The sequence below is a fragment of the Siphateles boraxobius genome, unplaced genomic scaffold (genome assembly GCF_051911475.1).
Source record: "Siphateles boraxobius isolate OS27281-9 unplaced genomic scaffold, OSU_SipBor_1 31, whole genome shotgun sequence".
In the NCBI taxonomy this organism is placed as follows: domain Eukaryota; kingdom Metazoa; phylum Chordata; class Actinopteri; order Cypriniformes; family Leuciscidae; genus Siphateles; species Siphateles boraxobius.
The window spans coordinates 3034715-3323072 of record NW_027508931.1 but is presented as its reverse complement, the minus strand read 5'-3'; the positions used below and the strand labels follow the sequence as shown (position 1 = coordinate 3323072).

The 288358-nt window shown below is 40.3% G+C and overlaps 7 protein-coding genes across 13 annotated transcripts in view; 6 read left to right on the top strand and 1 right to left on the bottom strand.

Moving 5' to 3' along the window:
* The window catches only part of cpne2 (copine II), a 28640-nt gene extending 24409 nt beyond the window's left edge, over nt 1-4231 (top strand). For both annotated transcript variants that reach the window (XM_077193358.1, XM_077193357.1), the window contains exons 15-16: nt 2899-3135; nt 3722-4231. In XM_077193358.1, coding sequence (XP_077049473.1) covers nt 2899-3135; nt 3722-3829 — 345 coding nt within the window. In that variant the 3' untranslated portion in view covers nt 3830-4231. The remainder of the gene's footprint in view (nt 1-2898; nt 3136-3721) is intronic.
* A 724-nt stretch (nt 4232-4955) lies between these two features.
* Nucleotides 4956-15776, bottom strand: psme3ip1 (proteasome activator subunit 3 interacting protein 1). Its single transcript, XM_077193356.1, has 8 exons — nt 15708-15776; nt 14784-14849; nt 14580-14702; nt 13550-13648; nt 12887-13008; nt 9598-9737; nt 7132-7205; nt 4956-5801 (listed from the first exon to the last, which is right to left on the bottom strand). The coding sequence occupies exons 3-8, from the start codon at nt 14692-14694 to the stop codon at nt 5596-5598; spliced, it is 756 nt and encodes a 251-aa protein (XP_077049471.1). The 5' UTR covers nt 14695-14702; nt 14784-14849; nt 15708-15776; the 3' UTR covers nt 4956-5595.
* Nucleotides 15777-18713: 2937 nt separating this feature from the next.
* rspry1 (ring finger and SPRY domain containing 1) lies at nt 18714-37335 on the top strand. 3 transcript variants are annotated; one of them, XM_077193368.1, is made up of 15 exons: nt 18714-19129; nt 20480-20991; nt 23686-23738; nt 25592-25704; nt 26636-26762; nt 29281-29339; nt 29886-29952; nt 30043-30174; nt 30504-30619; nt 31814-31957; nt 32657-32768; nt 32903-33005; nt 33090-33242; nt 33404-33508; nt 36347-37335. In XM_077193368.1, exons 2-15 carry the CDS (start codon nt 20630-20632, stop codon nt 36441-36443), a joined length of 1743 nt encoding a protein of 580 aa, XP_077049483.1. In that variant the 5' UTR covers nt 18714-19129; nt 20480-20629; the 3' UTR covers nt 36444-37335. The 3 variants fall into 3 exon arrangements, with proteins under 3 accessions (XP_077049483.1, XP_077049485.1, XP_077049484.1); XM_077193370.1 differs by lacking the exon at nt 18714-19129 and adding an exon at nt 19356-19747; XM_077193369.1 differs by lacking the exon at nt 18714-19129 and adding an exon at nt 19356-19765.
* Nucleotides 37336-37636: 301 nt separating this feature from the next.
* On the top strand, nt 37637-45383 carry LOC143696729 (uncharacterized). 2 transcript variants are annotated; one of them, XM_077193367.1, is made up of 10 exons: nt 37637-37846; nt 38069-38152; nt 38386-38451; nt 38621-38694; nt 38800-38932; nt 41433-41632; nt 43216-43491; nt 44268-44441; nt 44596-45006; nt 45103-45383. In XM_077193367.1, exons 2-10 carry the CDS (start codon nt 38091-38093, stop codon nt 45138-45140), a joined length of 1434 nt encoding a protein of 477 aa, XP_077049482.1. In that variant the 5' UTR covers nt 37637-37846; nt 38069-38090; the 3' UTR covers nt 45141-45383. The 2 variants fall into 2 exon arrangements, with proteins under 2 accessions (XP_077049482.1, XP_077049481.1); XM_077193366.1 differs by having other exon boundaries at nt 37639-37846; nt 38368-38451.
* A 4066-nt stretch (nt 45384-49449) lies between these two features.
* znf423 (zinc finger protein 423) lies at nt 49450-215356 on the top strand. Of its 3 annotated transcripts, none has more exons than XM_077193348.1 (8): nt 49450-53273; nt 81024-81080; nt 96232-96435; nt 126633-130060; nt 130782-130866; nt 190377-190508; nt 193130-193245; nt 214508-215356. In XM_077193348.1, the coding sequence occupies exons 1-8, from the start codon at nt 53234-53236 to the stop codon at nt 214535-214537; spliced, it is 4092 nt and encodes a 1363-aa protein (XP_077049463.1). In that variant the 5' UTR covers nt 49450-53233; the 3' UTR covers nt 214538-215356. The 3 variants fall into 3 exon arrangements, with proteins under 3 accessions (XP_077049463.1, XP_077049462.1, XP_077049464.1); XM_077193347.1 differs by having other exon boundaries at nt 81021-81080; XM_077193349.1 differs by lacking the exon at nt 81024-81080.
* A 2022-nt stretch (nt 215357-217378) lies between these two features.
* Nucleotides 217379-246697, top strand: peds1a (plasmanylethanolamine desaturase 1a). Its single transcript, XM_077193355.1, has 7 exons — nt 217379-217534; nt 217758-217925; nt 234446-234565; nt 234759-234850; nt 240339-240483; nt 241198-241410; nt 245182-246697. The coding sequence occupies exons 1-6, from the start codon at nt 217525-217527 to the stop codon at nt 241209-241211; spliced, it is 549 nt and encodes a 182-aa protein (XP_077049470.1). The 5' UTR covers nt 217379-217524; the 3' UTR covers nt 241212-241410; nt 245182-246697.
* A 21690-nt stretch (nt 246698-268387) lies between these two features.
* cbln1 (cerebellin 1 precursor) lies at nt 268388-273574 on the top strand. The gene is made up of 3 exons (XM_077193988.1): nt 268388-269009; nt 269466-269585; nt 272505-273574. The coding sequence occupies exons 1-3, from the start codon at nt 268755-268757 to the stop codon at nt 272700-272702; spliced, it is 573 nt and encodes a 190-aa protein (XP_077050103.1). The 5' UTR covers nt 268388-268754; the 3' UTR covers nt 272703-273574.
* Nucleotides 273575-288358: the final 14784 nt, after the last annotated feature.

The following is a 288358-nucleotide window of genomic DNA, read 5'->3' as shown; positions in this document are numbered from 1 at the left end:
GGTCACATCACCAGCTAAATTTAAGGCCAATTAGCTTTTAGATCGGCCTCTAAAGCCCCAGTTCCTATGTGTAACTTTTGCTGTGGCAGATCCAACTTTCTTCTTTCAGAGAGTGTGTAGTTAGAATGGACTCCTGGAGGAAGTATTGAAGTATTGTGCCTATGAATTATGGTTTGAGAGACCCGCAGCGCTCCATGCTAAGTGTTACTGTCAGAGAAGAGCTGCCACGGAGAGCAGGAGGGAGGGAAAGTGACAGCGTAAATCCCTCCACACATCTACTCCAGCTTCTGTCTGCCTGTTTCGTGTGGGGGGAGGGCCGTGAATTACAGCCCATAAACGTATCTTATTTTCCTTCACTCTGTCTTTGTATCTTAGAGTAAACTGTCGGGTTTGGGGCTAGATGAAATATCTGTCATTAGCAGCTCTTCCTAAATACTGTTGTTCATAAGTAAGGGTCAGAGGTTTTTCAAAACATCAAATCATTGAGCTTGGGCTTTTTTAAGCGATTATACACTGTGTGCACAATTATTAGGCAAGTTGTATTTTTTAGGATTCATTTTATTATTGAACAACTACAGTGCTCTCAGTAAATCCAAAATGTTAATAAACCTCAATCCTGATTATTTAAGGAAGTAAAAGTGAGGTTTTGGCTTTCTTAGGAGAATATCTGTGTGCACAATTATTATGCAGAAAAATGAAAATGTTCCCATCTCACTTATCAATTTTCATCTGTTAAAGTGAGAATAATTCACAAAAAAAGTCAATTTACAAAATAAACATTTCTGACATAAAAAAAATAAATAAAAAAAATCAGTGACCAATATAGCCTATATTCTGGAATATGACAGCACTGGAGGATAATGCGTTCCTGGTTGCTTCACGTTTGATTCTTCTCAAATCTTTGCCAGTTCATTTGTGTTTTTTTCTCAACACGTATTCTTGCGACTCTGTTGAGTATTTGCTACAAAACGTTTGATGGTTCTGTGATTACGCCCCAATATCTTAGCAATTTCAAGAGTACTGCATCCCTCTGAAAGACCTTTTACAATTTTTGACTTTTCTGAGTCAGTTAAATCTCTTTTTTGGCCCATTTTACCTGAGGAAAAGAAGCCGACTAATAATTATGCACACCTTGATATAGGGTGTTGATCTCCTTAGGCCTCACCCTCCCTCATCATTACGCAAAAACACATCACCTGAAATACTTAAAAAAAAAAAAAAAAAAAAAACTGCATAAAAATGATGATATGGTCAAAATACTCACTTGCCTAATAATTCTGCACACAGTGTACATTATATATGATTTTCACCAGGCGGATGATAAAAAGGCCATTTATATTAAGAATGGACTTCATGTCTAGGACAGAGAAAATCATAGAAATGGCACTTTTTTACTTGGGACTTGGGTGAGTAAACCCCCAAAACACCTCCCAGAACATTTTAATAACCCGGTAGCAACCACCTAGAAAAGCAACAGCAACAGCTAACAACAACCCAGCAACTACCCAAAATTCCTTAGCAGCCACATATTCCAAACACCTAGGCAACTACCCAGAGCACCATCGTGGACTCAATGTCTGACCTAGAAAATCATAGAAATGTTTCTTTTGAATTGGGACTTAAGTAAAGCACCCCGAACACTTCAACAATCTGCTAGCTACACCCTAGCAACAGCATAGGAAATACCCCAAACACCTTAGCAACCGCATAGCATCCCCCTAGCAATTACACCAAAAATCTTAGCAATGCCCTAGCAACCACATCATTGTGCACTCCATATCTAGGGCCAAGAAAATCATAGAAAAGTCTCTTTTGACTTGGGTAAGTAAACCCACAAAACACCATAGCAATGTCCTAGCAACCAGCCAAAACACCATAGCAATGCCCTAGAAATCACCTAGAACACCCTAGCTACTGTACATCCTAGCAACTGCATTAATTAAAAGAGTTTGTTCGCCACGTGCTAGTTTCCCTACATCTTGAAACTTTGGGAACAATCTCTGATAAATGAAAACATGTTTTTGGTCATCACATTAAAAATAAAATTTAACTGGATCATATTTAGGAAAATCATAGCTGGAAAAAGTGTGAAGCACTTGAAAGTCCTTGAAAAGTGCTTGAATTTCTCTTTCAAAAGGTTGTACGAGCCCTAAATATGAATAATGTAAAAACATTCAACTATTTCTGCCACAATACCATGTTTACAGTTACAGTTAAATCCAGGGTGAATGTTGGTGATTTGTGGACTGAAAAGCCTACTGTTTTCGTTCATGACACAATGTTTCTCCTGGTTTCCATTCAGCTTTTTTTGATCTGGTATCTATGGTTTATAACAGAGAATTCTGCGCGGAATTTGAATGCTTCGTACTAGATCACGCAGTAGCGATGTTATTAATACTGCGGCAAATTCAAACGCTTTCTCACTGGATCTCTGAGCGCTGTGTAGTAACAGTGTCACGTGATCGTTTGATGTTTCTCATATGCAACAGAAATGACCGCTCTTATCAGTTGGGCAATGTGGTGGTGGCACCAGTGCGACCTCTAACAAATTTAGTCGCAGCGACAGAAAAAAGTCACTAAATGCGAACATTTGGCTGCAGTCTAGAGCCCTGACTCTACCAGCCACTCAGAGCACCCTTGTGGCACCGCATTCTGTATTGGCAAACCCAATAATTTTCTTTGAAAATGTAAAAATCAAGTTGCATTTACAGTATCGTAGCCTCTGATTTGATTTAAAACTGTTTGATTTGAAACTGTTTGAATTAACAAGATGATTCCAGGAAATGAACAAAATTTGGTTCATGTGCTATTTAAGATTACAGCACTGGGATGAAGAGAAATGTGAGCATGTGACCGTTCCACAGGCTCCTTTTATAGTTTCTCTTTCTTCTTTTGCAGCAATACTTCACACTACTGATTATTACTGACGGAGTGATCAGCGACATGGACGAAACACGTCACGCTATAGTGCAAGCCGCCAAGCTTCCCATGTCTATCATTATCATCGGGGTGGGCAACGCCGACTTCACCGCCATGGAGTTTCTGGATGGAGACAGCAGCGTGCTGCGATCCTACACAGGAGAGGAGGCAGTCCGAGACATTGTGCAGTTTGTCCCATTCAGGGACTTTCGAAACGTGAGTCCGATTCCCTCTCTCGCTTGATCTCTTGATTATACATGGTTTCAGTTATATAAAGGTATTCTCTCTGGGTGGATGATTCAATGCTTTAAAAATGGTTATCTCAATGCAGGGTCAAAAGTCTTTATCGAGCAGCAGCATTAAACTCTCAATATTATGCAGATGAATTGACCCAGAGGCTTTTGCTTACGCATATAATCAATATTTCTGTTGCCACAGACCTCTGGATAGTTTCTTGTTGTTCTGAAGTGAATCCAATCCTGGATCACGTTTGTAAACAGAATCTTCAGTAGGAGTACGAGTAGGCGGTCTGTGGGCCATGTGATTTCCTCAACAGCAGGAGGGAACGGGCAGCACTGCCTCATTTGGGCTCCATTCAGAGGAAATTAAAATTCATTTAGCTTAGAGAGAATATGGGAGGAAACAGTGCCAACATTCACCGCCACACAACCGAATGTGTCTGCCATTTCTTCGTTTTCATTACATGGAAGTGGATTTAACAATCTAACAAGTGTCCACTGCCAGCTTGTACTTAAATATGCATCCTCAATGATGTCGTTGCATGTGTTTGTTGTTCTCACAGGCTCCGAAGGAGACTTTAGCCAAATCCGTATTGGCAGAGCTGCCGCAACAGGTCACACAGTATTTCAAACAGAGGAACCTGTCGCCTAGCAACACAATGCCGGAATAAGAGCCGGAAGCCTGAAGTTCACACTGCATGTTGCCAAAACCTGCTAACTGTTTACAAACCCTCCTTGACCACTTCAATGGACAAAATGCATGTTTTTTCTGTACATAACTGTTTTTATTTATTTGTTTATATATATAAATATATACATGTATGACGAATTATCGATTGAAATGCCATTTGTGTGTCTATCACAAAATATGTAACAGTGTTTGGTTGAATGTAACTTTATACTACCGTTTTCTGTGTTTTAAGAGAAGTGAAAGCTAAAGAGTACCTTTTATGTAGTGATTTGTATTAAGTGATATGCGTATGGTGCCATGGTCAAGGTGGTGTTGTTGATTTTTGTACAGTTTTATTGGTTGTGTATGTTCCACTCAGGTCAATAAATTTCATTTGAGAAAATAATGACTGGTGCACACATCACATTTTGCAGAAACGCATTGATTCGGGAATGGATTTCGAGCTGCAGGTTGTTAGTGAGTCACATTAACACCTTCAAGTAACACTATTTCTAAGTGATCAAGCACTGCTGTTCTTTTAGATCTCTTATAGATCACTTTGATATAAATCTAAATGGACTTTTAATGGATAAACAACTAGGGAATATTAAAAATTTCTTCATTGGTGTTCCGAAGATGAATGAAAGTCTTGGAATTTAATCGTTGAGTAACTGATAACAGAATTTAAACTTTTGGGTGAACTATCCCTTTAAAAAGTAGCCAAATACTGTAGCTATTTAGGCATTGTTTTAGGTTACTGCAGCCTATTACAAATCTTCATTAAAACTAGTTAACTCTATTAATCCCGATTAACGCTAATATTAAAAAAAGGTTACTTTTACTTACGTAATTGAAACACTGAAATGCTTCCAGGGGCGAAATTAACCTTCACCCTCAAAAAGCCTCTTAAAAAGCAGCTCACAGCATTTCAAGTGGGGAGTAATTCTCCACAATTAACAAAAAATTCATTCAAGTCTGCCTCAATTCTCATATGGAAATTTTTCACAATCCATTAATTTTTCCTCACTGAATATTCAGTTTCACTCAGAAACTCACATTATTACAGAACTAAAATGAGTCGTGAATTCGGTTTTATGTTGATAAAAAAAAAGAGAAAAAAGCCCAAAAACGTGAGAAACACATTTATTTTCCATTCTGTCATCACTGGTTATTTCCCAGTGAACAGTCAAACACAGATTCATGTCCTTATAGGGCACAGTTCTTGAAAATTCCAGCTTTCTTAGCATTGCAGCATTTTGTCTTAAAAAAAAAAAAAACATCAAACTTATGTAAAATTCAACCAGGACTTTTAAACATCTTCAAATAAGCCCATAGTATGTCTGCTTTGTCCTGTGATGGTCAGAGATTGGGACTAAATGTTTCATGTCTTCTTGATCCACAGCTGTCAGTCAGTGTCCCCTTGTCCACTAGAGCTCTGCAAACCGCAAGGGTGGGTAGATGGGAAGGTGCGTCACCAGGTTAAGCTGCCAAGGGTTTAAACTGTATAGAACGCAATATGAGGAGGATGGGGGAAGTGTCATGTTTTGAAAGCACAAGACATCAACAACCACAATAGAAGTTAACATTAAAGCCTTTAATAAACATCAAGCAAGTGTACTAAACATCCTTATCCAACACTGAAATAACGGATACCTAGAGCTAAATCGTTTTAGACGTTTAAGCTAAATCGCGCCGCTGAGAAGGCAAGGGGGCGGCACCCAAGCCTAGGGCAGCACAGGTGATAGTGAGTGTGTTCTGTCAGTGTGTCTATCTGAAGAGCCTGTAGCGTTTTATGGGAGAGCCAATCTCAATCTCGCTACCTTCGCTGTCGCTGCTGGACTCAGAATCACTGCTGCCGGAGTAAGCGCCGAGCCCTGGCAGGATGCCCACGCATACAGCGGCGGAGGGCAGGTGGAGAACGCCCGAGCGGGTCATGTCCACGGCAGGGGATTTGGGCTCGACCGCCTCCTGCTCTGAGAACACAAAACAATACACGCACATAGAGCGCACGCATTCTCTGATGCATTTGACATCTGACGTGGCAGGTTAATGTGGGAAGGTGAATCAATATGTTTCTCTTGATTTCTAGCAGTAAATATTAAAACACGCTTACATTTACATTATTTAAAAAAATATTCCAGGTAAAATACAAGTGCTGTCGAATGCTACAGAATTTTCTGTCAGTAAAAAAAAAAATAATGTTGACAAATGCGCTTTCAATTAATGTCTATTGTGAAATATTATTACAATTTAAAATTTTAATATATTTTAAATGTATTCATGTGATGGTAAAGCTGAATTTTCAGCATCATTACTCAAGTTTTCATTATCACATGATCCTTCAGATATCATATTAATATGCTGATTTGGTGCTCAAGAAACATTTCTGTAACACTTTAGTTTAGGGTCCACTTTAGTTTAGGGTTCTCACTATTAACCAGTCGCTTATTAACCTGCATATTACCAGGATATTGTCTGTTTATTAGTACTTATAAAGCACATATTAACTCGTTATTTTGCATGACCATATTCTAAATCCAAACCAATACCTAACCTATACTACCTTACTAACTTTTTATAACTAGTAATGAGTTTATTGAGGCAAAAGTCATAGTTAATAGTTAGTTAGTTAATAGTGAGAATTGGACCCTAAACTAAAGTGTGAACAACATTTCTTATTATTATCAATGTTGAAAACAGTTTTGCTGCTAAATATTTTTGTGAAAACTAAGATAATTTTCCCCCCAGGATTCTTTAATAAATAGAAATTTCAAAAAAACAATGTAAAAGTCTTAACTGTTGCTTTTGATCAACTTAATGTATCATTGCTGAATAAAAGTGTAATTTCCTAAAAACTGACCCAAAACTAGTGTTCAGTTGTGTACATGTTTGTTTGTTTTTAACAAAATGAGTCATCAAAATCTTTCATATTGATTACTATCAGTATAACAGTCATAATATGTTTGCATACATTTGGTCCAATATGTGCTGTAGAAAATGCTAAATGGTTTAATAGAAAATCAATTAAAAAAATTGTTAAATGAAAAATGAGTGCTGTAGAAAATGCTAAATGGTTTAATAGAAAATCAATTAAAAAAATTGTTAAATGAAAAATGAGTCATTAAAAATTATTTTCTGCCATAAAAGACAATCTTAAGATTAAGGTATTAAACTTCTAAAAACATTTTACAAAATATGTCCGCTATAATGTTTTGGTGCATTTCTTTTTTAAAGCAATTAAAACAGAGAAATCACTTTACATCATTACATTAAGTGAAGGCAGCATTACACTACAATGCTCACCTGTCTGACTGCCATTGCCGACTACCGTCTCCTCTACTTTCTGCTTTTTACTCCCTTCTGAGGACTGAGATGAGCTGTACAAAGACAAAAATGAATCACAAATCATTATACATAAAGAATATACAGTCTCAGATTTCTACGTTTAAAATACATTAATGCTCGATTTCACAGACAAAGCTTAAAGGGATAGTTCACCCAAAAATGAAAATTCTGTCAGTATTTACTCACCCTCATGTTGTTCCAACCCCGTAAGACCTTCGTTCATCTTCGGAACACGAATTAAGATATTTTTGATGAAATCTGAGAGCTGGATCACTCCTCCGTAGGCTTCTTCAGGGATTGAACTTGCCAGCCTCGAAAAGTTATTAAAGACATCGTTAAAATAGTCCAAGTGACTACAGTGGCTCAATCTTAAGTTTATCAAACGACGAGAACACTTTTTGTGCGCAAAACCCCCCCAAAAATAACGACTTTATTTCAACTATTCATTTCCTTCTCTCTGGGCCTCGAGTCAGGTTACTAGTTTAACAGGGTACGATCTGTTGTTGTACGTCACACGCATCACCCACATGACCAGCGTCGGCCAATAGTGAGCCTACGTGTGACGTAGCTCTACGCTACTACACTACGTTAACTGACTAGAGGCCCAAAGAGAAGGAAATGAATAGTTGAAATAAAGTCCTTATTTATGTTTGTTTTTTCACACAAAAAGTATTCTCGTTGCTTGATAAACTTAATATTGTGCCACTGTAGTCACTTGGACTATTTTAACGATGTCTTTAATAACTTTGAGGCCGGCAAGTTTCAATCCTTCAAGAAGCCTATGGACTATATGGACTCAGATTTCATCAAAAATATCTTAATTCGCGTTCCGAAGATGAACGAAGGTCTTACGGGGTTGGAACAACATGAGGGTGAGTAAATACTGACAGAATTTTTATTTTTGGGTGAACTATCCCTTTAAGCCTATAGTCCTAGACTAAAATGCATGTTTGAGCTGTTCAACTTACACTGACTTATCTTAAAATATGTCAGTGCCATTGTTTTGTCTCAAGATGCACACCAGTAATGTTTTTTTTTCTAAGGCACTTTTATAAAAGCTACTTAAATGTTCTAATTTAAAGCTCCAGTCCGTAACTTTTCGGGTTAAAAATTATCCAAAATAAATTTGAGCAGGTACATAACCAGCCAGTGTTCAAAACTATCTGCTTGCCTTTGCTTGATTCAAAACGGTAAGCTTGTTATGTTTTTAATTCCAGTGGTACTGGTGGATTTCCGTGGGAAATTCGAGCATGTCTTTGCGTCATTACGTCACATCTTATGTACACATTAAGGAGGAGTCTCGGCTAGTAGGCTATATTGCGTGTGTGGATGTTGGTGGTAGAGAGTTATAGTCTTTTCTCACAGCACTTGATAATTAAACTCATCAATTTGATGGCGGATCCAGAAAGGTTCAAACGACAATCACCAGTGACAACTTGAGATTCACCCATTTTAAAATGCAAAAGACTTCGGACTTCCTACAGAAAAAAAGAGACTGCAACCGGGCACATGCGAAAACAACAATACATATGCGTGTTTGCATTTCAAAGAGTACAAGTTCTAAGGAACATTAATTTGTTGGTATGACAATTAGAAATTAGGCTGCACAGAAATGGAAACTTAACTACAGGTAGCCCTAATACACATTAAATGTATTCACGCAATGCTGATGTTGTTAACATTAACAATTTAGGAACAAAGTATAATTTGCACGGTTTGACGTGATATGATAATCGATCGTTAGATTTAATCAGTGCGATTTACTGCAATGCTTTTTTGGTCAGAACAAAAGTGGTTACTTACTTGTTCAGATGACATTTTCCGGTGAAAATTCTTATGTTGGTCATACTTCCAAAAAGTAGAATCTGTAATTCCGAATGCCAGTATCCACACCGCGCAGTGACTGACAGCCGCACATTCTCTTCAAAACATTGGATTCATCCGCGCTGTGCCGTGCCGAGGCACAACCCACGTAAAGTTGATAATTCCGTGAATAACTGCAATTGCAGATTTTGAACAGAGATGGCGACAAAGAGGAAAAACTACGGACTGCAGCTTTAACTGAGGCCTAGTCCAGGCTTAAGGCTGATTTATACTTCTGCGTCGGACCGACGCTATAGACTATGCGTTGGTCTTCATTTATAATTCTGCGTCGTTGTCCGCAGTGATGCGCAATTACACATGCGAGGGAGCATGTGAAACCGGAGGGAGGGGTTCTAACAGACCAATCACAGCGCTTGTGTCCTCGTATAATTGACGCGTTGTTACATTTTTGGAGAGGTGCATATCAGGGTACGCGCGCTACACACAGCCTATGACATAGCTACGGCTTGAGTTCGATGCAGAAGAATAAATTGGGCTTTAATCTAAGCCCTGTCAGTGAAACCAGGCCTAAATATAATAATTGAATAGATGTCGAGGTACCTGCGTCGTTTCACTGCCCCAGCCAGCAGGTGGGCCTGAGACAGGTGACTGGTTTTGTGGGTCTCTGAGGGTTTGGGTCCTGCCTTTTTCTCTGGCTCCTTCTTCTGGCTCTCGGTGGCTGCCAGCTTCTGTAGAGCGCTGTGAGGTTCACTAGTCAAGGAAAAATCACTGACATACACTTAGGTGTAATTAAACTGTGAGAAAACTTCACTGCAACATGACAGCCATACTTTCCGACACTGCTGTTGTGGTAAGCCACTAGACCAATGCAGTTTTTCATTTTATACTGAAACATTCTCATAAACCTAAATTAACTTCTTGGAGAGCCCCACTTTAACAGCACACAAAAAGAACAAACCCACAGACAGATGAGGAAGCTAGGATAAAGAGGGCAACTGCTCAAAAAAAGTCACCACAGAAGCCACCACGGCAATCAAACCTACTTCCTTTTTTCGCTTAGTGCATACAGATGGCCTAAAAAGTTGACACAGTTACAGGTAAGAGAATTTGGTGCCTCCACAGGAGGCAAATTCAGTAGAATTAGGGCACATTACTGTATTATTCTACAGATCATGGTTCTCAGCAGTGCTTTTAGATGCAGTTATCAAGCCCCGAGAAAGGTTTCAGTTGCCACGACAACGCATCCTCCAACCTTCTATCCACAGGCATACCTGATTGGCAGAAGAGAAAAGCTGATCGTATTAGATGTTTCATGATGAAAATCAATTGTATGATTTGGATAAAAGCATGACCTTTAATTTCGATAGTTTAACGCAACAAAATTGTGCTAATGTGGAACAATCTTCAGTAATTCAGAATTCATTGTTACACACCAAGCAAGCACACGCGAGCCTTTATTCAAGATTTAAACATTTCCATTAATAGTAAATTTCCATCTAATTGAATAGAATAACCATTAAATATTATTCATATTATGATTTAAGAATTTTATATTAGTAAAAAAAACCTAGATCTTAATAAAAACATTTTGTAAAAATCTTAATGGAACAAGGGAATGGACCATTTAGTTTATGTAATTTTTAATCATAAAAAATAAATAAAAAACAATTAAAATGTGTTTAAATTTAATTTTGCAAAAACAAAATGTTTTTGTAGCCTGTATACCTCGAGTAAGCAAGGTTTGGGTTAATCAACCGAGAGTTCAGGGTATATGTGACAGTAAGCTAACTTTTATTTCTGGAATACCCTGCTGATAAAATGTTTTCTTTCTGTGGCGCTGAAGAGATAAAGCAGCACTTGACTTTTTTATGTAAACATGCGCTAGATGGACATCTTTGACCTTAGGACCTGTTCAAACTTCAAACCAAAGACTATGACTATTAAAGGTGCAATAAGTGATTTCGGAGAAACACTTGACATTTGAAGTCGAGGCCCAAAAAAACACACCCTACCGTATACAGTACACCATGCTCAAGCTCGTTAAATTTGGGTGGATTCTGATTGGCTGTCATTGTTTTTACCGTTCATCAGTTGGAAAAATCATTCTGAAATTGGTTCCAACTATGTTTGTTCTTTGACCTTAGTGTGAACTTCCCTATTCTCATAGAATCAAACAATTATTAAAACTTTATTGTTATTGTCCTGTGTGAATGGCAATTTAGAACGATTTTTTTATTAGAATGAAAAAAAAAGTACAATTATTTGTTTATGGAATATTGCAGTATTTGTTGAAGTCTGCTGCAGAGCTCGCTTCAGTGCGGGCTCGGCAAAAGTGCACATCGGGCGCATATCGGCCGCAAAGGGGGCGCTCGCGAACACCCTTCTGAAACTTAAAATAGAAAATGGGACACTGCTACGACCCTAGGGTCTCATAGACTTAATAGACATGCGCACGCGGCAGCCACTGTTAAGACCACAAGACTGAAAGTGCCATTTGGGACAGGGCCTCTGATGATGTGTTTACTGGCGCAAGAGCAGGACAACCTGTCACTCACATGAAATCGCAGCAATAGTGAACCAATTCCTGTTGGACAACATCATGTCCCACCCTACATTTTTTCTTGTTTGAGAAGATCTTGGATATGTGTCACAATAGAGAAGAAAAGACAAACGCAACTTCTGTTTCGTGCCGACTTTAAATACCTTGAAAATTTAAAGTGACAGAATATATAACTGCAACGCACGCTCATAATAAACAGACAGTTATCGTGTGTTTGTGTGGACGCTAATATAGTTTTGAATCTTACTGTAAACAGGTCTTTACAACCAGTGGCAACTTTGCTTTAAAAAGTGTGTATTTCAGAACATCAGAAATCAATTTCAATAGTACATTGAGCTTAATTTATTATTATATTTGATAGTTTCATCCCTGCATTTTCTATTATACAAGCCATTGTTAGTCTCAAGAGTATTTACATTATTGAATAATACGTAGATCCGCACTGAACATTTGTGTGCGAATGCACAGGTGGTAGAATATTTGTTAAGCATGTCGTGCTAGAGGTTGTAGGTTTTTAAGCACCTTGAGCAATTGATTGAAGCGCTTGTCTGTGTGAAGACTGTGTACGAGCGCTTAGAGAACACTGTTGCCTTCCGCCACTGATAACAGCTGCAACGAGCACTCAGTATGCACCAGATTGCCTCATAATTTACACAAACGAACGAATTACTAATCAACTGGAGAAATTTATTTTGTATTAATTACATCCGTGCCGCGAGATGTTTCAAAAAGTGGTGGGACCAATATCGGCGCTGGCAAAAAGTGGTGAAAATTACACCTGTTTATGGCGCATTTCGCTACTTTTTCAGCACCTTGTCTATTTTTAGACTCCTTGTCAAGTCAAAGAAGTTTGATTTCAGACCTCTTCTCGAAATTATAAATTGGTGACCATTCCGTATGAATTTTGAAAAGTATTTCTATTTCTTCATCAAGTAAAAGTTCTTTATGTGAAAGGTTTTGCATGACAAGGTATCAGAGTCCAAAAACATCCATCTGTAAAACAAAGTTAACAACTTGAAACGGCACACGGAGACTGTCTGTTTTCCAAACCTCTAAGCCATTTGCCAAGCAAGCATGCATTTCTGTCAGTGCGTTGGGTTCCTCTTTGGGCTGTCTCGTTTGAGAACATACACAGTAACAAGGTACAAGAACTCTTTTTTTACTTTTCACCAGCCAGCCATCATTGCGCTTGACAGCTGAAGCTTCTACCATCAGCTTAACGAAGGTGAACATAGAGACAGACTTGGGCAGAAAGCAAAACTTCCTGTCAATTTTTTTCAAGAGCGCATGACAGTAATACTGTACGTGCTTTAAGGTGCAAAAGGATATCCTGTATTCTTTTATCTCTTTAGCTTCCTCGTCCCGTCTGTGTTTCTCTATTAGAGACTGCTGCCGAGAGACTTCGTCGAGAAAGCTGGACTCGTCTTCATCCAGGCCTTTAACCATGTTTTCTGTGGAGAAACACAACAATAGAATTAAAAAGAGTCCATTAACGGTTCTTTCTGAGGAACCGAGCGTCATGAAAATTATATTTTTTCTCAATCATGAACAGTTCTATTGTCTGTGAATATGACCACCATGCTAGTAGATCAAGAACACCCTTGGAATCAACGGCAATAGGAGCAGCAATGGTCGCTAGGGAGACCGAGAGTGGGTTTGTCACCAGGGATACGGAGATGAAGCCGAGATGCTAAGATCATGCCAGTCCCCCATCAGCCCCCCGCAAGAACAGACCTGCTCTTGATCTCCATCACTCCCATCTGTTCACACTCATAGACACCCACCGACATGCTCAAACACACACCAGCGCATGTCTATGCAAGCACACTCATGTTTTTGCACGAACGGTGACGGATAAACCCCAAAATGAGGTCAAATATAGATGGGAGAGGCAAGCCACCTGAGACCGTGCGATGCGTGTCATCTGAAAGTTAGGCTTTCTGAAAAATAAAGGGATGGAAAATATGGGAGGAAAGCAGCATGAGCGCTTACTGAATTTGAACTGCTCCTCATATTCTTCCTGTTTCTTGTCTTTCTGCTCTTGTAGCCTTTCGAAGAGAGATCGAGGGTCATACGCCTCCTCAGGGGCCTCTGTGGTGCAGTGAGAATGAACAGTCAAAACTTGCAAATACATGTGGGAGAATTAATGCCTATCATTAAAGGAGTAGTTCAATTTCAAATAAAAATGTCCTGATAATTAACTCCACCCCCATGTCATCCAAGATGTCCATGTCTTTCTTTCTTCAGTCGAAAAGAAATAAAAGGTTTTTGAGGAAAACATTACAGGATTTTTCTCCATATAATGGACTTCAATGGCAACCAACGGTTTGAAGGTCCAAATGTCAGTCTCAATGCAGCTTCAAGGGAACAACACGACCCCAATCGAGAAATAAGGGTGTTATCTAGCGAAACGATGTCATTTTCTAAAAAAAAGTGTAATTATATACTTTTTAACCACAAATTCCCATCATCTACTATATCTCAGATGCGCCACGCATTACGTCATCACGTTGAAAGGTCGCACGTGACGTAGTTGGTATGTATTTGTGTTATTGTTTAAAATGGTCCTTACGTGTACATATCCTGGATGTTTAACGATGTCACGCGTGACCTTTCCAACCTGATGACGTAATGCGGGGCGCATCTCAGAGATGGTACAAGACGGGCATTTGTGGCTAAAAAGTATATAACTGTTGTTGTTTTTTTTAGAAAATGACAGATCGTTTCGCTAGATAAGACCCTTATTTCTCGACTGGGATCGTGTCGAGCCTTTGAAGCTGAATTGAGACTGACATTTGGACCTTCAAACTGTTGGTTGCCATTGAAGTCAATTATATGGAGAAAAATCCTGGAATGTTTTCCTCAAAAACCATAATTTCTTTTCAACTGAAGAAAGAAAGAAATGGACATCTTGGATGACATGGGGTGAGTGAATTATCAGGAAATTTTTATTTGAAAGTGAACTAATCCTTAAGCCTCTTGTTAATTTGTCTGATTGGTGCTGACAAAGTGAACGTCTCACCCTCCGGGTCATCTGGTTTGCGGACCTTCTCCCATTCTTCCTGTCTTTTTTTCCTTAGCTCGTCTAGTTCAGACTCTGACACAAACTTCCGGCTGAGGTCCACACCATCTGCCATGGCAGAACCTACACAACACATGCAGACTTTTGAGATATTTATGTATTGATCACCACATTTATAAATATATTTAATCCATCAAAACTCACCAAAATGCGGTTTATTTAATCAGGATAAAAACTGTAGGTAGTTCATTTAGTCATCAGCAGGAGATTCTGTTCAGAGATTCAGAGACAGAGAATAAAAAATTGTAATAATAATAAAAAAAATCATTGCACACGTCATAAATGTATGCAGAACTAATGCATTTAAATATTCACTTGAAATGTGAAGCACAATATAATTTATGCTCCGCCCCGGGTCTATTAAGTGGATTTTGGTCCGAGCAATGATGACAGATTCTGCACGAAAAGGTAAACACTGCCCCCCAGTGCTGGGTTTGAACACTGAAAGTATTAAATTCCAGATCCAGACGTACCTATTTCTTTGATTTTCTGCTATTAAAACGATTTTAAAGTGCCAGTATGATAGCCAGTATATGCATATACACCACAGAAATGGTGCTAGGAACACACAGAAAAGAAAAAAATATTACTCTATTATTAATCTTAAATATGAATCTACCTCAAACCATGGTTTATCAACACTTCCACTGTGAACGTGGAAAGTGCATGATAAAAAAAAACCCCAGCACGTATCAAGTAGTATTGTGATAACAATAAACATCAAAGCAAAATAAAAACGACACATGTAATGCATTTTAGGTTAGAATGGTCAGTGACTTCGTACGGTTACTTTATTTTGAATGCAAGGAACAATGCAATATTATTTTAATGAGACAGCACCGCAGCTTCAGGGCCTAATATTGATCTGAAGTCGAGCGTGCAAGGTTTTGATCGCACTCACTACTGGATCAGCAAGCAGTGATAGTTATACAGCTATTCGTTTAACACACATTATATAACGCTAAAGTCGGTTTGTTTTATACGGCAGACAAATAATGACCAAAGTCAAAGAGGAGACAAGGAATAAATAATTATTTTTTTTAGAAGGAAATGGTATCAGATATTTACCTTGTCCGGTTTTGTGTCCTGGTAAAAGCATCCCCTCAGCAACAACTGCTAAGGGCACGTAGTTCCTACGCAGGAACAACAGTAAATGGGAAATGTAGTTTTCCTGGGGCCTGTACCATGATGGTAGTTGAACAAACTCAGGGTTACAGGATTAGTTTAGAGTTGACAAAACCAAACCAATCCAACCAGACTTTGTTGGTACAATGATGCTGATCATCAACTTTCTCTGTCAACTCAGGCTTTGATCCTGAGTTTAGGAGTTTAAGTGTGACATCAGTAGCGAACAGCCAATCACATGTTGAGAAAGAGTGAAACTGAGATTAATTTCTCGCGAGAGAAGCAGCGCAATTCACTTATTAAATAAAAGTATTAAAATAGTGAGAATTTAAACAAATTTACACAGCAAGAAGAAAACAGCTGTCTATGAAAGAGGACAACTAAAAGAAAAAGTCTCGCTACTGTATATCAGTGCAAGTAAAAGTTCTGAAGTTATTTTATACAGCTGATAAAGGTATAGAGAGAATTTAACATTTAAGCTCACATGCAGTCATTTTATAGCTTCATCTATTGATGTTAAAGCGTATTTATATTACCTTTATATATTTATTCATTTAAACTGGGTAATAATAATTGATGAACTAAAATTGTACCTGTGTGATTGATAAAGGGTATAATAATTACATAAATAATATCTAAATCATACAAATTTATTATTCTAAATAAGCATCACTAAAAACCAGACGATTTTGTCTTAAAAAATCATTTGCTATGTAGTGACCTTTAATTTGGAGTAGAAACAGGTGGAGTGACTTTATCGCATAAGACATGTTTCTTTTTGCTCACAGCTGATTGGTCCAAGTTCAGTTTGCAACCTCACCTGGAACATAACCTGCCCCGGACCAGGTTAGCCGTGGAGCGTAAGTTACTATGGCGATGAACACTGCTAAAAGCCAAACCACTTGCATGGTCCCTAAAACCCACATAGCTGGCTAGTCACCTAAACCGGCTTCATGGTATAGGCCCCTGGGAAAGTTTAGCTTTCGAGAATCAATCATATTATTATTATTTATTATTTGAGTGTACATAATTTTAAACAGTTAAAAAAAGTAGCCTACCATTAATTTCATTTTACTTTGAACGTTTTTAATAAAGGGGAAAATAACGGGATACTTTAAATGTTATAAATATATTTGAACCTGTTAATATTATGAATATGTCAATGTTTTTCCAGTTGTCTTCTAATTTTGTTTTGCCTGTCCAATTAATTAATACAGTAGAGAAAAGCAATGGTGGTAGTATTTTAGATGCCAGTAAACCTGTCTTAAAGATGTCTGGTTGCTTGCAGATGTTTGTTTCTTTGTGTTGAACCAGCTTTTGTGTATACGTTTTTTGAGTTGCAACATATCTGTGGATTAACTACATCACTTTTTTTGTTTTTTAAGTTTTTATTTTATCGATATAATAAATGCGGGACTCGATAGCATAACAAAGATGACAAATATATGTTACACAAAGCATGTGATTTAACTATCAAATTGGAAATTTGTTTACACAACACTATCTTTAGAGCAGAATTTGGTTTGTTTTACTGGTTGCTAGGAGGGGTTGGGTCCAGCATCATGTGCTGGAGATATGCGACGACACACATGACGAATCACATCGTTTTAATGGACTGAGTGAACCGATTCACCAAACCGAATTGAACGATTGTTCATGAAATGGTCGGAACGGATCTTTCGGAAAAGATCTGAGAGAACCATAGCTGTCAACCCTCCCGTTTTTTCCGGGTTTCTCACGTATTTTAGCTCTTTTCCCGCTGTCTTCCCGTTTTAGTATTTTCCCGTAAAATATCCCGTATTTTTACGCTCTGATTGTGCGAGACGTACAAGCTCGGGCAGATTCGGCTTGAAGTCGTTCATCCTCGGATGCGGCGCCGTGCGCGCTGTTACAAAGAAAATCCGTGCACACAGCAAAGCGAAATGGGGGCGCTCGTGCAGACGCGTCGAGTATAAACCATGGTATAAACAGAGCTTGACCCTAACTCCGTGTCAGCGTGCGCTCTGATCGGTACAGACCTCTCCCGAATCATCTCCTGCAGCAGCCTCCGAACTTCCGAAGCACCACTAACTTCGCCTCCGTTTCCCTCGTAAGCTGATATTAGTAGTTAAACATTCTCTATGATAAAACATTTTTTGTAAAAAATATTTTAATAACACGGTTTTGGCGGTTATAGAGTTCTAATTACGGTGTTCAACTATAACCGTCGGTCTACGACCGGTTTCGGTCACACCCCTAACACACACACAGACACACTCCTTCTCTCTCTCTCTCTCTCTCTCTCTCTCTCTCTCTCTCTCTCTCTCTCTCTCTCTCTCTCTCACACACACACACACACACACACACACTCTCTTTCTCTCTCTCTCATATATACACACACACGTCTCTCTCTCTCACACTATATGTAGGCCTATGTAGTTATAAACTCTTTAGACTGTTAATGATTAGTGCTTTTTTTAAAAAAGTTTGTGGGTAAGAATCGTGTAAAAAAATCCCTTATTTTGGGGATGGATTCCGGGAAATCTCCCTTATTTTCAATGTTCAATGTTGACAGCTATGGAGAGAACAAATAATAAACTGAAAAGAGACACGTCAATTTAATATCATGTTAAAAGTTTTGTCGACATATCAACATGCTAAATAGCTTTTTTTTAAGACATTGAATTTTTTTTGTGTCAAATTAATGAAAACGAAATTTATTACCCTACTGTTGATTGTAATGGAAGGCATGTTAGGTTCTAAATTACTTTGTTTTCATGAGCTGAATCATGACTACAACAAAGGGAATCCGAATATGGACATAACAGATTCGCTTACAATAATGGGTAAACGTACTAAACAGCAAAAAAAAAAAAAAAAATTGTAATTGTTTACAGTCTATGGTGACAACACGTACAAAAACAGATATAACATCATTCTGTCTGAATGACAACACGACCACATGATGACGCAATTATACTGACGTAAAGAACAGCGGAATCACGTTTTGAACCGGTTCTCTAAAATGAATTGTTCCAAAGAACCATTTCGCGGAAATGACTTCCCATCACTGACACTACACAGAGCGTTCATTGATCCTAACGTTAGCTATTTATCTCTCACTGATTCCAGTCAGTCAATGCTTTCAGTTCTCAGTCTAACGGTTACTTTCATTATCAAACACTGGCTGGATCTGGCTGGATTTGTGTGTGGGTCGACAAATTGTTGATTGTTGAAGTGGTTGTGTATGAGAGTACGAATCATTTACTTCTTTATTGAGAAGTACAGCACACACACACACACACACACACACTTCCCGTGTAGTCTTTGTGTTCGGCCTACGGATCAGTACTGCTGCATTTACCGAAAATTCTCCGCTTTACCGGGTGAGTAAATACTTGTCTCTGGGAAATTTAAATTGTTTAATGATAAAATACGTATTAGTGTATGTGCCAAGTCAAAGGAAGCTTTAAACTGACGTTTTGTTCATCTGTTTGGAGGTGTGGCTAGTTGTATGGTTGCTAACGTTAATTTCTGACATGATGAAAAAGGCTGTTTCAAGACTGAGTGAGTTGCCTATCTAGACAGCAATGTTGGAATGACATTTACGTCAGTAACATTTGGGCATAGGCACGTGCGGTTAAAAAATCAGAATGTGGACAAGGAGACATTAGGCAGAATGTCACCATTTAACGTTACTTTCATTATATGAAAATTCATTATGTATGTGCATGCTGACTTACGCTGTCAGTCTCAAACCATCTGCCTAACACCTATTTTTGTGTTTAATGGAAGAAAGAGAGTAATACAGGTTTTAAAATCTCAATGGCAGATATTTTATTTATAGATGAACTGTCCCTTTAAATGCTGCTTACGGAGGCAGCTCATAGGGTTTGAGACGCAGCCACAGAGACTCAAGTTTATTGACGCTAATTTACTGAAATGACTGCGTGCTGTTTATAAGCTTTCAGCGGGGTTGTAGATGACAGTGACTGTGTACACTGGTCGGTATTCATTCATGTGTGAGTTGATTGTTCTGTTTTAAAAGAGGGTTTCCGTAAAGTTGTTTGGTATGCTAGCTGGTAGTTAGCCGCTGCTAACACTGACAACTGCTGTAATCGCGTTTCCTAGCAAGAATCTTTTTTTATAGTTTATGAATGTTTAATTACGTATTGCCGGTTGTTTAATGTAATTATTACACACTGTCAATAAACTCGTGTAATCTTTGTATATGTTGGTTAATATTAATACTAATTAATATTACGTTACTAATACAAATTAAGTTAGTCAGGTTAGGTTTTAGATATTACCTGGATATTTGTTCTGTCTGTACTAGACACTTAGAAACTTTATACCTTACAGCAAAACATTGTTCGCTAGACAAGCCCAGGATATGATTGTAACTAATTATATAATCAATAATGACATAGTTACACCAATAGTATAAAATAAAATTAATAATTCATATAGTAATAATGACACATTTAATTAACAAATGTTGACCAAAATGCTGTATATATATATATATATATATATATATAGATAGATAGATAGATAGATGTATATATAATATATGGCATATATAATGCCATAATTAGATCACTGGCTATCATCACTGTTTGAGTGTTTTACTTTGACAAGAATATTAGTGGCTCCTTTGAGCATTCTTTTTGCATGTTTGCATGGTCATGTTTTCTTTCCACACTGATAATAATTTGATGCATAATCTTTTTCAGGAGTGAAAACCTCCCAAACTTTAGGATGCGTGTTGACTGCACCATCAGCTCTGCACGTCTGCGTCTGGCTGCTGATGGCCTGCAGTAGCACAATGACCGACACGTCTACCCGGCCCATACTGAGACACCCTCTAAAGTCCTTCAAATGATATGATAGTAGCCACCTGGATTGCATTCTGTGCCAGCAGGAGCCTCGTGCGGGTTCTACGACTCACCGTAGAACAGCTGCAGTCAGTGCAGTTTTGGCCCAGCCTCTCATCCGGTGGAGCCATGGGGAACAGCTGCGTGTGCAGAGAGGACAGTGATGTGGAGGAGGGATCAGCCCCTCGCAGGCAGCTCAGGCGAGTGGATAACTCTGTGTCTGATCCCCCTGAGGCCAGAGGCAGTCGGCCCAGGGACCCAGTTCGACCGCCCCGGCGAGGTCGAGGACCTCACGAGCCACGTCGGAAAAAACAAAACGTGGACGGTTTGGTACTGGACACGCTGGCCGTCATCAGGACTCTTGTTGACAAGTGAGTAAATCTTTAATGACGAGGAGATCTGCAGAGATTTGTCATTAATTCTGGGTAGGAGGTAAATCATGTATGTCATATCAATTTCAGTTCCCCATTTTTGTGCGTCACCAATAACGTCACTCCATCTTTGGCTAAAAGCATTGGCTTGCTATTGAACATACATTTGCATTGTGGGCTTGTTTACCCAGTAGGGATGACACAACGTCCGCAAGGGCTTCAACTTTTATAATAAAGTAGCTTTAAATGTGCAGATCTTATCGAGAAGCCTGGCAGAGCTCCGTAATGAGCATGCCATTATTTATTTATTCATTTGTTCGCACAGCACCACATTTAATCTTAATGTATTATTGCCCAAGACAGCAGCTTGAGATAACAGAGCGCTTCTTCATGTTTCTTTTAACAATTTGGCTTGATATCAGAGTCGCCAGTCACTCTTCCTCTTTGTCACATGTTCTTACACCTTCCTACACAGCCGGCCTACGGCTATCTAATGATGGATGTTCACTTTAGACGAGAAGTTGTTCTATGAACCTAACGTCTTATTTGTAAGGCCTGCATTATTGCCTGGTTATCTTAATAGTGTATGGCCACTCTCTGTAGAGAATCTCAGATTACAGTTTTACACACTTTTTTTGTTTCCCAATAAAAACACCTACATGACACAAGAGGAAGTGTCAGCTTTCTCTTTTCTTTCCATTTTTTTCTTTTTTACTCTTCTTTTTCACAGCTGGAATATATTTTGGTTGCTCAACCACATCCTTTGACAGCCGTTTTTTACGTGCTTGCACGTTAACCTGGCTTGATGATATGGCTGTGAGAAATCTCTATAATTTCAGACTTTTGAGGATCAATATTTGTATTTCTTTCTATGTTTTTACTTAATTCAAGTTGTATTCTAAATGACGCACGATACACTATGCATATATGAACTCAACTGTGTACGGTCTCAAAAAATAAAAAATCTGTCAGTGACTCACCTTCATGTAGTTCCAAACACATTAGACCTTTGTTCATCTTCGGAACACAAACGGAGATATTTTTGATGAAATCCAAGAGCCCCAACCCTCACGGAATAAACGTAATTGCCACTTTCAAGGCCCAGAAAGGTAGTAAAGACATTGTTAATATGTGACCATGTGACTACAGTGGTTCAACCTTAATGTTAAAGGGATAGTTCACCCAAAAATGAAAATTCTGTCAGTGATTACTCACCCTCATGTTGTTCCAACCACGTAAGACTTTCGTTTATCTTCAGAACACAAATTAAGATATTTTTGATTAATTCTGATAGCTGGATCACTCCTCCATAGGCTTCTAAGGGATTGAAACTTGCCAGCCTCGAAATGTTATTAAAGGCATCGTTAAAATAGTCCAAGTGCCTACAGTGGCTCAATCTTAAGTTTATCAAGCGACGAGAATACTTTTTGTTCGCATAAAAAAAAAAAAAAACTTTTTTATTTCAACTATTCATTTCCTTCTCTGTGGGTCTCGAGTGAGTTCACATAGTGTAACAGCGTAGTGCTTCTGTGTTGTACGTCACACACATCAAACACGACCAGCGTCGGCCAATAGTGAGCCTACGTGTGACGTACAACACAGAAGCACTACGCTGTTACACTACATGAACTCACTCGAAATTAATATCTTAATTTGTGGTCCGAAGATGAACGAAAGTCTTACGTGGTTGTAACAACATGAGGGTGAGTAATTACTGACAGAAATTTCATTTTTGGGTGAACTATCCCTTTAAGAAGCGACGAGAATATATATTTTTTGCACAATAAAAACAAAAACAATGACTTTATAGAACAATTTCTTCTCTTCCGTTTCAGTCTCTGAGGCTGTTCATGGTATAAACACATTTTTGGCCGGCTCCTGCATAAGCACCACACACGTGTCATTATGCTCACGTGAATAGCATCAGAGACTGACATGGAAGAGGAGAAATTGTTGAATAAAGTTATTTTAGGATTTTTTTGCACACAAAAAGTATTCTTATCTGGCTTTGAGTCAAAAAGGGTGTGGTGTGTGAGGGGGAGGGGGGGCTGTGGTCTGTTCTGTGCAGAGCAGAAAATCAGTGTTTGTCTAACTAGAACATACCCCTGTGTGACCATTACACAACAATCACACAGCAGTCAGACACCCATGGCTAGGGGCATTAGACCTCTCTCACTCTCTCTCACACTTTCTTCTTTTTTTCCAACCACCCTCCTAGCTATCTTTTCCTTGTCCTCATTTGCTTTTTGAAAACATCACCTCTAATACCCACCAACCACTGATTTATGACTGACAAATTAACCACACTGGTGACACTCCGCAGAGTAGAGGCAAATTTATTTTCCCTAAATGTCTCTGGTGGTGTTTTGATCGTGCCGGGCTCCCTCCAGGAGAACCTCAAGGGATTTTGATATCGCTGCTTTTAGATTTACTGTTGCAGACCCAGGCTGCAAAATGGATGCATAGAGCCTAAAGCCAAAACAACCCCAGCAGCAGCAGTCTGCCCTCCAATAGCAATCCGTCATGTGTCGCACAATCACCCATTATACCATTAGGGTTTCATAAGTAATGTCTAGAGCAGCTAAGGTCTAAATAAGATGCTTACACACTTGTGCACCCAGGGTATGAGGCACACTGGCAAACAATTTATATATTAGGTTGCTCTACTTTTTTGTTTGTACTTGTTTGTTTCAGTGACCAAGAGCCACCGTACTCCATGATCACACTGCATGAGATGGCAGAGACAGGTGAGTCTAAGACACCTAAAACGAAGGCTGAAGCATTTGCATGTGGGCTTAAATTCTGATATTCTTAATTCTATATGCTAATATAAGTGAGTTCACTTTAACCGTTTGCTGATGCTGCTTATATCATCCATTTGTCTCAACCAAGATTGCATATGGGTTGAGGGAGGAGTAAAGTTTATATACTATAAATATTGTTATTGTAATTAATTTAATACATTACGTTAAAATAATAGTAGTTGTTTTTTTCTACATATTTTTACAGTAAAATATATTACAATAGTAATATTTCTTATTTTGTTTGTTTTTATATGATAATAATATTTTTTATTAAATATTTGATGGTAATATTGAAATATAATCACACAATTTTGTCCAAATTGTGCAGCCCTACAAACAACCTTGATTTTTTTTTAAATCACATTTTAAATTGCAATCACAATTTTTATGGCGATTCAATTTTTCCTCCAAATCGTGCAGCCCGACCACCTCCTGAGGTGATTGGATTGTTATCCACCTCAAATGCATCTTTTAGGGCCTTTACGCTTGGTCTTTTTATGATTGGGCAGCTATTCAATTCATGATAGCTAAAACCCCCCTAAAATACCTGAAGAGAGCAATCTTTTAGCATTCCTATTCATCTCAATGATGGATACTTGAAACTAACCAACCTAGAAGGTGCCATTTTTGGTGCTTTCTCCTTCATTATTTTCTGCTTGCTTGTTAAACGATGTCTACTTCATCTACTAAAATAAAAAGCTGAAATGTTGAGTTTTTTTTAGAGAGAATGAGTAGCTACATTTGAATAGTTATCAGTTGAGAAACGGTGTAGTTATTAGCCGAAGTGAACCAGCCAAACCTCGACTCTCTCTTTCCCAGCTTGTTTACTTTCCATCAGGGGAAAAGTGCAGCTTGTTGTGACCCTCTGGCTACTGATTAAGTTATTAGGTTGTTAATCTAACAGCGGAAGCTGTGGAAGCTCTGTGTATATTAGTGATGGCTGCTTTTGAAGTTTGGCTCGTGCCCATGCTGCCATTGTCATGCCGTCGCTCTGTTCTGTTGCATTAGCTGAAGTTATGGTGAGCGTAAAGTGACCTAATGGGTCATGGCTCAGCTGAAGACTTTAGAGTCCCTTAGAGCCTCACAACTGCAGGAACAAAGACAGTGTATGATCATGAGTATATGCTACACTGCTTGTGCTTGATTACAAGAGTTGTGCGCTGCTGTTTCGTCACTTACCCTTTTAGCATACAAATGAACTCTGTAGCTTTTTTTATTACTCATGGATGTTACCTCTACTGCTGTAATGCTGAGGGGTTGTTTGGGTCTGTATATGGAGCAGACTCTAATCAGGGGTCAAAATTTAGCAAAATCATGTGATCGCCAGGTTGCTTCTTTTCTTGTGCCATTGCCAAAGCCTCTGTGACGGTTGATTTTATTTATACATGCATCTGTTGCTCCGAGCTGAGCCTGCATGTTGTGGTTTGAGACTGTGTGGCGTCAGGTGGCTGCTAAGAGCTTCATGCAGGAGTAAACCGGTGGAAACATTACCCTGGGCTTTAAGACTCAGATCAAAACTCCCTGAAGAGCATTTTAGTGTAGCATAATATGTAGAAATTTTCGCAATTTATCTCATTTGGTCATCATCATCATCATCATAGACCATCTGCTCTCAAGATGTTGGCATTGGCCATTGGAAAAACCCATTTCAGTCAAACAATAACTTTCAATCGTGTTTGAAAGCATAGTCATAATAATGGATCTGTAATACACAAAGCATGTCGCATAGACCGAACTTCTTTTTGTTCTTCCCCATCTTCTTTTGTCTCTGTCCCTCTCTGTTTCTCACACTGTAGATGATGGCTGGTTGGAAGTGGTGCAGTCTTTGATTAGGGTAATTCCTCTGGATGACCCACTTGGACCGGCCGTAATAACCCTTCTACTGGATGAATGCCCTTTGCCCACCAAAGTGAGTTCACATCTGCATTACCACACAACATTGACTACCATATTATTTTTCCATCTGTGTTTTCACTAATGGGCAGTAATGGAGCTCTATTTTTGCTCACACTTTGAAAATGGACCACAACATTTCCCTAGTATACTGCTTTTGAGTAAAACTCCTCTCTCCATCTTTAATTGATATCAGCAGATGCTTCTGAAATGTTTCTTTTTCACATTTTATGTTGATATCAAGATTAAAAACTTTTTATAGTTTCTGTTTACAGTTTATAATTCAGACAGAATTGCGCATTAAGGCTGGTCTTATGGTGATGTTATAGCCGTTTTCGTACTGATGCCAAATGTATCAATCATTTGTTATTAATAGTCCTCTTTTGGCTTGAGTCCATCAATTTAGTATAAAGATTATATATATTTTTTGTAAAGTATTTTTTAATTCAGTAGGTAAAATCTATGGTTAAACTATATTGTGATTGTATATCAAGATTTTTTTAATACTTTTATTCTGCAAGGATGAATTAAATTGAGCAAAAGTGACAGCAAAGATTTTTTTTTCTAATAAATGCTTTCAATTCAATCCTGAAAAAAAAAAATCAGGGTTTTCACAAAAATATTAAGCACAACTGTTTTCAATATTGATAATAAGAAATGTTTCTCAAACACCAAATCAGAATATTAAAATAAATTATGAAGAATCATGTGACTGTTGAAAGTTCAGCTCTGCCATTAAATACATTACATTTTAAAATATATTAAAGTAAAAAAAAACTTTTTGTTTAAAATTACATAGTATTTCACAATATTACTTTTTCCCCTGTATTTTTGATACAAAAAAAATCAACCTTGGTGAGCATAAGAGACTTCTTTCAAAAACATAAAAACAATTCTGACCTATTTATAAATTACAAGTATTGATGAAGAGTTAATTGTTTTGTCAGGATGCTCTGCAGAAGTTGTCGGACATGTTGAATCTGAGTGCTGCTGTGGCGCGTCAGGATGCCCTCATCCCAGCCAAACACCGCAACACCACAGCAGTTCTGGGCTGTCTGGCTGAGAAACTGGCTGGTGAGGGACATGCAGATGCACACACATGCAGACAAACTACATTTGATGTCCAGATATTTCAAGCGATTTCATGCAAGGGACCAGATTTTAAGTTTGTTTAAAATGAATCTTAGATCTGTTGCATATTTTCACGTCATCTTTGCACTAGCATGTTCCTCTCAGAGGTGTGGAGTAAGTCACATGTTCAAGTCATGAGTAAGTTTCAATTCCCTTCCATCAAGTCTAAAGTCCTAGTACACACAACCAAGTCAAGTCAGTGATTCACTTCAAGCAAGTCAAGTCAAGTCAAGTCAGTGGTTCACTACAAGCAAGTCAAGTCAAGTCAGTGATTCACTACAAGCAAGTCAAGTCGAGTCCTGCTAAGGGTCAAGTCGAAGTCAAGTTACAATACCAAACAGAAAAAAAGTAGAGTTTATATTGGCCTCAACCTTATTTATTTTTCCCACAGAAATTATTACCTTTCTTATACATTTATATCGTAATAATAATAATATTCATATGATTTAATATAGCATGTATTTATGATTATCAAAATTTGGAATTATTATTATAATAACAATTATATGAAAAGTGTTGAAGATAAAACATTTTGAAGGTAAATTCACAAGTGTGATGCATTAATTATATTGGTTTTATAGTAAATGTCATATGTTTAACTTTGCTTATATATTTTTTTTTATGAAATATCACCAGCAGACCCCTTATATTGATTTCCAGGGCCTTTTTTTTTACTATGTTCTAACCATTTTTTTTCTAACCATGCATTTATGCTGCAATTACAACACCATAAATAATGTTATGAGATTAATGATTTAAATATAATCATTTTAATATAGACAAAATTAGATTATTATTATTTATTTATTTTAATTATGAAATTAAAACCACCAATAGGTGGCGCCAAATCACCATCTTAATGTACGAGTCATAGAAGCATTCATTCAACTGATTCGTTCAAAATGGCAGATTCATTCTGGAACTAAGATACTCTGTTTACTGAACTGTTGTATAAAATAATTAAATAGAAATATTTTTTAATGTTATAAAAATAAAAATAACTCCTACTTGGGCAATTTTTTCCACCACATCTTGAATTTTGTTTCATATTAAAGGTGCTCTAAGCGATGTCGGGTGATGTCACTTCTTGTTGACGTTCGAAGTATTGTCAAACAAAACGGAGGCTAGCTAGACCCTCCCTCCTCCTCATCCGCGCACTAACCCCCCAAACCCCACCCCCAAATCCTTCTTGTCGGTTATTGGCTGGAACAGTTTGTTATGTTTTGTGGTGCGGGTTGCTACAGTTTTTTTTTGGTTGTCGTTTGTGGAGCCTGGGGTGTCAGCAGAGACCATGTTTTTTTACAGTGTGTTCAGGGGACAGGCAGCTAGTGGATAGTGAGGAGATGTTTGCTGTATGTGACAAATGTTTTGGCCTAAAAAACGCGTGACATCGCTTAGAGCACCTTCAATTCTGCTGGCATTTTGCCCCCCAACCCCCTGATAACATCTGAACCTGCTTCAAGAGAAACATAAAACACGACAAATCGTCATTAACAGTTTTTTATGTTGTTTTTCGTCATTGGAAAAAGCGACATATTTGGCTTTAAAGCATGATTTGAAAGAAACTGTGGCAAATGTCTGTGTGAATTTATGCCTGTTATACAAAACATATGCCATCATTAATTATTCTCATTTGAATCTATTGACAGACTTAAGCTACATTTGAAAACATCATTTTGTATAAAGAGGCATTCTGTTTTGACCCCTATTCTCTCTAGATTTAACGTTAGTCAAATTAACTATAACAAACAGGTTAAACAAACCATAGCTTACTTTTAGATGTGGCGAATGAAGTTCGAGGTTGTGATGGTCGTCCGATATCCCTTGCCAGTTATTATGCGTATAGCAAATCTTCTTGTATGAATATGGTCAATTTCTAGTGTTTATATCCAAAAAGAAACGATGCTGAGAAATGTTTTTGTACTTAGTGCGCTCACTGTGCTGTATGTTTTTTCTGTGCTTGTGCAGTGTCACACAATCGCGCAGAATCTGATGACTGGCGTCAATGGTTCCGTTGTTTCATTTTGTTCATCAATTGATGTTGCGATGATTTATATAGGAAAATTTATATAAAGTCATTCTCGAGTCACACAGTTCAAGTCAAGTCTCGAGTCATTTAATCTCAAGTCAAAGTCAAGTCATTTTCTTAATTTAGTCAAGCAAGTCTCAAGTCCTTAAATTTTCGACTCGAGTCAAGTCATGTGACTCGAGTCCCCCATCTCTGGTTCCTTTGAAGCTAAAGAGCTGCGTTTGCAGTCTGTGAAGACCTGTCATGCCTGAGCATGCTGCAGTTTCCCTGAGAGGCCTGTGATTTGACAGCTCTGCTGAGGCTGCAGCACACAAACACATGCACACACTGTCCAGTTCTCTCAGTTTGAAGACATGTGCTTCTGTTTTTAAGGTCAAACACATTGCCCAAAGGAATCATTTGGTTAATACTTCATCTTGTTACTTTCTACAGGTCCAGCGAGCATTGCGCTCCTCAGCCCTGGAACTCTGGAGTACTTATTGGAGAGTTTGGTGAGAGAATTGAGTTTGTTATTACACATACCGACTAACAGGGTAGTTATAAAAGGGGTCACATTTTGGGAAACTCGATTTTGTTTCTTCTTTGAGTTAAATGTTTTTCATAGATGTATTCTGTAACATTCTCAACACAAAGCTTACTTGTCAGTCAACTGAAAAGACTTGCAAAATTAGGTTAATTAGAACTCTGTGTGGTTATGATTTCACAGCCATGGGCACATTAACATGCACCAAAATTTGGGGTCAGTAAGGCTAAATAATACTTTTATTCAGAAAGTATGCAAAATACATTTATAATGCTGTAAAAGATTGCACACAATCTATACATTATGAAACTTTTAACATTATTAGTGGACTCATTTATTTGTAAAAATGTAAATGCTCAAAAATGTAGAATATGGCCCCTTTAAAGCTCATCTAAACAGTGCCTCATCCCAGTTTGGAGATCACCTTAACTCCTTTTATGTTAATGCTGTAGTTTTGCATGATTGTTTTAATGCTGGTATAAAAGCCATTGACGTGGTCTTATTGGTCTTCTAGAGTTCTGAGGCCCATCCCACTGTCATGCTGTTTGCTCTCATTGCTTTAGAGAAGTTCTCTCAAACCAGTAAGTATATCTGGTGTCAGTCCAAAATGTTCAAACGGGAACTTTTTTGGGGAAAAAAGGTACTTTAATGAGAACCTGTCTTTGTCTCAGGTGAGAACAAGTTAACAGTGTCGGAATCATGTATCAGCAAACGTTTGTCTGTTCTGGAGTCCTGGGCAGATCATCCTGACTATCTAAAGCGTCAAGTGGGCTTCTGTGCCCAGTGGAGTCTTGATAACCTCTGTAAGTAACTTTCATTGCAAATAGCATGCTTAACTTTTTTTTGAATGGTAATCAGGACTTTTGGCGTTTTGTAGCTTTTACTGAAACTTTTTAAATGAAGAAGAACCATAGAAATAAACATTTTCCACAGAATGTGAAATCTTTTCAGTATTTTTTAAATATCCTTCTGAATTCTGTGCACTTGCTGTGGCAAAAAACACAATTAGTTTTAATAGTTATCTTAACTGTTTGTGTTTTGTGATGATTTTGTAGATTTAAGTCGAATATTATATTAATATAATGTTGTGTATCACTGATAATTTTATCTTCGGTTATTCTTTGGCCCGTAGTTATCAAAGAGGGGCGCCAGTTTACCTATGAGAAGGTCAACTTAAGCAACATCAATGCCATGCTGAACAGTAATGACGTCAGCGAATATCTTAAGATCTCTCCTACTGGACTTGAGGTGAGAGACCACCCATTATTGTAATTGTGGGTAACATTCTGCTAAATTGATTTAGATATTGTAAGATGTGTTCAACAGAATGGTTCTACAAACTGCTCTCTGATTGGTAGCTAAAATACATTTATTTAGAGCTCTTCCAAAATGCAAATAAAAAAAGCAAACAAAAACCAGTTAAATCTACACACAGGGCATGAGGGGGGTTGTAGAGTAATGAATTCTTTGCAGTCTTACTGATAAGGAACAGTTTCATTTCAGGTTAGGACATACTATAAACAAAACCTCTTTTGTACACTTTGTACTAGTTCTAAGCATGCCTTAACACAGTGGTTCTCAAACTTTTTCTGGCAGGCCTCCCTTTTGTACAGAAAAATAGAGCTTTTACATAACAATCTGCTGACTCTACACTCTCCCTTAAGCCAGGCTCAGACTACAGGATTTTTAAAATCTTAACCGATTGTGAAATCTGGTTGCATCATGCATATAAAGCGAATCTTCACAGATTTTCTTTTTACAAATCTCAAATCTGCACACACTACAATATTTGAACATCGTGGCACATCACACACACTACAAGATATTCTTAAGATTATCATGCCAGATTTAGCACCTCACGGAGAAGCGGATGTAAACAAAATAGATACTTTGTCGCGGCAACTTGCTGTAGACAATTATATGAGGAGACATTATAAAGGCAGTCGTGTTGTTGACACATATTGACCAGCCATTCCTCCATCGCTGTGGTCCACTGGACCCGTACAGCTGCTTGTTTTGTGGTCACCATTTCAAAAGTTCAGTCACTTCCGCCTCCTTGTAGAATTGTCTGTCATTGGCTATTGCAGAAGTAATTATAGTCGCAATCATCCTGATTTAATATCCTAAATATCAAACCTGTTTGATATTGTTGTGCTGGCTCAGATGTGTTGTGCTGGCCCAGGGCAGATCAGAAGGTTTAAGATTTTATCTGTAAATGCCTCTCATTTCCATATAATCTGACCCGAATATCAGAATGTTGGGAGGGGTAAATCGGCCTGAAACTCTTGTAGTCTGAGCCCGGCTTTAGTCTCATCACGCAGTTTGGGAACCACTGTCTTAACATGTTCACCTATTGTGGAAGAACAGCTAGTTATAACCATAAAAAAACAAGTAATGAATTGTGATTAGTTTGTCTAATGTGAGCAATCTTTTTTTCCCTAGGCACGTTGTGATGCGTCTTCATTTGAGAGCGTCCGCTGCACGTTCTGTGTGGATTCGGGGGTTTGGTACTATGAGGTCACAGTCATCACCTCTGGCGTCATGCAGATTGGCTGGGCAACCAAGGACAGCAAGTTTCTTAACCATGTGCGTTTCTGGTTATGTTTAGCTATTTCTCTCATTCTTAGTTTTATGTTCTCATATTTACATGAAGAGCACAGTGTTTATATGAACATTCCTATTTGATTTACACAGTGCTCAGAATGTAATGGCATTATATTTAATTTGATATAATATACACTACCATTCAAAAATTTGGGATCACTGATGTTTTGTTGGTATGAATTCAGCAAGGATGCTTGATCAAAAATGACATTAAAGACACTGTTAATAAAAGCTGTATTAGTTTCCAATTAGTTTACAGAAAAATATTAAGCAGCACAACTGGTTTCAACACTGATAAGCATATTATTAGAATGCTTTCTGAAGACTGGAGTAATGGCTGCTGAAAATTCAGCTTTGCCATCACAGGAATAAATAAAAATTTGAATATATTAAAATAGAAAACCGTTATGTTAAATTGTAATAATATTTCACAGTATTACCGGTTTTGACTGTATTTTTTACTGTATACAGCCTTGGTGAGCATAAGAGACTTGTTTCATAAATGTAATATAATTAATATTATTTTTTGTGTATATTTTGGCTATCATTTAAAAAAAAAAGACCAGTGGCCTGTTATATACAATTTTCTTTTTAAGGTGTATTAAAAACAAAATAATAGTTCTGTATCACATTAATGAAGAAAGAAACTATAGTGAGGAGAACATATGCGTGTTTGTACAGGAGGGTTATGGGATTGGAGATGATGAGTACTCGTGTGCGTATGATGGCTGCAGGCAGCTGATCTGGTACAACGCTCGCAGTAAACCTCACTCCCACCCCTGCTGGAAAGAAGGTTTGTGCGGTGCTTCCTGTTCAGCACCTGTAACTCAATTCTTTGATAATTTCTTACATTTAGTGCATTTCATCATTTTAGGGAAAAAAATTTGTTTGCAAAGATTTGTGAGCAGTGTTCTCTGGAATTTCTAGGTGATGCCATTGGCTTCCTGCTGGACCTCAGTAAGAAGCAGATGATTTTCTATCTAAACGGACACCAGCTGCCTCCTGAGAAGCAGGTGTTCTCCTCTGCCACGTAAGCAAGACTCATTTTATTTACAACAAGACTTAAAACAAATGTTTATGGAGTTTTATGAACACTTGCTTTACCTTGTCTTAGGTCTGGCTTTTTTGCTGCAGCCAGTTTCATGTCCTACCAACAGTGTGAGTTCAACTTTGGAGCCAAGCCTTTCCGCCATCCCCCCTCCTTCAAATTCAACACATTTAATGAGTTTGCCTCGCTCGCATCAGACGAGAAAATCATTCTGCCCAGGTTTGCACTGTTTATTAGATTTCTGTACACAGGGCAAATTATCAATGACTGTTATGTAAATGTGAATAATGCATTAGTTATCACCTAAAGCAGGTGACTCATACCGTTCGTTCATTCCAAACAAAGAGCACATAAAATAGCCTGTTCTGCCTTTATTTCAGACACAGGCGCCTGGCTTTGCTCAAGCAGGTTAGCATCAGAGATAACTGCTGCACCCTCTGCTGTGACCAGATGGCCGACACTGAACTGAGACCCTGTTTGCACAGGTACAAAGTTCAGCATATAGAATCAGTGTTTACACCACTGGGTTTATGGGTAAAGGGATGTGATGGAGGCTCACAGTTTGCTCAAGAAAGCTGGATTGGTGTGCTTGGCTGAATTGGAGTAGATAAACCCAACTGTTGCTATGACAATTAAGACATTTAGAACATATTTGTCCCTTTTTATTCTAGATTTTATCCTCTTGCATTAAGGCAAAATTAGTGAAGTAAGATAAGTATGATAGTGTGTTGTTAATAAATATTTATTGTTATTTTCCTTTGTTCCATAATATCCTGAAATTATAAACGCAACACTTTTGTTTTTGCCCCCATTTTTCATGAGCTGAACTCAAAAGATCTAAGACTTTTTCTGTCACAAAAGGCCTATTTCTCTCAAATATTGTTCACAAATCTGTCTAAATCTGTGTTAGTGAGCACTTCTCCTTTGCCTAGATAATCCATTCACCTCACAAGTGTGGCATTTCAAGATTCTGATTAGACAGCATGATTATTGCACAGGTGTGCCTTAGGCCCCATCCACACTACTGCGTTTTAATTTAGAAACGGAGAATTAAAATGAATACGATCTCCGTTCACACCAGCGTTTCAGCTGCGTATTAGAACTGATCTCCGTCCACATTAAAACGACTGAAAACGCGGATCACGTCACCATTCACCTACACTGGGCATGCCCGTGCCGGTGTAAACAGGAAACAGATTGACTATTCCTCAGGTTTCGCTGAGGTTGATAAGTGCCGATCTGGACATTCAAAAGTTTTCGCACCATTCTTCAGGAACTAGAACTTCATTGATAAAATTATCCCACCATGCGCTGGTTCTTCCCGGCTTAACCCAAACCGACGCTCCATGTACGGGTACTGCCTCTGCACACGGGAATTGTCACAGATCGCTCGAATAATAGCTTGCCTCCGGCGCATGTAGACAGTTATAGCATTGTAAAATGCAGAATTTACTTGCACTAACGTAACTGGTAGTCCAGGCTGTTGTATGTTTTCTTCCCTTGTATGACACCCAATCAGAGAGCCGGGATGAGCCTCTGCGTCATCGTTTCTAAAGTCCTCCGTTTTGACCCGTCTTTACTAAAACGCCCTCCGGAGATTCAAAGCGCAAAACGGGGTCGGCAGCGTTTCTAAACTTCTCCGTTCACGAGAACATCATCGCTACGAGATCCAGTGACAAACATTCTGATTCGGCGCCGAGTTCTCTGTTATAAACCATAGATAACAGATCAAACAGCGCTGACGTGGAAACCAGGAGAAACGCTTATAGAAGGCTTTCAGTCCAAAAATCCGCAACATTCACCATGGATTTAGACTAATGTCGTAACTCTAACCATAACTATGGTATTGTGACAGAAATAGTCAAATGCTTACAAGTACTACACATCTTTTTCCAGCACTTCAAAACTGTAATATCATTCATAAATGTTATTTTTAATGTGATGACCAACACATTTTTTGATCATCCTTCAAAGATTGTCCTAAAACAAAAAAACAAAAAGATTTAGTAAAACTCTTATTTAAACACTTATTTAAAAATTAAAAAAATTAAAAATCACCATTGTAAACAGTAGGATGCTTATTGGCTATTTTCACTCCCTAATATATATTTTTTTCACTCGTTTTGCTTTATAATTAATATTAAGCCATTATGAATGATACTAATTAAAGTTAATTTCATCTACACCCTAAATTTAGCTTAGTGCTTTATTGTCAGCCCCAGTGCTACCAGATATCTTTTGTAGAACTCAGTGGCTCCGGTGCTGCTGCCCTCAAATGTTAGTCTGGAGCCCTGTAAACTTAAAATAAAACTGCACATTGTAATATCTGTACGTTAAGTCTATTTATTATGAAAGAATTTGTCAGTATTACCGTTATTTTAGGGGAAATTTGAATAATTGCATTGCAAGCTGATTTAAGGTGTGCCCCTAAATGTTCTGCTTGCACTCCTAAAATTTTCTGTCAGGGGCTACAGCGCTACTAGTAAATAAAGTTGGTCTGGAGCCCTGGTACATAGAAAAAGTTTATGATCTTTGAGTTCAGCTCATGAAAAATGGGGGCAAAAACAAAAGTGTTGCGTTTAGAATTTTGTTCAGTGTAGCTAGTAGCCAATTATTGTGCAATAACTGTAGACGTAAGAAGCCTATGGAGAGCAACAGTTGGGGTACCTGAAGTAAAAATCCTGTTCATTTTCATTAGGCGAAATAGATTTTTAACGATTACTTGTAAACTGTTAAAGACAGACCTACTGTGAGCTACGAGGTTGTTAATTAGCTTTTTGTTTAAGCCATCAGCCTACATTATTTCAACATATTAAATGGTCATGTTTAACAGTGGAAATCCTGGTGGTAAAACTACATTAATATTTTTTATTTGTTTTTTTTTAAAATTCGATTATGTCCTTTCGCAATGCTTCATTGGATTGCAGTTCTTTACCTCATTCCCTCTTTTATCCATACCTTATTTTCTTTTTGTCTGATTTTTAAATACTTTTTTGCTTCAGAATGTTGCGATTTACTTGGCTGGTTGGATTGGTTCATGGCTTACAACTCTTTAACAAAGACTTTTTAAAATTTCTGTTGTTCAAATAAATGAGAAAAATATGCTATTAGGGATTTTAGGAATAACGTCATTATATTATAATGAAAGACGGATATTCATTTTGAGATTTGCTAAAGATTATAATTAACAGAGTTATTAAAATAGTAGGGGTTTTAAAGACAGGATGTCATGGGACATTTAAACCTATTATTGATTACTGTTTTATCTTCTCTTTGTGCTGAAAAATTTACTCATCTTCTGTCTCTTTGTGTGATGTCTTCAGTGGGATTTGTATGGAGTGTGCCTTACAGCTGGAAACGTGCCCACTGTGTCGCCAAGACATCCAGACACGAGTAAGACTCATTTCCCACGTGTCCTGACATCAGCCCACCAACCCTAGATGTGGACTTTCCCCCTAAGGCTTCCATCCTGTCCAGTTCACTCTGTCCGAGAAATCAACCTGACCAATCGAATCATGATGCTGTCTCAGGATTGGATGTGGCAGTATGGACATTTGACAGTTGGAGTAGACCTTCCTTAAAACTGGAGAGAAGAAGAGAGTGAAAACTACACTGTTGCACTCCAAGGCGACCCAAATCAGAGGGTTGTTGAATGATCCTGGAGGTTTAAAGGCTTCTGGGAATTTTTAATCTGCTTTTCCAGGAACAGATAAATTATGGAACAAATGCATCCATTACATGCTGATCTGTCTTTGAGTCTCTCCCCTCAAGCTCTGGTCAGGGTCTATTGTGTCTGTTCAGACTTGTTAAATGTATATGTGACGTCCCTCGGTTTTTTTTTTTGTTTGTTTTTTTTAATTCCAAGTTTCAAATCTCAACAGGAAACACCAGTGTCTTAGCCACTTTGTTTCCTCTTTATGTTCATGCCTGCCTCAGAAAACCCATTTGGTTTGCCCCACATTGTTTTTTGTTTTTTTATAATAGTATTTTACATTGATGTATAATGCAAAGTCCATTTAGAAATAAATGAAGCCAAATTACATTAGGTAAAATGACAGAATTGAGTGAGAACTGATTCCATCAGACTAAAAGGCAATCCTTAAATGAGATTTGGGGTAATTTCGTGTGTTTTCTGCCATGGTTAATGCACATATCAGTGTCCTAATGCTGCTGATGCTAAATGTGAACTTTCTAAGCAGTTGGAGACTGAAATCTCCAGCACTCCCAAAGATATGAGAGTATGATTGAATTAAGAATCTTTCACTTTTTTGAATTGTGATGTTTGTAATAAATGTCTGTTTTATGTGTTGCACGATTGTCGTTACCTGACATTATTTACGCATTTCAACAGTGATTTGCATTCATTTCAAAATCCAAATGCACCCAAGAGCTAAATGGAACTATAAAGTGATATATTATCTGTTGCAAATTGCATTCTGAGTAACTAAATGATGGCTTCATGCCTTATAGTCCTTAGCAGCATACTTAAATAAACATAAAGAAGGCACAGATCCTGATCTCCAGCAGCAGGAATGAGCAGGCAGTGGAGTGACGTCATTGGTCTCGTCGTTTGTCTGCCTGTCCGATAGCAGGCGCCACACGCTTCCTCAAATACACTTGTTCAATGTTCATCGAAAGGAAGTCAGGTCGAGTGTGTAGCAGGTCCTTTGACGAATAGCTGAGAAGTGATTCGGATTCATCTCTTATACACAATTTTCATCTAAAAATAATCTTAGTATTTACTGATCTCAGGCAGAGATGACAAATTAATCAATTTTTTTCGTGATATAAGGCAGCAGGAATATAACCGAAGATCTACGCAGGTACAATGGTCTACACGACAATTCAGTGCTTTCATAACAATAGTTTGACAAATATCACAAGTATTAGACGTTATTTTAACTGTAGACCATAGACATGGTTGTTTTATTAAAATAATAGTTGAGTAGATGCAGGATTTGCCGTGCAATCAAATCTCAATTGTGTCTTGCGCGGCGCGATAATATGTAAATTTAGATTGTTTACTATAATTTATAAACTTTTAGAAGAACATTTAGAAGAAATAAAATGTCGGCCTGGACGCAGAAAGCCGGAGGCAGAAGACCACCACCAAAACATAGTGGAGGAAGGTATGTCAGTAACTTGGAGGCTTTGTTTCAAGAGAGAGCTGCCTCCTTCTGGGCTATAAGTCTTTGACTATTTATGTTTGCAACATTTGAAGAGTTAATATAATTTTTTTTGAAGTGCTGTCTAGCTTGGTAACTCACTAGGTTTTAACACACAGCCTACGTTTTACATTTCTGATGCTATGTCAATTATAAGCATGTTGATTTACTACATGCAGTGTCCCAAATCCTCTCAGATCTTTTCGAAGACCACCATATCCTATGAGGGAGGACAGAAAAGATGACCTTCCACAATCTGAGAGGTGACTAAAATAGTGTCATTAGTGTTATTTGTAAAGTCTATAAATATCTTATATAGATTCTTCTTTCACATCTGTTTCTCCCAAATATACATTTACTTCTTTGTGAGCGATTCATTACTGATCTGAACTCCATCTAACCCCCCCCCCCCAATCATATCTCAATTTTCAGTTTTGAAAGCTTAGAAGAAGGGATTGACTACTCTGGCACTGCAGACTATGAGCATTCACCGCATCAGTCAACGGGTATTCTTTTTTTATATAGTGGTTTTTCAATAAAGACTTGGTTTCTCACTGCTACTGTTGTTACCGTTGTGGAAAATCTTCTCTGAGCATCTTTGTTTGTATCAGCTGTTTCACCTGAAGAATACGAGGCATCAGTTCACCGAACTGCCATATATGAGAAGTTCTTGCAGCAGCTACATGGAGATGGTGCTAGACAGCCTGCAAACTGTGTCGTCCTGTCAGTGAATAACCAGAATGTGTGAGTATATACCTCAAGTAGTAGTAAAATTCTCTTGCATTATTATTGTGTGAAATTTGCATTTTTATGTATTAAATGGAAATGCAATTTTCTAACTTTTTTCCCGAGTTAGCACATGAAAATATGGGACATGTTTACGCATTTTGTGCAATTTTAGTGTTCTGAAAAGTCTCTGTTGTGTGAATGGTCTTTGTTATTGTCAGATGTGAGACAGATGGAATCTTAGGATTAAGATTTGTATCGGGAGCCATCCTTGAATTCTGATGGATATGCTATTATTTAAATAATTTATGAGAAATTTAAATATGTCTTTAAAAAAAAAAAAAAATCCAGTATTCCAAATGTTCATAATTAGGCAAAAATGTGTCCACTATTTAACAGATGTCTCTGCTTCTTAGGGTGTGTTCACACTTGTAGTTGGGTTCGTTTTGTCCGGACCAAAAAAAAGAGAACATTTAGTCCTGGTCCGCTAAGCGTTCAGACTGGCATTTTAAAACCAAACCTAAAGACATAGGGATATGTTCACAACCTGATTGGTCGGCGTTCATTACGTATATTTCGCAACGGAACTTAACGAAAATCCAAAACAATGCTGTGTGCTGGGATAAATGTGCTTGTTGTATGTATGTAGCTACATATGACAGTATTTTGACCAGCTGAGAACTCGTGAAGAGCTTATAAAATGTGTGAAGGAGTCAAAATTACGGCAGGAATCCCTCCGTCACACACATACACGATCTGCTGCGAGAAGACACTGTTCTGATGCCTGTACTGAACTGTGATGGGCAACATCACGACTATGACAAGAAAAAACAGGTGTGTGTGAGCATTCTGTCCTTTTTAGGGTTGCATCTTGTGACATCATCTCCCATTTTTGGTCTGTTTACATGTCTGGTCTGTGTTGCGTTCATATTTCATTCGAACCACACCAGAGTTCGCTTGCAAGCGGATCGAGACCCATCTTTTCAGCGATCTCGGTCTGCTTGTTTGGTGCACACCAGGGTTAGGATGGTACTGCAAATGAACCGCTCTAACAGAGCAATCGCACCAGGGTACGTTTTAATCGACCCAAACATGCCAAGTGTGAACACCCTTTTTCTTTGCAATTCACTTTCAGTCTCTTTATAATCCTTATAAATAAATAAATCATTAAAATCACTATTTTACACTGCTATTCCAGTGGACAAAAAACAAACAAATAAGATAATCAGTGAAAATCTTTGAGCATAAAATGAAACCTTTAAGCGTAACAAGCATTTGCCAAACTCTTTCTCCGAAAAGAGGTTAATTTAATAATAAATAAAGTTTAAATTATAAATTGTGTAAATTATATTTATCCAGCAAATCAAACACAAATGTTTACACCCTGTGGTCTCACAAAAAATAAAAAATAAATCAAACCCCCCAACAAACAAATTTAAAAATATGACTTCTGAATCGAAATCTCAAAGCTGCAGAAACACATGGTGGTACAAACCTTGCATCATTTTAAGGTACCACTGCGTCATGTTGCATTCAATTTAAAACGAAAGGCTAAGGGTGTCCTTAGAGCCATGCCCTAAAACTGTAGTAAGAGTATGCTTTTATGCTGCTGTTAAACTTTTTGATCTAAATGTTCTATTTCACATTTCTAAAAGAGGGTAATATTAAAAAGACATTTAATATTCTCATTAAAAAAATAATATATATAGCAGGGAGAATTTGTTTTTATTTGCATATGACTGATTTATTCGTGTACATTTTCAGTCTCCTAAACAAACTTTCACATTTTTCATGAAAGAATAAATATGTCCAGACAATCCTTGTTCAATTAACAAAACACAAAGGAGCTTCTTTGAGAAGTGGTGGTAACTCAAAATGTTCAGTAATCAAGCCATATTGTATCAAGTAATTAGACAAAAACTCAAACGTTCTACTAACAAAACGGTTAATACATCTTTAAACATGGAGGTTTTTAATTTACATTACATGAAATGCATATTTCTTTTTTGAATAATAGAAAATTGTTGACTCAAAATAGACAGTCCCATTTAAGTGATCTGATTAATATTTCTTGTCATAAATGTGTTGATAGTATTTCAAATTTGAATCAAATAAATCTTACAATATTTGAACACTATATTGGTCATTTAGTTGTGTAAATTTGTGTAAAATGATGATATTAGTATAACGTTCTAGTTAATATTTAAACAACATTTTTCACTTATTTTGATGTCTTTTGGGAATTGACATATTTTTTCTCTCAAAGAAGACTAATGCCACACACAAAAGCATTTATTCAGCTAAAACAAATGAAACAACCCTATCTTATTTTCTAATGTTTGATACACTTTTATAATGCTAAGCAGATTTGTGTTGGTTTATTCATTATTCATTAAATCTCTACCCTTTCATTACTGCATATATAAGCCAGGCCACACTCAACAACCTCACATTTCCTCACGTCATGCCCTGAAAAGCATGGTTCTCAATAACCAGATCTCTTCTTCTTCTTTCAAAGGGATTACCCCAAATCGATAGGCCAGTGTTTGCAGGAACGTGGCCTCTCGGTGGAAATGCTTTACCTGCAGTTGGAATCAGGCCTGACCCGGGCCCTCCAAGATGTCCGCTCCGACGGTTCCCCCTTATGTATTCTCGTCGAGCAGACTAATGTAACACTCTCCTCGTGCACAGTAATCATATTTTCAGAGTCCCTCAAAAGTAAGTCCTGACTCCCACAATTTATCTCCCAATAAATCCACTTAAATGTACTTCAAACAATAGTTAAATAACCTTATATAATAGCTACAGAGAAAATACCCTGGACTTGGTGGTGGGGATTTTATTTAGTATGAACTAGAATGATCAATAACTTCAGTGATTGCTCCAAAAAGACATGCATTGATATATTCTAAAAATATACTGTAACTTCCAGAACAGCCCAAAAAGATAATTCATTTATATGAACTGCAAAATGTGGCGATGCCATCTCAATGTAATGCAAACTTCACAATAAAAGCTGTTTGTGTATCTTGTGGCAGTTAAAAACTAAATTGCAAACACAAACCGGATCTTAGAGTAGAAACATGCTTTGTTATAAATAAAAAACTTTCTTTTTTTTAATAACCTTAGGGATTTTTTTTTAAAACTGATTCCCCTCTAAAGGTTTTTTTTTTTTACTGCTTTATGGCCACATCTCAGGTTTTTTTTTAAGTCCTTTGTTTTGAAGAAAATAATTCACAATCCCCCAAATTAAACCATACAATAGCTTGTAGTTTTGCCCTGGTTTTACAATAATTCATCAATGTAGTGTTAGACACGCATATGTAAAAAACATCTAAACAATCATAATATAATCACATTAAAATAGATGAAATGCCCTTAATTCTGATATTATAATTAACGCCCACCACTTGATTTAAAAAACACTGTTAATATTATATAATTTACTTCAGATGTTTAATATTATTTTTATTATTAAGTTTTTTTTTCAATAAAACCTCACCTTGCTGGTAAGTTCTCTGAAGGCTGGTATACACCTTTTTTTTTTTTTTTTTTTTTTTTTTAAATTTTTTTTTACACATTTTGAGACTCTAGGCATCATACACTTACCATCTTTGGTTACAGAGAAAAACGAAACGACTGAGGATCACACACTACCAGACTTACAAATCGTTTCGAACACAACAGAATATGTATGACAAATAAAAACAACATGTTCTAAAACCTGCTCAAAATATCAAACATGTTTGACATCCTCCGAATGGGCTAAAAAACCAGTCAATGTAGTGCATTCCAGCTTTTACGCTAAATATAATCAAAATTATAACACCGTTTTACCCTCACTTCAATATTGAATCTATTAAAGCGCAGATCCATCCTTTTAAACGCGTGAACTGAATTGTTGATTTTTTCCCAGTGAAGGAATTCGTTATTGCTGAATGTCAAAACAGAATGACATTGTGAACAAGACCAATGATCAAAAGTCTAAAAGATTTATCTCATCCTCATATTACACACAGTACATTTGGTCCAAAACAACTTTTAAAAGCAATCTTATATAAGCTTCTAATCTGTTAGATGTCCCTTACTGAAAACTCACAAGCGTGCTCATGAACGTGTCCTTTGAGCGCATACTGAATTTGAATGTGGTAATTGGGTTAAGCAGTGGTTGCCAGACTGCAGCATGTTGCTGATGAGGTAGAACTCTTGTGCGCACTGCTTAGACTGCAGCGGCTCACACTGAGCGCCATATGTAACCCCCCCTCCCTCCTCTGGCTGACCCTTCCTCTGCCTCTCTGCAGTTCATCGAAACATGCCCAAAGAACAGGCCATGGAGTTTGTGATGCTGGAGTTCATGCGTTTGAGCGGTTCGCGGCGTGTGCTGGACCCCACGGAGGCCACGGCGCGGGCGGCTGAGCTGACGGAGGACTACCTGGAGCGTGGCAAGCTGGAGCGCCACACTGTTCCCTCTGCCACCCGCCGCCTGCTCTTTCTCCTGGCCGAAGGTCTGCACCTGTACCCAGAGGAGCTCAGCACACTGGCGGAGTATCTTCAAAACCGCCAAGACCATCTGCGAGGTGAACATGCTTTCATGTCCTGGACTAGTTACATTCATATTCATATTGTGTTGTCTTTATAACTGTGTAATTCTCATGTTGCTCTTAATTTGCACATTGTAATTTAATCACCTTAAACTAGATGTATTTTTGAATGATAAAATTCAATGCACATTTTAATTTGCAATTCTTAATAATACACAATTTATTCCCTTTTATTTCTTTTTTAAATGTAGAATATTTACTCTGGAGGTTTTGAATCTTTTCTTTTAATCCACCAAGCATGGACTGTCAATGACGATACATCGGTCTGTCACTAGCACTTTATTTAAAATATGAATATTTAAAAATAAACAATTCAATTGCATTTAATTAATTGACTTAGTCTTATTAATTTCATTTTGTCTAATTGTTTAACGTGTATATTAAATATTGTATTATATATATATATGTATATAACATTTAAAATATGAATTATTTATATAATACAGTTTATATTTTAAATAATGTATAATTATAAATATTTGACTTGCTGGAATATTTCTTGCTCGTTTTCCATATTCCCTTGGCTCCACACACCTGAAGAAATTTTTTTTTTTTTTTTGTCAATTTAGACCACAACAATTTTTTCTAATTTCTTCTAGTTTTTATAAATATTTGACTTAAATTAAATTATTAAATAGTTATTATAATAATCAGAGCCAAAATAAAACAAAGAGCACAGCCAATCTATAGAATTGTTTTTATTTCTGTATAAATAGATCTCTTTATTACATATTTGTTCCTTTGTTCCTCAGTATCTTCCGCAGAAGTTGACAGTGAGGCTGCTCCTGTGATCAACAGCCTGCCTCCAGGGTTAGGAAAGCCTCCACCACTTCTGCCTGCTGGTTCTGGTCCACCACCAAGAGAGCAGACAAACCCCCCCTCTGGGTCAGGAGATACTCCCCCAGGACATCACATGGGATTGCAAGGTTTGTTTTTAGGGCACAGGATGAAATACTACAGTGCTAAATGAAAAAAAATAAATGTATACTGTTTTTTTTTTTCTTACTTAAAATAAAAAAATCATACATTGATTTGTTGAACCTGTTTGTGGTATTTGAATGCGGTATTCTCTGTTTCCAGGCTCATATCCTAAGACGAAACCACCTCCTTTGCTTTCAATGCATAATCTAAAGCCACCTTCCCACAGACCAACTGCCCCCCATAGTCTTTTACCTTCTCGGGCCCCTTCAGTCTCTCACGGTCCTTCATTTAATCTTCAGCCATCTAGAGGGCCAGTAGCCACTCACAGTCTTGACAAGCCACAACCTCTCTTAGGCCCAGCACCTATACATTGGCCCTCTCCCACCCGTGCCCCTTTGCTCGACAATCCGCCTCTTGGTTTCCAGTCCTCTCGAGGACTATTGCAGCATCCGGGCTCTCATGCATTGCTAAAGACTCCTCTTATCTGTGGACCCCCACCGCAGAATGGACCCCGTGGTCCTAGAGCACCGCCACCTTCACTCAGGAGCCTTCAAATGGGAGCCCCAACAGGTCAGCACTTTCTCATGTTCTCAAGTCTTTTTAGAGCACTATTGGTGTGGAAGGATCTGTCACTGATTTTTCTTTTCTTTTGGTTCCTTTTTTCAGGTTCAGGTCCGCGGCCGCCACGACGCCTGCTCCCTTGATTCTCTCAGGACACCTGATTAAATCATAGGCCAATGTTGTCATGTGGGACAGTTATTACATTTTGGACTTTAGCAGTTTGTTTCATTTTTTTATTTTAGGAACTTGCCTTTTGTGTTTCTTTCAGGATCCCATGAGATGTTTAAAGATGTACCCATATGGAAAAAGCCACAGTGGTGTTCTCTTTATTTCCACAGGTGTAAACTAATTTCTTAGAATAAATCTGAAATATTTCAGTGACATAAGTTGAGTTTTCAGAAGGTGTTTAACAGTTCTATTCTCTGTACAATGATTCGATGTATTTCAAATACAATTTTTGGTATGAGGCAGGGATATAAGGCTATTTAGAATTTAGATGAATGGTAGATGATTTCTGACTTCAAGGGCCATATTCACAAAAAAATCTTAACGTTTTTAAGATAATTATAAAAAGCATAAAAATTGTTAATTAAAAAAAATCGTAACCATTTACGGCATGATTTTTTTTTTAAAAAGATAGTGTTTTGTATCTTAAGAAAAGATATGAGAATATAAATTTTTGGAATACATTGTTTTCGTTTTTAAGATTTTTTCAAATTTATTTTCGGACTGATCATGTAAATTTTGACTGGTCAAAAATTCCATTCAATTTCCATGTTTCTCAGTACAAATTTGCTCAAATTTTTAATTCAATTGTCCCATTTGAATGCAATTTTCAGGTCATGACACATTTTTTTTTATTGGACTGAAGTCATTTATTCTTTGGAACATTGTTCTACTAGAACAAATGGGTCGCTGCTCTGATCAGGTCTTTGGCTGACTGATACAGGCACCCCTTGTGGATTTTGGCTCAATCTTTTTTTGTGTGTTTCTCTTGCTTAAGAAACACCAGAGCAAGATGCTGCCATCACCATGCTTGACAGTAGGGATAATGTTATGTAATGTGCAGGAACAAATCATTTAGACCAATTGTTTTAACTGGTTCAATTGATAATTGAATTGAAAAGATCTCAAAAGAATCGTTGATTCTCAAATTTGTACATCAATTTTACACATGCACAGAAAACTGATACAGTGTACATGTTGTACGGACCAGATTTGTAATACTTTTCTTTTATGGTCTTTTTATTTAATTTTTTATTGTAGAGCTTGATAGCCCCTTTCACTTTCCTTATTTTTAAAAAAATGGCCAAGATATTATTCAAAAATTAACCTTTTGTGTTCCATTGAAGAAAGAAATATAGATTTCATAACAATTTCGAACAACACGACGGTGAGTAAATAATGATTAAGTTTTTGGTGAATTATTTCTTTAACAAACATGCATAGAAACAGGTCTGACTTAACCTGATAATTTCTTCATATTATGAATGTAAGGTTGAAAACTTTATCACAATCCTTATGGGTTTGTCTTCAAGTGGGTGATTTAACTAAGAGTGCATGTAATTAACTATTATTTCATGAACTTATTTGAACAATTGATAGATCCTAATAATAGACTCCCTTTGATCCCGACACCAAGAGTTTTCTAGCCTACATAAGACATGACATGACAATGAAATAATGTTTTGGAAAAATATGTGAAGTAGGGTCAATTTATAAATCTAAAGAGGGGCAGAAAGATAGTTAAATTATGGAAGCCCATTTCTGCCACGTCATGCTTTGGTAGATCATAATTATGACAAAAAATGTGAAATAAGATGTCATATTTAAAAAAAAAAATTGTAAAAAAGTAATAATCATAATAGGTATAATAATTATAACATAAAAAAATTGAATGACAAAAAAATTGAGGGGGAAAATTTGAGAATTGTACGATTTTCATAAATCATAAATATGATTTATCAAAACGTGACTTTTTGTTTTCTTAATGAGCAAAAATGGCTTCCATACTCAGTCTACAGTAAATTCAACAACTGAAAATTACGTGGAACTGAATAGTCAGAAAGCCGTTAGCATACTAAACGGGAAAAGATCCAGCGTAAAGTAAACGGTGACTGTTTGTCAGTAGGCTATCATTATTTTGCCTCTGACATCTCATTTCACGTGTTAACGTCAAACAGATTTGGAACAATATGAGGGTAAGTAAACTATAATAGAATTTACTTTTCTGGGTAAACTTTCCTTTTAAATATGGGGAGATTAATCGAATATTACTATTTAGTTGTTTGATATTGCAGTATTTAAGAGTGTTTAATCACCACAGAGAAAAAACTGAAGCAGTAAGACACAAGGATAATCTGAGTGTAAACTCATTTAAACCACTAGATGGCGCTGCAGACCGTGATCATTTAACACAGCAGTTAAACGTTTAATTTAGGGTGCTTCTGTATATCCATACGCTATATATCAAACTTCAAAACAGCGCTTGTTTTTATATTACATACATTTTCTTCTCATAGTAGGCTATATTTGGTTATATTTTATTTGAATATTTCATTCGAAATAAGAAACAGTGAAATGCAGCATTTAATAAAATGAACACTAGGCCTACAAATTGTTTTCGCTCTCTGAAACACATTGCTAGCGCGAATTTATTTCCTCTCAATAACAGTAAATATAATTTCCTCACGCAAAATGAACCATTGGGAGATAAACCGAAGGCTTGCCGAGTGTAGATACTTGTTCCTCGTGCAATTTAATAATAATAAGAATTTGTGTTAGTTTCTGCACATCCTTTAAAATTGGGCGAGACATTATTGCATTCAGACGACGTAATGTTTGTATTTGAGGACAAAGTTAAACTTAAAATACAAACCAAATATACAAATAAGACTATATATTTCAAAGACATAATTCATGGTAGAATAGTAAATGCCACATAAATGAGAAATGTGTAAAAATAATTATTTTATTAACGTTTTACTGTCTATTTTTAGAACAACTCAAACAACAAAAAAAGGATTTTCCCTGAGAATTCTCCTTTAAATATGTGCTAAGATTTCATATAGCATCAGGCTCTGCGTGAGAATAAAATTAGGTGAGTAGGAATCTTGTACATTCATATATGTACACTGCATGTATAATGGCACACACTGTCAGCAAATGTGTGTATGTCTTTAGTTGGGCATGTTTTACAGCTGTTTGTCTCTCCACTCTCTGATCACAGACACTCAACCGCAGCTGTGAAGTATCCATCACGTCTCAAAGTAATGAAGGCCCGGTTCTGCTTCATTTCACCAGCTGGGAGGTGTTGATTGGGCCTTTTTTGGGTAAGCGAGCAAAAAACAGCTCCACTAAAGCTGATAAATGCAATAGGAGACGAAAGGATTACCAGTCAAACGGACTGAAACCAGCTTTCGCCCTATAACGGAAGTGCAGACATGCCTCATTTGTGTCTCAGGACATGCGATTCAGTTACTGTTACTGTAATTCCGCAATCACACAGAATAATTTTTTTCCCTTTTGAGACACACACTTGCCATTCCCGCACAACTGGATATCAATCAAAATGTATCACTATGAATATTCTTGGCATTATTGTGTTAGAATTCACAGACACCCAGGTCGTCTCTAAACGCAATGTGCTTCTTTGTTAGGACAGCACCACACTGAGCTCCTGTATGCTGCTGTGAGTGAGATCTTCATTAGAAACCTTGAGCCCTTCACCAGGATCTGTGCCAGGTACTTGGTCTAACAGCCAAACATGTTGATAATTAAACCCCTGTAATCGAGAGGTGTTATCACAACAATTAACAGCAAAAATGTGAAGGTATGAACGAGTGTCTCAGAACGTGTGGCTTTGTATGCACTTCCTGCCCTTGTTATTCTATTGCAAATGTTTTACATTCACATGAATATTTAAGCGCCGGAGTATCCGTGCATTTTCATTGTGAGTGTACATTTTGTTCAGTATTCCTCTATCAAACCATCTTGGGAGGGATTTGATGTGGGGGGAACATGCACAAAAACATAATTTCTCTTCCCTTCTTTTTTCCTGAAAGCACATTTGTCTCTCTCCTACTTTCCCTAATTCTCCAGACGTGTTCCAATCATTCTCTTTTCCCCCCTTTCCCTCCCCAATGTTGGCTGCCTCTGCCCTCGTTCTTAGGCATCAGCTGAAGACCCAGCAAGGCCCCCATACACAATGAGCTTTAATTGGGTTAAGTTTGTCCGCCACAGATAACATTTCTCTTTCTGTGGAGAATAAAACAAATTGCTGGCACTAATGGCACTGTTTAATGTAGCTCTTTTTATTATGGATGGAGGAAATTAGGAGGAGACTCCCAACAGAGAGCTGATGTCGTGGGAGTGAGTGCATTGTTGCAGCTCATCAGAAAAGCATTTTTGCTTGGGCCTCCTCGCCGCCGTTGCCTGTCTCTCTCTCCTTCGCTCGCTAAGCCCTTTCATGTGCCCTTTGGAAAACACGTCCCGCGCACCTAAAATTTAACCGTTTAACAGTATATACAGCCTGTGCGATCTGATGAGATCGGGTCCTCCCGTTTGACGCCATGTGTTCCGAACCTGTTCTCCGTCCGCTGTTTTTTATGCTTTAATGCCCTAAGTCCATAAAGCTGGTGTTTCTTTGTGTAAGTCTGGGGCAAGAGCCAGGGAAACGGGGGCTGGAGGGGGGCTTGTTATTGAGGTTTTGGCACAAGACGCGGTAAGCCTAAAAGCCTGAAATTTGTTCTGCATTGCTTTCGTTTCTGAAGAGGGTCCCCTTTTTCAAGTCAGACGTCTCATTGCAGCAAGCTAATGGGATGCGAGGACAGATGCACACCCTGGCATTTAACATGCCAACACCTGAGAGTGTTTGGAAGACAATCTGCAGTAAAAATGTAATGTTCAATCTGGATTTTTATGGTGGCTAATCAGGACTGATGAAGTAGAGGGTACATTAAAGTGCAGCCGAGCGGTCAGCCCCAATCTGCGTTCCTGCTCTGCACCTCTCCCTCGTGTGCCCATGTGCACTCGGCATCAGCATGGCTGTCTGGGTCCGGGGTCACTGTAACAAACAAAACGTGCTGTTTTAAGCGCCGCACTGTCCTTATATGGACAATCAGTGCTGTATGGTGGCATATTTTAGCAATCCTATATTTTGCTGATGTACAAGTTGAGACAATTAAAAGCTTCTGGCAGTGCTTTCCTGCCATTTTTTGCTTCCATAATAAATTCTATCAGGTCAGGTCACCGTAGCACGGTCCCGAAAGTAAAACCCGAATCGAAGGAAAGCTAATAAAATATTTGTTGTTTTTTTGGCCCCACTTCAGATCCATTAGCTTTGAACGCATTTGTATTTTAGTCTCCTTGTTTGGATTGACATAAATGACACTGCAAGCGTGTGCCTCTCCTGTACTTTGTTAACGAGACAAAAGAGTGTTGGCTTTGCAGTATTTAAATCAGTTATGTCTAATTATTTCATACAAAAATAGCCTATCTAGGGCAAAGCCAATGAGATGTAACATTGTCTGTGGAGGGGGGACCTGGAGGAGTTGGCGTGAGTTCAGCTGAACAGAACAGAACAGAGAGAATACGCTGTAGGCAACATAAATATAACATGAACTCTCCAGGCTTGTGACAGTACAATGGGGGAGTGTTTAAGGGTGCTTTCTGAGGCTGAACTGTCCAATGGATGATAGTCGCATAAGAATAGATGCATACCTAGGTACGGTGAGAGGAGACGGATGAGAGAAAGGACAAAACGCTGTTGAGTTATTGCTAAATTTTGAATAATCGTCACATGAATAATGTAAGGGCATCAATCTACCACCATCCCTGCTGCGTGAAGGAAAATAGTAGCCAATACCGAGACCGTTTGAATTCAGTTAGTGGTGAAATGAAGTGTTGCAAAGGCCTCTGTCCTTGTAATATCCAATGTAAGATTTTGTTCCTCCTTCAGTATATTTCAAAGCGCATGCAATCATCCAAGCTCAAAAAATGATTTGCCACACATTAAAATCCTCCTAAAATAGCAACGATGTCTATTCCAAACAGGACCACCGCATTTGCCGTTCACACCTCTTTTTCTCCAGCGTCTTAATTAATTTCATCCACATGTCTTGTAAGTCTTATTCTGAACTGTTCATTGTGGCACAAGAAAAATGCAAATCCGTAAAAAGATGACAGAGGGTGTAATCGTGTGCTGTGTGATTTCACAATGCCACTCTTTCAAACCATTCATGTCTCAGCTGTCCTTGACCCTTAAGGAGCTTGTAATGTGGGCTATTTTCCTCCTTTGAATTTATCAGAGAAAAAGGGACCACTGTGGTGAGCTTTCGCCCCTTCGTGTCAGCGGCCTCTCTCTCTGGGACACCAGAAGCACATTTAAAAGCGGTCTCCAGGCGTGCGCTCAGACGAGACAAGAGGGGCCCCGGTCCTCCGCGGGGGGTCAATTTTAAAGGCCGCTCCGTGGCTCCGCGGGGTGCCTGACTCAATCTGCAGGACATCCCGCTGACCGAGACAGGGTGCCCAACATGTTATCCATGACAACGGCCGAGCAGCTCCGGCGCACCGCGTGTGATTTTGACCATTTCTTAGGTTGATTTTTTGCACAAATTATCCTATTTCTGCACATGCAGACGGCCAGACAAATGCTATGGGGACTGAAAATACTGTCGAAAACACCTAATCCTGCCAATAAGAAGGGTTTAAAGTGAATTAAACATAACCTATTATAACAATTAGAAAAATACAACACATCTGATACCAAACATTATATTCATATGCAGATCTTTTCCAGAAAATAAAATGTTTCAAAGGTTAACACTAACAATTACAAATCTGCCATCATTTACTCACCTTCTTGTTGATTTCAAACCTGTATGACTTTATTTCTTCAGTCACCATTCACCTTCATATGAATATATGGGAAAAAAGGGTGCACTGGAAGTGAATGGTGACTGATTCTGTCAGACCTTAATATACAGCCTAACATCTTTTGTGTTCCAATGAAGAAAGAAAGTCAAACGGGTTTGGAACAACGTGAGGGTGAGTAAATGATGACACTGTTTTCATTTTGGTTGAGCCGAACTATCTCTTTAAATCCTAAATCTTATCATTTTAAACGCAGATAATCGTTTTCAAAGAAGACGTAGGAATGTTAAATGTTCAAAACAAGCCCCACAAACAGTCAAAATGTCATCGTATCCAATCGACAGTTAAACGCTGGAGTGAACCCGAGACGATGGCACGAGCACAAGGACGGAGCGTAAAAAGCGAATCCAGTCCGTCTTTTTTCTTGCACGCTGCAGAGTTTCCTCGAAGCTCCGTGTTTTGGCCCCGATCCGTGCTCCAAGTTAAGCTGTAGTTTCCATGGCTGACCATGGTTTGGTGCTGTTGGCTCTCTCTGTCTGCTCAACCCAGGCTGTGCGGAGCTCCCTGCGGGATCAGAGCGCTCCCCCGCCGGGACCCTACTCTCACATCCTCCTGCTGGGACACGGCTACATTTCCAGCCAAGCCTGGCTTTATTATGTGTGTCTGCGCTGCAGCCCCGCCAGCAGTCGGATCGGGAGGCGGAGGGAAGACCAGAGTCAGGACAAAGAAAAAGGGAGAGAGAGGCTAGCGACTAGAAATATTTACGTTTTTAAGGACGATAAACAAAAAGAAGAAAAATCCCCTCAGGTAAAAATGCTGCGTAAAATGCCATTGAGAGTGGCACCTTCCGAAAAATAACAGCGAAGGAGGGCGGTTCGGCGGGATCACAACGAAAAGAGACAGTTGCGACAACTGCTAGAAGGAGGAAAAACATTGCGAATCAATTCCGAAACATCCTCGAAGTGGGTTTACCATATTATCGGCAAGTATTGGCACCTCTCGCTTCTGATCAGGTGTAATTTGGGCACGCTCCGCTTCTTGAAACTCTGAGCGCGCGTGCCCGCTCCACCGTCAGCGTCTGCCGTTACGGAGGAACAAAAGAGCGTTCGCTTCTCGAGCACGGGAAAAGCCGCAAGTTATTCGCTAAATCTACAGGTTGGAGAAGTTTAATCATTGGAATATCCATTTCCTTTGCCGTACTCTCTCTTCCTTTGAACGCTTCTGGACTAGCGAGACTGAAGTTGCCGCATTGCAACAGGCAAAGTGAAGAAATCTCCCAAGTATCAGCGCGTGACCTGTCAATATTTCTCGGAGAGGACAAGACATCCGTTAAAGAAAGTAAAATATTGCTCTTAACACGGAGATGTCTAGACGCAAGCAGGCCAAACCGCGCTCCGTTAAAGGTAAGCGTTTTACGAGAGGGAACAACTCACATGGCCAATGAGATTTCATGAGTAAAACTGGCGGGGATTGTGAAAGTCGCTGATTTAATGTTTTTGCTTTTAATAGTGACATTATGTTTATATACTTTAAGTATGCTTTTTTTTTCCACATAGAAAAATGAAACTTTAACATTTTGATGCCAGGTGCCAGCAGGTCTTGTGGTTGGCAGTACAAGTACCTCTAGGAAAGGTGCTGTAGAAATAGTGCTCGAGTTTGTTTTAGGCATAATAATATTAGTAGTAGTAGTATTTTTGAATTGGTTTAATGTGTATTAAATTATATTTATTTTTAGAATTAAACAATAAATCATTCATAGTCATAGGCATTATAATTTAATGCTTTTTATTTTTTAAATAAATGTATAAATAATATTTGTTAAATGTAGAAAATATATATTTTTATTAATACTACTACTACTACTACTGATAATAAAATAGACAGTTAGTTCAATATATTCCAATTTTGTCCTCTCCGTGGAAATCCTACAAAATTTTAGATGTTTATGCAACTCATTTTAGACCAGTCTGTAGTGGTATTGTGAATGGAATCTGATTCTCTATAGATCTCAGCTTGGTGTTTTCCCCCCTTCTTTGCTGTTTATTGTCTCAGTTTATTCCTGGTTGTGACTTTGACATGGCAGAATCAGTCAAACACAGTCTCATCTTATTCACGCCCCTCCTACAAGACTCAACACTCACAGGCAGGTGAATTTAGGAGCAATAAGGCCTGCTGCTATTTTGCCTTGTCCATCAGCAATGTGTGGCAGATATTGTGCTGCCGGTCGAGATATCACTTGGCACCCTCACCCCAATAGAAACCAGATGGGCTTTCGGGTGGCCATGTGGCCCATATTAGTACCCCCTCCCCCAAATAATAACCAGTTTTTTGTTTTAATTAACGGCCGCAATCTGCAGAGGTTCATCAGGAGAGAAAAAACATGGTCATAAGTTTACGCAGAGCATAAGTGGATAATATTCATGGCTGTTAAAGTGAAAATGAAACGTGTTAAGAATAAGTTATTGTCATAGATATTTAACATTGACAGAGCCTGCTGGGTGCAGATCAATCCTAAACAATGCTGTTGAGTTGTTTTGGAGAGAGAGTAGCCTTTTCGACGCTGTGATGATCAATAACGTAATCTTTATTTTGACCAGCTTTTAATTTTCACATGCGCAGTGATAGAGAAATATTCTATTTAAATATGCATCATCTCCCCCCCCCCCCAAGCATTAACTGATATTTTTTTTTTCCCCAAGGCAATTTCAAGTCAAATGTTTGGTTGTATTGCAACAACCACTATTGCAGTTTTCTATCAAGTATGCATTGGCCTGCTGCAGCACAGAGGTTTGGGGGGTAAACAGTGATTGTATTGACTCAGCGATGCACGTCAATCAGAGGCCAATTAAATATGTAACCAAGGCTCGCTCTGTCCCTATCTCAGCCCAGCACCTTTAGCTTTGATTGCTATGCACTGAGATTAGAAGAGCACCAACAATATGTCTGAGTGTGGTATGCACAAAATCATTCATGTTTTTTATGTCCCGGTGTCTAGTGTATTGGCTCGCTCATGCAGAGGTTAAGCTTGTTTGTCATTAATTTCTGCTTTGATATGTGCAAATCTGCAGGTGTTACGGCTGTCGGTAACATATGCAGGCACATATTGAGGGGGTTCTTCAAGAAACCGTTGCCCATTGTTAGACACGTTAGACCGGGGATTATTTTCCAGTAAAGAAGTCGTGCTCTCAACATCACATCACATTACATTAGAAACTGTGATTGCCCGTGTTACTTGCGCACGCAAGAGCGAGAGAGAGATTATTTAGAGAGGAAAATACAGCGAGCGTTCGTCAGAGGGGGAGAGGGAGCTGCGCTTATCAAAATATTATTTCTCTCAATTAATCCCTTTTTAATGTGTGTCTATGCACTGAGTGTTCAGCTGTGGCATTCCTGTTTCATATCTCCACCGTCCCCTTGAGTGTTTCATGCATTATGTAGCGATGATTATTACTTAATTACACATTAATAAATCCCCTTCATTTGCAGGACATTAAGAGGGGGATGAATGCACACGACAGGAAGGGAGACAGAGAGGGCACTTATTTCCATTTTCCCACTGTTGTTTACAGTCAGTCGAATCAAATTGAACCTTTTATTCTACGAAAGGGAGAAAATGTTTGAGTAATGCTTGTCTGAAGCTTGCTGAGAATGAAATCTAATGGCATCATTCCCCTCTCTGCCCACTGACATCAGGGGTATATGTGTGGATGGGTTGAAATGTTTAAAAAATGTGTTTCCGGAATGCATTCAGTTCTTGCTGTAGAATATGTATCCTTTATTAAGGGTTTTCATTGGGAATTGGGTAACTACTCGCTGTTTTGAATGTAAATTTTCAGATGTGCTATGAGGGACTGTGGGAAGGATCAGATTTTCATACATAGATTTTTGCAGGGACAACTAGACAGCAAATATTTTAATTACATTTTCTAGTCATTTTGTAGCTTTCTTATAAAAGATATGAAGTTACGTATTTTTCTGACTTTAAAGAGCACTGCCGAGGTTTTCTGTTGTGTGATTTCAGTGGTAATATTTGAAACTGTCATCTTCCGGAAGAACAGTGTTACATGTTTGAGAATAAGAAACGAGACAATAAAACTGTAATGTGCTGTGTTGATCTTTTTTTGGTGTGTGTTTGTGTAATGGTACAGATCTCATCCTTTTGCTTTCCTTCCTTTCTGGCACCATCTGGTTTTAACATTAAATGGCTTTTTTTTATTGTCACCTAGGCTTTTGGCAACGGTGCGGAAGTTTCATTGGTCAGTGGGCTGTTGTAAAATGTTGAAGTGAGTTACCATAGGGCTGCAAAGCCACAAATGAAGAGATCAGGGAACGAGAACCCCCAGCTTTCTTATGCATCCCGCATTTGTATTTTTCTTATTCACTTTTCTATTGTAGTGAGTGAAATATGTTTTGTTTAATATTTTCCTAAATCTGTGTTTAACTAAGCATTCTTTTAGTAATTTTGTATTGTTTTTGTTTTTAAAATATTTCTGACGTTGAGAAGGTGTTTGTTTTCAATTTCAGGCAGTTTATGTGAGGATAGAAAATGAAGTGTTTATTTTGAGTGTCTGTGTTGACTGTTAGAGGGTGTGATTTTGAGGTAATGGGAGATGAACCACAAAATTGATTTTTATGCTCTTGCTTTTTTTTGTTTTCATTGACTTCACAGCATGAACAATTAGTTAAACAACTCTAAAAGTATTTCATCAAAACCTGGAAAAAAATGTAATTGCGCACAGTCTGAAAGCAGCTGAGGTCTCTTTTAATGGCTGTCTTTGGATGTTGATGCAACTGGTATCATGAAATTAAGAGGCAAAACGTTTTTTCTTCCGCTTTTTAACATTTCTTTTTAAGTCCAATAGTTATACCTTGCTGTATCTTGAAGCAGTGACACCTATTGGTGTGGAGATCGTGGCGTAATTCGTCTGGTCTGTGATGGGAGGAAAAGGCGGATGGGTTTGGATGTGGGTTTCTCCCTGGTGGGCAGTGTGTCTGCCAATGACAACTCCTTATCAGCAGTCTGCCTGCTAGTTTTGTGGGGAAGAATCTGTCTTAATGTAAGAGCTCATTCGTAGGCTCTGCCATTGTACCGGCTTAGCCACATGCTTTATCAGAAGGCCTGGGCTCAGTGGCCCGGAACCGGAGCTCGCTGCGGACCCGCTCCATGCCACGCTTCACTTCTAAAGAGAAGGCGTCGCTCTGACGCTCGCTGTTATTAATTCTGTTTGTGTGGTTGGCATTCCCCACGCCCCCCTCTTCCTTCCCCACCAACCCTGCCAGCCAAGGCTCCCCTGTCAGGCCATCCCGGAGGATCGCGGCCGTTCTAAGATGCTGCGCTCTGGAACCCGGATTGGACTGCTGCAGAGGGCAGATTAAAACGTGCTGGAACAACGCGCAGAGAAAGAGTCTCTCAAAGCTGCTCGTACCCATGTAGATTAAACATGGCAGCCATTTTCACTTAGTCCACCGAGAGCGTCAGAGACTTTTGTCTAGAAAGCACGTGGCGGTACATCTTGAAAGTATTTTTTTACATTTAGGAAATTAAGTTTGGTGACCTAGAATAGGAATTTGAGTGACGTTTCATACAGTAAGGCTCGTTTTATAATTTAGGCCTGTCAAACTGTGGATGTTATGACCCACTCTGGGTTACACTACCTACTAAATTCAAAAGTTTAAAATCAGTAAAGATTAATACTTTTACTCCACAAGGATGCTTTCAATTAATTAAATGTGACAGTAAAGACATTTATAATGTTACAAATATTTGTAAATGTACTAAATGGAAATGTATATTTATGTTTCAAATAAATGCTGTTCTTTTTATTTCTATCAAAGAATTCTGAAAGAAATGTATCACAATTACCAACAATGTTTAACTGTTTTCAACGTTAATAATAAGTCATTTTTTGAGCAACGAATCAGCATATGTGAATGATTTCTGAAGGATCATGTGACACTGAGGACTAAAGTAATGGCTGCTGACAATTCAGCGTTGCCATCACATGAATAAGCCGTTTTAAAATATAATACAATACAATAGAATAACAGTTTTTGTGATTTTTGATTAATTAAATGCAGCCTGCTTGGACAAAAGAGATTTCTTTCAAAAACATTAAATGTTAATCTTACCGACTATGTCAAAAGTTAGAAACTGTTTGTCGTTGGGTAATTGGCTTTTCCTGATATTAAAAGATGCGTTAACGCTCACCTCTCTTCTCTTTCTCCTCTCCGGGTGTCTGCTCTACGACCCTGCCCGTCTCACTGGGCTGTCCATTAAACATAAGGAAAGGGGGCAATTAAGCCCACTCTCTACACCTGGCTGATGCATATATTTATTGGCCTGTCTCCCTGCTGGACAGGCTTCGGGCCCTGGTCTGAGCTTTTTGAGGGTGGTGATTGAAGGGCTGCAGAGGTCATTAATGAGGAGTACTGGTGCTGGTTTGACCCCTGCTGCGCCCCCCAGTGTCCCCTCTGACCCCTCACCAGGTCATCTGGCCTCCTATGGCAAAGCGCTCCGGGAACCGTCCGAGACCAGTGAAGGACTGGTATAGCTGGAGGTGAAATGTTCCTGTGTGTGTGTGTGTGTACGCATGCATGTGCCCACGCACAGAGAAATCTCTTGAACGCTTGTGGCTCTCTCCAGAGCAGAACCTATCGATTTCACAAGGCCTAAAAAAGTTTTCTAGCAGCAAGAACAAAACCGCTAAAACAAAGATATGCTTACAGAGTTGAGTAGCCTTGCCCTTTCAAACACATGGAGTTTGACTCTGTAAAACGGAACTTTTAAGTAATTTGCAGAGTTCATTCGATGTCAAAACGTCTGGCTGTACCTTGTTTCAGATCTTCCAGACAATAATGTCGGAGAATAAAGAGGCGTAATTGATTTGGCAGAATGATAAAAGACTACTGCGACTCTTCACTTATCAATTAAAGTAACTAGTTTTAAAAATACAGACAGGATTAACAATAGTGAAGCGGTGCTTGTCAGTCTGCTTTTTCGTCACGGACAGATTATGTGTGCGAACCACAGGTCTCTGTGTTGGGTTAGTAATGCCTTGATAAATTGATTTTAAGGCGTGAAGCTTCCTCGCTTTATCCTGAGGCTAGTCTGGAGCCTAGCATAGAAGCCTTTTTGGCTTAGACGGAATTAGCCTCTCATTGTAAAAGACTCTCAGTTCTGCTAGCCCGCCTGACCCCAGAGAAAGACGAGCCCTTGATCCTGGAGTCAGATGTGTTTTTCCTTATTTTTCTTCATTTAATTCCCCGTCAAACAGCAAGCCCCCCCTCCCCTCCCGCAAAGTCGGGGATAATAACCCGTGCAAACAGCGGGGCTATGCTGAAGAAACAATTAAAGTCGCTCTTCATTCGAGAGCGCTCGCACACACATACGCTCACAAAGGGAGAATAAAGGGGAGGGGACACTGGAAAAAAGCGTAATAATGACATTTACAAAACAGCCGTTCTCCTACGATGTGTTCATTTGTTGGTTAAAAGTCAGGTTTTTCCATTGTGTGCAGTTCAGTTTGCATGTGTGCTTTTTTGGAGGGCTGCTCCTGTATTCAAGAAGTTCCCAGAGGAACTGAAGAAGGCAAAGAGTGATTATTACTCTCGTCTTCTCTCTGTTCACCTCATCTCACCTCACTAACTAAACGTATTAAATTGTATTATTCATACAAGTAATATACAATATGATATAATATACAAGTAAAGTCATGCAGGTTGTATTTTATACTTGTATTTTTTTTAACACTTTTATATTTTAAATATAAGGCCTATTCTGTTATATTGCAAGTAGTATAATACTTGGTGGGTTATGGCACAGCAGTTACCAATAAGTAAAAATGGCCCTTTTTTGTCAAAAATGCGATGTAACGGGAGAAGGTGGTATAAGAAATGGGATGAATCGGACTCGAACCTGCATCACTGTTTGCACAACGTCTCTTACGTGTCACATTCACGTGCATCACCCACTGCACCAGCTCTGACATGCTTGTTATTCCCGAAGTAGTAATTTTCCCTAAAAAATCTGTGCTTTAGATGGTTTGCTTGAGTATGTGAGAGTTTTCTGGTACTTATCTGGGAGTGTTGTGTAGTCGTATGATATATTGACCAATATTTGGTATTTTTAAAATATCTACCAATACATTTGTCTGTGTTGCTGATGTTTCCGTAGCAGGACTTTTATTTTGACGTCATTACATAGAACTGTTAAACAAAGTAAACGGAATCAAAAAAAGTATTATAGCGTTTGCGTTTATATTGTTAGTAATAAAAAGGCAAACATTATAATACTTTCGCATTTTCCGTCAGCATTTAGCAAATATGCATTTGAATAATTTAAGCAAATCTTTGAATATCTAATAAACATTTCATTTTACAAACCTTACAGACTTTGTTGTATCCAGCTCTTCTGAAGTGTGCATTTGTAAACTGCATGAACGCGTATACACTGTGTGTGATGGTCGGTCCGTGCGAATTGAATACGGACTGGAGGAGAGTTCATCTTCACTGAACTTTAAACCCTTGATTTCTAACTATGCCAAGCTATATCCAGATGACCACTATGTCATATTCATGTTATTTTTACTGTATGCTGTATGCAAAATTAGTATTTCCTTGTCTTTGTTATAGGATTACAGAATTATGAAGTTGCCATCTAAAGTATAAGTCTTTGTTGTGCAGATTTACTTTTAATTAATTTTCAAATTATTTATTTATAATAATTTAAAATGTTAAGTTAAATAAATATAAATAAAATAATATATTGGATTATCGGCTTTATATCGCCTATCGGCCACCTTGATCTCTAAGATATCGACCATCAAATAATCAATAACGGTTGACCACTATTGTTGTGTCAGGAGAGATGTCTCTGGCCACATTAAAGGAGGTGTGTAGAACCAAGTCATCCACCTCTGTGGCAGCACGTGTGCGGCGGACCTGCATTTCAGTGCAGCTGACGTGTGTGTTTGTGTTAGAGCACTGCCAGAGAGGCAGAATTTACTCAAACTGTGTCAAAACGCTCACCATATCCAAACCAAATCAGTTAACCTTATGTTATATCTCGTCGGCTTAGTCCCCAGGTAAAGTTCTCCATGCTACAGCCACAGCGTGTATTTAATCATCCATCTGCTGGCACTCGTGTGTGTGTGTGTGTGTACGATGTGGGCCGCTCTGATAGGTGCGATGGGTATCTATGTTGTTGTGGTTGAACATGATGGGAAAGGGAGTCTCTTTCAGCTACTGCAATACAAAAAAATAAATAAAATAAAAATCCAGGGCCAAGAGAAGTCCACAGAAATTATTAACCATCCACACACTCGTGCTCCCAATTCTTCTTTATTCTCTCTTTCCTGCTCAGCTTCTCTCGCCTAATAAATGCTTCATGTCACCATCAAACAGGGCCCGACTTGCTCCAGGAGAGGCAGAGAGAGGGAGCGGAAAGAAAGAGAATTGGAGATCGCAGGGCGTGGGGGTTGTGTACAGTGGGGCCTTGGTGTTGATGGATGGATAGATAGATGGGTGGATGGACAAATGTTAAAAATGTAAGGTTTGGCCTGTTCTGAAGTGATGGACAAGGACAAGGGACCAGACTGTCAATTCTTTTTTTTTTCTATCTGGATCTAGCTCGATCATTAAAATCCAATTTCATATATTTGCACCATAATACCTTGAGGCAAAGTGTAAAACGCAATACTTTACACATTGGTCCTGGCGTAGTCAATCCATAATTAGTTAGGACACTAAAGTCCAAGTCTATCACACTCATTCAGTGTTGTTGTATACCTCCTGTTATTGACAGTAACATAAGTTACGTAATTATAATTACCGGGTAAGTGTTACTTTAACACTATAATATACATCAGATTCAGAATGTTTTTAATTGAATTGAATTTATTTTCTAACAAATTCAATGAACAACATGTCCCATAATGTTGTCATGTGCCATTTTCTTACACTCTTGGTTACGAGTGATTTTGTAAAACTTAATTTAAAGTAAATCGACACCTTAGGGAGTAACACAGTAATGCAACATGTTACCGTTACTTTTAGTTAACACGCTGCATTGTGATACTCCTTAAAGTGACTTTTAATATATTAAAGCACTTTTACATTACTCTGTCACAGTTACATCATGACTTAATGGGGAATGAAGAGATTTTCAGTTGCATTTGTTAGTAAATTAATTAAATAGAAAAAGCATGACCAGTGATCAGTTTCTTTTAAAGTAATAAGTAATGCTTTTTAGATTTATTTAGAATTTTAAACAAATGCAATTGAAAACGTCTCCCTCATAAAGTACAAGTGATTTTCATTAAAAGAAGTATATGTAACATAATAACTTTTATAGAAGTAACAAGTATATTAATTAAATCTCTACTTTGTCTTTATTTCATCATAGTTTGCCCTAAATTTATAACATCTATTTATATAAATGAAATCAATTGTTTTAATGTAATGGTTTGTATTAGAAATGATTTAATCTATTTGTTTGCTGACAAAAAAAGACACTGTGAAAAGTAATAATATAACTTTAGTTTTAAAAGTAATTTTCACCAGCACCGCTTGTGTGTATTTATCTATGATTTGAGACTGAGTTCTTTAGAAATTCTCATATACTGGAAAGGAAGACCCCTGAGAGGTCAAGGACTGAGTTATCCCCGCCTCCGAAAGCACACACTTTCCCTCTATATCGTGTGGTCATGTCCCATAATAAGGGTCGCTGTAAGTTTGGGTAGAGTTCATTTAATAAGAACCCCTCCCACAAAATCCCCATACACAAACAAACATGCGCTGGCACGGTCTCCGGCGGGCTAAACAAACAGTAGAAGGGTCTCAGAAGGAGCGTGATTGCGGAGTTAATCTGTCCTCTAGTGATGCAGGCCGGCCGCAAAGCTCCTTCAGAGAGGGACACATTGTAATGCCTAATCAAGTCTGTATCAAACTAAATAATGCTGTAGCGTGAAATTGGAAGCCGAAGTCAAAAAGCACTCCCCAGCCTGTACTACAGGATAAGGCAATTAAGACTCTCTCTCTCTTTTTCTCTCTCGTTCTTCCTGTCTCCCGAGCAGTCAGGCTGTACTCTTACGTCTTTGTGTGTAACAGCCCTGTTCTCTTTCTCCCTCCGGTTCGGTTGATGGTGTTGTTGGTGGTGTACTGGGAAGATCTGTTTCTGGAGGGTCCCGATGGCTGTGTGATCCAGGGAGGCCGTCCTCCTCCTAGGTCAGGGGCGTTCGGCATGGGGCCCTCCACCTGCCAGAGGGTGTAAAGCAGGCATTTTGGTCGTTTTGTTTCCTTGAGTACTCTACAGATAAATCAATGAAGTACTCGGGGCTGGGGGTCCATCTGCGCAGTTTTGAATTGTTGGTTGTATGAACAATCACGTATCAGACTACGTGATGGTGATTTTTTCTTTTTCTTTCTCGCATGCCATGTCATGTTAAAAATGCTTCTTTATAAGAATAAATTTTTTTAGCAAACATGCCATAAACACATCTCAAGACCCTTTCATTCTGCTTCTCCCCATCTAGATGTCTGCAAAAAAAGACTGCATCCTTTCTCATCTTAATTCTTAAAGTTTTAAGCACTGATACTGCCCCTAGACTAAAAGACAATGTGTACAGCAGGTGCTTCAGACGTATATATGTATATATATATATATATATATAATTTGTAAAAAAAAAAAAAAAAATTATATATATTATATATTATAATTGTTTTGAGGAAGTCCAAAGATTAAAGGGATATTTTACCCAAAAATGTATATTGTCATTTACTTTCCCTCATGTCTTTCCAAAATCGTATGACTGTCTTTCTTCTGTGGTATTTGTAGAAATGTCTCTGTATTTTTTTTTTTTTTTTTTTACTTTTTATGTGTGTATATATATATTTAATGTATATTTTTTAATGTGGTTGTTTAGCATTTTGGTCAGTCTTGCTTGCTGTTTTTAAATGTGCTCTATAAATTAAATAACCTTGAAACTTTTGTCCATACAATGGAAGTCAGTGAGGTCCAATGTTGGTTTGGTTCCTGTGTTCTTCTACTTAAAAAAAAATTGTGTTTAGCAAAAGAAAGTTAGTCATTCATGTTTGGAACAACATGAGGTTGAGTACATTTTTATCTTTGGGTCAGCTATCACTTTAAGTTTAATAGGCTAAACACCCTTAATACGGTGTGTTTATTAATATAATATCTTAATATTTTAAGGGCAAGATTTAATGATGTTCACGATTTAGAATGTTGACTCCCTTTTTTCCCCGTTTAAAAAAAAAGAAAAAATCGTATTGTGCATAAATACATCTGATTGGATAAGGTATGATCGTATGTACACCTAAGCTGCTGATTTATGCACTTTTGTGAACAAGGCAGCACAGCAAATTTTATCTTAATCAATAGGAGGGTCATATAAAAATAATAGACGTGCAGGATTTGGCCCACGGAGCGCTAGTTCACCATCCAATGGCATACAGCTTTGACACAAATTGCTGTCTGATGAACTGCTGAAAATAACACAGTAACCAGTCAAAAAGGAAATTTTGAAAGTACTTTAAGGCACGTTTGCATGTGGTCTATACTGAATTTCCATTAAAAGGTTTTTAAGTTAAAAGTTTTGAAATTCAAAAGTCTAGTCATTCAATTATTCTTTTCAAATTATTCATCGCTGTCAATTTTGATGCCCTACTAATGCCCATTCCAAGTGTAAAAGGTGATTTTGGGCAAGGTAGGGGACGTGCGTGTGGCGGTTTTGGGTTCTGCCGTTGTGTCCCTTTTGCAACCGCCCCCCTGTCCTGTCCCCGTTTGATGGCATCACGGCGGGAAGAACGTGATTATGGTGCTCTCCCTAGTGAGCAGCGATCTGAACCTTGTGTCACAGTCGCTGACAGCCCCACACAGCCGACGGGATTTAATCACGTCTGCTCTCCCTCCATGTTCTCTTTTCCTCTTTCACTTTATATCGCTCAGACTCTGCTTCTCTCTGCCTTCCTCGATACTTCTCTCTCTCTCTCTCTCTCTCTCTCTCTCTCTCTCTCTCTGCGCAGGTATATTGGAAACATTTTTCTCTGGTCTCTGACAGACGAGACAGATGAAAAACAAATTTCAGATCTGATCTGAGCACCCCTTTAATCTTTGACTATGTTTTCTTCTAGTGAACACAGTAGCTCCACCGTGCTCTTACGTGTGTGTGTATGTGTGTGTGTGTGTGTGTGTGTGTGTGTGTGTGTGTGGTGGCAGTGTGGTTTACGGTTTCCCCGAATCTTTGAGTTAGAGAATGTGCCTGGGTGCGTTTTTAAGCACATTTGTGCCTCTGAGTGTGTGTTTATGAGAGTGAGTGTGTTTAGAGTCAAAGAGTGTCAAGATAAATAAATAAACTTCAGTGTTCTGCACTGTGTTGAAAGGGAGAATTGTGGTAAACTGATAAGGCCCTGACTACATCTTTTACTGTGTGTGTGAGAGAGAGAGGGGAATGCAGAGGAAGAAGGAGAGTTGACACTGCACCCAGGGCTTTCCTCAGGAAACGGCTGCTGACGGCCTTTAGCCAGAACCTCGCATCGCACGGCCAGGAATGTGCCATGTCTGCGGCGAGGAGGGAGAAGTGTGAAAGACAAAGAATGTGTCTATGTGTTTGACAGTTTTTTTTATATTTGTGTCTTCATTGCTGGTATATACAGTGATTTAGACTGGTCCATTAGCGGTAACAAACAGAATTGCAGATAATGATTGTCTTCAAACATGTCTCCCAAACGCTTCCATTCCACACTGAATGTCAGTGATTATAAAATGTAATATAATATAATATTATATTATTATTTTTCCATCTGCTGCCTTACATGTTGAAGTTTTGGCTGGTTAGTGTTAGCTTTTTCTGTATTGACAGCCATTAAAATGTAAATGCTCTGAAAAAATATCTATATATTTTCAGCAATTTTTCTATTTTTGTATTTGTTTTTTCAGTGACAAATTTTTTAAAAGCTTGTTACGGATTACTTCTCCAGGCATTTTAGACTTCCTTGCTTAGGACAAGGAGATAGTCCTACCCCAAACTCACATTATTTGTTGAGGTAATGTTGCTGTGTTCGGTTGTTCAAACAGAGCAGTGTTTTGAGAGTACTGTGCCGTGTTTACACTATGTAAATCAGCCATAGTCATCGCTTTCATTAAACTGTAATTAATTTTAACATCAGGAAAATGACACAAATCATTTTTAAACTAAATATGTTTTGCTTTCAAGACTTTGACTGAAGAGATATTGTTAAATTCCACTACATGTTGTATTTGTGCTTCTGTGTGCGGTGTTCTGTCTCATCTCCATCTTCTGTCACATCAGAGGTGTTGTGGATCTCTAGTTGGCTCTTGTAAAAACATCAAAGTTACCCTCACTTCAAGCATTCTCACAAACATGCAGCACACCTCAACTTGCATGAAGAAGAGAGAAAGAAAGAAAGCATAGAGAAATAGAAAGCACAACAATAAGAGTCTCTTTTGACCTGAGCCATCCAAGTTCTCCCAAGAGCACAAAACCTCAGGAAGACAACACAAGTGCTCTTGCCAACACCATTTCCTTCTTTTACAGTGTTGACTTCCTGTCCCTCATTCCTCTAGCTCTGTCCATTGCTCAGAATCTCTGGTTAATGTTATATGATGTAAATAGATGCAAATTATTATTATAATTATTTTTATTTATTTTTTGTAATTTTGATAATGTGTTTAAACCCATCTATCCACCCATTTTCCAAACAGCTTGTCCTGTTCCAGCGTCTCGAGTCATAGGCAGGGCTTGACATTAACTTTTTGAGGCACTTGTCCTTCGGACAAGTAAATTTATGTTTCACTTGTCCATGCACAAAAGTCACTTGTCCGGGTAAAGATTTATAATTTTATCTAGGGCTGCACGATTTGGGGACAATGTCATATTCCTATTATTGAGATCAATATTGCGGTTGTGATATGCGATTGCGATATAATAAACAAATGGTTTCATGAGTCAACTTGTTTGGTTCTAAACCAAATGCACACACAGATTAGTGATAATTCTGAAATTAGCAATAACAACTAAATGATTGATAACACCTATAATGATCAATAAGCCATTGATGTTTGGATAAAAATGAACTGTCTAACAGGTAGGACATATACAGAAATTGAATAAAGTTATCAAACAGTCTGCGCAGCATAAATTATAAATTATATATAGACTACTCCTTATTAAAGCTACACAAGTTCTTTAGTCAAGAGCAGTGAGTAATTTTCTCTGTTCCCTTTGTTCTTTCATTAACTTTACTGACGGAACACTTTATTGGTAGCTGGCCCTTTAAGAGCAGCCGCTGTGGACAGAGACGCGGATCTCACACGCGCTTCATTCTCTCACGAGTCACAACTCTTTATGTCCATCATAAGACTGCTCTTGTGTTATGAAGATACTCGACAAATGACATTTTGGCTTAATTGTGTGTGTTGATGTTCGTTCAAGCACGAAAGAGAACTGTATTCTGGCGCGCGGTCTGTGCATGCGCATCATACTGGTGCGCGTCTTTCTGCGAGTCACATTCAGGACATTCACAGGCCATTCACATTCAGGACATGTCTTCGTTTCAAATCTGTAAAATTAAATCTGTAAAATAGACGTAACGAGTGGCACATAACGTGAAGTAACATGGCATTTTATTTTGTTTGAAATTTAACTTGTCCGGTCGGACAACTAATTTTCTCTTCTACTTGTCCTACAAAAAATCCACTTGTCCCGGACAAGCGGACAAGCCTTAATGTCGAGCCCTGATAGGCATGTTTTTTTTAACCGTTCTTTCATTTTTTCCAAAGCGTATATTATTGTTGTGTAATTTTAATTACGGCCTGTAGTGTCTCCGTATGCGTTTTTAGAGGAAGTTCAGAGATGCTGAACTTCTTCCTTTTTTTGATTGATGTAGCGGTGAGCCTGCGGTCTGGGTCCAGTCAGTCTTTTTTGTGTCCCTTTGCCATATAAGCCTCGCCCCCCCCAGCTTGTTTTCTGGCCAGTGCCACTGGTTTTTAAGGCCATTTTGTGCAGCGGAGCAGTTTCAGTGCTGATAAAAGTATTTGGTTAATCAGCTTCCCTCGCCGTCCCTCGGCCTAGGTTTGGAGGACAGGCTATTGAAGTTGAAGCCCTTCTGGGAAAAGCCCAGGCTGAGAGATTGGCACTGTGCGCTACCAATGCTAGGACCTGCGAGATGCAGCTGGCAGCCAATGCATTCGGATTGCAAGGGTCTGAGGGCGAGGCTGTCAGCTGCGTCCCATCCAGCAGGAAATGCCTGTACCGCCCTCACGGGCCGGCCTCCAAAGCCTGATTGGACACAGTGACCCCGTTGAGCGATAAGAGTCCCGGCAGAACTCCCGTTGTCCACGCTTCCGTACCGCGCTCGGGGAATACTCATCCCTGTCACTCCATCTCTGCTGTCATGATTCCACTGCAACTGGAGTGTGTGTATGTGTGTGTTTTCAGGGGGCGGAGCTGTCAAAGAATCCGGCCCGCATTCAAAACAGCCCTGGCTACAGGGAAGGAGTGAAAGAGAGACATAGACATATTGAGGAAACAGTCTCCTCCTTCTCCTGTCAATGCTGGTGTGTTGCTGACAAATGGCTGCCTGAGTGTAAATATTAGTTGTTGTTTTTTTTGGCACGTCTCTCGCTGTCAGAATGGCAGCGATTGTTTAGATGGTGATATTTTGTAGGCGTGGAAATCACCAGGGAACTGGCAATACAATATTATATTGATATATGGATATATGACTTTATGTTTAGTGTATAATTCAAAAGTGGGAAAAATCTTTTACTCTTATTATTTTCATTGGACCATTGTGCTTTATTTTAGAGCCATGTGCAGTAAGTTGTATAAATTCATTATACAAAAACACTATGCAGGCTTGTGATAACTGCATGATTTTAATACTCCAAAAGATAAAAAAAATTCTAAGTTTTAGGTAGACGCAGACAACAGAGAGTAGACTGGACACATGACTGTTACGTACGTGTGACGTGCTTAATGTTATCAAATGCAATATGCGAAGTAGGGCCTACCGGCCTTCTGCCGTGATCCCGAATTCAATTCTCTTCCGCAGCTTATATATGGCCAAATACACACAAAATGATGTCAAAATAACCTTCTTGGTGAGTATTCACGTAAACCCAATCAGTTATGTCTTAAGTGGAGTAAGTAAACAGTTGAGAAGGAAAGTGCTCGTGTAATAATATATTGGGTCCATGCAGCTCTTAAAGTGACAGCAGCCAAATAAACCTTCTTCTGTCTGTGTACTTAGTGTTACTAAGTTATGTTATATTTATTATGTTTATTTTAGACATATGTTTAGAAATTTTATATTTATTTTATATTTTAGTTGTTGGCTTATTTAAATAAGAATCTTCAAATAATAAACTTATATTTTTTAGGTTATAGAATTATTTATATTTTAAAATGTTATTTTTATATTCATTTTAAATGATAGACTTATTATATTTAATTTATAGACTATTTTCGTACAACATTTGTCACGACTGTAATCTAATACTGTATTGTGAGGTAGAATATCACTATGCTTAAAATTGATACTTTGAAATATTAATTTTCATAGTTTTTCCCCCTACTCATCTCCAATATGACCCTCAGTCTTATGGTGCTGTAATTCTGCTGCAATGATGGTAACTACTTGCAGCCATTGCTGAAGTCCAGCGGGTTATATTGCACTTATCGCTGTAGTAAACACACACCAATATCGTATACATTACAGAATGAGCAATACATTTCAACTCAATGTATTTGTGCGTTTATGTGCTGCGGTCAACACTTGCGTGTATGTTTGTTCACTCTATGTAGTTGAGTCCCCACTTTTGAATGGCTTCATACCGCTGTGTCTGAGTATTGATCTTCGGTGGTTGCTTGTGATGTGTGTAGTGCTTACGGGAAAGAGCGTATGTATTTTTATATGCGTGTTGGCAGGAGTGAATTGCACCATTCAGAGAGCAGGCCTACGAACTGCGCTCTCTTGGGTGTGTTTGTGCCCGCGTGTGTTTGAGTAAGTGCATGGGCTTCTTTAGCGTACTTGCCTCCTTCTGAGTGTGTGTGTGTGTGTGTGTGTGTGTGTGTGTGTGTGTGTGTGTGTGTGTGTGTGTGTGTGTGTGGGTCTGTTCTGGCTCAGGTACGCCTCCCCCTCTGTGCTGCAGCAAGATGACGGTGTCTCTGGAGGTCTGCAGGTCAGCGTCTAGAGACACAGCCGTGCGTGTTCCCGTCATTCTCCCTGCTATTAAAAGCTATTAAGCCATGCAGAACAAGTCAGGCTTTTATCTATTATTAATTATCTGGAAATGAAAGACACTCTGCCTCAACTTCTCCCTCTCGCCTCTCTCCTTCATGGCGAGACCGTGCGTCAGGATAGGATGACCGTTAAGGCGTCATTAACCCAGAAACATGGCAGTGATGGACAGCATGCTGGATCTCTTCATTTATAATGTGTTTTTCTCTGTCCTGGAGAACACGGGCGATGTGAAGCCACACATAGCGGCCATTAAATCAGCCCTACTGCAGGACTTACGGGATGCCTCTGATTTCCTTTATTAAATGTTGATTGCCTAGCCTTATGCTTTTTTAACGCCGGGTTCAATGGTTGAAGGGGTGCCATTGACTCGGGTTGGGATTCAATAGACCCAGGTGGAATCTACAATTTTATTTTTGCTAATTTTGGGGAATCTATCTATCTATCTATCTATCTATCTATCTATCTATCTATCTATCTATCTATCTATCTATCTATCTATCTATCTATCTATCTATCTATCTATCTATCTATCTATCTATCTATCTATCTATCTATCTATCTATCTATCTATCTATCTATCTATCTATCTATCTATCTATCTATCGTTCTATCGTTCTATCTATCGTTCTATCTATCTATCGTTCTATCGTTCTATTTCTCGTTCTCGTTCTATCTATCGTTCTATCATCAATCATTCTGTCATTCTATCTATCATTCTGTCTATCTATTATCCGTAGATCTGCTCAGTTATCTGCTCAATTATATTTATGAATAGTCTTTGTGGATAAACTTTTTGTTGTTATAACAGTTAACATTACAAACTGTGTGCTGTTAACTTGCCACTTTAGTTGTGTGCAAATCAGCTTATCCAATCATATTTTCGACCCTGTAGCTATTTTTCAATATTGCCACCATTTGTAGCCCAACAAGGTTTTTCTTTTTCTTTATTTTTATTAATTATACATGGCAACATCCCAGAATTCATCACTACTCTGTGTGTCACACATGTTTTTTTGTGAAGATGTTTGTGCCACATGTTGGACAGGAGGAGATCAAACACCCCTCCCTCCAAGCTGTGGACTCCGACATGATTAATCCAGTGCAAGCGTGTGTGTGTGTGCGACAATCTGGGGCCCGGTCTCCCGATTCCATCAGAAGCGGGTCTTAGGGACAAGTAACAGGACCCCAATCGTGATTCGTGATGTTGCGTCTGCAGCCATTGGCCCTGCGTGGGCCCATTCTAATGAGGGGGCCGGACCGCAGTGCACTCTGGGCCCAAACAGCTCGCCGCTGGACACTAATCCCAGGGTTCCGTGAAGCTGTTTTGTACTGACAAAATCACACACGCTTTGCTCAGGAAGCAGCACACTCACTCGTACACAAACAAGGCAGGAGCACAAAGACACAGGGGTATGAACCCATTCAAATGCATAGGCTCAAACACGCACAGGGCGCACACACATACACACACTGAGCTGCAAATGGGGGGCTGCTAATGGCTTCCAGTGGGAGAGAAGGAGAGCAAGGCTTTATCCCTTAAGTGTAGAAGACTTAATCATACAGAATGGCCCGGGGCCAGTAACAGGGCTGTACGGCACGCCCCTCCACACACACATTAGGTATTCTGCAGCTGAATCTCCTGCAGACGGCTGCAGCAGAGCCGGGCCCAGGTGAGATTCCCTCTGAGCGCTTGCTCACTCACTTCCCTTCCATCTTTCTCTCTTTCTATCTTTCTCTCCATGTCAAACACACATACCAACAGTGGTCCACAAGAGCTTTTCATTGTAATGTCATTTGAGGTGCGTCTGCATAATATTCTCACCCTCCCTCTGCCCATCTATTAGTCTTTTTGTCTCTCTCAAAATTTATATTCATACAAGCCCTACTAGCACGACTGTTTAAATAACAATCTGCCTTTTCGTTTTCTTTTTCTTCTTCATATTCTTCCCTCCGCTCTCTTTTCTGGCATGGCGCTGCAGTGGGATGCCTATCTTTGAAGCTTTACCTGCAGTGTGTGAGGCCCTTACTGGGAGAAGCAGGGGGCCGGCGTGCGTGTGCGCGCGTGTGAGGGTCCGCATATGCGTGTGTGCTCGTTAAGGGCCCTCGCAGCATCATGTCTGAGGGCGAGTGTGTTTCTTCTCGCTGGGTTAAGAGATGCGATCTCGTTCTTTGTATGTGCAGCGTTTCCTCGTAGCTGGAATCTCTCACTTGCGGTGAAACGCATCCCTGATTTGATAACGCAGCAGATCCTGACGGAATTCCTCTCCGGTTCAGGAGCAGTGTGTTCTGGTAATCCTGCCAGTCACAGCGACAAGGGTTATATAAACAGATGCTAACAGGATTCACCCCTAGTTTCCCATTTTTCTCGCTGTGGTAATGTCCGGGGGGGACTTAAAGGCGAGTTTCATGCTTGTCGAGCCTTTTACGGACAGCTATCCACACCTGCTTTCTTTTTGTATAGCACTGTTATATAAACTGCTGTAGTAACAATTGCCGGTTTGTTCTTTCTTTTTTTTAAAAATAATTTTTGATCAGGAATCAGGACATATATTGTGAGCTAGATATGAACTCTTGTGTGTTCACTTTCTGCATGAAATTGATTTTCAAAATCTATTTTCCACACTGAAACGACAGACGTCTTTCTTGATGACGTATGCCAGACTTATCCAATCATTTTGTCCACTTAAAATGGATGGCGGGCGGGTGCGGTTTTGAAAATTGGTCAAAAACGTTGGAGCGGATGGATGGCGGACGGATGATGAGTTTTGTGATGCGGTCGCGGATGAAATAATAGCCCATCCGCGCATCTCTACTCTGTAGCGCTATCAAAACATTGCTGTTTGTTTGAGAATCACAACAAGCAAGTCTGGCTCAACAGTGGCGTGAGTTTGGGCCAGGATTATCTCTTTGGCTGAACAATGGCAGACCTGATTTGGAAATTTTGGATTTCTTATTTTTTTTTTGTAGTTCGTTCCATTTGTTGACACTATTGACAGATATTAGACAAGCCAGACCTTTTACAAGTTCAGATAGAAACACGTATGTTAATTTATGCTTTCTTATTGTGATTTCCCCATACCCTTGTTATTTTGGTAGATAAGCATCGCCCGTTGTTAATTTAAAGTGCTCATTTTGGAAACAATTAAAGGCTGTGTCATTCTCCCACCGGCTGGCAAGCGTTTTGGCGGCTAAATGCGAGCGTTGTGTTTGCCATGTTGTTACGACGCGCTTGTTTGATCTCTACCCTCGTCCTATTCTCCACTCTGCTACGCTGATCACTGTGTTGCCGTCAGCTACACTCAGATATATTTGTCTGGGTGTGTGTGTGTGTGTGTGTGGTGACTGTGCTGTTTAACATTGCTTAACAGGACCCAGAAATGCAAATAACGCTGCATGCTTACTCCAACACAGCAGTAATTAACTGAGGAGGAATTTCAATAATATAGAAATAAATTGTGTCAAGGATTTGTGTGTGTGTGTGTGTGAGTGAGATGTAGTAAGGGAGTTTGAAGATGGCCCTTGGGGGAAATGTGTTTTTTCCTCTTTCTTTCTTCTTTTAAATAATAGTTTAAATGGAAAAAGAAACAGCAGTCCACCCCTGCAATGGTGCTAAAAAGGGGAAGATTTCCCCAGGATGCTGATTTATTTATTAACCCCTTCTTATCTGTGAGGTTAATACACACACATATGTACAGTTATTCATAAAAAAGGGCAGACTATGATTACATATTGCATATATTATTTTATTTACTGTCCAGATAATCTGGGGATTTATTTATTTGTACATTTTAAAAATGTATATTAGTTCATTATTGTAATTCTGATCTTATCTTTATGTTCAGTTTTAGAAAAAGCTTTCTCTGTCAATTGGCTGTGCCAGTGGACTCAAAGTGTGGGCACAAAATTGAATTGTCTTCTTTTTTTTCATAGATAATAATTCAATGATGTATTGACAGCTTAACTAAAATTGTCACCAGTTTTCTGAAATTTGCTCACCTTATAGCATAATAAGGTCCAGTTTTATGTACAGTTACAGACCTGAGAGGTCACAGTATGTAAAAGCATGCAAATGCTCTGGTCAGCAGTGTCCATTTTGGATCTTGAAATGGAGGCACAGCATCAATCTCTACTTCTCCAGCTCCTGTGCAGATCTCGAGCATGTTAAGGAAACTGAGAGTATCCAAGGTAACATTTAAAACATGCTGTTATCATTAGAATGTGCACCCCACTGTATAAAGCTTTTACAAGCAGGGGCTGTTCTGGAGGAAGGAAGCAGTGTCAGTGCCTGTAATGTGGAGCTTTCCTTTCTGTAGTGCACAAATGAGTTATGCACTAGTTCATATTAGTGGTAGACCGATATTGGGAATACAATACTACTGTATACACTACTGTTCAAAAGATGTTTTTGAAGAAATTTATACTTTAATTCAGCAAGAATCAGGATTCATTCAGTTGATTCAAAAGTCACAGTAAAGACATTTAGGCTATAATGTTACAAAGGATTTATATTTAAAAAATGGAATGCTGTTCTTTTAAACTTTCTATTCATCAAAGAATCCCGCATTTTTTTTTTGTGGTTTCCAGAAAAATATTAAGCAGTACAACTGTTTTCAACTTTTGATAATAATAATAATAAATGTTTCTTGAGCTAAAAATCAGCATATTAGAATGATTTCTGAAGGATCATGTGACACTGAAGACTGGAGTAATGACATTTTAGATATATTCAATTTCTGCGGCCTTGGTGAACTTTAATAATCCTACTGAACCCAAACGTTCGAATGTTAGTGTAGCATGCATTTACATTTTTAGCAAATAAGACATAACATTTAAAATTTTAGACTTCATTTGTCAATATTTAGTCACAATTAACACATTTTGTTAGGGAAGCACAATATATTTGTAATATTATCGATACTAGAAATGTTTTTAATTTATTGTTTGATATTGGGTATTTAATTGTGCAAGCTCTTTTCCTCCATTTTTATTTTTAGATTACCTTTGCCATCATCTAATGCTCAAATAAAGTTAATCTTTAAAAACACAGTTAAATGTAATCGTTACCAAATCTCAAAATGATTATCCATGTTTTATACTGTACATTATTCATTTTGACAAAATAGTGTAGAATTTTAAAATCACTGTTATCAGCTATCAATCGACTTATCTGTATTGGCCAAAATTGTAATATTGGTGCATCCCTGTTGATTTTGCCAGAAAATTTGTAGGCTACATATCAGTCTGTCACTACAACTAGTTTGCACTAGTAGAAGTATTCGCCTACTTTGTGTCTATGGAAGTTGTTGATTGGTGGATAGTGGAGGGTTGACAATCACATGACACCCGTTATATCCCACATTCTCCTTCATCTCACACTTCCTCTGGCTGAAGCCCCCCCGCTGCGTCGCAGTTCACAACAGCAGCGCTTTTCGCACACAGTGTGCCAGGGGATGAAGACAAGATACACAGAAATAAATATGCTCAGCTAATGAGGGAGAGCAGGAAGAGGCTTTTAATAGAATGCTGCTTTTAAAACTCCTTCTAATTACTTTTTTTCTGTTCTTCTCCCAATCGCCGCCTTCTTTTGTTTCTTTCTGTGCGGGGTTGTGTTTGGCTGTGAGGATCCTAGTGTGAGGTCTTAATATCCTCTTGGGTTTTATGTTTAATTCTTGTTTTTTAGGAGGGTTGGAGAGTTTGAGTCACTCAGGACTGGAAGTGTGTACTGAGGGGCCATCTGTAGTCCAGTGGTCCGCAGCTGTACGGCCCATCCCTGTAGTTTTGTGTGAGCCACTCCTTTGTGTTTGGGTTTTTATAACAGTGATAATTTATATTCTGTAGCATCTGCAATCACTTTAATATATCTGCTCATTCACTGATATTTCTGACCATTGACTTCACAGTGGGTCTGGAGTTGTAGCTCACTCTCTGTGTGTGTGAGAGACAGAGAGCAAGTTAGTATGTCTTACTTGGCTCGAGCCCAGTGCAGTGCAGTAGTGTGTAGGAGGCAGAGGTCTGCCAGTGCCGCCGGCAGCTTTGTTTTTAGACAGGGATCGGGGCTCAACTGTGTGTGGTGCTGTTGTGCTGGAGCCTGGGGCTGAAAGGAGCTGTCTCTGTGTGTGTGTTTGAGAAGACGTAGGGCATTTGTCTACCGTAACCCTCTTCCTCCTCTGCACTCCCGCGCTCTTTCTCTCTGCCTGACTACACACCAATATCCTTCCTCTAATGAAGCGGGAAATGGGGGATGAGTGGTGCTCTGATTGGGAGTAATTTAGCGTTTTTCCCTCCTCCGTTGGGAAGACTCGTCTTCAGGAACGTGACGTCCCTCATCTGGTCCGGCAGTCTTAAGTGTTCACCATAGTGCGACTGAGATTTAGGTGATGCTTCGCTTTCAGTACTATGAATTCTGGTGTTGGACCTAGATAGGGTGTTCTGGATGGTTGCTCAGGTGTTGATGGGGTAGTACGGAGACACAAGTTAAAAGAGCATGTAATGTTGGTCCCTTCTTCAAAATAAGTAATTTTTTCCTCCCCCACATTTTTAAAAATCATATTTATTAATAATTTGACGGTAGTTAATAAGTATAATAAAGTAAATAATAACTATTATTATTATTATTATTAATAATAATATTAATATTATATGTCAAATAATAATAATTATTATTAATTATAATGTAAAAAATGTACAAGGTCTCATTTGTTTACATTAATAAAGGCATTAGCTAACATGAACTATTTTTTTAACCTTTGTTATTATTGATAATATTCAGAGTGCATTAATGCTAACAGATACAACTTTTGATTTTAAAAATGTATTAGGAAATGTTACCGACAATATTGTAAAGTGTTACCAATACTACTACTACTACTACTACTAATAATAATAATAATAATTACAACAGGTGGCGCGTGATAAGTTAATTAAGTTAAGGAGCTGCAGAAAAAAAAAAAGAAAAAATCTCAGTCTCATCATATTATTTGTGTTGTTCCAAACCTTCATGACTATCTTTATTCTGTGGAACACAAAAAAAGTTATTTTGAAGATATAGTCAGAGGGGCCTAAAACAAAACTGAACCCCATTGACTCACAATGTATGGACAAAAACTGTTTTTCAAAATATCATCTTTTGTTTTCCACAGAAGAAAGAATAGATACAAAATCCCTTTAATACTCAAGGTTAAGGGTTTGTATAAGTTCATAACCATGAGTATGAGCAATAGTAAGCACTGCTAATGATCTTGTCTTGAGGATTCTCCGGTAGAATTGTTCTGAGTGTGGAGTCTGAGTGTACCTAACACCTGCAGTGTAGGCTAGATTTCTGGAGAGATACTGTGCTTTCTGTGTGTGTTTGTAAGTGTATGTGTGTGTTTTTTTTTTTTTGTATAACTAGCAGCACTCATAGTGGATCTTACAGACTACCGGGAACATACCATAAAGCCAGGGGGAGAGTAGCCCAGCCCTACACAGTGGAGAACAAGAGAGCAAGATCTGACTAGAAAAGCAGCATGATATCTCCCCTGATAAACAGTACAGCACGGCATGGAAGCAGCTCAGGCCGGGAGACAAACTTATTCTGTGAACAGAGAAAGAACAGTACACACAAATACAATCCTGCAGTGAAGGGAAGAGATGGTCAGAGAGGAGTGAGAGAGCATATCTTAGCAGTGTTGGGTAGATTCATACTAATCAGAGCCACAATATGCAATTGCCATACGTTCACAATTCCACAGCAATTATACTTTACACAGGTAACAAAGCTACATCATTACTTCAGGCTGAATGATTCTGATTGGTCAAGAAATAGATAGTCTTAGGGTGTATTCACACCAGGAAAGTCCAATTGTTCACTTGCTTTGGTTGCTTGAACTTGCTTTCACTTTGCTTCCGGACCAAATACATTAAATTTTTTTTTTTTGGTACGGTTCGCTTTCGCACTGCTCTTTTTGCAAGTGAACCAAAATTTGTAAACAAAACCACACGTGTGTGTCGTGCCGACGCGGTGTCATTGGTTGTTGCGTTAAATCTTACCCAGATACAATAGTGCTATTTTCTGATTGGCTAACAACACCAGAGGAGACACGCTTGATTCCTGCCAGTTCCACAGTGAGAGTGGCGCGGCCAGAGTTTTGGGCGCAGCGGCATATTAAATATATTACAAATAGTTTTTCAGCGTGAGAAATACAATGTGTGGCGGGAGAGCATGACAAAAGACCGAAATGAGTGACTTTCACGCTCAATGCGTGACACTTGAGAGCCCTGTCACTCATTCGTTCATTCATTCCATTCCAATGATGCACACACGACGCGCAGAAAGACGCGCAACAGTATCGTGTGGCCACGAAATTGGCCCAGCAATTGGGTCAGTTCATGTTCACACCGTAAACGAACCGTATCAGAGTTCGTTTGGAACCGTACCGAGACCACCTCTTCAGCTGGGTCTCGGTTCGGTTGTTTGGTCCGCACCCGAGTTCGATAGCTGTATTCACACCTGCCCAAATGCTCCGCACCAAGGCGGTAAACGAACTAGAGTTCGATTCAATCGAACCAAACAAGGCAGGTGTGAATACACCCTTAGAGATTTTCCACATATGGACTGATATGAAGAAGCATATCTTCATTGATTATCCGAGTGACACCGACACCAGGATCAAGTCTTTAGGCATGAAGTGAACCTCCGAGGTAACGTACCTGCATTTCTAGGATCCAGCTTGTCGGTGCCCTTGTGTTCCAGTTGTTCACCTCACCAATATCTATAACAAAGAATAGTAATGCACACAAATAGATACACAGCTTCTTCAAGGTTAAAGGTGGTCGAGCTCTTGCTCTCATCAGGAAACTTTTCCAAAACATACTGATCGCATGTTCTTTCTCTCAGTGTGAGGTTCAAACAATATTCGTCATTATTCTCTAGTGCTTGAAGATGAAAAGTAAATGCTTTAACTAAGAAGTGGTCACGTAGGCGACAGGCTTAAGTGACCCCAGAGACCTTGGCTGTCTTGGTCAGCTAAAAGAGTAAATGTATGTTTTGTTTTAACAAATGTTGGTTTCCTCTCTCAAAAACATGGAGAGTACCCAGCAGCACTGCCTCCAAGTCTGGAACAAGAATAAACAGATGCAAAAATCCAGGCAAACGTCATTTAAGACTGGAAAATTGAGTAACGGAGGTGGAAAATGTGAGAGACTTTGAAACAAAGGACAAGAGAAAGGGAAAGAGAGGTGTGACGTATGTATCCTTTGACTTTGAAAGGAGTGGAAGTGTAGACCTCAGTGTCCTGTTAGCAAAGGCCTTCTGTTGTTTCTGGGCTCTAGCGCTTGGCGTCCGGTAACAGGCCAGTCATTCTGACCTGGCTTGGCTCCTCGGGCCTCGACGGCAGGCTTTGCTCTGGAACTCCTGGCTGGAGTGTCTGCGGTCCTGATATTCCGCAGTTCTGAGAGGAAAAACAGGGGCCTGTTGGCCTTGGCTTGGGAGTAGAATATGGAATAGGGAGGGTGGTAGGGGAGCCAAGTTCACACCGACCACCCTGCTGGGAGCAGCCTCGATGAGAGCAGTGTACGGTGGCTCAGACAGCACTTTCTGCAGTGGGGTGTGCATATTTGACAGAAAAAGAGTCTGTGTGTAATTAAGGAACTGATAATGTGGAAGGAATGCAGTATGGCTGTCAGGGATAGTGCAGTTCCTGCCTCTCTCTCTCTCTCGATGTCTTTCTCTTCTTTTGTCTCTCATTTTTTCCCCTCTTTCTCTGAGAGTCTTTTCCTGAGAGGAAGTGGGTTTAGTGAGACTGCAGAGATGCCCAATGCCAGTGGGAGCATATCTAACCACAATTTCCTTTACACAGAGCAGATTCAGTCTCTCTCTCTCGTGCTTTCTCTCGCTCTCTCTGTCTTTCTTGTTCCCACTTTTGTTTCTTTTCTCACATAAAAACTCTATTTAAAGAAACAGCTCACACAAAAATTAAATGTCTGTCATATTACTCTTAACTTCTATGACTTTCATTCTTCCACAAAAGATTTTACACATTTATGTAGCAGACACTGAAAGGGAAAGCAACTTACAAATGATAATATTCAGAATGTGCTAACATAAGGGTGAGTAAATAATAATAGACGTTACATTTTTGGCTTTATTTACGCTCTAAATCTTCATGTGATTAGTTTAATAACTTGATTAGTGTCTTAGCCTATTATGAACCTCATCGTCGATGTTTTATCTTTCCTGATTTTTGTTCATTAGCTTCATGGAAATTGTTCGCTGAGTTTGAAGACTTCTGCACTTAATAGTCCATTTATGCTCATAAAGTGCTGTTAGAAATTATTTGGCATATTCCTTCATGCACTGATGCCTCTATCGTCAAATATGTTGACAAGTTACGCAAATTACAGACTGTTTGTTGTTTTTAAGTTAAAGTGTGTGTTTCCATTCTAGACTGTGTGCCAAAGTGCTTCCAGGCTACAAGGAATTTTGTAGAGACCGGTAATGTGTGTGTGTGTGTGTGTGTAGGTGTGAGGGGGGGTCCAAGTTCTTATTGTGTCATGAACACTGCTGCTTCCTGTTTGTGTGCCAGTGGGGCTTCCTTCCTTGACTATGCCCAGGAAAACCTTTATCACACATTCCTCCTCTCATCTCACTGCCTCCTGTTACCTGTTTTTGCACCTCCAAAATTAGCACATAGACAAACAAAGAGCACTTACACACAACAAATCCCTTTTATGTGCATCCAACAATCAGATCGAATGCATCATAGACTCATGATGGGCCGCTGTTTATGTGGCAGACTTCTGAGAACAATGCCGTACATGTTTGTGTGCTCAAAAATGTGCGATTTGGCTACACAAGCACTCTAATACGCTCTCTCTCTCTTTTTCGGTAGCAGTGGAAGAGACTGAATCTACAGAGTGCGGCAGTGGTTGGGACTCCTCTGTTCAGACAGGTATGATTTCGCTAGCGTGGCGTCTTGCACGATACATCCAACCCCTGCTTCCTCGGAGACGACCTGCTGCATCACAATCTCTAATATCAATTCCACATGGCCTGCAGACCTGCGCACAGAGGGAGGGAAGAAAGGAGGGAAAGAGGGAGAGAGAGTTTTTTATAAGACACAAGAGGTTGGCGTCCAGGTGCATGCTGGACTGGAAGCTTAGCGGCGCTTCCTGTCTGAACGTAAAGGCACTTTGCCGCAATCCGAATGTAATATCGCACGACTCGATGAGTTTGATTACACCTCCTCTCTGGAGAGGAACATTTCTATCTGGAAAAATCCAAGCGGGCTGTTTTAGATCATGTATCTTTCTGAATATTATATTTTGCTTTTCACCGTTACCTCAGAATCCATTTTCGCTACTTGAGCATTTTCAAAACAGGAGATGTATCTAGACACATTTGGATCAGAGAGTGAAAACATTACCGCACCATCAACAAAGCTGTGTTTTTGACTGGACATTATCCAATAAAAACATAGCTTTGCATATTTTTGGATTATGAAATAATTATTCCTTGCTTGTGTAAGTTAGCACTGTATTTCTGAATGATACAGGATATTCAGCTAGGGGGAAAAAAGTAGGGTGGGACTTTCAGCCTTTGAGATTTAATTGGTTTCTGAAAGGGGGTTTCTATATGACGGGTTAGTGGCATGAAGGGACGGAGTGGGTTTGAGGTCTTGGCGATGATATTGAAAAAGGAAGCAAGTTATTTTGATAAAACGTTAAAGAAAAAAAATCACAATGAAAGCAGGAAAGTGTATTCAAAATGTAAATATTTACTTGTGATTTCATGTTAAAGTCATGACGTTGGGGGAGATCTGAATGCAAGCTTGCAGTTGAAGAAAGGGGCTGGGTTTAAGCAGAGTAAATGATTGTAGAAGTCTGGCACACAACATCAGAGAGAATTGCAACTTCGAAAACTACGAAAAAATTTATAAATAAATAAATAAAAACTTGAAACATATGCATGGATGAATCGTTCATAGAAATATCAATAACGTGTTTAGAAAATAGATACCAGATCATACCAACTTTAAAGGTCCGGTCTCATTAGTGAAATTTTGCAAGCAAACAAAGTCCATTGTCAATAGTGTAGCAATGTATGAAGCACAGCTCACACAGAAGTCATTTTTAAACCAAACAGCTTTTTGTTAGTAAACGTGGACATTTTTGCGTGGATTGCTTATCTCTTGGATAACTATTGAAATTACTGGAATTGCTTTGGAAATTTCACTGTGCCATAGAAAATGTGACGTTACTAGGCCAATAACTTTTGATCTTTTTTTTAACATAACAAATCTTTGTGTAATCTGCAGCCTAGCATCGAGGATTTGTGCTTATGTTGTCGACGTGCATTTGGGGCCATGATTTCATGTCATCTCTCTTCTATCCCTATCAGTAAATATGTTCAAAGGAGCCTAAGTAAAAACATATATAGCCTATGTTGTTATCTTATTGGTTATTAGGGTATTAAAATCACTAAAGTCAGAGTGTGTTAGTTGTGTTCGTGCATTTCTAAGTGTTTGCATGTGCGTGTTGGATCTTGGTGAGCTCAGCAGTGTGAAGGGAGTAAGAAAGAGAGGCCCCCGGGGGCCCAAGGGGATGACGTGGGCCCCTCCTAACCGGCCCTGAGGGAGTGCTGCAGGGGTGCTGACTTAGGTCCTGGGTGGCTGCAAAGTGCTGCGTGTGTGAGATGCAGCAGGAAGGGGAGTCCCAGGGCTCTCGCAAAACCCTCCGCTCTTCCTCCCTGCCTCTCCTCCTTGACTCCTCCCTCCATCCCTCTCTTCTTCATTTCTCGTGCCGTAACCCCATTTGCTTGCGCTAATCAGCCTTTTTTTCCCACCTCCGTTCCAGGTGGACTTGGTCGCATTCCGCATCACCTCTTCTTTCTTTTTTTCTCTTTCCTCTTTGTCTCCCTTTTTTCTTTCTCTCTGTTTCTCTTTTTTCCCCTCTCTGTCTCCCCTTTTTCTTTCTCTCAATCCCTTCCCCCTATCCATACTCTCTCCTGTGTTTGTTTGTGCTGCTGTGCTGGGGCTCAGGGGGCCGTTCGCCATCTCTTATTTAAAAAGATAAAAAAACCTTCCTTCCCTTTATTCCCTAGGAGATGATGTCGACAAGGACACTGGCAGGCTTTTCCTGGTATTAAATTCACTTCATTCCCCCCCCCCACCCCTCTCCTCGGTGGAAAATGTGTACTGAGTTTGGAGCGAGTGCAGCGGGGGGGTTATAGTTAAGGGGTGGATAGGTTAAAGGAAAGAGTTAGAGCACAACCCCCCCACCCGCAGACCCCCGAGGACCTGATTGAGGCCCCTTCGGTCTGTCCCGCTGGGGTAGCGGGCCGGAGGTACACCCCCCGTTTTTCTCTCTCTCTCTCTCTCTCTCTCTCTCTCTCTCTCTCTCTCTCTCTCTTTCTTTCTCTCTTTCTCTCTCTCTCTCTTTCTCTCTCTCTCTTTCTCTCTCCACCCCGTGCTCCCTGAGATAGAAAAACAACCCGTCCCTCCCTGGCCCAGAGGGGAACAAGAGAAGGAAAGGAGAAAAGAGAGAAAATGAGCCAGGTCTGACACTGGAGACTTGAAGAGATGGTGGTGTGGAGAGAGGGAGAGAGGGAGAGAGGGAGGGAGGGAGGGAGGAGGGGGGGGGGGGGGGGGGGGCGGTCGAAGGAAAGGAAGAAGAGGAGAGAGAGAGTTTATTGAGACAGATGCAGACGCTTGTCATTTTTCGATAGATAGAGCAGGGAGGGGGGAATTGTTTTTTTATAAGTGCCATCAGAGCTGTGAAGTTGAGCATTGTTTTTCCTGCTTCCTGTCAAAGAACTGGAGCTGTGCTTTTGGATGCGTTCACACACAAACACACAAACACACACACACACACACACACACACACACACACACACACACACACACACACACACACACACACACACACACACACACACACACACACACACACACACACACACACACACACACACACTTTGAAACAATAGCTCTAGAGACTTTGCTTTGTTAACATATAGGACATCGTCTGACGTACATTTGCTGGGATCAAGTACATTATTACACACACACACACACACACACACACACACACACCCACACACACACACACACACACACACACACCTACACACACCTACACATACAAGCACCCAATTTGTGTGTGTTCGTCCCCGACTATGATTCATTGTGGAAAAAGGCTGTTCATATCCCCGTGCCCTGGCCGATAGGGGCTGTAATGGTCTTGAATTGAATTATTTTATTCATTTCCTCCCTCAGCTATTGGTGGGCCGGCAGGACCTCTTAACGCAGCCAATCGGATGGCTCTGTCTGTTCTCCCTTGGTCTCACCCACACTGGGCGAGTCATTGTGAGCTCACCCGTAATGTGAGCTTTTTGGTCACCTGAGTATTCCTCAGGCAGAAAGGGAGCTGTTGTGTTCTGGTTTTATTTGGCAGCAGGGCACAGAACCAGGCCTATTTATGACCCTCTTAATAGCCTACGCTGTCAAACTCGGCACACGTTAAACTTTTGTCGAGGCCAAAATGAAAGAGGGAGAAAAAAAGGTATGCTGCAGTCAGTAGAGTACAGGGCAGGGCTGTTTCTATAGGCTTAGTTTGGCCAGAAGTTTAGATTTGTGGCCCTGCCACTAGATTTGCAGACTGGTGGCCCTGCAAAAAGTATAAAGTTTAGTAATAAAATAAGAATCAAATATTTTTAATTACGATGTAACTTTTTGGGACTTATTGACATGGTTTAAGGCTGTATCTTCAAAATGACTTGTCAGCGGATTGCCTGAATGACTCGTCGTCTCATCAGTGCTAAGAATGGCCTGAATAATAGACTGGTTTTATGTTCACCTGACCCCGATATAATAATATATTGAGAAAAATGGAAGAGAATTTTTTATTTAAAATAAAAAATATTTATTTTAAATTGTTGTAATATTTCATAATATTACTGTTTTTATTCTATTTGTTTCAGATTAATGCAGTAGGGATGGCAAAAACTAAAAATTTTCTTGACCGACCACCAAGTCTCATTAGCCGGTTGAAACCGGTTAACCGATTAGTTTAAAATATGCTACGCTATTTGAAATAACAGCCATTTCGAGCCGCGCCTGCAATTTCGCAACTCTGCCGCATTTCTCTGCCGCTCTGCTTCCCGCTCACACACACACTGCCCCGGCGCCGCCCTTCAACTCATGTCACTTTTTTTAAACCCCATACAGCGCGTAACATGAGTCCCGCAAACGCGGCGCCGAGGAGCTTGTATGTAATCGGAGGATAAATGGCTCCTTAGTTTCGAAATGGCTTGGGTACAAGGTGATCGCGTTGAAAATAAAGGCGTTAGTCTAGCGTTAGAAACTCATTTGAAACATTGCCGCGGCTCATTTAAAAAAAAAGACAGCTCCGAAGAGACGCCGCTTTAGTTTGAGGTAGTGCAAACAATAAGAAAGAAAGATGATGATCATCATCACCTTATTTGTTACCACTGGAATGTAGATGTAATGTATTTCCAAATCTAAGCCCATCTTATGCGGAATGTTGCCTAATATTATTATTTATTTTTTTCAAAAGACAAGTGTCAACTTCTGTTAAGGGCAACATCTCCTAAACCATAACAGACAATGGCCAACATGGCCTACAGCTATTCTTAATTATAACTTTAAATAAACGAAAAATGATTTTAATCTATGAACGAGAATACTATAGCCAACAAACAGCTCACAGACAGGTGTTAAGCACTGTATTACACAAGTTGCAACTTACATCTGTGTGATTATTTTTGGTGAAATGGTCCCACACACTACTTTTCTTTGCACGCTACATCCTGTCGTCTGCACTGGCTCTAACCTCGAATGTTTTAGCCTGTAGCCTTTACTTTTCACAAACCTTGTGAGCGCGCGAACCCAAACGCTGTGACCTCGCGCCAAATGTTTTTATTGGTTTATTAAGTAAAAACAGGCGAGTTATGAAAAATTGAGTGTGAGGGATTTGTTCACTTCACACAAAAATATCTTGGAATGAGATGGCTAACTGTAGTAGCGTTTAGTCCACTGTCTATAATAGCCTAATTTAGAGATCACCTTTTTTTTTTTTTACCGACTACCGATAACTTTGATCGGTTAATGTTGATACGGTCAACCATCGGTCAAACGGTCATCGGTTAACATCCCTAAAATGCAGCCAAACTTCATTCATTTATGCATTCAACTTTTGCAAACAATGTAATTTAATGAAACCATTGATTTCCTCATCGCCAAATCTGTAGAAAATGCAAAACTTTTACTGCAGTGGTTCTCAACACTGCTCTGCACATTTTGTATGTCTCCATTATATGACACAGTCAGTTCTTTCCTAACGGGCTGATGATCTGAAAAATGTACAGAGCATTGGTTTTGCAGGACTGGAGTTGAGAACCATTTTTACTGATTTATTTGATCCACTTTCACAAGTCATTCTCACAGATTCGCTAAAATCAGCTAGGTATTATTACCTTGGTATTTAAACATATTTAAATCACTACACAACATTGGCCTGATTGGGCAAGCGATGGTTCAGTCAGGCACAAAATGGCCCATTTTTTTATTGGATAGGTGGCAACTGTAGAGAGCCAGAGGATTGGCAAGATCTGTTAGATGACACAGAGTGAAAAATCAGTCAGTTTCCTGGCCCCTGCAAATGCTCTGTTCCCTCTGGAATCTAACCTGAGCTGGATTCAGCCATGCATTCCCTGTTTGGTAACTGGGAACGAGGGATGAGAGGGAGAGTGGGAGGAGGACAGGAGCGATGATGACCGTCGGCTACATCGCAGCCCCAAAATGGCCCTCTTTCTCCATGATGCAGTGGGCAGTTTAGAAAAGAGGACACAACCAAGAGATCCATCTCTCTATCCCTCAAGTGCTTTTGTGTGTCTTCCTCTCCCTCCGTTCGTGTCTCGCTGTCTATCTCGCTCTCTCATTTGTGTCCCTCTCTATTTTTCTTCATCTCCTTGCATGAACCTCTGGAGGTCCATAATATATTTTTAATTTCCCCAAGGCAGCGACAGGAAAACAGTTTTAATGTGTGAAGAGGAGGTGTGCGTCTCTGTGTGCGTATGCATTAGCATGGCGCCACGCGTGTATATTTGCGTGTCGATGTGTGTACGCGTTGCTCGCACGTTCACGTGTCAGCTCGCGGAATCATGGGCTTGAACAGGTGATGGGATTGGCGAGCAGCTGTATGGCTGTTTTTGTGTTCTGTGTGATTTAATTCCCATCCTTCCATGACGCTCTCTTTCATCATCTCCTCTCTTTCTTCTCTGTATCTGGGTGCACAAGCGTTGGGTGCTGGGTCTCTGGAGAAGGGGAGACTGGTACAGCGTGGCTGGCAAGCTGGGGTCCCGAGGGGCCGTGCGGTATTGTGGAAACACAGCTAGCAGAGGCCAGCAGAGCCAGAGAGAGAGGTCTACTTGCTTTAAATAGGTCCCGTGTTTACCGCGTTAGGCCCTGCGCTCCCCCGAGAGACCACGTGCACGCACTGCACCTGCTCAAGCGCTGGGCCATCAGGGGCCCTTGTCCCAACTCCAAACCGGAATACGCACAATGCGGATGTAGATGTACCATACATGTGGCCTTAGAGCTTGTGGTCAACCAACATAAGTTATTTAAAGGACGATGAGAGTTCATGGAGAGCAGGATGACTATTATGTTTCTGACACATACATTTAATGACAAAAAAAATCTGTATTTTGGTGTTTACTCCAAATCCACTAAAGTTTGCATTGAAAACTGGACAAGTTTATTATCCATTGGTAAGGCTGTAGGTATTTGCAATTGATAAAAGGAGGAACTATTACTTTTGTTTACCGGACAAGATGGCACGATTGTTGGCCAATGCTAATTATATATTATCTCAAATTGTCAAAAAAGGATTGATCAGTTAGGTTTGTGGCCATTGCTATGCCTAAAAAAACATTACCACATTTTATTTGAGTTTAGTTTTTATTTTCTTAGTTAAATTTAGTCCTAATGTTTTTATTTCATTTGTTATTTTATATTTATATTATTTAATACTATTGTTATTATTTTTGTATTTTATTATTTTTTCTTTTTCTTATATTTCATTTGATTTTGTTTTAAAAAAAATCTTTGTAAAATGTTTTATTTTGACAAGCTGGATACATGTTGTTTTAATTTTAGTGTTAATTTGAATACTGAACTTTAACAAGTAAAAGATTATGTTCAGTAGCATATTAGTTGCTATTAAAAATTCCATTAGAAATTGGTGTTGAGTAGTAATGGAATTGAATTTAAGTATTGTAACAACTCTTAACACTACTTAAAATTCTCCTGCTTTGACCCTTAAGCTACAATGCATTGCAAATTCGTCTTGTTTGAAGGTGCTGGTGCCATGGTGTCCATATTAGACCTGGATTGCCTCTCCGTTGTGTCTTGACGCGGTCCAACATCATTCATGTTTTCTATCAGGGAGTGTGTCTGTGCCAGTTTTCAGGGACAGGATGAGCGATAGATTTCGACAGGTAGGCTGTGTTCGTGTGATCAGATCAGACATGCCTAATCGAGCTTAGAGCAGCACTACAATTCCTTTGGTCTCTCGGACTAATGCAGCCTTGATCTGTTTTACATTTGGCCACGTCTGGTTTGAGTGTGTGTCTGTGTGTGTGTGTATATTTGTGATGTAGTTGAAAGACAGCCTGGTGCTTTAATGTTTTCATTGGAAAAAAAAGTCTTGTTGAAGTTGGAGCTGCTATTTTTCCAGTTCAGTACAGTGTGGCTTGTTCTTTTGTTGGGGTTTAGTTATGTTCTGGTGTGTGTGTGTGTGTGTGTGTTTGTACCTCTTTTCCCAAACCAAGCTTACACTCGCCTCCTGTTAGTTGTACAACACGCACAACTTCTCTTCTGATATCTGTTTCTGTCTCCTGCTTTCTTTTCTCTATCGTTTGACAGGCGAGTATGCCCTCCATATGTGGATTTCCCCTTTTAGTACTTTAAAACAATAAAAACATACATTCAATTGCACTTAAACGCACAGACGGTACAGCATAACTTAGAGCAGACACAGTGGCTTGAAAGGGAAATGGAGTTTTAAGGGTTCTGGTCGTAAAGAGAGCTCCCAAGCTAAGATCTCGAAACGTTTTAGCTGAGTTGTTTGACTAGCCATCTTGGTGAGCAAAACCCACAATGCAAAATGAAAGGTTTTTTATTGCATTATTTAAAGATCACATGAAATCAAAATTGGACATTCGTGGCTTTTAGTCCAGGTCTATTATCTTTGATCAGCATCGACATGTTAGTGCAGTCCTAAACGTTGACAAAGTTAACTTTTAGTTGATATAGGAACTTAAAATATATAGTTTTCCATTATTGTTTCAGGATACAACTGAAAAAGATACTGTACTCACTCATTTTGTTGCTTCATCCAAAATTCAACAGAAAAAGGAAACTACGCTTGTCAATCAGATTCATGGCATTTTAAATGTAACATGTATTGTGCATTCCGGGTGATTATAAAGACGACATAGTTGTGCCATTGGATCTGTGTCTCTTAGTAGCACTAAAGAATCTTCTTGATCCTTTGTCACTTTGTCATTTCAGTGTTCCTCTCGTCAGAGTGGAGCATGCCTTGCGGTGTCCATTAAGGGCAGCATCACACCAATGCTAATTATTTCCCACTCTCATGATGGAAGCTACACCACACTTAAAAAAAAGACATATCAACCTAACGAGGGGTAATTAGCAGGTCCCTGTAAGGCGGGGCTGTGCTCGGCAACATGACTGCTCTGTGGATTCTGCTAATTCACTTCTCCTTATCTAATTACCCCACACAAACATAGCTGTTTGTCTTTCCTGAGAGAGAAAGTGTGTGTGTGTGTGTGTGTGTGTGTGTGTGTGTGTCCCCACCACTTCGCTCTCTCTCTCTCTCTCTCTGTCTCTCTCTCTGTCTCTCTCTCTCTCTCTCACACACAGACACACACACACACACACACACACACACACACACACACACACACACACACACACACACACACACACACACACACACACACACACACACACACACACGACCTGAGCCTCAACTTGATGTAAAACATACACAACCATGTTTAATTTAAAGCATAAGAAAGGGCTATTAGCAGAGCTATGAATATTATACAATATCATAAAGAAAAACAACCATAAATTTATAATGATAATGATAAACTGTTTAAATCAGTTTCGAAAAGACCATATTGTAAGTATGGTTTAAAAAGTTGGCCGAGCTTTATGAATATGAAATTATTATTTTTTTGCTTTAGAATATGCAATCTACCATTTTTAGAAAGGATGCCAGCCCTTGGGACTGCGTTTAATGACTTCAACTCTTGAGCACCATTGCATTACTTTGTAACATATGAATATGAATATATCCTCTGATAGAAATTGCTGCAGCAATTTCTCTGAGACAATTGTTTTGAGGCATCTTTACGTTTGTGAAGGTGGGTTTCTCAAGTATTGGAGAAGAAACTGCTGTTTTTATTTAGCCAGTAGCAATGCTTGAGACATTTATTGAAATTAACATTTTTAGACAGAAATTGTTATACATATATATTTTATATATACAGTTTTTTACACTGTTTTAATTATTTTTTATTTTTTAACTTGATGTATGTAACTAAAAATGTGTTTTATTTAAAAACAAAGTAATTTAATGTAAACTTTTTTTTCTTTTTAGAAAATGGTTCTTTTTTGCATCAATTAAGAGTGAATTTGTGTGTGTGTTGTGTACTAGATAATACCCTTGTGTAGTGTATGTTTATGTTGTGTAAGTGTATGGTGGGACAGGCTGTCTCTCAAAGATAATGGCTTGCAGAGTGACTGAGTGAGGGACAGGAGCTGCAGCTGGCTGTGAGTTGGGCTCTGGGTACATCCCCTGCTGGGGACCCCCTTAAACACTCATTGCACATTGCTCTTGCACACACGAAAGAGGACAGCAGCATGCACCCTAACTTAAAGTATTGGTAAAATACTCTCCCACATACATGAACAAAGGTGTGGTGGAAAGAGCTTGCCACCTGGGATGGCAAAGTTTCAAAAGAGCACTTGTGTGCTTGAAGTCTTTGTCATCAACATACCAAGGTCTACTCTGATAAATGGAGCTTTCAATCAAGTTTCCAACACCGTTGTCCACTAACCCTCACCAAACACACGCACACACACAAGCAGAAGCATTGTTTCTCTTTGGCTTGTTTCTCACCTAGCCCTCTCACAGTAGAGGGAGTCTAGGCCCTGTTGTGAGGTATGCCAGTGTGTGCGTCTGTCCTCCACCTCCAGTATCGCAAAAGGACATTGAGGGGACAAAATAGCCCCTCATACTCATTTGAACCACTACAGCCTACACCTGAGGCACAACATTATACAAATATTAAACACCACATTGTCACTAACACATTTTTTTTATTACATTAAAAACACAAATAGCAACACAGTTACCACAGGCTTGCTAGCTTGACAGGTATTACAGTAATGAAACAAATGTAGCTGCGGTCTCTGTCAGGAGCGGCGCATGTTTGAGATATATGTTTGCAGCATACAGAGCAGAGTCGATAATTATATTGGAGGGCATAAAAAGAACTGGTTCTGTTGAATGTTTTTCTTTAAATTATTAGTCTCTTTGGACAGTATTCTCAACAGCCCTGAATTCATTGAGTTTAACTGTGCCACAGTCAGTCTGTGCTTAAAAACAACACGCCGCTTCAGAATGATTCCACTAAGCCTGTTTGCCTTGACCTTGAGTCACTTCTGCATGTTTTGCCTATGTGGGAGCTTTAAATGGAGAGTGTACTCAAAATTAAAATTGTCATTTACTCACCCTTATGTTGTCACAAAGCTTTTTTCTTCTGAGGAACTCAAAACACGAAAATTTTTTACTTATCGTAATGTGTAATTTTCAGTGAAGTTGTGATTTGTTCAGTCAATGATTTGATTCAGTTATCAAAACTAGTGTAAACGATTTGCTCATGAATTGGACTCACAGACAAAATGACTTGGACTGAAAGAGAAAACAATGAGAATAACTTAAATTTGTATCTGTTTGTTGCACAAAAATATTGAATGGCTTCAATACACTTGTCTGAATCATGCAAGCCACCTTTATTGTACTTTTATGGTTTCTTTTGTGGACTTTTTTTTGGCTCTTTTTGAAACATCGAGTCCCCCATTCATTGTAAATGAATGCAAGAGAGCATGGAAACAGTCTTCCAGTTTTTCCACACAAGAAATAAAATATGTCATTGGAACAACATGAGGATGAGTAAATAACTGTTATTTTTTTTGTGGTATGCTATCCCTTTAAACATTTCAACCGCCAGATGCGCAAAATAAAAAGCAAGCCACGTTGGATGAACTCTAATTTAGAAATGTTCACAGACCTCACCATGACCTGTGCCCCACCCTGCGTCCATCAGCCTCTCCTTGCACCATGCATCATGTTTACGCACGAATTTGCACTCGTGTGTGTTTGTCAAGGCCACGGTCGGAGGTGGAACGACTGCAGCTGAGATGCGTGATGCGTGTGTATCAATCTTCCACTGCAGAGAGAGAAATGGAGCCCTGTAATGACGGTGGCCCTGCACTCTAATGGAGTGTGTTCTGGAGGGGCCCCTCTAGAGACTCCCCTCCCTTCTTCCCTCCTGAGAGGGCATACGCTTACGGGAAAGGAGGGAGGGAGGGAGAGAAGGCAGCAATGAAAGGAAGATGCAAAAAGATAATGAAAAAGAAGGATGGAGGAGTTTAAAAGGCAGGTTAGCAGTGTAGAGCATTCCATCGGCCACTTTCATCCTCGTCTTCATCTCCTCCTACACGCCAGCCCCACTTATGACCAGAGAGATGGAGGTATGGAGAGAGGAGAAGGGTAGGGAAAGGTCCCCTCCTGCTCCTCCCTCGTTGCCATGGTAGCAGGTTGTGCTGGCATGTGCTTTGGTTGGCAGTGCCTGTACCTCTGGCATGAGGGTACCTGGGGGAATCAGTGTGTGTGTGCGAGTGTGTGTGATTGAGTAAGGAGAGGTAGGGAGTGTTCGAGGGTTACTGCCACCATCCATTTTTTCCCCGAGATTAGAAGCTCTCATGGATGAAATAGTGTAGTTAATGCACCTTTTTTGTGTTTGCACTTGTGTGTATGTGTGTAACTGCTGCTCAGGGCTCTATCAGTGTAGTGTCAGTTAGGGGCCGTTCTCCTCCCTGTCCAGACGGTGTTCTCACCACTGGACAGATGGCCATACCCCTCCTACCCCTTAGCCCAGCCCGCACCACCCTCCAAACCACCACGACGCCCCCACCTTCACCCCCACCTCTCCACCCTCTGCTCTGGTGGGGGTGAAATAAACTAGAGCACCTCGACGCTTCCTTATCCAAATGCCCCTCCAGATACCAAGCCCACCAACCCCCCCCCCCCCCCCCCCCCCTCACCCATTTCCACCTGCAGTCCGGACTGGGCTGGGGCCCAAACCAAGGCCCAGGCTCTCCTCTGGCTGGGTTCCGATCCGCAGGCCCCATTAGCGTGGGCTGCTGCGGTGCGGCGTAATGCAGAGCCAGGCCTGGGCAAATTAGAGCTGATCAGAATGTGTGGAGCACAGGAATGGCCACCTCCTGCTTCTCTCTGATTGCACAAGTCCAGGATGATTAGACAGGATGTTAAGCCCGGGGGAGCCGGTGAGCAGCCCTCCCTCTCTCCGGCCCCACTTCCTCCCTCCCTTTTCCCGCTCCCTCTGCCCTCACGTTTCCTCCTTTCCCCTGCGCTTTTTCTCTGCTCCTTGGCTTCCCCTTTTGTCGGTGTTGTTTTTTTTCTGCTTATTTGATTTCTTTTATTCATTAATACTCGTTTCATATTCTTTTCCATTGCAGTGTATCTCTTGTGTGTTGCAGATAGAGAGCTGAACCCACTTACAGTCATGATACGGAAAACTGGTTGCGTATTGCATCAGACGTTGCATTAACTGAACACCACATTCTGCCATTTAATGCATTTGAAAAACATTTAGCTGTTTTGCAAGAAAGAATGCTTGCTGTTTTACAGATAAAAATGATGGTATTTGGTGTATGGCATTATTGCATTTAGAAACATTCCCAAAGTAAATTATGCTAATAAGGATTAAAAGCGATGAAGTTTTAAAACATGACGTTTTAAAATTCCCTTCCGATTATGGATTGGGAGAGTAAGGATGGGAGAGAAACAAGAGATTCCAAGTGTAGTCCAGTGGAATAATTCATGGGTTATTGGTCATTAAGTCAGGTGACCTGATCGTATGACCGTCTGTTGTTTTTCACATTAAAGTTGCATCGAAAATGGAAGTAGCGACAGGGACTTGGTTCTATCCATCTGTTTTGATTGGTTAGGTGTAGATCTGAATGGAGCTTTCAGTCATTTGTAAGAAAGAGGCTAGTTTTAAGCGGACTAAATTATTGTAGAAGTGTGGAATGCATAACCAGAGAAAAGAGATCAAGATATGACATTGATTAAAAATTACAAGGTCACAACATTTGCATGGAATCACATAGCTGTCCACAATGATCAATAACATGCATTTATAAAGCAGAGGGTGAATTTTAATTATTTTGTATATTACTTGTTGTATGCACATAACAAAATAAATTAGCATTGACACCCTTGTCGAGTGTGTCCATGGTCTCCGACCACCTCCATATGCGGTCTAGGTAATCAAAATGCAATCACCTGGCTTTTAAAGTGGCCAAGTGCTATCCGATTGCGATCTGACCACTGAAAGAGCATGTTAATAGCAGGTGTGATGGGGCCCTTTGTGTCTTAATTTGGATCAATTTTATCAGGGTCTCTTTGCTCCCATTCTGTCTCGCAATCTCATACCACCCCACATTTTGTACGCCGTCTTGTCTCGCTTCCTCTGTCTCTCTTTCACTCTAACTCAATCTTGCTCTCTCTCTCCTCCCTCTACCTCCAGTCTCGTGTGTAGTCCTTTCAGCGTAGAGCCTTTAATGTGATAATAAGGTGTGAAAATGGAGCCACAATGGCGGAAGGAGGATTGCAGTGGCAGATTTATCCACTGGTCCTTACCTTGTGCCACGAGCGACTGGGTGGCTCGCGCTCAAGCGGCTCTTGAAGCCTCGGGCCCCTCTCTTACACTTCAGTCTAGAGGCTCATGGGAGCTTTGATGTAGTTTTGACTGAGACTAGACACACTTAGGTTTGGGATTTATTCTGAGACTGAGAAAAGTGATCTCTTTTAGGTCATTTTTAACAGTTGAGCTATTTCAGTAATGTGCTAATTTTTTTAACAATTAGCAACTCTCAAATGTAGCATTGGAAAGTTCAATTGATTCAAATGAATTGGTTCATCCTAAATGATTCTTTACCTCATATGCAGCATTTGAAAGTCTGATTCATACTAGTCAATTGGTCCTCTTTCTCTCCCTTGAAAGTCTACAGAATTGATTATTTTCCTCATATGCTAAATGTAGCAATTTGAAAGTTTTATTCATTCTAGTGAATCAGTTCATTTGGATTATTTACTGTTTTAAAAAAAATTATTTACTGAATTTAATTCCTGCACAGTGATCTTTGTAATAAAACACTCTTTTTTTATTTGTAGTTTAATTTCTCATATTTTTTGTTTAATTTTATTAGTGCAATTTTGACAACATCACAATCTCCATTTATTATTTTATTCAGTCTCATTAATTTAATCAAAACCCTCATTGTGTTAGAAAATAAAGCTTTTATTACATTATATGTGTGGAATATATGAATATGCAGTGTACTGTAGTTGACATCTTTTTCAAAAAGATTAGTTTACTAGTTTTCCTACTTCAATTATTGAGTTCTACTTTGGCAAGCTGCAGTTTTAAAATAGCTTTGCCAACACTGGATACAACCTGCTTGATTTATTTTTTATTTTTATTGATTTAAGTTTTGACAAGTACAGTAAGTTTTGCTACCCGTGACATTTGCAAAAGCTCTGCATCAGCACATATATGAAGTACAACGCATAACAGTCAAGAAATAATTATTATAGTATGATTCACCTGTCAACAGCAATCCCTTGACTTCACATCTTGCCCCTTTCTCTCTGTGGTGCACGTGTGTATATACATAGATGCAGCGGTATCGGAGAGAGACTCTGATAGAAAGGAGAGCCGGGTGACTTGTGAGGACGGAGAACAGAGTGTGACCAGTCATGACGAGAGGGTGGGAGAGGAGGATTTAGATGACGACTCCATCTTCACCTGTGACAACTGCCAACAGGACTTTGAGTGCCTGGCAGACCTGACCGATCACCGTACCAACCACTGCCCAGCAGGTTTGTGAATGTGTTGTGTTTCTCCACTGTCTTTAAAGCCAAAGTGCATTTTTTTTCAATGCATCCTTCTATCCCTGTTTAATGTGCCATTTGTGGGGTAACTTGGAGATTGCAACTTTAACATTTTTGAATCAGACTTGAGAATGGATGATTGTTGGCACAGCATTCAAAGGTTTAGTTTACCCCAAAATAAAAATAATCCCATAATTTACTCACACTCAAGCCATCCTAGATGTATATGACTTTCTTCTTTCAGCCAAACACAATCAGAGTTATATTAGAAAATATGCTGGCTCTTCCAAGCTTTATAATAAGGGGAGGGAATAGAGCCTGAGTTTTTGAAACTCCAAAAAGCGCATCTATCCATCATAAAAGTAATCCATACGGCTCCAGGTGGTTAATAATAAAAGCCTTCTGAAGCTAAGCTATCAATATAATAATATTTATTATAAATATAAAACATCCATATTTATAATTTTATAAACTATAATCACTGGCTTCTGGTAACTGCTATAATCGAGTATAGTTCCGGCGGAAGAGTGACCTCTCACCCGACATGTAATGTAGATGAGAGTAGACGCCTCTCGCGGTTCAAACAAATAGGGCTTGGCTTCAAACTCAAGCTCCTCCAACATTTCTCTTTAAAACATCTCGTTTTAGACTTCTAATTCATGACCGGTGTTTTGTTTTGCTCTTTCCTCTGTGCTTCTGCGTTCGTCAATACGTCACTCTTTAGCCAGAACTAGACTCGCGTACGGCCGTTACCAGAAGACAGTATTATAGTTTATATAGATTATAGTTTATAAAGTTATAAATATGGATATTTTTCATACAGAAACACATTGCTTCGCTTCTGAAGGTATTTATTAACTCCCTGGAGCTTTAAGGATTACTTTTATGATGGATGGATGCGCTTTTTTTTGAGGTTCAAAAACTCAAGCTCTGAAGAAAGTCATTTACATCTAGGATGGCTTGAGGATGTGTAAATTATGGGATAATACATTTTTTTGGGTGAACTAACCCTTTAAGATAACCTTTTCGCCTACAATAACTTTTTGATGATGCAAATAATTTTGCATTACGTTAGTGGGCAAAACCACCTGTTTAGCCCTACAATGGCAGACGGGTGGAAGTGGTTAGTAAACCTACTTAAATCATTAAAAATGATGGGGAATTATTTATTTTTTTGCAATTTCGTGTGGTTATGCTATTGGCACTGAAATTATACACTGCTTTAATTTCTTATTTCTGAGGAAATCATATTGGCAGGAGGCAGAAGTTGGTATAGTTTTCGAAGCGGTGGGGTTACTTAGAGGCCGTTAACTGTTCTGGAGTCAGTATGCTCCCTCAGGAGAGGGGTGTTTTAAAGCTATCACGCAATACACGCACACAATAGCCGTTATTACAATCGCGGTAATTAATGAAACGCTGAAAGCGAGCCTGCAGGGGCATCTGCTTCCTAGCAGATTAATCAAGGGCCTCTCCTTAACGAGCATAAAATCTGAGGAAAAGAGGGGGAGAGGTTGATATATATAAATGTAAGAGAGAGAGAGAGAGAGAGAGAGAGAGAGAGAGAGAGAGAGATGCCACTCCAGCAGTCAAATGCAGAATGTTTATTGAATCATCTTAAAGTATCTTTTCAGCTATATAAAATTCTCAAAATATGATGCTAGTGGATTGTTTATATCCACAGCCCTCATCATACCAGAGCACACATGTTTCTGAGGGGACACAATACAGCATGACACAACCCCTTCCCCCATGTCCTTCCATTATTTTGGCTACTTCCAAAGTAATGAAATCATGGCCCTGGATTTTAGATGCAATCTCAGTCTTGGAGTCATCAGAGAGCTGCATGTTGTGTATTGGAAGGGAAAAATAAAGAGTGAAATGAAATGACAAAATGCAGTTGTTCCCAGGAGTGTGCGATCTGAAGATTGTAAAAGAGGGTGCTTCTCAATTGGAAGGATGCGTCACAGTAAGACTGCATATTTTGGCTGCCATATCATCAAAGTCCGTCAAAGGACTTCTCATTTTAAAGGATCCTTTTAAGGCAGGCTTAATTTCACGTCCTTCATTCGGCCTGTTTTGAAGGATGCATCAACTGTATCCTTCATGTCCTCCAATCACCCACAATCCTTTGCACACTTTCCAGTTCACAAAAAAAGAATTGTCAGAAAATGAATCGGCACTGTGGTTGTCCAATTTCACTACGTAATGCAAGATATAAAAGTTTTCTTTTGTTTTGTTGTAAATTAATCACATAATGCTAAACTACATTATGTAAACCGCTGGGAGACCCCAGATAGGAAGGCAGTTAATATAAAGGTTTTTTAATATAAAGTATTTTTCAAAAATATAATTTTAATAGATTTTTCACATCGTGACTGCGGGGTCGGAAATATTTATGACGTTGCCATGTGCATTTAATATACCATTTCATTGTAACATTTAATGCTGAGGAGGACTCTAGCCTAGAAGCCTTCAATGGACTGGAATAGGAAGGTTTGAGAAGCACCCATAATCTGGTGCCGTGTCTGTTATTAGTATTTCTATAATGTTATATATTTTATTAATATTAAAATGAGCTTTAATTTTTATATTTTCCGTTTTCGTTTTAATTGAGTTCTTTAGTATGTAATTTTGTTATGTCTGTTTAGGTTTTATTTGTCTATATTTAAGTTTTAGTTTGGTTTCAGTTTTTATTTATTTTCACTTAGTAATTTTAGTGCTTAAACTTATTTCATTTCATTGCCAAGAAAACATTTCTAATTCTTGTTTTCATTGTTTTTCATCAAGTTGTTGTGTTTTATTTTATTTCAGCTTTATTTCAATAAACAAAAGTTGTTCATAGTTTTAGTTGAAAAACCCTGATTATTACTTTTTTAATTATTATTAGAGAATAATCTATTAAATTAATATATTGAATAATGCAGATTATTATTCAATATTAGTTTAAAACAATGTCCTATGTATTTTTATTTATAACAACAACAACAACAACAATAATAACAGTTAATAAAAAATGACTTGCAAACCCTTTCAAGTTTTTGACACACTCCTGGGAGCTGGTCTAGTGGGGGAGAGAGTGGCGTGCTGCTGGTGACTTCATCTGATAAGGGACAAACACGCCATTTTGTGTGTGTGTGTGTGTGTGTGTGTAAGGGAGGCCATGTTGTGGAGAGCAGTGGATGGTTCCCATGGCCCCAAGGAGAGCCTGGCCAATATCAGCACACCAGCAGAAGGCTCATAAAGCCACTCTATCAATTTACGGTTATTATTATGACCGCATGCCCGTCAGAGCAGGAATATTCTCGAGCACAGCCGTGCCACGCCACGGCATGAAATTAAATTTCTATTCCCTTAACAGAAGACACCGTGGCTATAGAATTACTCCTGGAATCCCATCATGTGTTTGTGCGTGCATGTGTATTTGGCATGTCCGCCTCGTATTTGTGCACCGTCCTCTTGTTTAGCTTCTCGACAATAATAAAACCTCTGATATTGTCGCTAACCATCCCTAACCAACATTGTCTTTCTCTGACTGTCCCTCCATCCCTCTCTTTTTCTTTTTCCCCCTCGCTGCCATTGATCGCTGCTAATATGAGTTTCACAGGAGACGATATTGGAGACGAGGAACGTCTGCCTTTCCATCCCTTCAAATGTCTTTGGCTCTGCCTGCCTCCATTACACTCCTAGCGTTTCCATCTCCTCCTACTTTCTTATATCACTTAAAGTTCTTGTGCTCTTTCACTTTTAGAGCGTTCAAAAGTCTATCACATTGAAAATCTGGGATACAATATAATTTTTAAGTTTTAGTATTTTTTTAAATTGAAACAAAGAAACATGATTTAACATGAATAAGAAATATGTCTGTTTCTGCACTGAATTTTCGGTCACAACAAATAAGCTAATTTCGGACATTGGTCATGTGAATCATTGTACAGATAGGCAGGTGTTCTTGCTTCATCAGGTTTTACTCAAATTTGTCAAGTTCAGACAGTTCAAATGCTCCTGTCAATAATGCAAATATTAAAGCAAAAAGAGATTATGTAGTTCATATAAATATTGCAATTCAACTTTTGTTTTAAAATTGTTTTAATTTATGAAAATGTTTTAAATTAGAAAAAAGTTTAAATGAGAGCATTTTCGTGAGTGTTCCCAAACTTTTGGGCCCCACTGTATGTTTTTAAGAGTGAGTTAATGTGTATTATCTTTATTTTTGGCACCACGGTTTTCTACACTACTGTTCAAAATTTTGGTGTTGGTCCGAATCACCAAGGCTGAATTTATTTGATAAAACAGTAAAAACAGTATTTATTTTTTATTTTATGTATTTTTCATCCAGTAGTCTTTGAATATAAAGTAAGATGACCGCATTCATTAGAAATAGAAATCTTTTGTAACACTATAAATGTCTTTGCTGTTACTTTTGATTAATTTAAAGTATTCTTGCTGAATAAAAGTATTAATTTCTTTCTTTAAAAAAAAAAAAAAAAACTGACCCCAAACTTTTAAACAGAAGTTTAAATAACCCTGCGTCCCGATAATATGTCTGTTTACAGGATTACAGTGTAAGTGTGTGTGTTTGTGTTAAATTTTCTGGCAGTTGGACTGCATTATATCATCTAGTGTGTGTTTATATTTGTCTGTGTGAAACTATCGGGTCATGAGTGTGGATTAGTGTTTGTGTGCACAAGTATGTGAATGTGTGTGGGTGATACAGGAGTGTGTGTGTGTGTGTGTGTGTGTGTGTGTGTGTGTGTGTGTGTGTGTGTGTGTGTGTGTGTGTGTGTGTGTGTGTGTGTGTGTGTGTGTGTGTGTGTGTGTGTGTGTGTGTGTGTGTGTGTGTGTTGTGTGTGTGTGTGAGTGTCATACTGTGGGCTGAGTCTGAAGGGAGGCTCTACTGGAAGAGGAATCTGGAACACTGGCTCCCTGAGGAGCGCTTGGAAAAAACCTCAGATCAAATGGAGAACATTCACGGCGCTGCTCCGCTCCACTGCCCTGCAACCGGCCAAGGTTGGGCCCTGGCTGTTAACAACACTCACCTCACTCTCTTGCTCTCTCTTTCTCTCTTTCTCCCTCTCGCCCCCTTTCCACATTTCTCCTGTGGCATTGTGCAGCTGACCCCTCCCTCTCTAGTCTGGAACAGAAGGCCCTATAGCCTCCTGGGTTTGGCTTAGTCGAAAAAAGAGGCCCAGTTTAGACTCCACAGCACAGCATGTGGACCAGTAGGCCCGTTCAGGTGTCCTCTCAGCCTTGTTTTTGCTATATGTGTAGCCTTTATCGGTCCACCTTATTCATGTGTTGTATATAGCGGTGCTGACCACCCTGCGAGCTTCGGAAACTCATGTGGCAGGACGGGGTGAGCAGGAGGCACAGATACCCACACACACACACACACACACACAGAGGTGACCGCTGCATGGCAGCTGAGCTTTTCTAGCTTGAAATTAGAATTCCTCCTCTGACCCATTTCTCACTCGATCAGTTCATATGTTGATCTGTATAGAAAATAAATGTCAGGATATGTCTTCCTGAAGTAGAGCGGACGAGAAAGACTGAAAGACTTCAGGGACTAAGCCAGAGAATGGTTGAGTGAAGCAGGCAGCCATGTGGGTAAACGAGAGAGCTGTCAGTCAGCTGGGGGGGCGGGCTCTCCACCTGTCAGATACAAATAGGAGGCGAGTGCTAATTAACCCGCCTTCAGAAGACTGAGGGGAACGGCAAGCGCTCCAGAGAGACAGACTGGGAGAGAGAGAGAGAGAGAGAGAGAGAGTTGATGGTGGGGGGGTTAGTAGTCAGTAGAAATAGCTCTACACAGCTCACACTCTCTCTGTCACTGCTCTGAGAAAGAAAGAGAGGGCGGGAAGATGAATGGCTTCTTTTTTTGGCCTTTTTGCCACTTTTATTTATAGGTGTAGTCAAGAAAGGACATGGAGTGATGGGTAGAATAAGGGGGAATAGGGTCAATAAATGTCACCAGCTGGATGCGAACTCGCATGGGCCGCGTATGCGCTAACCGTTAGGTCACAGCCTTGACAGTTACGTGTACTCTAAACTTCAAACTTGTCAGTACTCACTTTATTATTTAATTTATTCAAATTAATTTTTTATGAAGTTTTTATGCACTTAGAAATGTTTTATTTAAATAGTTATTACATGTAATTTGGAATTTTGTTTAATACTAGTAAAATAATAATTAATAACATTATTACACTTGATTCAATTTAGTTTTTATGCATTTGATTAAATATTATCTAAATATTTATTAAATGCATTTGTAATTTTTTGATTTTAAAACACTAGTATATTTAATAAACATTTAAATAAAGTATTTTTAAAATAAACACAGGACTTTGTGAAATGCGTTTTCTCCTGCATCTCCCAGCCCAGCTATACTTCATTTTCTGCGTGCCGCGAGCCTTTCAAAGACTAATCCTTTGGCCATGAGCGGGGAAAGTCGTGTTTGGCACATGCGCACTGTCTAATGGACTATGTTTTCAAGCTCTCAAGTCACTCGCACATGTGCTGCTGTACGTGGGCCGCGCGGACAGAAATATTGAGCTGTGTGCAACAAGTGATGACTCCTGATGATGGAAATTGCGTCGCACGGACAGTGCGCAGAGGTCGTGAACGCGGACAGCCAAAATATATTTTGGGCTGAAGTCTGTTACATTCAGTGCACACCAACTCATTTACTTCTATAGACACTCTCACACACACAGAGCGGTGTGCCCTCTCCTCTGCTGGGTGGCTAGGTGGGGAGTTGTGTGTCTGGCAGGCAGTTAAAGTGTAATGGGGGTATGTGACGGGCCTCGGGGTGGTTCGGTCCCCTGAGAGAGCAGTCACCCCCTTAATTTTTTCTCTAAACACACACTCGCCCAGGGCGCTTCATGTCATGAACACACATCCCTTTTCCTCATATATATCCTTCCATCCATCTGTCCGTATATCTGTCCTGGCCAACCGAAGACCCCCCAGCTGCCTGTCATCACGACAGCAGCTGAATCCAGGGAGGCCAAGACTCTTATTAAAGTTGCAGATCATTTTCCTCTCCCTTCATCCTACAAAGAAAGAGAGGAGTAGTTTGTAATTTAATCTTGCTGTGCAGAAAAAAAAAACTGAGCAAGGACAAATTAGTATGTTAAATAAGCTTTATTGGCATTAGTTTCTTAGTCACATGTTTTAAAAAATGTGGCTGGGCATAAATTTGTATGTTGAAGGAATTTTTCGGATTAAATACAACATATAAGATTTATTAAATTAAGCTTGATTGCTACAGAAAATAATTTTGACTTGGTTAGTGAAAACGAAATAAAAACGCAATTTCACGCTTACAGTGTAAGTCTGGTGCCCCTTTTCCAACGACTGGGGGCCAATCTTGGAGCCTTTTCGCTTGTCTCAGTTGAGCTGAAACAATTGGCTCCACTCTGTTACCTAAAAGCTACTGATCAAAAAATAAAATTATTTTATTAAAAATGTATTTAATGAAAATGATTTATGATTTCTATCATTTCACATATATTTCTCTCTCTCTCTCTCACACACACTCACACACACACACACACACACACACACACACACACACACACACACACACACACACACACACACACACACACACACACACACACACACACACACACAAACTATTTTTTAAATAACACAACATTGCATTAGAAGCAGTTCGTAATTGAACAAATACACTGAATTAAAATACTTCGGATATTAAAATAGATGTTAAAATATGTTTTTAAAATCTGTATTGCTCATAAACAGACTTTGTGAAGTATATTTGTGGATGGCTTTTAACATAACCAGTTACATCATTGTTCAACTGTCAAGTCAGCAGAAATGCTGTCTGAGGAGAGGTTTGCAGATCCTAGGTTGAGCTTCACAGCACACCCCATATTGCCTCAAAGTTTTCCATTGTAAGCACATAACTTTCTTTTTTTGTTTTTACAAATCGTGAGACGATCTGAAATTGTTGTTTGTTGTAATCGACAGCATGCCACCTTCGTCTTTAGCTGTATTTGCTTTGTGTGCGTTTGCGCCACCTATATCAGAGGAGCGCGAGTGTTCGCTTCTGTGTGTTTGCACAAATCAGACTACGCGTGTTCCCTCAAAGTGAGAGCTGCTTTGTGTGTTGGTCCTCCCTTACCCCCTCCATTCCCTTTCTCTCTCTCTCTCTCTCTCTCTCTCTCTCTCTCTCTCTCTCTCTCTCTCTCTCTCTCTCTCCATCTCTCTCTCTCTCTCTCTTTCTCTCTCTCAGAGCCAGAGGGTGGCCTGAAGATTCCTCCACTAAGCCTTTGGCACAGATACAAATGCAGTCACAGCTGGTTGTAAACTCAGGTTTTCCAGGGAGAGCAAGAGCCCTGCCTCCATAAGAGAGAGAGATTGAGGGGAGGGGAGGGGGCACAGCATGCAGGGAGAGAGAGAAAGGGAGGGGGTGAGACGAAGGAGGGTTGTTTCAAAGCACACTGGAAGTCATTTTTCATCACAGGGTTCATTTTTCACGATGAAGTTCTTTTCTCTCTCCTTTTTCTCTTTCCCCATCGCTGTCTTTCAGTTTCTCTTTTTCTTTTCCTCTCCTCCTCCATCCATACGTGACTCTACTTATCTTGTGTTTACCCCCCCTCGCTTGCTCTCCTAGCCCTAGATTTTCCTCTTCCCCCTCTTATAAAATATGGATAGCACCAGTTTTGGGAGAGTTGAGAGGCGCTCTGGCAGAGAGAGCAGTGCTCTGTCTCTGTAGAGACTCGGTTTGTGCATGCACCTAAACACTTCACTGAGCAATCTGTCAACATGTCAGCAACACATGTTTTGTAAAAAAAAAAAAAAAAAAAAAAAAGAGGAGAGAGGAAAAAAAAGAGGAAAAAAAGCGCTTCCAGAGGGAGTAATGGCTCCCACCAGGACTCCGAAAATGCTTTGAATTCAGCAGATTTCTATTGCGGGGGGACTCCCCTGGGGTGCCTTTTTTACAATGCCTGCATTTCAGAAATTTGAGCCAAAGACCCCTGGGGGCATCCTTTCATAATGCCTGAAAATGTAGGGTTATATTGTGTGCAGTTCCCCATGGGGCCTTTATTAATACCTGAATTCTGAGGGACTGGAAATTACACCGGGACTCTGTGGGGGCCTGCGCTCGCACCAGGAAGGGAAAAAAACTCTGTGGGGACGTTCTCTCTTCTCTTCCTTTTCCTTCCATCCTCTCCTCTCCTCTCTCGTTTTTTTTCTTTCCTGCTCCACGCAAGAGCGAAATAAAAGAATTTGCCAAAGGACACAAAAAAGGAGCGTGTGTGTGTTGGCGGCAGCGTACTTGTATTCAGCTTGCCTTCTCGGAGGGAAAAAATCAGCAGATTAAAAATGTATCTCTCTCTCTCTCTTTCTCTCTCGGCTGCTGTGTCGAGCAGGCGGGCGGAAGAGGGGAGAGTAAATATTTGGTCTGTCTGCGTGTGCCCAGGAAGAAGCCAAAATCTGTTGGAATATCCACACAATTTTTTTCCCGCTTGTTGGAGAGAGTGAGAGAGAGTTAATATTCCTGCCACCAAACGCACTCATTTGTATTCATTGGCTATACGAAGGGTGTGTACAGGCAAATAAATGTACAGATAATCAAAGTACACAATTACAAATCTATTTCTTTTGGTGCTCATCCACACCAATATGCATTATTCATCCTGGGGTTATTTGCGCAAGCTCTGGCCATGTTTCCTTTATTTTTTAGAGTTCAAATCATCTCTCTTTTTTCTGTATCACACACATGTACTAATGTATAAATATTACTCACTCATACATAAAGATCTGTGCGCGCCTCAGGAAGTGCAGTAGTTCAAAATGAATTTTCTGCAGATGAATTAAACTTTCCATTCCTGGATGTTGACTGCTCAACTTTGAGCCCCGAAGTCAGTTAGGGCTGTGTCTGCTCCCATTGAGCAATTGAATGAGTGCGTAGGTCCGTTCTAAGATGGCCGCCCTTTGTTGGTTTTCCGCAGGGACGAGGTCTTTGTCAGAGGCTCTGTGGGCGGAAGAGGTCAGGTGTTTCGGTCTTCCGTTGATCGCTTTGCGTCTTAGTTAGTGTTTTGTGTGAGAATGTGACCCCTGGTCGGTGGGTGTGACCTCGGTGACCCCGGGTATTAGAGAATAGAGCCATCACCAGGTTCTTTGCGGGGAGCCGCAGTAATGAGGAACAGCCTGTTCCCTCCAATTCAGTCCTGTTGCCCCCTCCTTCTCTTTCTGTCTCTCACCCTGTAGTGGATAACCCAAACTGCCCTCTTTCTCCATTTCTCCCTCTCTCCAGCTCTCCTGCAGTGTCCTTTCTCCCTTTCTCATTTTCTTTTCACTCACTCCCCACCTCCTGTTGAGTTCGGCCCATTTGCCCCCAACTCCCTCGCTCTCTCAATCTCTGGCTTCTCCATTATGGTTTGTGGCTACTAGCTGTGCTCCTCCACTCCTCACTGGCTCCCTATAGCCAGCTTAGCGTGGGCCGAATGTGGGCGTGGAGTGGGCCCCTGCAGATCCGGCCCTCAAGATGCGCCATTGCCGGCATTGTTATCATACAGTACGAAGATGTGGTCAGGTGGCGTGGTATGTCAACTCACCACGGAGCTGCAGACCTTGGGTTCTTGCACACATACACCTAGACCCGCATACTCTTTCACATTCTCACACTCAAGGGGCTCAAATCGCGCACACACAAGCTCTCACATACATACACACACTTGGTGCAGTGGAGCCAAAGGGCAGTGTGCCAGGGGGAGAGCTGTTATAATAGTTTTAACCCTGCGCTCAGGTGTGGCTCGCCTTTGTCAAGTGAAATGTCAGGAAAAGCAGTGCCCCTGGGGCGTACACACGGAGAGAAATGGGTAAGGCTGTCTGAATCCACACTCTTTTCAAAGAGCCCCAGTCTTTCCCCCTCTGTAGACAGACCAGAGTCCATTAACCACAGCCGCCAGCGTACATGCTCACACACTCACCCTTATTGACACGCACTCACTGATTCAGCACGTAGAGGTATGCATGCCAGTAGAGTTGGATAAATACACGCCAATGAGTTACTTTTAAATTGGTGTTCGTACAAATGTCTTTACAGGCCTTTTCCATAAGCTAGTTGTTGCTGTCTACATCTGTAATGGACCCTCATTATTGACAAATTTGGAACTCTACATAGGCAGCAATTTGAAAATAGTGCTTCTAATGTGAAGCACAATTGTTTCTGGTAGAGTGTGATGCTAACATATTGCTAAGCTAATGCTCTAAGCGTAACATTTTTCCGTCCAGTGACAAATTGTAAAGTTTTTCACTATGGTGATAGCCTACAAACAAATAACTCTAACCCTACCATAAACTCTAACCATAACCTTAGTGTAGTGGTGGTAGCACATCCTGATAGATAGCAATACTGTTTTCCACAATCAAATCCATTCAGATTTTTTTCTTTTGTTGACTGCATAATTGAGTTTGACCATTGAAATCAGTTGCAGAGGTTTGTGCTTAAATGGTTTATGAAAAACATGTGATTTTCTAAAAAGCTCAAAAATACGCTGTGCACATAGTTTACTTTTAATTAGATTTAAACCAGTTTATCATTACTTTTCTGTATAGAGCAGTGTATTTATAATTATCATCTTAATTGTCTTTAACTCTCTACACTCGTCCGCCATCTTGTATTTGTTTTACTGCATTCCTCCAGGAAAGTTTTGGGAAATTATAATCGCGTCCAGTAATTTTGGTTGTAATCAATCAAAATTCTCTTACACTTTTAACTTATTGACAAAGACAGGAAGCTTTTTTTAGCACTAATGCTTCATAAAAAATAGCAAAGGATACACATTAGGTATGTGATTTTATTTTTGACATTCTTGTACTGTATCATCTATGTATTTTATCACAGAGAATGATTGGAAATGTAGTTTACAGTCTTCATACATCACTAAAAGAGTTGTTTTTATTTTAATACACAAAGTTCGTTCAAACTTAATTGTTCAATCACCAATCACAATTACAATTTATCAATAACAATTTGTTTCTCACCAGTAATTGCTTAGATAAACAGCCCGCTTGGTTTTGGAACAGTACTTATTATCTGTTTAAGTGTCCTATCTCCTCATGATGAGACGGGCCATCTCTTCATGTGGCCTTATGATGTGGCGGCCAATCACAGTTTGTTTTGTAGTAACACGGAATGCCGGCCTCCACTCCTGTCAATATTACATCTCTTATGACTTATGATATTCACATCTCACATGAATGCAACATACATCACATATTCTCATTTTCGTAGTTACGTTATATCACAGTTGATAGTTTGCACACGGCCCTCACTCAGTAAGTGTCCACAAATGATAGAGAACCTCTTTTCCTATCTTCCCATGAGGACAGCCCCCCTTGGGGACCTCTGCCAGCCTCAGGCAGGCTCTCAAACACCCATTACGGCCTCCTTCTATCTCTCTCGCACATACACGCACTCATACTCGATGACGTCAGTGGCTGGTTGCTCCCCTGGGTGCCAGGAGCAGTCTTTGTTCCCCCTCGTTTTCCCCCTCCCCTCCAGTCCTGCTCCTCTCCATGTCCTTTGTCCCTGGAAATAGCCATCCAGCTAAGTGCCTGATTGGAATCCTTCGCATCTTGGCAGGGTCGCGAGGGGGGGGGGTGCCCGAGACCGCGAGGGAGTGAGAGATGGATGGATAGTAGGAGAATGAACAGAACAAGTCTAGATTTAGAGTGTAATATCGGATGAGGAAGGGCATGCACGTTGTTTTACCCCCCCCCCCCCTTCTTTCAGTGGAATTAGTGCGGTAGGTGTGTATTGTTTTGTCGAGGCTAGTGACAGTGGAGCTTTCCGGGAGAAACTGAAAAAGAGAAGTTCATGATGGGGGTTGAGTGTTCAAAGGAGACGCCCTCTATTGGGGTTAAAGATCTGGAGAATCCTTCTACTGTTCCTCCGAGCTCAGAGCCTTCGCTATCCACCCTTCCTTTGTAAAATATTTAAACCTGTTTCTCATTTCTGGGGAGGATAGGAAACTCACTGCTGAATAAGTAACCAGACCTGGGAGTGGGTGGCGTCGCAGACACAAACTCCACCTCGGAAAAGACGATAAATGCAACGCACACAACCCGACAAGAAAAAACTAAACCGTGGTGTCTCGCCTCTTTCTTTCTTTCTTTCTTTCTTTCTTGCCTTTTGTTTCTTTCTCTCTGTTTAATGAGAGCAGCTCCAGTGGAGCGCACTAGGGCCGTGGCGGACCTGCTCTCTGGCTGGCTGGTGGGAGCGCCCTGCTCAAGTAATGAACTCCCCCAGGACACAGCACAGCAATGCGGGCCTGTTTCCACACTCCGTTCCCAGGGCAGGCCGGGACTGCTGTTGACGCCGCTGCTGCTGGGTGGGGAGACGAAGAGAAAGAGAGGGAAACTGAGAGACTGGTTACCCCCCGGTCTGCTGCCAAAGAGTGCGGCCTGCGAAAGCTAGATAAAGTGAAGGGGGGGTTTGGAGGAGAGAGAGTGAGCGTCGAGAAGCCGTGACAGCTGTGGGGGGCTTCGGGTTTACTGGTGAGGGGCTGATAACGGGTCGGTACGGATCGGATACTACTAATAATCCATAAGCATGCTGAACAAGTTTAGGAATGAGCGTGGTTGTGTGTGTTGGTTTGGGATTTTGATGAAAACTGTACTAGCACCATGCGTCCAGCTGGTAAGCATCGTATACTAGCTTAACAGCCTGCTAGAAAATGATGATATTCATTATTTATTAATGTATTTTTTATTATGTCCTTTTTTGTTGTTGTTTTTTTGTTTATGAAGACTTTTAAAGAATATAGGCAGACCTAGACCTGCTTTTGCGGTTTTTGCCTTGGTGTCTCGCTTTCTTTCCTCCTTGCATTTTCTGCGCTGATTTGTTGGATGCCCCAGTGTCTTGTGGAATTGCAGAAGAATCAATGGTGATTTTATTTTGATTATCTTACAATGGAGAGTTTCCACCACCGGTTTGGGTCAAAACGGATAAACTTCTTGATGTAGACAAGGCAGCATCATTCCCCCAGAGTTCTAAAATTGCGATATATGGATGTCAGAGAGGCTTGTCAGGGCTCTATAATGATCCAATTGTGCATAGACAAGAAGTTGTTCTACTTTTTGTGCTGAAAACCACAGCCAAGTCTTAAATCTAATTTTGGACACGATCTGCAATCAATGAACAATCCTAAATGTGACATTTCAGAACTTTTTGTAGAGCTAGAAATGAACTCCACGGCAACAGTCATGAAGTGAAGAAAGTTTAGTGTGTGAATTGTGTCCCGATATAGACCGACCCCATGTACTGTATTTCTCTCATTTTACACCTCAGACACATCACAGCCCCCTGTCAGACACTTTCCAGAGATAACAACGTTTCTTCCAAATGAAATAAGGCATGAGCGATTGTTTTTTTCCCTCCGACGTAATAATACCCATATGTCCTTAATTATTCATATTTTAGTAATGCACTCTCTTAATGGCTGGAAACACAAGTAAGTAATAAAACACTTGGGGGTTTGATTTAATTTAATTTTTTTTCATATTAATTTAATTTTGGGGCATGTGTGCAAGCTTGTGCGGCAGAAAACGCACCCTTCCATATTGGCTGTGTGCTTTTTCCTGTGTGTAGAGAGAATAAGAAAATAGTGAGATACAGGTCAGGTAAACAGGTAAGACATTAGGCAATTATAGAGGCCTATGTGTCTTTTCACTTCCAAACTCTTACTGATTTCTCTTTCTATTCATTAAAATGTGTGTAGCGACACCCCTGTCATCAGTTACACATTCTTGTCTTTATTTTTTATTAGTGTATTAGTGCTTTAACTATTATTATTGCTCATACATTCAAACACACGCCTAACCTTTTATTTTAATCTTTGGTGCATAACTTGACCTTGACCTACTTGAACTTCTTCCAAGCTCAATATTTGTTTTTACTTTCCCTACCAACATTTTCCCTGGCTTCACCACAAAATAATGATCAATCTATTTTAGTCATTATGTGTACTTTTATACATATTAACATTTTTTATTACATATATTTATATTTAAATAAATGAAAAAATATTTTAGATTTTTTTTTTTTTACAGGAATTAAATTTGCAAAAATAATTAGGATCAATCAAGGGAGCACCTGGATATGCTGCTTGGTACTCACACTTTACTCTGCACACTTATCCTATAAGCTGTCATCACTTTCCTACTGACTGCTCTCCTCAATATAACAGTATTTGTTCACTGTAGAAAGGTTAAGGTTAATCTTTGTTAAGCTGTATTTTTATTTTATGAACATTAATGACACAGACAACAGCAGGAATATTAAGGTGACTGCTGTCACTTTAAGACCGAATGCACGGACTGAACAAACTGACACGTATCTAGTTTCTTTCTCAACTGTTCACTTATGACATAACCAAGAGAATACTTGCCGAGATAGAATCAAGAGGAATCAATTCAGTGTTTGAGCGCTGTCTGAAACGCGCCTCTCTCTGCGTGAGGGCACTTCAGGTGTGTGAGGATGTGCGCACAGATAACAGAGCGTGCATCGTTTATTTTTACCACGCATGCAAAAGTCAATACAAAACAATACAAAAGTCTTAGGCCACCACCAGCTTTGTTGTTTTAGCAATGTGTCAATGACCATCCAGATTTATTTTTTGGTCTCTTTATTTAGATACAAACAGAAAATACAGGAAATATGTACACACAAAAAAAATCTGAACAAAATGGCTTCTTTAAGCAATTTTTATTTATTTAGTGTGACCTCCTGGACTTCCAGTTTCTCAAAGAATAAACTCTGTGAAGCCTCTCATATTTTAAAAGTTTTCTTGGCCTTCCAATTCTTTTCCATTCCATTTAGGTTTAAGAGAGCCAGGTTCCTGCTATTGCTCAGGTATAAGGGGAGGTCTTACTTTAGTCTACTTTAGTCTACTTTTATATATATATATATATATATATATATATATATATATATATATATATATATATATATATATTGTATTTTTTTAGTGGCAACACAGCACTAAGAAACCCAATAGGACAAATATCTTGTCAACTATACCCAAACTCTAGTGGCCAGTAAGCCATCCTTTTTGTTGACCCTTGTATGTTTTTTTGCCTTAGTGGATGACAGATTTCCATAGACTTGCATTGAAGAAGGGACTTTATTTCTTTTTGACTTGGACTTCTATACAACCACCCAAAGCACCCTATATAGTCCATCCCAGCATCATGGCAGGGACTTTTCTCATCACATTTGCTTTAAAAATGTATAACTGTAGTTGTAAGTGATTTTAATGCATAAACCTACACCTTTCCAGTGGTTGAGTTTGATAGCGTGCCATTGATTAAGGCAACACACATCCCTGAAGTTCTTCTATAGGATAGGGTAGGAAGAATGAAAGAGGGCATACATGAAAGCTAGATCATTGTTGAAGCCATTTTCATGTTTCTGTTCACCCACGTTTATTAAAAAGTGGTGGTGGGACCGCATTTGTTGTGAGGATGGGGCTGCACTTTTACTGTTAGTCCCACTGCAATCCTTTTATGCTGTGGAGTCTGAGCAGCTAGTGGTCGCCATTGATCTGCTGCTTGCCGTCACACTGCCCTCTACCACACTGTGTGCCTCATTTTGTCTGTGTGTATGAGCAGGCTTTTTAATTCATATATATATATATGCAGACATTTGTATTCATGTTTGCATGTGCATTTCATGTATTTTACATATGTGTGAATGTCTATACACATTGTATGTTTGAATGAACGTCTGTCTGGAGGTCAGCTTGCTTCTCCTTCCCAGAGAACAGCCCCTGGGGCGATGCCAGAAGTTCCAACAAAAAGTTTTTTTTGTTGTTTTTTTCCAAGTCGTTCACTCACAGTGGACAGCTATCCCCCCCATGGGCCAGCAAGGGGGCTTCCCGCAGGAGGTTGGGCCTTGCCGGGAGAGGGGGAAGGCGAGGACAGGATCTGGCAGCGTTTGTGCGTCCTGGTAGGGGTTAGAGTGTGTGTGTGAAGGACTAGTGCAAAGGCAACCCCAGGAGCCAATGGATTGGAGAAGTTTTCTCATTGCCTCCATCCTCTCTTTCCATCTCCCCATGTTTTAGCGGATGTAGGCCGTAATTACTGGACCCCCTGGCTTCCCTTTCTCCCGACCGCAGCCTTTGATCTGTTTCATGTCGGGCAGATTTTTTTTCCCACTCGCTGTACCTTTGTCTCGTCCTCCCTTTCTTTTCTCTGCCGCTCCTTTTCCCCCAGCTGAGCCCCCTTTGATGGAGACAGTTTGAGCTCTTTAATACACAAAGAGAATATTCTCTCTCGCCACCCTCCATTTTGTTTTAAAGTTGGGTTCTTTTTGTTGACAACCACATTGAACTTGATACTGATTTTTTTTCTTCCTGTTTGCTATTTTATTTTGTGTTTTTATGGTCCTCATGACCTTGATTAAAGGCAATGTGCTCTTTTTTTCTCACTCTGTCACTGAGTTAAAAGTGAAATAAACTCACAAAGCTAATGGCTGGTCACTCTTTGGGTCGTCCTGGCGTCCTCTTTTTGCATTGCGTATTTTGCATTGCGTCCTCTTTTTGCATTGCTTTTTGCATATGCGTGTTTCAGTTTAATGTGTGATCTTGCTGTTGTGTGTGTAGGAGAGAGTCTCAGGGAGTGGATAGTTTTAACAAAAATAATAATCCACTGATGAAAACCATTCAAAGGAAATAAGCGGTCCTCACCTGTTGGCGGTCGCGCATTGTCCGTTGTTTAGCGCATGTCCCGCCGGGCGCTGATCCATAGCCTCCCGCATGCATGGACGTGGGGGTTGTGTTTGTTTGTGGAGTAATAACATTGTTAGCATAATGTTGGGTTGATTTGCTATTTGGTGTGGCTATTCTTTTGGGCTAATTGCCACACTACATAGCGCTCCATCAAAAATAAAGGGCCAGTGCAAGTTTCTAAGAAGGCTCACATCATATCAGAGCGGGTATGGGTATGGTCCAGTGATCATCTTTTGTTAACAAATCATAGACAGGTGATCTGTAGTGACTTTGCTGTTTGCTTGTTGAAAGATTTTGTTTGTGTGTGTGATTTTTCAGATTTTATGTTCTTGTTTTTTGATTGATGATTCTCATTCTCCCTCTCTGTTGGTATGCTGATAAATGGCAGCGGTTAAAGAAATAGTTCAGCCAAAAATTTAATTTTTGTCATTATTTACCTACCCTGGTGGTGTTCCAAACCCCTCCGACTTACTTTCTTCTGTGAAATGCAAAAAGAAATGTTATTCAAGATATCCAAGCTGTTCTTTTCCATACAACAAATGTGTAAGAATGGATGCTGTCAAAGTCCAAAAAAGCACAACACAATAAAATACTATAAAAGTGCTTCATATTACACATATGATGTTACCTTGAGCCGTATATTAATTTTAGTGTGAAACACATTTTCTGTTTTGAAAAGTCATTATTTACTGAAGCTTTTCATGAAATTTGAGAGCTATGATGAAACATAAGATTTTGAGTGAATTAATCAAAAAATAAAACCTTTCATACATTTTGTGAATTAAAACAACAACAACTCTGGCACACCAGATTTGACATCAGCGCAAAATGCCAGTGTTTCTCACTCATCTCATAACCCATTATTTAACACCAACATTTTAATATGCAGAATTGTGAATGTGACTTCAGAGATTTTCAGTGACTAAATAACAAAATATATGAATAATGAATAATGACAGATTCTGACTTAATGATTGCTTCTTTTTGGGGGGGGGGGGGGGGGCTCTCAACGGCATCTTTTATGGTATAAAAAAACAGTAATGTGAATATTCATCTCTTTTTTTCATTCCTTGTAAGAAATTCATACATGTCTGGAACTACACGAGAGTGAGCAATCCATGGCACACATTTCCACTTGTGTGAACTGTCTCTTTAAGGGCAGCTGTTTGAGTTTATATGTGTTGTATTTGAGTGTGTGAGAGAGACAGAAAGGCAGGCAGAGAGAGACTGTGCATGCTGCTGTAATGACAGTGGTGAGGTGCAGCTCTCTCTGCGTCCTTGAACCCCGGCTGGGTGCTCTGGTGTCACCCTGGGGAGTGCACCGTTTAATACCACAGTAATTATCCTGTCCTTATTCACCACATTGCCGTCCAGGTGTCTCCTTCACCCTGCCTCCCAGCGTGTGTGTATCTGAGCGCATGAACTTGTGTTTTAGTGGGGTTTTTTTTATAGTGCCGCTGCCCTGTATTTTTATGCCTCTTAATATTCATGACACCTTTTCATTAACTCATGTGGGTGGGTGTGTGTGTGTCTGTCAAATGTTTTGTGTGTGGATGTTATATGCGCAGTTCTGCGTGTGCTAGTTCCTGTTTACTCAACTGTTTGTGCATTGATGTCAAAGCATGTGTTTGTGTGTGTACTAGTTTTTCTGTGTGTATGGGTGTATGCATATGTGTATGTGATGTCTATCTCTCCGGATCTCCAGCTTACCGTCTGTCTGCTCTCACAGTCTGTGTGACTAATGGCAGGTCCAGGTGTTCCTCTCAGTTCTGGTGGTCCCTTGAGGTGCTGATGGGTCCCACTGTGGCAGTGTGGGCAGGAGGTACCCGCCTCTCTCTGCCTGTGTGGAAGGTCCCCTGGGCCCAGCAGCCTCATGAGGACCCCAGCCTTAACCCCCCACTCTCAGATCCATAGTCTTCTTATAGCTAAGATATTGAAGTGCAATACTATGCATTAGCTCATGTTGTGATTTTGATGTCTGAATTGAATGTGATGAAATACAGAGAGAGTGTACTGCAAAATAATGGCAAGAAAACAAGCCTTTGTATTACGTGACTTTTATTGCTGCACTTAAAAACAAACAGACAAACGCTATTAGTGTACTCAGATTCAAGAACGAATGACTCATATGAGCCTGTTCTTTTAATAAATCGTTCACTGTACTTAAATTACCCAAAAGCCTCTTATGCTCACATAGGCTGCATTTGCATGATCACAAATACAGTAAAAACAGCTATCTTGCGAAATAATATTACATTTTAAAATATTAAAAGAAACAAATTAAAAATATTTTTCTATTTTAATATATTAATTATTCCTGTGATGTTAAAGCTGAATTTTCAGCAGCCATTACTCCAGTTTTTTTATGTAAAAGTCTTTACTGTAACCTTTTATCAATTTAATGCAGCCTCACTGAATAAAATTATTAATTATTTATTTCAAAAGAAAAAAAATCTTACTGACCATAAACTTTTGAATTGTAATGTAAGTGTAAATCAGTATCATTACTGACTAGTTGTCCATATCAGAATATGTAGTTAAAGATACACTTTTGAAAATTATTAACTAGGAATCATTAAACTATAACTATAACCATTACCAGCATACCTGTTTTTCCCTAATCTCACTGTAGGGGGCGATACACATGTCTGACCTACACCAGTGTTTCCTAACCCTGGTCCTGGATAACCAATACTGCACACATTACATCTCTTTCTAATCAAATACACCTGACACAGCTCATGAGTGAGAAACAGTGCTCTAAATAAATGCACTTCCTGGTTAAAATCATGACACATTGAGCAGCGCTTGTGCCTGTGACACATAGACCTGTCCGTGATCCAGCCTGCGATCCTGTCCCCTTTTTTTTCTCCTTGAACTTTCCTGTCCCTTTTTTGGCCTATGAATAAAACAATGCTTTGGATTCTCCCAGATTTAGCCCTAGCTCTTTAATGTCCTTCACTGCTCCAGTGGTCGGTCATCTCTTGCACTGTGAGTTTGTACAGGTGTAAGTGGATTACTGTAGCATCAACTTGTCAGCTGGGAGCACTTGTTTGAAGGCTTGAGGTGGATTAAACACTCATCAGAAATACGGAGCTTAGTCTGTCATGCCCCAGAGACAGTTATATGCTAAGCTAAGAGCGATGGCTATTACTGTCAATCCCATTTTTACACTGAATTTGGGCAGTGTGCTAACAGCTAATTATTCAAACCCTTTCGCATAAGTAATGCTAAGTTTAATGGTGTGGATGGTAGTGTGAGCTTTCATTGTAGTAAGCATGAATCATTCTCCATTAGCCTCCTCCTCCTGTAGCGCAGGAGCCTGTGGGCACGTCGACTATTTTTAACAATGAGGTTTGGCTGATTGAGTTCAGGGAAAAGAGGGGTGGTCAGAGATAGACATGGTAGGCAGCAGAACCTCTTCATAAACTGTTTCTGTCAGTGACTGGACCCGGCAGATTTTTTTTTTTAGCTTTTACTTCTTTCAGATGGAATTAAGAAATGATTGCCACATGTAGTTTGTATCAAGCATGTTCACTAGACCACAATTTTTATGGCAGGCAAGTAGACTTTAACTCTATTCCGACGGGTCTAGTTTTCTAAACAATGTTTGAGTTACAGTTTTTATAACCCGACGTGATTTAATGTACCAATTCGGATAGGACTAACATCTCTGTGTTTATTACAGAGGTGGAAGTGTGTTTTCTTGATGTGGGCATGAAAGAAGTGTGCATCACGTATGGCTTATATGTTTTTTAATGAATTACTTAATCATATTGATAACTTTAATTTATTATTAAAACCCTATTTAAAACTTCACATGAGTTTATATAAGTGGCTGTTTATAATAAACCCTCATAAGTGATCAGAGACATCTAGACAAGCATCTTACTTGACACTGATATTAAAATGGACAGTCTTCCCAGTTTCCTCGATTTGGCTCGGTTTATTAATTTTATAATTTAACTTTTTCATCGGATACCATACATGTGAAAGACTGGTGTGCAATCGGTAGCTCAGGTAGGATAGAAAAACACATGAGATGCATTATCAAAATACAATATCAGCATTCACAGACAATCGCATTCAGACGGGATTATGTTGAGTTTGCAACAAAAAAAAAAGTAGCTAATTTGCACTAATTTTTACTGAGGTTGTATGAGAAAAACAGACACTGCAGATTCGGATAGGATTAAAATCACAAAGTACGCCTGTGACACATGAATTTCTCCAACATCCTCCATGAAAACTAGCTCTGTTCAAATAGGGCTTTTGAATGCACATTTATAAATAAGTATATTTTTAAATATTTAAAAAAAATATGTGTTTGTATATGTGTAAGCACAGCACAAACTGGACTGGGACTTCCTTTAGTGCCCCTACAAAAATATAGGAACATGTGCCCCTACTTGTTGTATGCATGTTGTGATGATATGCAGGTTAAAGAGTTTCTTTGTGTTAACAGAGGGGGCAGGTGAGCTTTAACCAAAACCCTTTTCTGCATCAGTTTGATCAAAGAGAGCCAAGAGCCAGAATACAGTGTGTGATCAGTTTACAGGCCTATCTGCCTCCGAGCACTGATCATAGAGAGAACAGGTACACGGGTACAGTAAGTGATGGAAGAAACGATCAGGGACACATTTAAACACATTCTCCTTCTTTCTCTCTTCTTTCCCATCTGTTATGCACATGCTCTCTTGCTCTCGCTCTCGCACACAAAACGCATACAAACACACACAAATGTGCACATCTCAGTGACGGAGGGTCATGTTCCAGGTTATGTGAGGTAGATGTTTGTGTGTGTGAGACTCTAGAAGGGAACAAAGTGCTTGTTTAGCACCGCTTTCCTGCATGGATAGGCAGGCAGCTGCTTCCCATTGACTAGGTACACAGTGGGAACCTGACTGCACTCACTGTACACTCCCAACCAGTAAAACGTGTGACATACATGACTACCAGACAGAAGACCCAGTGAGCGACTGATAGATACATCAAATTGTCTCTTGTTTTTGTACAAGTAGTTTTTTTCATCATTTGAGCATGTAAAGCGCACAGATTGTCTGGAACTACATCCAAATACTTGTTGTTTTTCATATAATGAACTACACTACTGTTCGAAAGTTTAGTCAGAAAGATTCTAGGATTTAAATTAAGATTTAAATAACACTTTTTTTCAGCGGGGATGCATTGAATTGATCAAAAGTGACAGTTGTAATGTTACAAAAGTAATTATTTAGAAATGTTTCACAACCACCAAATCAGCATGTGAATGATTTCTGAAGTATCATGTGACACTGAAGAATGAGGTAATGGCTGCTGAAAATTCATCTATACCATCACAAGAATAAATTGCAAAAAAAAGGTTTGTGTAAGAATTTGTAACATGAGTTTAGCACAGTAATGTACATGAGCAGAGGCAAAATTTTCCGTTACTTTTCCACACTTTCCTCTTGTTGTTGTATAAAAAGTCAGGCAATGTTCATAATTTGCAAAATGACAAGCCAAATAGAAATACTTTCTCGTACATTTAGTGACATCATAAGGGTTTATGTTTAACCAAATGTGGAAAGTATAGTAAAGGGAGCCAAACTTTAAAGAAGAAAAAGCAAAAGAGAGAAAAGAAAGCGGCAGAAGCCAAACGTTTCATCTCTGATGCTGGAGTTGTGAAGAGGCTTGTTTTGGTACACTTCACATGTAATTAATCTGCAGCTGTTTAACAGTGCGGGCCCCCGCCGCTTGCGCAGACTGAGCACACAAGAGTCAAACGGAGCTTAACCACTGCCAGTGCCCCTGTCGTCACGCAACCTCTCCTTCAGTCTTTATCTCCTCCATCTCACCTTCTCTCTCTCCATCAGGCACACACCGAGTACTTATGTTTCACCTTTGCGCCCCTAAAAATGCTTAGCGTGTAAATCATCCTCACTAAAAATGCCATTGGCTTTTCTGCATCTAAACATTATTAATGGCTGAAGGCTTTTAATTGGGTTTACAGCAACTTTATCTACTGCAGAAATGGTTTGTTTAGAAGTGATTTCATCTGTGTCTTGTTAGTGTTTAAAGGAGTGTTTCAGGTTAAATAGAAGGCAAGCTTTATCGTCAACATCTGTGGCATGCTCTTAGTAAAAATAATTTTGCCTCATAGTTTGTAAAGACAAACAAAGTGCTAACTGAAATTTACTTACAAAAAAAGTCAATATGGGGCAGTAAGAAGTTGTGAACCGTCCCACAGAACAAGAAAAAAGATTTTGTAAACTTATTACCAAAAGTCAAAGGCCCTTTCCCAAATGGTGTTCTTTATGTTTACTTGAGTCCATAGATTATAGGGTGTATGATCTGTCATTGTTGGATTCATAAGTGTACCCATGGTTACTCGCTTTGAAGGATATAATGTGCCCTTGATGCACATTTTTGGGGGTTTATGACCTGACTAGTGCTGGGTTTCAGCATAGAGTTCCTGATTCGATTCATGTCAATTTGTCTATTTTTCTCTTACATATAATTGTCTTTTACATAGAGTAAAAGATTTTGAGATTGAAATGAAGATCACCATTAATTGGAAAATCATCAATGTTTTTGCCAAGGCCTGTGGTGTCACATTGGTGTCAGAGTTCTGCTCATGTCTTCTGCCCATCATTTCCTGTCCTCTCTCCAGTCTCTCATGTTGTCATGTTAGCAAGTAGCACTGCACCCATCTGTACAGCACTCTGTGGTCTCTAGAGGTGAGTGAGTGGTCAGCCTCCAGAAGGTGTTCCATTTCTCTTCCTCACCTGGGGGTCACTAGAGGGGAGATGGGGAGCAGGCTGTCAGCTGTCCTTGCCTTCCCAACCCCCTGCTCCTCACCTTCTGCCCTGGGAATGAGTCCGGCTGCTCGGACGCTTATGGGCGCCAACAACTCCATATGGGCTGTGGGCAGCAAGAGTCTGTGTCCTCCAGGATTCCGGCCCCTGACAGACAGTCCGTCCTGTGACATCACTGCAGTACGCATATGTGTGTGTGTGTGCAAGGGTACATATGAGTGTAAATACATGGTTCTCCTCCAGGATTATGGTCCCTGACAGACTGGCTACATAATGACATCACCTTGGCATGTTTGCGTGTTTGTGTCCTTTAGGAAAAGACCCCTAACAGACTGTGTCCCTGGAGCCCCTGTAGGGTACCGAGAGCAATGCCAGGGGTCCTACGAGCACCGACTGGAGAGTGTCAGCTTGATGGAGCAGAGACCGTTAGGGACGGCAAACATGAGTTTGTGTGTATGTGCGTGTTTGTGTGTCCACTAGGACCAGGCCCCTGACAGACTGTCTCCCTTGAGCGGTGGTGGGTTACGGCAGAGGCAGAGAGTGTGTCAGCATGGAAACCCCAAGGAACATTGCAGAACAGTTCGGGGGGAAATACAGGAGTCGGTTTGCTTGTGTGTGTGTGTGTGTGTGTGTGTGTGTGTGTGTGTGTGTGTGTGTGTGTGTGTGTGTGTGTGTGTGTGTGTGTGTGTGTGTATTTTAGTATCGATAAACAGGTGTTTGGTCTCAGAGACTGTGCTCCCAGAGGACTGCCGGCCATGTGGTCAGTTCCTGTGTGCCGTCCCCCTCCCTTTTCGTTCTATCTCTTTCCTTTCTTGTCCTCACTCTTCCACTCTTTCTTACCCTCTTAGCAACATAGCTTTGTCCTCTGTTGTGTTTGGTTATGACGGCCCTGTTGCCTAGGGGAGAGAGGAAGGAAGGAAGATATGGAAGAGGGAGGTCTCTGTGAGAAGCACAGAAAAAGAAAAAGAAACGGAAGAGATGATGGAAGAGAATTAAGATGAACCACCAGTATAAACTCCTATAGTCCTATACTCTGGGTTTATGGAAGTTGTTTTCCCCTGGCTCTTGCTTCAGGCCTGTCTGACCGGCATGCTGGGTTACCCAGTGGGAGCACAGGGTGGAAGTTGTTTTTCTGCCCCCTACAGTGTGTCTCTCCTGCCCCAGGCTGTGGGCAGAGGGCCAGGGGTATGGGGCTGTGAGCTGGGCAGGGGGGCTGCTGGGAAAGGTGGAGGTTTTGGGCATGGGCCAGGCTCAAAGGTGGAGGGGGTAGAGGAGGGGTGAGAGGTCAGGGATGTGGAATGTGACTATGTGAAATAAGACACAGGTTAGTTAGACCACGATTCTACAATTTTGCTTTTCCCTATGTTCCATCATGTCGGAATGATCGTATTTACAAGTGCTCATAAAATTCACTAGTAGGAAATTGGTTACTTTCTTTAAGCTCTGACTTTTCTGACTGAATTGCGGGACATCAATTAAAGATTTAGTGTGCAAGTGAATTGTTACTGATCATAAGAAGTTGTAATTGGGTGTACTCTATTGTAATCTTCAATTACCAGCACTTTTGCCCCTACAGATTTTGATATGAATGGGAAAAAATAATATAAATAATTTTCACTCAAATCATTAATAATTTATTTACATTATTATAGTTTGTGTAATGTACTGTTTCTTTTTATTTTAATGTACTATTACTTAGATTGTGTATTTGTACTCTAGTTATAATTGTAATCCAAAGATTTATTTGGACCTTAGTCATGGTAGGCACCATATTTAATTTGACATAAATAAAACATATATATATATGTATATGATATTAAAATAATATATATGACAATAATAGTTATAATAATATATATTTCTATTTATTATCACAGGCACTTTCTAAAGCAAAATTATAATTTAATTGTTAAAAACTGCTGCTTCTCTCTCTAGCAATAATACACAACATTTTGATGGTAAAAAATTTACTGTAAACTCTCTGGCTTCCCATGACTGGACTATATATATATATATATATCTTTCTGAAGCAAACGTATGATTTAATAGTTAAAAACTGCTTTAGAACAAAGCGAGATGTTAGTAGTGGCATCTAACCTAGATGGGGGATGAAATTAATGTTTGCCTTCATTTGTCAAATTTGAATAGAATATGTTGGAATGAATGTTAAACTGGTATAGTATTAGTTTGGTTGTTGTCGAAGAGGGGATATTAAACCTCTTCTCCTTTGTAGTATAAATTTCACTCTGTTAATCATTGTGGAACGGCTGTATTGTTTTTGGATGGTGTGTTGTTCCAGAAGGGGAACAGCAGTGCTGTATGTCATAAGTGTGGGTCTGCTGTATATGCCTCCAAGCACTAATGAACACACTAGCCTGTTTTGGCTCTGACGATTGGCTCTTGTCGGTAGGGGCATTCACAAAATCCACAGCTTTGGTGTTGGGAGAGATAGAGGGGATCTCTTTTTTTCTCTTCTTTATCTGCCCCCCCCATCCCCCCCCTCTGTCTGTCCTTGTATCTGATAAAGAGGAGAGAGGACAGACATCAGACTGAGCACGTCTTCATTACCGTCTTCCGCCACGCTTCCAGCCCTGCATGCCAGTGCTTTGGCTAGCCCATTAACTGGCCTGATGTGGTTCAGCCCAGCCCGGTCCGGTGGAGGCATGGAGGTCTTCGCAGGGTGGGGGGGTCTGCTCTTGAATCTTCTAGAATTATCTGCAGATTAGATGCTGGGGGGGCTGCCGCCATCACCATGTGTTTCCGTTATCATGCTCCCAATTACCAGTCCCTGTTCAAGGCGGGGTGGCAAGCCCATCCCTGGACATCAGAATGTGTCCTTCTGCCAGTCCCGTCTTCCCATTCTTCCCTCCCTCGCTACACCCTTCCATCCTGTGCTCCACCCCTCCACATGGGACAGGCTGGCGAGAAGAAGGCCAGCGCCAGGGGCAACCACCAGAGCAGCCTGTTAATTCGGTAATGAGTCACAACATGAAAGAAAGTTTGGGGATGGAATGTGGAACAAGTGAGAAACAAACTGTCAGAGAGGGAAAGAGGAATCTGAAAACAAAGGGAAGGTCGATTGAGCCTGTAAATGTATAAGAACAGGAGCGTGGAATGAACCCCATGTTTTCATTCCCATTCCAGACACCGGTTCTTTTCTCTCTCTCGCTCTCCCTCTCGCTCGCTCTCGTCCCCCTCACTTTTTCTTTCTGTTTCTTTTCTAATTTAACTTTTCATTGAAATTTCTTACCCTGTTTAGTGCTCTTGCCAAGTCCCCCGGCGGACAGATGACAAAAGCCCCCTAAAAGCCATGTGATCTTCCATTTTCCGACAGCCACACTTCTGAGGATTAAAGCTATTTAATGACTATAATCTCCCTCTTTCTCAAAAGTGATTTCTCACATTCTGTCGCAGTCAGAGGGATTGCATTAGCATTAATAGATTTATAATTCGCCAGAATGACCACATGTGCCAGGAGGTTTTTTTTTTCTTTTAGGCTCCATTCTTTTCCTCTCCTCTGCCTTTTTTCCCCTCCTTTTTTCTGGATCTGAACTCAAGCAAGTGTTTCTTTGTATCTCTTGCACTGTGGTACATGTCTGTGTCTCAGCAGGACGGCCTACCTGTCAGTCGGCACCCCCACCATCACCACTATACCCACCCCCCTCTCACCTCCACAGTGGCTGGATCAGAGAATGGCCTGTCAGGGGCCACAGTCTCATTGTGTAGCCAAAGAATTCACCACGGTTAAGTCCCTTATGGGCTTTTCATCTGAGCTCTTTCATTGGGCCACTGCAACACTTTCTCTCCCGTGTTGCAAGGGTTTTAAGTTGTGTTGGGATGGCTCTTATCCTGACACGGGCACAAAAGCATGAGAACATAACTGGGGGGGCACTGTACTTGAAGGAAGGAGGGGAAAGAGGCAGAGGAGGTGTGTGAGAGATGGGCCTCTTCTTACGCTAAATGTAATCTGAGAAAGAGACCTAAAACAAAAAAGAAAGTGGCACAAAGTGGATGCACATTTTCTTTTAGATATTAGGTTGATAGATTAATTAAAAGACAATATATTCATTTCTTTTTATAGTATTAAAAATGCCATAAACCAAAAATCTTTGTCATAGTGACATGACATCATCATACTTTCAAGATTTTCTTTCAACTTTTAAAGACAAGTCAGAATGTCCTTTTTAAAACCACCATTTACTTTTTATATTATGTTTAACAGTAGGGGACTTAAATACCAACATATATTAAATGTATTCATTTAGCTTGAGATGCCACAATGCAATTTATTAACACTTAAATTATAAATCTGAATCTTAAAAAAAATGTATTTTATAAATCACTTTAATTTTAGAAAAGCACTCATTTCATAGAATGACCTCTTTATTTAGAGGCTGCCTTGCTCTTGTTTGCCTATCTTTGTAAGTATTTTCTAAACAATGTCAAATTTTCTTCTCTTATTATACTCCTTCACTAATATCTCTATATTTAAGTTTTTCTTTACTCCGGCTCTGAATTCATTTCTCGCTTAGAGCTAAATTCATAATTCATGGTTTTACAAATTTCTACCCACAAACCCCCGTGGAGATTTATTTGTTCTGCACAGCACCTACATTTTAAAGTGGATCGATTCATCACTTGAATTTATTTTCTACAAATTCTGCTGTGCTCACCTTTGTGTAATGGGAGAGTAGTGGGCGGAAGTAAAATCCTACAACTGCCATATGGAGTTGAAGTTATTAGTTTATATAATACACGCTGAGGTGATGCACTTTCTTTGTTCTTTTTTTCCTTTTTCCTTTTCCTGTCGCAATAGGTCGTAGATTGTGACTGTTTCAATGTGTTTTTCATTTCTAATTAGAAAACTGAGCATAGAAGGAAATTGTTACGTTTGGCTTGTGAGTACGGATGGAGCTTTTTAGAGGATGTGGGACATTATTCTCTGTAAACATACATTTTTTTGAATCTGCTATACCAGAGGCTTTTTCAACGCATTAAGAGTGAACATACAACTTAGAGAAAATAAAGCAAACAAACAGTGCTCTGATAGAAAATTCTGTGTTTGTCTGAGCCGCAGTGGGACTTTGTGCTCGCAGCATCCCTGCTCAATAAGTCATGAGCTTTCTCCATTGCTTTCCTTCAGAGTCTGCTGGTTGAGATGCTAAATAGATGACGTGTGGACTGTGTCAGGCCCCATCAGATTGCACAAAGCAGGAGAATTAAAAGCAACCCGATTTGTATTTCTTTGTATAATGTATGCCTGCATTAATCTAGACTGGCCGTGTGTTTGCACAAACAGCGGAAAAACATAAATAATCCAGTGCTGTGATTTTGTATGCATTGTCCAGTAAGAGGGCTTTCCTTTCTGAATGTGCTTTAATCACTTTTCAAAGCTTTTCAATCTGGTGACCATAATGAAAATATGATCAAGCAGATCCAAATCGGAGGGATATGGGTATGAGCTTGTTTGCTAAAGGAGGATAAGAGGATAAAAAAATACATTTTTGTCCTTATTTCTCTACTCTTGTGGGGTTTGCTGTCTTTAGTTCTTTGCTTCTATTTTGATATTTTCTCTGCCTCTTTAACATTTTAATTCTGTCTGTGTTTTGCATTGCAGATGGTGATGATGACCCAGGGCTCTCCTGGGTGGCGTCCTCTCCCTCTAGCAAAGACGTGGCATCACCGTCACAGATGCTAGGGGATGGCTGCTGCGATATGGGCATGGGCACAGGGGAGGAAGAAGGCGGCTCTGGCCTGCCTTATCCCTGCCAGTTCTGCGACAAGTCCTTCAGTCGCCTCAGCTACCTGAAGCGCCACGAACAGATCCACAGTGACAAGCTGCCCTTCAAATGCACCTTCTGCAGTCGTTTGTTCAAACACAAACGCAGTCGTGATCGTCACGTCAAGCTTCACACCGGTGATAAGAAGTACAGTTGCCAGGAGTGCGAGGCAGCGTTTTCTCGCAGCGATCATCTCAAGATCCACCTCAAAACACACAGTTCCAGCAAACCATTCAAGTGCAGCATTTGTAAGCGTGGCTTCTCTTCCACATCCTCTCTACAGAGTCACATGCAAGCCCATAGGAAGAACAAGGAGCACCTGGCAAAGAAAGACCAGGGTAAGCGTGATGGATCTAGTAGTGACGTAGCTGACCAGGACCAGGACCTATATATGTGTGATTACTGCGAGGAGACATTCAATCAGACAGATGAACTTGAGAAACACGTGCTGACGCAGCATCCCCAGCTCTCAGACCGTGCAGAGCTGCAATGCATCCACTGCCCTGAAATCTTCAGCGATGAAGGCACTCTACTCACCCATATTGATAGAACGCACGCCAACAAGAAACACAAGTGTCCCATGTGCGCAGAACAGTTCCCATCTGTAGAGGATGTCTATTGCCATCTTGACAGCCACCGGCAACCAGACTCCAGCATCCACAGTGCCAGTCCTGATCCGGTCTTGGGAAGTGTGGCATCAATGAGCAGTGCTACACCTGATTCCAGTGCCTCCCTGGAGAGAGGATCAACCCCAGACTCTACTCTCAAGCCTGGACAGAACAGACGCAAGCTTGCACCTTCTTCAGACCATGACGATGGAGTCTGGTCAGGTAAAGTGACCTACAGTTGTCCATATTGCTCAAAGAGAGATTTCAACAGTCTGGCTGTCTTGGAGATTCATCTGAAGACTATCCATGCAGACAAACCTCAGCAGAGCCACACTTGCCAGTTGTGTCTGGAAACCCTGCCTACTCTATATAACCTTAATGAGCATGTGCGCAAAGCACATAGATCCAGTGGGAGCTCTGCCTCAAACTTTCCCCTTCTGCAGTTCAGTAATGTTTCAGCCTTTCATTGCAACTACTGTCCTGACATGTTTGCAGACATCAATAGCTTGCAAGAGCACATCCGTGTTTCTCACTGCCTATCCGGTGGTGTTGTTGCTGGATCCACCACTTTGGAGGGCAACCATGCTTTCTTCTGCAATCAGTGCTCCATGGGCTTCCTTACAGAGTCCTCACTCACCGAGCACATCCAACAGACCCATTGCAGCAGTGGGGGTGGTGTGACCAAGATGGAGTCTCCAGTCTTGCAGCCCTCACAGTCCTTCATGGAAGTGTATTCTTGCCCGTACTGCACCAACTCTCCCATCTTTGGTTCCCTCCTCAAACTCACTAAACACATTAAGGAAAATCACAAGAACATCCCTCTTGCCAACAACAAGCGCAAAGTCAAAGTGGCAGACTTGAGCCCAGCCTCATCTGATGTTGAGATATCCTCCCCTAAACGCCATAGGGTAACTGGCGACAGCACTCCAGCAGTTGCTAATGGAGACTATCCCTGCAATCAGTGTGACCTTCGATTCAGCAGCTTTGAGGGATTCCAAGCCCATCTCAAGTCCCATCTGGAACTGCTGCTGAGGAGACAGTCTTGCCCACAATGCAACAAAGAGGACTTTGATTCTCAAGAAGCACTGCTTCAGCACTTGACCATTCACTACACCACCACTTCCACCCAGTATGTCTGTGAGAGCTGCGACAAACAGTTCTCTTCTGTAGATGATCTGCAAAAGCACTTGCTAGACATGCATACCTTTGTGCTGTACCACTGCACACTGTGTCAGGAAGTCTTTGATTCAAAGGTCTCTATACAAGTCCACCTGGCCGTCAAGCACAGCAATGAGAAGAAAATGTATCGTTGTACGGCCTGTGCTTGGGACTTCCGCAAAGAAAGTGACCTGCAATTACACGTGAAGCACAGTCATTTGGGTCATCCTACCAGTACAGGGGCATCTGGGAAAGCACGCAAATGCATATTTTGTGGTGAGACATTTGGCACAGAAGTAGAGCTCCAGTGTCACATCACTACTCACAGTAAAAAGTATAACTGCCGGCTCTGTGGGAAGGCTTTCCATGCCATTGTCTTGTTGGAAAGACATCTCAGAGAGAAGCACTGCATTTTTGATGGAGGAAATGGCAACGGAAATGGAGGCAGCCAAAATGGAACGCCTAACGGGGTGACTCAAAGCTCTAAGCGTTCCACAGCAGGATCAACTGCTGCTGCTGAGCAAGCAGATTTGCAGAACATGCTGTTAAAAGGAGGAAGTCAGGAAACCGTAAACAGCCATGAAGCAAGCGGTGGTGAAGAGGAGCTGGACGCCTCAGAGCCAATGTATGCCTGTGACATCTGTGGTGCAGCCTACACCATGGAGTCTCTTCTCCAAAACCACCGCCTTCGAGACCACAATATCAGACCTGGTGATGACGATGCAAGCTCAAGAAAAAAGAAGGCTGACTTCATCAAGGGTAACCACAAATGCAATGTTTGCTCACGGACATTCTTTTCTGAGAACGGCTTGAGGGAACATGCCCAGACGCACCGTGGCCCGGCGAAGCACTACATGTGTCCCATCTGTGGTGAACGCTTCCCTTCACTCCTTACTCTCACTGAGCACAAGGTCACCCACAGCAAGAGCCTGGACACAGGCACCTGCCGTATCTGTAAGATGCCCCTGCAGAGCGAGGAAGAGTTTATCGAGCACTGCCAGATGCACCCTGACCTGAGAAACTCCCTCACAGGCTTCCGCTGTGTTGTTTGCATGCAAACTGTCACCTCGACACTCGAACTGAAAATCCATGGAACTTTTCACATGCAGAAGATCTCGTCCTCTGGGGTTAGTGGCGGAGGAGGAGGATCAGCCTCATCATCTCCAAATGGCCAGCTGCAGGCTCACAAACTCTATAAATGTGCCCTTTGTCTCAAAGACTTCAAGAATAAACAAGAGCTGGTTAAGATTGATGTCAACGGCCTGCCTTATGGTCTTTGTGCTGGCTGCATGAGTCGGGGCACAAATGGCCAGTCCCCAACTGTTGTTGTCACCCCACAAGAAGGCGAGAAGGGCACCACTGGACTGCGCTGCCCAGAGTGTGCTGTTAAATTTGAGACCCTGGAAGACCTGGAAAGCCATGTTCAGGTGGACCATCCTGAGATAAGCCCTGAGACCAGTGGAGCTAAGAAAGTTACGGATGCCTCACCTGTCCCTAAAGTAAGTGTCAAAGCCTAACCCCTATGATAACCTGATATGCTTTATACTACAACTGTCTCAATTATATTTTCTTTCATCTGAAAGGATATTAAAAGTATTTTATAGTTCAATATGAAACAAGAAGATCAAAGATGAATCTTAGCCATTGTCCACAAGCACTGGGCCTTTTGACAGAAATGTTCAATTTTAAATGGTTTTGTATTTGCTTAGGGAATTTTTTAGGTCATTTGAGGTTTTCCTCTAGTTCTCAAAATTGTTTTCTTTCTCTGCCTTTTCTCTTTTTGTGTTTCTTTTCCTATTATCTCTTTTCTTTTGGCAGTTCAAAAAAGAATTTATGCAATTTCTTTTGAAAAGGGGAGACATTGCCAGCAACCATTTTCTGGCAGTATTTTTAGTGTATAAGTTCCCTGTGTTCCCAAAGTGTTCTGAGTCAAAGAGAGATGTGTGAATTCATGGCTACATTACTACTGGCCCCAGAGGGTTCAGCAGCCTCATCCTGCTGGGCTATTGTACAGCCTGTTCGCTTCACTAGATATTGACAGTGAACTTCCAGGGACGCTCAATCTTTACCTGTGCTTTTGTCTCAGATCAGTGTAACAGATAGGAGAATCGCTGCCTTTTCCCCTCTTGTTGCAACAGGATAGATTGGGTGTTTGTGAATGTGTGGAGGATTAAAAAAGCCCGTTCAATGTGAATTCCAATCCTGTATCTTTCCTTGTAGAAGAAGACGTATCAGTGCATCAAATGCCAAATGACCTTTGAGACAGAACGAGAGATCCAGATCCATGTTGCCAACCATATGATCGGTAAGTTGACCCCATAGTTCCCTCTGCTAGTGAGCGTACGTTTGTGTGTTTACGTGTGTGTGTGTCTGTGTGTCTGTGTGTGTGTGCATGCGTGCGTGCGCACGCGTGTGTGTTTGGATGCTTGCCAGTCGCTCCTCCTGCTTTCCTACCCTTTTTTGCTGCCTTAGTCTTGCCCCAGCACTCTCTCTCACTCCCTGCACACAGGTGTGAGACAGACAGGTGAAATGAACAGCTCTATTTCTGGAAGTGCAGACATCGCTCTCAACAGCTGTTCCATTGTTTAACACTTGACTACGCAGCTGAGGCCTCGGCTGCAGGTCTGATTGCTCTGTTAACTCTTCACCATGCAGCCGGGACCAGGACTGCAGGTCTCGCTTCTTCAGCAAAGGCCAACAAACAATTAGGTTCTATTTTATTCCACTTCATTTAATTCCAGTAGTCTGTTGTGGACAATTACACAGATTTTGCTCTTTGTTGTAGATATTTTACGAATAGAGTAACTACATGTCCACTTGGAGGGGGTGTTATTTACCGATGTTGGAATTCTAATTATGTTAGGTTAGCTGAACTAATAAAGGGCTCTGTGACTTATCTAATTATGTTATAGGAGTGTTTTGAATATGTTTCCTCGTACGCGCTATAATGGTATAGAGCGCTGGGTGCCACTTTTTAATGTTGGCTCCTGTTTGATGATATTTTCCATCCTATGTTTCTTGTTTCTTTGGCTAGTGGCCCTGGCTGCAGTATATGAGCTTAACTGAACAGTTCCTTTGTAGTTGTTTTATATGCCTCCTCCCTTGGTGTTGTTATTCTTTAAGTAATAATTGCTGCTGCAGCACACTGTAGTGTAGATTAACGAGCTGGGCCTGTGAGTAATTTCACAGAACAAACGGCGCAATGCTCTGAGCCTCAGCAACTTCCTGGCCTTCTCCGATCCTGACAGCCGATACTAAAGTGGAGCCACCTGATATATTCTTAAAGTCCTTGTGAGCATGCCGCATCTGTCTTTAAAAAGGACATTGTGCCTAACCACATACTTGTGTGTGTGTGTGTGTGTGTGTGTGTGTGTGTGTGTGTGTGTGTGTGTGTGCAAACTACACTTTTTGTCTGTCCTTACTTTATGTGGGTGGAATTTTGAGTTTAATTCTAGGGCCCTTTGGTTCCATGTTCATTTTCTCCTTCATTAAATGAGCATGGAAGTGCTTAGCACCCAATTATTCCCATATTAACCGCCCTGTCTTTAACCTCCCACCCTGTTTCTATCCATCCACCTATCACTCTTCCATTCCTCTTTTCCATCTCACCTGACCCTTCACCATTCAATCACAACCTAACTGCATCCAACCTGCCCAATCTTAGACCAACACAATCCAATTTGGACCACGCTGAGACCTCTCTCCTTTCATCCCTCCATCCTCTCTCTCTTTTCCTCTCTAAAGATACTGATGGTAGAGATAGAGGCTGCGTGTGAGACGGCAAGGCGGATCGTATGTCTCTCCCCATCGCCATGAAGGGAATTTTGGGTTAATTAACATCATAATTGTCAGAAAAGCTGGAGGAGATTAATTATGGAATTGAGGCAGATTATTTTAAGTGCCGTTGTTATTTTATTATTTTTCCACCCCTCTTCAAAGATTGATGACGTCTTTGAATAATGAAAAGGGAGTCGTGTATTAACCTTTATCAGACTCTGCGTTAGGCGCCAGAAAATTGAAGCGAAATCACGAAGGAGTTCTAGTTTTAGCGCTTTTGCTCTCTGTCTTCCTCTTTCTTTTTGAGATTACGAAGCAATCATTAAAAAGCTACACTATCTGTCAGCTTTGATATATGACTAGTGAGGCTATTATAAGACTTTGATATTTTACCCGCCTTTTTAATGTTTGAATTTGCAAGCAATGCACATTTGTTTTTTTCTTCTTCTTTTAAAAAAACCCCCAAAATAATGAAAAATATGTATAAAAGGGATACTCACATTATGCTGCTCTGTGACCACTTATATGGAGTGAACATGGTCCAGATAATAGTAATGATACTTCATTTTTATACGACTATGTAGACCTATAGATGTTAGATGTATAGTTACTAGGGGTTTAACAGCTCTCAGGTTAACTGTACCGTTCTCCACCCGCGGTTTGGCACGCATTTGCGCCTTGGTTACTTTACGTCGTCATCCCCCGTGTGTTGATAGTGCACGAGCGCAGGTGAGACTGAAACAGCACACATTGCTTTCTGTGTGTAAACAATAACGAAAGCTCTGGGTAGAGCTTGACTGTAAGGACTGTCCGATAGCCGGGACCAGCAAGAAAGATGCTCGGGATAGTTGACAAAACAGTCACTGTCCTCATTGGGCCAGTGCTGCATCGCCACGAAAGTTTATCAGTTTCGCGTGTTTTCAGTTTAAACATTCAAGCACAAGACGCAAAAGAAAACTTTGTGTTGAGAAGATTTTTGTGCGCACATTTCAGACTGCGTGCAAGTATTTAACTGAGTTCTCTTTCATGTCTTCTTGTGCTTGGGTTGACAAATTCACACAAAATTGTCAATATGCCTGTTTTGGAGAGTATCCTTGTAAACAGTCGTTTATTTAAGTGAACATAAACAGTTGAGAAATAAATGCATGTATTAGTATATTTGATCCGTCCATTATGTCTTAAAGTGAGAGCGGCCTAATATATCTGCTGCAGTCTGTGTTTTTAAGGAAACCTGAAACCTAACTATACGTTCACACCGCCGCCGACTTGAGCTTCCAAAGCTACCGGAAGTCATTCATTTTCAATGGAAGCTGGCTTCTCTCAGCTGCAAGGAGCGTCAAATCCATCGGCATCGCGTTTTGGGCGTTTTGAGCGTCTTGAGCGTCTTGAGCGTCAATCAGAAAGTTGAAAGTAGCTCAACTTTATGGTAATGAGCTATGACGCGGTTCAGCGGCAAGCAGCGGCAAAAGCCTAGCCTGGTAATACCAGACTCTGCTACTTCACTTTGCTTCGTACACAGAGTCTGGGATAGCATAATAGAGAAGTGTTTTCTCTCTCGCTAGGGGGCGCGTACTGAAGTTTAAAATCATTGGTTACCCGTAAGCCAATCAGATAAGTTTGTTTATGACGTATGTTATGCGCCGACACAGCCGCATCGAACCACAGACATCATGCATCGAACTCAAATCTATGATCGAACTTCCACTGTAAACACTTGATGATGCGAGCGAAATACCCGAGTGAACATGGCTGTAAACGACTTTTTTGATCTGTGAGTGATGTAATAGAATGACTGCTGCGCTTGACAGGGCACAAACGAGCAGAGAGAGAGAGAGAGAGAGCCCCGGCCGCGCGCGCGCACTCCCACGTCTACAAACAACAAGAGCGCTGTCTTGCTCTCTCTCCCTCGCGCATATTCATAAAAATCAATCGACAAGATAGTAAGAGGTAGGAAGACCGTGGTTTCACGTGGAGCATTTGGAGATTTTTAGAGATTATAGACTCTAGGAACAACATCTCAATGAACAACATCTCAACTATAAAGGCCTGTCTCATATAAGTTAGACGCCTATCTCAAGTACAAGCCGGTGCAGTTCGACGATTTGGGCAAATAAAAGCCCGGGCTATTATTTGAAGTTTTACGGTATTTAAGACCTGGAAAAGAAAAGGGAGTAGGGCCACAACATCACCTCCATTCAAAATGTTTAATACACACTCTTCGTGTTCGGGCTTCAGTTTGCTAATGCCGGGAATATTCTCCACAACAGAGCGAATTGCATCCGCGTCTCCATATCAGCGGTCGTTTTCGATTTCCCTGACCTAATCTTAAACACGGCGCTTACCGACTACGTCACGGCTTTCAGCCCGCCCTCTGTTCGTTGATTGGCCAGGCTGTTTTCAGGCCGGTGGAAAACAGAAAGATAGGCTGCTATCTCAGACTGACTACAGGAGCGAAATGAAATTAGCGGAAGTAGGAAGTCTGACGTAGTCAGGCTAGCAAAAGCCAGCAACCAATCGGAATATAGACGTCCTCCGCGCTGGCTGATTCCGGAGAAACACACGATGCAAACTTTCGTTCCTACCAAAACATTAGTTCAGATAAAATGGAGGAGAAGCTAATAATCGCCGTTGCTGGGTTTCCTATCATTTATGATATGACGTTGTTTGCTTATAGGGACCAGTTACAAAAGGGGATAAAAATAGCTGGGATAGTTTACAATTTTTGTTCTTAAAGTTGAACTTATTTTAACTTGAATGACGCGTTTTTTAAAAAGTACACAGTTCTAGCGCGTGTTTACATAGTTAAATAGAAAAGCAGTGAAGTGGATTGCAAAAACACCAATCTCATGTGACATTTCATGTTGTGACACTTCTCTTCTCCCTGCTACGTCAGGGCGACCAAAGCGTCAACAAGCTTCCCCGTACTTTTTGACAAGCGTCCTTGACAGGGCGTCCAGAGCTTCTTTGCCGCTCAAGTCGGCGGGGGTGTGAACGTACGGTAAGAAGCACTGGCTATTTCATTTGTATCTTTGCTCTATTGTATCTATTTGTGCTATTACTTATAGTTTGATTATTTGTTCTTATTTACATACATTAGATTTGCATATCGAACCGTACCAAAACCGTGACCCTAAAACCGTGATACAAACCGAACCGCGTATTTTGAACTTTTACACCCCTAATAATTAACGACAATCACAACCAGCCCCATACTTTAATCACAGTCATAAGCGCTGGTCAGATGTTGAAAGTGGTTATTTACTACTTTTTTCTTTTCTTTTTTTTTTCACAACAATGTACAGTAGTGAGTCAAATTAAGAATGTTATGTATGCACAAATGCATTCATAAAAATATAAATATCTTACTTAATATTCAAGCTATTAAATTCACTATAATTCATGTGTTTAGTCAAGAAAGGTCCTTTCACATTATAATTGCATGCAGCAAATTAGGAATCCTTCATTTTGTAGACAGCCTCATTTATATTACGTGTGCTTTCTGATGGTTGTCAATATCAAACAATTACTGAAATCGCTGATTTTGACTGCAAATGGACTCAATGCAGTTTCACTGTAACATACATTTGATTTTTGCTAATTATTTGGCTTGAACTTACTAATTGAGTGAGCATTTAGTAGGCTACATGTTCTTCTCCTGCCGTGTTAAATAGAACAATTTAGCTTTGTGCTTTTTGCTCACCATTTGGCAGCTGTGGAAATCGCACAAATTTGATCTCTCCGCCTCCTGTGTTTCATCAGAGCTTTCACTATGCATATTCATGCATGCTCCTCTGCCAAAAGCGACGGTGTGTGTGAGAGTGTGGTTGTTGCATATATATGTTGAAGATGTGAATTTAGTCAATGTGAAGTCCCTGTGCATTCCTACCCACACATGCCTTCTCTTATATATGATTGACACATCTGATAAGAGCTTGCATACACAGACAGACACATTCTGTCAACTTCCAGCTCTTTTTTTTGCAACATTCTCCCTGCTTGTGGATACACACAGACACTCAGTTCCCTGTTTCAGTCATCCTACCTTTTTGCCGAGGTGTGATCATACCTCACCTAGCGTCCCCCCACCTTTCCTCTCACTCTTTCCAGCTCTGTCCCCCTCCCCTCTCTCGCTCTCACAGTCACCAGTAGGCTGAGGTGACACCTCATCTCAATCAGTTTACCTCCTCAAACTTGCAACATCTGCTCCCCTCTCTTCCTCTCCTCTCTTCTCTCTTGCCCTTCCTGTGAGTGCACCACCACTGCGTGAGCACGCTGCCTGTGTCATTTTCTGTACAGTCACTTTCCTCTGCCAACAACCCAAGAGGAACGTGCACCAATCACAAGAGACATTCCTCCCACAAATTAAAAAAAAAAAATTCACACACCTTTAACATTCGTTTTACACACCTGAAGGCTTCGTTAGGCATGCTTCAGGTGGTTAGGGCACCTTGAGGTTTGGTGACTTGATCTTAAATTTAGGTTTAGATTATGTTGGTGTCGTTTCAAATCTTCGCCACCTGCGTTTGTATGTAAGCAGCATTGAGCAAAGGTGAGGGAATAGATAAAGATTCCGGGCTGTTGCGGTTTGCTGCAAAAGAGCTTGATTACACCAGGATGGGAGGGGTGGAAAAAGCCTAGTGTTTTAATTAATCCGACTGGTGAGGCAGGCGAATGCGATCAGAGCTCCGTTCTCCAGGAGGCGGTGAGCCTGGAGGAATGTGGGTTTATTTTTCCCTGCCTGTTGATTGAAGCCGTGTGATTATTTAATGTAGACGTTTGTCTCTGTGCAGAGAGACCGCGTAACGATTTTCCTTAGCACGGAGGCGGCAATCCGCGTGTACGGGAAAAATTAATTTCATTAGCGCTGCCATGATTTCATCAACCAACCGACAGCTCCAGACTGCACCGGGTCATGCAGACTTTTATTTACTGTGGTTTTTATACTGCATTATCATTAGTTTAATGTTGCAGTAATAGTCTGTTCAGCTTCTGTTTATGGTCGTCTGATCTCATTGGCTAGTTACTCTGTCACCTTTTAAAGTGGAGGCATCCTATTGGTCTGTTAGAGCTTGACTGTTTTTTTTAATGAAATTAAATTGTGACCTTTTCAAATACTTCACACTCTGATCCAGATGAAAAATGAACACAACAAACGCATATTCTTTGTTTATCTGTGTAGTTGACATGAGGTGTCAATCTGTGACAACAGTAGCCTGTAATGTGCTATACTTAATCTAAAACCAAATTAAAATTATTATAAATGCAGTTTTTATGACCTCATATTAATTGGCAGACTATATTAAATTTTTGTTTTTTAATTTGTCACACTACAGAACTATTTGTTGGAAATACTTTAGTGAAGGTCTTTTTCTGACGTACAAGAGAAACAGAATCCTGGCAATAACTGTAATATTTTTTCAACGCATCTGAAAGCATACACTCCATAATGTGAGAGCCGGTGTAACCCCCTTCATTTCCCCTGTGAGGAGACAGACACTCCTTTACACATTTCACTGCCCCACACCAAGACCTGTCTCAGACATGACACAGGATGACTGGACTGAAGTGAAGAAAGAAGGAATAAAGCTGAGAATTGTGGTGCGTTGTGGCATTCAGTTGAGTGACTGGTGGCGTGATGCAAATAGACTGTTGTTGAGGGAGCATAAACAGGGTGATAAATAGAGTATGTAATGTGTGCTGTTACATTTCACCCAGTTCACCAAAAAAAATTTTTTTTACATTATTTACATTTGTGTCATTTAGTCTCATGCCTATATTGCATATTTGTATATCAACACAGAAATAGATTTTTTTTTTTTTTTTGCAGTTGTTACACAGCACTTGCCACACAATGACAGTTCACATGGCTGAACGACAAGGTCATATGAATGAGAATTCTGTTCATTTAAATGAAAGGTATCACCACGTAAATTTATATAGCTGGGTGTGTGTGTGTGTGTGTGTGTGTGTGTGTATGTATGTATGTATGTATATATATATATATATATATATATATATATATATATATATATATATATATATATATATAAATATACTGTTATATATATATAGTATGTAATAAAACCTATTAAGTTATTTATTATGTTTGGGGTGTGTGTGTGTGTGTATATATATATATATATATATTTATTTATATATATATATATATGTTGTTAAAAATAAAATGTATAATAAAAGAAACACTGGAATGACATGAATATGAGTAAATAATGACAGAATCTTCATTGTTGGGTTAATTAACCCTTTGAATCACTCCATTATGGGTCAGAATAGGGCAGTTAGCATATTTGGTTATGCAGGCGATGCATCATAAAAGTTCCTGTCACTCTCTATAGCATCTGACTAATAAAGCAAAAGACTTAAAATCACTTTGGCAGTGCTTGCAAAAAAAATACACCAGTTTGTCTTGACAGGGATGCAGATGAAAATGAGAAGGGAGCTCGATCCAGCTCAGTGAGTTTATATTCATATTACTATAACAGAACCCCTCTGAGCCAGGCTGTTAGTTTGGGGGCATAAAGATGTTGTGTCCCACCGTCGGGCCACCCTCATGAGGATGTGCCGGCATAGTCACTGGCATCACAGTGCACTGCTTTTAATTTTAGTCTTCATTTAGCACAGCACCCCTTGAAGATCACCCCTGCGCAGCGGCGCGCCCTGCTGGCAGGGGAGAATTTTACGCAAACGCGTACTCTTGAGAGCAAACGCGCGAAATCACATACACGTATACATACATACACACTCTCACACCTGCAGGGGGCACCCCGTGGGTCTACAACTGCGCAGCGGAAACAATAAAGCCTGCAGAAAAAAAAATCCTCTGTGCTCCTGAGAGACCTTCACACACAAAAGATTGTGCACCGAAAAATAATAGTAGTAAAAGTACAGACAGACTGACAGATAAGCAAGCCAAGAGAGAGGAAAATAAGCTTGAGTAGCAAACAAGCAGACACGAAGTACAAGGGCTCTCATACATTACAGCGAGGTGCTCGGCTTAGTATTCCACATTTCCTCCTTGACACGTTCTTGACAGTCCTTGTGATAAGGTGTGATGTTTTATAATGTGTCTTGTGTTTTGCTAGGCAGGCTAGACGCACATAGGCAAGTTTGTTTTTTGGGCCTCAATGCAGTCCTTGGGGTTCGAGAAGTTTTCTGTGTTTTCCTGTGCTTTTCATGTTGGCCGAGAGACTGAGGGTAGGAACAGTAAAAGAGGCGAGCGGAAGGAGGCTTTACTCATTTCACCTCTCCATCCACTCCCCCGCCCCACACCTCTACCTCCATCCGTCCATTTGGGCACGTCGCAAGGAAAAGCATGCAGACACTAATGTTGCACTAATCACCGGCGTACAGAACTCACAGCACGTCCACTCTCCTCTCAATCGCCCTTAATCAGCCAACACATTTCAATTAGCATATTGTGTTTAACCTCCCTTTCATCTGCCTTTATTAGTGGATTGAGCTGTAGTCAGCCTCTTCACCCCCCTCCGTCCAACCCTGATTCTCCCTTGCTCGTCTCTGCTGTATTGGTTCTCTCTCTCTTACTCTCCCTGTTCCACTTTCCCAAGGCCTTGAGTTTTGTACCACTGTGATCTTTCTCACTGATGGGTTCAGGGTTGACTGTTAGAGAACATGCTGTTGTACATCACACACAGTAATGCACAATCATTTACTCATCCTCATGTTGTTCAGAACCTGTATGACTTTTTTTTTGAAAGATTATTTGTCTATACAGTGAAAATCAATGGGATCCAGTTTTGTGTTAGACCCAATTGGCTTTTTATTATATGTTCAAAAACATTTGAAACATTCTTCAAAATATCTTCTTCTGTATTGCGCAAAAGAAAGAAAGATATACAGGTTTGGAACGAAATGAGGGTGAGTGCGTTTTTGGGTGAACTATCCATTTAAGTTTGTTAGTTTGTATACGACGATCCTTCTGGAAGCACGTTAGGATAATGAATGCTCAAATAATAGTTGGGATTCATGAGGCTCATGTCGGTCCAAGCATGTATGATGTTTTTTTTATTCTGTGGAACACAAAAAGAGTTGTTTACCAGACGTTTAGTCTTTTCCTAGTAATACAAGTGTGCTGTCAAGTTGTTAAAATTACAAAAAATATAATTAAAGGGGTCCTAATGATTTGGAATGAGGGTGAGTAAATGATTGAACTCACCCCTTACCAATGGTTTATTTTCTAGTTGTAGTGTATTTTGACAATTTAAGAGCCCAGTCTCCCTCCATAACGTCACCATGAGTAAGCCATGACCCCCATGTCTGACCCCTCCTTCACCATCTAACCCTCATGTGATCATAGTGCTGCTGACTAACTGTCACCCTGCCTTCTCTTTCCACCCTCCCTGCCTGTCGGACGGCCCATAGGAGAGCCTGCCCAGCTGCAAGGTTTGTTCCCCCTTATCTCTCTCCATTCTTAGCTAGATTTCCTGAATGAATGACCCCCCCCCCCCCTCCCTCAGACATACATCTATCACTGCTTGGGTAGAAGGAGCGGGGCTATAGTAGAGAACAGTGCATGATTGGTCACATACTTTTTTTTTAATTCATTTATTTTCCCTCAGGCCCCTTTAAATTAGTTTTTCATGCTCATTTTCCATACTCTTTTTGACCCACAGAATTAAACAAGCAGTTTTTTGCCGCATGTGAAATAAGAAATGACTCAGGAGCAACTGTATTTGCAAAGCCTGAATTACATTGTGACAGATTAAAACAATAATGTGTTGTGGAATTTCCCCACATATTGCTCTTGCCCTTAGTTATATAGCAAGTTGAGTAACAGCATCGTCTTTTATGGTGGTATAGTTCATACTGCGGTTTATAAATAATAGTCTATCTATCCTACGTCATCCTTGTTAATAGAGAAATCAAGTTGGTGCAACATACTTTGAATGTTGGCGGTGGTGCTATATTCAATGAGCTTGGAACAAAATATGTTTTTAGCTTTGTTAAAATAAATGGCACATTTTGAATCTATCTATCAATCTGTATATATATATATATCTTACTGTCTGTTTGTCAGTCTGTTTTTCAAACTTTTTAGCTTCATAAAATGTATTATTCTTAGAATAAAGTTATTAGAATTCATTCTGCTTCTATACATTCAAATATAATAGACATTCTCAATTCAATTTGGATTAAACAAAGTACATGAAACTCTTTTATTTCAGTAGTAGAATATTGAATATAAAAGTATAGAATATGATGTCATAATATGACCCCTAAAAAGAAACATAAAAGAGTGCAATTATCACATCATTTGATTTTCATATCCAATTCCCTCTGCCAGTTCACACATATGAAAACACACGCACACCCACACACATTGCCATAGTGGTTATTTGTGCATGGGGCTGGGCCAGGGGCATGAACACACATACACCTGAATGATACTGCTCTCCAGAGAGTATAGCTAATGTCACCGTTGATTCTTAGTTATTCATCCCAGTGATTCTGAAGCTTGGAGCACGAGTCACACGTGTGTTGTCAAGGCAACACCACATAGATGCTTGCCGTTTGACCCCAGGGTGTTCTCTGTGATGTCATAATAGTCTTCTTGTCTCAACTGTGGGTGCGCTTTTCCATATTTGAATCTTTGTCTTGTCACATCACAGCTATTATTTGTCAAAAATCTGTTTTCATGTATGCAAATAGTTACTGAAGTCGATCATTTCTTTAGTGCAAAGTGAAAGATTGTGGGACTGATTGTTTGTGGGATTGTTGTATCATGATGAAGATGACGGGTGTTGTTTTTGAGCTTTTTTTTTTTTTTAACAGGGAGTGATGCTATAGAGCAGTGCATTTTTATTTTGCTGTAGGTAATGCCCATCTCATGCTGTAGAGACACACACACTTACACAAATACACACACACACACACACACACATACACACACACACACACACACACACATGGAGACTGGCCACTAAAGAAGACCTGGCACGGTCTCTCTGTGTCAGCGCAGACTTAATGAGGCAGCACACAAGAAGCTTTAGGAGTCAATGGATGTAGATAATGTGGATGAGGGTTCACTTCATTGAGCACCTGTATTCGCAATCCAGTGTCTAGCCTAGGGCCACACCGTGTTTGTGTGTGTTTGTGTGTGTAGCCAAACTCCAGCCCCCTCCATTCTGTAGTTATGAGAGCAAAAGAAATCATCATTCCTTCACATTGCATGTCACTCCCTGTTATCCAGCCCCTGATGTCTCTATTGTGCGTGCCGAGCCGATGTTAGGTTGAGTGGCTTTGGTGAGAGCAGTTATTCCTCAGTGTTCTGATGTTTTAAAAGGGTTGGGTTGGTTTTTATGGCTTGTTAATGGTGTGGCGCTCTCTACTGCAGCCCATGTGGCAAGTACGTGAGCATGGGAACAGATGACAGCCCCTCATGCACATCATAGACCACCTGGAGCTAGCCAGGCGGAACCTCAGAGGAGCCGGGCAACGTTTGAGGGGGGATGATGGAGGGTGCGCTGCTAGAGGTGAATAGATAGAGGGAGAGGGAAGGATGAGGGAGTTGAGCTTGACCAAATCTATGCAACACTCGGGCACGGTTGAACTCGTACACATCTGCATATGTTTGGCTTTTACTACACAGGTCTCTGGAATACTTGATTCCAATTGGCCATATAAAAAAAAATGTGTATAATGACTTCTAAACTAAATATTTGGTAACCGATTTGCTATATAGATGTGCTAGTTTTATGTCTCTTGTGTCAGTCCGTGGTCTCATTTCACTCACATTATAAAGTAATCTAAAATCATTTTATGTCAATTTTATTTATTTGGTACACTTTGTGACGGGTTCTAATGACCCTGTTGTTGGCAACCGTCTGACTGTATATATCATGCCTTAAACACATTGAACACATCATTGTATAACCTGTATACACTATACCATTTAAAAGTTTGGAGTTGGTAAGATATTTTTTTTAATGCTTTTGAAATGAGTCTTTTATGCTCACCAATGCTACATTAATTTGTAATAAAAAAAGTAATATTGTGAAATAATTACAAATTTAAAATATTTTTTTTCTATTTTAAATTGTAAATGTATTCCTGTGATGGCAAAGCTAAATTATTCCAGTCTTCAGTGTCACGTGATTCTTCAGAAATCATTCTAATATGCTGATTTGTTGCTCAAGTTGAAAACAGTAAAATTTGTTTGGAAACAGTGATTCTTTTTTTTTCAGGGCTCTTCGATGAAAGTTCAAAACAGCTTTTATTTGACAAATAAATCATTTGTAACATAACTGCCACTTTTATTCAGCACATATGCATTACAATGATTAGAAGTAATTTCTTTAAAAAAAAATCGTACTGACCTTTTTCTATAGAAAATAAAAATAAAAACTATGATCAATTGTTATAAATGGTAAATTGGTTTATTTTCGAGATTACAGATTACTTTCAGCAGTGTAATTTAATTATTAGTGTTTTTGAAAATTACATTTATATAACATGTATAAATTAGAAAAATTTAAGATAAAGTTGTTAATTTATGTATAAAATTAATAACCAGTATAGTGCTTACAGTATATATCATGTGTTTTTATTGTACTGTACACAGCTCAAACATGCCACATGACCCCTAACCTGCTCCATGACCAAACACCAGTGATTTAATTCCTTTACCTTATCTCTCTCTCTCTCCTCCTTCCCCCCTCCTTTGAATAGCCCCCACAGAGAATGTCATGTTGAAAAGGGAGTGAGGCAGCAATGTTTTGCCAAAATGTTTGTTTGCAAGGCTGAGTGATGTCTGATCCCCCTGAGAGCTCATTTTGCCACGTTTGCGCTTGATTTGCTTCTTATGCTGTTTATTAAAGGTAATTACAAGCTGTTTGGAGATCTATAAGAGAACTGCTCAGGGGGAGCCTCCTCCAAAAGGTGTGGGAACAGAATAGAAAATGAGGTACACTTGCGGCCGATGTGGCGAAATCGCATGGGTGTGGGTTGCAGGTGTATTTAGAGGGAAGACTGCGTAGGAAATGTGTCTTTAGCTGATCTGGTGTACTGATACATCATAATCTTTGACAAAGGAAGTTGCTAGGTCTGAATGAATCTTTGGCATGCTGGTATGCTAGCAGCATGTGTATACATATCTTTCTCAGATATATCTGGTAGAGGTGCAGCTGCCCCGTTTCCCCACTTCCCCTGCTCGACCGTCCCAGATCCGTCCAGGTGTGTCTCAGCCAGCTGCCGTGGAGGGGAAGGAACAGCAATATCAGGAGCTCGTCACTCTCCCAACCCTCCCTTCTCCATGCCGTGCGGTAATTGTTAAAAAGACAAACAAGCTGCCTGCCTATCTGTGCATAATGAAAGGGGGCCAGCCGCAATTTGCTCCTCACTTAATTCGTTAAGTATTCTGAATTTATTTTCTCGAGTGACAGTGGCATCTGTCGTAGCTGGCGAAGAGGACTTACGTGCACATGACGTTACACAATGGATGCGTGATGACGGGGAAAAATGTGATAAGGATGGAGTGTTAAATAGTTATTTCACCCAAATATAAAAATTTTGTCAGCGTTCATACATAAATTTTCTTGTTGCATTTTTTTAAGTTCTATCTGTTCTTTTCCATGCAATTAAAATACATTGACTAAAGCTTTAAAGATTCAAAGAGGACAGATATATATCAAAAAATATGATATGATTCATTAACTATATAGACCTTATTCACAGCAGCGCCATCTTTGATTTTTAACAGGAATGAAAGCTAGGCTGTGAGGGATAAACATGCATCTTTTCAGTGGGTTGTATAGTTATTTAATGTGTTTTTGGATTGTTCTGCTGACGAATCACTTAAAAAATATCTTTCCAAGAAATGTCAGTAGACCAAAAAAAGTAAGTCTTTCCCTCACAGCCTCGGTTTCATACCTGTCATGGCACTGCTCTGAATAATGTCTATTCCAAGTCTTCCGAAGCCATTTTTTTTGGTGGTGTTTTTTTTTTTTTTTTTTGGGTGTTGTGAGGAATAAAATGAATCTACTTTGCTATTTTTAAATTTCCTCCATGACCGTTTCATTCATAAGAATTAGGGTTAGGGTGGAGTAATGTCCAGTTGTGAATCAATAATTATTTTGAGTTGGACTGTTTCAATTCAGTCAAAGCTTTTCTGTTCTGTTGATTCAGTCTGAATGAGTCATCCATGAATGAGACTTATTTGGTTCTAAATTTAAAGAAGACTTGAAATGTAGAGCGTGAGTCATTTGGACCATTTTAATGATGCTTTTTGCTTGAAAGGGCCAATCCCCATTATTGGTAATTGCATGGAAAAGAGCGGCCAGTGTATTATAAAATGACCTCTTTTTGAGCCACAGAAAGAAAAAAAAAGTCAAATAGGTTTTGGATCATCATGAGGTGAACTGTCCCTTTAAGGAGGTGAATCAAGGTGTATAGGGGTGTGTGTGCGTGTTAACAAGAGTAGAGTTGAGGAGAAGGTATAGATATTGTATCAAGACAAGTTGACCACCACAAGCTTGTTTAGTTGATGTCAGAGCAGCAGAGCGATACAGCAGGTGATACAGCGGTTCCAGGTAAACTCTGCAAATAAAGCCCCCTAAATACTGACTGACAATTAACATCTGCTTTCTGGTGTGATCTTGCCTCTGCACATCAGCTCAGTGTGTGAGTATATAAGTGTGTGTGTGTGGGAGGAAGGTATAAGCGGATGTCACAGCTCATCAGTGTTCTATGTGAGATGGAGCAGGAATCAGGGGAAGGCACACTCTCGATGGAAGGGCGGGGGTGGAGGTCCCAGAGAGACGGGTGGAGGCCCCTCTGTGTGTGTGTGTGTGTGCTCAAGCCCGTGTGTGGGAGAAGGGGCCACCTGGGGTCGGACTCTTCAAAGGCCGCTCTCTGAGGAGCGGTGAGAGGTGCCTGTATGACAGGAACCCTGGCTTTGATCCGGAATAGGAGTCAGAGTGGGAGAGGAGATGGAAGGCAGGAAGGATGAATCCAGAAGGGAATTCAGAGGTGTGACTTGTAGATAAAAAAATAGTAGGTGTGGGACATTGTAGATCTAAGATAGGCCTATCCCCTGTTAGGCTTCTTTTAGGATTCACTCTAAATCTTCACTTTTACCCTGTGGGTATGCCTCTAACATGCCTCTGCTGTTTGTCTGTTGTCTTGTTTTGTTGTATGTATATCTCTGCGTTCAGAGGCATTCTGTCTTTATGATTCTCGCTTTGAGTTGCGTCTGGTTTATTTAGAGCATTCACTTCATTAATTACTGGTATATGTCTCATAGTTTTCAACTTTAACTTGCAACTTTTCCAACTTTATTTAGACTAGAGATAGACTGATGCCTCAAATCATGCGATTTATTGAGGAAAGGTATTCTGTTGCCTTTTAAGAGTTTGAACTTAGGTTGCACAATAAATGTTACATTCTCAGATATTAGACTGTATCCGTTAGGATATATTAAAATAAAATTATTATTATATTGTAATACATGTTATACATACATATACATTACATATATACGTCATGTTTTATTGTGCATATTATATTATGTAATATCATATGTAATAAAATATTGTGTATTTATTATTGTAATTTTTTAATGTACATGCTTATTTCTGCTATCAACATTTGCCATCTAATGCTCAATTAAAGGTAAATCTAGTTAATTCTTTAAAACAGTAATAATGTAATAACACTCTTAAATGTAATCTTAAGCAAAAAATGAATAGCTAAATTTTTTTTCTGTACATTGTACTGTAGATTATAATTGTGTGAATATTGTAGTTATATCATTGTAGTGGTTATATCAGCTATTCCAGCGTTATCGACCATATCATAATGAATAAAAAGAATAATGGTATCAGACAACATTTTTATATTGTCCATCCTTAGTTTGAACTTGTGCTTTAGGCCTGGTGCACAAGTAAACACCACTCAGTGGGCTTTTTATTTAGTTTAGTTTAGTTTAGTTTAAGCTTAAACTGTTGTAGTCTCATTACATCCATACTACACAGTATGTCTTTTTTATGGACCTAATAACTTTGCACAGCATGTAAATTATAATGTGTTGTGTTTTTGTATGTGTATAGACGACCTAATCCAGAAGTTTGGGTTGGAGAAGCAGCTCTGTGATTGGCTCTTTTTTTATCATGCTGTACCCTCATTGGCTATTTAAATTTCCAAATATCACCTTAAGCTTGCACAACAATTTCAGATGGCGAACCAATGGAGAGATTAAGAGAATGAGGTTAGAAGAAGATTATTGAGCATCATAAAGATTGAGGGATGCGACAAATGGTCGAAATGGGGAGGGATCCGTGGGTCAGAGGAGAAATGGGGGAGATTTGGCAAGGAACTAGGGATGAGATGAGAGGAATGCATGATCATTGCCTTTCCCTCCCTTCTTGGTACAGAGATGTTGCGGGAGGAATAGATACAGAGGGAGGGAGAAAAAGAGAGAGATAAACTGACCGGGTGCTGATGAGGGAGGTTGACCTTCGGAAGTGAGTGAGAGCGAGCGAAGGATGAGGCTGGCTGACAGGGGCTCTCCTGGTTTTTGGCAGCCTCTCAGTCTGCGCGGTGAGCAGCTGGACTTCATTAGGCGCTGGTGTTAATTACTGGGTCCAGGCTGCAGCCGCCCGCACACACAAAACACTCACCGTAATTCAGCCAGGGTCACCTTGAAATTGATCATTTACCATCAGAGGATGAAGACGGACTGAGTAGAGTGAATGAACAAGTGACTCTAACTATATAGTCTGTTCCAAAACCTAGTGATGCACATTCCAGACATGAAGACTAGTTTATGCATCTTAATATCTCTTTTAGGGCAAATTCTAAGCCTATTGAAATCCTTTGCAGAGATGCAATCCTATAATGCATTGAAATAAGATCATTGAAAAAAAAATTTCACCAAGTGAAACCATTTTAAAAATGTACATTTGATTAGGCACTGAAAGTTAAAAACATTGTGCTATGTACAATGTTTGTTGTCTTTTAGCAAACTCTATTGAAATCCAATAACAAATCCCCAGGTGAAGTTCTATTTGTGTGGCATACTTTGCTGCCTGTGTAGAATTTTCAAAACCTTATGTTTTTATTTTTCAGCTTTGTCTATACTTGTTTTAGGGGGAAATCTTCACAGTTTCACTTATAAGATGTGATAGAATGTGATGAATGGAATGTTTAGAACAGTTGTTCTAGTTCTGAAGAAATTCAAGGAATTTTTTCAGAGCAGATTCCTACTTGAGATTCCACAATGTTATGTTGCTGTCTTGGAAAGGTCGCCAGTGAGGCAGCTCACTAGATTTTTTTAAACAGAGTTGTGTCTAGTGAAAGAGCTGTGAAACAAAAGCAGCTGTTCTTTAGGTAGTGACAGAAATGGCGAGTGTTAAATGCTACAGCTGTAGCAGATGCCGCGTATCATCAGATACGGGGTGAAGTCGCAGTCAAGGCAGCAGGCGCTGCGGCTTGGTTTCCTGTGACAGTGGCCTGCAAGGTCAACTTCCCTGCAGTGGATGACTCAGCTGACCAAACCTGGGAAAAGGACCGTTAAGGACTTGAAATGTGTGGGAGAGAAAGCTGGCAGAAAGCACAACATTTGGAGATTATTTTCCATCCACTGCTGTGGGACTTCTTCACACTTATGATAGCTCTGTCACACACATACACGCACAGTTATACAATTACTTTAAGTTATTCTTTGGAGTGAAGCACATGGTCCTACCTTGGTGACACTATGGTAATTACAGTACAAGAGGACAAAGAGAGATAAATGGAAGTCGAGGAGGTACGAGAGAGAAAGGAAGATGTAATAGTTGGCCTGACGCGTACTCGGTCCCTATGTACCAGAGGCGTACAATAGAGCGCTTTTATTCAGCATCCTCACAAAACAAAAGTCTACCACTCTCTGCTCTCAATAATACAAAGGTCTGATACAATCTCCTTCTTAATTCTCAACCATGTCAGTTTTTCAGGAATGTTTTTGCCTCCTCCCTGAAGAAAATCAATGCATTCTGATTTGGTAATTTCCCATGGTGCCACGCTTTGGGCTCCCTGCGCTGAGAGAGGTGACAAATCCGGTCATGGCGGCGTGAACCTTTTCCCCCCTCCCTTCCCATCTTCCTCTGTTTCCACCCTGCTTTTGTTTGTGTTTCTCTCTCACTCGATCTCTCTCTCGCCGTCTCTGGGTGTTGCGACAGAGTGCGAGCTCAGAATTTGTTGGAATTTCGCAGCCCTTCCCGGTGCTCTGGTGAAAAACACTCATTTGTGACGGTGCCAAGCTGCTAATGGCGGATGGCGGGGTCCGTGCCGAATCCCACCTCCGCTCCCCCGCGCTCGTTATTCCGTGCTCGGCGCCGTTCGCACCCCTCCCCTACATCTGCCAAACTCAGCTGCGAGGGAGCGGCATAATTATCCCGCCGGAGCCTCAGACGCCTCCATGCCGTCACAACTGGGGCTTCATTAGAGACCCGCAAGAATGCCCTTGTGTGTGTATGTGTGTGTTCGAGAGAATGTGTTACGTTTATTTGAAGATATTTGCGCGCATCCCTTTGTGTGTTTGCGTGTTGTGTATGCGTGCGAGTGTGTAGCGAAGCATGGATAGTTGCTCCGAGAGTTTTATGTCCATGGCTTGCAGCACGAGTGATACTTTGGTGCTTTTTGCGTGCGTGTTTGCGAGTCCTGTCTGTGCTAATATTCTGGTGAGTACACCATTAATGAGTTTGTGGTGTGTGGGTGGGTGTGTGAGGAGCTGATGAGTCGGGCTCAGAGGTAATTTGACTTCTTAGAGCTACAGACCCCTGTGCCAACCCCCCCAGCCCCCTTCACCAGCTGAGCAGTCCCCAAGGAAGGCCGGGTTTAACAGGGCCTAGATTCCCCCACTTACAACACACACACACACACACTTATGTACTGACAAAGTAGCGCACACTTCAAATGCTCGTTAATAATGAGACATTGGCCTCTTCTAAAGGCGCCAGTCCATCTGTATATCTCTCTGAGACTCATTTGTCATGTAAGAGTTTGCTTGTAGGCGAATAGCAAGCACAGATGTCAATGTGTGAATAAAAAGTCAATAAAACGTAGGTTTAAACAAATTTTAGGATTTTGATGGAACACCATTTTAAGACTAAATCTCATCAGGATTCTTTCTCATTTTTTAGACTGTAGTAGCCTCAGACGGCTTGTCCATGGACCACCTACAGTCTGTTCACTGACCGACTGATGCACTTCTCTATGGTGCTAATTGGCTGACTTTAGGCAACTTGCATTAGTTTGGCTTTTAGCAGTCTGTTTAGAAATTAAATTACCAAATATTTGTCTTTTTTCAACAGAACAAAATTAGGGCTTTAAAAGGTTTTGCAAAATGAATAAATAGTATTATTATTATTATAATTGCTATTTTTTTTTCTTTTTTGCGCAATCATGAAAGGTACAATATGTACGAATTTTGTAATAAAATATCCAAAAATCACCTGCACAGTGTGATATATTTCTTGCAGTTGTGTACTTACAATATCCCAAAAGTTCCCAAAGATTTTTTACATTTCAGAGAAATTCCAGTTTTAAATAATGGCTCGTCTCGGACTCCCTGTTCACTTGTCGACTGTCAATGACGTAATATCCGTGTTATCCCTGGTTTCCGCTCGTACTGCCATAGTAACCATGGCGACAGACGTGGACAACAGCGTTATGTCTAGCGGCATGCTCACGCAGTTGTTGTTTCATTCAAATATATTGGACCATGGCAAGCAGACTTTGGGACAAAAGGAGAAATAAATATCAGCGTGGCGTATTGAGATTCAAAACTTTCGAAACTTCGACTTGACAGAGCTCTTGCATATACTTTATTAGGTGAGCAAATGTACATAAAACGAATCAATGTTATATAGTTCAACATGATGAAATGTTAGAATATGATCTATATGTTATTCTAATGTTGATAGCTTACTGCTAGTCTCATACAGCCAACAAACTAACGCGAAGAATAACAGTATAACTTTCAACACACTCAACTGCAGTTTAGTGTGATAGCGCTGCGTTACCTTACAAGTTTCATTCGTCTAATTAACTGACCTATGTGGGTATTAATACAGCACTTGTGGGTAGTTTGGTAGAATGAAATGTCCTAATTAATTTATATCCGTGGGACTCGCGTGTGGCGCTGATATCTCTCTTAATAGCAATCACACCCTGCTTCATACCACAGTCATGTTAAAAACATCAATGTATGGACTCATCCATAAACATTATTAGATCAATCAGCTTGACGACAAGTTCGGTAATTCCGCTGAAATTATGTGTCATCAACCTACACGTTATTGTAAGAGGTAAGCGACCCCTAGCGGCGAACAAAATTACATATTGTAGCTTTAAATCATCTATTCTATTAATCAAAGAATCCTGAAAAAAAAAAGATCATGGTTTCCAAAATTTTTTAGGAGTCCCACTGTTTTTAACATTGATAATAATCAGAAATATTTCTTAAGCACCAAAGTAGTATATTAAAATTAGTTCTGAAGGATAATTTGTTGTATAATCTGTTTGATTTAAAGAGGAACTGTAGTCATATAGCTAAGTCTAGTGCAAGGTTATTGGCCAGAATACGCTGCAAATGGACTACAGTCTAGACTAAGACTGTAATGACCTGATTTGAGTATTGAGCCAAAGTTATCTGAAAATGCTAGCTTTGAATCAGAGGATTTGTTGTTGTAGGTTTTACCCTCTCATTAAGTCTCTCTTTTCTTTCTCATCTCTTTTACCTCCTCTCCTTTTCTCTCTCCTCTATGAAGAGTCTGGAGACTCTAATTGTAATTATGTTTTCGGTTCTTTTTTGTCTCTGCCACACATTGATGTTGTAATTGTAGGTGTCTGTGTGTGTGTGTGTGTGTGTGTGTGTGTGTGTGTGTGTGTGTGTGTGTGTGTGTGTGTGTGTGTGTGTGTGTGTGTGTGTGTGTGTGTGTGTGTGTGTGTGTGTGTGTGTGAGAGAGAGAAAGAGGAGGGTTATTACCGTTCGCTCTTCTCTCAGGCCACCTACCGCGCTGTCGTAGACTCCCGTTAGCGTGCCACACATGCCAGTGCATGTGCACTAACTGAACTGTGAGGTAGAAACTCAAACATTCCTTTTCTGCACTTATAATTTAAATAAATCACTTTGAGATTTGGATGTGTTTGTGAACATATTGTGCACCATTTGGCATTCCATTGTGTTCTTTTTTTATATACTTACTCATTTCTTGCCCTTATGTCATCCAGAATAGTTTCATGCAATCCACTAAGACATCCACGTGAGGAAGAAAGCTTCAGATTTTCCATTTGAAACTCGGCAGGGACATCAGACCACCTTGGAGGAACCACAAGCCTCCTCTGCGTACCTTACACCCCATAGGAAAGCCAGAACTTCTCAGTTCCAGGCCAAAGCAAGCATCCTCTCCCCTCCTGGGCCAGATCCTACGGCACAGTTACACGCCAGTTTTCACCCAAGGACAGAGGGGAAGTTGAGCATAAAAGCTACTTGATACTCTCGCCTCACTTTTATGCACCAGACCAACCATTTTTAACTAGATCTCAGTGTTGAGAACAAGACAGGCATGTTTTCACTCTTTGGTGACCTTTAGATGTGGGGTCAGAGGTCAAAGGGTAACCATTGCGCTGACTTGCTGCATTTCCTGCAGGCGTTAATTGTGATGCTGGCACCTTATTGACAGTGTTTCTTGCTCTCCATACTGTGCACATTTTGTCTCGCTCACACCTCAGCCCCCTCTTTCCTCTGTCAGTAAATCCCCTTTATACTGGAGGGACGTGAGGGAATAGTAGAGATGGATGAAGAGGTAGTGATGGATAGATGGATACATGGGGAGGGAGGAGGGCGAACTGTGAGTTGGGCTTCTACGTAAGTGTCAGTCATATTAAAAGCCGCTGACAGCTTTCGCTTCCAGACCAAACTCTGGACAAATAGCTCTCCAATCGATAGTTTCCCAACAGCAATATTTGGTATCAATGCGCGTCCTTCTCATTACACGATGAGGCCTGAGTCTCCCTGGGCTCTGAATAATTTATCCCCCTGACGTGGAGAGAATTGCAAAGAAGGAAAAGCCGCCCTATCTCTCTCGTACTCCACTGCTCCGTTCCAAAACCTAGTGAGCTGTCTCCGTAGGCAGCGTTTTAAAGCATTATAGCCGTGAAGTCTGTTCCAAAAGGTAGGCAGTGTGATTATGCTGCCTATTAAAATACCTAATCTTTGCTAAATTCTAAGGCAACATTGAATTTGCAGAGAAAGTAATCCCAGAATGCATTGCAAAAACTTCGTTGTAAAAAAGAACCAAGATGGTGGACAAAGTAGGATAAATGAGAGAAATTAAAGAAATTTTAAGAAAAAAATTAACTCAAAACGATTAATTATTATTTTAAATGGACCAATCTCAAATATATTTTCCCTCAGGTATTATTAGGAATTTAATTAATAAAGCTTTTTTAAATTCCAATTCTATTCCGGAATTTGAATGAGGTTGCAAACAGAATATGGATGTGGAATTGCAATTTAATTTGAACTTTTATTATTTAATATTCTAGTTATTAAATAAATTTAACAAGTGAAATTAATTGACATTTAAAGAAATTAAAAGAACTATTTTTAACAGGTTTGATCAAGACAAACTGAATGTCTGAATAGATAGAGAGCACACCATACTTGGCTCCCTTTGCACCATGCGCTTAGCTCATTCCCTGTGTTCTTAGCTTGTCCTCTTGTCTTCCTTATTGACACAAATCTTCCCCTCTCTTTCTCATGCTTTTCTCATCATCATATTTTTAGTTTTCCTCCAGCAGCCCCTCTTCTCTTTTTTAAGTAGCTTTGCATACAATTATCGCTCGTAATGTCAGGTGCTGCTGGGTAGTATTTGCCTAGACTCAGCAGTATGTATGCGTTTATGAGGTGAGCAGGGTCCTCCATAAGAAGAGGATCAACATCCATAGGCGTTACACATCTTGCTGTTGCCTCTCCGGGGAAAGGGCGCTCGAAGAGCAAACTCATTTTAAACACACTTACTCCATCCCGACCGCATCTCTCGCTCATTATAGTGGCAGCCAATAGCGTGGGATCCGTGTGGAGGTGAGCCATCTTGAATAAGTGGTAGAGAACATTAGCGAAGAGAAGATAATGGAGGTCTGGAAGGCTGGCTAATGAGTGCTATCCTCTCAGGAACAGACCCTCAGCCTTATCCCTCTCTCTCCCTGATCAAATGCGCCGAGGAGAAAGCAGGAGGAAAAGGTTCCCGCTCCATCTTCCGTTATCTTTCGTGACCCTTCCCCCCTCACCCGCCCTCGCCTCCTAATCATCGCTAAGTATTATAAATGTTAGCTTAAACCAGGCAATCATCGCTACACCATAATAATAAACTTTTATTGCCGTGTTCCTATTAGTGAGTTAATGTTGTCTGCTGATGGCGTGTAATTGTGCTCTTTTCTCGGCTTTGCGAGTCCCACATTTCCCTCATGCCCAATCAGCTACGCACGGGGAGAGAAAATAAATAGCCTAATGCTGTTTTAATTACTGAAAACATAAAGCATGAAGCCTACGCCTTCCCTCCTCTCCTCTCCTTTAGCTACCTGCAGCTCTCAACACCGCATTCGCAACCAGCGGCACTGACCGGCAGAGCGAGCGGGGCCACGGCTTGCGCTCGCCCACTCTGTGGAGGAGCCGTAGATACCTTTAGGGACATCCAGAGGAGTTTGGACGCATTTGTGCTTCCAACATTAGCAAAGTATGCTCTTAAAAGTATGTTCTTGTTGGGCAAACGCACTAAAAACCTACGGTTTACAAGATTCCTACGGTTTCCAGGAGTTTGTGAATCCATTTGCACTGTTACCTGATTGATATTACAGGCCCTGAAACAGCACATGCAAATAGATTCTGGCCGCAGCCATTTGTGGCAAGTTCGTAGTGTTCTTAGTGTTGATTTTTAGTCTTAGCTGGTCATTATGTTCACTATCTCTCCTTAGTATGCACGCACACACACCCACAGATGCACAAACATACACAAGCCCTCGTAATCTACCCTGAGAACTTGTCTTTGGTAATCTAGTACGTTCTTTTACAATGCTTACTACAATGCAATTAGTCGCATATCACACACATTCTCAAATACAACAGCCTCCTGCAGTGTTTACAGCATGCTAACATCCCGCCCATACCATCACACACTCAATCATCGACACACACACTCTGCACTTCCATGGTGTTGCTGTGTTTCTAAGGAAACGGAGCGTTCTGCGTGTCTTTGTGGCTCCCAGTCAGCCACCTTCCCAGACGCCACTGTTCTTATTTTAACTCGCACCCTTCACACTTCCGTCGAGGCAGGAGAACACACTCGCCCCACTAGACATGACACTGAAGCAGATGTTAAAAGCACTCCTGCAGTAATTAATCTGATACCTGTGCTATAACTGTTGATTTAAAAAAGAGGGGCTCCAAACTATGCATTTAAAAATAGATCAGGGTAAAAATATTACTTGCATGAAGAAATGTTAAAACACTGACAACATGTCTCTCTTTTATTCATAGAAATTAAGTAAATTCAAGCAGCGTCTGCAGTGGTTCATAAAGAAGATTCAGCTGTGCTGGCTTGTTTATCTCTTCTTTTCTGTTTTGTGTCTCAGAGACCCCTAGGACTATTTGGGACCCCATGGGCGTTTTCAGACCTGTATATCATTTGCTTTGTTCTGAAATGGACTTAATTTTTTACAATGTTGCATTTTCTTCTTGGCTCGGTTAGCTTTCACAAGGCAACATTTCAAACTGATTTTCATCTGTGTCATCCATCAAGATGATTGACAAGTTCCCTCCACAAGCTTATTGTGGCTTATTTGTAACTGTCGATAGACACACCTGCAAACACAATACGAAAGTAGCCATCATTCCCACCTTATTATATAGCCTATATAATGCAGTTAGAGTGGGAAGTAAGGCATCGTCGAGACAGCATGTTTTTATGTTTTTTAAGCTTTAATTACTTTTCATTTCAGTTTTAGATTAAGTAATTTTAGTACTTCAATTTATTTTGGTTAGCTACCAAGACATTTTTTTTATAAAAAAAAAAATAAGATTGAGTTTTTCTATATATATTTCAGCTTCATTTCAATGACTGAAAATTCTTTATTTTAAACAACAACACTTGTGGTATTTGACAGGGTCACATTTCTAAAAAAGAAAAAAGTGAATTAATACTTTGTGGTAAAACAGAGGGATGGATTATGTTCCATAGTATTTTTACACAAATATCATTGGTATCTCTCATACCCCAAACATAAAAACAGTTATGCCAATCTCAACAGAACATAAAGGTTGAAAAGGGGGACAATTTACTTTCCAACTAACCAGTGAGATGAAGCTGGCAGAGATGGACACAGATTTGTTATTGAGTGGAGAGTCAGTAGACCGCCCTGAGGATGTCATTGTGACTTGAGGTTTCGGTAGACATCGGATGACAGGCAGAGGAGTGGAATAATTATGGGAGATTTTCTGCCTTCATCTCGTATTCTCTTCATTTTCAATTCCACGTAATGTGTCCTTCCCTGTAGCGAAGTAATCATATTACAGTTTGTATCTATTTAAGTGTGTGTGTGTGTGAGACTGAAAGAGAGTTAGATGTGCTAACTTTTAGCAGATGTTGTCTTGACACGTATGTGCCTGTGCATAAGGATGCGGTTCTGCTCTTTTCGGCGTGTATATGGATGAGAGCTGGAGGGGCAGATTAAAGGTGTGGGGTTTGTGCCCTGAGGCCTGCTCTAGTCTGCCACAATCCCTTATCCAGCCTCAACCCAGACAACATTGATCCACGCAAGTGTGTGCGTGTACGGAGCTTATCAACCCTTGTAAAAATGACCTGCTCTTGGGCTGGTCAACTATATAACACATAAAGAGAGTCTTTTTTGAATCGTTTTTTTTTTTAAGGCCATATGACGTCGGCTAGTGGGATTTATTTCTGTGACTTTCGATTGTTGATCAAAGAAGGTTAGGTGTGCACAGTCATTGCTGGCAGAAATTGTACCAATTTTTATGTAGTCGTCCAAACACTGAAGGAGCAGTCCAACTGTGTAATGGGTTCATGTATGGGCAAACTCAGACCAACTCTCGCTATAGACTCTTTGTGTCAGGGCTTCATTGTTACAGATGGTTTCACAAAGTTGCTAAGTAGCAAGAACAATTTACACTGTAACCATGAAAATAGTGAAAACACACTAAAAAGTAGCTTAAAACAAAAGTCCTGATGTTTGCTTTGATATATCAGTCACAGAATTTGAAGGACAATTTTTACTCTGCTTGTCTTGATACGTCTTTAACGTTTTGTTTACAATTTATATATTCACAGGCTCATTCTGTCTTCCATCTTGTTTATTTTTTCAGTGCTGATCACGCAAAAGTCTATCTCCTAGATAGAAGAGGTAACTGTTTGTAATGTTTCAAAAACAGCTAGCACTTTTTTGCCAACAACTAGCATTATGCTAAGCTAGTAAACCAAGCAAATTAGCTTGTTAATTAAAGGTTATATGAAAATACAAAAACAGAAAATGTGTAATTTTAAGCTTCAGTAATATAATGTGATATGTAATTAAAAGGACTTTAACAGAAGAGATTAAGATTAAGAATAAATACACCATAAAGCAATTTCCTTAATGACGATAAACCCATAAAAAAGTTGCTGAGGAAGGGAAAAGGGCTAATTGGCTAACAGTATGTGTTAATACCGGGGTAACACTAGCTTGACATGTTACTCCATAGAACGTTGACAAACGCTGACGTGAGTCTTGTGCAAGGGCTTTAATGCACCGCAAGTAGCTTGATCCTTTTGTGCATCATCATAGTAATATTGTTTTGCCAAACAAAGTAATGTTTTTGACGTACTGTGTTGAGGAACCTTTTACAAAGAGGAAATGGACATCTGCAGAGTGAGGGGTCGGAATATAATGGCAAAAATGAAAGCAAAGTGCTGTGGTTACTACATAGGCCATGCACATTACCCTTTGTCTTCCTTTTCTTCCTTTTCCTCTCTCACACCCACACGTACATACCCACAGTTACGAATAAAAGTATGCTAATATCGCAGCATGTTTGATTCTCCGACTCTGTGTGAGGTCCCCACAGACTCATCAAGACTTTAGCACCTCCATCAAGTCAGAGCGGAGAGAAAGTGGAGGTCTCAACTACACCTTACATCACACACCCCGGTGTGTGTGTGTGTGTGTGTGTGTCTGTGTCTCACTCAGCTGCTGATGTGGAAGGTTGGTTTGTTAAAAAAGGGAGAAAATTATAAAAAGAAAAAAAATCTTGGGTCCAGGAGTGTGAAAATGGACCTATATCACTGTCAAGGACACCTTTAATTACAACAGCAGGGGTTCTGTGTGAGGGTGTGTCTGGAGATGGAGGAGTTGACAGGGCAGAAGGAATTCTGGGTAGAACTTAGGGTAGAACTTTCGGTTCAGTTTCAGTCAGTTTGTTACATTCTTTTAATTTTCAAACTACATTTTTTTTAAATATTCTATTTGATAATTGCAATTATTTTGTATAGGCTACATATATTTAAAAATATCATCCTCCCTGAATGAATATGCCCATGTGACCACGCCACACATTCTCCTCAACCCATACAAAAGTGCTAAAAAATGCTGCATTTATTTGATCAACAGTAATATTATGAAATATTATTACCATGTAAAATAACTGTTTTAATATATTTTAAATGTATTGCTTAATTGTTTGATAAATTGAAAGCTCAAAATAAAATTTTTATAACAAGGTAAAGACTTTTACTGTCACTTTTGGTCAATTTGATGCATCCTAGCTTAATAAAAGTATATATTTTCTTTTACAAAAATCTAATTTCTGAACAGTATTGTAAATAAAAGTAATTTTTATTTTTTTTAAAAAGATAATGTTTTAGATCATTTGAAAAAGAACTTGAAAACAGATTTACTGCCAGATAAAAACAGGGTTAGGGTAGAATAGGAGACAAAATGCTACAACATTCAGTTGTAGTGATGATGATGAGCGTTGAACATTTTAGCACCTGTCTGTCAGCTAATACACACACACACCCACACACACACACACACACACACACACACACACACACACACACACACACACACACACACACACACACACACACACACACACACACACACACACACACACACGCACACACACACAAACACAAACACACACACTGCAGAGTCCTCTCAAGACTAACACCTTTGAATTCAGCCAAGTTAAGTTGCTGAACGCTAACTACTGTACACATCTTAAGTAGGTGTCACATTAGTGACAAGTCATTAAACTATCACTTCCTTGTTAATCTGAAATTTTGTCCCGCCAGCTGCAACCTCGAAGACATTTTGCTCTGTTGATTTTTTTTTTTTTAAGTGGCATAAAGCGAGGTAGCCCACGATAAAATCTCATATTAAATGTTCTGATGATTTGCTGTTATTTTGTCTTGTGATTTGTATAGTCTTTTTTTCGCTTTTAGTTTTGAATTATTTGTCACTGGAAACTTTTTGCATTGGTGATAATCCACCATTAAAGAACAAACCTCCTAATTAAACCTCTGCGTTTAAGTGTATAGATATGTCATTGCATTTTTGTGTGCAAGTAAATATGTTTGAATTCATGAGGTTTTGTCAGAATGCCTGTCTTGTTAGAAGCTCCTTCATTCTCGTTCGCTTACATCTCCCTTCCTCAAAGTGTACAAATATATGCAAACGAGAACATTCTTCTGAAAAGACACTCTTTAGTTCTTCATTAGTGGAGGGTGAAGCTACAAAGAGCACACACAATATGGGGGAAAAATGTGACGGAATGAATCAAAGGGCTGAGAGCTTTGTCAGACGAGCAGAAGCAGATACGCTGCCTGCCGCCCCATTTCCTCGGCAGAGCGGCTGAATTAGCATGATAATCATTCTCATCGTTTACAAGGGCGAAATGTTTCAGTTTAATGCCTTGCTTGTGTTACAAGCCATGCACTTAATTAGACAGTAATGACTCCGGCGAGGCGAGCGGAGAGAGGAAGAGAGGGGAAGACAGGAGTTGAGGGTATGAGGAGTGAGAGCCCTTCACATCCAAGAGCCCTGCCACATTCACCCACTCCACCTGTCACACACACACACACACACACTGCACACTGTGTCTTGTAGCTATGGTGACAGTTTACTCAGGTAAACTGTAAGAAACAGTCTAGTGTCATTGTGACCCTAGGTCGCTTTCTTTTTATTCATTGTTGGCCATTGGCATATCAGGATAAACTGTCCATTTTGCGTTTACACAATGCTATATCCTGTCCTCCTTTGATTTTTATTTATAGTTCTTTGATGTGGCCAACCAACTTTATAATGGGCTCAGTGAGGTTTAGGCTACAAACACACATACATACATACACAGTGGTGCTTATACAGGTGTTCCATGTTTGCCATAATCACGTTTAGATTTTATTACTATTTATTTTAATTTAATTTATTTAGTTGATTTTTTAGGTTTTTGCTTTATTTTTTATTATTTTTATATATATATTTTTTTAATTTTTTTATTAACAAATTACATGAAAAATACACCCTTGTGACAACTCTACATATCATCACCGACCGTGCATAATTTATTAAAAATGACTAGAACCACTTTACACATAAATCCAATAAGATTTTTGAGGGACACAGACACTCTCAGATCCATGTGACCGTCTCTGCTGCCCCATACCCGTCTTTCTCTTCCTCCTCTCTGTGACATGATGCCAGGGATCATGTTCTCCCTTTTTGCTGGGGAAGACAAAGACTTTGTAGTTAGAAGTGACTGACTACTTTCACCATTAGAGAATGCAGGCTGGTATCCAACATTGGGGCAGGCCTTTGGGTAAAGCCTGGCTCTCCGCGTTAAGCCCAGAGCCTGTCGTCTCTCTGGCTGTCGGATTGGAGAGATACGCAGGTCCACATCTCGCCCCGTGCCCTGGCTCTGAGCTTTCCGTCCTGGGCCAAGAAGTCTATCCTTCCCTGCCCACGACTCCTGACGGCCGTACGATAGAGGACGTGAGCTGCGAGCATGTCATTCTGGATAGATTGCTGTACTGTGTGAGTGTGTCTGCAGAAGTATAAAAGCCTGGTTGGGTGCAGGGCTGTTTCGTCTCTGCCGTTGATCCTGCTCATGCTGTTCTTTGAAACGGCTGATAAATGCGGATCTTCAGTCACACTCTAATTACAGCAGCTTAAGTGCTTTAACCACTGTTATCGCAAACTGTTCTATTCTCTGAACCCTGTCAAAATACACACACACACACGCATACGTGCACGCCAGAGTGTTTGTTTGTGCGTTTACGCGTCGCATTTGTGTGCGCAGGACTGTTCGTTTGCACAGGCCGCGGGAACGAGAGTGCCTGAGCGTTCTCGCGGGCAAGGGACTTATCTCCACGTGTGTGCGAGCAGAAGTAGGATGTGATGGCACTTGATGTTCTGTCGAACGCGTTTTTCACAGCGCATAATTTAAAAGTTTCCTCCTGTTTGTATCTCCCGTCGCTTCTGTCGGCTCCCCTCCCTCTCTCGCTCCTTCCATCAGAGGGTTGTACCTCAGTGACAGCCCCCCGCACCCTCGGACTGCCTGCGGTCTGCCTATTAGCGGCAGCGGCATCCTATTCGGCCATGACGCTTCATTTGTGTTATGGATTTAATGTGTGACACAAAGAGGAGGTATAGATGGACTAATGTCTCATCCTTTCATCTTACCCCTTTCCTGTGTTTGGTCTCTAAAGTGTAATTGGCTTCTGTCCCGGGTAGCATCACTAGCTCCGAGTGCAGACAAAGCAAAGGCAGACAGTGCGCAGTGGTTGTCGATGCCTGGGAGAGTTAGGTGTGTGTGTGTGTGTGTCTCTTTGGTATGGGTGAATCAGGAGAGGTGTGTTTCCAGAGTGGAGGTGATTCTTAATGGGGTGTGGAGTGTGTGTTTATCAGCTCCCTGATCGCTGTTTATTGCCCAGTCATGTGGAACTAATTTACTAATTGAGTTTGAGGCTGGGAAAGATGTGGCAGGAGAGTTTGTGAAGGAGACGTGGAAACATGTCATACCCCCACGTGTGTGTTTGTATGTAGAAGGTAGAGAGGTAATGATCGAGTGTTTACATGTCAAGATTGTGTGGCCATGATTAAGTAATTTTGCTTTGCTTTCTGAAAGCGAAAAACAGGATATATTTGATGTATAATATAGCTATGCGAAGATTTTCAGACCAATGAGATTTTAATGTGGGCAGATCTAAACTGGTCTGTGTGTGTGATGACAGAAAAACTTAAAGGGATAGGTCCCCCGAATTTCTTTTTTCTTTTTTTTCTTTTTTTTTACTCAACCTCATGTCAGTCCAAACCTGTATGATTTCCTTTCTCTGTGAAACACAAAAAAACACAAAATAATTTTGAAGTATTTTTTTTTCATACAATGAAATTCGGTCAAAAGCGGTCAAAAACATTCTTCAAAATACCTTGTTTTGTGCTCCACCGAAGAAGTCATACAGGTTTTAAATACATGATGGTGAGTAAATGAGGACATCATTTTCATTCTTTGATTAAATTTCCCTTTAACATGATTGGTATGAAACCAATCTGCATGCATGATGTGCTCAACACTGCCATTTTTGGTTAAGATGTCACAACAGGTGAAATGTTTGCTCGCTCTCATTCTTTCTCTCCTCCTTTTTTCCCATGACTTTCCCTCAGTCTCTCTTGTGCTTTTGCCCTTGTTGGTGGGAGATTTGACCTGGAATGTTAATCGGGGAGTGAGGCTGCAGTCCTCTGCAGATCTCTGGCTTTCTTCACTCCCTGGAAAAGAGAGGAAGAGAACATCCAGGAGGAAAGAGTGTAACTTAAACTCAACCTTACACTTCTCTCTCCCTCACAGTCAGTTTCAATGTAGTGTGCATCGATGGCATGAGAAAAAAGATAGATTTGTGCATTCAATGACAATAGTGGTAAAGAGTAGTTTAAAGTAAAGCAAGTTTAGTGAAAATGGAGTGAACAAATTATATGAATTTAAATTAAACATGTAATTAAATTAAGGCAAGAATACAATGGAATGTCATTTAGTCTGCACTAAATTATTTCATTTTAATTTAATTGTTAAATTGTGAAGCTAGACTAAACAAGTCTAAAGACGAAACAATAATCATAATATTTATGAACATGTAGGCAAGTCAAGTCTATTTATAAAGCACATTTCATACACAATGGTAATTCAAAGTGCTTTACATAGAATAAATTAAAATAATCAAAAGAAATAAGAATAATTAAAACAGTTTAGTATAAAATAATACAGTGGCACAGTACTCATTCAGTAGATGCACAGCTAAACAGATGTTTTGAGTCTGGATTTGAATGCGACTACTGTAGGAGCACATCTGATCTCTTCTGGAAGCTGGTTCCAGCTACGGCTGGCATAATAACCAAAAGCAGACTCCTTGCTTTGAGTGAACCCTTGGTATTTCTAGGTCCTAGGCCATTGAATGATTTATATACCAGTAATAATACTTTAAAATCAATCCTACATGTAAAAGGGAGGCAATGTAAAGACCTGAGGACTGGTGTGATATGTTCATATTTTCTGGTTCTGCTCAGAATCCTGACAACAGCGTTCTGTATGAGCTGCAACTTTCTTATGGTCTTTTTGGGAAGGCCAGTGAGGAGTCCATTACAATAATCCACCCTGCTGGTGATGAAAGCATGAAACTAAGTGAACTAAGTGAAACTACTGAAACTAAGGTCTGACTCCAGAATCACACCAAGATTCCTGACTTGATTTTTAGGCCCCATCCACACTACTACGTTTTAGTTTAGAAACGTAGACCTTTTGCTACGTTTGCACCTCTTGTCCAGACTAAAACGGCAAAAACGAAGACCTAAAACGAAGAAGTTTAGAAACGCTGCCGACCCCGTTTTGCGCTTTGAATCTCCGGAGGGCGTTTTAGTAAAGACGGGTCAAAACGGAGGACTTTAGAAACGATGACGCAGAGGCTCACGCTCGGCTCTCTGATTGGGTGTCATACAACGGAAGAAAACATACAACAACAGCCTGGACTACCAGTTACGTTAGTGCAAGTAAATTCTGCATTTTACAATGCTATAACTGCCTACATGCGCCGGAGGCAAGCTATTATTCGAGCGATCTTTAACAATTCCCGTGTGCAGAGGCAGTACCCGTACATGGAGCGTCGGTTTTGCGTTAAGCCGGGAAGAACCAGCACATGGTTGGATAATTTTATCAATGAAGTTCTAGTTCCTGAGGAACGGTGCGAAAACGAATGTCCAGATCGGCACTTATGAACCTCAGCGAAACCTGAGGAATAGTCAATCTGTTTCCTGTTTACACCGGCACGGGCATGCCCACTGTAGGTGAATGGTGACGTGATCCACGTTTTCAGTCGTTTTAATGTGGACAGAGATCAGTTCTAATACGCCGCTAAAACGCTGGTGTGGACGGAGATCGTATTTGTTTGAATTCTCCATTTCTAAACTAAAACGCAGTAGTGTGGATGGGGCCTTAGTTGTTTGACCCCTAGAGTGAAGGTATGCGTTCACCTTAAGAACTTCATCTTTGTTTCCAAATGCAATGACTTCAGTTTTGTCTTTGTTTAACTGAAGAAAGTTTTGGCACATCCAACTGTTTACTTCATCAATGCATTGGCACATGGAGTCAATTGGGCTGTAATCGTTAGACAATAGGGCTAAGTGGAGCTGCGTGTCGTCTGCAAAGCTGTGGTAAGCGATTTGATTCTTTCTTATTATTTGGCTCAGTGGGAGCATAAACAGGTTGAATAGGAGTGGTGCAAGAATTGAGCCTTGAGGGACTCCGCATGTCCATTCAGTCTTATGGTCTCCTATACTCACATAATAACCTCTCCCTCCTAAAAGTATGACCTGAATCATTTTAGGTCTATCCCAGAAAGCCCGACCCAGTTTTCCAGCCTGTCAAGAAGGACAGTTATGATCGACAGTGTCAAATGCAGCTCTGAGGTCGAGTAGTACCAGAATTTATGTTTTGCCTGTATCACTATTTAACTGAATATCGTTTATTATCTTTATGAGCGGTGTCTCTGTGCTGTGATGCGGTTGGAAACCAATTTTAAAAATTGTCAAAGTATCCATTCGAGCTTAAGAATTTGTTCAGCTGATTGAAAACAACTTATTCAGTGATCTTGTCTATGAAAGGAAGATTTGAGATCGGTCTATAGTTACTTAATATGGTCTTATCCAGACTGCTCTTTTTCAGGAGGGGCTTTAAATCTAGCATGGTTGCTTTTTGGTAAAGTTTATAATGCGGGCTTCTAATGCATCTTTCTATAATAGTTGTGCAAGAGAGGAAGTTTTTGTTTTTATCTCCTCTGGCGTGGTCGGATCACCCTGCATTGACTGACAGCGTGAATCTGGAATGAAGGAACAGGGAGTAAGAGAGAGGGGAAAAGATAAGAGAGAAAGACTCAGTTGTGTAAGGGTTACAGAGAATGGGGGAGCGTGGGTTTTTTAGACCAGCAGACGTTTTTGGGCTAGCTTACAGCAGCTGTGGAGCCCCGCTGGTAGATTAAAAGAAGCTCCCGTCCGCAGAGTGAAGTACAGCAGAACCCCCAGCGGGTGCAGGCGGGGAGGGGCCTACGCAGCTGTCACCCTCTGCATACTTTCTCACCCAACTTCAGGAGATCCACCGTTCACCCACACACCCCTCCATGACAGCGGCACAGACATTAATGGAGAGGAGCTGCAGGGCTAGAGAGATGGTCTAACTAGCAAATGTCTTCTGAGGTTGCGTGTGCGTATGTGATCAAAGAATGCAAGAGTTTGCGATAACCCTCATGCTGCGAAACGCTCACAAGATTCACCCTAACCATCATGTTAGGGTTAGTTCTCCTACAGTACCAAATCTTGGTACTCATAATATGAGTAGTTTTGTATCACGATAATGTACGGTACCATTAAAAAAAGTTTTGGGTCAGTACGTTTTTTTATTTATTATTATTATTGTTTATTAATACATTTTTATTCAGAAAGAATGCAATTAAAATTTAATTAAATTAATCAAATGTGACAGTAAATACATTTATAAAGTTTCTATCTCAATTAGATGCTCTACTTTTGAACTTTTCTATTTGTCAAAGAATCTTAAAAAAAGTATCACAGTTTTCACAAAAATGTTTAGCAGCAAATCTGATTTCAACATTGATAAAAAAAAAAAAGTTTCCTAAGCACCAAATCAGCATATTACAACAAATTCTGAAGGATAATGTGGCACTGAAAATTCAGAGTTGCCATTACAGGAATAAACTACTTTTTCAAATGTTTTAAAATGGAAAACAATTATTTTAAAATCTATTAATATATATTTTACAATTTTACTGTTTTAAATGCATTTAGATACATTATACAAATATAAATAATAAGAGAATTTACTTCATCTCATTTGATTATTTCCAACAACCGTATAATTTCCACAATTTCCTGTGTAATCAGCATCAGGGTAACCATCTAGACATTTTCGAATAGATGTTCAGTGAATTCCTTTGAGAAGTTTTTTTACTTGTGAGATGCTTTTAAGCAGATTTATTGTCTCTGAGATGGGCCCAGATCCGTTTTTGAGGTCACAGAGCACATAACAGCAGCGGGAGTGTCGTCAGTGTTTGTTTCATTCTAGCAGTAGTTCAATATTTTGAATTCAAATGCTATGCTGTTAACATAAGCTGATAAGCAGGCTTTTTTTTCTTCATCGAGTGGAATGGAGTCTGCACAGCTGCACCCAGGTCTGAAGTGAAAACACACTCTCTCAGTCTGTCACACACATACATATAGTGAGGATTACAGAAGGGAAAAAAAAGATTTGACACTCCTCTCAATGTTCTGACATATTTAGTTGGTTTGCCGGAATTTCGGATTCTCACAAACACACACGCACAGTCACAGGAGGCCTTGGGTTTGCTGAGAAGGCTGAAGTCAGTGGGTCTCTGTGGTAAAGCCGACTGGGGAGGCTTTGTCACGCAGACGCCCTCACCAACAAGCATTGAACAATGACAGTTGTTCAGAAAACACAACAAAACACACACACTCCCTCGCACAAACATGTCCTCTCTCCCCTTAGTCCACTCCACACTGCATTTCAACACAGACAGCTCAACCTACCCTAGGGATATGGGTTCCTTTGTTTTAGATTTGTGTGTGTTTTTTTTCATGTCTGCATTTCTTTTTTTTTCAAAGGTCTGTGCTGATGTCGTCATGTTTATTTAACTATTTGGCATCTCTCATCAATAAAAATTCATTGGTATGTGCACATTTGTGTTTCCGTTCGAATTTCTAAGGGTGAGGGGGGTAAACGCGGCTTTCGGCAGGTCCTGGGTGAGATGAGGTCAGGGGTGTCAGGTCTGCCTGAACCGGGTTGGCTCGGCTGGCAACGTCCCCTCCCCCCCTCCTGGCGCACTGCCTGCTGGGAAGCCAAGACCACTCAAATGCCTGACAACACGCACTGTACACAAGCCGTTCTTTTGATTTGTGGAGTAAGACTCGATCCAGCTGGGCTGTGGAGCTCCTAGGGTGGAAGGGGGATGATAGGGCAGGGAAAAAAAAACGGGTTAGTCGGTAGAAGAAGTGTTTGCTAAAGGCAGGTGTTTGGCTTTGATGGATGGCGTGGGGTGCAGGTGCTCCCGGCACCTGTGTTGGATCTCAGGTCTTGTTTCTGTGGACTTGAGGTGCTTCTGTTTCCCATCCACCCTTGAGTGGCGTGCTCGCTCGCTAAAAGGCTCCGTAGAGTTTAACATTTGTAGTGAGGTGCGGCATAATTAGATATAACCAGACTAGGAGTCTGTTCATACTAATGGAGACAGCTCTCAAGCCCAGTCAAGGATGGGGGACTTCTGCTCCTCTCTGATAACCATTAATGATTCTCTCTGCTTCTGGACCTCTGCTTTCCTGCTATAATATCATCTGTCTCTGTCTCTCTTACAAGCATGGGAGTGTAAATTCGGCTCCTTGGAGCCACGAGTAGCAGAGTGTGGTGGCTCAGATCTGACATCCAGCCACTGGTTCCCATTTTTCCAGCTTTCCCTCCTCCTCTTCATCCTGGACTGCTCCTTTCTTTTAGATGGACGTGAGGAGAGGAGGGGCCGACTTAGATGATTCATTTCTCCTGGCTCCTTCTCTCCCCTGCTTCTCCATTCATTTTCGGCCCGGGTCGTCTGCGGGGTCCTGACTTGTGCTGCAAATGAGCATTGTCTTTCACTGATAGGCCTCTGACATGCTCAGGGGCCGCTCTCATGGTCCCTCTTTGCTTTCTCTCTTCCTACTTCAACCCTCATTGCTCTGTTTTCTTCTAGCTTAATTTCCACCTCTTCTTCCTCCATTTCTCTCTCTCTCTCTCTGCAAAGTGACAAAATTGAAGCCAATCAGAATTTTTTTTTTGTTTAATGTTTAACAGTAGTGTGATGGGGCAAAAATGAAACAAGTAACCAACAATGTCTTGTCATGTCACTTGTTGCCGTTGCAGCTGGTTAGGGCAAACTTTTGCTTAAAAAAAAGTTTATCGCTTGTCACTTTAACACATCACACCTTGTTTGGACATAGTTTAACAAAAAAGTATGGGATTTGAATGCAGCAAATGTTTTGCTTGGTGTTTTTTTAGCGTAGATAGGTGCTTTATTCACTTGTTTGAAAAGAATACAATAATTCATTGCGTATGTAAACAGAAATAGACCGAAATATGGAGTAGCCATTGTCTGTAAGTGACTTCCCATTTCCTCACAGTTAAAGAGAAACTTTTGACGTTTGCATACGTGTTTGCATATGTATGCACGTGGTGTGCGAGCATGTGCGGGTTGAGAAAGGCTCATCAGCATGCAGCGGGAGGTGTGTTGTGAATCAGGGACTGGGGGGGGATTAGAGAGACTTTACTGTCACCAACCCCAGGAGAGAAAGCTGAGAGCACACACTGACACCAGCATCCAGGAGCCAGATTAGAGCTTCGCAACACACACACACACACATAGACACACACACACACATATTAATACATAGAATTTAGCCTCAGCCCTTACACTTCAACACAACACACACAACACCCAGTGGTACATGAATGCCACAACATGTAATCTTTATAGATTTTAGTTTAATAGATTATCAGACACACACACACACGTTTCGTTTCCATGTTTTATGGGGACTTTCCATAGACATAATACTTTTTATACTGTACAAACTATATATATATTCCCTAACCCTAAACCTACCCATCACTGAAAATGTTCTGCATTTTTACATAAATAAACCACACTTTTTTTTAAATAATTTATAAGCAGTTTTCCTCATGAAAAAAGAAAAGAAAAGACATTTTATCCCCATAACATAAGAAATACCTGAAACACACACACACTGTGTACTTACTGTAGCTATCTAAATGGGGACATACCATAGGTTTTTTATTTTTGATTAATGATATTTAGCATTTTTATGTGTATATAAATATATTTTTCATTTTTTAGTTCACTTTTAAAGACAATTTTGTCCTCAAACTATACACACACATACTCCCTAAAGCTTTAATATTTGCACTTTCATAAACACACTCATAAAATCATTCAAAAGCACAAATGGGTGACGATTCTTTCTCTCACTCAAAACAATGTGAACAGACCCCCAGATTGCCGCTAGTCCCCTGCAAACACAAAAGGATAAACAGGCATGAAAATCCTAAACCCCGCTCCAATACACACACACACTCACACACACACACGTTCACACACACATGCGGCAATGATCATGTGTCTCTGCACCCCCCACCCTGAGCCAGGTCCCAGATGCCCCAGTGATTGGCCCAGCTCTGCACAGCAGACTGTGGTATTAGCAGGGAGGGGGAAGAGGTGCCAGGGGAAAAGGAGAGAGAGAGTGAGAGAGAGAGAGAGAGAGAGAAGAGGAAGAGAAGGAGAATGACAGAGTGGGGGAGTATGAAGAGAGGAGAGGAAAGAATGCACCCTTCACTGTGGGGAGCACCAGCCTGCCCCAGACCCCCAGAGGGTTCTCTCTCTCTCTCTCTCTCTCTCTCTCTCTCGCTCTGTCTCACTCTCTCTCTGTGGTGTTTGGACAGCTGTGGGTGGAGATCAGGTTACGGGTGGCGCTGGCACTTCCTCTGTGCTGCCAGGCGTGTGTGTGTGAGTGTGTGCCGAACGTCTGGATGCCATTACCACTATTATACTGCTGGAAGCTAAGCTACAGTACACCACTCTTGACTCAATACGCATAGTGTCCTGCCACATAGTGTGCAAAATGCAGGTCAAATGAGTTAGATGTCCGAATAAGTAGTATTCATGAAACAGGAGCCGGATAATACTGGAATAGCCTTCTGCATCCGATGAGATGCTAATGTGTACAGCCAGTGGACACTTTGGTATGCCGTAAAAATCAGGGCTGCTCAATCCTGTTCCTGGAGATCTACCTACCTGCAGAGTTCAGATCCAACCCTGATCCAACACACCTGTCTGAATTTATAAGTGCTCCTGAAGATCTTCATTAGCTGGTTCAGCTAGGTTTGATAAGGGTTGGAGCTGAACTTTGCAGGAGGGTAGATCCCCAGGAACAGGATTGTGTACCCTGGCCAAAAAAGCGAAGTAGCAGTCAGATTCAGAAAATATATTTTTTTTTAAATTGGTGGAAAATTTGGAGAATGGCTGCTCACTGTAAGCACCAAGCAAGTGTACTTATGAAGTTATTTTCACAGATGTTAGTACATTGTAGGCCAACATCCAGCATGGCCTATAATGTCTGGGACTATAGTTATATTAAACACCTACATACCTACTTCAATAGTGTTCGAAATGTGCAATCAAATTCAGTATATACCACATCTCTATGTTGTTTTTCAGATAGAAATCCATACAGATGTTTTACTAACTTGCTGAGCAAGATTGTTCAATCTGTTGCTCCGCCATGACAATAGTTGAACCATTGATGCCATGACAATTCTGCACATACACCATGTACCTTAATTGCATTATGAGCAACAAGCTAGAATATTTTGCATTGACATACTAGCGTAGAGTATATTCAGGGTCTTACAGTGCAGTAAACTGGCACACTTAATAGCTTTCATCTATAGTAACTCTATATATCAGGCTCTGAATATATTCTACTCTTCTAGTCGTTATGAGATACAGTGTTGCATCTTGACACAGCAGATAATAAAAATCGTCTTCTATTTCTAAATTCCCCAAGTCCTTCTGCTTTGCTCCTTTCCCTAGACACTGAGCCTTACACTACAAGACTTTATGACTTTTGTATTTATGCTGTTCTCTTTCTGCATGTTTGTGTTTGTGTGTATGTGTGTTATCTCTGCCTGTGAGCCATACCTTCTAACGAGGTCCATATTCAGATGAGCTCTCTAGCCAGGCCAGCTCTGAGGCGAGACTCAGGGGACTTTCACACTGGCAGTTTAGTTCGGAACGGGGCACGGTTCGCATGAAAAATCGCTAATGTGAACGCTGTCATGGGACCCAGGTGCGCACTGGGGTATCGAACTCGAGACTGCCTGGAGGAGGTGGTCTGAGTTCGGTTGCTCCCGAACCGTGCTGCGATTCGCGTGTATGTGAAAACAACACGGATGCGCACTTGTTCAGGAAGTAAAGTATCCTGCGCATGCGTTTTAGCCGATTATGATGTATTTAGTTAAATAAAACACACGTAAGGGATGAAGATTTACCCTGGATTCGAGCAAGAGTGAGTCTGCAGTGTATTCGCGCATAGTGGGTGCAATCAGGGCAACAAATGAATGGAAATCCACTGTCTCCTCAAAAGAGTCCATTTGCAAGCAGCGGAAAGACAGATTATGTGAAACACACACACAGTTAACCTGCGTTGTTTACTCAGCTATGAATAATAGCACCAAATTAATAAAAAAACACAATATATTGACCCACGTCGTGTTTTCTATCATGCGCCGTGCACGTTTGCAATTACGTAAGATGCACGCAAATGCACCAGAGTTCGATAGAATCAAGTTGAGTGTGAAACCAGACCAATGCTGCGGGGGGCGCCGGGAACAATCGCGCCCGGACTCGGACCGCAGCAAACGAGCCCAGTGTAAAAGCCCCCTCACTCTAGACTAGAGTCTCTCCTCTCTCTCTTTTCACTCTCTCACCTCCTCTCTCTCTCTCTCTCTCTCTCTCTCTCTCTCTCTTGCTTTTCCCCTCCCCTCACTGGTTTATTAATTCATTCCCTCTTGTAATGGGCTGCAGCTGGGGAGAGGCAAATCGTTGCTCAAATGCTGATGGAACCTTCAGCTGCTGTCTAATCGCCCTGTTTGTGTGCCACACTCATAAAAGGGGGAAGTCAATGCAGGGAAGAATGTTTTAGTGTCATTTAGAGGTGACTACCACTAGAAATGGATGGTGTTAAAGTGCAAGTGCGTGACTGACACCAGGCACACCTTCAAAAGTAAGAAGGCGAGGAAGTTAGTGATTTGTTCTTGCCCTGCCTGAATTTTCACTAGCCTGCCATAAATGTATAAATTTTTCCAACATTTTTGTGTATCATAGAAATGTATTAGTATATATATTTTTATTTAATATGTAATTATTGTTGTTGTTATATTTATATTGATATTATTTTATTTTTGTATTGTATATTATAAATATTTTTGTGATTGTATTTTTTTTTTTTATAATATATTTGCTCAAAATCCTGATAAATTATTGCACATTGTTGTCAAAGGTTATCTAAAAAATAATTTATTAGATTTTCATAAATAATATAACAATAATAATAAATAAAAGAGCTATAATGTACAGCATAAATATTACAAATCACTCTCTCAATTTTGACACATTTGGTGATAGATTTAAATTCTCTGCTTTAAATATGACCAAACAAATATTTAATGATTTATTTCTTATTTATGTTGGAAAAATTGGACAGTATCTTAGTAGAAAGGATGTTATGCTAACATGGCAAATTTATAAAAATAGTAAATGCATTCAAATGGTAAACAGGGATTTGATCTTCAACCCATTTGATCTAAATCACTTCGAAAAATATCAGAAATCAATCTCTCAATCATGACACGCATATACGTCGGCATCCAGTACAGAACTTTTGCGTCCAGAAGGATAACTGGCAATGCAAATGCCAGTCCGCTCCAGCTCAGTCAGAAGAGAGACACTGTCGAATTGTATTCTCAGAGCTGTGGGGAAGAGCACGCTGTACATGCTAACCCTCTGCAACAGGCGAGCGGACTATCATAAACAACGACCTGACCCAGGCACCGGCAACAGTTACTAAACTCAGCTCAACAGTCTTAACTCGCCTCATTATCCAACAAAAACTGGCCAAAACAGACTTGGCGCACTCAGTATGCTCCACGCATGCACATACACAATAGAAACAGAAATGCATTTGCCACGACAGACACAACAGTGTGAGGCGGGTGGACGGGCAGGCCCCCGGGAAGCAGCAGAGTTACTGTTTGATGTTGGGAGCTGATTAATGAGATGTGAGGAGTGAGTGTTTGACGGCTACTCTCTGGGCGCCTGTTTGAGGGGCCCACTGCGTTCATGTGTGTGTCTGTGTGTATATACGTGTGTGCGAGAGAGGAAAGAGAGGGAGTGAGACAGAGTTGGGGGGTGGTAGACCCCTGCTGGTTACCCTTGAACACTCTGCGGAGGTGTTGAGGCGGCCCTAGCTCCAGCCGCTCATGAGGGTGCTGTCGCAATTAAACCAGCACAGCCTCACTTCACTCCACGCCACCTCGCCAGAGAGAGAGAGAGGTGAGGAACGGAGCGGGCGAGGATGAGACAGGAAATCGTGAGACTTGAGAGGTAAACGATAAGAATCCGCGAAGGAAGGAGATATCGAAAATATGAGCGGGAAAAGCGACTTGAGAATTCGCTGACAGGCGGTTTCCAGAGCATTACAGGAGTGAATGGATGTGGAGGATTGGAAAGAAGGACAGATAGACAAGATCAAGGCTGAAACCAAGGTCTTAAAGGAATAGTTCACCCAAAAATTAACCCACCCTCATGTTGTGACTGACTTTCTTCTGTAGAAAACAAGATGCATTTTTGAAGAATTTCCAGTTTTCTTTTTTTATGTAATGAAAGTGGTCTGTAAGACGTGTGCCCTTTATTTCAAGTCTTCTTCAACCATATGATAAATCCCAACCCATTATTCGCTAATAATTTTGACATTCCCCGGTGTTGTCCTTGGAGCATTTATGACACAAATAGTGATATCTGATTCATGAATGATTCATTCTTTTGACTCTAATTCATTCTAAATGATTTGTTCATGATTGTTTTGGTTTTCAAGTACAACTCCCTACTGACTCAATGAATTCAGCATGTCAATTTTGCTCTATTTCTCACCCTAAAAATATCAAATGGCTTCATAAGACTTGGTATATAGTACATAAAAGTTACTTAAGATACTTTTATGGTGATTTTGCCTAATATTTTTCTGAAACAACATTAGGTTGAATAATTGGGTGAACTATTCATTAAATAGACTGGCTTCAGACGCAAGGGCTCCTTGATAGTACCATATTAATATATTTACATCATTTATTATGATGCTTGCATTGCAAAGCCATTAAAAATAATCACAGAGCCATATATTTATACATTTAACTCATTCAACTTCACTTCTTAAATCCTTTTTAATGAAGGAGAGATGATGAAACATTAAACATCTTAAATTTATCTTTGGTTGAAGGTACCTTAATATTATTTATTTGTTTAATACAAATTTTTATTTTTTCACAAAAATGTATTGGAGATCAAACAACAATTCCAGACCCCCTGCAATACCACCATGGACCACCTAGGGGCTGCAGACCTCCTGATACAACCAAACTAATATTTAATGACTATAGCACTTATTTTACTGTAGAAACAGAAGCATGTACTGAGAAAATTAAAAGTATCAATGTTATGCAAACATTGCATTCAAAAGTTCCTTGATGCCTCCTTACGTCTATATACTACGATATTTTTTCACATTTTTAACACAGCCAGAAAGCTACATATTCAAATAATGCCGCAGAGGTCAGCAGGAGGTTGGCGAGGCGAGTTGGATGTGGGTGCATGGAGAGTTTACTCTTTCTTTACTGAGTTCTTAGTCCTCTGACGTAGCACCGGTCGGCCTCGCGCTGGGAGCGGCTCTTTAATTAGCTTCTGATGAGGACCTTGAGGAAAAGAGGCAGGTGATTGGACTTCTTATCCAAATAATTACCTCAATTAAGTCATTAAGACCCTGGGCATAGCCAAGCCCAGAACTGCCTCCCCTGTGCCACAGCATGCATTCATCCCTGATCTCACTCTTCAACTGCTGCGGTGTGTGTGTGCACTCATGTTTTTGTCTCAACTGATGTGTTTCTTCAGGCTAGTGCACATTTGTGACCATCATGCCTTATTCTTTTGTCGTCTTATAAAGGCAACGATTCTAACGCGTGCACAAAGTCTGTCTCTCATACTTTTACACACTCGCTCACTCACAGAGGTAGGTTAATTACCCATAGCATCTGGATGGCCGTATGTGTGTGAGCCCTTGGCGCCAGAGTGAGTCTCAGTGGCTCTGAAAGTGCCCCGGTGCATCATGGGGGATTAAGCATGGGCAGCCATGGGGGGTTTGAGGGAGACAGCCGTTTGTGAGACTTTCACACTCGTTTTTCCCTTCTTCAGTTATAGAATTAGCCCACGAATAAGCTAATTTTGTGCATTCAATTCGTAGATGAAAGTGGCCACCATACATGGACTAGACAATTCCATGCTCGTTTTTGAATTTAGATGTAGAGAAAGAGCGATTGAGAGAGAGAGAGGATGAGAATAGATAGTCTGGAGCGGGGTGGGGGGGTTGTGCGCTGTTTTCCCCCGTTTTCCCCCTTTCCCTTTGTTTTGCTGCTGTATGTGTCCAGGTGTGTTTTCGCCTGCAGAGCTTGGCGGCCCACATCTGGATCAGGCCAGTGGCTGTACACCCAGATGTGCTCCGGTTTTAGACTCGCCCTCCCTTTATTTATTTGTTTTTTTGTTTTGTTTTTTGTTATAGCAGAGAGTAGAGAAAGGGGCATCAGCTGCCTGTCAGGTGTTTGCATAGATGTAAACAGATGTTATTTTGATGAGTGTGAGCGAGAGGGAGGGCAGATGACAGAACAACAATGCTGCTCGTTTTATGAGTTCAAACCTGAGACGTAACGATTGAGGAGCCATCACTGGAGTGAGGAAACGCGGTATAAGGATGAGGTTCACATGCACTTGGCCCTGCTTCGCCTGCTCCATCTGGACTGCGTGTGTGCGAGCATCTGTGTGTGTGTGCACACTGTTTAAATGTGTGTGTATCTTGCATGTGTTCGACAAATTTGTTGTGCACCTCCAATGAAATTAGACCGATCGCTGATCCTCAGCTTAATTGTTGGTGTCATTCTGAGGTTGCGAGTTTCGTTCACTGCTTCTGGAGAGAAAATTCAACCCTTTTTGACTAGATCATTTTATTTTAAACCTTTGAATGGTGCGGAATTTTGGTAAACTTTCCTGTATATTAAGCTCTATATGTTAAAGCTACAATATAAGATATTTGTTATAAAATATCCAAAATTTACTTGCACAGTGTGATATATTTCCAGCAGTATGGCAATACTCGACATAATAGAACAAATTAATGACTGAAAATGTGGTGTTGGTATTTTCTTGGACCTATCAAAAGCCTTTGACACCTTTGACTTTATCTTATTGCACAAATTGCATCACTATGGTATCAGAGGTCTAGCACTTGAACTGTTCAGAAGTTATCTATATGAGAGGGAACAGTATGTCTGATGTATGTTGATGATCATAACTCTGTTTATAAGCCCATAATCTTTGGGGTCCTCCAGGGCTCCATTTTGGGGCCACTCTTATTCATTCTATATATAAATGACTTTATAAATTACTCTAGATATTTCATAAAATCATTTTTGATGATGACAAAAATTTATTTACATCACACAGGAACCCACATATTCTACAAGATATAGTCAGCTCAGAGTTAATCAAAGTTGACACCTGGTTTAAATGCAACAAACTGTCATTAAATGTCAGCAAAACAAATTTCATGTTATTCAAATCGAAATAAAAAAAAAAACACTGCTCACTGCCTGATTAAAATTAATGGGCAGGTGATAAAAAGAGTGCATTCCACTAAATTTCTGGGGGTCCTCATTGACGACTCTGTTAACTTTAAATGTCATATTGACCATCTTGTAAACAAACTATCAAAGTATGTTGGCTTGTTCTATAAGATCAGACATTTCCTACCTCTGTCTGCCCTTCTCATGTTGTACAAAACTATCTTTGAACCACATCTTAACTACTGTAATGTGATTTGGTGCAACACCTTCACAAGTCATCTTAAAAAACTTGTATCCCTGCAAAAGAAAGCCATACGGGCTCTGTCCTGGTCGGAGATAAATTCCCCCACCCGTCCTCTATTTTATCGCTTTGAGTTATTGAGACTAGCTGAGCTAAATGAATATCATAATGCCTGCCTTATGTTTCAAACTGTAAATAGGCTGAACTCTAGATTGAGTAGTCTTGTTCCTATCTCCAGCACCCAGCACACATACCAAACAAGAATCAAACCACTTATATTAGGAAAATAGCGCAGACATTTGCGCGCCAGTATGAATGTTGTCTGTAGGGGGCAGCAAATCTGGAACGGGATTGATGATGGCCTCAAGGTGTTGCCCTCTATCTCCAACTTCAAAAGACAAATAAAAAATAATTTCATATTAACCTACAGTATATCTAATATAAAACTGTTTTCTCATGGATTACTGGGATGTATGTGTATGATTGTATGTGTATGTATTGTTATGTATGTTCTGGTGCGCTTTGCTTGCATTTACTCATCATCTGGTTACAGATGGTAACTGTGTATATCTTGCCTGTACCACTACCCTTTCATAAATCATGGGCCCCCACCTATAAGCTTTCTTAGATTCTTTGGGAGACCCATTCACTATACCAAAATTATTCTGTACCCCATTACTGTATAATTGTAATATTTGAAGTGGTATTGTGAATAAACTCAAACTCAGTTGTGTACTTACAATATCCCAAAAGTTCCCAAAGATTTTTAATTTCAGAGAAATTCCAATTTTAAATAATGGCTCGTCCATGTTCACTTGTCGCCTGTCAATTATGTTATATCCATGTTATTCCTGGTTTCCGCTTGTACTGCCATAGTAACCATGGCGACAGACGTGGACAACTACGTTACGTCTAGCGGCACGCTCACGCTGTTGGTGTTTCGTTCAAACATTATAGACCATGGCAAGCAGACTTTGGTACAAAAGGAGAAATAAATCGAGGATCAATATCAGCGTGGCGTTTTCGAGATGCAGAGAGCTCCACGTCCGTGACAAACTTCGACTTGACAGAGACACCACTCTTGCATGTACTTTATTAGACAGGTGAGCAAATGTACATAAAATGAATCAATGTTATATAGTTCATTTACCCCCTCCTGTGCTGTCCTTCTCATTTCACTCCCGTGAGTGTGGATGTGACATGTTGAATTAGGGCGCTTGGGCTTCTGGGAGCTTTGATTTGACTGAGGACTCTTTAGGTGGGACAGATGAGTTCTCCCAGGGGGACAAACACCCCCCTCCCTCCACTCAGTGGGGGAATGAACGATGGTTTAAGAAAAAAAAATTAAAGTTAGGATGAAAAAGCATCCTCTAAACAGAAGCACTGACATACTTCCTTTGTTGTGGATGTGTGCGCATTAATATTGATTTTTATTCTTCTGGGGTCTTTGAACATCCAGTTTGGTGCCACCCCTCAGGGGAACATGCCCTGTGCACACCCGATTAATGCTTTGTCATCTGTAATAACTCAAGCCTTTGACACCCTGATATTAATATTAGTATTTGGTGTTTTTTTGTGGTTGCTTTTTGTTGTTGTTGTTGTTGTTTCTGCTAACCTTCAGACAGTCTGTCTGGGACAGACAGAGAGTTTTAAGAGAGTTGCATGGACTCAGATATAAGGAGTCAGAAAGAAAGGGAAAGATATCGAGGAAATAAAAGCGAAAAAAGAACAATTTGGACACGACTAGTTTTCCCTGAGGAGCTCAGGTAAATTTGTGTTTTATTTAAATCCTGATTTGAACATGTCTGTGAAAAATTACAGACAAACTCTGTAAGAATTACAGAGCCAATTGTTTAGTGATTTTCGACTAACTCAGGGGACTGATAAGAAATCGAATCCCATTTGGATAGAAATGTCTGGGGTGCATACATATATATATATATATATATATATATATATATATATATATTTTTTCTACACCTTTCCTAGTTTATTTAGACTTTTGCCGAATTCTGTTACTAAAGCTAAATTTCTTTTTTCACTGCCTGGTGCACCTTCATTATGAATGTAGATCTTTTTGCCAAAACCTTCCTGGGAACAGTTGGTGGTTCAAGTACTGCTGGCATCCCATCTGATTTAAAAAAGACAATTACATCAATACGGAGGGTATGGAGTGCTCAGAACCGCCACTTTAGTAACAGAATCAGGTGTGATCCACATCTTAATTAATTTCTTTCCCTTAGATTTTTTGTTTTTCAATAAGATTTGTGATGCACACGTCCTTCTTTCTGGCCATAGCCAGAAAGTGGACACTTCCATCTTTGTAAAAACTACTAAATCCGCACATAAAAATTACAGATGTCCTTTGTAAATAATTGTAATTGCATATGGAAAACTAATTCTATACAAAATAGTGAGGAAGCATTTGGGATTTAGTGTATGAAATTCTTTAGTCACTTTCCAAACAATTCCCACTCATCGTTTTTTGTTTTTTTTTAAAGCTTCAACATGACTCTAATTCTATCCAACACCAGGAAATGAGGGCTTTTGTTTTCCGTGTTTGTAAGCTCGTCAACGTCAGCTGGGAGTCATTGTCCGAATTTGGAATGCCGTATCCAAGATGGCAGTTTTAAAAGCCCTGCTGCTGTATGAATGTTCAAACAAATCTCTAAACAGATGTATATTTAATCCTAACCTTCGAATAATTAATACAGCATTATTTATTGATTTGCTTGTATTTAAGTATGTGGTACTACCATCACAAAAGACAGGTTCGGGTAACCATGGTAACTCACAGGTGCACTGTGGCCTGGCCAGTCTCAGTGGGTGGGGTGGAGGGAAGAGAAGCATGCTGGGAGATTTAGACTCAGAGGAGCTGGGCAAAGCATGTTGGGAGATGAACGCTCAGAGGAAGTGGCATGCAGAGAAGATATCATGCAGGCATAGAGCATGTTGCAGTCCTGAGGGAAGATGGGCCTTCTTTCAAACTGCTCAGTCGTTCCCTATTCCCTAATCTGCAGAAAGAAACCTTTCCATTAAGTCACATCAAAGGCAGTGCCCTGCACAAGGGATGGAACAGTCATTTGAGACGCAAACGCAGCTCCTGCGCATGATTTTAGGAAACAAGGTGGTGTGCATGTAACATTTTTTTATGTTAAAATACTTTATTCTATTCCAGTTTAATACTAAGTAAACTAAAACTACTAAAAACTAAAGTAAAGGCTGACATCACTGAATGTGTAAACAATTGCTTTCGAAACATTCTGTTGTCTATTTCAGCCAGCAATGGCATTTTGGGCAGGACCAGAGTTTACCCTAAATCAGAAAATGCTGTGACATTCATTTCTCAGATAATTGTGCATCTTATTGGAAGTAAATAACAGTTTGAGGCAAGAATGCTGCATTTTGTGACCAAAAGTTGAATTTTTTTTATAACTTTTGAGATTCAGTCCCTTATTTTGAATTAAATTTGAGGTATAAAGCAGGATGCAGGATTACTATTGCATTTGCAATTGGAATGTAAGGTATTAGAATTCAAAATTAAAATTGAATCAAATTAATTGAAATTCTAGGATATTAATGTTACTAATTTTTAACTTGAGAAGAAATTGAATAGTTTAAAAGGCTTAAAAACAAAGTTAGACAGTTTAAATGCCAACTGAAGTCCCTTGAAACGCGCAGCTTTGTTTGATGCGTTGACGTAATTTCCTGTGAAACAGGGAGCTAAGGCTGAATATATTGAATGGCTCCTCCCCCTTTTCAAATAGCCAATAGCGTTTAATTTACCTCACAGACACTCTAAGTCATACTTGACAGCACCATGGAAGCGAATGCAAGCGCCGCTGATGATACGCTGAATTCGGTAGTAGAGGTGTGAATAAATTCTAGCCATTTTATTCTCAACCAACGTACAGTTGGAAAACGGAATAAAACTCGAGCGTTTGAGCAACCGAAAACACACATCTCCAACCCATGTTACTCCATGACGTGTCTGTCAACGGTCACTTTGGTCAGGTAGTATTTATAGCATAGGGGGTGGGGCGCTTTAGATTCTAGAGAGCATTTGATTGGACAGAAGATGTGATGAGAAGCTGAAGTCCGCGGTGATGTCATGAAAAGTGAAAGAGTGTAATTTTTGAATGCTTATATGTTTTGAATGCCTAAATGCAAATTTTTTCATTGTTTTGGAACACACCAGCTTATTCATAGCCTCAACACTAACATATTCATACTAATGGCTAAAAAAAGTAAATTTTGATTTCAGTGGGCCTTTAAATGCCGGACAGATGAACAGACAGATAGATAGATCTGTCATATGTCAGACAGCAGAGGTGGTGACAGGACTTTATTCGCAAAACCTGTTTGGAAATTTTTATTTGTGCTAATTTGCCAGTGATGTAGAAACGACAAAGTTCACCTTTAATTAAAACGTCTTGCAAAAAAGACTTGTTTTTGCACCCTTGTAGGTTAGCACTCATCAAGCGGATATGACTAATCCAATACCTTAAATACATTTATTACACTCTTGCCAGCTCTGATAACCTGAATTTTTGCACTTCTCCATCACCGTCCTCCATTCTTACCCTTTGTCGCTGCGCTCGAGCATTCCCATCTCTCCCCCACAGATACGCAGCTCTTCTCTTTTCAATGAACTCCCCTAACAGCCTCGACTCTCTGATCATCAGTGCTGATGATGTGTCTCAGATCAGTTTGTAAACATCCACATAAAACAGCCACTGAAGATCTTTGATATGACAGTATTTACAGAGGAAGAGTCTATAGACGCACCAACTGAGAACAGCGAGAGGAAAGATTGTGATGGAAGGGAGAGGATGGGGCGTCCATGGGAGTTTTTGGCAGAGGTTCATACACATGACCTACAAATGATGCAGTGTCTTCATTAAATGTGTGATTTGTGTATATGTGTGAGCTTTATTTAGTGTGATATTAAGTATGTGTGTGTGTTAGTTAATATAACATGTTCACGGTTCCTTTGTTCCCTAGAGGCCCCAGCAGGAGGGCAGTGTGTGTTTTGGCCCTGGGTGAGGGTCCAAAGGCAGGGCACAGTCGGACGCAGGGCAGGGGGCGGGGACGGTCCAGACGCAGCAAGGTCACTCCGACTGCTCACAATCATCCGAATAGAGCCGGCTTACTGCCAGGACACCCCCCCCCCTCTTTCTCTCTCTTTCTCTCTCTCCCCGTCAGTCTAACTCTGCCCCTTTTTCTTAGTTATTTCAGAATATCCACCATTTTATTTCCACCTCCATCATTGTTTTTTTTTCATGTGAGCGCATTTATCCTTTCAATCTCTTTTCATTTGTATTACTCCCTCCCTCTCTATCCTCTCTAGCATTTTATCTTTCTCTCTCTCTCTGTCTCCCTCTTTCTCTGGAGGTACAGATGGACACATTTGCAGGTTAACTTGAACAGCTGGAGGTGCATTATTAGCATCCTGCTGCTTCCTCATATTTGCTCAGAATTTTTCCCCCTTCCTTAGTGAGCAGATAATTCACAACCAGCCAACCAAAGATGTAGACGTGTCCTAATACAGGAAAGAAAAGAAAAGAAAAAAACAGGAAAGAGATGAAAGCTTAGGGAATGTGGAAGCGGGTAGGCACAGGCGACCTGATGTGGGATGTGGTTTGAATGTCCATGTGATAGAGGTATTTTTTTGCCGAATGTTTTTCCATACAGCTGATATGGATGTGGGTTCAATGGGTTGAACGAGTGGGGGGAGGACAGAAATGAAGTCCCAGGAATTCGGCGTATCCCAAAGGACCAAATCAACAATGAGCAATTGTGTTGGAATGGTTCATGAATATTGCTTTTGAGCTGCATTTGGGAGATCTTGCGTTGATAAAAAGCCCCAGGCGCACCCAGGGGTGTGGATTAAATGCACACATGCATACGCATATATATGTATATACGCATATGCGCACACAGAGCATAAATGCTTACTGTTTACAGAGCCATAAAGGACTGTTGAGCACACTTTGCTGAATGCGACCATTGTGTGTTTGTAATAGTAAAGGCAGCTGCGTCCTCTGGCAGTTATTGTGTTCAAAAGCAACCCGTCATGTCTTCGGAAAGTCGTGTGGCAGATTGCAGTATTAAAGAGAGAAAGACAGTGTGTGTGCAGCCGACTAACAGCTCAGCCAACTCCAAATTCACTGCACCAGGCCTCAAATTCAATAAGACCCCACAAAGACCAGGTCCGGCCAACAGCACTGGCCAGCTCATACTCTGCTGACCACTCACCAGAGCCATAATTACCCTCTATACTGCAATTAGCAATCTGGGGCTGTGCGAGCACGGGCGTGCTCATGTGTGTGTCCACTTCCAATAAAAGTTTGAGATTGGCAAAGGAGTTACAGCTCGCTTTGACCTTGAAATATGGATTTGCATCTTCTACATGTTGCTTAGTCTCTTTTGCTTTTAACAAGGCACTGGCCAAGTCACCTGACTGTTCTGAGGAGTTTATTATTCACGTAATAATTCTTCAATGAGCTTATTCATGCTTTTGCGTTGTCATGGCGACTTGCGCTTTTGCTTCAATGCCGCACATGCCTCTTTTTCCTCATTTTTATTGTGTAGATTTACTATTATTTAATCACCGAAGCATATGTTAACACATGTCGGATTTGGTTGTTTTACGTTCATGCTGTCTAGGAAGGCTTGAGGAAGGGCAGATGATAGGAAAGAAATGGGTGAGGGAGAGAGGCGGAGGTGTACAGTGGTGACTGTTAAGGTATATGGAGGCCATGGGAGTAAGTGCTTCTTATAAAGACTTTATCATGTGAAGGGTTTATTGGTATGCTGATTAGAACTATTCCCCCACCGGCACTTTCGAGCATTCAATTAACATTCAAAACACAAATAGCTGTGCATATATTACACGCTAACAATCAGGTCCTCAAGTGTGTATGACTGTGAGGTCGAGGGTGGTTTGTATGTACAAGATGATGTGGGTGGGGTTACTGTTTGCGTGCGCGTGTGTGTGTACGTATGCATGGGCACGCATATAATTTGCCCTGGCAACAGAGTCACACGTATTACTTTTAATAATTCAGTTAATTCAGTTTGTGTTTAAACCATAAAAAAAGCCTTGGTCAAAACAGTCATGCACCATTTTCCAGGCATTGCAAGGTCAGAGCGCTGTAAAGTATGCAGTAAACATGCATGTTTTATCCATCTTTTGAGCTCTGTTTTGATTGCAGACTCTATCTGCTGCACAGTGTGCTGTCTTTTTATCTGTGTGTGCTGGAAATGAGAGAGCGCTGCCTCAGTGGGAGCACTGGTTGGCCATCAACACTGCAGCCAGACCAGCCTGCCTCACAGGGGGTCAGACCTGCTGACACATCCTGATTGGTGGAGTAGAAATTAGGAAGGTGGCACTTGTTACGAACGGAGCACTTTGATTGGAAGAGTATGTGGTTGGTTTATTATAGTGGGCATTTCATTGGCTTATAGGCTAAAAAGAGTGTGAGACTCTTGTAGCTGATCCTGTAGTGCATTATGGGTAATGCAGTTCTCTTGATGAGAGCACCCTGGTAGTAACAGGGCATAATAAGACTTCAGATAGCTAATATGATTCTGTGCTGTTCAGAGACCTGAAGCAGCAGTCATAATGAAGAGTGTGATATTGACAAGACCTCCCATTAAGATTAACCCTTAATCCTGAAACACATTGTATGCAAGTGAATACTGTGGATTATAACTACACAAGCTCTATCTATTTATCTATCTATCTCTAAGTCTTTAAAGCTTCTGAATTCAAGGCTTTTAAACAAACAAGTTTGTTGCAAAATTTCTTTTGTAATTACAGTTATTTGAATTCGGATTGGCTCAATTCCCTGGTCGAAGCAACAAATTAACAAAATATTGATTAGCAAGTTAAAGTTAGTCAAACTTTTGACATGTTTATAGATGTCTACATGAATAAAAACATTCCATTTAAAGTACAGAGATTTGGTAGTAACTTTTTGAGTACTGAGGTTTGTTACTGCTAGAGAAACGCAAGAATTCATGTCAAGTAGATACAACTTGCAGGGTTTTTAGTACATTCACACCTATACATACTACAACTTGGTATGTCAGTATGTTTATTTTTATATAGTCTGTATACAATTAAATCTGAATTTCAGTTTCAACTCATTATAGACAACTATGGGTCTCAATGGCTTGCTTAAGCTCTGAGTCAATAGTCACAGTTGGTAGAAATTTACCACACTCATTCGTACACCAGCCTGAGTCACCACTAAAACCACACCAGCAGATAGACGGCGACTAATAAGCGAGGATGCACCATGAGTTTAGACATGTACAACGACGACAGAGTAAGTAGGCGAGCAAATAGGTGGCGTGAGCTTTGGATGGAGAGTTTGTTTGTTTGCTTGTTTGCATGAAGGTCGGTTTCTGCAGGGTAGAGGGATCCAGCGTCCTACTGTTATGTAATCTGATAGGAGATTCCAAGCTGGTCAACTCCATATGCCGTCCACGTTTGCCAAAAATATCCGAAGCCGGAGACTCCATCCCGTTTGGCAGCCAGATAAAGAGAGGGAGTGAAAGAGAGCATTCCGGAAATATTTGCTGCAGATAATAGGAAACGTGTGAATCAGACCGACAGCCAGGAAAGAACATGGATGAGTTAGTCGTGTCCCCCACTTTGCTCTCAGCATCGCCATCGTACTACATGTATATTTTGTTGAGTCAACGAGGGCTGGGTTTAACTTTTCGGGCATGAATGAAAGTTGTGTAAAGGAGACGTTGAGGATGGAGTCAACGTGTGCGTGAATAGTGTGAAAGTAGAGAGATGGCTCCTGGGATTGTTTCAGCAATGCAGCACTCTGTGTTTGTGCAAAAGAAAGGAAAGAGTAGGAAGCAAGTGCTCTCGAGACCCCCCTAGCCCTGCAGTAGGAGTGTGTGCGCGTGTGTGTGCACTCGGTTTTGGCCCACATTGCCACCCCCACCAGCACGGGTCAAGCTCAGCACGCCGCCGCTTCTCCCTGCTCTCCCTCTCTGAGTTGCCATGGCAACACACCTTGAGCTCACCCCCTAGAGAAGCCCGCTACCTCCACCCCCTTTCGCCCCAGCTCGCTCCCCTCCTTCCCCTCATCTCCCACAGCTCTCCCGCTCTGCCTCTCTACCGCTCAGGCCATCAATCCGGGGGCCGCGGGCCTCAGGGCCAGGCGAGAGGTGCTGAGCCACATGGGATGTGCAGCTCCCATCTACACAGCTCATTTGTGTGCCAGTGCACGCTACAGGGGGTTATGGCTGGAGAGAGAGAACAAGATGGAAGGAGGGAGGCACTCTCATATAGATGGGCCCGTCCCAAAGGAACGGCGCAGGCCAGGGCGCCACCTGGCTCCCCCTGGTCAATTAGCTGGAAGCACATTGGCCAAGCTTTGCAGCAGCATGCACTGCAGAGCCGCAACGGCAAAGAGAGTCGGCCTGCTCAGTCGGTGGAATAACAACCTGGAATACCACATGAATATGTCCTTTACTCATTTGCTTTCCACCTATCTGTTTGCGCGATCGCTGTTTTCTTGATTCGATCCTCTTGCCATTTCTCTCTCGCACTCCCTCTCTGCCTCCCTCCCTCTATCGATGTCCTGGAAAGCCCTCATCAGTGATTCTGCGAATGTGTGGAGGCTTCATGCCGTTTCTCAATTAAGATGCCGCATACCTTTAGAGGCGGCCAGTTTTCTTTTTTCCTCTTGTTCTTTCCCTCTCAATTCCAGTTAAATATTCTCTCAGACGCACATCCCTGCCTCTAGTTGCTCTTATATTTCTATTTTCCCTCCTGTTCCTCCTTCCCTTCCTGCTTTACTTAGCACAGGCTCAATTAAGCAATGAATATGGGGTGAAATTCTTTGAGGACAAAGGGTGGATGGCAATTAAATTGTTTAACCTCTGTCGTAATCGGATACAAAGCCACATATAAAGGGAAGAAACTGGTTGCTTTCAATCAACCTTCTTACGTAGTGACATGCAAATGACACTGTATGTACATATATAAACAACATGCCAAGCATCAATGCTTTCTGAGATGAAGGCAAGGAATTCTGAAATCTCTTCGGTTTGCCTTTCACGATGTGTGTCGCAGTGCTTGTAAAGTCCTTTTGTTCTTTTTTTAACCCCCAGTTAGTTTCAGTTATGAAAGAGCGTGTTGTTGTCATGCACTTCCTAGGCCCTCTGCTGCACTCTACACGTCTGTCTTCTCCTCTTTAGTGGTGTGATGGCTCCCCTAGCACACTGCAGTCCCCCTCTCTGAGACCTTTGTGTCAGCCTCACTGATCAAATGCTCTCCCTGACAGCACTAGTCTGGTTTGCAGTAACAAGCAACGGTAATCCCAACGTAGCCCATCACTCTCTCATATAGACACACAAACACACACACACACACAGACAATGAAGTGGAGAGCTTAGTGTTTTTGCGCAGACTGGAAAATAGATGATGGAGCATGTTCTGTACTTACTGATCAACTGCAGTTCTCTCAGAGAGAGGCTTACTTTTACTGCACACACACGCATGCGGAAACACACATGCTCACAGGCCCCTTGGCTACCATTACTTTGTGTTGGACAGCCCAATTATCCCTTTGCTTTCTGCTTTCTTTAGCAGAAATCTCTTCCTCTAACTCTCCTTCTCTCATTTTTCGCAATTTTTCACTTTGGTCTCGCTTCCCCCTCGTTTCTGTGCATGTACATATCCTTTGATCCGTTCTTATTTACGGAACAGATGTTGTCTCGTTTTGTAATGTCGATCTTTCTCAAAGAGGTTTCATTCAGTTCATCTGCATCCATGCACTGGATCTGTCTCGTGCAAAAAGTTCCCCAAAACTAGTGGTGATTCATCTTCAAATGCCATTTGACATAGTAAAGCTAGTCACAATGCAAAAAAGGTTTTTTATATTTTTAAGGTATTTTTAGACAGTATTTTAATACTTTGATTTAATACTTAAAAATTAAAAAATCTGCCAGTACATTAAGACAAAATACACTTAAATTCTTAATATATTATGCAGTGTTGCTTGTAACAAGATTTTTTACATACTTTAACTGGAAAACCACTAATTAAAAACTGATTAAGTTTTATTACTGATTTATTTTTATTTTTTTGCAATGTGACTAGCTTCAGCATGTCCAACGCCTTTTGAAGAAAAATCTTCACTGGTTTGGGAAATGTTTTGTATAAGACAAGATCCAAGTAAAATCATAAAGATCATAAAAAATAAAACAAAAAATGCTCACTAAGGATAGTTTTTTGTTTCTTTATTTCTTTTCAGTGCATCCTTTATTTCTTTACTGTGTGTAAAGTATGAGGTTTATTCACAGCCGTAGACTGGAGCTCGTCTAGTACAAAACATTCCCTTAACTACTGCATTTCAGATTTTCCTCCAAAAGGCATTTGACACACTAAACCCAGTCATAGCCTCTTTTATTTTCCCAAAAAGGAATAGATTTTTCACTTGGTCTTGCATCCTTCTCATCCCTATTCTTGTTCGTTCGGTTTGCATCCAAAGAAAGGATTCTCATCTTGAATCTTGAGATGATCTGGTTCCGTTTCAAAGCGTGGCCCCTGAACTAGAGCAGATTTTCCTCCAAAAGGCATTTGACATATTAAACTCAGTCGTAACCTCTGTCTGCCGCTGCTTTCATTCTCCCCGAAAGGAATTCTCCCCCCCCCCCCCCCTCCCGAACCCAATGTCTTTTAGTAGGCAGTGGGGGAGGACAGACCAAAGCGGTGCCCTTGCCAATCTCCCCCCTCCACTCTCACTGCCCCCTCCGCCTATCCTCCCGCTCCTTTCAAACAGGGATTAGAGCACCCTTGTGTGGGCCTTTGAGACGGAGCAGAGATTGGAATCGGCAGAGGTGGCTTTTGGAAGGGAGGGGTGGGAGGTGGAGGTCAGGGTGATGGTGGGGATATATGATTGAAGACTTTATTAACCCTCCACGCACCCTGTAGCTCAGCAGCAGGACTCTTTGGGCCTGTCTGCATGGGCTAGCGGGGTGCTGGACGCTTTGAGAAGACAGGGGTCTGGGAGACGGCGCAGTGTTGGCGTCTACCATACCCCAGGGCTCAGTTAGGGGCTTGGAGGATCAGGGTGGGAGTCTGGCGGTGGGTGTCTGATGGAGCGCAGGCAGGCGGGCTGGGTTCAGGCCTGTGTGGCGGGTGGGTGATAAGACGAGAGCAGAAGCGTCCAGCCAGGACACAACGCCCACCTTTCATCTGTCCCACACCAGCAGGGGGCGGCACTGATGTCACTCAGGCAAGCTTAAAATAGACCAGCGGGCAGAGGGAGGGCACAGAGCCTGCAGCACTGGGGGGGCAGCAGGCAATTACCGGCCGGGAAAGAGACGGCACTGGGCAGAGGAGGGGGAGGAGGGATGGGACGTGTGGTCATACTGTCCAGAGCTGAAGATTATAAGCCTGGGACCACAAATGATGTGCAAGGACAGAGAGAAACTGAAAAATGACCCCGTTCGCTCGAGAGATCTTGAAAAGGCTTTGAACGTTCACTTATGAGACAACCTCGCAGACGGTTAATGTGTAAAAATGTCGTACCTTGTCTTTTGGCAGCATGTGTCTGTGTCCCTCTGTTTCTCATTCTCTCTATCTGACCCCGCCAATGTGTGTAACCTGTTGTATCGTCATCTTGTGTTGCAGAGGAAGGCATCAATCATGAGTGCAAGCTGTGTAACCAGATGTTTGACTCTCCGGCCAAGCTCCTGTGTCACCTGATCGAGCACAGCTTCGAGGGCATGGGAGGCACCTTCAAGTGTCCCGTCTGCTTTACAGGTGAGGGGTCCGGCCCGGGGGATTGGTGGGGTTGAGGTCGTAGGGTCAGGGGCAGTCAAAGAGTGGGGGGAGGTGGGGGATACACATTGCCAGTGATGACAGGGCAACTGCACTCAGTGTGTACGGTCACATAGCCATGCATGTGGCCAACTGCACTCAAATAAGCACCATTTAGCACATTCCCTTATGTAGGATCACATGCAGAAGCACGTCTTTACTTTTTTGTCATCTTTTCTCTTCTTGTCTTTTAACCTCTTATTGTTTTGTTTCTACTTGTCTTATCTCTTTTTCTTTTCATCATCATTTTCATTCTCTTTTCTCATATTGTCTCACCCCTTCTTGTCTGGTTTTTCATTCTTTCTAATCTCTTTTCTTTATGTATTTTTTGTCTCGTTCTTTCTTTTAGTTTCTTTGCATCTTGTTCCATCTCATTTCCTCTCTTGTCTCATTTATTTTAATTTTTGTTTCTTTTTTAGTCTTCTCTTTGCACTTCTTGTCTCGTTTCATTTTTCATTTTTTCAACCTTTCTCTTATTGTCTGTTTTTATCTCATCTAATACTTCTCTTCTTCTCTGTTTTTGTTCCATTTCCTTTTTTCATCTTGTTCTCTTTTCTTTTCTTCATTTCATTAGAAAAAAAATCTCCTCATTTCGTTGTCTGTTTTTCCTCTCTTCTTGTCTAATTTCTTTGCTTTCTTAATTTATTTGTTCTCTTCTTTTCACTTTTGTCATCTTTTTGTCTCATCTATTTTCTTTTTTCATCTTGTACTTTCTCTTTTGTCTTTTCTTGTCTCATTTCTTTTATGTTTTAGTTTTCTCCTCTCTTTTTCTCCCCTTCTCTCCATCTCATCCTCCTCTACACCACCCACCCCCCTCCTCCCCCCCTCCATTCCTCTGCTCCATTTCTCCTCCTTGTCCTGCTAATTGAACTGAATTAACTATTAAATTCATTGTTCATCCTGGTGAGAGAGAGGAAAGACCAGGCATGGACTTGCTTTGAGAACACGGATCAACTTCTAGAATTCATAAAGATATGAATACACACATACTGTATACACATACTATTATGTAAATCAAGATCTGTTTCTTTAGACTTGAGATAGAAGCGGGATATTATGACACACTCTTATGCAGAAGCACACAATGGTTAATAAAGTTCAACGTGGCCAAGACAGGAGGCTGCGGTTGGTGCAGGCATCCTGCTGAGCTGATGCTAAAGCTAATGAGAGCTGATCTCCCCGCTGTGATGCCTGGTGGGACTCATGACCCCTGGGCAGATCGAGCCCCTGTCAGACGTCCCATTTTCACTGGACCAGAAGGCACTGCAGTAGAATAGACAAACAAGAGCCCGCTGATAACTGGCTTCATCAAACCATAACAGCCGTTTTGTACACTGTAAAGTATCTTATATGAACTACTAGCTTTTTCTGTAGGCCAGTTGTCATGCTGAATGTCTTTGAGGTAAGAAGATTCATTGGTAAGTGAGTGTGTGTTTTCAGGAGAGGAGAGGTCAGAGAATAAAGGGCAGGTTTATAGAAAGTCAGTGTAATCCGCTCTCACTCTCCAGGGTAGGACCCTCCGCGTACGTGTGCATTTAGTTAAACAGGCCCAGTGTGTGTGCTTCTCCTCGCACTAAGTTTGAAAGTCACTTTGAAATGTTTGTCAGCTAACCTTTGGGAATCAGAAATCATTACTTGAGCTTGTCAACATCAAAGACCAGTGTTGGAGGCCAAATTGTCCCCAGCACTGCAACACACCGATCTCCAGATAATTATGCACTCTTTTTTTATTCAATTCATCTCTTTTTTTCCTTCACCCATTCCTTATTTCTCCTCTTCCAGTTCCATCTTCATCTATATTCACTGTACACTCACATTCACTCCTCTATTCATCCTTCTCTCCACCCCTCTGATTAAATTATTTGTTCTTTCGCCTTGTCCGTCCCTTTGTCTCCCTATCTCTCTCTTCCTCCTTGCGGATTATTTCTCCGTTTTTCTTTCACCTTTACCGAGTTGTTTGGCTACACCACGTTCTCTTCCCCCTTTCCTCCCTTACAGGTACGCAGTCCTCTTTTAAACTTTAACACTATTCCTGTGTGGCTCATGAATAAGTAAGCGGATGCCTTCTCCTCCAGGGACGCTCAATAATTCATAGTCTCCACACACAGCAAACTTAAGTTTACTGAAACAAAAAAAACAAAAAAAATACACGAACGGAATTTAAAAACCCGAGGATAGAGGAATGATTTATTGATAAATATCACAAGGTCTGGTGGGGATACTTTAGTCTGTCTCTGTCTCTCCCTCCATCTCCGGCTGTCATTCCCTGCTCTCCGATAAAGAGAGTTTGAGAGCTTTTCATTTGAGAACGTCATCTCCCCCTTACACTTTCTTCAATGTCGACACATTGTCTCAAATCCCCAAAAAATCATTATTTTCCTCTCCCTCTCCTACCCAAAGCGTGAAAGTTCGTAGTCATGGATTTTTTTTATTTTTTTATTTCTCACTCAGGATTAGTTCTTAATCAAATCAGCTATTTTCACAGTCAATTCGCCATACACTCTTGGGTAAAGTGTTTCAGCCAATCGTTTGACTGCTGTTTCCCTTCTGTCTTTCCCCCCCAGTGTTTGTTCAGGCCAATAAGCTGCAGCAGCACATCTTTGCCGTCCACGGACAGGAGGACAAGATATACGACTGCTCCCAGTGTCCACAGAAGTTCTTCTTCCAAACTGAGCTCCAGGTGAGTAATGCAGAATCACATGGCAGCTCAACCAAAAGCATGCCTTTCTGGAATATGACTTCAAAATTCATTTTTGCCACATTTACTGGCCATTCATTTTTTTCCCCCTTTTTTCATTCACTGTCAACAATATTTTATGTGTCACCGCATGGAGTTCTGGATAAACAAAAAGGTTGTTTTACTAAAGCTTCAAATGCTAAATTTTCTTCTGGGTAAAAATGGTGGATAAAAGAAGGGCAAACTGTAACAGATGTTTTCCTTAATGCGGATGTCACTTCACTATCAACAAGTATCTAAATATTGCTCTTACAAACCATGCATTGATACAGTTCTTAATACACATACTCACAAGTAACTCTTTATTTTCCAAAGCCAATTGAATTGTAATGATAAGAAAAACTTGAATCCTGAAACGGCTATGTAAGAAAAATATTTGTGCCGTGATAGACCAGTCAGAATTAAATATTCCAGGAAGCTATGTAAGAACTTCTGATGTTCATGTTTTAATGTTTTCTAATCATATTTTATGTGTCATATGTTCAATGAATTTCCTTGTAGTAGCAAAATGTGTATCTGCTTTGTGACGTTTGTAATATTGTATTCTGTAGTCAATCTCAGTTAGTCCTGATAGACACAGATGTGACACAGATCACAGCTAATAAGGGAATTAAAGGGGAAAACAAGGTGCATCCTCAAGCCAGTAACGATTAGACCCATTACTCTGCAAATCAATCACAGCACCTGCTGTGACTGCTGGAACTCACATTCATCTACACACACACACACACACACACACACACAGACACACACACACGCACACACGCACGCACGCATTGTCAGGGCAGACAACTGGGAATGTTGTCCCAGGCACACTCTTGATACATTTGCAATGCATATACAAAAACAGACTGTCATAGACATAGTTCATAGACATTGTGAATACACACACACTAGTACAGTGGAAACTAGTATAATGGAAACTCTCTGTTTAGAAATAAAACCATGTTAAATGCAAATAAATAAATATATAGCAACTAAGTATTTTAATGCATTTATCATTTTTATTTGAAAGGTTTAATGTTTTCTAAAAGTGTTTACTATAATTAACTATTTTGGTACTGTGTTGGATCACATCTTGAGTAAAATCAAACAAAACCAGTTAAGAACCACTGCGCCACTAAGCACTACATATATGAAGGAATGTACACTAATCACAGTTCCGATGGCCTTGAGCAGTTAGAGATACTGTACAGACAACTGTATGCCCTACAGGTTCACGCTCAAGTTCACAGCACAATCTGATGTCTGACAGCTCATCAAAAGCCGTTTGGCTACTGTAACAATAACACACTTTGTCCACTTGACTATTCCTTTCCGGATGAGTCTCTGTTTCTTTTTCTTCCCTTTTTCATTCTCTTTCTTTTTGTCTTTGTTCTGTATCTGTTTCTCTGTCTGTCTCTTTACGGTGATAGGTATAGTCTTTCTCTCTCTTTTACTGAATCCTTTATCTGAGTTCCCTGAGGGAGGCCCTGAACCCCTCCACTCTGAGACTGACACACACACACGAATAGTCTTTAGTGAGCAAGCACTACCACACACGTTTACAAAGTGCTGTACACTTTTTGGTAGAACTTTTTTTTTTATACTGTGGTACCCAACATCTCGTTCCTTTTGCCATGACTGTATGCCTTGACGAACACTGACAGCGGTTTAATCCTTAACTTTGTGTCATCGCCAACGTTCGCTATTGCTCATGTTGTCTCAAATCACTTCTTATTGAAAATGATTTACTTCTAGTCAGTTTGTCACTGCTAATCGCTGTTGATGTTAACACACTTTAAGAATTTTTTGTCATTTTTTTTTAATGCTTTTAAAAAATAAACAGCCTTTATTGATATTGTTTGGTACCACAATGCAGTCTGGCTCTTTGTTGGTCAGGAGTTTTGTGTCTTCATTGCCCAACAAAAAGAAGTTTTTTTGTATAGAAATACAGACATTCTAGTGGCTATGGTTGGTTTTAAGCACCTCTGGATGTTCCTGGCCCGTGGTAATGATTCCCATAGGAAGCAGACATGGCAGAGCAGTGAGACACATCTGCTGACTCAAGTTTAGCTGGAGATATCACAGAGCTATGAGGTGAAAAATAGTATCAATTTTAGCACCAACACAAATGCAGACATCTCAGCCAAGCCTAAGGGCCAGTCAGGATTTAAATCTCTCTCTCACATACACACTTTCCTCCCACTCAGTCCCTTCTAAAGGGCTAGAACTAAATGTGCTGGTTAAAAAAGTTACTGCTAACCGGTTAATTCCCCTTTAGGGACTCGTCTTTAGTGGTGGAACAATCTCATTTGCATTTAAATGTGGTCATATATACCTTTGCTCTGCAAAATTTCACAGGCAAAATCTAGTCACTTCCACGCAATCTGGAATTTTGCACAGGGATGAAACATTTCCTCACACAGATTCTTAACGTTTTCACAGGAAATTGCCATGTAGACAATAGACAATGGACCTTTTTTGCAGTAATGTGACCGCGCCTTTAGTGTTGGTGTTGGAACCTTGCAGTTAGCCGACATGCCCCAACTAAAATGTGCTAAACTAACAGTAATCTTAATGTACTGCTGCTTCTGTAGTTGCTTGTAGTTTGCATTGGTCAGAAAGGAAAGTTTTTGGTGTTGGAGCGTAGCGGTTCTGTACAAGGCTTTAGTTTCATGCTAAACCCGGTTCGACCTGACATCATTTAAACTCTTTATAATTCCTTCTTCCAGCAAATTCCTTCCTAACAAATAAATAACCTGTAACCAAAACATTTTATTTTATTACGCATTGTGCACAGCTGGCTAGATTCTCACTCAGGTATTATAAAAATATATACCAGAAGTTCTGTATTGTATATAAGGCCGTCCTTAAGGGCAGTGCAATTGGTGCGACTGCACCGGGCTCTGCACTTAAGGGAGCCAGGCAGCAAACGGACCGAGGGGGAGCCCCTGATTCCACTAACTCGCACTGGGCCCCAACCCAGGCTTGGTACATCCCTAATTAAACAGTATGTACAAACCCAAACCTGATAGTTTTGCGGTTCCTGTTAGGCTCGGCTTAGGTAGCAGAGCTTTAGGTGTGAATTTGAATCTTTCAACATTTTCCGATAGTATTTCTCTCCTTAAGTGGCAAACTTAAAGGCCAAACATGAAATATAAAATATGTCTGCTGAAAACTTAACAATAATGTTAATATACTGTTGCTAGGTCAGTGGCAGTATATGGAGGCGATTGTTTTTCTCTCTGCCTCTCTCTCTGTGCTGATTATGGGGCAGACAGATTGAGTAGCGGGAGGACTGTGAATAACTCAGCCCACAGTGGCTGCCACGGGGCCGCTGGGGTCAGCTGCATCCCGCCCTAGCCCAAGTTACATTCATCTTTGTGAGCCATGGGCCACCATTCCTGCAGCCCCCTCCAGCACCCGCCTGTGTGTGTTGGTGGGTGGGTCTTCATAAGTAGCAGGGAGTGAGGTTAATAGCTTACTCAGGTCCATGACTTAATATTTTAGGGGCTTGGGGGGTGTGACCTAAATCTCCTGCATGGCTCAAACACCCCACCCCTCCACGTGAGCCCCCGGCCGCGGCGTGACAGTGATATAAGGCCGGCGGCGCTGGGCATATGGCCGGTCAGTCCATTTAGCAGCAGGGGGAGCACTGGACCCTGTCGGTCACTGTCTGCCTCACCCTGAGGCCGGCCAACCGAGATACTTTCACCAGCCCATGGCTCAGCGGGCGCGCCCCATCACTCCCATCCGCTCCGTCCCCCCGCATCCACTCCAGGCCCACCTGAGCGGTGACGTTGGTGAGGAATAGAGCAGTCAGCCTCCATTCCAACGTCCGGGTTTTACCATGCTCCAGCCCAGGTGAATGAGACTTGAACGTGTGTGTACGTTGTTAACAAGACTGAATGGATGGACGGGCATGGCCTGTGTGCCCTACCCAGCATGCCCTCCCAGTGCGGTCCCACTCTGAGTTAATCCTCGCCTTCCCATGAGCCTTCGCAAGACACGTTACTGTATCATCCCCATCTCCCTTATGGCAAACTTTGCTTCCATCCTTTATCTTGTCTCTAATTCTTTCTCTCGTTCGCACTCCCACCAACTCCCTCCCTTCCTCAAACTGTTTCCAACTCTCTCTCTCATTCGCCTTTTTATGTCTCTCATTCTTTCTCCCTTTCCCATTTTCTTTTTTCTAGCTCCCAGAAGAGCCAGCCCCCATGCATATTTTAGCCCCTCTGTGTTGCCCCCACCCACCCCTCTCTCTCCGTCTCCCTCTTTCCTTTCTGCCTCTCCCTGGTGCCCCATAAATAGTGCAGATGTAAGCTGGTAAATAAGTGATGCTTCGCCCCGATCAGCGCAGCTAGACCTACTCTGCAGGATCCTGCACTCCTTTGTTAGAAACTTCAGAGACTTTTTGTGTGAGCAAGTGTGTATGTGTGTAGATTTTCTTTCAGTTGTTATTTTCTTTCCCCAGGTGAACTCCCAACCGCCCACCCTTCGGCCCTTCCATAGGCACTGCTGTCACTCTCTGACAGCGCGCCTCATTTTTACACACTACCGGTTCTGATTGAGCCCTCCAGGGGGCGCCGCATTCCCCCTATGCCCTGTATCCCTTCCCCGCTGGCATGTGTGTGCGCACGTGGGTGTATGGTATTTCCTTTAGCACTGGTTAATATTTAACCATACTCAGCAGTTTGGATGGATGTGTGTGTGTGTGTGTGTGTGTGTGTGTGTGTGTGTGTGTGTGTGTGTGTGTGTGTGTGTGTGTGTGTGTGTGTGTGTGTGTGTGTGTGTGTGTGTGTGTGTGTGTGTGAGAAGGAAGGAGGGGGGTCTTTGCACTTGTTTGTTTGTTGATGCCTCCTTGTTAACCCCCCCCCCCCCCCCCCCCCCACCACACAGCTATTTGAGAGCTGTGAGTTCTCATACAGCACTAAGTGGAGTGATGTAAGGAGGCCGCGTTCATTGGAGCAGACACACACACTTGCTTTCTCACACACTTTCCATTTTTCACAGAGGTGGAGGAAAAGCTTATATGATATAGAACTACAATTAATATTCTGTATTGCACTTTTTGGAGATGAGGTAGACATTTTCTCAACCTCTACTATTATTGGTCATATTTAGGGTTACAGGTTTGTTCAAATCCCTAACCCTAAGTATTTTAAGGTTATATATAAACTACTGTTCAATGTTAGGGTCAGAATTTTTTTCTTTTATTATTCAACAAGGGTTCATAAACTGATCAAAAGTGACAGTAAAGACTTTTACTTTAGCAAAAAATTACATTTAAAATAAATTGTTATTTTGAACTTTATATTCATCAGAGAATCCTGAAAACAATTGATCAGTTTTTACAAAAATGAAGCAGCAACTCTTTTCAACATTGATAATAAGAAGAAATACTTCTTAAGGACCAGATCAGCATAATAAAATGATTTCTGAAGTATCACGTGACACTGAAGAGTAATGGCTTCAGAAAATTCAGCTTTGCCATCACAAGAAGAATATGAAATATTAAAGCAAGAAGAGACTTCTTCCAAAAACATTTAAAAAATCATACCAACCCCAAAGTTTTAAACCGTGGTATTTATAAAATATAGACTAAACAACATACACATGTACTAAAAACACTCGGGCAAATTCAAAGGGCTAGGACCACTGACATTTTCTCCAGAATACGTCAAATCTGGCTTAAAATAGAATTAACATTAGCATATGATCAAATGGGCACATTTTTACTCATATAGGCTAACCCACATTAAGCAAATCAGAGAGTTAAGAATTCATAGAATCTGTTCCATTTTGTGTCAAATTAGAATCATAATGTACATGGAGATATTGTCTGGTGTGCTTTGAATCTGGTTTTGTGTGCTGTAGATATTGATATAAGTTTCTATTGTGATGCTCAATTTTATTAGTGCCTGTGTGTGCGTGTCCCAGCTGCCCTTGCGTCTGGAGTGGCAATGTACGTTATTAGAATGGGGATCTGGAGGGCTCTCTTCAGAGCCCTAACCCCAACACACACACATACACACACACATGCCTACAGCTCCTCAAATCCACCTTATCTGCTGCTGATTGGCTGGCTGGTGGAGGGGTTGTCAGGGGACTGCAGTATAGTGTCTCCAGCTAAAGCTATGAGCCCTGTGTTTAGAACAGCTCCCTCTCGGAAACCACGACATCCGCGAGCCTTGTGACATGAAGAGTCCCAGGTCTCAGATCTCTCCAATGGCTTTAGTGCCATGATATATGAACACGAAAAATAGCAAATGTTGCCAAGAGTTAATAGATAACTGAATGCATTAGCAGGTGGTTTCATTAGTTCATTAAGTATGTAGGATGTTAGCATACCAAACAGGAGCATGTAAGAAATGTGTCATGGTGTTACTAACTTACATTGCCACACTGTTTTTGATTGAAATTCTCCTGGCGGTGGGTGGCTGGTGGACGTTGGAGTAAACTAGAATCGGAGGAACATGTTTAAGTTGTTTACCTGCTTGCATTTGTTTTGTTGCTCTGCCCTTGCTGAGACGAAGATTCAAACAAAGCTCCGGCCTGGTAAATTCAAATCAAAAACACTCACCATGAGGCAGCACTAATCTTCAGAGTAAATCAACACATTCGCATTCATTTATTACAACGTGGGACATCGGTTTCGGGCTGCGAGCGTGCACGTGCGTGTTTATGTTGAGATAAAAATGAAGTAAATGCCTTTTTGCAAATTTTCAAGTAAACCCACCCACACTTCTGATTCTGTCATGAAATACCCCTGCTTGGAACAATCTATAAAGTGGAGGAAAGAAGGGAGGAGGACGTGGAGGGAGAGAGAACTTCAGCGGGATGGCACATAGGGAGATATGGTGTCTGTGCTAAATTAAATAATTTGGGGACTGGCATGAGAGGGAGATGGAAAGGGAGAGAGGGAGGGGGGTAAGGAAGAGCGAGGGGAAAAAAAGAGAGATGTGTCCACTGGGATCACTATAAAGCGTTTTCTCATATCCGTCTCTCATGGTAGCCTGTTCCTTTAACGCACAGACAGAGCGAAGGATATGTTGAGACGCAACATGAGAGAAAGCGAACTGAAATGAAAATGTGAAGACAACAGAAGAAGGAGGGGGTGTGTACAGCACATGCCCCAGTCAGATATGACAGTTGAGCAGGGTTGTGCTGTGGCGCTACAGCTCTGCACTGCATGGTGTGTGTTGTTGTCTCGCGTGTGGGTTGCCAGCTCGGGACTGGAACTGTCGTGGCTGTGACAGTGACGTATGAGTCTAAGCGCTGTCGGTGAGATGACTCTCGCTGCTCGACACTCTCAACGCTCGACGCACACGCGTGCGCATGCACACTGAGCGCAGCTGTGATCTGGAGGGTTTGGGAACTGTGGATACTTCACTCTGTTTGCCTCGCTCATTAACATAGCATAACAGATGAGAAGACTTGATCTTAAAGGAATACTTCACCCAGAAAGGAAGATTCTGTCATTATTTACTCCATCATGCTGCTCCAAAACTGTATGACAACAATATTTTTTTGTCCGAGCAATGGAATCAGTAGAGACCAATGCTGTTTTAGACCCCATTGTATGGACAAAATCAGATAAAACATTCTTCAAAATATCTTCTTTTTTGTTCCACAGAATAAAGAAAGCCATTCAGGTTTGGAACAACATGTTGGTAAGCAAATGATGACAGAATTATCATTTTTAATTTAAGGCCAAAACTTAATAATTTAATTCATGTATTTCAATACATTTATTAATTTATTTCAAAGTCCTTTAACTTTGTTTATTTCCAGGGTTAAATTCAAATTTACAATATTTTTTATTTTTGGACATCATTCTTATAAGTCTTAAAGTAATAGTTTATCCAAAACTGAAAATTCGGACATTATTTGCTCATGTCGTTACAAACCTGTATTACATTTATTTATTTATTTTACCATTTTCTTCCTTTTTTTTTTTTTTTTTGGGAGGAACACAGAGGGTATTTTGAAAAATATCTCAGTGTTTTTGTCCATGCAATGAAACTAACTGGTGTCCAATGTTGTTTTGGATCCCATTGACTTTCATTGTATGGAGAAAAACATTCTTCAAAATTTTAGATTTTGTGTTCTGCAGAAGAAAGAAATTGAAACAGGTTTGGAATTACATAATCGTTAGTAAATGATGACACAATTTTCATTATTTTGGTGAACTATCCATTTAAGGCAAACCCTAAAAAATATGAATCTTTTATTTATTCAAAATCACTTACTTTTTACTTTTATAAATTTATTTTCATATTTAAATTAGAATTAGATTTAAAATGAGAATGAGATACATTTAATCCCAGAATTTTACTATGACTTTGTCAAATGTTTTGTTTAATTCTACCATTTTGTGACCATACATGTTGTGCTAAATCCCAAGTAATGCTCCTTAATGTATATTAATCATCAAATATAAATGAGGAGAGACTGACTGTGGAAGTTTAGAATATTATTTATTATACAGTAGTTTATATTATTTATTATAGTTTAGAAAATTATATATTATCAGTTGACAAATCCCTTACTTTCCATAAGGAGCAAAGAGTATGAGAGCGACCAAACAAAAAAACTTTTCTGATGGGCTGTGTATTGTCACATGACACCCTGTATTTGAGTTTGATATGCACATATAAATCGTTTATTGTGGCATGGTAAGACAGAACAGGACAAAATTGCAACTTCAGTTTCAAGAAAGCTTCACTAATATTGGACTTCACTGGTGGAAAACATTTTAATGCTACAGAAGTGTAGAATATGGCCTTTAAAAAGTTGTCTATCTTATTCTCTCCGTCTCATTTTTCTGTCTCTCTTTACACACAGAAACTGGTAGGGGTCTCTCTCAACCTGACACTTTGGTTCAGCAGCTGGAGTCTGACAGCACACTCTATAAATCACACAGCTCTGACAGCACACCTCACACACTCTCCTATTCTCTTTTCCTCCTCGCTCACACTCGCACTCTGCTTGCTAGGCTCACATATCGTTGTGACAACAAAGTGTTGACATTGACTGGCTGTAGATAACACACACTAGCCCTTTCTCTCTCTCTTTCTCTCTGAACGCCGCATCGTTCACCGCGTAATGCGTTTTCTCTCTCCGTCTTAGTTTAGGGCTGCTTTTGAGTCAAAACCTCCTCCCTGAGGGGAATCAGGGAGGGTTTTAGTGAGGCTATGACATGGAAAGAGAGTGTGTGTACTTTTAGTGCATCTCTGAGTGGCAGAACACAGCTAGCGTAGCGTAGCCTAGTGTTAGCCTAGCGCAGTGCTATCACCCATGACACGGCTCTACTGAGGCCACCAAGCTCATCTAACATTCGAAACTCCACACTCCACAGATCTCACGAAAGCACCACTGTGTGTGCATGTCCGTCTGGGTGTGTGCATGCATGCGTGTGTTGTTTTTTGAGCGTAGCCTGTCTTTATGTCTGCATATTGTTGTTTGATGCCTGAAGAATGTGTGAGATTTTATATTAGAGACTATTTACAAAAATGTACCATGTTAACCATAGTTTTGTCAAAATACACATATTAATCATAGTTAATCCATATGAACTGTGGTAAATTGAGTTTAGCAACAATTGTTAACATTAAATGGTATTTTCAACTCATTTTACTCTCGTAATACTCGTTCACTTTGAGTGAAAATGATAATAGGATAAAATCATAGGACAACAATTTATCCATCAGGAACTGATTGCCTCATGAAAAATGAATGTCACTTATGCTGCATATATTTGATCGAAAAACAGAAACAGTAATATTCTAAAATATTATTACAATTTAAAACTAAAATTATATTGATATAATTAGTATAATTAAATATAATTAATAATTAGTTGCACAGAGACGCCGGCCGTGACTACAGCACGTAATATCACAAAATATTTTCTCGGTTTCCTCCTTCGCCGAGTTGTTCTTGTGTGACGGAGAACAGGGTGCTTATTTGGAGAGCTCCATTTATCCTGTATCTGTTTTAAAAGCCTCATCACATACGTTGGTACACCTACATCCTCACCAAAACAATCCATACAGATAGGTTGGTTGTCTATTGTCTAGACACACAAATCTTATTTGCCTGAAGTCTGAACATGGCCTTTGATTACTAGAATTGGATATTTTCTTTGGATCTAAACTACACAGACCTTAGTATGTGGCCTTGTTAGGAGATGATTGACAATATTCATTTCACCTGTGACTGGTCATAATGTTTTGGCTCATTGGTGTATACTACCACAAATTATTGTTGCGATGGTACATTTTGATAAGGGTCTATGAAGGTAAAATGATGACATAAAGAATCGTATGCGCAGGGTAAGATTTGTGAAAGTGTACATAAGAATGCAAGCGTAAATTAAATTTGCATGTGCAAGAGGAGATTTGTAAAGGTTTGCAGATTAATTGCGTAAAATCAAACGTTGTGTAAAAAAAATAAACTGTTGCAAATGTCTACATGACTCTTTGTGTGCATGAGGCAACAAGTTTCCGAAATAACCCGATTTGTACAGTTGCGTCTTTGATTTTCCTGCGCTTCCACTTTTGGCACGATTCTCTCACTAACTGAGTTTTGCAAGCACGAAGAGGAGGGCGGGTCCACCTTCATCATGTAGCCAATCAGATGAGCTTCTCGCTGACTCTCGTTTTACTCTGATCTGATTGGTTCAACAGACACGCCAGTCACCAGAACACATCTTTATCTTCATTTGGCTCAGAAATGTCCTCATTGGCGAAATGGTACTTTTAATGCACACATACATGTTAACTAAGTAAATAAATGAACAAATTAATAAATAAATCATGATTTCTTAATAAGCTGTGCACCAGGCTGACTGACATTCATATTGAATTTCGAGCTGGTGTTAATATTATTGGATTGAAATTGTATATCTTAAATAATGTTACACCACTGAGCTGATGTTAAATTTTACAATCAAAACATTTAGTACCCCATTCTTTATGTAATAATACCATTCTGATGCAGTGTTTTTCTCATCATGTCTCTGTTCATGGTATTTAACACTCAATTATATATTTTGAAATATTGTCTTGCACTGTCAATATTGATTGTGATTACATCCGTGTGACTGATCAAGATATTATATGTAGATAGTATGACTACCAAAATGCTTTCTCTGTGTCCAGATTTGACTGTAATGAAAAACTGATACTAAATCAACATGAACTCAACTTTGACAAAAAGTAACTAATTATGTCTGAATAAAAACTCAGCAACCAGGGAATACACAGCATAGATATGTTTATATATAGGGTTATACAGCCATCTAGTGGTTACACGATGGAATTGCAGGTGATAAATGGTGCATAATTTAGAGATGCTCTTATGTTAAAGGGAAAAAATATTATTGTAACTCATTTTAAGTAACCCCCTGATTAGTAGACCCGTGAAATTATGCATGCAGTAGTGCAGATACTAGGCCCACATTCAGCATCAAGATTATAAACTGATATGGCCTGATGAGGAGGATGAGCAGGATACATGCACTGGATACACAGAAATGTCCTTTCTTAACACACCAGCTCGAAATTCAGTTTTGGCTCATATAGTCAGCCTAATGATGCACAGACTATTAAGCAATCATGATGTATTTATTTATTTATTAATTTGTTTATTTATTTATTTAACATGTATGTGTGCATTAAAAGTACAATTTCGGCAATGAGGACATTTCTGAGCCAAATGAAGATAAAGATGTGTTCTGGTGACTGGCGTATTTATTGAACCAATCAGATCAGAGTAAAACGAGAGTCAGCGAGAAGCTCATCTGATTGGCTACATGAAGGTGGACCCGCCCTCCTCTTCGTGCTTGCAAAACTCAGTTAGTGAGAGAATTGTGCCAAAAGTGGAAGCGCAGGAAAATCAAAGATGCAACTGTACAAATTAGGTTATTTCGGAAACTTTTTTCCTCATGCACACAAAGAGTCATGTAGACATTTGCAACAGTTTATTTTTTTACGCAATTAATCTGTTTTGAAGTTCCTGCCTCTGTCGTTTTCGCTTGTAAATTGCTGTTCACAGGCTTGCAGTGCTTTTGACCGCATTTGTGCGCAAAAAAGGTGGCAAAAGTATAAGCGCGGAAAAATGAAAGTCTGAAGGATACAGATCCTATTTATTTTGCATTAGCATGAAGCTGCAGCTTCAAAATACATGAATTACACTTACGAATAACAGTTAAATGCTGCAAATATTTTTTTCTTACACTTGAATTGCGATTTACACCTTTACAAATCTCCTCTTGCACATGCAAATTTAATTTACACTTGCAATCTTATGTACACTTTCACAAATCTTACCCTGCGCATGCGATTCTTTATGTCATCATTTTACCTTCATAAGGGTCTGTCTGTATGCCAGTCATGTGCTGCAATTTGATGCCTGGAGAACATGTCAAATGTTATATTAAACACAGCCGACAGCATATGTTGACTTTTAGAACCAGCACTACTCTGTTGCTGAAGATTACATCATCAGTTGCTTATGTACATCATCACTGTATAATTAATCCCCTGTACATTTAGTATTTATTTGGCAACCTGGTGCTTGACAGAGATGTACCAATGTCAGATATACAGTGTGTATGTGTGTGTGTGTGTGCGTGCTTGCGTGCATGCGTGCGTGTGTGTGTGTGTGTGTGTGTGAAGCTGCTCTGGAGCACGGAGGTCAGAGAAGGTCAGTCATAGTGGAATCACTCCCTCTGCTCCTTTCAAAGAGATCAAAATGACAAAACTGATTTTGACTGATATCACCTGGATTTCTCTCTCCGTGAGGCATTGTGCTCAAGGCATAAAGTTTATGAAACCAAATAGACTGCAAATGAAAGTGTGAACAGGTGTTTTTACTTATAATTTGTAGAATTGAATTAATCGCTGTTATTTGTTATTAGCTTAGCATAATTTAAAGCTTTTTTATTTGTCATTCGTTTATTATGAATAATATTATGTTTTGGTTTGCATCCCAATTTATAAAATTATAAAATAAATAAACACAATTAATCTGATGAAGTATGTTTTCTATATATACAATTTATATTGATATTATTATAATATAATTATATTAATTATACATGTTGCCTGATTCTAACTTGCATCGCCCACATGAACACCTTGGCTCAATGGGTGCTTATTACTAGATCATCTGTCATAGGCATATTTGTTTACATTTTTATTCATTGTGATTCACACATAATACGCCTCCAGTCCTGGTCAGGCCAGAAAGGGGAAAGCAGTTGGACAGTGATGTGGGTGTAGTGCACTTCAGTACAACAGGACGTGGTTGCAGGGAAGGTGCTAAATTCAGGGACTGGCACTCTCTGGGTGGAGAATGGTGTGAGTAGGTGGGAAGAGGGGAGTGATGAGGGAATCCAGGGGCAGGGCAGGGGGGCATTTATTTGTAGCACACTCCCAAGTGAGTTTCCTGTCTCTGGGAGGTGAGAGCTGGGAGCATATGAAGCTTTAAGACAGCCCATCTGCTAGTCTCCGGCCATTGGAAGACTGTCAAGCAGGTCTAAAAATAAGCTACTCTAAAGTGCACCAAGCGGCAAAGGTGATTTTTCATTTTGTGTTAAAAACGGAGCAGAGAGGGACAGACTTGTGTCCTAAGAGCAAAGCTGCGCTCACTATCTCCCCCACCACCACCTCTCTCTTTCTCTCATACTCATTCACGATCTCTCTTCCTCTTTTGAAAACTTTACTCTCTCTCTCTCTTTCTCATTCATGCTCCACCTCTCTCTCTAAACCCCCTTCTCATCTTTTTCTCTGTCCCATGTCTTTCTATCAGCTTCAATATTTCCTCTCCCTGTCTGCGTTTAGCCATAAAGACAGTAGACAGACTAAGAGCACTTTATAAAGCCGATAGCAGAGACACACTGTCTGTTCATTTGAGTGTGAGCAAGCATCTGGATACAGTAGTACAGTGTGTAGTACCAAGTGGCTCTTTTGTATTATATGTACTACATTCTAGAAGTGTGTGTGTGTGTGTGTGTGTGTGTGTGTGTGTGTGTGTGTGTGTGTGTGTGTGTGTGTGTGTGTGTTCACAGGTATATCGACTATTTAGTGTTTTTAGCATTTTACAGCACACAGGTATATCGACTATTTAGTGTTTTTAGCATTTTACAGCTTCATACAATTAGAGTTTGAGCGATTTTTTTTAAATGAATTTCAATTTCAAAAATATTAATTACTACACTCACCTAAAGGATTATTAGGAACACCATAATAATACTGTGTTTGACCCCCTTTCGCCTTCAGAACTGCCTTAATTCTACGTGGCAATGATTCAACAAGGTGCTGAAAGCATTCTTTAGAAATGTTGGCCCATATTGATGGGCCAACTGCATCTTGCACTGCATCTTGCAGTTGATGGAGATTTGGGGGATGCAAATCCAGGGCACGAAGCTCCCGTTCCACCACATCCCAAAGATGCTCTATTGGGTTGAGATTTGGTGACTGTGGGGGCCATTTTAGTACAGTGAACTCATTGTCATGTTCAAGAAACCAATTTGAAATGATTCGAGCTTTGTGACATGGTGCATTATCCTGCTGGAAGTAGCCATCAGAGGATGGGTATATGGTGGCCATAAATGGATGGACATGGTCAGAAACAATGCTCAGGTAGGCCGTGGCATTTAAACGATGCCCAATTGGCACTAAGGACTGCCGCATACTGGATGTTTTTCCCTTTTCACACCATTCTTTGTAAACCCTAGAAATGGTTGTGCGTGAAAATCCCAGTAACTGAGCAGATTGTGAAATACTCAGACCGGCCCGTCTGGCACCAACAACCATGCCACGCTCAAAATTGCTTAAATCACCTTTCTTTCCCATTCTGACATTCAGTTTGGAGTTCAGGAGATTGTCTTGACCAGGACCACACCCCTAAATGCATTGAAGCAACTGCCATGTTATTGGTTGATTAGATAATTGCATTAATGAGAAATTGAACAGGTGTTCCTAATAATCCTTTAGGTGAGTGTATAAAAATGTCTGTATTTCAAATATATGATATATACCAAATTTATGTCGTACAATATATATATATTGTATATGTATATTTTGTATGACAGAATTTATCATATATTTATATGATACAAATGCATTTTTATTACATAAATATATCATGTAATTTCAGTTCTGAATCTAACTGGGTAGCGGCTGGTTTCTACTGTTCTGAGGTCAGCTTATAGACGTCAGTAATTCCAAAGAATCCTGTTACGAAAAACAGTTTACTGACAGAACGGCCACCCTCTCCAACAACACTTTCTCTCTCTCTCTCTCTCTCTCTCTCTCGCTCTGTTCGCTCTTGCAGAACGAGCCAACACATTAGAGTTTCACTGACACTGCACCGTCCCCAGGGGGCACCACAGAGCCGGGAGCCAGGGGCCCTGCGGCACACACACGCTCGCGCACACGAACAGCCCTGATTGAAAGTGACATGACAGCCGCTCGGTCCGGCTGTATGTGCATGCTCTGTGTGTGAAAAGAGGCTGTGTAGGGAAACGTAGATTTGATTTTCCTTTATCTTTATCTCCCCACCGCCTCCCCCTTTTCTCTCTCCCCCTCCTCATCCCCCCTCGGTGAGTGCAGCAGTCTCGCAGTCACTGCATCAGTAATGTGACTGGGCCATATTTCCCAGGAGTGCACAGCTCCGCAGGATTTAGCCTCTCTTTTATAACCAGTTTAGGAAAACAATGACAGCGTAGATATTGACTGAGCTCGCAGGGGCTGTTCTGCGCATCGAACAGCCTCCCCCCGCTCCATCGCCAAGCCAAGGGGGGAAAGGGATAGGATGCTATTCCGTGCATTACGCCATGCCCTCTTCACGTCGCTGCGATTGGAGGTTTGCTCGGTGGAGGTGCGTGTCAAGAATAAACCTACAATGAGCTCCTAAATCTGTGCTTGAAATCCAGAGGAAGTCGTCTCATTTCCGTCACAACAAAGGTGGATGACCCGTGAGCGAGCCTTTAGCATGTTTGCAAGCTCTTCAAGTTCTCGTACAAAGGTATAGCGGTATGCAACTGGTTCGACATTCGACACCTCGTGTGCAGGTTTTGGCGCATTCAGTCGCTGCTCTTCCATGACTGTTTAAACAGCCTCCATCTGTGTTGCCCACCTCTCTCGCTCTAACTTCCACCCCTTCAAGAATATATCAATTACAGCTGCATTGCACTGATGTCATATTGCGAGTCATTATCAGATTCAGAGACACACACCATTCTGGCGATCGATCGCCTGCGGCTTAATCAATAGCGCTGCCCCCGACAACGCGCTCGGATGAAGAGAACAAACTGCGACCGGCCTGAAAATGTGTTTGTTCCAACACACTGATTAACTAATTTAAACAAGTGTTGCTGGTTTGATCGCCCACACATCAGCTGCCATCTTTCAAGAGAGATATCGGAGCGATGGAAATAGATGTGTTGGGGTGTGTGTGCGCACGAGCTGGGCAGCTGAAACGCAACAGTGTGTAGCATTTATAAGGGTGTGTGTGATTAGACGGAGCAGATGTATGATACCACAGTGGCTCTTATATGCCAGAGATAATGAAATAAGCTGAGCGATGGATGTTGATGTGTGGCTAGTGGCTCCATGTGTGTTACGTACAAAGGCATGTGTGCGCTGGGGTGTCTGAGCACGTGTCTTTTGTTTTAGTGATGTGAGGGATCTATGTGTGTGTATGAAGGAGGTTGTTTACTGTATGTTAGGTCGGGCTCCCCGCACCCTTCCAGTCCTACTGTGCCGTTTCCATCAGGCCACTGCAGTGCTGGTGTAACCCTAGACCCCAGGGAACAACACTGCCTCTCTGTCCCTCCACCTCCAAATCAATACAGCTCCACACAGTCCTGACAACCTGGGGGTGACCATACTTACACACAAACACAAACACACACACACACACACTCCCTTTCTCTGTCACAGATGTATACACTCTAGTCCGAACTTGGTCATTTTATTTTATTTTATTTATATATATATATAGATATAGATATAGATTAGCAGTAAAAAGTTTTGGATCGGTAAGATTTTTTTCCTCTGTTCACCAAGACTGCATTTATTTGATAAGAAAAACGACAACAACAAAATATATGGAATATTGTAATAATGCAACAAAAAAATATATAGAAATATTATTACAATGTAAAACAGTTGTTTTCTATGTGAATATATAGTAAAGTGTAATTTATTCCTGTGATCAAAGCTGAATTTTCAACATCATTACTCCAATCTTCAGTGTCACATGATTCTTTAGATTCTTCTTTGTATTTGTAGTAATCAAATGAATGCAGCCTTGGTGAGCAGAAGAGACTTCTTTTAAAAACATTAAAATCTTACCTATCCAATACTTTTGACTGGTATATATGTATATATATATATATATATATATGTATACCACATTATATTATGCTATTATACATATTAAGTTTTGGATCGGTAAGATTTTAATGTTTTTAAAAGTATATACATACAATAAATTTGATTATTATTTATGTATATAAATTATATTAAATATTTATATAAATTATATTATTTATTTAATAGATTTATATATTTTTGGGGGGTAGGGTGTAGACAGGAAATTAGGGGTGAGAGAGTGAGAACGGTATCGGGTCATGACTGAGGCTAGACTTTAGCAAAGCTGGAACACTGTATCGACCAATCAAAATGTAGGACCGAAATGATCGGTTTTACAGCGTGAAATACTTTGTTCTTAATTTAAGATATCAAAAACAAATCACGAAGGCTTGAACAGTGACATTATGGAATGAATTGAGATTAAATTACATGAGATTATTATTACTATTATTAGTGTTATTGTATTTGTTGTTAAGATCATCAGCGTAAATGAAAAGATAGGCGACCCAGATGTTAATTTGGTCTCGCGTTGAGCCGTGGTATCCGGTGCGTTTGGCTCTGCAGCCGGTGAAGATTGCGTTTGGAGAGGGATTGGCTTTGTGGGGACTAACTGATAATTGATTGAGCAGCAGCATATTCTTAGGGACTCGGCTAAGGCAGGTTTGGGTAAATTGGGTCGTTAGTTGCTCTTGACATGTGCACATGTGACAATGTGGGCAGGTACGCTGTATTGACTCATTGCTCATTGTCATGCGAGTCCCAGGATTATTTTCAGTCGTGTTTCACCATGCTGTCGCTCTTTCCCGTTCCGATTTGTTGTAATTCCAATATGCGAAACAGGTGCTTGGTGATGAGGACAAATGATTTGCAATAGGTTTGTGTTTTGTCCGATATGCACCTCCATCTCGTTCTCCACTCCGCCAGATCTCAAAGCGAGACATAGACAAGGCTGGCCTCTGCTGGAAGGGGGAAGGCACCGCAGTCTGCGTAATGCAAAAGGAGAAGTGCTTTGCTCTCATAATGGGGTCAGTGGCTCCCAGAGAGATGCGTCTCCTCGCTCAAGAGCCCTCCTCGTGCGCGTCTCCTCTCTGTTCCATGCAGGAGGGGCGGGAAAAAAGAGAGAGAGAGAGATAGGCCGGGATGGAAAGAGAAGCAGGACGTAAGACTCGCATCCCCTGACAGACTGCCATTGATTTGGTCTGGGGTTTTAAGACCCAGTGGTTTGGCCTTCCTCGGATGGAACCGCCGATCCCCTTTCGCCAGCAATCATTTGCAAAATATGTGCACTAAGATAAGAGGCCGAAGAATAAGAATAAGTATTTATCAACGAAAAACCATGTTTAATCCTTCAGATTTGTCTCCCCCTTTCCGTTTTTTTATATCGGGGCATAAAAACAGCCTATCTCTCTTGGAGAGATTAATCTTGGAAAGGAGCTTTGAGAGGGAAAGTGGGATGATTGCCGGCTCTTCTCTGGGAATTGGGTTTATGGTCCAGGGAAAAGCATGCGGAAAAGCAGAGCTGCTGAGAGACCGCGGCAACACAATAACCCTTTAGCCTGTGCATATCTTCTTGTGTTTAACCCTCACGCAACGGCTGATTGATCTGTTTACGTGATCACGGTTTTAGGTCATTCTTCTGTCCCCTTTCCACTATTATGGCGTATTTGGTGCACATCTGTCCTTGTGATGCGTATGCCATACACTAGAGACCTGCGGTGGACTGTTTTCTTCATCCCGCTCCCGCCCGCGCCCGCCGAATTTCTGACCATTACCGCCCGCTCCCGCAACATATGTGTTACACTCCCGCCCGCTCCCGCAATATGTATGTCCACTCCCGCCCGAACCCGAAAAACTGGTTAGAATTTATTCCCGCACAATAATAGAGATGCATTGATTTTGTGTCTTCTCCCGTCCCGCAGGAAAAAACACGTATTTGTATTGCTATTATTAAAGAGCTTCATGGGGTTGTTTGTTTCGTTTCACTGGCCTGCATCTGACGCACTGATCATTAAAAGATAGTCATATCTTAGGATCAAATGCAATCATGTATTTGTATTTATTTAAATCCATTTACCAAATGTATTTTTATTTAATTGATTTTTTTATTTAAATGTATTTATTTATTTTTTATTTATTTGCTGTTTTTCTAGCTATTCTTCTACATCTTCTAATACATTTAGATACACAGTTTTAAATAAATACATACAAATACATGATTGCAGATCTTTTGAGGGTCCCTCTTCAACTTCTTTCTTAAATTAATGAGCCTTCGTTTTCTGGGAAAACATCTTTCTACAATAATTTAAATAATGAAAAGGACAGGTAAAAACGCACTGTTGTGGACCTATCACAGCAAATATGATGCCGCAAAGCAAAACAACACCCCGAGAGGGAAACAAATATAGCCTACCACAAGAAAATACAGTAGCCTATACAAAACATTCAAAAACATCGCTGTAATTGACAAGTCGGAATCGGTGATAATACATCAATTGTCAATGGCAATATATATATATATATATCCTATGTACATTTGTCACAATTATCAAAGTCCAGTTCCTTTCCATCTTGGTCACAAACAATTGAGAAACTTCTCCAAATGTCAGACTTGCCTTGCTTACGTTTTGTGCTGTAAATACCTCGTTTGAGGTTCTTTTCCACGTCATTTATTGACATCTCATTCTCCACTCGGCTACCTCCCGATCCCGCAGGGTTTTTTTTAGCCGCCCATTCCCGCCCGCAGCAAAGTTCAAACTGCCCGCTCCCGCGAGATTTGCGTTGAGTCCCGCGGGACCCGGCGGGACTCAATCCCAAGCATCCCTCTACCATACACTCTTAAAAATAAAGTTTTTTTTAATGCCATTTATGGTTCTACGAAGAACCTTTAACATCCATGGAAACTTTTATAGGAAAGGATGCATTTCCACAATTATTAATGTTCTAAATGTTGCAGTTTTCATTAAAAAAAGCTTTGTGGTAATGTATATATACTGTATGTTACTGTATATTTCTTAACTATATAAGTTAACACTGCTGAGAGGGTGTTTCTACTACAATGGCTGAGGAAGTGATGGCAAATTTTACATATCTTCGGACCAACGTAATCAATCTCTATTTTTTCCCTCTTTTTGAAAGTCATGAATTGTTTCTTTTGCTGTTTGAGTCAATCGGAACACAACAATTTAATTTCCTCTTCTGAGAACCCCAGAAATGTCAAACGGTTCCATTAAAATGTCCTTCACACTAAGAAAAAAAAACTGTTTCTTTTAAGAACAGTTCACTAAAAGGTTCTTTGGGGAAACCAAAATAGTGGTTCTATGGCATCTCTGTGAGAAACCTTTATTCTTAAGAGTTATTGATATAGGGTTTTGATATGTGATTATAAATGTACGCTCTGTTCTCAGGAGTCCATAGAACGAACGCATCACAAGGCATTGTGCTGATTTAAAAGATTCATAAACATGGATCGAAGACTCCACAATAAACAAATCAGGGTTTTTGCATTAGAAACGGAGAACGCTAAATCAAACGGAGGATGAATGTAGTGTTTTTCTGCCGGTACGGAAACGTGTGGGCGGATGAATGGGATCGCAAGTGCACATGTGCCCAATATTTAATGGGAGGGTGTGGAGAAGAAAGAAAACGGGAAGAAAGGAAGGTGTTCGCTCATGGCTCTGTCAAAGTGGGGCTGCTAGCCTTGAGATGGACGGACAGGCCTGGTGGGTAAATGGAACGAGAGATGGATAGAAGGAGAGAGCGAAGGAGACGGGTGGAGGTGTGGGCACGTAGCTTATTATTTCTCTCCTCATGTGTTCTCTTCTGTTCCCCTGCAGAACCACACACTGAGCCAGCACGCACAGTGAGACCGGGCCCCGCAGGACTCCCGGTTCAGCCTAGAACCCCGACCCAGGCCCGGTGGGGGAGGAACATTTCAACATCACAGCCAATCAAAGTGTCATTTGCTACTCACATGTAAAACTCTAACGATTCCGCCACCAGGCGCAGCTATTACGAACGGTGGGGAATGAATATTAATGGGATATGCTATTAAAAAAGAAAAGGAGAGAAAAAAAGGAGATGGAGAGAAAAAGGTATTCTACGTGCAGTATTTTTTATCGTCCCTTCTTCCTGGTTGTGTGTTCTTTATTTTCTCCCCGTTTTCTTTTTTGGTTTTTCTTGATTTTTGGGGACAAAAGATGAAAAAAATGGAAGGGAAAGACACCCTCTGCCTGATTTTAATCTCTAGAAATACATATCTTGTCCTCTGTTGCTTCATGTATCAAACTTCATACGTGCCAATTTTGTTCTTTTCAAGGCATATATTCTCAGCCCTCTTTATTTGTTGATTTATTTGTACCATTTATTTCTTGCAGTAAATAGGTACCTGTGCTGTGCTGTGATTGCTTGCCAGTCGTAATATTTTTCCTTTCTATTATTATTGTTATATATTTTCTTTTTTCTAATTACAGTAAAAAGACAAAAAACATATAAAGAAAAAAAGAAAAAACATAATGGTTTTGATTGGATTTTCCAGTACATGGGCCTTATGGATGTTGTAAAAATGAATATCTTTGATTTCAGTGCAACTGGATGATGTCTGCTTTTTAAATGTGAATTAACCAGATTGCAATAAACTAGTACAGTTGAAAATAAACAAATAAATAAATCATGAATAAAGGGAATCTGTGCATCTGAAGTGAGTGTTCTTTCGAAGTGCAGATAAAGCGTTTGGAAGCAGCTGAACTCCTTTGAGTGGCTCTGTTCCCCTGACATTGTGTGAGCTCATGCTTTCTATTTAACAATTAATATCAGTAAGCTACTCATAAAACATACAGATAATGTGAATGACAATGATGAAAACTCGTGGACAGGTATTAACGGGTGAACGCAGTTTGTGTTTACATCAAATAATCTCGCTGTTCAATATAAATATTTCTAGATGTTTAATGTGGTTACAGTTCATATAATAAATACCATACAAATTCAAATCTATGATTCACCTGCAGAAGAGAAGATCATTGAGTTCATATTATATCATTAATCACCGTTTTACTCAAACCTGGATGTGTGCTGCTTTCATAGTGTTCAATTCAATGTCTGCAGTAGGATCAGAATCAAAGACTAGAGTCTTTGCCAATTTTATATGTTTTACAGCATTAAATGAATAAACACACATGATAAGCAGTAGCAGCCACACTGTTATCCAGAGCAGACAGAATATTGTGGGATTATTATTGTACGGAACGTGACGTTTTGTGACCTGCTGATAACAATACTGCTCTCAGGCACATATATGAGTTCAATTGTAAAGTATGATGAACTGAAAGTCTGTCATTTCTACCCTGCATCAGATTTATTAATCCAATTTTAAAGGTAAAGATTTCTCATCTTGTATAATAAAATAATGGAAAATCAGTTTCATAATGCAGAACTATATGATGATTGCAAATGTGTTATGTTTTCGGTAAATAAGGAATTCCCCAGCAGTGATCAGCAGATGACTTAATGCTTGTGACTCGCCGAATAAGGACAGAAACATCTATTTAAAGTAGTGTCTCTTCTTTTACCAGAGCAGTTTCTGCTTTAATTGCATCCATGTGTTTAAGCAGCTGGTTCGGCCGCTGAGTCTCATAACTTGAGCCGGACAGAAGGTCGGTACTGTTCCCAGAAATCAGCCATCGGAACGCATTGATACACTACAGGCCTCTGGGGGTCTCTGAAACGGTCCGCTTGGGAAACCGGGTTCAGCACACCATCTGAGTAACTCCTAAATACTTGGAAACTAGCATCTGATTTCACCCACAAATATCCAAGAGTATTGAAAGATGCCCTTAACTGGGCTTGTGTTTGACTTAAGTATTTCAATGTAATGCCGTGAAAAGTTTATTAAATGTGTGCTGTATTAAGAGTGTGTGGATGTGTGTAGATGTCCGAATGGGGCAAAAGGAAACTGTATCTTTGTATTTTGTGGTAGAATTATTTAAAATATTTGAGGATATGATTCAGCCAATCTTGTCAGTCTTTACAGCCTCAGAAGGTTTTACAAACCCACAGTCTCTCAGCATCCCAAGCACTCTCAATATGAAAAGATAGATTTTCTCTAAACACTTTATAATTACTTTCATTAGGAAAATTCACCAAAATGACCACATTATATGATGCTTAACAGATCATTAGCTAGCAAGTCTTCTCAATAACATGTAAGCAATGTATGTGCTATGTATACAATAAATATTTTTGTGGCATACTGTTATACATTATATATTAAAATATGTTTTTGTTTGTTTTGTTACTAACAGTAATATTATAGTTTGTATTATTACTCTAAGAGTGTTTCACTACAACATAATCAAACACGTAAAAATGAGATAACATGATTGCCTTATCTGTTTCTTATCAACAGGTACAACAGTAGTCGTGTGTACTTAAACAATTTAGCTTCAAGATAACGCTTGTTTCCTTTATCAGCGTCCCAAAGTCTTGAGATAGACTCGCATGAGCTGTTAGGGACCATCAATAAAAAACCAAACGTTGTTATATTTTCATAACTTTTAAGGGACAATGTCTGTATAAGCATACAACTATTTTAACAAACATCAGAGACATTAAGTAGTTTTGTTAATCAAACCAATCCTCCGACATTAGCAGCCAGTGATTATAACGTTTTCTTCTTTTTTTGCGTCACACCACAAACACACATTTTTACCACTGTCCCTAAGAACACCACAGCAGTGAGTGAGCACAAGAAAAGTTTTCCAAATATCCACTTTATTCGGGCTATCGGACAGTTTAAAGACCTGGCTCAGGTGACCTGTGGGGAGCAATATTTATCAATCATTTAGCTCATGAGATGAAACAAGGTAAATAATACTTATTATAATATGTCTGTTTATAGCGAAGTATCAGACATTCAGTTCGTGCTTATTTTAGTTCCGGGTGTGTATCGCTAAAATGGGAACCTTAGCTTACCAGGGAAGGTGTGTCACTGTCATTCACTGCTAAACCCAAACTCACTTGTATTAGTTACTAAATGCCCAATACAACGTTATTATTAATGCAAGTTTTGTGAAAACTGGCCACCAGAAGAGAGCATGGCTGCGGCGCTGCTGTCAGAGACGGAGATCAGCCAGCGGTCTATGGCAGAGGAGGATCCGAACGGGAATGAACATGGGGCGGCCGCGCACAGCACCTTGCCTCGCTGGGGACCGCAGCATGCGGGGGCCCGACAGCTCGCTGAGCTTTACTCTCCGGGTAAGACCAGCGCATCGGGTGTCATTAAACAGATCTTTTTCTATATGAATTATACTGTTTCACTCTGCAGCATCATTGGGCCACACTAAGGCCAGAGAGCGCGTGCACACACACACACACACACACACACACACACACACACACACACACACACACACACACACACACAGTTGCGTGTAGTCTTGTGTTACAGAGGTCAGCTTTAGATCAATAATATGTGACTGCAGTGCATGAATGGCACTCAACATAATACAATGAATGTTGGTACTTCTATAACACCACCTGCATAAGTATAAGACCTAGGAATTGGTTGCATTTGTCATGTATGTGCTACTTTGTAAAACTTGTAACACCGTGCATTTAAATATAGAGAAGTAAATTAGTCGGTCATCTTTTTTTCATAAAATAAAATTGAAAGGTGATGGAGGTGTCGTTCTGCCTTGAGTAAATTATGACGTTAGTTTTGGGTGAACGGTTTCTTTTATGATTCACTGTACAAAAGTTACACAATTATATAGACATGGAGACCTTTGTTACATATTTTGTGCATATGAATCATAGCCTTTTGAGTTGCTTTTCTGATAAATGTGCCATGCATACACCCATGTTATAGGGTTTTCATGGTAATAATGGATAACCTGGAAATATTATTGTTCTTTTTTTGTATCCCATGTATTTTTACGATCAGGGAAATAGTTATTGTCTAGTATGGAAAAGCCATGGTCATATATTATTTTTGAAGACATTTAACCCTAATGTAAAAAAAGTGCATTTATTTATATGTTTAAGGATGTGTACTTGATATACGGATAGAAATGTTCTCAAGAAATTCTATAAATGATTTTTGTAAAACTTTACAATGAGGCAACATTGGTTAACATTAGTAAATGCATTAATGAGCAAAAAGCAATGCATTTATTACAGTGTTTATTAATCTTTGTTAACGTTAATACATTTACATTTATTCGTTTACCTGACGCTTTTATCCAAAGCTACTTACAATTGCTATATTTCCGAGGTCGCACGCCTCTGGAGCAACTAGGGGTTGAGTGTCTTGCTCAGGGACACATTGGTGTCTCACAGTGGATTCAAACCCAGGTCTCTCACACCACAGGCATGTGTCTTATCCACTGCGCCATCACCACCCACATTATTAAAATACCTATTCATTATTAGTTCATGTTAGCTCAAATCCATTAAATAATTTTTACAGATACAACTTTTGATTTGAATAATGTATTAGTAAATGTTGAAATGAACATTAGCTGAGATTAATAAATGCTGTTGTATTTTTAATTTTTAGTAGTATGTTAAAAACTATGTTGACAAATGGAAGCTTACTGTAAAGTGTTACAGTTATTTTCAAAATAAAGCTTGCATTAATCTAGAATTACTGGAAAACCATGTAATAGATTTGAAGCACCATGTTGCTCTATTTTGTTCGCTTCCGTAGACATATCCAAACTATAAACTTTTATCCCAGTACTTCTGTGATAATATAAATATTTGTAACAGAAATAACAACACTGTGTGTTTCATACATGACAACTGCTCTCTCTGGGTCAACAGCGGCGCCAACGCAGATCTGAATGTTTGCTGTGATCGTACTTGTCATATATTTGGTCGGGTCGGGTGTGTGCGCACAGAAAGATGAGACATGATACAATAATAGACATTCAGACATTTCTTCTGTCCTTTTCTTTTGGTATAGAATAAAATACCAGTTCGGGGTTCCTCTTTCGGCTGTTGTTGCAGCCAACTGCACAACATATTGCAGGCATTACTGAGACCGTCGGTCGTCAAGATGGCGGCGCAAAGCTACAGTGACGTCATGTGAACCGAACGAATAGACACAGGCGAATCGTTGTCATTTAAGAGTGATATCGCGTGGGTGTTTGAATCGAGATCGCAACCTTTTAAGTATTAATCGTGCAGCTCTACGTTGAGATGTTCCCAGTTACTCGACATCTTCGACAAGCTGTGCTTTCCCTGATATTTTTTTATTTGACCTGAGTCTGCTGCGGGTAGTCCGACACGGAACACCAGATAACACCAAATTAATGCACGTTTCAGATTTGACTTCATTCCACTTTTGGCTTAATGGAAAACGGCTCCATCTCTGCACATCATGAGCCGGAGATCAGCAGTGTTGGGAAAAAGCCTTTAACCCCCAACCCCACCACCCCACTCACCCCCCCCCCCCCCCCCCCCCCCCTCAACTAAAACAAGATTTAGCAGGGAACGTCCCCCTCCACTGTCCTCTAGCTCATTGTATCATGGGATGCTTGTAGTTTGCAGCTGCAATTAAAACTACATCGATTTAACTCAAAATGCTATTAAGAATGATAATGACCACTTCATTTTCTTTGGCAATGCACCCGGCGTTAAGCATATGCTTCCACCGGCACGTCCAGCATGTAAATTACTTGGCCATGTTGAGAATGTTTGAGAGAAGTTTTGCGAGGTTAATAAGATAATGTTGTGATGCATCTCTCTGTGAATGGGGGGGTTGGGTGGGATTGTGGATGGGATTTTTGGATGAGCTCAGTCAAGTTTAGTATCCACCAGCTGTGAGGTGCATGTCGGAGAGGCTTAACTGTGGGATTCTCAAGGAAAGTATGCTGGGATTGTTGTTTTGCTTGTGCTGAGGTTTGCATGCTGTTTGCAGTTGTAATTACCACACTTTCAAAGTTTATCGTCCATGACATACAATATTTCATAGCATTGCAATATTCTGTACTGCGTTGTTTTAAAATGTTTTTAAAAGAAGTCTCTTATGTTCATCAAGACTGCATTTATTTCATCAAAAATACAGTAATATTGTGAAATATTATTACAATTTAAAACAACTGTTTTCTATTTTAATATATTTTTAAATGTAATTTATTCCTGTGATGCAAAGCTGAATTTTCAGCAGCCATTATTCCACTCTTCAGAAATCATGATCAGGTACATGATCCTTCAGAAATCATTTTAGTTCAAATATGCTGATTTTGTGCTGCTCAAGAAACATGATTATTTCTATGTTTCCTTAACTTGGAATACCACATAAAACATTTTCAAATAAAGCACCGTTTCCATCCAGTGAGTCGAAGAGAACAAAATCGTAACTTCCTGATAAACCGGCATTAAATATCACTAAGAAAAATAGAATTTTCTGCTGTAGAAGTCACTGGAGGGCTTTTTTCGTATATAACAAATTACGAAAGAAACGCAATAAACACGGTCATGTTATCTTTGTTTCAGACGCGGATTGCCTGCTGCTTAAGAACGCTGGTGTGTAAGACAGTTCTTCTTATTATACTGAAGTACTTTGGCTCAAGCTTTTCAGAATGACCTAAACAGCATTTCAGATTCTGTGCAACGAGATCGGTCCACAGCTTAGTCCAGTTACGCATTATGCAGTCACATTACTTTTTTTGTTGCCCATCAAAGAATTTTTTCTGTAAATGTGTTTCCATCATATCAGATACAAAAAAAATTACTCAATTGAGTGTGTTGTGCATTTTCGAACTAGCATTTGTTTTTGTTTTTCTATGCAATATCCCAAAATTCACATAAAAATAAGTGGATGGAAGCATGGCTAATATTGAAAACAGTTGTGCTGCTTAATATTTTTGTTGAAACCTAGATAAATTTAGTTTTTCTTTCAGGATACTTTGAAAAGAACAGCATTTTTTTTTATAGTATACAGTTAATGTCTTTTTGATCCATTTAATGGATCAATTTAATTAAAAAACATTTTTTAAAGTCCACCATTTCGATCTAGTCTTTAAGATGATGAATAGCACACTGAATTATTTCAAATTCCTTTCTGAATTGAATTTGAATTGTTATATCAAGCAGGATGTACAACTTCATTTTGGATATGAATGTTAGAAAATTAAAATTAATTTAACTTCATGTAAATGCATGTAACTTTAATTTGTAGAGCTGGAAAAGCAAGTTTGTTGAAAGAAATTTTGATTGTTTTAAAAAACAGGTTAAACAAATCTTAAAGTTTGGAGCTTACTCCAAAGAGATGGGTAGATTGATTCTAATTCAATGTGGACTGCCAATATAATTCAAACTTAAAACTTAAATTCAGTGCATTTGGACCAAGACTTGGAACCTTAGATTGTTTAGCATATTTATTTCCATATGACCATGGACGTAAGAATATGTTTCTTAAGCCCCTTTCACACAGCGCATTGATCCCGGGAAATTGCCGGGAAATTGCCAGAACACCTTCTGTGTGAACGCAAACACGACCCGGGATTGATGCCGGGATTGATCCCGGGTTGGGGACCTAGTAACATTGCCAGGATCAGTCCCGGAACGTGCGCTGTGTGAACAAAAGCCGTCATCAATGCAGTGTCGTAATGATGACGCTGAAGTGAAGTGAAAGCAGGCTAGTGAAACGGTACGTAATGCGCTAGTTAATGATCGAATCAGAGAAAAAAATGCACGAGCGTGATTTCTCCAGAGAGAAATCGCAGCTCATAAGCAAACTATAGACGCTGCTGAGACATTACATGTCACATCGATGTCACGTGTCTTTACAGGATTTTTACGGCTTGTGTGTGAACGCACTCTCTGATTCCGGAAAATCACTAGCAGTGTGAATGAACCAAAATCAAACGAACCCGGGTCAAATCCCGGGTCACTTTATCCGTGTATTTTCCGGAATCTCTGTGTGAAAGGGGTTCTAGTCATTCACACCATAGAATGGCACCATGTGGTTCCAAAATGGTGATGACTCATGCAGGGATCGAACCATCAACCTTGTGGTTACCATTCCGGAGCCTTTAAGTACACCACAGCATCCCCAAATGCTGTTGTCCACCTCAGGACCTGGTATTTTTCTTTTAATTCGATCCTTTATCCACCAAAATTGCCATAGTCTTGGAATCCAATGGTTTGGTTACCCAAGAGACTTCTGACGGAATTCAACCGGCTTGAGCTGATGCTGAACTGCGGTCCATCTGGAGAGGCCATGGAGAGCAGAGGGTTGAGCCCCAGAATATAATGTCAAGGATGCTAAAAGCAGACGCTCCGGAGGCTTGTCTGAGGGCGGTTTGTGCTTGTGCGTGCCTGATATGAGGTGAGCGGGAATGGCGTTTGGAAGTGTTGAGGCTTACTGGTGAAAAGGGATTGATGAGGCTTCAGTCTGCTCAATGAAGCCTCCGGCTCATTACTGTAACCCCAGGACAGCGAAACAGCTGGACGCCTCTCCCCACCATATGTCTGCGTGTCATGCACCACTGACTGCTCTTTGTGCTTCTTATCCCACTTTACAGATTCGCCGCAAAGTAAACAGGATTTACAGGCTACTTTCTGTTTCCCCCATCGCCTCTGCCAGCCTCCATGCTCTGGTTACCGATGCGCTTGCCGTGTGTGTGTCTGTGTGTTCGAGAGAAAAGGAGATCAATATAGTATTACTTTGCGAGATCTAGTTTCCTATGCAGTCAGCGATCTTGACTCCAATCGGTTAAGTCTGCTCCTTATTTGTGGCAGGCGGATGTCTTGAATACAGAAAAGCTTGAACCGTGCGGAAAGGGGAATGATGATACAGCGTGTAAACGGCTGAAATGCACTATTGACAGACACACTGACCTACAAGTGCATATGTGATTTAAGCTTATCAACTGTCTAACACCACTATATTTATTTATGGTAGCAATCCTGCAGATAAGCCAGCGATGTGTCAACACTGCACACCAGGAGCGTTACTTTTCTTTAGTGTCTGAATCCGTTCTGCCATAACAATCCACACTACGATACATTCCTGTTGTACATACACCCTTATGTTTGATGATTTTCATGCATGAATGGATTCGTCCACCTGCAGGCTTTGAAGTTAACGTGAAACTTTATGCAATTCATGGCCACATGCATTTTTTTTTTTTTTCATGGAAACAAAGTTGTATTTTCAAGGCACAGGGTTGATGCAGTGAACGCTTCTGAAGATGACGTTTACAAGATTGGCTTTTTATGGGCAGAACGTCTGATCACAGAATGTTGTGTGTGTTTTCTGTATAACTGTTCGTAGAGACAGATTTTTTTTCACACCACTCTGCCGTTGTGATAGGATCTATTTCTGAATTTCTCACTAAACCGCATGTAAAAAACTAAAATAACTGTGGTTGATTGTTTTATTTTGGTCAGGTTGTTTCTTCCGGTCTAAGTGGGTAGCTCTGGGCCAGAAGAAACTGCAATAAGTGAACCACTTGCAAAAAAAAAATGCTTAAGTCACAAAAACCCTATGCTTAAGTCACAAAAACCCTGAGAGATAACCATGCTTACAATTATAACTAAGGGTTTTCTTAGCTTAAGGGGTTTGTTGCAAATGAGCACAGAACTTCTGCGAAAGGCTACACCACGTCTGACTTCTTGAAATCCAGCTGTTTGCCTTGCTTGTCACTTTAAGTGGTGACATCTTGACCTTGATCAGTCTGAGGGCATCTGGTGGCCTCGGCGATGGAAATGTACTGAAGAAATTCACACTGGGTGGCTTTAGGTCGCAGCTGCTGTGTCCACCTCTAACCCTGTGATCTTAGGTTCACTCCCCTATCACTCTCTCTTGTTAATCTAATCTCTGACGTTTCATCTATGCAGTTTATGTAATTCCTGCAGGTACGTGATGTAAAAGTTGCTCTAATAAGTATTTGGACACTTCTTTTTTATAATAATTAAAACCAAGTGGCATCTGCAAACAAATAATGCTACAGCTTCTATCACAACTAACTCTTAGATCTATTGGCTGGAGAGTGAGTTAGTTAAATCCTTTTGCGACAGCCACAGTGAAGTTTATTTCCATTGTTTCTCACCCGTTGACTGTGTTAATAGTGAGTTTTACCCAGGCGTTGCAACATTTCTATGTAAAAGGTAAAAGTTACAAATAAGCCTGAGCCAAAAGTTAGCAGTTGATCTTTCAGCTTGCTGCCTTGTAGGCAAATTCTCCGGTCTGTGGCGCAGGGCCAGGGGTGTGTGTTACAGTATAAAGAGGAGACCGGGCCACGGAGTAGAATGAGACTCCAGACACTTCTGCTTGACACTGAGCATAACCTTGCCTTCATTCCCGCTGCAACGCATACTGTTGTACACATCCAAACACACCCACCATCCTTCTTCCGTTCGCCTCATCATTCTGACGAAATCTTTCTTTGCACAGTACGAGCATGTGCTTTTAATAGATTGTAAATGCATTGGTTAAATTTGAATATACTTCATTTTAAAATAAATCTGAATCGTTCAAAAGTTTGGGGTCTGACTCTAAGATAGGTTGTTGTTTTTTTTGTTTTGTTTTTTTAAGAAATTAATACTTTTTTTCCAATAAGAACACATTAAATTAAGACATTTAAAAAGATTTCCCTTTTAAATAAATGCTGCTTTTTAAACATTCTATTAATCAAAGAATCTTTAGTAATGTATCATGGTTTCCACAAATATATTTAGCAGCACAACTGTTTTCAAGATTAATAATAAGAAATGTTTCTTGAGCAGAAAATCAGCATATTAGAATGATTTCTGAAGGATCATGTGACACTGATGACTGGCGTAATCTTGGGTCATTTTAAAAACACATTCTAAACATCACATTTCAGGAATATTATGGGCTAAATAAATATAATGTTTTACAGATTGTGTTTGCAGAAATTAGAGGGTGGGTTGAAATGTTTTTTATTTTGGTGAGTGGCATCATTCCATGTAATTCTGATAAATATATCAGAAGTACATGGAATCTACATCCTTATTCGTGCTTATTATATAATATTATATTTACTTTTATTGTATAATTTTTAAAAGGGCTAAAGTAATAATGGCCATTTCACTTCACCAAATAGGTATGTAGGTGCCGAATTGGACTTTTATATAACCGTCCATGATAGTTTCTTTAAAACGGTGGCTCCTTAATTTCCAATAATTCCAAAAGTTACATTTTTACTTTCTATTGAAGCACAGAGGTTGCATAAGTGCATTTATTCACCAACCATGATCGCAAACAATGTGGTCGAGATTCATGTTTGGATTTATTACAGTTTGCCACAGAGAAGGTTCGTTTGCAAATTTAGTAGCAGCAAATCGCACTCGCGGGCTCGTGAAGGAACACAAACTGGCTGTGTGACACTTTCATTCGAGCAGAATTTCACAATCATCATTAAACTTACATGTTTCTTGGTGTTGTCAGATCATCAGCGCTTTGTTTGCAGCCCAGAGAGAGTGTGTGTGCATGGTTGCCAGGTTGGGGAGATTAACTAATATGCTGGACAGAAAAACACTCTTGACATCTGGCAACCCCAAGCAGGAAAGATTTGTTTTCAGGACAAACCAGCAGGTCAATATCGCAACAATTATTTTTAATTAATCGAGAAGCAGACATTATCACTATTAAAATACGATTCATCGTGCAGCCCTATCATAGACCAAAATTTCTCTCCCTTTCACAGCTCTGAAAATTAATTTGTGTATATTCAAATATGGTTTGTTGTATTCTTGACAGACTACTTTAATGGTGCAAACCTCTGTTCATGATTCACTCTCACTGTATGTTAAATTGCACCTTCGCAGTCTAAACTTCTTTCCACGGAAGAAATAAAACCATACATGTTTGAAACAACATGGTGAATAGTCCCTTTAGTTACTGGAGTCAACACAAGATCAGATGTGTTTAATGTTTTTCTGGTAATGGTTAAATGCTAAAGCAATTGACTAAAACTTTTGCAGATCTTGGGGTGCGGACTGATGAGGCAGTGAACCCGAGGTTACCCCGTGAGTCAGTCCTAGAGCTCCTCCTGTCCGATTTTAGGGAAGAATCGGGTCTATTTCACTCTAATTCTCTAATTGCATTTTGAATTGCCATAGTGTATGAAATGTACTATACAGATAAACTTGCCTTGCTTTTGGACAAAAAGTTAAAACGAAAAAAGTGTAACTCCTTTTTTCCTAGAAGTAGCAAAACATTTTAGACTAGAGTCGGTTCTTAAATTACACCCTGGTTCTTGCAGATTCTGTCCTCTCTGTGGCAAACTGTGGACTCTGGCTAATGGTCTGTGCAGTCTGATGACCGCAGTTTTTCTTGCTAAAGCTGCGGGGTGCAGCTTACACTGATTTAAAGAGCTGAACACCTCTGGGTGCGCAGCTACTCTAATCTCATAGTCACTTTCTGACTGCAGAACTATTGCATGTTTAACTCTGTTCCTCTTGAAGTTCATTTGTACTGGCTAATCAAACGCTTAAAGTTGCCTAGCCATGTAATCTTATTAGCCTCAACCCACTGCCAGGCCAACACTGCCCCCTGGCAGCACCAGAAACCAATCTTTAATGCTGCAGCTTTTCTTTCCACATGTGCTTTTTTGAGTCCCCTTACTCAGTGGAGTCTGACCTGAGGTATAATTTATCCCACCTCCCCGTCGAAGTCATGCCACATTGACCCCGCCGTGCCTGCTGAGTGCTCCTAGCTTTCGAACGCTGACCATGGGGTCACGGGTTCAAGGTTCTGAACAGCTAGCTTATGGTCGTACACCTGAGCTGGTCTTGTGACCTCTGTGACCGGGGCCGCAGCAGATTCAGGCAGGCGTTATACTGCTGTATGTGACGTTGTGACGAACAGGACGAGGTCGAGGGACGTGAGAGAATGGCGTGAGGCCGGTGTCGTTCATCATTAATTACGCCACCGGCCTCACGCCGTTCTCTCATGTCCATCGACCTCGTCCTGCTCGCCACAGACGTAAAATAGTATAGTGTTGTTTTGGCTTTCACTGCGCCACTCTGTCCAGCATGAACTGCTCACCGGCAGCGTAAACAAAAGCAAAGTGGGCTCTCGAGGGGAAAGAGGGAGAAAAGAAAAGAGAGGGAGAGGGAGAGACGAGGAGGAGGGGAACCTGGCTACCTGCAACCTCTCCTGCTGGGCTTCTCAATTATACACACACCAGGGCAGCTAAATGCATTAGGACCTCAGCTGTATATATGATACAAAACTGGATTCGCTTACTCAAACACACACACACACACACACTCTTGAGCACTTTGGGTAGGGGAGGGTATGGGATGGGATGAGATGGGGGGGGGGTCAAATGCGGCAGGATGTTAACGGCACATACTGAAAATAGTCTCTTTTGCATGCCTACACACACAGAAGCGTGCCAGGGCGCCTAAATACATTTGGACTGGAACCACACAGCCTGTTATTAATATTTGATAGAGTTCTCCATCAGCTTTCTGTATGAATTCAGGTGGTTTGTGGCAGTTGGGGACAGGGACAGTGGGTGAGCCGTATAATTACTATTATCTAAATTCCATTTCTGAACGCGGCCCTTCCCGCGCTGTCCTCAATCAGCGCTGTTTTTAGTATGGAGTTCTTGGTGAAGTGGCTCCGCTGTGAATTTTCAATATTTAAAATCCACTCTCTGCATTTTAATCCCTCTCATTTATTAATGAATTTCAATCTAAAGGCCATAAACCTGCTTAACTCTTTGCATTCCCGAGGTCAATGGTCCAGATTCTAGTCCATACCGTAAGGATGTGAGAAACATGATTTTGAGTTTACGGGGTGACACGTTTTCGTTCAATATGTCTGTCCTGACTGATTGCATACAACCTCTTGCCGTGACCTTCAGCGCTCGTCACTCTAGAGATTTGTTGATATTAAAAGGTAGTTGTGCATGTGTAGGGGAGTGTGTGGGTGGTCTCAGGGGTCGCTCTTTCTTAAGTCTGTCATCTGTGGCCCTTATCAGGGTCGGTTTGAACAGACAGAAACATTAATCTGGAAAAAAATGGGGGTAACCAGTAAGAATGGGAACTAGAACGAGTTCTTAAAAAAAAATGACTAAAGAGATATTTAAAAAATATATATATAAATATATATATTTTGTTATATGACGTCAATATATATATTCTATGATAACTAGAAAGTTAAAATGGAAATCTATTGTAATCTTATTAATGTATATTACTTTCTTGCATACAAAAAAAAAATCTTACTGACCCCAAACTTTTGAACGGGAGTGTATGATGTCTGAACACTGTACTATGTACTGAGTATCCAGTTTCATTGCAAAATAAGTGCTGCTTTGTTAGCTTACAATCTAAATTGAGTGAATTTCATGGTGAAATCATACAAAGACAATAAATAGACTATTACGTTCTATTGCTTTCTCTTTTCAAGTTACACTCAAGAAAACTGTACCTCATTTGTCTTCAAAGAATCTGTTCCATTATGATTCACGTCCCTAATAATGAACTTTTGTCGCTAGTGGTGAACTTATTTTTCTTCACCCAGTCAACTGTTTTTGTGTCTCTACTGTATAAAAAAACAACAACTATCTGTCAGTCCTCACATACTGGCTGTTTTTTTGTTTTGTTTTTTTAAACAGAGCATTATATTGCACAAAGTGTGTGTGTGTGTGTCTGGGTACATGTGTGTGTCCCAGGTTGAGTTGTCCACTGAGAACAGATGAAAGCAACAAGGCCTGTGACTGATCCATTTGTCCTGATCAGGGGAATTCTACCTCACTCTCTTTCTCTTCCTCTCGCCATGCGTGACCCAGTTTTCCTGTCTCTCCCTTCTTTCCCAAAGTCCCCTCTGAAGACAGGCCTACAGAGAGCTGGCAAGGGGACAATGTGTGTGTGCGTCTGTGCCATTAAGTATCCCGCTAAATATAATTGTGTGTGCTAATATGAGGTTCATTTTCCTGGCCAGCATTTGATGTTCCTGAATCAATACCGTTTCCTTTTTGCCCACATGTAGATGCCCTTGGCATTGTTAGGGGGGAGGTGAAGTTGGGTAGAGAATGGCTCAGTTATGGCATGTTGGCAGGACTTTGTGGCGTGGCCGACCCTCTGAAAGGCTGCTATTCTGAGTCTGAGAGTTGCTTTTTGTCTGCCTCTCCGGAGGAGGTGAGAGCCGTTCTTTCAGTGGCGCGGCTGCGCTGAGAACAGAGGGGCCCGTGCACCACTGCAGCCCCATCAGGAGAGCCGCCGAAGAAAAGAGCCCTTTGTTCATCGAGGATAGAGACAGAAAAAACACCCATCTCTCCATAGCACAAACAACACATACTGTTCACACTCGCTGACTTCTACTAGCGTGACAGGTGATAAACCGCCACCACACCCTCCGCACCCCAGCCCTTTTCATCTGCATTCACCCCGTCTCAGCACGGGACCTTAGCACCCTATCAGACGTCCCATCAGCCTGTAAGTTTTCTATCCTCATTTATTACAGGATTAGTTCGTTCAAAAATTAAAATGCCATTTGCTTAACCCTCATATCTTTGCAAAACTGGTTTGACTTTCGGAGGGACGTTTTCAATAATGTGACTGGTTTTTGTTTTTTTTAATGTGGTGGTTATTTAGCATCAAATATTTAAAAAATATTAGTAATGCCTTTCTATATTAAGCTTCAAAATGATTCAAAGCTATCATAAAAGTGATCTTAAATGACTTGTGCACTTTATATTGGTGTGATTGAACTTTAAGTAGTTATTTACTGATGATCTTGCTGCTGAAAGCAGATTATTGATTATTAAAACTCAAGAACCGAATCAGTGATTCCAGAACGAATCGTATAGACCAGGGCTGAATCCCAAATTGCCCCCTATACTTTTGAATAGGGAATTATTTGAGGGGACTGCCATTTGTAGTGGTGTCCGAAACCATAGTGGATGTTATTGAGTGCACTCATTCTATCCCACAATGCACCGCAATAACGAGTGTACAGCCGATGTAGTTTCAACAGCTGTCCGAATTCACTCACTCCTTCAAGTGAACTGTATTAATGGACTAACGTAGGGATAGATTCAGCCCAGATTGTTGAACTGGATCAGCTGATTCATTTGTTACTTCTTTTATGAACTAGCACAGATGTTGATATTTTTAGTGGATAACGACTTCAATTTTGGTTTGTTCTTCACACAAAGCAATTATATTTCTTCAGAAGACATGCACATTATTTTATGACTTTATGATACTTTAATGGTTGTTTTTGGAGCTTGACAGTCCCTTTCACTCAATTTCATTACAAGAAAGAAAATCATACAGGTTTAGACCAACCGACCGATCATATTTTGGTGAACGATCCCTTTTAATCAGCATTTTTTAATTTACAGAAGTGTGACGTTGAACAAAATGGCCTACACAGGAAAGATTCACTACGTTTTTCACCTTAAGCTGTGTAACCGCTTGCATTTGAAACTCGAGGATTTACGACGGCTTATTACAACCTGCCGCAGAAACTTGCGCACATTTTGACGGAGTGAGAGAGCTAGAACACCATTAGCATTCACGGACGTTGTTTGGCACTCCAGCCGCCCCTCTGCGTCGAATCAGGCGTCGTTGATTAATTTCAGCCTATTAGCACCCCCTACCCTCCCCCCGCCCCTCCCAGGTTAATTCCCCACGCCAGCGAGCAGGAAAGGGGGCTGCGGGTGTGAGCGATGGTGCAGGGGGTTGCAGGGGAGCACGTTGTTGTCAGGACTGTATTAATGAGCGCACCGCTCAGGTCCCGTGGACAGGGGGACGGTGTTCCTGGCTGCGTACGGCGACGACGGCTCTGTCGAGGCCTGGCCTAGATTCTGCCCTCACCGGGGAGCAGGAGGATCCAAGGACTGACGCTGATCACCTGACAGCGGCCCCACTGCTGCGAGAGTGTGTGTATGAAAATGTCTGTGTGTGAGAAAGAAAAAAGGCAGTTAAGAGTGCTGGAGTGGGTAAATGTTTTTTTTTCCTTGTTTTTTTCAGGTTTCTGTCTCTGAATAATTTTGGAAGTTCTCAGAGATGGTGTCATGTGAAGTGTTAAACAGCGGTAGATATTTTCCCACTTTTGCTTTCCGTTACATTCCTTAATAAGAGCTGTAATATTGTTCCTCTACAAAAATTCATTACTGTAACAGCGCTTCCGAGGCTGCTGTGATATTGTTGTAAAGAAAGTTTTGATCTCTCACGGTCACAACACCTGGACGTGCTGCACCTGGACTCCCTCATCTTTCCGCTTCCTGTTGAGCTTCCACATTTAGTCCAACTACACAATCCATTGTGCCATCAGAAATTAAGTACAATTGAGTATCATCTGGATGATGACCCTGGACCATCTGTTTTCTTATTATAATCTTTGGTATATTGAAATGGATGCCTTTGTTAATTTTACGTTCTTGGTACTGTACGTGGACATGACTCAGAACGTGAGTTTTATTGTCTTCCTCTATTTAGAGTGTTACAGTATATTGGTCAAAGTACTTTTGTACAATAAAATGACAATGCCACTGAATCGACATCGCCACAGCAAAATAAATCATATTTTACCTCAGTTGTAGCTTCAAATGAGATAAGTTGGTAACACTTTACAGTAAGGTTTAGTCCCTTGACTGTAAAACATACATTTGTATCATTTTTATCAGGACAAACTTTGAAGGACTTTTTAAGATGTATTTTGAATTCATTGAATGTTGATTGATTGATTGAATGTTGAATGAATGTGAAACAGCCTGTGAAGCTGATGCAACAATAGTCTTACAACTGCTTCTATTTACAATAAGGTTTAAGTTGTTAACATTAGTTAATGTGGAATGTATCATGAAATAATGCGAGTGTCGAATTGAGTTCTGTTTCGCTGCTTCTTGTGCTTGAATGGGTTAAAAAAACATTGAAATGTGCAGTCAGGAATCGATAAGCGGAATTTAAATTTGCTGATTCCTGACCTGAAGTATCCGATTCCAGAATTGGAATTGATTTTCATTTCCCAACCCTACTCTTGAGGATCACTCGAAAAGTACATTGGTGTGAAATTCAGGTCTGCTGAAGCAGGTTGGATATAAACTTTGCAGAACAGTGGGTCTCCAGGAGCAGGGTTGAAGACCTTTGTATCTATTGTGAATGAACATGAGCTAATTATAGTACTCATAAACTAACATAGATTAATGATGTAAAAATGGTTGTTTATTGATGAGACCAGATGTAAACGATTTGTAGCTGTTATTGTAAAGTGTATCCAAATGTATTTATTAAATAACAGCAAAACAAAACATTATATTGCATAGTCTGCATGAAAACATGCAAAAACTTGTACCATTTCAAAACTTTTAGAGGGCAACAAAGCATTCACTTCAGCCACAGATTGTACAATAGTTCATTTTATTTCATTTTAGTCCCAGCATTTGGTTTCACGGTGTGCAACCGACAGCTTTCAAACTAATCCAGCAATCAACTTTACATTCAATTGAACCGAAGTCTGCACCAAAACCTGGATTGATCACAGGGTGCATTGTGGGACACAATCTGTTCTGTTAAGGATGCCATAGGTTGGTTCTCTCATAACTGTGCAAGATATAATGCAGGCTTGTGAGTGCATTATAAGAACTGTGGTCCATCGTTCAGGCGCACAGTGTTGGCTGGCCCACTGAGGTGCTATAAATAGCTGTCATCAATATCTTCTTCTCAACCTCCTCACGTTCCCAATCCACTCAGGACGGCTCCTCTAATGGCATTAAATTTTCAAAAGAGCTGAGTCCACTGCGCCTCTCCGTGCCCGCATCCGCCCAACAGGAGAGCGAAGGAGAGAGCGATGGCACGAGAAAAAAGAGTCACAGTAAGAGAACGAAAGACTCAGATGTGGTAGAATGCATTTAGATACTGAATATGCAAGCTTTTAAAAATGGAGATTGAATGTAGACTGTGGAAAGATGGGGACATGTAGATGTGCCCAGTGTCCATATAGACTAATTCTCTACTCTGTTGTGAATAATGCATTAGCACTTTAATCATCCTCCACGGCCCCCCGCCGTGCCACGCCGCTGTCATGGTGGTCCGAACAGTGCCCGCTGTGGCCCCTTCATCGGTGCCCTCTGCCCTGACCTGGGACGTTTAGCTGTGTCAGGCAAACGCACCATCGCAAGAGATCCTGACCCTCGCCTCTGCCTACAACTTGTCCTAGTCTAATCGATTACTCCTGAGCATGCAAGATAATAGGACACACACACACGGTTACACACGTTCGGCTTGTCTCCTGTCCGCTGACCCCAATGACCTTTTCTGCTTTTGAGAGATGTCGGTTCGCTGCTGTCTGACCTCACAGTGGACACTAGTTAAATATACAGTTACTAAGGAGAATTAATAACATTCAAGAGAGTTATCTTTATTTTTAGTTTCTTTTTTTGCCCTTAATTCCTGATGGGATGGGTCATTATGGTCGACTACTTGACCAACTATTTCAGAAGGTTCTTTTTACCTTTTTGTTGTATCTCATATTACTTTTTTTTTCTTTTCTTTTTTTTATAAATCTTTTGACTACTTCATTGACTACTTGTTTATGCTTTATTACTGTTGGTATTAGTCCAATAAGTATATTAGGCAAACATATTTAAGGCAATAAATACATTTAAAGACAAATTATTATTAGATTCCAAATTCCTAGTTATCCTACCTATTTTGTTGAAATATAATTAAACTCGATTTATCTATATCACATACATTTTGTCTCTTTATTTTGTTTCTTATTTTATTTTTAGTACTAAAAAAAAAACATGTACTTTTGTGTGTTACCCCTGTAGGAAAGCGGCTACAGGAGTGGATCTGTGTGATTCTGTGCCTCTCGCTCTTCATCGTAAACTTCTCCTTCCTCCTCCTCAACTTCTCCACAGTGCATATCTACAAAATCATCTTTGGCATCGGTAAGTCTTGCATTCTTTGTGACCTTTCTTTTCATGTGTTTCCTTTGTTTTCGAATTAAGTTCTGCTGTCAATATCTGTAGAGAAACCCATTGGTTGTAATGGACGTTGTTTTGCATGTTTTGCCATGTCGTGGTCACCTTTATTTCAGTACTCACTAAATTCAACCCCTCTCTTTCTTTCTTTCTCTCAAAGTGACTGGTATTGTGACGGCAGACTTTGCATCTGGAATGGTACATTGGGGAGCTGATACATGGGGTTCAGTGGACATCCCAATAATTGGGAAAGTAAGAACCAAGGCCTATGCATAGGTCAGAACTTCATATGTATGTATGGCATACAGTAACTATCCCTATATTGCCCTGCCATATAAATGTGATTGGCTGTAGGTATGTTGGCACATTTAGGTACAATGGCACCATGTTTCTGGCACACTTGCATTGCCCACACACTCATATGCACAGTGTGGTCTCTAAGCGTAGTATCTTGTTTGATTTTAACAAATTACCCTGTTTAATTTTCATATCAGCTTTTGCTCTATTGGCCTGTTGTGGTTTACCAGGCTCAAAAACGGCGAGTGTGAAATGCCATCTCCACCTTGGGGATTACAGCCCTTCCTGCTTTCCTGGAGCACCACATCTTAACCCCACCCACTCTCAACCCCAAAGGGTGCTGGAGATACTCAGGAGGGTTGCATTAATGCATGGTACGGTCGCACTCTCCTTGTCCAATCAGAGAAAAGGTCACCCCCTCGCTGTCCAATTAAAAAGCAGCCGACACTTGCTTTCTGTGTCGGACAAGTAGGGCCAACGAATCTGGGAGCATTTATGTGTTTTTGTGCTGACAGGGGTCATTGTGCTATTATGTGGAAGGGGGCAGTAGACTGGCAGTGGAAAAATGCCTAACCTAAGCTAAATCTGGTCCCATGTGCCAATTATTAGGCTACTTCTGAAAATATGCAGTGTTGAATTTGATTACTGTGAAAAGAAAAGTATACAGGTTTAGCAATGATCAGAATCACCTGACAAAGAGTGTGACCGAGAAATGTTCACAGTTTTAGGCCTGTCCTTTGAGAAACACCAATTTTTTTTCTATTTTTCTCTGGCTGATGTGTGCTGCATAGAGATGGTGTCAAGTCAAGTCATCCTCATTTATATAGCACTTTTAACGAGGTAGATTGTTTCAAAGCAGCTTTAAAGAGATAAACATATAATTTAAGGTAACAGAGATTGGTTTGGTTTTATAGTGGCTCTTGAAAAATGTTTTTTCCAGCTAAAGTTAGTTTTGATTGATTCACTTCCGTCTAAATGATCATTTGTTATTAAATTAGGGGCCGCTAAGACGACACCGTTCTCTCTAAACAGACTTTAAACTTGAACCTGTGATAGACGTTGATGGCGTTCACATGCGCATTAAGAATTGATTCTATAGTTATGTGCGTTTGAATATATGTGCGCAGGTTTGTAATTCCTAACAAACCATGCCTAAACAAACTACTTGTCTATAAATTTTGATGCAGAATTTTTATTTTATCTTATCACGTTGGGTAGGTACGCAAACCGAAAAATTCCTATAGTGTCCTATAGGTCTGGGTGGAATGATGCTTTATAATGTGCAACAGCAAATAATCTACTATAGAATATTACATCTAAATAAAAATAAAATGCTAAAATCAAGTTAAAAATGTTACAAGGTAATTTAGGCATTACAATATTATAAAGTATTCTATTAAAAATAGATATTCATATTTGCTAAAGATTACTTTCAACGGTTTTATTAAATTATTAGTGTTTTTAAAGATTAACTTTAAGTGAGTGTTAGATGATATTGGAAATGGTCATCTAAATGTGAAAATAGCAGATATGACCATGTACACATAATAAATATTCAATATTGACATACTGATAATTGAAGAATGTGTAATATTGTCCATTATAGTATCATGATTTGGGCCATAGCCTACTGCCCATGCCTAGTGCCCTGCTTCAATAAAGGGGGTTGTGTTTACATGCTGGTCATTGAGGCCCTGAGTTGTCCTACATGGCCGAGATCAGGTCATCTGAACGGCACGTCCGTATACTGCAGGGCCCCGCGTTCTCTCGCTTTCATCATTGTCCGTCTGTGCTCTAAAACGGGTCGTCCACACCTCCCCACCGTGAAGGGGTTTTCACTCGGCTCCGCAGCCACCGCCGATCCTTCTGCTGTCGAGGATAATTAGGATCCGCCACCTGGGAGTGATCGAACTTCAAAAAAAGCGAGGGAATTTACAGACATCCAGAACGCAGCGCTTTAAGACCCTTAACCAGCAGATTAAAGGCAGCACTTAGCAGACCGATATATATGGCTTTTTGTCCACATGTTCAAACAAGGAGCACCAACTTGAGGGAGAATCGTTAATGACCATGATTAAACAGGCACTTAAGAGCAAAGAGCGTAGGGAGGAGGAAAAAAGGCAAGAGAAATGAAATGGATCTCTCATGTGTGCTCTAGGTTAAGGGTGGGGGAGGACGGGCTCTGGTCTTCGGCTGGGTTGCTAGGGCAATCCGAAGATGTGAGTCGTGATTAGGCAGAAGGCGAGTGAGGCGAGTCGAGGCAGGCCGTTAAACGGTGTGGGATTAGCGGTGGCGAAGGCACAGGTTTGCCGCTGCGTGCCGGTGAGTCGGCAGGCACACTGTGTGCTGTCTGGGGCTTAGCGCTCTTTTAATCTCGCGCACAGAGAGACTGAAAGGAAACGAGGAGAACAGGAGGGAACGTAATTGTCGAAATATCAACAGATAGTTTTCTCCGCTCCAGCAGAGTGTCGCCACGTTCTCTCAGATATAGGTGTGATTGAGTTCAGCCCACAAACACGCGATAATGACATTTCCCCCCCCCGCGCTCTGTTTCTGAAACGCTATGGTAATGTGGCTCCAAACGATTCCTTCTTTTTATGTGGAAAATAAATTACCTTCATTCTTGTATTTTCCTTTGTGCTTATACGATCCTTTCTCTTACTCCCTTTCATTTTGCGGCACCCGCGCGGTCGCAGACGGGCGGCCGTCTCAAAGCAGCGCTCTTGGGCGTGAGTGACAGGTGCTGCTGGGTTATGGTTTTTCATGATGCTGGATCAGAGCCGTGGGGAAGTGCTGTTTAATGCCAGGTTATCTCTCCGCTCTGTAACACGTAGCTCGTGCCGCATGCTTCATCTTTCATTTAGGCCCTAGTACCGCCAACGCGCCAATTTGCGTATATCAGTCAACATCTAACTCCACCCAAACCTGTCTTATGACCAGACTCGGGTGAAATCTGCTTTTCCGCATTTTCAATGCTGGCTTTTGTGGAAAATCTGTGGAATGGATGTAAACACGGTAAAAGGCGTTCTACACTTTTTTTTTAGTTGGCCTACTGCTGTGCAAAAGTGCATATTTTCAAAATTGTCTAGTCGATGGGTCGCCTAAACAACTAGTGGACTAATTTTTAACTAGAAGTACTGTGTAATAAATATTGAGGCTTGATTGGGTTCCCCTGACTCTGTTCGGACATGTTTTCTTAGGGAGACTTTACACAAGGCACATTCTTGTGTTAGACGAGGTAAATTTAAATGGAATCAAAATGCACTTGGTTTTAAAAGGTTGGACTATTTTTTTCTTGACATGCCATCTTAAGATTGCCACTCTTTTGGCAAAATGCTCAAAAATGCATTTGGCTGCAACAGTGGTGCTTCAATGGGACTACATTTAAAGGGTTAGTTCGCCCATTTAAGACATGAAGTTGTATGCAATCATTACCAGCACTATAGTGTATACGCACTGACCCACTCTGTTGTCACCCCCCTGGTCCGAGTTCTGACCGCTGGAAGTTTTTGAATGAAGTAATCCCGGCTACTTTCCGGGGCCACAAAACTGTGCGTTTTTACGTGAAAAAAAGATTTGCGTTTCAAAGCTTGATTAATTTAACACAAAAAAACACGCCGGGCAAAATTCATACCTCAGTTTTAATGCGGCACTATTTTCCTTCCGTTTCTATCAATCCGCGCTGCTGTCAATGTCAACAGTGCGCACGTGACGATCAGCTCTTCCATAGTGTTTACACAATCGATCGACAACAAGGTAAAAAATATTAAATTAACAATGGTGCGAACTTGTAAATTCCCAGGCTGTGACAACAAGGATGTGCCGGGATCAAAGTTCAAATTTCATCGTTTTCCTGTATCAAATATGAATATGAGACAGCTTTGGCTGGTTGCCATCGGCTACTCAGCGGGAGCTAAATTATCTCAAATAAAGGATTTTCGTGTGTGTAGTGCTCACTTCAGCGAAGACGATTACATCTCCAACCAAGGAGGAAAAGGAAAAAACATGATTTTAAAGAGTTTTGCTGTACCAGTACCACGGGTAAGCTCTATTTACTAACTTTATGATCCCATGTCTAAACTGTACGGTAAACAAGATGATGTTTAGACTCCATTATAAAACACGTGAAAAGATGTGTAAAAAAAAATATATATATATATATATTGTTACAATTTGCTGTGAAAAATATTTGATTGAACACACCATTTGTCATTCATCCTGCCTCTTGCTACAGCTGTGGTGGGCCCAGCATCAGATTGGACAACTTCTCTGTCCTCTCGCTCTCTCTCTTCCCGTTCTTTGTCCATCTGCTCAAGTTCGGCATCGGTATACTCCGGTTCATAAAGATATCCCTTTGTCGTTGAGTTAAAATTACTGTCTTCATCTGATCCGTCTGACACTGTGCTAAAATTAGTTTCATCATCTGAAGTTTCGTAGTCGGACATGTTGTCGGCGAGTCGCGCTATCAACAGCTAATCGTCACGTGCGCACTGTTGACATTGACAGCAGCGCGGATTGATAGAAACGGAAGGAAAATAGTGCCGCATTAAAACTGAGGTATGAATTTTGCCCGGCGTGTTTTTTTTGTGTTAAATTAATCAAGCTTTGAAACGCAAATCTTTTTTCACGTAAAAACGCACAGTTTTGTGGCCCCGGAAAGTAGCCGGGATTACTTCATTCAAAAACTTCCAGCGGTCAGAACTCGGACCAGGGGGGTGACAACAGAGTGGGTCAGTGTGTATACACTATAGTGCTGGTAAGGATTGCATACAACTTCATGTCTTAAATAGGCGAACTAACCCTTTAAAGACAACTCTTCCTGAAGATTTTTACAACGCCAACTTTTCAACAGCTAAAGTACAGCATGCTAATTAAATATAAAAAGATATTAAGGTATAAATGAAATAAATCTAGATAAACTAGTCAACCTAAATAATCAATTAGTCAGTTGTTGCAGTTGAACATTGTGACCCATTCTTACTGCTAGCTAAATGAAGATTAAATTAGCTCAAATATTTAATTTAAAAAAAAACACGCAAGGGTGTCAAATGTGTAGAACTTTGTGAATGATGTTTCTGAAGAGTTCTGCACACATTTTCTGTGGTTTTATAGCTCATTATCAGTGGGGAAACTTGAAGCAGATGATGTATCTGGTTTCTATAATGAATATTTTAGTTTAAACTCCTCTTCTTTCATTTTTTTCATTTCCCACCCTAAAACACACATCCAGTGTTCTTAGTTGTCCAGTGTCTCTGTAGTCTGTAATACAATAGTAGCTTCTAGTTTGACCCTGCACTCTTTTTATCATAGACGTACCCATTCATTACCACTGGGTAATGGATCTAAATCACAGTCCTAGACACCCCTTCCCATTTTTCGGTTGAACCTTAACCTCCCTTCCTTGTACTCCCCTATCTCTCTTTACCTCTCTCTCTCCATTCAGGCTTTTATTCGCCCTTTCCGGGAACACCACATTGATCCGACGGCTATCACACGGCATGACTTCATAGAGACTAATGGAGACAACTGCATGATCACCATCCTGCCTCTGGCTCACATGGCCTATAAATTCCTCTCTTACCCACCAGGTACACACACACACATCCACTCACTTTTTCAGTGTGCTGTGAGAGTGAGTCAGCGTGACTATTTTAGAACCAATGAGTGTGACCCGAGTCAGAGTGTCCCACATTCATCTTAAAATACCTAAAAATCGTGAAATCGACAAATGAGAATATGGTTTGAAAAGGGTAAAATGTTCTCAGTTCCATTTTTGCTCTGCATGGGTTACAGGAACAACTCCTTTACTCCTGCTCATGTTATTCCAAACCTATATGACTTTCTTTTCTCCAGGAAGAGAAGTTTAGCGGAATGTCAAGAGTGATTTATTTTTCCATGCAATTAAAGGAAATATAAATTCCGTTTTGTTTCTCATAGACTTGGAATATTGTTCACGTGGTCCCTTTTTTTTTTGAGCTTGACAGCATTCATCCCGTTGCCATTCGTGGTTTCCCCTCATTTTGGTAAATTATGACAGAATTTCCGTTGTATAAAAAGGTTTATTTTCCACTAACATTGTGTTGCTGATGATCTCAGCAATACTAAGAAAGCTGAAAGGTCAATTTGATTGATGTTTCACATCCTAAAAGGTTAGGCTAGTACTTAATTAAAAAGTTTAGGGCATGTCACTTTAAGTCATTTTGAGTTCATTTGCATATAATTTTATCTCTCTCTATTCACCTTTAGCCATTGTTCCTCTATCTCTCCCTCCACCTCCCCCTTACGCTATCTCTCTTTCTCAGATGCCCTTGCATAGTCCTACCCCTGGGAATGTTTTGTTTTTGCTTTGGCAGTCTTTGTAACCATGACTAATCAGATCCACAAGTGGTCCCACTCCTACTTCGGCCTGCCACGCTGGGTCACACTACTGCAGGACTGCCACCTAGTGCTACCACGGAAGCACCACCGGATCCATCATGTGTCGCCACATGAGACATACTACTGCATCACTACAGGTACACACACACGCATGCTTTACTTGATGAGGTGGAAGCCTTGCGTTAGTGCTGTCTTAAAGGGATAGTTCAACCAAAACATGAGAGTTCTGTCTTCATTTACTCACCCTCATGTCATGACTTTCTTTCTTCAGTAGAGCACCAAAGAAGATATTTTAAATAATGTCATTTTTTTTATGTCCAAATGCATCATTGACTTTCATTGATTGAAGAATCCTTCCACTGTTTTTGTCCAAAGTCACAGTGGTTTGGAACAACATGAGGGTGAGAAAACGATGACAGAATTTTTCTTTTTGGGTGAACTATCATTTAGTCCCATAGGCATCTTTACAAAAGTAATACGTACTGGATCAGATTCACCCGAGGAAGGTTAAGTTCCTCTGAGAGTCTATGTAGTTGATCATGGTAACCTACAGTATCTGGCAAGGATTCTTCCACGGAGCGTGGCCTGCATCGCCAGTAGCTGTAAAGAGTGGGTGAAAATAACTTTTTTAAAGTCAGCTGTGTGTGTTTGTATATAAGTGTGTGTGTGTGTGTGTGTGTGTGTGTGTGTGTGTGTGTGTGTGTGTGTGTGTGTGTGTGTGTGTGTGTGTGTGTGTGTGTGTGTGTGTGTGTGTGTGTGTGTGTGTGTGTCTGTGTATGAAGGCATTAAACTCCCATGATAGCTTGAGCACTCAGTATGCGACTTGCGTCTCTGGGAGAGAGGGGAGCACGGATGCTTGTGCGTCACCCTGCGCCCCAGTGGACGACAGATGTGTGTGTTCACGCATGCTCCAGAGCACAGACCGGTCCTTTTGACCCTCCCTCTTTCCTTTCCACTGCTGCTCCCTGATCCCACTGGGAGACGCTGATGAAGGGAGAGGAAAGGGTCTCTCTCTCTTTCTCTCTCGCAAGCACATACACATACACGCACACTTGGGAGTCTCTCTCTGCGTGAGCCCTGCTCCTCCACCCTCCCTGCCCGAGTCCCCGGGGGCCGGGGCCTGCCTTTGTGTGTGCCAGTGGCTGACAACCTCCATGTATATTTAATGCTAACCTGCTGTCAGTGCTAACAAATAGGCTTACGCAAAGGGGGGGTGGTTTTGACAAAGATGAAAAATCAAACAAACATGATGAGCTGTTCTGCTCTCCTCCTGCACCAAAGGGGTCACTGTAGAGAGAGGGTACAAACACACGTACACACGGATCTGTGACCGAGGAACAGTGTGGTGCTTATATACAAAGATACAAGGGCAATGGATGACCATGTGATGTCATAATCGAGGATTGCTGAAAACTGTGGCGGTACCATGGTAACAGTAATGGTGTCAGGAAGTAATACCATGGTACTTTCAATTGGTTCTGAATGATTACCGTATTCATGTACCAGCGTACTTCAAAGAATACATTGTACTTGCACATAGGGCAGGGTGATATATCAAAATTGTGATTATCGGGATCATTTTAATGTTTTTTTTTTGGCCATTAAAGCGATAGTTTCTGTAATGCAAATTCTGTTATGTCATTCCAAACTTAAGACTTTTCTTAAGATTTCTTAAGATTTCTTTAATGAAATCTGATAGATTTCTGTCCCTCCATTGAAAATCCTTTCCACCAAAACTGACGTTTAAAAAAATGTATAAAGAAACCACTCTATCCATATGAATTTTGTTTGCGCTTTAAGTCTTATGAAGAAACAAGACATGCACATAGGACACATTGGGTATGGTAAATGGAAGCTCAACTGTACTTAGTTTAGGCATGAGAACAGACTTATTGGTCTGTATATAGAAATTTTGCTGTTTATTAATAAAGTCTTCTATATTGCTGTGTGAAAATGTCTTAATTTTTAGATACATTTTTACCGTTGTGATTATTCCTATTTTGATTGTAGTTGGTTGTAATGGTGTTCCTCTGACAGAAAACAATCATAGTTTTAATACTGTAGCACGTACAAAAATATTGTATATAAAATATTAAAATAGTGGAGATATTTTTATATTATACCATGAAGCCATACTAATACCCAGTAGTAGTATCATGGTAATTTTTTTCATGATAGAGGCAAAAAGTTTTAGAGTCTTTAATTGATTAATAAATTCAAGTTGTTTCTGTTTTTGTATTCTAGTCTTTATCAGTTGTGTGTGAACTTTAATGGTTGACCGACCTGTACCGATATATCCAGAAGGCAGGGTGGACAATGCTCAAATAATTCTGGTATCTGTAATATAATTCACTGATGCAAATTACATGAACACAAACTTGTTGAAATGAGAAGAAACATTTTCATTATTTCATTTTCCACATTTAAACAAACAGATTTACTATCCATTGAATAAAGCTGTCATTAGAACTGACAAAGTGGAGAGATAAATACTTGATAAAGACTGTTAATCACTCAAGTGTGCATTATTATCAACCCATAATCTCAAAATGGCCAAATGCCTTAATTGGCCTGGCTGATATATATTTATGTATCACTACTTTGAACTTTGTCCTGCCCATTTTGTGTGTTAAATGTCTTGTGCATGTATTGTTGAAATGGTTTTCTTATCAAAACCCAATGGAATGCATGTCTGTGAGCACAACCTGTGTGTGTATGTGTGTGTGTGTTGGCTGGGGGTGGGGTGCTGCTACATATTTATAGCAGTAAGTGTGTACATTACTCTACTGCTAGCGCCTGATCTTCTGTCCATCCCCAGAGAATTACCATCCAGGAGCTTCTGTGTCTCACTGCTTCTTGATGTCTTTCTCTGTGCCTTCCCCTCTTTCTTCCTGTCTTGCTCTTTTGTCCTTGCTCTCTCCTTTTTGCTTTTCTTGCCCTCTCTTGAATTTCTCTTTTCTCTTGCTGGTGAGTTTTCAAAGAAGTGTGTCATTCAGCGAAAGGAATGAATTTTGTCTGGTTGGTTTTACACATCAAGTCTTTGCGCTTCACCTTTTTTTTTTTTTAGTTTCACTTCAATTTCAAAGTTTTCCATTTCGAAATAAGCATTAAATATATATTTAATTGATAATATCAATTAAAATGGGGTGATTTGAAAGTTTTTCCCTGTTTAACCTTGAAATGTAATATGTTGTATGGCATGTTTATAATTTTGTATAGTACACTACTGTTTACAAGTTTGGGTTTGGTAAGGTTATTTGTTTTTGAAAGAAGTTTTTCTTTATGCTCCACAAGGTTGCTTTTATTTGGTCAAAAATACAGTAAAATCCATAATATTATAATTTATAATAAGTGTGTACTATTGTAATATATTTTAAAATGCAATTTGTTTCTGTGATTGTGAAGCTGATTTTTCAGCAGTCATTACTCCAGTCTTCAGTATCACATGATCCTTCAGAAATCTGCTGACATTTAACATGCTGACATTTCTTATCACAGTTGAAACGGTTATGGTGCTTAATATTTTTGTGGAAACCAGGATTCTTGAATAATAGAATGTTAACTTATTTGAAATAGAAATCTAAGTCTTTCTTTACTGTCATTTTGATCAATTTAATACATTCTTGCTGAATAAAAATATTGCTCAAAATATCTTTCATTATTTATGTATATATATATATATATATATATGTACAATTTTAAAACCGTTTTCTGATTGTAATTTGTACCAGTTGACAATCTAGAGTTACACTCATATAAATAACTACTTAAAAGTCAAAAAGTGTTTTCTGTCCCTTTTGGTACTGTCTTATCTCGCCTACAGCACTAAGTGAGCCCGTGCCATTGATGTACCTTTCTAAACATTGGTGCCTGACACCCCTGCTTCTCTTTCTCTCTCATTCTCTCAGGGTGGTTGAACTACCCGCTTGACAGAGTGGGTTTTTGGCGGACAATAGAGTGGTTGATCGAGAGATTGACGGGTCAGAAGCCACGCAGCGATGACCTGGCCTGGGCCAAGAAAACCGGTTGACCAGGATAACAGGACTGTACCCCTCCCTCATGTGTTTCTTCCCCTGATGAGGGGGAGCAGAAACCAAATATTTGCCTTGCCTCTGTTCCCCCAAAACTCTGTCCCTCCATCTGCCCTAAACCCCTTTCTCCACAGCAAATAACCACAGATCACTCTTTCTGCGGGGGCCTTTTCCCGTCGCTGAGGTCTGCTACACACAAGCCATCACCTGCTCCTCCTCTACTAGCTCACTCCTCTGTTTTGTTGATGTCCACACACAAAGAAATAGTAGAAAGACAAGGTAAAGGTCAAAACGATGGATCCAGACTGTTGAGATAATGACTAGAGACACAGTTTCTCTCACAATCCTTTGCTTCATCTCCATTTGCGGAAGGCATCACTGCTTTCTCGTTTCGGTGTGTAAAATGTATGTTTTCTGGAGGTTGGGCTCTCCAGAGGACCGAAACCATGTTGTGATTTTTCCCCAGCATTGTTTTCATAGCAGTGCATGCCTTGGAGTGAGAGAAGCAATTAAATGAGGATTTGATTTCAGAAACGGCAAGAAGACTATTCGCAGACACTAACACTTTTTCCAGATTTAGAAAAGCTTCTCAGAGGCGTTAAAACCCTCCCTTAGTTTGGACCAAAAGACGCACCAAGGATGCATTTCTCAAAATGCAGGGAAATGGTTTTGTTGGCCAACCAGCGTGGTCAGTGCTCAGTTGACCCAACTGAATGTTTTCCTTGAATGTTTCTTACTAAGCTCGTGTTGGCCTTAAGTACAAACCCATTACACTTATTTCTAATCAGCTTACCAGGGCTTAGCGGTGATGAACATTGATTGCGTCTCTGGTGTGTTAGTGTGACGTTATTGATATTTGGAGTAGTCTAGCTATAGATGTCCTCCTGCTGTATCCTGTAGTTCAACCTAACAGTTTAGGTTGTACTGTTAAAAGGTCACTTTAGAAAGGGTCAATTTAAATTAAGTTACCAAACTTTTTTTCTTATGTATGATATTTGCACTTTTGACCAATGATACTTTTTCATGCTAAACTGATGTGGAAAACAGCCAAATAGCCTACACTCTCACACTTGCACATTTTCATCATGAACCCTAAAAAACAGACTTGCTGTGAAATTATGTCTCTCCGTTTGCGCTGAACTAATAAATGGAGAGAATGAGAGTTTTTGAGTGTTTCGGTTTGGATTGTCTCACATCGTAGAGCTTCAGCTCCACAATTTGGGTTTCATTTTCTGGCTTTTTGATTTTTTTTTCATCATACTGTCAACAGTGTAACATTCAGCTGGTTTGTTATTACTTTCCATCTTGCAGCTAATGCTCGCTGCTAGTCTGCCTTAAACCAGTGTTTTTATTATCTATGTTTTAAATATCGAATAAATAACATTTGATTATTCATTGTTGTTTTTCTTATTTGTAACGTAAGTGATTTTAAATTGTTGCTCATTAAATGTAAAAGTTAGAAGCAATAATTTAGTTATCTTCGTTAAAATGAGACTAAAACAATTACCGAGCTTCGAGAAGATAATTGGCCCGGAAATCTGCAGTGTAACTTTGTGGTGATTTAACAGAGTCACAAGCGTCTTAACGGTCTGTTCTACTCAAATAGAAAATGTTTATGAGTGATTCGGGGGATTCATGCAACAAAACTGCCACTTTAATTTTATAATTTGTAACAAAACAGAAATAGGTTGGAATTAGCAGTTTATGTATTAGAAGATGGACTGTGACCTAAGTGATCTAAGAGCTCCCTCTGGTGGCTGAACAGCGTCCACACAGCTAAATGAACAACACTGTAGCCTACTCCATTTTCAGACAGCCCAGCTAACTGCACGAACAAAAATGATCATGCTACTACAATGGGTTTTATACTGATGCCATGGCAATACATTGGTGTTTTATTATTACCTTGGAGTGTCAACTTGCCTACCGGTAAATGAAGATCAGTATGAAGATTAGCCTACGTGCAATCAGAAATCATAACTATAATAGGCTACCGCCACAGTAAGAGTGGACTGATAATTATCCCATCGTTATTTTATGTATTTATGGTTTTGTCTAGATCATTTTGATTTATTATAACAGTATAATTATTACTCCCATAATCCACAAAGGCAGTCTAAAGCATAGATAGATATTTATATTGTTTATAGGCCTATTTATTTATTTTATGAACGCTCTCTGCAAATGAGATTGCTTGTTTGGTCGAATAATGGAAGGTAAGTGTTTCCAAAGCATTGTTGTTTTTTTTTCTATTTGGTGCTGGTGGCACAAAAGTGATATGCAGCAGTTAAAGATTCTGGGATAAAAACACTTTATGGTAAAACTGTAGTGCCACTGACAGTCTTTATCACAGTGCTGCATTGTTTGTCCTGTCAGCTTCCTGTTTGTGATGCTGCTGTGGATCTGCATGAGAAATGATGACCTGACCTCTGACCTGATGATGGGGACAGCAGGAGGATTGGGCCTTTCTACCTGGTGACAGTGGGCAAGGTAGCAAATGCTTCTCACTTTCTCCTTTTATGGTCTTGACATTAGCAATACGTATATAGGACAGGGGTGGAACAGGGAATATTTTCTTACCCTTGAGTCTCAGACTGTAGTGGAGCTTATATAACTACAAAACAAACCCTGATTGCAATAACATACTATCAAATTACCCATAATTTTACACCAGAAAGTCACTAAACTTAGGAAATTACTGATCATTAAAGGAGCGCTGTTCCTGGTAGTCGCTCGTGAATTTTCAGTCCGTTCAGATTTATTCACACATTTGCACTACCGTTCAAAAGTTAGTCAGTAAGAAATCAATACTTTTATTAATGAATGATGCATTAAATTGACATGTACAGTAAATACATTTTTAATGTTACAAAAAAAAGGCTGTTCTATTGAATTTTCTATTTATCCAAGGAACTTTTATCAGGGTTTCCTGATAATAAGAAATATGTCTTTAGCGCCAAATCAGCATATTGGAATGATTTCTGAAGAATCATATGACCCCCAAATTGTAACATTATTCACAAAATTACAGTTTTACTGTGTTTTTGATCAAATAAATGCATGGTGAGCATAATAGACTTTCAAAAACATTTAAAAATATAATACGGTAGTGTATGTATGTAGTGATGGTCTTGCCAATGTGCTGTAATTGATCATTTAGATTCATTATTTAGAACAAGGAGTTCTAGATACCTGGAAAAATACCAGGTTAGTGGGGATCAGTCACTTTAGGTCCATTTTATGCCATTTATGCTGGCTCACAGAAAAACTGAAAAAGTTACAAAAAAAGTCACTGATAATGATGGTGGTATCTCTGTCAGGATACTGTAGTACCTTCATAAATTATCTATCCAAGCCCATACATAATATACTGCTCTAGCTATCAGTCTACTGATGGACACATAATAAGAGCCTTTCTGTGGTTGGTTGGCTGTGTGTACAGTAATAGTTTGACAGTTATGCTACCAATCAGGTCCAGAATGACAGAGCCTGATCGTTGGTGCTCAATTTCTGTGAAAGTATACTGACAAATGATAGACAGACATCTGATTTGCACAACGGTCTTGATGCCATCTAGTAGAGTGGTAGAAACAAGTACCCCCTTTTTATTCACCTAAGAGTACAGAGAGAACTGAAAAGTATAAGGAAATGCTCTTGGTTTTGAATTCACATCATTCTTATGGTCACCACAGCTCAATATGTTGGAGCGTGTGCTAATCGGTCACAAACGTTTTAGCTCAATTAAAACTAGAGTGATATTTGTTTCCTCCTAATTTGTTCTGAGATCTGTCTTGATTATATTTAACATTGTGTCATTGTACTTCCTGGGCAGTGATATTATTTAGAGTGAAGAATGAAGCTGAAAGTTGACGATGAAGATACAGCATAAGTTAAGGTCTGTTATTGTTGATTATCTTCAAATATTTGTTCACAGATTTGATCACAAGGGAAGTGATTTTTAGTGTGTTTGGTACCAAAACAACTGAAAAACATTGTACATTACTGTGCATTTTACCATGTTCTGAATTCAACTAATGCATTTTTGAGCACAGTATTTTGACACTAATCGTTTGTCCTTTGGCATATGGTTAAGGTTGTAGGCAGAGTGACAGCAGAGTTACAGAGAGAGAGAGATGAACTGCTGATTCAGGCCACTAGAGACTGTCAACCTGTCAAATCACACACAACTGTCACCCAGCCCTGTTCACTCACTGGTATACAGCTGCTGTTGTTTAAACTAAATGTTCTAGCTGAAGTCAGCATACTTGTGCATGTCATTCTCCTCCAGGCCTTTAGATGGCCCCCTTGTACCTCCTCTGTGACACCTCTTCCACTTGCAGGAGTGTGCAGCTGTGTGTGTTTTTACTGACAGAGATGAATATGATGATGTTAATTAACAAAAAATGTAAGATCTGTTCTTGATCTACAGTTGAAAGTGTAATTGTATCTCGACTTTCTTCTCAGTCGCTTGTACAGAAGTGATTGTTTGTGTATGGGTGAGGATTTCTGGAAATGTTCTTACAGACATTCCAAAACATCATTAAACTGACTGAAAATGTATTTAGGGTAAATCAAATTAGGCCAAATAATTGAAAATAATTGTCTAAAAATGCCAAAAGATGTCTGTAATGATCACTGACGTAATTAACTTAATTTAAGAACAACAGAAGTCAATGGGAGGTTCTTAAAAGTATAGGTGAACAAGTTTATGTGTATCTGTGTTCCCATAGTAAAGAAAAATCACAAATTAGATCTCTAAAATCTCAGTTGTTTCTCCTAGACGCCAAATGGAGACTTTAGTTAAGGTTCCTGCTTCTCAGATGATTTTCCTGAAAAAAGACCCTAGTTTTTCTTTATATCTCCTTGTCTCAGAAAAGTTCACAATGTCTCAAACTTTGCACAGAAGCCTGCAATCAAAAGTCAAAGATTTCAGTATGAACTCAAACTTTTCTCAAATGACCTTGTTTATGCTATCAATCTATTTAATACATTATTTTTGTCATGCTGTTTCTATACTCCAACAATTATTTAGTTTGTTTCTATTTCTACAGTATCCTATGAAGAATTTTAGGAGAACCATCTGAGGAAAAAAGGTATGAGGCTCCATTCTGGTATGCATCACCTACTTTTCACTAAATATCCAGTTTATGGAAGAAAACTGCAATTTGAGTTGATTTCAAGTGTCATATAGAACGAAAGCATAACATCTGAGCAATCAAATTTTCCTTTGGGTTTGTGTGTTTTTGTTGCCGTGTGCTAGAGAGCAAAAGACAGAAAACGTGAACTCCGAGTCAGAAGAACAAATCTGGGATTACATGAAATATCAGTGAGTGGTAGTATACACCTCAGTAGCGTTGCAGGAAGTCTAATTACACTTATAGCATCCCTGCTGTACATTAGCCTATGCTCTGATTGCCACTCTAATCAGTGGCTGATTAAGTCCTCTGTTCAAAGCTCTAGGTCTGTGTGAGTCACTGGCCTTGCTGTACTCTCTCCTGGGCCCCTTGGGGCCTCTCTGATTGGGTTTTAATTTGCCGGTCAGGGGTTGGCACTGGCGTTTATTAGCTCAGTGACTGGTTGAGTTATGTACAGCGCCACTTCGTGCTATTGATCTGTAATATCCGCAACAAGGTCATTGTATGGAGAGACAAGGGAATGGATTAATCAACAACCAATAATGCCATCGTTGCACCAAGAGTTACCTGCAGACATTAACATTTCCATAAAATTTCCTTTTTAATTGCTTCCCTAATGACATCTGGGAGGAGCTGTACTTTGTGTCAAAAAGAATTGGTGACAGATTTATTATTTTTTATTAAAAATCTTGATAAATGAGCACATTCAATAATGTGTACAGTAGTACTCAATTTACATCTAATGACATACAAATTTGTAGCCTTTAGCATATCTGTAAAGTCATCTATATTCTATATTTACTCATATACAGACAATTGACAAAATACCGGAAATGAGGTCCATTTCACACTTAAGAGAGATGAAAGAATAATATAATACTATAATGTAATGTATACTATAATAACATTTCTAATAAAAATTTATTATATACTTTAAATTTTCTATATTTATATTATATAAAATAATGTATTTTATATATTTTTTTCTTGCACATTCTCATTTCTCCTAGGCCGTATCTTTGTCAGAACAAACTACTTAATGTCTGATTCTGGCATTGCAAATTGTATATTTAATGATTCATATATGAGGCAAAAATATTGATGATATGTCAGAGAGATTGAGTGTTTGATAGTGAGTCAGAAGCAGTGCTTTTGCCCTGGAGGTCTTCCTCTTATCTGTGTGGTCTCAGCCTGAGATGGACCAGTTCTAATACAGCCTGGGTTTTACTAGATGATCATCTCTAGTATGCTCTAATGAGCACATAGTGTTCATCTCCTCCCAAAGCCTGATGGGGATTTACAGCGTGTGTTTGAGAAAGAGAAGAGCACAAGTACATGTATTTTCTAATTCAGCATGTCATAAGCACAATGTAAAGGTGTGAGTGTGTGTGTCATGTTAAAATCTGTTGCTCAGTGAGGGTAGAAAGACAGATGATGGGCCCTGAGTGAGGTGACAACACATCCCTCCTGTCATTCCTCTCTCATCTCATCACCTTCTTCACTCAGTGCTCTTCTCCTCACCAGAACGCACAGATGCCCTCCACCTGGGTCGTCAAGGTCCCGTATATGCCTCCCTCTGCTTTCTCCTGCTCCTCTCCTCTTTCTTTATACCCTCCCTTCCTAATTCTCTGCTTCCCTCATATTTCCTCATTTCTCTACTCTCATAAGTCCCAATTAGCTGCACGTTCGCATCTCTCTATTTTGTTCTGGGCAATATCTCCTTGCTATTGGCTTTCTTTCTGCTTCTCTGATTATCTCCAAAGTGATCCTTCATGATGATTGTGTGGCATATTCAAAACGATTTAAGGGAAGAATAGTTTGCCTCTTAAAGAGTGCAAAAAGAATTATTATATGCGTATAGGCCACAAACATTCAGGATGAAGTTTGCAAGCTATATTGAAGAAAAATACACAGGGCACTCATTGTGAGAAAATGGATTTTACTTATGCGTTGTAGTGCAGCAAGCAAATTTCTGGTTGTATATGAACTCCACTTCACACATGGGACCCATATCAAATTATCATATAAACTAAATGAACAAAAACTAAGAAGGTGTTTTTGTGTCAGGATTGTGAATGTGAGGCAAGGAACTCACACCCTGCTTCCGAAATCAAATACTTTCCTACTATGTATAGTATGAGAAAAACAGTATGCCAAAAGAGTAGTACTGTATGTTCGCATACATAGTTTTCGAAAAATAGTTGTCAAAAAGTCCTTGAATTACCAACCACTTCCAGCGAGATTCTGAAGTGTGCGTTTGATGGACACTTTACTATGCTGTGGTGCCATGAGAGAGGATTTATGAATGGAAGGGAGGCGAAACAACTGACGCTGGTAGGTCACATGACTGTACCAACATGGTGGATGTAGTACATATGTACACATTTCATTACCCATATTCATATTATATAGAGCATACTTTTTTTATGTTTGCAAAGTAAAATCAAATATAACACCTACTCAGTTAGTACACGATTCTGGATGCAGCATCAGACCAGTAATGTGCAAAAATTCCTTTCTTTCTCTTTTCGACGCAGTGGGAATACCATAATATATACCATTTCGCCATAGAATCAGATTTAATCTCCTTAATCACCGTTAACCTGCAGCTATCCGGCGAGAGAAGCCTTATATCCTTTTTCCTACTTCTGTGTGTTCGCCGTCACGACACTCTAGAAGCTGTAGGAACAGAGCAAATTTCCACGGCGTTGTTGCAAATGCCACGTTCCGCACTTCATGCAGAGAGACTCATGACGGAAACAGTGAGTGCACCCCATGCCTGGGACTCGCCCACGCATAGACTACACTAAACCTCACTAAAGCGTCCTCACTAAAGCTGTCAAAGGCCTCGACATCGAGTGGTCCCCGCCTCAGGAGCCCAACAGAAGCTATCTCGACAGGTGGTTTCTGCCAGGGCTAGGCTGCAATGCTCTTCACTATTGACGGCGCTGAGGAGAAGGCCCCCCCCCCCCCCGAGGAAGCTGTGGCTGCGCATCTCTTCTTGCCCACCTCTGCCCGTCCACCTCTAGAGGATGGAGAACCAAGGCGGTCCACCCATCCAAGCCCTGCCGAACGACATCAGCCCTCGCCAGTCGCACTTATTCCGCTGCCGGCCAGGCTGCATCGGCTATGCACACCATGGCAATAGGTCCTCCGCTCTATGGATGAGACTGGCCCAGACCCTGATGCCTTTCGGGACTTGCGCAGCGCTACTGACTTAGCCCTGTGTGCCACCAAGACCACCGCCCAGGCGATCGGCAGAGGTTTGGCCAGTTTGGTTGTGCTGGAGCGCCACCTCTGGCTGAACTTGACGGAGATCAAGGACGCGGACAGAACCGCTTTCCTCGATGCCCCAATCTCCAACACCGGCCTCTTCGGTCCATTTTCTGAGGGCTTCACTGAGGCGCAGAAATCGTCTGTTTTAACAGCGACCCAAATAAAGCACAAAAAGAGCACTTTTTCTATCAACCCCCCTATAACTGCAATCAATGGGCCCCCTGTCAGGCGTCAACACAGCAGAAAAACTCTGTCATAGAGCAGTTTCTCACAGATCTTCACGCTTTCGCGCAGTAGTTGAGACATTGGTGGGAAGCAACGTAGCTCATGTCCTTCACACCGAAGTGTCAAACCTACTTGTGAAAGGAGCTGTCGAGACAGTTCCCCCATCATTAAGCGAGTCGGGCTTTTACAGTCGCTACTTCCTCGTTCCGAAGAAGGACGGTGGCCTCAGGCCAATTCTAGATCTCAGACACCTGAACAAGGCCCTTATGAAACGCTCATTCTTACAACCAAACAAATCTTCGCGCAAATTCGCCCAGGGGATTGGTTCTCAGTGGATCTGAAAGATGCTTACTTTCATATCCAAATAGCCCACCACGACAGGCCATTCTTGAGATTCGCCTTCGAGGGGCGGGCTTATCAATATACAATCCTACCTTTCGGTCTGTTCCTGGCACCCCGTGCATTTACAAAATGCATGGATGTTGTGCTTATTCCCCTGAGGCAACGGGGAATGTGCATCTTGAACTACCTCGACGATTGGCTTGTCCTTGGAGAGCGAGTTACTAACCCGCAGATCCTGACTCCTCAGCCATCTAGAAGGCATGGTTCTCAGGATCAATCTCGCAAAGAGCACGCTGTTCCCCACCCAGCAAACAGCCTTCCTGGGAACAGTTATAGACTCGAGACAAATGAGAGCGTGCCTTCATATCAACTGCCTCGAAATGAGAGTGGTTCATTCAGACAGTCGGAACAGCTCTTTGTGTGTTTTGGTGGCCGCACTAAAGGTCTAACTGTCACAAAACAGAGACTTTCTAGATGTATAGTAGACGCTATCTCTCTAGCCTACACCTCCATGGGCCTTCAATGCCTCATAGGTGTTAGAGCTCATTCCACTATAGGCACGGCTTCCTCATGGGCTTGGTCCTGTGGTGTACCAATCGAAGATATCTGTGCGGCGGCAGGCTGGTCCCAGGCATGGGTACTTGCTATCAAAAGGCCTCGGGCCCGAGGGCGCAGAGACTCTGAAACATTATACCTTAATAAAGGGTCCGACCTTTGTCCAGTCCTGGGGGGAATTGTGACTTTCAAACTTTACTGTTGACCTCGGGCCACTTAGCCCCAGGTAGCGTTTCAGGGCGAAGTCGCAAGTTAATAGCACGCGTTTTAAAATGTGTTCCCACTGAGTATAGCTACTTAATACGAAGTGAATGTTCTCAAAAGGGAACATACTCTGTTACTAACGTAACCTCGGTTCCCTGAGATTAGGGAACGAGTTTTGCGTAGCCTGACATGCTATTGCGCTTGGCTCAAGTGCTGTCACTTCAGTTGATTTAACCTGATTCTATGGCGAAATGGTCTGCTTATATAGGCATAAGCCACACCCATTCTGGCGGGTTCTGACGCGCCCTGGGCGCGAACCGACCCGATTGGTTCACGCTTCTCAGCCGCCTTGCCATAGGTTCTTGCGGTTGCTGCAGCATAGCCAATGAGTGAGCTAGACGCTCTGCTCTGTGCTCACGCGTTTTTAAATAATGGCCTCAATATTCTTGAGAAAAGGAGTTTTCCCACTGCGTATAGCTACACAATACTCGTTCTCTACTCTCAGGGAACCGAGTTTAGGTTAGTAACCGAGTACGATAGTTCACTTAAAAATTTACATTTATTTACTCACCCTCATGTCATACCAAACCTGTCTTCTGTGGGACACAAAAGAAGATATTTAAAAAAAAAACTGTGGTGTTTTTGTTGATAAAATGAAAGTCAGGTTTTTTAGGCTGGTATGTTTTTCATATTATGAGGATAATTACATAAGACATTTGCATGCATTCAAAGATAGCGGTTTTGTATTTTTTTTTTTTTTTTTACTTACGGTACTTTAAAGGGAATTCATTTAAAGACAATGTTTCTGAGAAAGATTTAACCAGTGAATGGTCAAGTATGCTCAAACACCACTGCTGAAAATCATTGTCCAACAACTAATCGACCAATGTGGCCTATCCCTATCTCAGAATATGACCACAGGCCTTTGAGTGTCTGATCCCATCAGATTCTGCAGGGACAGTTGTAGCAGGCTGGATGTGGGCCTGCTGGTCTGGTGATGCAGAGCAGGTGGCTGGAGGGTAGATGAGATGTGATATCACTGACAGAGGACTGTATGATGTAGTGCTGAGCCGTTGCTTCACTAGCCACACAAGCCTTGAGGCTATATGGACCTAGTGACAGTAAGTGAATGTGATTGAGTGTATGTGTGTGGTAGGCTACATACACATCATGTGATGATAGGCGAAATAAAAATTTTGTGGCTAGTTTATTCTATTTGCTTTAATATTAATGCAAACCTTTTTATCCTATATCTCGTTGCATGTAGCAAATCATGTTTTCATGGCGGTGAAACATTCACTACTTAAAAAAGAGCTCAATGATATGGTGATATGTCTGACCCAAACTTCCTGTTTCAATAGGTTATATGTCAATAGAGTGGTCCAGGTATGACATCACTTTGTTGGCCAAAACGCGGAAACGAGTTAGCATTTTAGCACTTCTGGGTTTCATCGTCCCGAAGTCAATGGTTTTTTTGAATGGGATTTTTGTTAAATGGCAAAAATAAGGTCTGTGGTGAACACAAGCTCAAGACACTTTCACATTTTATTCTATGACATAAAATACATCAGTATTACCCCACTCGTGATTTTTAGCATCTGTTGGAAATAGGCGGTTGCTAACAAGTGGCTAAATGGGACTGTAGAGGCTATAGAGGAGATTAAACGTCATCACGCTGAACAGGTAAACTCAGTTGGCTTCCACATCCTCATTATGCTTATAATTGTGTTCTTATAAACTATTCTAACTCCAACTATCTGGGGAAATGTTTGTTAGATAAAAAACTGAAGGAGTTGTCGAAAATTTATCACAGAGCTTGTTTTTTGCAATAATTCAAAAGCCTGTGGGAAAATCCTATTGGGTTTTTGTTGAGGGAACCAGGGTGATGCTAACTGCCGGTTGGCCTACAAAGTGACGTCATACCTGCACCACTCTATAGAGGGGAAAAATTTGTTTGGGAAGAATAGATGGGATCTTTAAGCTGATTATTCCAGTTAATTTCTATTTTGTCCACTAGATGGCAACAATTAAACAAAATGGTTAATATGATCTTCCTTTCCTCACTAGCATACAGATCTCCGTCTCCGTCATTGATCCATCCACCCATTCATTTATCTTTGTTTTTGCCCTTTTTTCTTTTGTTCATTTGTCCTTTATGTCTGTTCATCTGCTTATCCATTTCTATCTATCATTTGAGTTTATTATGCCTTTCTCTATATGGCTCAATGCAGGTGTGTGTGTGTGTGTGTGTGTGTGTGTGTGTACGTGTACGTGCGCGCGTGAGATATCTGTGGGCTACTCTGACAGCCGTGCTGAAGGCCTGTCATTAGTGACCTTTCTCCAGCTGTACTGAGTTGCTCGTTCGACTAGCAGGAGGCCATTCTGTTTCTGTTCTCCCACCAGAGAGAGAGAGAGAAACAGAAAGAGGACCTCACTGCACAGAGAAACAGATGGAAACAGAGCTACACTTTTTGACATCCTGCCCCAATTATACAAACATTAGGGGCACTTTTCACCCTTTACACAACCCACCAGAAAGACTTCCATCAGAAATCAAATATGGACATACTCCAAAGGTATGTGAGGTCCTGTCACTAAAAAAAGAGTAGAATAACAGAATAACTTTCTTCCTTTGATGGAGCACAAATGGAAATGTTCTCTTTTCCATACAATGAAAGTGGTGATATATACTGCCATGCTCCAAATGGACAAAACATATAGTACATAAATTTCCAGAAGCCATACAACAATCGTGTGTGTGAGAAGCAAGGTGCAGTTTACGTTAGGTGAAAAATATACCATGTACTCAACCATTAAAATCTTATTTGACCTTTTAGGACATTCAAAACTGAGGACCAATTCCATTTACTCTCAAGTCAGTCTTCTCTTTATGTTCACGGTCAGCCTGTTATTCCTCTCAGCCTTTTAATCAACACTTTTCCGTTACCATGACATCACATCTCTGTCCTTCCTCTTCATCTCTGTCTTTTCCATCCTGTTCTCTCCTTTCACTGATCTACTATTTTACTTTTATTCCTTTTTTTTTTTATTCTACATAGCTGGCTTGTGAGTTTAAAAAAAAAGTGTGCATCTCTCTGCATACCAGCATTTCTTGCTCTCTCTCTCTCTCTCTCTCTCTCTCTCTCTCTCTCTCTCTCTCTCTCTCTCTCTCTCTCTCTCTCTCTCTCTCTCTCTCTCTCTCTCTCTCTCTCTCTTTAAATGTGGGTAAAGAGTGCACTTTAGGAAGACCTCTCTCAGTGCAATGTTAACATGTTCAAGTTCGCTCGTATCTTTGCATACATTTAGATTCATTAGGACGAATGAACCAGACAGCTTTTTATCTTCAAAATTATATAAGGTACATTTTTAACACACTCAGGATGCAAATTGTGCAATTCATCTCTCTACAGTCTCATTTCAGAATGCATATGCACATCATGTTCTTTTCTTGAAATAGAAGACAAAAATCATGTTGTACACAAGTATAAGCCAGGATTTTTTGTGCTTTTAAAATTCTATTATTGTTATTATTATTTATAAAATTGAATTAGCTTTAACATATTTTTTTTCTTGGCATTATATCATGATTATTGTTTTTCTCACAGTATAAATTTTTTTTTTTTATAATTATGTGAAAATATGGAGCTGTCCATGGTATATGGGATGTTTATTTGATCGTCCTTGGCACAAAAATATTAAGCAGATCGATTGTTTTCAACTGATAATAATAAGAAATGTTTCTTGAGCAGCAAATCAGAATATTAGAATGATTTCTGAAGGATCATGTGACTCTGAAGACAATAAAATTCAGCTTTGCCATCACAGGATTATATTTAAAATTGGATATATGGATTCTCTCTCTCAGTGTTCACAACATATTTTACTTCTGTAATTGTATATATTTCAGAGTGAAACATGATATTCTATATGAAGAAAATGTGAGGCAGGGTTCATTTTTTTTCCCACACAGGGAATCTCGAAAAGTGACTGTTACATAGAATGGAGAAAAAGAGAGCTTGGTGACAGTCTTTGAAAGACATTTGATTGATACTTTTAAGATTTTATGATTGACAACCAAAAGTACCCATCCAATCTAGCTCTCCCACTAGAATCCTGTCCCTCATAAATTCAGTCAAGTGTACATAGTACTTGTCCACAATTGTTGCCACCAGGAATGAATATAGAGCTTGAGATGTTAGATTCTCATGCTGACTCAACCCTAAAGCATGCAGCCATTGCCCCCATCCCAATGATTCATCAGACGGGATCCGATGAGCATGTGTTTACACGCGTGACTTAATTTGAGTTTTAGCCTGTTTCTGCCCGATTATTCTTTCTATACAATGGTGAATATTCAACAAGGGTGAATGTTTGTTGCAGAGTGGGCACTGAAGATAGGAATGTGCTGAAACGTTTGCTCCTGTTCATTTGTTTTTAATTCACTTTGCACTTTTTGCACTGCAATCCAGAAAATATACAGTGTGTGTATATATATATATATATATATATATATATATATATATATATATAAAATTTTTATAGACTTCTGTAGTCTGTACTGAATTCAGTGTGCGGTCAGCTACCTTCTTACTCGTTTAATAAAATCTCACAAATGTTTCTTAATGTGCATGTGTCTGTTTGCAGCGTTAAAGTGCGCAGTATACACACAGATATTGGGAGAGAGATTGTAAGATGCTCATCAGGCTGAGTGACAAGCGTGTGTGTGTCTGTCTGTGACACTGGCGGTGTTATTACCGAGGGATCAGAAGTGAAGATTGTTCCGTTTCCCATCAGCAGTTGCCCGAGTATCGATCTTTTCTGTCAACACACCACTGCTATACTCTGTTTACTGAGGATACACACCTCCATGTGCTGAGTGCTGACTGTATATGCATGCAATAGGGGCTGTCGAGTGTTTACAGTAATTAAACAGTCTGGCGTGTCTCAAACGTGAGATGCACATGCTCCTGTACTGTATACACACAGAAGTACTCACACAAACATATTTCTCCTCCCTGTCATCACACGCCACCTGTGCATTGAAGACATTATGCAACCTTCAGTCCTCCAAAAGGAGGCATATAATACCGGGGCTGCGTCCAAAATCGCATACTCTTGAGTAGGTACATATTTTAAATAAGTAATTACTTTACGATCACTAAAAAGTATGTTCTTTATAGTATGAATGTAATCTGGATGTACTACATTCGCCATGATGTTATTATCATGTGACTTGCCAGCATCAGTTACGTCACTTCACTGCCATTCTTTAATCCTCTCCTGTGGCCTCATGGGATAGTACAGTGTCCATTGAGTGCACACTTCAGAATCCTGCCAGAAGAAATAGGTCATCCAGGTACTTTTGCCTACTCTTTTAGGAGTACTGTGAATTCGGACATTTTCTCGTATACTGTTTTTCTCCTACTAGTAGGGAAGTATCAGATGCAGCCCTGGAGAAAGCTATCTGTTATTGTTTGCATTCAATCTGAATTGGAGGACCCGGAAGTAATTTAAACCTTGCAATCTTTGCTCATGGGCGTTCAGGTCTTCAGCCAGCTTGTTTTTAGCTGCAGGCTGTTACAGTACATCGTGACAACCAGTGTTGGGAGTAATACGTTACAGTTAATGTGAGTTACATAATCAGATTACTTTTATCAAGTAACTAGTAAAGTAGTGCATTACTTTTAAATTTACAACGAAATATTACAGATTTTAAAATTACAAAATAGTTCCTTTTTCAAATAAGTAACCAAGTAAATTTGTTTTCCCATTTATTGACTGTCACCTCTCTTGTCCCGATGTTGAGAGAAATCGGAAGTAAGGTGCAGACTGGCGTTGTGTGTTATTGTAGTTCTAGACTAAATGTGAGCATGCATTTACTCGTCTCACTTGCAATAACAGATTCAGTATTCCTCAAAATGGATAAAAACAGTGAAATGCAAACTCAGAATATTACACAAACCTACAATAATTAAATGTTAAATTGCACAAATATACTTTGTATTTAATCAGACTTTATTAACCAATGTCTTTGCTACTGACTTTTGGTCCAATTTAACGATACCAGTAAGCATAAATGACTTTCGATTTGTTGTGTCCATAGTCAGTCCTTGAGGGCAACTGTCCTGCAGAGTTTAGTTCCAACTTGCCTCAACACACTTGACTGGAAGTTTCTGGTATGCCTTGTAAGACCTTGATTAGCTGGTTCAGGTGTGTTTAATTGGGGTTGCAGCTAAACACTGCAGGACATTGACCCGCCAGGAGCAGGATTGGACACCCCTGCTTAGAATAAACATCTCATTTGTGGTTCTTTTTTTTGCTGAAGAGTGTTACATTTTCCTCTCCTGCACTCTATTGTTCTGCTGTCCAGAATGGCAGCACTTTTCCCCCACTTACTCATTGTCATTAAATTATTTTTGTTTCATTTGGTTCGCAATGAACACTTATTAATAAATACTTGTGTATTTAATGTACTTAAAACTAAAACTAGATTTTACTCATTTTTTAATCAAATTTATTTTAATTTATTTTATTTTTGTAGAAAGTAAGAGTGGTGCTTTCCCATTCATTTGCAAAATCCGTTGCCATGATGCAAGAATATTTTAGGTTGTTATAATATGGGGCCTCATGAAAGGTATCCGCAGCCTTGGGTGAGGGACAAGTTTTGTGCAGAAATGTAATGCTTATCAATTAGGGTTTACAATTTTTTTTTACTTTATGGTATTAATAATTAAACCACCTCAAAAAGCATGACCATGTGCGCTCAAGCTCTCCTATAGGCATCTCATCACATCTAATCCAATTATAAGTTCTCTTTCTCACCCTATCTCTCTCTTTACACATCTTTTTGCACATGCTTCTGATTCATTTTCTAGTATGAAAACAAGGTGACAGGCCCATTTAGTGGTGTGAACTTTTGTGAAACAAAATTATGTAAAATAGATATGCTCCCCTATAGTCACTTCCTCTTCTATATCTTAAATATTTTCTTATGTTTTTATATTCTATTCCAAGCCTGTCTAGTTATGGGTTAAGTGCCTCTTCAGACACCAGATGTCTGTATTTGGCGTAATCTGCTAGCTCATATTGAACATCTCAAAACCATGAAAAAGATCAAAATCTGCAGTGACAGTAGAGAGCTGTGTAATATAACATAAGGAACTGCTGTTTATTTAAAATATACTCTGGCAGAGCATTTATTGTTTTACGATTGATTTTAATTGATTTGATTTTATGCATAACAGGCATAATTGTTCAGATTGAAAATAAAGTTAATTGACTTAAGTAAATTAAAGTGATTTACATGAATGGACTAGGAATAAAACAGGCCCTCATAATTGTAAATATATATTAGAGGGGGGGGGGGGGGGGTATAATACTTATTATTTTAATTTTTTTATTTTTGTTTTGTTTTTTGGAAAAAACAAATGGCTTGTGATCCATTCAGGCGAATAAAATTGAATATCTCTGCATGAAAGATCACTTCGTCTTGTTAGATTGAAATTTTAAATATATGGCTTTTTTAGGTCTTTCAATAGTATCTTGAGGTCTCCGATATGGCAATGAGCATCTATGCAGCTGAGTCTCTAGTAGCACCATAACAGAAGTAAATACTCCCCATATTACATGACTTGCTCTTTGCACATAGTGTCTCTTCCTCTTTTCTCACCCAGTCCCGAACTCTGCCTCTCAGGAGCATCCTCTCTCTCTCTCTCTCTCTCTCTCTCTCTCTCTCTCTCTCTCTCTCTCTCTCTCTCTCTCTCTCTCTCTCTCTCTCTCTCTCCCCCATCCTGCTTTCGTTTCTTTCTCCCCTATCCTCCATCTGCCTCCTATCAGGCTGTCTCTCTTTATTACAGACCGCCTGCGTCTCTCACCTTGTCCCTTGAAAACCCCGCCTCGCGAATTAGACCCAGAGAGAGACGGAGTGAGTGAACAACCGAACCGATAGAGGACCGAGAGAGCAGCCAAAACCAGCGAAAGTGATGACAGGTTATTTTTCACCAGCCCTCCCTAGGCAGTGCAATGCTGTTTTCTCTTCTCCTCTGACACATGGAAGATTTAATCTAGCCATCTCTGGGCGGCCCTTCCGCTCCTGTAACCAAATGAAAGCCGTGATTACACGCGTTACAGGCGGAGGGGGGTCTGGAGGCCTCGGCGGCAAGAAAAGGCCAGAGCAGCAGATTCGCCGGGCTCGGCAGGGTGATTCAAAGTGCTCGTGTGGATGCACATGTGCGGATGTGTCTGCGTGTAAAGCATCGTCTTTATTTTTATGGAGGTTTATTGTTTGTGTGCCAGGTGGGAGACATCTTGAACCATAAAGGCGAATAGCACACCGAGGACTCGCACGCGCCTTCTATAAATGATTATTCTAATGACCTCCCTCCTCTTCTCAATCTCTCCTCCCTTCATCCAATTCTGAAGGAGAACTTTGACTAATATAACATGCAGCAGCAGGGCACATGCACAGCCTTCTATTTTTATATGCAATGTCATATGAGTCATAAATTCATCATACTGTTCACTTGAAATTATACCTTGTGGAGACTCTGTAGCCTTATGTGTAATTGCCATGACAAAGTATGAAACCTCGAGAGGGCACAACTTTTCCCATTCATTTAATTAGTTCATAGTTAAACATTTGATGGCGATCAAAGTGATTCAGTGGTTTCTGCAGTTTTGCCTTCAAGGAGTCTCTTGACTGTCTCTTTAAGAGTCAAGTGAGTCCTATATCACTACATGCAATATTTATTCTATTGCACTGCAAGTGCTTAATGGTTATTTTCCCAGCCAGCTGAGTGCACCATAACTCCAGCGCGAAGCAGAAGGGAACATGGAAATCAGAGGGATATTTTATGTTTAGATAAGAATGTCCAATCGGAGAATTCGTTTCAGATAAAAGCCTCTCATACTTCCTCTCATGCAAACTCTGATTAAGACGTATGATTTTTCTGATTTTGACAACAAAAAAAAGCACAATTTGAATAATTTAACCTTATTGTCACTGGCGTTGAGAGCAAAGCGCTCGTTATTTTAAGTGTTTAGTTTATCTTGATGTTATATTGATTAGGATTGTATCATCTGTGTACAAGGGTTGTGCAAAATTCAGAACTGAAGAATATACTGCATCTATCTTCTCTGTCCAAAAGTCCTATAAACATTCAACGTTTGTCTTGACAAACTTCGCTTTTCTTTTAAAATCGAATTGGAGTTCTGCATCCTGTTTGCCACGTCAGTTCAAAATCAAATTGGAATTTTAAAATACATTCTGAATGGTAAACAACCCTACTGAATACGCACCTTTCCTCTGCTGACTCAGAATAAACTGTTTAAAGCGGTGACACCGATGTTCACCTTGTCCTTGTGTGTCCCTGCTGGAGTGGACTCAAGCCAAACTCTTTTAAAATCATATTATTGAATCGCCTACAGGACAAAAACTATATTTCTGACGAGCCACCAACAGGCCGCAAATAACAGACTAATGTGATTTGTCAAATTGCATTTACAACGCTTTACATTCTTGATTGGATTACCACCAGCAAAAAATTGGTTTCAGTCCTCTCCTAATCAAGTTAATCATCACTTTCACCTCAAAATGTGCAAAATAAAAAGAGAACAAGGTTCATTAAATATACAGTGCATCAACCTCAAGTTTTAATATGATTAGTATCAATCTTTCATTTTGGGAGAGGAAACATGCTCGCGGAAATATCAGTTATGTCTCCCAATCTTGTTTGGAATCGAAAACAGTTTAGCTTGGAGGATTATTTGCAGTCAATTGAATCTGTATTTAGTTACCAAACTGCAAAGCTGAGGCACCTCTATGAGAATCTTGTTTTTTTAGTTCTCCATAAACAAACAATAACTAAGGAATGCTTGGAGTTATGGAGGCTCCCAGGGAAAACATGTCATTTGCAAGGTGATAAATATTTTAGTGTGCTAATTACTTTGGTTGTTAACTTCTGCTTTTGAGAACTGAAGTGTTTGCATGCTAATTGTACTTTAATGACTGTGTTTTTTGGGTAGTCTTACTCTACTGGGAGGGATCTATACTTTGCCTTGATTTTCTTTTTTTCTTCTCCATCTTTTGGACAGACATGCGTTTTGTTATCATGTACAAGAGGTGTTTTCCCGCACTAGCAGCCAGGCATTGAGAGCCAGCTGGCACCAGCACACACACCGTCACGCATAGCATGTCACTGACACACCTCTCTTTCTCTCTCTCTTTCTCTTTATTTCTTTATTTACACCATTTGCGCTTCACGATGCCGGGAGATGGAAGCACCTTAGGCAACAAAATGATGCAACAAGACCTGTGGGATGTGGAGTGTGACAGGACATTCCTCACAGGGAAGCTGTCACAAGACAACATCTGTCCTGACGCTCCACTAACCTGGCTTTCATTGTTCATCTATAGCGTCAGGCGACTGTCATATCTATCTATCTATCTATCTATCTATCTATCTATCTATCTATCTATCTATCTATCTATCTATCTATCTTTCTTTCTTTCTTTCTTTCTATGGGTTATATGAGTGCTACTGATGGTCTACAATCATTATCTAAGTTACATATCATTTCCAATATGTTTTTATTTGTTTGAATAGTTATGGTGTCACCTAAAGACATTTGATTCTTAGGAGAATGTGTTTTATTTGTAATTATGACCACTCAAACTCTTAATACATGGAACAACAAAAGTAGAAGCTAAAAAGAATAAATAAAAGTAAAATATAAAGCAAAATCTCAGAATCTATTTATATATACACACACACAGGTCAAAAGTTTGGAAACTATTTACTATTTACTACTTACTATTTTTAATGTTTGTGAAAGAAGTCTCGTATGCTCGAGTATAAAATCAGCATATTAGAATGATTTATGAAGGATCATGTGACACTGAAGACTGGAGTATGTTACCCCAAAACTTTTGACCGGTGGTGTGTGTGTGTGCGTGCGTGCGTGCGTGTGTGCGTGCGTGCGTGCGTGTGTGTGTGTGTGTGTGTGTGTGTGTGTGTGTGTGTGTGTGTGTGTGTGTGTGTGTGTGTACGTTTTCATTTCCATCAAATACTCTTGTCATTTCAACTAGAGTTTTCAGTTTTGGTTGAATCAGCAATTAAATTCAAAGCGGTTAGAAGTGCAATGAATGTATAAATGCATGTTTTAACAATACTTTTAAAAAAAAACTTTGCTGTTCAATTTAAGTGGTTATTTTCTTTTCTTTTTTACAGTGTACCACTACAGTCTTGTGGGTGGCTGAACTTACTAAAGCTTTGCCTACAGCTCATCATCTCTTCTTTAGAACATTTCTTTTGATAAAGTGAATAGGTGGCTTGCTGACTCCAGACCAGCATGCTGTCTGCTCCTGTTGAGATTTAGCGGTGGAATACAGGTGTGAGATACTGTTTATTCTCTCTGCTTTTACCATAACAGCGGGTGTCCATTGGAGTCCACACAAAATATCTGCCATTTAATTATAATGTTTTTGTTACTCATCACTTTACCAGCTTCAGGTCTGATGTTGCTAACCAAAAAAAAAATGTCATAGGATATGGATATGGCATCCAATATAATGAACTCTTCGGCTCAGCTCACGTAGCCTATTCTCCTACATGCTTTGTTGTCGCTGTTTCTATCAAATGTCAAGCTCGTCCTCTGTTGTTGTTTAGCTCGCCATGCCTCTTTTCCTGCTAAAACCTGCTCAGTGATCTAATTTATTAAATGTCATGTAGGAACTGCGCTGGCGCAGAATGAGTGCTGTCAGAAAAATGCGAGTCGCGCTGGCCTCAGAAGCCACATCCCATCAACATGTTCAAACTCTGAGCTTTATGTTTTAAGCAACAGCATATATGCTCCCTAAGTTTCGTGGCGTCAATATCCTAAGCAGACTTTGTCGTGGCTATTCACGATGCAGCATATGTTTACTAAAGAAAATGTGGTAAAGATGAATGCAGTTACAGTATATTATGATCATGTCACTGTAGGATACTGTCAGCTGGAACGGTAATGTATAGGCTGTTGATTTTGACATCGATTGAAATAACTAGACCAGATCGTTTAGTGTTTTACTTTTGTCAAAAGTCCCGTTCAAATTACGACAAAAATCCGTGGTTGCTAGAACATCGTTGTAAAATCAACTTTTCTAGAGTTATGGGAGGGAGGCATGGTGTCTGTAGTCAATATTTTAAATTTCATAACTGCAAACTATATCATTGACTGTTATACTAACATATTGTAGACTACTTGGACTATTCAAATCTTATTCATTGCATATCTTAAATATAGGCTACTGATAACCGCCATAAGTATAGGCTACAGGTGGATAAACACAAGGCCGAGACTAACGTTAATGAAAACTGGCCTTTGCATGAACCATATAGCTAAAAATACATAGGCCTTTATACAATATTACAAAACACCACCAGGCTTACAAACAGGATAGCTACTGAAAATGTTACACGGATGTAACTGATTACAAAAAATAAAAAATAAAGTAGCTTTTAATAAAATACAACGGGACTCCCAATAGCTACGTCTTTTTTCTCTCTTTTTAAAAAAAAAAAAACTAGTTTCTTCCAGCAGCGTCTTTTTACTATATTTTTAAACGGTAAAAAAGTAACGAGATTTTTTTTCTTACAAACAAAAACAAAAGCAAAAATAGTCTAGTTTTACAATGTAAACGTAGCCTACATGTAATTTCTTGTAGAATGTAAATAGAATGTTGATGCAAGTAGCCTAAATGATATGGTAATTCATACTTTTACGTTTAAATCCTATTCCTTTCGCAGTGAAATTACATTTATTGTCCAATAAATCTAATATATTTTTCCTGCTATATTTCACGAGAAAACTGACAGTTTCCCAATTAACGTTTAGCCTATTTAGGCTACTGTAGCAGTTTTACATTCTTTTTCTATTGAAATGACGTTTTAAGTCCTCGCTTTAAAGTTGGCTTGTCCATCTGTAGAATGTGTAGCTAAGCGTCACTGCCCTCGTAAAGTGTCCTTTTCTCTGCAATAGGCGTCCTTTAGTGAGCAAAAGCAACTTTGTGAACCACTTCCACCCGGCGTTCCTGAAGACAACCTCCGCTGTGTTCCCGCGCGCTCAAAATCCATTCATCCTGAGTAACCATTTAACATGGCACGGAAGAAAAATTGCGTCCTTGTGTCCGGTAAAACGATGACAAAATAACGCGCCCCCATTTTCCGAGGATCGGGGTGTCATCCCCTTCTGTCTACTGAGTAGGGTCCACCTGTAAGATACTTCTTTTGAGGGGTGGGACCCCATCGGCTCTGTCACGAGAGGAGGCGGTCCATGCACTTGCTTGGAAAGCGATTGGAAAAGTAAAGACCGTCTCTTGCGCTGATTGGGGGCCCGGAGGGGAGAGTGAGGAGGGCGGGAGGATTGCGCTCACGAGCCTTTGTGTTTCACTTCTAATATCTCACATATCAATAATTGAGCGCGCGAGCAGACGGACCCCACGCGCTATGTATTCTACTGCGCGCGAGCTCGGTAAGGGCCTTGATCCGCTTTCAGTCGGTTCTTCCACTACGGACTGAGAGGGGAACGAGGGGAAAAACTGTTGTAGTCCTGACCTAAACTGTTTGGAAGGACTTCGTTTTACAGTGAGGACAGGTTTGGAGTGATTTTGGTTTGGAATTTGAGCGGGCTGTGTCTTTGCGAGAAGGCTGCTGTTAGGTGCGGAGTGAAGTTGGCATGATGTTGACGTTGGTGCTAGGCGCAGTGTGGTTAGTGTGCCATGTATACGCACAGAACGAGACGGAACCAATCGTACTGGAGGGGAAATGCTTGGTCGTGTGCGACTCAAATCCCACCTCGGACCCCACTGGGACGGCTCTTGGGATATCTGTGCGTTCTGGAAGCGCCAAAGTGGCTTTTTCCGTGGTGAGGAACACGAACCACGAGCCGTCGGAAATGAGCAATCGAACAATGGTGATCTATTTCGATCAGGTAATTTTCCGCTATGGAAATAGTCACTTTACTTATTTTGTTTAATGATACTTTTTGTGAATTGCGTGAGGATTTTGTGTCACGGTTACAAATACAAACTAGGTCACAAAATCAAAGAAATATCACAGCAATGAAACCTTTAACTGATAGGCTATGTGTAATCTGGGGAGATGTTACATTTCCCTCCACTTCGTTAAAGGTCTATTACAGGCTAATAACTTTTCAATTATATCTAATAGCCGTGAACTTCTTTTTTTGTGTCATAAAACTATCCCCATCAGCTCTTGTATATATAATGAATGACGAACCGATTTAAACGCTTTGTTGCTTTATACCAGGCAGTGTTCATCGTAAAACCTAGAGAGCCCAAACTTAGACTTAAAAGGGAGATTTTAAATCGATATTACTTGTTATTGCGTGTTTGACTTATATTCTAATTTCTGCATCATCCTTCAGGTACTTGTGAACGTTGGTAAAAGTTTCGATGAGGAAAGGAGCAATTTCTTTGCCCCGCGCAAAGGAATATACAGTTTTAATTTCCACGTAGTAAAAGTGTATAATCGTCAAACGATCCAGGTAAGTGCAACTCATCATACCCTAATTCTCACCATTCTCTGAAGTGTTCTGTGGTGCGCGTGGGACAGCAAAGAGTGTGTGAGAGAAAATGTGAAATTTTCAGTTGTCTAGAGAGGAACGCTTTTCTTTATTCCCTCAATTAGCACGAGATTAACAACCAGCCTAAAATTTGGCGCGTAGACAAGACTGGCGCGTGTTCAGGACCATGGACAGAGAACGCGCGTGACAGACTCGCCTCCTGTCTGTGTGTGTATATATATATATATATATATATATATATATATATATATATATATATATATATACATGCATGCATGCTGTTTTTGGCTAATTGCAGTGCAATTACACTGTCGTGTCTCTCAGAGGATTCACAACTATATCCCGTTATTCCGCTCTGATCGGCGACAAAATTAGAAGCAAGTCAAATCACACATTTCCCTATTTATCTCTGAAATGCACTGAAACATTGACTAAATGAAGACAGTAAGTTGAAGATGTGTATATGACACACTAAAAAATAGTGAAACCAAAGCTCTCTAATCCAACTATTTAATTAGGACAAATAATACAAGAGAAAACATGTGAATATAGTCTTGCATTGGAGGGCCTATTTCAATTTGTCTATTTTTTACGGTGCGCACACAAATGACAAGAATTATATTTGTACTTTATATATTTATTTATACTTTTTTATGAGATGCAGGGATTTTGCTCAATCGTGTGAGTAGATTGGAAGAGTTTATGGGCTATAGGTTCTGCTGTGCATTAACTGTAAAAAGGCCAGACATTGGAGGACAGAACAGTGTTTACAATATATATTGTCCTAATAATGCTTAGTTAATTCCTAGTTAATGTGTCTAGAGCAAACAGAAAGCATATTTGTAACTTTTAATCACATGATCATATTAATCTCTATACTTGATTTAATGCTGGTTTTACTATAGGCCTAGACCTTAATTTTAGTCAGTTCAAGTGCAACTTTTTAAATTAGTTTTTTTAAATAAACTTTTAAATATGTTTGGCTAGAGTAACACAAAAGATTATGTGTGAATTGCTTTCTTTAGCTGATTAAATATTTTCTTTGTTCTTTTATATACACTTCACACTTCAAAGAAAATATGAATTCCACTCTGTTGATCTGAGAGGGAGAAGCAGTCTTTTCTATAACCAAGCAGAACATATGATAAACACACAGACACACACAATGATCTGAAAGGATCCATAAATAATACAGCAACACAAAGTGCCTGTGTGGATCTCGAAGAATTCTTTGGAAGGAGAACTGCATGCATTGGGTGTAAATGTAACTCATCAAATTTTATTGCAGTTTCTTTCAGCTTATATCATAGCTCATATTCTCATAGTCAATTTCATATCGTATCACAGAGTACTGTACTTCAATACTCAAATGACAAGTCCATCTGACAACACTTGGCATCTGATTGGGAAACGCTTTTTCCCCACTTTTATAAATTCTGGTCTGGTTTAGGTGTCAAAAACTAATATTCTGTATTTAAAATGAGTCAGTTATTTTCATTGTAAGTTAATTTGATTATAAAACTCACTAAACATGATTTAGTTAACTTATTATATTTTGTTAACATTGGAATACTAACATACAGACTGAGCCGTCTAGATCAATGCAGTGCAAATTGTCAGAGAAAGTTATTTTCATGAAAATCTTGACGCAAATTGTCAGAGAAAGTTATTTTCATGAAAATCTTGACGCAACACTTTTCAAAAGACAAAGGAGCAGACAGCCATGCATTTGAATATTGATTGCAGACAATATATACGGCCCATATTTTGTGAAGCACAATTCTCTTTAAACCCGCAGATGTGACAGACGTTAATTAAGAAAATTACACTCTGATCTAAAATAATGACCCTGTGAATAGATATGGCAAAGAGGGGGGGAAACGTTTTGTCGTCGATCGTGTCCAAGCATTATGCATTACTGAGACAGGCAAAGCGACTTAGAGAAAGAGGGGGTTGTCCTCCATCACTCCACAGCGTCATTTGGACAGGAAGCTGTCGGTTCCGCTAAATGCAGCATTAAATTGTGTTTTGAGAGATCCATTCACATTATCTCACATCTCATTTTTGGGGGTTTTCATACAATGGTCCATTTGTATGTTTTATATGATTGAGGATGGAATTAGAATTACAGGGCCTCAAATGTTTGTTTTTTGGAAGGTGAAAGTCACCCAAAAAGGATAAAGGGTGCATGATGATGTTCTCACTTGTCATCCTGTGAATAAATGCATGTTGAGGGTATGTTAGTGGTGAGCCTTTTGTGGCTTTATCTCTGTGCGAGAGTGCGTTCTCATTGTGTAACAGTGTTTTTGCATATAGATAGTGATAGCCTCTGATTTTGTGTATCCGATGGTCACGCACAACATTCAACGGTGCCTTTCCAATAACCAAACTCATTCCTCATTGCAGTATCAAATGTCATTTTCGCTCTTCTTCTGGCTCGGTCTGAGAATGGTTGGCATAGAAAAATAGACACAAATAAAGCAATGTGCCATTTTCATTTCTTCTGGCAAAGGCCCATAAATGCTTTGATCAACTTTTATGATTTCATAGTGAGCTGCCAACTGTATTATCAAGGGGCTTGTCAGCCTGCAAAAGAAAGGGAACAAGAGTGTATAGTTTACATGCATTATTGTTGGTGAGAAGATTCAAACGGCTCTGATTGATACTAAAAACGTTATAGTTTCCTGTTATCCCATTGGGGCTTTTTTATAACATTTTTACTCAGCCTAGCAATACCTGCTTAGCTTCTTTTTATTCTTTATCTAATTTCAGTTCCTTTAAGTAAATTAGAGAGAAAAGAAACAGAAGAAAGAGTATGTGTGAATGTCTTTGTGCAGCGATAGGAAGCTACTGGCTAATCGAAATGCTTCCATGTTACAGGTGAGCCTGATGCACAACGGCTGGCCGGTGATCTCCGCCTTCGCCGGGGATCAGGACGTCACACGTGAAGCGGCCAGTAACGGCGTCCTGATTGAAATGGAGAAAGGCGACCGCGCATACCTCAAGCTGGAGCGAGGCAACCTGATGGGCGGCTGGAAGTACTCCACCTTCTCCGGCTTCCTGGTCTTCCCCCTGTAGAGGAGGGGCATGCTGTGGAAGGACTATTGCTCTTTAGCTCGCCGGCTTGTGGGAGATAGAAGGGGGCGGATGAGAGATAGAATGATAGCGAGAATGTAAAGAAAACATATAGGAAGTGAAAATTTTATGTGGCAGGCTCTCAGTCACACTCACTTTGCTCTGCTGCTTGACTACAGCTCTGGACAGCCAAAACCTTTGTTTTATTATCCTTATGATAATTGAAATAATATGGAAAGAAAGGATACAGAGGATCGTAGCCCTTCCCACCGACCTCTTACTCATCCTATCACAATCCACCCTCAAAAGTATTCAGCTGCTTTAAGGACTGTCCTTCACATCTTTGTATATTCTCTCCATACGTATACATACTGTGAGTTTCAAAATGCCATTGTCATTCCTCTCAGTGCAGCGCCCCTTCTTTCTCTGGCTTCCTCCAGCTCACTCTTTCTTGTCTTTGAGAGGGCGTCTTTGCTCTGTCATGACGGAAGGATCTCTGAATCCCCACAAGAAGACTGCATTCTGGATATATACATATATAAATACATAAAAAAGTTTCTATATGATTATGATATACATTACTCAATGCCTAAATGAATCTGGTCAACTCTCTGTATTTCTGTATTTCAGTGTTAATACTTAGTGATTGTGTGTGGATTTTCAGGCTGCTGTCCAACTACCAATGCTTCTTGTTTTTGTTTCGGTCAAAAAATGTGGCTAAGATGAAACTATATCAGAAATACTATAAAGTACAAAGTTTTATTATCATTGATTGTAAGATATATGAATATTTAGCAGACAAAATCCTCCCTTTTAATTAATTAACCATTGTTTTTTTCTTTTCTTTGATTCAATAAAAATTAAATGGTACTTTTTATTTTTCTTAATCTGATTCTGTGCTTTGAAAATTGAAGTTTGTCGCCTACAGGTTTTAGATAGCAACAAACACTAATCATTTGACTGAAATTAAATCTGACAAAGCTCGGTGTGTGTGTGTGTGCCACAGAGACACAATGACACACTCTCAGTGTGTCTCACTGTGCTCTCTCATGATGTAGACATGCTTGGCTGGTCTCTCTCTCTCCCTATCTCTGCCTCTTTCTCTCTCTACCGGGTGATTGGGGCCTCTCTCTGCTGCACTCAAGGCTCTAATGAGCTCCTGGGGGGAAATTAGCGCTTGCATAATAAGCAAACCCCACTGTTTACACAAAAATCATGTTGCGGACATCTTTCCTATACTCTTTTTCTTTTGTTTTTACTTAACTTTTTTTTTTGCATTGTCCTTAAGGTATTTCATACCATGAAAGGGATTTTTAGTCCATGTCTGTAACCAAACTAAAAATACTCATAATTGGACAGAAAGGTTGAAATGCGGAATAACAAACACGAAAATGGAACCAAAGACGAACCCTCACTCTACCCTTCCAACATAACAGGAGCTCAATGTTCTGACAGGCGATGCTCACCTTAGTACATCATACCACCATCTCTTCATTATATAATGCTGCGTTTGAGGGCCTTCTCAAGAAAACTTGCTGCTTCTGTGCTCACCGTTCTGTGGATATCAAGAGGATGAATAGACAAGTGTTGAGCTGTGAAATGTTAAAACGGCACCATAAGAGCCGTAGTGTCCCTGCTGGCCTGTGCCCAGACAGTAGACCCGTTTAAAACCACTCATTAGTGTCTGCACCCTTATCATTTGTCTGAGCAGAACTATGGAATGAGAGCTAAGGGGCATGTGGGAAGTGAAGGGGAAAAGAGAGCTAGAAAAGGAAATATTTAACTTCGTTTGAGCAGAAATTATGGCATGTTGATGTTCAAGTGCAATTTTAATTTGTGAAGCTATGATTCAAGATCAGTCTTTACCTTTTGTTTGAATATTGCATTATACAAACCTTAACCCTGGCTAAGCCTGACATATAACAGTCAGAAATATCCTTTTTTTTTTTTTAATGGAAGAGATCATTGAAGCAAAGGTTTACTGAGCAAAATGGCTAGTATAACAGACTTACATAAAATATATGTAAATATAAGTTGTCACTATATATCCCAATAATATATGTCTTATTAAGATTATATTTCAAAAGGTTAGTTTTATCATCAAAACTCTATAGTTTTAATTGTAGGGGAAAACATATGTGCAATACAATGATGACAGAGATATACAAATATTCCTCAAAAGCTTGTTATATCAAAGGCTATTTGATACATTTCTTTTTCTAAAAATAATGTATGGATTATAATAGTACTAAATCTAAGTTACTTCATTCCTGTAAATGTTTATCTTGAAATATTAATTTATATAAAAGTTAGGCTATTCTTACATTTACTTATTATTTGTTCAATCATTAAATACTTCACATCAAAAAGACACCATGGACCTGAAGGTGGACATATTTAGATTTTTAGATTTTAGATTTTTAAAAGATCCTTTACTTGCTAAAATGGTATGATCAATAGGAAGGTAGGAGGCAATACGATTGTTTACACGTTTTTCAGCAAAGTTTTGATGTTGATCATTTTAGAGTCCGTGGAAATGAAGATATCAAATATGATAGGCTAGATAGGCTTCATAGAAGACAGTTACTCACTGTGAGTCCATATACATGTTCTTTATCTGAGTAAGATGCACTAAATGATGAACTCATATTACTGACCAAAATTTATTAGACTATTAAATCAGTCATAAAAGTCGGGATATGAAGTCAATCATCTTAATTTATGTCGGCGCGTGACAGTGGGGTAGCCTAGAGGTCGCAAGAGATGCACGCCAAATGTTTCCTACTGTGGCACGTGCCAGCCAGGCGCCTCTCATGGGCGCGAGCTTGGTTCGTTGACTGAAGTAAGGCGCGTCATCCATCTCTCCTGCTATGACTAGATTACCGGAGACTTCGGCCTTCGCTCACTACGACGATGCGACAGTGGCCCATAACGTCGAAAAACAGCCATAATGGTGTCTCCCCTGCAAGTGAGTTCCTGTTTAAGATTGATTGCGGGGAAGATTGAGGTGGGTACACTTACACGAAGAAAGAAAAAAATATGGTGGAGTTTTGTTAAAGTGCAAAGCGACTGGAAATATGATCAGATTGAAGCATACTCCGATACACTGTGCGGCTCAATATTGGCAACGTTTACATTTAGCCTACACAATGAGTTTGATTATTATAAGCAAGAACTTGTGTTGAATTAAGATGTTTACGTGACATGGTTAAAGCTCCTCAAACCTGTTTAAAAGCAGTTTGCCATTACCTAAATTATTCAATAAGATTGTTTTGGCGGCCATTTTGTTTATTAGATGTTGTTGCAACACACACGACACAACAAATTTAAAACAAGAACAAGGCTTGTTTTTCTGCTGAAACAAGTTTATACACACACACACACACACACACACACACACACACACACACACACACACACACACACACACACATACACACACACACACACACACACGATTTTCTTAATCAATAATTTTTATTATAATTTTTTTATATCTCAATTTATGTTATCGCAGCTTGATTTCTCATTATTGTGACTAACGTTAACCTTACTAGGCTAACTGACGTTTTTTCTTTTCATTTTGAATTTATTTCAGGTTCTAAAGTTTCTCTTTTATCTTTGTTTTACTTGAATTTTTAATTTTAATTTTAATAGATATGTATAACCTATAACACACTGTGACCTGTTAGACTATCATAATTTTTGTAGAAAACTAATTCATTGCTCAACAAGCAAGTGAAGGCCATAATAATTGAATAAAGGAGTAGAATGTAATCTGTAACGTTATCCTTCTCGGTCAGATGCAAAATGATTCTTTATTGGTTCTTGGCAAAGGACAATGTCTTCAGTCCCAATGTTTGTAAACCTTGCCAATTTAAGAATATAGCTCCTAAAATCATGCCCAGTGACAAGCAATTAGAGGACAGCTCAGTGGTAGTTATTTCTTTCAATGCTATGGCAAAATAGAGGTGAGAGAGAGCAGCAATTAAAAGAGGAAGCGGTGAGACACTGCAGATTGAATTTTAATTGCCATATGAGGAACCATATTAGGAATGTTTACTTAAACTGATGTTTGCTTTAACTGTGATGCTCGAACAGGAGTGGAGTAATTATAATGGCCTCTGAAATTAAATGAACCGCCTGCTGAATTTGATTTGTGCTTTTGGAGCGAGTGACAGAAATGTTGACATCATTTTATCTGCTTTATCGGGGTTATGTGCTCACGTCACACCAACTCTCATGAATGCGCATCATCATCAACATCTGCTGCAGGTGGCTTGGTTTATGAGCGCTTGATGCTGTTCAGGGTATTTTGCTTCCAGTTTGATGCTACTGTGTTATTTATCCAGAGAAGTGGTTTGAGAATATTTCAGACCAATAGCCTAATCGTGCTTTGTAAAAAAAAAAGAAAAAAAAAGAAAAAGAAGGGGAGATCCAGTAGGCTTACATCCAATAGATAGAGACTGTAGATGTACCTTGTGTGGTGGTAAATCATGAGGCTATATCTCAATGAGTGACAAATCATTATTTAAAAGAGACATTTTTGCCTTAGAAGTGTTCTAAATCACCTTTTAGTTTGATCTTAACTCTATACATCTTGACATTTGTCAAGTAATGTATTCCAGGATTTTCTGTTTCTCCCTGCTTTATTTCACTTGTGTGAAAGATTAAAAATGTTCGGTTGTTGTTGAGTCTATCATATGCGTTAATTAGTTAATGTTTCTGAACAATTTTAACAGAGAAGCACACACTCTGCCAATAGGCTACATCACTAACCAAACAAAACATCTTCATTCAGATATTAGCCTATTTCATATTAGAGTGTTGTCGGGAGTTGCTTTCTCGTTGATTATTTTGGAGTTAATTACATAATCCAATGTATTGTTGTTTAAAAAAACAGAAAGCTTAAGCTTTTGTGTCAGGGAATGATGTTTCAATGCTAAATATAACTGTATGGTATTATGTGTCTTACGATCCGGTGGAACCCAATGTGAGATCCACCAATCGATCGATGTTCCCATGATTTTAATGGAGAATACCTTGTTTTTCTGTGGGTGCTCAAGGATCTGCGCCTATGGAGTATATTGCTTTTTCTGTTGACTGCCTTGACCCCATGAAATCAAAATGAGAGTTTTGTGGGTTTTAGTCCATTTCAATTACCTTTGAGATCTCTAAATATTAATTAAATTGACTTTAGCTGATAAGCACATTTAAAATTTGCAACATTTTTCTTCTGGGAAAACGGATCAAATATAGTGGTGGTGGCTCTGCCTGAACAACAGTTTTTTTTTTTTTTTTTGTCCGTCCAATCGAATGCTCTCTAGAATGACATTGTCTAACCCCCTATACCACTTGTCACTAACTAGCAATTGCAAATCATGGTTCATAACTGTGACTATTGGTTCATATAGGTTGTGCTTGCTGTCAGGCGATTTCATTGGGTCTTTTAAAGGTTACTTTTTTAACAAATGCTAGAAAATATCAGTGTGAAATAAATGGATAGCAAGATAACTTTGAGGTTATATGAAATATAAAGAACTTGTCATATTCCTTGTCAACAAGCACTAGCTTATTTCTGCACCAGCTAAGATTTTCCTCTTTGTATTATTGGGCATGAATGATCAAAGTCAATTACGTCATAAAAGATAAACACATTTTCTGGGTTGGATGCATTTAAAATGTTTCATGAAGAATGATGTGGTTAATGGCTTGGGATTTATTCTTTCTCCAGATTTTTCCATGGGGAAATAAGATTGTGAACTTCAGGGATATTGATGATATTGCCAAACGACCAACCACTTTAAATATTTAAAATGTGGGGAACTGATGTTTCAGCAGATTGCGTCACATTTTAAAGCAAGACAATATGCCACCACACGTGTTAACTGCTGATCAGTTGGAGACCTTTGGTAGAAAATGTGCTTGGGTGTTTGCTTATGTCCTTAATTATTTAGAAAACACTATAAATATACTATGAATAGTCTTTTGTCTTGGTGCTGCATACTTTTTTGAACTGACAGCAATTTCAAATGGTAATGTTATGTTATCTCAGGAGGGATTCAGAGGTTGTTTTTTTTTCACTAGTCTTATAACAATTTGAGTGATGTTTAGTCGTTCAGTGTCTCTCTGTGTTTTATTTTTGCCTTCTGCAACTTGTGGGCGAGAAGGCCTATTACGTTAATGGGGAACAATTGAATGTTAGTGTCACAAATTATCTCTGCGAATGATATCATTGTGCAAATTAATCCCCTTCCCATTAACAACACAGGCATGCTTAAACTGAGAGAGAAAGAGAGAGAGGTTTTAATCATGCTCATAATTAGTTTGTGCGCTTCATTTAGCTACAGCATGTTTATACAAGTCCTGTTGTACTCACTTTAGCAGGTTAATGTGTTTTCTGTTTACAAACAAATAATACAATTATCTCTTTAATCAAATTAGGCGCATTTTGAGTGCATACACCCTAGTCTGTCGTCTACAACATTTAAGAAACAAGAGTCAGCATTTCAGGAAATATATATTGTCATTTGCTCCGCGCGTGTGTTTTTTTCTAATTGTCTATCTATAGATGTCAGAATGAGTTTGTGAGAATAAGAAATGGAGTGTGTTTTCAGAGAACACGATCTGGATGGGTGGTGCCATAATTGGGAGGAGTGACTGGTTTTGACGGGAGTGAAAACACAAAGCATTGGAATATTACATTTATTTCCCGACACGTTTCTAAGAGCTCTTTAGCAGCCCTTAAACTGTCACCAGGCTCAAGTTTGTCATTACTATAAAGGGCTGCAAATCTACAAGTCATTAAATATGCATGCAGGACTATGGAAGGGGGCGGGGATATTTATGTGGAGAGAGGAGAATAATTGTATGACTGCCCAAGTATTTTAGATAAGTCCTAATTACGCCACAGAAAGCAGCATAGAGGGGCACATAAGAGGAAAGTGGGGCTCAAACGTAACGTTTCTCGTTGTTTCAAGAGGGTTATGATCTGATGCAGTCATTTGAAGTGAGTTTAAAGGGGTCCTATTATGCCTTTTCACTTTTTCAACCTTAGTTAGAGTGTAATGTTGCTGTTTGAGCAAAAAAAAAAAGATCTGCAAGGTTACAAGGCTCAAAGCCCTCTCCAAAGGGAGATCATTTATTTAATAGAATCCACTTTTTTTAGAACTACAACAGATGTCTCGTTTGGACTACAGCTCGATTTTTCCGGGCTTTATGAAGTCATAATGTTCCTCATTTAAATAATCCCCGCCCACGGAAAACGCAAAAAATCAGACGAGGCCTGGATGAGCTGCTGCTATGTCAAAGAGACACTGTTTTTTCCACAACTCATTTGTTTGACCTTCCAAAGGCTGATGAACTTAGAGAGGTGAATTTATTTTAACACTGTTCCTGAACATTATAATCCCGATGTTTATCTGTGCGCTACACATTTTACGGAGAACAGCTTCCAGAGCCACAAAGCAGGCTACACATAAAATCATCTCCTGAAATGGAGCAGTTTCCACTTTGTCGGGACAATCTGTTGGTGGATCATAACTTGTAAGTATGTCTTATTTTTTTGTGGTTGCATTTTCTATTAACAGGCCTTATTATGTTGTTGTTGCTACGCTCTCCTGCTTGCCAACATTAGTGTTAATATGGTGTTGTTTACTGTAGCTTTTGTATCCGTGCGTTCACCGCCGCCAGCAAGAGCGGCAAAATTCGCTCTCGCCGCCCTGCTAGCGACGCCGTAGAAAGATTCGTGGACGCTCTGATGCTCTGATGTAGATCGAATGCTTGGTTTTTTTTTTTTACTTTATTTAAAGGGGCCGCAAAGCAAACAAGCATTTCGATCGTTATTTTTGCAGAAAATTGATCGATGGAAATAACTTAAAGGGTTAGTTCACCCAAAAATGAATATTTAATTTAAATATTCCATGTGCCTACAGTGGCTCAACTATAAGTTTATCAAGCGACGAGACTACTTTTTTCCCGAAAAAACCCCCATAAATAACGACTTTATTCGACTATTCCTTTTCTTCCTTGTGGGCCTGAGACGAGAGTTCAAGAGATTTCCACAAAGCATGCGCGAGAACTGAGAAGAGGACGTTCTTCTTCTAATACTTCTTGTTCAGTTCTCGCGCATGCGTCGTGGAAATCTCTTGAACTCTCGTCACAGGCCCACAAGGAAGAAAAGGAGTAGTCGAATAAAGTCGTTATTTATGTTTTTTTTTTTCGGAAAAAAAGTATTCTCGTCGCTTGATAAACTTATAGTTGAGCCACTGTAGGCACATGGAATATTTAAACATGTTCTTTAATGACTTTCTGGGCCGTCAAGTTTCATTCCCTCTGGCAGCCTATGTAGCAGTGATCCATCTCTCAGATTTAATCAAAAATATCTTCATTTGTGTTTCGAAGATGAACGAAGGTCTTACGGGGTTGGTACAGCATGGGGGTGAGTAATTAATGACTTAATTTTCATTTTTGGGTGAACTAACCCTTTAACAATTATAGTTACATGTTTGCTAACGAAATAAACCAATTAAAAGCCATTTGTGTGGTGTGGCTTTTCTGTTCATGGTTACGTGCTATTTGCATTCCCCCTGAAAAACAAGTGTTCTAGCGTGAAAATCTTGCCTATAAATTAGGGGTGTCACGATTCTCCAAATCCTCGATTCGATTACATTTTCGATTCTAAGGTGACGGTTAGATTCGATTCTCGATTTTTTTTTTTTAAGCACAGGTTGCTGTTGCTCCTAAAAAGCTGACATCAGTTCATCTCAATCTCACACATCTCTGTTATTATCAGTGAAGCTGACTGCACAATGAATCTTTCATAATATATAGCCTACACTTTGTTTGTTATAATTAGAGGATTTGCCAGCGTACAGAATTCAGCACTGAACAAAAAGTCCGTTTTGAACGGTGAGGAGAGTCTATCTTAAATGCTTCTGATTGGTCATTGCGTTCAAGAAATCAACACATATGTCTGGGATTGGCTAAATCGCTCAATGCTGCAAACATGTTATAAATAGAAACTCTGGCCTGTAAATCGTTTCTATTTTGTTTTAGTTGTTCTTGTTGCTTTTTTGCAACAGATGAAAAAAATGTATTCGTTTTTATGTTTTATTCAATAATATTTCTAGTTTGCGGGAGTCCCGCAAATCTTTTTATTCTCCCGCACACACAGAGTGAGTGCATTACCGCCCGCGCTCGCACTCGGCCATCAAATCTTGTCCCGCGCCGCACTCTATTGCGTTGGGAGTGCACGTCTATAGATCAAGAGCCCGGCCCGAGGATAGTGACAGGAAATATCGGCCAAGTTCGGGCTCGGGCAGCATAGAATCCAAGTTAGAGGACTCACAGCCTTTCAACGTGTGTGTTTTTTTCCCGCGCCGTGATGAGTCGTTCATGAACGATCCGTTCATTGCCTCTGTCACGCGACAAATGAACAAAAGACTCGGAAGGTCAAGTATTAATGTTCCCTGTAAATTACTTTTGACTGCATTATATATATATATATATATATATATATATTTCTTAATTCAGAATATGATCAAGATTGCGTTGGATGTGTTCGGGGAATTTGCCTGTTAAAAGTATAACATTTAAAGCCCCTGAAATGACTAGAAAAAAGATTAGTTAATTTTGATGAACGAGATTGAACAATAGAGTCAGTAAAACGATCCGAACTTTCCATCACGGGCGCGACATGGGGGCGTGGCAGTATCGACGATTCCATTTTTTCTTTCGATTTTTGAGTTTGTCAATTAATTTCGATCGATTTCGATTTAAAATCGAAATCGTGACATCCTTACTATAAATAGTGTTGCGCGCCTTCTTATCAAATTCAAATGATCGACCTCTCCTCTATTTTGCTTGGGATCTAATGTGGTCGGAACCAAAGTATACAGGACTGGGTTCTCTGGAATCTTCTCAAATGGAGCACTTCTACATTCCGATTGTTTGACGCCGGTTGCCGCCAAACCGCGTCATAGCTCATTACCATAAAGTTGACCTGATTTCAACTCTCCTCGCCGCTCTCACCGTCCCTTGCCAGAGCTCGCCGCCGGCTCTCATTGAAAATGAATGACTTCCGCCCACTTTGACGCTCTCACCGGCGGCGGTGTGAACGCACAGTAACTCCGGCGAGAGCAGCGCGGCGCGTCTTGGACAGTGAGAGCGGCGGGGAGAGTTGAAGTCAGGTCAACTTTATGGTAATAAGCAATGACGCGGTTCGGCGGCAACCAATCGGAATATAGAGGTGCTTCGTTTGAGAGGAGTCCAGAGAACGCAGTCCTGTAAACTTTGGTTCCGACCACATTAGTTCCCAAGCAAAATTGAGGAGGTTGATCTTTTGAATTTGATAAGGCGAGCAACACTAGTATTTATAGGCAATATTTTCGCGCTAGAACGCTTGTTTTTCAGCGGGAATGCAAATTATAATAGCACCTAACCATGAACACAAAAGCCAAACCACACAAATGGCTTTAACTTTGTTTATTTCATTAGCAAACATGTCACTATAATGAAGTTTTTTCCATCGTTCAATTTTCTGCAAAAAAAACGATCGACATGCTTGTTTGCTTTGTGGCCCCTTTAAATACAGTTGTAAAAAAGACCACGCGTTCGATCTACGTCAGAGCATCAGAGCGTCCACGAATCTTTCCACGGCGTCGCTGGCAGGGCGGCGAGAGCGAATTTTGCCGCTCTCGCCGGCGGCGGTGTGAACGTACAGTAAGGCTGTTCACTGCCCCTTAGGAAAGTTAACCATATCGATACTATACTATTACCATAGTGTTTTCCAAAAGTATCATGATTAAATGGTGAATAACATAAGAATAACATACAATTCTGAAACATCCTGTGAAATCCGTTCTTGCAAAGTCCGTGCATGAAATCCGTTCTGGAAGATCCTCTTGTTAGTGGTTTGAAATTACCGCCATCCTTTATATTTACATTAGAGAAGATTGCAGTTATGGAGCACGTGCTAAGTGCTGCCAATCACAACACTCTGGGCCAGCTAATCAATCACAGCACATTTCGTATTTCAGAAGGAGGGGCTTCATCGAAAACGATGCTTTCGGGACAGACTGGGAAGAGAGGAGCTTTAATAAAAATATGTAAAAAATAATGCGTTTTTAAAACAATTAAGCATTAAAGCATATTCCAGTACACCCCAAAGACTTTGTAATTGGGCATAATAGGACCCCTTTAATTCTGACCCCGAGAAATTTTTGCGTTCTCTCTCAAAGATATTTGCATTCCCTCGCAAAACTTGCAGATGGTCCCATCAGACTTAAGAGAGACCGATTTATATTACAAAGATAATTTTGTTATGGAAAATTGGGGTTTGAGTACCGAATGACCCTAGGAGCTATGTTGTCTGGGGCTATATGCCCCTGGTAGGGTCTCCCAAGGCAAACAGGTCCTAGGCGACGGGTCTGACTAAGAGCGGTTCAAAACCCCCTTATGATGGACAAACATTCAAGGACCGTGACGTCGCCCGGTATGGCGCAGCCGGGGCCCCACCCTGGAGCCAGGCCCGGGGTAGGGGCTCGTATGCGAGCGCCTGGTGGCCGGGCCTCTCCCCATGGGGTCCGGCCGGGCTCAGCCCGAAGGAGTGACGTGGGACCGCCTTCCCGTGGGCTCCCCACCTGCAGGAAGAGACGTAAGGGGCCGGTGCAGAGAGGATCGGGTGGCAGTCGAAGGCGGGCGACCCGACCTCGACGACCCGATCCCTGGACACGGAAACTAGCCTTAGGGACGTGGAACATCACCTCGCTGGCGGGCAAGGAGCCTGAGATGGTGCGTGAGGTTGAGAGGTTCCGACTAGAGATAGTCGGGATCACCTCTACGCATGGCTTGGGCTCTGGAACCACACTCCTTGAGAGAGGATGGATTCTTCACCACTCTGGAGTTGCCCATGGTGAGAGGCGACGGGCTGGTGTGGGTTTGCTTATAGCCCCCCAGCTCAGCCGCCATGTGTTGGAGTTTACCCCGGTGAACGAGAGGGTCGTTTACATGTGCCTACGGGTCGGGGATAGGTCTCTCACTGTCGTGTGTGCCTACGGGCCAAACGGCAGTGCAGAGTACCCGGCCTTCTGGGGTCTCTGGGAGGAGTGCTGGAAAGTGCTCCGACTGGGGACTCCGTCGTTCTACTGGGGGACTTCAACGCTCACGTGGGCAGCGACAGTGACACCTGGAGGGGCGTGATTGGGAGGAACGGGCCCCCCGACCTGAACCCGAGCGGTGTTCAGTTATTGGACTTCTGTGCTAGTTACAGTTTGTCCATAACGAACACCATGTTCAAGCATAAGGGTGTCCACCAGTGCACGTGGCACCAGGACACCTTAGGTCGCAGGTCGATGATCGACTTTGTGGTCGTTTCATCTGACCTGCGGCCGTATGTCTTGGACACTCGGGTGAAGAGAGGAGCGGAGCTGTCAACTGATCACCACCTGGTGGTGAGTTGGATCCGATGGCGGGGGAGGAGGCTGGACAGACTCGGCAGACCCAAGCGTACTGTAAGGGTTTGCTGGGAACGTTTGACCGAGTCTTCTGTCAGAGAGATCTTCAACTCCCACCTCCGGCGGAGCCACGACCGGATCCCGAGGGAGGCTGGAGATATTGAGTCTGAGTGGACCATGTTCTCTACCTCCATTGTCGAAGCGGCTGCTCGGAGCTGTGGCCGTAAGGTCTCCGGTGCCTGTCGAGGCGGCAATCCCAGAACCCGGTGGTGGACATCGGAAGTAAAGGATGCCGTCAAGCTGAAGGAGTCCTATCGTGCCTGGTTGGCTTGTGGGACTCCTGAGGCAGCTGACAGGTACCGGCAGGCCAAGCGGACTGCAGCCCGGGTGGTTGTGGAGGCAAAAACTCGGGCCTGGGAGGAGTTCGGTGAGGCCATGGAGAAGGACTATCGGCTGGCCTCGAAGAGATTCTGGCAAACTGTCCGGCGCCTCAGGAGAGGGAAACAATGCCCTACCAACGCTGTTTACAGTGGAGGTGGGCAGCTGTTGACCTCAACTGGGGATGTCGTCGAACGGTGGAAGGAATACTTCGAGGATCTCCTTAATCCCGCCGTCACGTCTTCTATTGAGGAAGCAGAGGCTGAGGGCTCAGAGGTGGACTCGTCCATCACCCTAGCTGAGGACACCGAGGTAGTCAAGAAACTACTCTGTGGCAAGGCACCGGGAGTGGATGAGATCTGCCCTGAGTACCTCAAGTCTCTGGATGTTGTGGGGCTGTCTTGGCTGACACGCCTCTGCAGCATCGCGTGGCGGTCGGGGACAGTGCCTCTGGGATGGCAGACCGGGGTGGTGGTCCCTCTTTTTAAGAAGGGGGACCGGAGGCTGTGTTCCAACTACAGGGGGATCACACTTCTCAGCCTCCCTGGGAAAGTCTATGCCAGGGTACTGGAGAGGAGAATACGGCCGATAGTGGAACCTCGGATTCAGGAGGAACAGTGCGGTTTTCGTCCAGGCCGTGGAACACTGGACCAGCTCTATACTCTCTACAGGGTGCTGGAGGGTTCATGGGAGTTTGCCCAACCAGTCCACATGTGCTTTGTGGATTTGGAGTAGGCATTCGACTGTGTCCCTCGCGGCGGCCTGTGGAGGGTGCTCCGGGAGTATTGGGTCCGGGGTCCTTTGCTAAGGGCTGTCCGGTCCCTGTATGACCGAAGCAGGAGCTTGGTTCGCATTGCCGGTAGTAAGTCAGACTTCTTCCCGGTGCATGTTGGACTCCGGCAGGGCTGCCCTTTGTCGCCGGTTCTGTTCATAGTTTTCAGTTGTAGCTTGTTGTCTACGTTACTATTCGAATCTGTGAATATATTGCCTACTTTAATGAACTCCTTGAATTAAGCACAGACCGCATTTCTCTATGAACAACTCTATGAAACACTGCCAGTGGGACATTAAACAGGAAGTGTTTATCCAAGCTCACAACAGGTTTTGCGATAGAACGCAAATATCTTTGCGAGAGAACACAAAAGTTTCTCGGGGAACGCAAGCCTTTTGCGAGAGAACGCAAATGATTTGAAACATATATTTTCTCCCATTTTTATTTATTTATTTATTTTTTATTCTGATTGATCAAAAACAAACAATAAAATTATTTGTTCGTCCGTGATGATTATTGATGTTGTTTGTTTTAGTGTCCCTACAAAGCTTGTGTGTGTGGAGGCGCCATGTTCCATTATGAGATCCCAGAGCCCTAGATGTGCTGCTCTTCAGAGGTGCTCAGTCTGACTCTCAGATAACTGATTTATTTTCCCCAACCGTGCCTGTGAACAGAGGGTCCGCACATTAGCTGTCTAGTTGCAGTGACACTGACTTCTCCATTCTCACACGTGCCAGTACAATCCGTTCCATCTCTCACATACTTTGGTCCCACAGCCATTGAAGATGATGAAAACTTCCCTAGTGACATTTAGTAACCTTTTCCACCAAGAGACAGGGGGATGGAGATCTGAAAGACGGTGAGGGTGAGCGAGGGAGGGGCTGACATCTATACGTGGCATTCTTCTTTGTGTCACCGCGCCACATGTGCTCTCTTCCTTACCTTTTTTTTTCAGCCCACCTCAGTCCTTGGCACTGGCCATTATGAGCTGTATTGTGCGGAAGCTCCATCCACAGTAATAGCAGCTTGTGTTTGTGAAGCCAGTGTGACCATGAAAGAGGTTTCGTAAGGGGTCTCTAAATATGTCCCTCACAGTACATCAGGAACATCTCTCATAATAGTCTGTTGACTATGATCAAATAATGTTAATATGCTGCTAATAGCCTTGTCAAATAAGGGAGATAATGTTGTCCTGTGATCAGAGAGGCCCACCAAGGTCCCCTATGGTAGAAGTGTTATACCTATTCAAACTCAAAAAATAACAAAACTAAACTAATTGGGTGAGTAAATAAAGTGTGTATTGTGCAATGTGTCTGTAGCCCCATTTTACAAGGGCAACATCCCAGGGCATTTATTATGTAGAAAACGGTTAACATAGTCCAAATCTACACCATGCATGTCTTGTTTTCTGTAATAGTTTGATAGAACATCACACTATTGTTTTTTTAATAAACAGCAAGTTGATGTGATAATTTATTTCACATCTGAATAAAATATCTCTTGCAAGCAGCATTTCATTTTGAAAATATTTTTTTTCTTAACTTTAGAAATCAGATTTAACTTTTGTATTTTCTATATGAGTCAAAATCTGCTAAGGGGTAGTTGAATGTAACAAATCATGTAAAAATTTTAGGGATGCGATCCGGTCAGGATTTTTGCTGCCGATACTGACTACAGATTTCTTGTCATTGACGCATTCCAAACATCCGGTAGTGTGGGTTTTATAGGAAATGCATATACTCGTCGGACCTCCGCTTCACATGAATATTACTGTGACGTGCACGATATTTTTTGACGGACACCGATGTTGGGATATTCAAATGATGTGAATTTGAAAACAGTAATTTGTTAGGTAATAATTATTTATTTCTTAGCCAGCAAATATTCAGTTAAGTGATCGATGGCCATGAGTGTGTTATGTCGATGCTTTAGTTCTAATATTCCAATCGAAAAAGTTTTTGATGGACGTGATAACGTGCATGAGGGGTGAACTGTTTGATTTTTGGATAATTCTAAAACATGCTGGAGGCATTCAAAATACTTTTTGCATAGTT

What these genes read in the sequence shown, in the direction of transcription:
- LOC143696729 (XM_077193366.1), top strand. Translation starts at nt 38,091, where the DNA reads ATGTCGGCCTGGACGCAGAAAGCCGGAGGCAGAAGACCACCACCAAAA. An exon ending in GACCTTCCACAATCTGAGAG is followed by an intron (nt 38,452 to 38,620) that starts GTGACTAAAATA and finishes CTCAATTTTCAG; the next exon opens with TTTTGAAAGCTTAGAAGAAG. An exon ending in TCAAATGGGAGCCCCAACAG is followed by an intron (nt 45,007 to 45,102) that starts GTCAGCACTTTC and finishes TCCTTTTTTCAG; the next exon opens with GTTCAGGTCCGCGGCCGCCA.
- psme3ip1 (XM_077193356.1), bottom strand. Translation starts at nt 14,694, where the DNA reads ATGGCAGATGGTGTGGACCTCAGCCGGAAGTTTGTGTCAGAGTCTGAA. An exon ending in TGAGGAGCAGTTCAAATTCA is followed by an intron (nt 13,009 to 13,549) that starts GTAAGCGCTCAT and finishes GTTTCTCCACAG; the next exon opens with AAAACATGGTTAAAGGCCTG. An exon ending in GGGGCAGTGAAACGACGCAG is followed by an intron (nt 7,206 to 9,597) that starts GTACCTCGACAT and finishes GTCTTTGTACAG; the next exon opens with CTCATCTCAGTCCTCAGAAG.
- znf423 (XM_077193347.1), top strand. Translation starts at nt 53,234, where the DNA reads ATGTCTAGACGCAAGCAGGCCAAACCGCGCTCCGTTAAAG. An exon ending in TGTTGCCAACCATATGATCG is followed by an intron (nt 130,867 to 190,376) that starts GTAAGTTGACCC and finishes CTTGTGTTGCAG; the next exon opens with AGGAAGGCATCAATCATGAG. An exon ending in TCTTCCAAACTGAGCTCCAG is followed by an intron (nt 193,246 to 214,507) that starts GTGAGTAATGCA and finishes GTTCCCCTGCAG; the next exon opens with AACCACACACTGAGCCAGCA.
- peds1a (XM_077193355.1), top strand. An exon ending in CAAAATCATCTTTGGCATCG is followed by an intron (nt 234,566 to 234,758) that starts GTAAGTCTTGCA and finishes TTTCTCTCAAAG; the next exon opens with TGACTGGTATTGTGACGGCA. An exon ending in ACATCCCAATAATTGGGAAA is followed by an intron (nt 234,851 to 240,338) that starts GTAAGAACCAAG and finishes CTCTCCATTCAG; the next exon opens with GCTTTTATTCGCCCTTTCCG.
- rspry1 (XM_077193368.1), top strand. Translation starts at nt 20,630, where the DNA reads ATGATAGTAGCCACCTGGATTGCATTCTGTGCCAGCAGGAGCCTCGTG. An exon ending in GTGGAGTCTTGATAACCTCT is followed by an intron (nt 30,175 to 30,503) that starts GTAAGTAACTTT and finishes TTTGGCCCGTAG; the next exon opens with TTATCAAAGAGGGGCGCCAG. An exon ending in ACAGCAAGTTTCTTAACCAT is followed by an intron (nt 31,958 to 32,656) that starts GTGCGTTTCTGG and finishes GTGTTTGTACAG; the next exon opens with GAGGGTTATGGGATTGGAGA.
- cbln1 (XM_077193988.1), top strand. Translation starts at nt 268,755, where the DNA reads ATGATGTTGACGTTGGTGCTAGGCGCAGTGTGGTTAGTGTGCCATGTA. An exon ending in TGGTGATCTATTTCGATCAG is followed by an intron (nt 269,010 to 269,465) that starts GTAATTTTCCGC and finishes ATCATCCTTCAG; the next exon opens with GTACTTGTGAACGTTGGTAA. An exon ending in ATAATCGTCAAACGATCCAG is followed by an intron (nt 269,586 to 272,504) that starts GTAAGTGCAACT and finishes TCCATGTTACAG; the next exon opens with GTGAGCCTGATGCACAACGG.